Raw genomic sequence first — 214,758 nt, 5'->3', positions numbered from 1 at the left:
AGTATGCTACTACAGGAACACAAACTCCTTTTTTAAATTTTTTGTGGATATGGGGGTCTCACTATGTTGCCTAGGCTGGTCTCGAACTCCCAGGCTCAAGCAGTCCTCCTACCTCAGCCTCCCCAAATGCTGGGATTACAGGTGGGAGCTACTGTATGCCTGGCCTTATCTAAGCTGTTTCCCTGAAAATCCCCGACTTGGGTAATGATTCCATTGGCCCCACCATGCCCTGTCCTGCCTTCCTGGCTGTGCCCAAGCTTGGTCCCTGCCTGCCTGCCTGCCTCACTCTCTGGGTCTCGAGCTTCTGTGACACATGACTCCTCTCTCTTCCTGGAGTGATCCAAGCCCTGCCACTTCCTGACTTTGCCCACACTGTACCCTCTGCCTGGGGCAACTTCATGTCTGCCCATTGTCCCTTAGGCCTCAGCACAGGCACAAGCCCCTGCCTCCGGAGGTCATCCAGGCCTCACCAGGCTACACCCTCTCGTAAAATTGGATTCCCTCCCTTCAGGGCAGGTTTATAATGAAATCCTCCTCAGAGGCCAGGTGCGCTGACACCCATCTGTAATCCCAGCACTTTGGGAGGCTGAGGTGGGAGGATCACTTGAGGCCAGGGGGTCGAGACCAGCCTGGGCAACATAAGAGAGACTCTTGTCTCTATAACAAATTTAAAAATTAGCTCACCAGGCCAGGCTCAGTGGCTCATGCCTGTAATCCCAACACTTTGAGAGGCCGAGGCAGGTGGATCACGAGGTCAGGAGTTCGAGAGCAGCCTGATCAACACGGCGAAACCCTGTCTCTACTAAAAATACAAAATTAGCCAGGCATGGTGGCACGCACCTGTAATCCCAGCTACTCGGGAGGCTGAGGTAGGAGAATTGCTTGAACCCAGGAGGTGGAGGTTGCGGTGAGCCAAGATCATGCCATTGCAGTCCAGCCTGAGCAACAGAGCAAGACTCTGTCTCGAGACAATAAAAACACACAAAAAATTAACTCGCCAGGATGGCACATGCCTATAGTCCTAGCTACTTGGGAGGCTGAGGTGGGAGGATTCCCTTCAGCCCAGGAGTTTGAGGCTGCAGTGAGCCACTATGATTGTGCCACTGCACTCTAACCTGGGCAAAAGCGAGACCCCAGGCTAGAGTGCATGATTTTGGGTCACTGCAACCTCCACCTCCCAGGTTCAAGTGATTCTCCTGCCTCAGCCTCTTGAGTAGCTGGGACTACAGGCATGTGCCACCACGCCTGGGTGATTTTTGTATTTTTAGTAGAGACAGGGTTTAGTAGAGACCATGGTGAAACCCCGTCTCTATTAAACAAATCTCTACTAACCCCATCTCTACAAAAAACAGCTGGGCGTGGTAGTGCACACCTGTAATTCCAGCTACTTGGGAGGCTGAGGCACGAGAATCATTTGCATCTTGGAGGCAGAGTTTGCAGTGAGCTGACATCGCACCACTGCACTCCAGCCGGGATGACAGAGCAAGACCCTGTCTCAAAAAAAGGAAAAAGGAACAAACAACAGCAACGACAACAAAAAACCCTCTGTGTCAATCACAGCCTTCAAGCTAGGGGAGAGGCGGCCGAATTCTGCCCTCTGCTAACTAACTATAGCTTTGTGGAAATGGGTGAGTGGCATGCCCTTTTGAGCCTCAGGGCCCCATCTGTAAAATGGGCATAACCGTCATGCCCGTCTTTAAGAACAGCCTTGGGGGTAAATGAGTGGAACTCATGGAAAGATCTCAGCCCACAACCTTCCACAGAACAGGCGCTTCTCACACAGTAAGTAGCAGGAGTGCAGAGGCTGCAGGCATGAATCCAGCCAGACTGCCTGGGTTCAAGTCCCAGCTCCCACGTCTTGGTAACTATGTGGCCTCAGACAAGTTACTTAATATTTCTTTTTTTTTTTCTTTTCAGAAGGAGTTTTGCTCTGTCACCCAGGTTGGAGTGCAGTGGTGTGATCTCGGCTCATTGCAACCTCTGCCTCCCGGGTTCAAGCAATTCTCCTGCCTCAGCTTCCTGAGTAGCTGGAATTACAGGCACCTGCCACCACACAAAGCTAATTTTTGTATTTTTAGTAGAGACGGGGTTTCACCATGTTGGCCAGGATGATCTCGAACTCCTAACCTCATGATCCGCCTGCCTCAGCCTCCCAAAGTGCTGGGATTACAGGCGTGAGCCACCATGCCCAGCCAAATCTAGGGCCAGAACGTGGCTGCAGCATATAAAAAGAATTGAATTCCATACTTTTGTTAACCCTGTTTTTTGTTTGTTTGTAGTTGTTGCTGTTTTTGAGACAGAGTCTCGCTCTGTCGCCTAGGCTGGAGTGCAGTGGTGCAATCTCGGCTCACTGCAGACTCTGCCTCCGGGGTTCAAACTATTCTCCTGCCTCAGCCTCCCAAGTAGGTGGGACTACAGGTGCCCACCACCACACCCGGCTAATTTTTGTGTTTTATTAGAGACAGGGTTTCACCATATTGGCCAGGCTGGTCTGGAACTCCTGACCTTGTGATCCGCCCACCTCGGCCTCCCAAAGTGCTGGGATTACAGGCGTGAGCCACCACACCCAGCCCCTCTTTTGTTTTTGTTTTGCTTGCTTCTTAGGGTTGTTTTTCTATTTATGGTAAAGGCATTGGCTTTCCATTTGTAGCATCAATAGAATATTTCCTGTTTACAATAACCTTATGTCATAGTAAATGGTAAAGGGATTTAAAGCAGTGGTTTTCAGCTGCCAGAGGCCTGAGAGAGTTTGGGCATACTCTGTGTGATCGGGCAGAAGACCTGTGGGAAGTTTAGCAGAGGACAGGGCCAGGAAAGGTGATGGACAGTGGGGGTCTGTCCTGGTCACCAGGCCCCTGGGTCCTGCCCACCTGCTTGGAGCTCCCCACCCATCACACATGATGCTGCCAAGCCCTCTGGGTATTGTGGGCAAATACCTTAGGAGAGAAGCTGATGAACTTTGTTTCTTGAAATGCACAGATTCCTTGGACATCCCTGAGAGGTCAATCATGAAAGTCAACTTGGTTTTCTCCCCCTCATTTGGGTTCAGAATTTAAAGTCCACACACACAGGCAGTAAGATGATATAGATAAGGACATCATCACTCGGTTTCGGATGTTAAAATGTCTAGGTGGGTTAGGGGTGATTTGCGATCACACAACCTTGTGGCACAAAGAGGAATTCCCAGGCCAGAGGGAGACATTTTATTGCCATGTTATGATCTTATCATTGAGTTGAAAGGCAATCTTGTTTCATTTTGGATTCTTTCTTATGTTTATGTCTTCTAAGGGCACTTTGAATTTCCAAGCAAATAATAATTTTGAATTAGCTTTTAATCATTGACTTCTAGCACAGTTATATGATCAGAAACATGCTGTGTGATTTGATTGCTCTCAAATATATTGAGATTTGCTGGAACAAAATAAGTCAGGTTAATTTTTGTAAATGTACCATGCATGCTTAAAATGAATGTATCTACATTTGTTCCTGAGATACAGGTTGATGGACGGATGGCTACATGGATGTGATGGAGATGGTTTACTATCGGGACCTTCCGCATCCTGCTGATGTTTTGTTGCTTAGGATATGAATGGCTGAGCGGAGGCTGTAAAACCTGGCACCCTGCTTGGGTATGAGGTTCTTCCTGCCATCCTGCCATCATTTGTTTTTTATGTTTTGTCGCCAAAAGTGACCTTGAGGAACCCTGGGAGCTCAGGAAGGAAGGAGCGCCCAGAAGCAGGGACAGGGAGCTGGTTGGGGAGGACCAGAAATCAGGTTTGTGAAGGTTCCAGAGAGGACCTGTCCTTGCGAGGAGTGTGGGAGACTGAGATGGGGGAGGGGTCATTGGAATGATGCGGGCGCTACTTGGCGTTGTCCATTGTGAGGCACCACCGGGGTCATCAGGGATTGGTGGAGAGGGAGTATAAAGCCCCAGGGTTGCCAAGGGAGGGCCCAGACCGAAGAAGGTTTGGTGGATAGCAGAACCTTTTTGTCTCCCTCTAATTGCTCCTAAGCCTCACGCTCCCTTGCCCCGCGTGTCCTGTTGCTTCCCTGATCTTCTCCGTGACCTGTAGCTAAACCTTCCACCAGCGCTTGAGAACTTAATTTGAACCGGATCCTTTCCCAGACCCCTTTCTTCTTCTCCTCGTCCTCCTCCTCCACCTCCTCCAGGTGCCCAACAGCCCCCTTCTCCTCCTTTCCCTTCCCTTACTTCCCCCCTTCCCCTCCCCTTCCCCTCCCCCTCCCCTCCCCCTCCCCAACTCAGATCCGGCCCCGGTCCCCGTCCCCTTCCCTCCCCCCTGCCCTAAGCCACCTCCACCTCTGTCCTGGCCGCCTCAGGGCGCCCTGAAAGGACCAGGACATGCGGCTGCGGCTGCGGTGGTGGCTCCTCTTTTGGCTCCTGCTGGGATTTATCAGCCATCATCCCACCCCTGTGAGTAGACGCTGGACCCGCGGGGTTTCTTCCTTTTTACTGGGCTGTGTCACGCGGCATGAAATTACACAGCTCAGGCCTGTAATCCCAGCACTTTAGGGGGCCGAGGTGGGCAGATCACTCGAGTCCAGGAGTTGAAGAGTAGCCAGGGCATCATAGCGAAACCCCATCTCTACAAAAAATTCCAAAAAAGATTAGTTGGGCCTGGTGGTGCGTACCTGTTATCCCAGTTACTGGAGAGGCTGAGGTGGGAGGATCGCTTGGGCCCAGGAGCTGGACGTTGCAGTGAGCCGAGATGGCCCCGCTGCACTCTTGTCTCTAACAAACAAAATGGACCAAAACAAAGTGAAATGTCATTTGATTTGTGTCATCTGGTTTGATGACTTTTTTTTTTTTTTTTTAGACAGAGTCTCACTCTGTCGCCCAGGCTGGAGTGCAGTGGCAAGATCTCGGCTCACTGCAACCTCTGCTTCCGGGGTTCAAGCAATTGTCCTGCCTCAGCCTCCTGAGTAGCTCAGATTACAATGCCTGGCTAATTTTTGTATTTTTAGTAGAGATGGGGTTTCACCATGTTCGCCAGGATGGTCTCCATCTCTTGACCTCGTGATCTGCCTGCCTCGGCCTCCCAGTGCTGGGATTACAGGCGTGAGCCACCGCGCCTGGCCAAAATATATAACCTTAAGTGTAAGTTTACTAACTTTGGAAAGTACATACACCAGCATAAACCAACCCCCTTTCAAGATCTACATTATTTTATTTATTCATTTATTTTTTTGAGACAGTTCCTCCCTTGTTGCCCAGGCTGGAGTGCAATGGGGCAATATCAGCTCACCGCAACCTCTGCTTCCCAGGTTCGAGCGATTCTCCTGCCTCAGCCTCCCGAGTGGCTGGGATTACAGACATGTGCCACCACTCCCAGCTAATTTTGTATTTTTAGTAGAGATAGGGTTTCTCCATGTTGGTCAGGCTGGTTTTGAACTCCCGACCTCAGGTGATCCGCCCGCCTCGGCCTCCCAAAGCGTTGGGATTACAGGCGTGAACCACCGTGCCCAGCCAAGATCTACACTATTATGTCACCCCAGAAAGTGAACTCTCACTCTTCCCAGCCAGTCTCTTTCTTATCATAGGTTAGCTTGCTTATTCTGGAATTTCGCGTATACAGATGCATGCCATGCCATAGGTACTCTTTTGTGTCTGCTTTGTTCTGCTCAACACCATGTTTCTGAAATCATTACCATTGTTGTATGGTTCTCTAACTCCATCATTTCCATTTCAGACTCAGCATATGCTGAGTTCAACCTGATGAAGGGCTATCTCTGTTTAATTCACCATCTTGAAAGAAACATTTAAAATTGAGATGTTTTCAAGAATATATAGTTAAATCCTGAGGAATCGATGTAGAAATGTTATCACAAGCTGTCTGAACTTACTCAGGGGAAGTCTTCATCTTCACTCACATAAGAGTCTAATGGAATTAATATCAACAATCTTAGAGAAATCCCACACTATTCATGCCATTTTCATGATCTCCGCCTTGGTAATTTTTTTTTTTTTTTTTTTTTTTTTTGAGGCGGAGTCTCGCTCTGTCGCCCAGGCTGGAGTGCAGTGGCGCGATCTCGGCTCACTGCAAGCTCCGCCTCCCGGGTTCACGCCATTCTCCTGCCTCAGCCTCCCGAGTAGCTGGGACTACAGGCGCCCGCTACCATGCCCGGCTAATTTTTTGTATTTTTAGTAGAGACGGGGTTTCACCGTGTTAGCCAGGATGGTCTCGATCTCCTGACCTCGTGATCCGCCCGCCTCGGCCTCCCAAAGTGCTGGGATTACAGGCGTGAGCCACCGCGCCCGGCCTTGGTAATTTTTTTTGAGACAGAGTCTCGCTCTGTCACCCAGGCTGAAGTGCAGTGGTGCGATCTCGGCTCACTGCAACCTCTGCCTCCCGGGTTCAAGTGATTCTTCTGCCTCAGCCTCCCAAGTAGCTGGAACTATAGGCGCGTGCCACCATGCCCTGCTAATTTTTTGTAATTTTAGTAGAGATGGGTTTCACCGTGTTAGCTAGGATGGTCTCAATCTCCTGATCTCGTGGTCCACCCACCTCGGCTTCCCAAAGTGCTGGGATTGCAGGCGTGAGCCACCACGCCCGGCCCACCTTGTTAATTTTTAAGCACTAAAATTTGATACTTATTTGTGAATGAAGTAATCTGTTCATTGTATTTTTTTTTTTTTTACTTATGCTGAGCTTTAAATGACAAAGATTCATATAATCCAAGAGAGAAGTATTATTTAGAGGGATTCTTTTACCATGTGATATATAATAAATGCATCCAATGTTATACATCAATTTAAAAAACAAGTAAATAACTTTAAAGAAAAGATAACTACTGGCCAGGTGCAGTGGCTCACACCTGTATTCCTAGCACTTTGGGAGGCCGAGGCAGGTGGATCATGAGGTCAGGAGTTGGAGACCAGCCTGGCCAAGATGGTGAAACCCTGTTTCTACTAAAAATACAAAAATTAGCCGAGTGCGGTGGCAGGCGCCTGTAATCCCAGTTACTCAGTAGCTGAGGCAGGAGAATCGCTTGAACCCGGGAGGCGGAGGTTGCAGTGAGCTGAGATCATGCCACTGCAATCTAGCCTGGGTGACAGAGCAAGACTTTGTCTCCAAACAAAAAGAAAAGATAATTACTTTATACTTAGCTTGTCTTAGCCATGAGTGACGGGCTGCATGTGGCCCAGGACAGTTTTGAATGCAGTTCAACACAAATTTGTAAACTTTCTTAAAACATTAGGAGATTTTGGCCAGGTACAGTGGCTCATGCCTGTAATCCCAGCACTTTGGGAGGCTGAGGCGGGCAGATTACCTGAGGTCAGGAGTTCGAGACCACCCTGGCCAACATGGCAAAACCCCATCTCCACAAAAAAGACAAAAATTTGCTGAGTGCATTGTCAGGCACCTGTACTCCCAGCTACTCAGGAGGCTGAGGCAGGAGAATCACTTGAACCTGAGAGGCAGAGGTTGCAGTGAGCCGAGAGCACGCCACTGCACTCCAGCGTGGGTGACAGAGTGAGACCCCATCTCAAAAACAAAACACCAAAACAAAAACAAAAACAAATGGCTGGGCACGGTGGCTCACACCTGTAATCCCAGCACTTTGGGAGGCCGAGGCAGGCAGATCGCCTATCAGGAGTTCAAGGCCAGACTGGCCAACATGGTGAAACCTCATCTCTACTAAAAATACAAAAATTAGTCGGGCATGGTGGCAGAGACCTGTAATCTCAGCTACTCGGGAGGCTGAGGGAGGAGAATGGCTTGAGCCCAGGAGCTGGAGGTTGCAGTGAGCCGAGATTGCACCACTGCACTCCAGCCTGGGCGACTGAGTGGAGCGGAACTCTGTCTCCAAAAAAAAAAAAAAAAAAGAATTTTTTTTTTAGATCATCAGCTATTGTTAGTGTTAGTGTATGTTATGTGTGGCTCAAGACAACTTTGCTTCTTTTAATATAGGCAGGGAAGTCAAAAGATTGGATATCCCTGCTTTATACCAAGAAAGACAGCACCCCACATTTGCGATGCCTAAAAACACTACCAGCCATCTGAAAAACATGAGACTTGTAACTTCTGTTCTTTTTTGTAGCAGTGGAATCCCACGGTGATATCTGAGGGATGTGGTTACCTTTTGGCGGAGGTTGACGGTTTCTAAGGATGATTCTTTCTGAGTGAAATATTGTCGGTGTCATTGACCTTTTCATTATTTCAATTATTATTATTCCAGGTTATCAACACTCTGGCTGTCTATCATCATCGTGAGACTGACTTTTGTGGAGGAGTTCGAGACCACCCTGGCCAACATGGCAAAACCCCATCTCCACAAAAATTGGATAATTTGATAATTATCATTATTGGGTTTCTGAGACCTTACACATTTACCATTCTCTTCTGCACAAATTACCTTTGTGTGAGTATACTAACTTTCTGTAGAGGTATACTTGTAATCACAAATAAGAATAAATTATATAAAACAATTCACATTTCTGGACTTCATTATGAATATGTGGTTTTACCCAAACAATCAGGGAAATGATTTATTAGCATAAGAATTATGAAAATGTCTGCCATTTACATTATGAAAATTAAATAGGTTGGTGTTTGTTTAATAGAATGTCAACAGAGCTTTTGGTCAAAAATAAGTTTTTTTAACCTTTGTGCTATTTATCACAAATGGAGTATGAGGTTTCGTCACTTAAATAGGAAATTCTTTCTAAACTCTTCTGCTTTATAGTTCTATCGTATGGGTGGAAGGAAAGCTTCCAATCTCCTCTCTGAAGATTCACTGCAGAAATGAGCTGACAACAGACAGCTTAACAGGAAAAGAAAAACCTAGAACAGGCATAAACATGGGAACCAGCTGAAAAATGAGACTGCTAGAAGGGCCGGATGGTTGATGCTTAAAGAGCACCCTCTTCTGAGGGGAGAGGGAGATAGATGGAGATGTAGGCCAGTTTAGAGGGGCAGCAAATGATTTTTAGGGGAAATGAAAGAGGCCAAGGAACAAACAATTGGCCTGAGACAAAGTTCCTCTGAGGTCATAGGGACGAGGTGACAAACTGCCGGAAGGTGAAGGGCAGAACTGCACTGCGTCTCATGATGCAGAGAAAGCCCCAGAGAATCTCTTAGAACTGCCCTCCAAGAGAATCGATGAAAAGTGTGTCTGGGCAGGGTAATTTTGAATGACATCATTCAAAGTGCATGTTCCCACTTGCAGCCGGAGAGAGATCAGTATGTCAAAAGTCTGTACTTGGTAAGAATTTGGCTGCTAAGTTGTGCCATAATTTGTCTTTTGAGCCTTTTTTCCTTTGGGGAAGTTGAGCTCTACATTTTGTCTTGCCATTCATGACAGTAAAAATGTGGTTGTCTGGGGGCTGAACCTCCTTCTGAACAATGATCCAAGATAAAAGTACTAATACCACGATGCTTTTTTATATTCAAGGGAAGAGGAAGTATGTTTCAGTTTAACCACCTAGATAATTACACGTCATTTGGCACTGCCTTTCAAGATATGTAGAAAACAGAAAATATATGAGTTATGAAGATATCTAGGCACATTTAACATTCTCTATGCCACTTAGTCCTGAACAGAGAATTTTCGGTATAAATTGGAGGAAGCTTTTTTTTTTTTTTTTTTTTCTTTTCTCACCCCCGAGACGAGTCTCCCTCTGTTGCCCAGGCTGGAGTATAATGGTGTGATCTCGGCTCACTGCAACCTCCACCTCCTGGCTTCAAGCGATTCCCCTGCCTCAGCCTCTCAAGTAGCTGGGATTACAGGTGCCCACCACCATGCCCAGCTAATTTTTGTATTTTTAGTAGAGTCGGGGTTTTACCATGTTGGCCAGGCTAGTCTCAAAACCCGACCTCAAATGATCCACCCGCCTCAGCCTCCCAAAGTGCTGGGATTACAAGCGTGAGCCACCACGTGAGCCAGGGGAAGTTGTTAAATTTACCACTTTTTAACAATTCCATTTAGGAAAGTTCAGTTGAGCTGTTGGACTTGGACAACTTCGCACCTCTCATCTTTGTCCTTGTCATCTAGTCATCTATACCATTACCTCCTAAGCAGGGACATCATGGGTGCCATGAAGCATTCATGTGTGATGGCATTTCTTTGCTTGTCATTTCTTCATGTGTTTAACATTTCTCCTAGCTCCAAACTGGGCCAGCTACCTTTCCTATGAAATCTAGCAGTAGCTGTGGGATTGACGTGGTTGCTCTTTTCATCTTTTTAGATTACCCATTGCTTCTCTCAAAATCCTAGTACATGATTTTTTTTTTTTAATCCTATGTGCAGAAATCAGGAAAAAACAAATTCTACAAAGAATTTGAAAGATACTATTTCAGGCCAGGTGTGGTGGCTCATGCCTGTAATCCCAGCACGTTGGGAGGCTGAGGCAGATGGATCACTTGAGGTCAGGAGTTCAAGACCAGATGGGCCAACATGGTGAAACCCCATCTCTACTGAAAAGACAAAAATTAACCAGGCATGGTAGCAGGCACCTGTAATCCCAGCTACTTGGGAGGCCAAGGCACAAGAATCGCTTGAATCTGGGAGGTGGAGGTTGCCGTGAGCCAAGGTAGCGCCACTGCACTTCAGCATGGTTGAGAGTGACACTCCATCTCAAGAAAAAAGTCATTTCAATGACTACCTCAGGAGATTCATAGGTATCTGACCCACATCTGAGATGGGATTTGCATTGCATTTTCGCTATGATGAGAACAAATATTTAATATCTTAGAAGATTAAAAGCATACTGTGATAATATGGAAATCTTGGTGGGAATTCAGTCATTAGTGAGAATGTTTTGCGTTAAGTTCAAACCAGCCTCAATGAAGCTGATGTGAGGGAAGGGAAAGTGAACTCTGAGTAGAGCAGGGACAGAAGGAAGATGCTCCAGTGCAGATCAGGAAGGAGCAGGGGGTGAAATGTTACAAATTCTAGAACTCAGAGAGCTGAAGGTAATTACTTCCTTTTCAAGTTGTGAAACATGTTAACCTGTGGTAAAATACTTATAAGATGATAGTAACCATCTAACCATGTTGAAGTGTACAGTTCAGTTGTGTGAAGTATATTCATGTCTTTTTTTTTTTTTTTTTTTTTTTGAGACGGAGTCTCACTCTGTCACCAGGCTGGAGTGCAGTGGTGGGATCTTGGCTCACTGCAACCTCTGCCTCCTGGGTTCAAGCAGTTCTCCTGCCTCAGCCTCCCGAGTAGCTGGGACTACAGGCGTGCATCACCATGCTCAGCTAATTTTTGTATTTTTAGTAGAGATGGAGTTTCACCATGTTGCCCAGGATGGTCTCCATCTCTTGACCTTGTGATTCACCCGCCTCGGCCTCCCAAAGTGCTGGGATTACAGGCGTGAGCTACCGCACCTGGCCTATTTTTTTTTTTTTTTTTTTTTGAGACAGAGTTTCAATTTTGTTGCCCAGGTTGGAGTGCAATGGCACAATCTCAGCTCACCACAACCTTTTCCTGCTGGGTTCACGTGATTCTCCTGCCTCAGCCTCCCGATTAGCTGGGATTACAGGCCTGCACCACCATGCCTGGCTAATTTTGTATTTTTAGCAGAGACAGCATTTCTCCATGTTGGTGAGGCTGGTCTCAAACTCCCGACCTCAGGTGATCCGCCTGCCTCGGCCTCCCAAAGTGCTGGGATTACAGGAGTGAGCCACCGTGCCAGCCTCATGTCATTCTTGTGTGTGTGTGTGTGTGTGTGTGTGTGTGTGTGTGACAGAGTCTCATTCTGTCGCTCAGGCTGGAGTGCAGTGGTGTGATCTCGGCTCACTGCAACCTCCGCCTCCCAGCTTCAAACGGTTCTCTGCCTCAGCCTCCCGAGTAGCTCGGATTACGGGCGCCCGCTGCCATGCCCAGCTAATTTTTGTATTTTTAGTAGAGACGGGGTTTCACCATCTTGGCCAGGCTGGTCTTGAACTCCTGACCCCGTGATCCACCTGCCTTGGCCTCCCAAAGTACTGGGATTATACGCATGAGCCACCGTGCCCAGCCGTCATTCTTATATTATTATTTCCTAGGTGTCTTTCCTGAAGACTATCTTCTGGTCTCGAAATGGACATGATGGATCCACGGATGTACAGCAGAGAGCCTGGAGGTCCAACCGACGTAGACAGGAAGGTATGGCTCTCTTGGAGTCCCCATAGTGTGGAAATGAGTTTGCCCTGGAAAGGGAAAGAACAGCTTCTTGCCCTCAGGTTTCTCACCTTCTCCTCTCCTCACTCTCACCAAGGGCTGAGGTCCATTTGTATGCACACAAAGAAAAGAGTTTCTTCCTTTCCAGGAAATAAAATTGGCCTGAAAGACGTCATTACTCCATGGAGACATGTGGAAAGAAAATTTAGAGCGAAAATCCATAAGAGGAAGGTGACAACGAAAATCAACCATCATGACAAAATCAATGGAAAGAGGAAGACCGCCAGAAAACAGTAAGATGTGCCTTGACACAAATACTGTTGTATGAACCATGTGCCAATCAAAGTAGACAACTGTAAAGTCCTTGAGAATATTTTCTACAATATTTGTGGCACATTCAGTGGGTTCAAAATTGAGTTTGTCCTTTCTGCTTCATTAGTTTAAGCTGTATAATTCCTTTCCCTTCCTACATTCTTGTTTGTCATTTTTTCGGGGGAAGAGGAGTTGCTAGTACTGGCATTGGTTTTCCTTTCTCTGTCTTTTTTTTTTTTTTTTTTTTCCTGAGATGGAGCTTTGCTGTTGTTGCCCAGGCTGTAGTGCAATGGCACAATCTCAGCTCACTGCCTTTTGGGTTCAAGCAATTCTCCTGCCTCAGCCTCCCAAGTAGCTGGGATTACAGGTGCCCACCACCATGCCCAGCTAATTTTTGTATTTTTACTAGAGATGGGGTTTCACCATGTTGTCCAGGCTGGTCTCGAACTTCTGACCTCAGGTAATCCACCTGCCTCAGCCTCCCAAAGTGCTGGGATTAGAGGCGTGAGCCACCACAGCCAGCCTTTTTTTTTTTTTTTTTTTTAATTTTGAGATAGAGTTTCACTCTGTCGCCCAGGCTGGAGTGCTATGGTGCAATCTTGGCTCACTGCAACCTCTGCCTCCCAGTTTGAAGCAATTCTGCCTCAGCTTCCCGAGTAGCTTGGATTACAGGTGTGTGCCACCACATTTGGCCAAATTTTTTTTTTTTTTTTTTTTTGAGACAGAGTCTCACTCTGTCACCCAGGCTAGAGTGCAGTGGCATGATCTTGGCTCGCTGCAACCTCCACCTCCAAGGTTCAAGCGATTCTTATCCCTCAGCCTCTTGAGTAGCTGGGACTACAGGCATATGCCACCATGCCCGGATAATTTTTGTATTTTTAGTAGAGGCGGGGTTTCACCATATTGGCCAAGCTGGTCTAGAACTCCTGACATCATGATCCGCACACCTCGGCCTCCCAATGTGCTGGGATTACAGGCATGAGCCACCGTGCCCAGCCCAATTTTTGTAATTTTAGTAGAGACAGGGGTTCACCATGTTGGCCAGGCTAGTCTTGAACTCCTGACCTCAGGTGATCTGCCTACCTCAGCCTCCCAGTGTGAGCCACCACACCCAGCCTGGATTGTTGAATTCAATGCTTGGGTCACCTCCAGATTCATTTTCACAGTCTTTCATGTTTTGGTCATATTACATTGTATTTTGCTGCCATATGACTGATCTTTTTTTGTTAAATGTGAGATACTTGTTAAAAATATTTAGCAATGAATTGAGGCCTAGTAGCATGTTATCTTGCTGCAGAAGAGATGGGAGTCTACTTCTGGGGGATGGTCAGGGGTCCTCCATACAGGCTGCAATTGAGGTCGTCGGTGCAGGCTCAGTCCCTACAAAGGCCAGGGTATTTCCTGTCCACCTCTATTCTGATGCATGACTCTTCTGGGTCTCAACCAGAGCCAGTGGACTTCAGTATGGGTCGCTTTCATTGGCAGACCCTCAATCCACTTGTTTTCCATCTAATCCCACGCATGTGTGCAAAAGCTGCTGTGCTTCTTTGCATCTCAGTAGTTCCTTCTGGAATTCAGCAATGAAACTCAGGGAAATGGGTTCCAAATGCGAGGCTGACTTTCGTCCTGGGTTTCCTTCTCCTCCATCTTCACCTCATGTCTGTTTACTGCCATGTTAGCAATTGGATGTATTCAATCATGGGTTTCATATTCTGTTTGGTGTCCCCCATTGTTCTCATCGGAGATCAGAAGCTTCAGATGCACTTATGTCAACTCAAGAGTAGAATGCTTCCTTAGCTTCCCTCCAGAGTCAGGTTTTGTGTTTCTAGTTCCCAAGTGCACAGCAGGAGTAGTGATGTCCTCACTGGCTTCTCATTTGCATTAAACTGTGAGCTTCTGTAGCGTGGGGACAGGACCCTGCTCCCATTGCATTCTCAGCACCTCACCACACACTCCTTGTTTGAGGCCACTCCAGACAGCATGTGCTGAAGAATGCCCTGTGGTCAAAAACAAGTTCATTAACTTTCTCTTTGAAGTGTTTTCGTCCCTGTTTCCTAGCGTTCTGGGAATTTTTCACATCCTTCCTATAAAACCAAGTATCAGGTGAGATCCTTAGGATCAGGACCATGAATCAAGTGGTGTGAGGGCAACACAGCAAACTTACCCTTTTTAGGCCGTTTCCTTTTTCTGCCCTCAATCTCTGTGAACTGAACCTTGTTAAAGTCAGTCAACACCAGGGTGGATGGTTTGCCGTTGTCACGTATTTTCAGGACATAACACCCTGACTTAGGAGCCATTCCGATCATGTGTAATTCAATAGATGCCCCCAGCATTCAGATTGCCTTTTCTGTCAACCAGGATCTTTAAAGTCGATGACAAGAGTTCCAGTCCTGAATCATGGCAAAGTGCAGTAGTGAACTGCGGGGTTAATGACACCATATTCTGGAAGGATCTCTCTATGGCTGATGGTCTCAGTTCCGGCATCAGCCTCTGACTGAGAATCAGGTCTCACACAGGAGGAGTCAGATGAGGAGCAATCCTCTGCTTCCGATGGAGTTGGTTGTGATGAATTGGTGAGGTCTGGTTTTTCACACTGAACTAAAATGAGCTTTCGCTGTGTCAAGCACAAGACTGACCCCAGAAACACACATAGTGCACCTCATAGAAGCTTTTAATAGTCTTTATATTTACTAAAGAATAGGACTAACTATGGAACTATGAAGATGAGCTGGAAATGACAGGTGACTTGCCAGCAGGCCAGAGTGTGACTTTTTTTTGTCCCTCAATGGGAGGTGTCCATTCTCCCTTTGGTTGTGAGAATCAGTTGGTTCATTTGTGGAAAGGTTGCAGGGGGCATCTTTGAATCACAGCCTTCAGATGCCAGAAGGGCAGAGGGAATCCCACACGGGCTGGTGGATCATGTGTGTGCATTTCTCTCCCTTCTAATCTGAGGAAACTAAGCATGAAAGAATGTGAGCATGCAGAAAAGGAGAGGCAGGTATCAGAGGCAGAGGAAAATGGGAAATTGGATATGAAAGAAATACACACCTAGAAGTGAGTTCAGAAACTGAACCCCACCCTCCTGGGAAACGCCCATTGGAGTGTTGTTTTTAACCTCTGTACAATGCTTAGACCCAGTAAATGCAGAAATAGAAACAAATGGTCAGAAGACATATCGTGAGAGAGAGAGAGAGAGTTCACAAAACAGAAAACAAAGTACCTTAATATTTACCAGTGACCAAAAGATGTGAAGCAGCAAAACGTCTCCTGACCCCATTGCCAGCTAGACTGTGTGGAAGCTCGGTTCATACCAGCCATTCTAGGGGTGGGGTGAGTTGTTGTCATCCTTAGGAAAGTGTGTTGTTGTAGGATCAACCACATCCTTCAAAAGGACTATGCCTGTTTATAAGCCCAGCTGTTTCTGCCCTGTGAAACACGGTAAGGATATTAATACAAAGAGAATACAGCTTTATGATAAAAGATGCTCAATGAAGGATGAATTAGGGATATACTGAGAATGGGGAAGGAAACTATCATCTCCGAAGTCAGCAGGCAGTAAGCAAGAGGAGGAATCAATATAGCAACAGTTTGGATCAGACCGTACAGTTTTTTTGTTTTTGTTTTTGTTTTTGTTTTTCTGAGATGGAGTCTCGCTGTGTCACCCAGGCTGGAGTGCAATGACGTGATCTTGGCTCACTGCAACCTCCGCCTCCCAGGTTCAAGTGATTCCCCTGCCTCAGCCTCCCGAGTAGCTGGGATTACAGGTGCCTGCCACCACGCCCGGCTAATCTTTTGTATTTTTAGTAGAGACGGGGTTTCACCGTATTAGCCAGGATGGTCTCAATCTCCTGACCTCGTGATCCATCCGCCTCGCCCTCCCAGAGTGCTGGGACTACAGGCGTCAGCCACCGCGACCAGCTCAGACTGTACTCTTATAGCCATCTGAAATACATTTTCTAGGTAGAGATAGATTGTGTAAGGGTACAGTTGTGAGGATAACAGAAATATGGCAGATTATTTAAAATCATCCTGAAAGTGGTGCTTTATCTGATGAAAGTGATTGTAATCCATAGGAAAATGTTTCAACGTGCGCAAGAGTTGTGGCGGCGGGCAGAGGACTACCACAAATGCAAAGTAAGGAGCTTCCTCCCCGCAGTTGCAGGATAGTTCAGTGCTGATGCAGATGATGCCACGGCTCTTAGACTCTCTCAACATTCAATTTCTCATGTGTTGGCTTTTTCAGATCCCCCCTTCTGCAAGAAAGCCTCTTTGCAACTGGGTAAGTTTGTTTGTTTTCCTTGCTTTTGAACATAGTCTGCCAGGTCAGGACATGGATACATTTTTCTCCCTACAGCTCTGTGCTCAAGCCCTGCAGAGGGAGATGGCAGAGAGAAAGGCTGCCTACAAGCATCACAGTCCCATCCCTGTTGGTAACCATGTTGTGCAAAAACACCTTCATCCCCACCCAGTGGGGCCCCTGATCTAATATTCAAAGTGTCAGAGGTTCCATATTTGTAATAGCAAATGGGCCCTGACTGTAAATTAGTGAAGAGTGAATGTAACTTATTACCCACAGGGACAATTCCAAATGAAGGCCTTAAATGATGCTCAGCTAAGCTGGTTCTTGTGTGGCCTCTGTACCTTCAAAAGCTGCCGAGTCCTATGATTACACGTGACGGGACTTTTACACTTGAAGTGAAACACAGTTTTAAAACTTGCTTTGTTTAGAATTCCCACCTCATTTTTCCATGGACAAAAGTATTCTTTATGTCCTAGTGCACTTACAATTTGGTATTACCTGGGAGTGAAAAGAAATATTACAGCCATGCCTAACTGACTTCTTGAGGTAAGATTGTTCTGTCAGAAAACCCTCTCCCAGTTCCCCTGCAGCTCTTCAGGAATCCACATCTCTCCAGAGCTCTTTGTTCTCATGGGTGGCACCTCCAGAGTGAAGAAGATCCTTTGTCAAGAAGGGAAACAGAGGGGAAGTGAGAGGGTCCTGCAGGCAGAGCTGGAATCAACTTCCACTCTGCCTCTTGCAAGCTGTGTGACCCTGGGCACAATTTCTCCTTCCTCTGGAAACCTCTGTTTTCTTAGATTTGGAGCAGGGTGGTCACACTGACCTTGCAGAGTTCTGAGAATCAGAGACAGAACATAAAAGGCCTGGAACACATTCTCCAAAAGGAAGCTGCAACATGTGTGGACAATGGGCTTTTCATGCCTCTCTTACTGTCTGTTGACCTGGTGCAAGAAACATGCTCTGGTGATGGCTGTGAGGGAGGAATGAGGATGGACATAGACACTCCTGTGTCTCAAACATGCTTCTTTATTACTCTGTTATGACTCTGTCTTCCCTGGGGCAGGACCCCAGCCTGCCTACGTTTGCAGACAGACACAGTGGCATGTGGAGACAACAGTGTGTCCCAATGACTTTTCTTTACTCCCCAGCTGTCAGCAGTACTCAGTGGAAGGGTGATATTATGACACTGATACTGCTATTTTGAAACCTGGAGGATGGAAAGGTGCAAAAATCTATCACCAGCAACAGAAGGTGCAGACCGTGTTGGTGGCGGTAATTTTGTCCATCAAATGAATATGTGTGAAAACATTCCCTTCTTCGGCCCTACAGGTCAGAATGGCGGCAGCGGAGCATCGTCATTCTTCAGGATTGCCCCACTGGCCCTACCTCACAGCTGAAACTTTAAAAAACAGGATGGGCCACCAGCCACCTCCTCCGACTCAACAACGTTCTATAACGGATAACTCCCTGAGCCTCAAGACACCTCCCGAATGTCTCCATCGTCCCCTTCCACCCTCAGTGGATGATAATCTGAACGAGTGTCTCCTTATCCCTCTTCCACCCTCTCCTCTTCCAGCCTCAGTGGATGATAATCTCAAGACTCCTCCCTTAGCTACTCAGGAGGCCGAGGCGGAAAAACCACCCAAACCCAAGAGGTGGAGGGTGGATGAGGTGGAACAATCACTGAACCCCAAGAGGCGGAGGTTGAGTAAGCTGAGAACACGCCATTGCACTCAAGCCTGGGCAATAAGAATAAATCCGTGGGTCGAAAAAAAGAAAAAAATCAAAAAATAAAACAAAACCCACACTCCAAAAACAAACTAACAAAGAATAAATAAACAATATAAAAATAAAATAAATACTGCAGTCCTTATGTTATTGCTTTGTTTCAGTATCTGGTATGATTGCCTGAGGGACCTGAGGTTTTTAATTGTGGGGTTTTTTTTTTAATCTTTAGAAGTGGTTGGTTATGTAAAATATTATTATTATTATTATTATTTGAGACTGGGTTTTGCTCTGTCACCCAGGCAGGAGTGCAGTGGCTCGATCACAGCTCACTGCAGCCTCAACCTCCTGGGCTTCAAGCAATCCTCCTGCCTCAGCCTCCCAAGTAGCTGGGATCACAGATGTGTGCCACCACACCTGGCCAATGTTAAAAAATCCTTTAACTTTTTTGTAGAGATGCACTCCTGGACTCAAGCGATCCTCCTACTGGTCCCGACCACCAGCCTCTTTCTGATAAACATTTACACTGTTTATTATCTGATGCCATTTCTATCTTCTTCCTTGTCATCCAGACATCAAAGAATTAGGTTTCTTCAGGGTTTTCTTTTTCAAGTCCTCATTGTTAAAGATCACTCACATTAGGGCCAGACACCACGACTCATGCCTGTAATCCCAGCACTTTGGGAGGCCAAGGCGGGCAGAGCACTTGAGGTGGGGAGTTTGAGACCAGCCCGGCCAACTTGGTGAAACCCCACCTCTACTGAAAAACATACAAAAATTAGCTGGGCGTGATGGTGCATGCCTGTATCCCAGCCACTTGGGAGGCTGAGGCATGAGAATCGCTTGAACCCAGGAGGCAGAGGTTGTAGTGAGCCAAGATCACATCAGCACACTCTAGCCTGGGTGACAGAGCGAGACTCTGACTCAAAAAATAAATAAAATAAATATCACTTACATTAGATATACCCAAGGGGTGTTCTATAGAGAGTTGGAAGCAGTGGTTATTGCAACAGGGGCACGGAAGTCATCTGGCTATGCCAGGATGCCCAGGGGATACTCGGGGTGGATGGCATAGTGGTGCTGGGGACTCACCGCACAGGACGCTCTGATTGACGCACTGCCAGGAGTAGCGCTCTGTCTTGGGGCTGCAGCCGGCCTCCTCAGCTCGAGTGTAACAACAGTCGTGGCCATGGCAGCACCTGCGGATGTCACATGGGCAGGACAGCAGGTGGGTGAAGCTCTCTCCTGGCCCTCCTCTCTTGCCAGGACCATGGGTGACTGAAGACCCCCAGGGAGGCACAGCATCCTCTTATCTAAGTTTTTTTTGTTTTTTTTTAAGAGACAGGGTCTTTCTCTGTCGCCCAGGCTGGACTGCAGAGGCACAATCATAGTTCACAGCAGCCTTGAACTCCTGGGCTCAAGCGATCCTCCCACTTCAGTGTCCCAAGTAGCTGAGACTACAGGCACACGCCAGCATGCCCGGCTGGTTTTTTAATTTGTATTTCCTTTGAGACAGCGTATCTCTCTGTCGCTCAGGCTGGAGTGCAATGGCTCAATCAGCTCACTTTAGCCTTGAACTCCCGGGCTCAAGTGATACTGCCACCTCAACCTCCCAAGTATGCTACTACAGGAACACAAACTCCTTTTTTAAATTTTTTGTGGATATGGGGGTCTCACTATGTTGCCTAGGCTGGTCTCGAACTCCCAGGCTCAAGCAGTCCTCCTACCTCAGCCTCCCCAAATGCTGGGATTACAGGTGGGAGCTACTGTATGCCTGGCCTTATCTAAGCTGTTTCCCTGAAAATCCCCGACTTGGGTAATGATTCCATTGGCCCCACCATGCCCTGTCCTGCCTTCCTGGCTGTGCCCAAGCTTGGTCCCTGCCTGCCTGCCTGCCTCACTCTCTGGGTCTCGAGCTTCTGTGACACATGACTCCTCTCTCTTCCTGGAGTGATCCAAGCCCTGCCACTTCCTGACTTTGCCCACACTGTACCCTCTGCCTGGGGCAACTTCATGTCTGCCCATTGTCCCTTAGGCCTCAGCACAGGCACAAGCCCCTGCCTCCGGAGGTCATCCAGGCCTCACCAGGCTACACCCTCTCGTAAAATTGGATTCCCTCCCTTCAGGGCAGGTTTATAATGAAATCCTCCTCAGAGGCCAGGTGCGCTGACACCCATCTGTAATCCCAGCACTTTGGGAGGCTGAGGTGGGAGGATCACTTGAGGCCAGGGGGTCGAGACCAGCCTGGGCAACATAAGAGAGACTCTTGTCTCTATAACAAATTTAAAAATTAGCTCACCAGGCCAGGCTCAGTGGCTCATGCCTGTAATCCCAACACTTTGAGAGGCCGAGGCAGGTGGATCACGAGGTCAGGAGTTCGAGAGCAGCCTGACCAACACGGCGAAACCCTGTCTCTACTAAAAATACAAAATTAGCCAGGCATGGTGGCACGCACCTGTAATCCCAGCTACTCGGGAGGCTGAGGTAGGAGAATTGCTTGAACCCAGGAGGTGGAGGTTGCGGTGAGCCAAGATCATGCCATTGCAGTCCAGCCTGAGCAACAGAGCAAGACTCTGTCTCGAGACAATAAAAACACACAAAAAATTAACTCGCCAGGATGGCACATGCCTATAGTCCTAGCTACTTGGGAGGCTGAGGTGGGAGGATTCCCTTCAGCCCAGGAGTTTGAGGCTGCAGTGAGCCACTATGATTGTGCCACTGCACTCTAACCTGGGCAAAAGCGAGACCCCAGGCTAGAGTGCATGATTTTGGGTCACTGCAACCTCCACCTCCCAGGTTCAAGTGATTCTCCTGCCTCAGCCTCTTGAGTAGCTGGGACTACAGGCATGTGCCACCACGCCTGGGTGATTTTTGTATTTTTAGTAGAGACAGGGTTTAGTAGAGACCATGGTGAAACCCCGTCTCTATTAAACAAATCTCTACTAACCCCATCTCTACAAAAAACAGCTGGGCGTGGTAGTGCACACCTGTAATTCCAGCTACTTGGGAGGCTGAGGCACGAGAATCATTTGCATCTTGGAGGCAGAGTTTGCAGTGAGCTGACATCGCACCACTGCACTCCAGCCGGGATGACAGAGCAAGACCCTGTCTCAAAAAAAGGAAAAAGGAACAAACAACAGCAACGACAACAAAAAACCCTCTGTGTCAATCACAGCCTTCAAGCTAGGGGAGAGGCGGCCGAATTCTGCCCTCTGCTAACTAACTATAGCTTTGTGGAAATGGGTGAGTGGCATGCCCTTTTGAGCCTCAGGGCCCCATCTGTAAAATGGGCATAACCGTCATGCCCGTCTTTAAGAACAGCCTTGGGGGTAAATGAGTGGAACTCATGGAAAGATCTCAGCCCACAACCTTCCACAGAACAGGCGCTTCTCACACAGTAAGTAGCAGGAGTGCAGAGGCTGCAGGCATGAATCCAGCCAGACTGCCTGGGTTCAAGTCCCAGCTCCCACGTCTTGGTAACTATGTGGCCTCAGACAAGTTACTTAATATTTCTTTTTTTTTTTCTTTTCAGAAGGAGTTTTGCTCTGTCACCCAGGTTGGAGTGCAGTGGTGTGATCTCGGCTCATTGCAACCTCTGCCTCCCGGGTTCAAGCAATTCTCCTGCCTCAGCTTCCTGAGTAGCTGGAATTACAGGCACCTGCCACCACACAAAGCTAATTTTTGTATTTTTAGTAGAGACGGGGTTTCACCATGTTGGCCAGGATGATCTCGAACTCCTAACCTCATGATCCGCCTGCCTCAGCCTCCCAAAGTGCTGGGATTACAGGCGTGAGCCACCATGCCCAGCCAAATCTAGGGCCAGAACGTGGCTGCAGCATATAAAAAGAATTGAATTCCATACTTTTGTTAACCCTGTTTTTTGTTTGTTTGTAGTTGTTGCTGTTTTTGAGACAGAGTCTCGCTCTGTCGCCTAGGCTGGAGTGCAGTGGTGCAATCTCGGCTCACTGCAGACTCTGCCTCCGGGGTTCAAACTATTCTCCTGCCTCAGCCTCCCAAGTAGGTGGGACTACAGGTGCCCACCACCACACCCGGCTAATTTTTGTGTTTTATTAGAGACAGGGTTTCACCATATTGGCCAGGCTGGTCTGGAACTCCTGACCTTGTGATCCGCCCACCTCGGCCTCCCAAAGTGCTGGGATTACAGGCGTGAGCCACCACACCCAGCCCCTCTTTTGTTTTTGTTTTGCTTGCTTCTTAGGGTTGTTTTTCTATTTATGGTAAAGGCATTGGCTTTCCATTTGTAGCATCAATAGAATATTTCCTGTTTACAATAACCTTATGTCATAGTAAATGGTAAAGGGATTTAAAGCAGTGGTTTTCAGCTGCCAGAGGCCTGAGAGAGTTTGGGCATACTCTGTGTGATCGGGCAGAAGACCTGTGGGAAGTTTAGCAGAGGACAGGGCCAGGAAAGGTGATGGACAGTGGGGGTCTGTCCTGGTCACCAGGCCCCTGGGTCCTGCCCACCTGCTTGGAGCTCCCCACCCATCACACATGATGCTGCCAAGCCCTCTGGGTATTGTGGGCAAATACCTTAGGAGAGAAGCTGATGAACTTTGTTTCTTGAAATGCACAGATTCCTTGGACATCCCTGAGAGGTCAATCATGAAAGTCAACTTGGTTTTCTCCCCCTCATTTGGGTTCAGAATTTAAAGTCCACACACACAGGCAGTAAGATGATATAGATAAGGACATCATCACTCGGTTTCGGATGTTAAAATGTCTAGGTGGGTTAGGGGTGATTTGCGATCACACAACCTTGTGGCACAAAGAGGAATTCCCAGGCCAGAGGGAGACATTTTATTGCCATGTTATGATCTTATCATTGAGTTGAAAGGCAATCTTGTTTCATTTTGGATTCTTTCTTATGTTTATGTCTTCTAAGGGCACTTTGAATTTCCAAGCAAATAATAATTTTGAATTAGCTTTTAATCATTGACTTCTAGCACAGTTATATGATCAGAAACATGCTGTGTGATTTGATTGCTCTCAAATATATTGAGATTTGCTGGAACAAAATAAGTCAGGTTAATTTTTGTAAATGTACCATGCATGCTTAAAATGAATGTATCTACATTTGTTCCTGAGATACAGGTTGATGGACGGATGGCTACATGGATGTGATGGAGATGGTTTACTATCGGGACCTTCCGCATCCTGCTGATGTTTTGTTGCTTAGGATATGAATGGCTGAGCGGAGGCTGTAAAACCTGGCACCCTGCTTGGGTATGAGGTTCTTCCTGCCATCCTGCCATCATTTGTTTTTTATGTTTTGTCGCCAAAAGTGACCTTGAGGAACCCTGGGAGCTCAGGAAGGAAGGAGCGCCCAGAAGCAGGGACAGGGAGCTGGTTGGGGAGGACCAGAAATCAGGTTTGTGAAGGTTCCAGAGAGGACCTGTCCTTGCGAGGAGTGTGGGAGACTGAGATGGGGGAGGGGTCATTGGAATGATGCGGGCGCTACTTGGCGTTGTCCATTGTGAGGCACCACCGGGGTCATCAGGGATTGGTGGAGAGGGAGTATAAAGCCCCAGGGTTGCCAAGGGAGGGCCCAGACCGAAGAAGGTTTGGTGGATAGCAGAACCTTTTTGTCTCCCTCTAATTGCTCCTAAGCCTCACGCTCCCTTGCCCCGCGTGTCCTGTTGCTTCCCTGATCTTCTCCGTGACCTGTAGCTAAACCTTCCACCAGCGCTTGAGAACTTAATTTGAACCGGATCCTTTCCCAGACCCCTTTCTTCTTCTCCTCGTCCTCCTCCTCCACCTCCTCCAGGTGCCCAACAGCCCCCTTCTCCTCCTTTCCCTTCCCTTACTTCCCCCCTTCCCCTCCCCTTCCCCTCCCCCTCCCCTCCCCCTCCCCAACTCAGATCCGGCCCCGGTCCCCGTCCCCTTCCCTCCCCCCTGCCCTAAGCCACCTCCACCTCTGTCCTGGCCGCCTCAGGGCGCCCTGAAAGGACCAGGACATGCGGCTGCGGCTGCGGTGGTGGCTCCTCTTTTGGCTCCTGCTGGGATTTATCAGCCATCATCCCACCCCTGTGAGTAGACGCTGGACCCGCGGGGTTTCTTCCTTTTTACTGGGCTGTGTCACGCGGCATGAAATTACACAGCTCAGGCCTGTAATCCCAGCACTTTAGGGGGCCGAGGTGGGCAGATCACTCGAGTCCAGGAGTTGAAGAGTAGCCAGGGCATCATAGCGAAACCCCATCTCTACAAAAAATTCCAAAAAAGATTAGTTGGGCCTGGTGGTGCGTACCTGTTATCCCTGTTACTGGAGAGGCTGAGGTGGGAGGATCGCTTGGGCCCAGGAGCTGGACGTTGCAGTGAGCCGAGATGGCCCCGCTGCACTCTTGTCTCTAACAAACAAAATGGACCAAAACAAAGTGAAATGTCATTTGATTTGTGTCATCTGGTTTGATGACTTTTTTTTTTTTTTTTTTAGACAGAGTCTCACTCTGTCGCCCAGGCTGGAGTGCAGTGGCAAGATCTCGGCTCACTGCAACCTCTGCTTCCGGGGTTCAAGCAATTGTCCTGCCTCAGCCTCCTGAGTAGCTCAGATTACAATGCCTGGCTAATTTTTGTATTTTTAGTAGAGACGGGGTTTCACCATGTTCGCCAGGATGGTCTCCATCTCTTGACCTCGTGATCTGCCTGCCTCGGCCTCCCAGTGCTGGGATTACAGGCGTGAGCCACCGCGCCTGGCCAAAATATATAACCTTAAGTGTAAGTTTACTAACTTTGGAAAGTACATACACCAGCATAAACCAACCCCCTTTCAAGATCTACATTATTTTATTTATTCACTTATTTTTTTGAGACAGTTCCTCCCTTGTTGCCCAGGCTGGAGTGCAATGGGGCAATATCAGCTCACCGCAACCTCTGCTTCCCAGGTTCGAGCGATTCTCCTGCCTCAGCCTCCCGAGTGGCTGGGATTACAGACATGTGCCACCACTCCCAGCTAATTTTGTATTTTTAGTAGAGATAGGGTTTCTCCATGTTGGTCAGGCTGGTTTTGAACTCCCGACCTCAGGTGATCCGCCCGCCTCGGCCTCCCAAAGCGTTGGGATTACAGGCGTGAACCACCGTGCCCAGCCAAGATCTACACTATTATGTCACCCCAGAAAGTGAACTCTCACTCTTCCCAGCCAGTCTCTTTCTTATCATAGGTTAGCTTGCTTATTCTGGAATTTCGCGTATACAGATGCATGCCATGCCATAGGTACTCTTTTGTGTCTGCTTTGTTCTGCTCAACACCATGTTTCTGAAATCATTACCATTGTTGTATGGTTCTCTAACTCCATCATTTCCATTTCAGACTCAGCATATGCTGAGTTCAACCTGATGAAGGGCTATCTCTGTTTAATTCACCATCTTGAAAGAAACATTTAAAATTGAGATGTTTTCAAGAATATATAGTTAAATCCTGAGGAATCGATGTAGAAATGTTATCACAAGCTGTCTGAACTTACTCAGGGGAAGTCTTCGTCTTCACTCACATAAGAGTCTAATGGAATTAATATCAACAATCTTAGAGAAATCCCACACTATTCATGCCATTTTCATGATCTCCACCTTGGTAATTTTTTTTTGAGACAGAGTCTCGCTCTGTCACCCAGGCTGAAGTGCAGTGGTGCGATCTCGGCTCACTGCAACCTCTGCCTCCCGGGTTCAAGTGATTCTTCTACCTCAGCCTCCCAAGTAGCTGGAACTATAGGCGCGTGCCACCATGCCCTGCTAATTTTTTGTAATTTTAGTAGAGATGGGTTTCACCGTGTTAGCTAGGATGGTCTCAATCTCCTGATCTCATGGTCCACCCACCTCGGCTTCCCAAAGTGCTGGGATTGCAGGCGTGAGCCACCACGCCCGGCCCACCTTGTTAATTTTTAAGCACTAAAATTTGATACTTATTTGTGAATGAAGTAATCTCTTCATTGTATTTTTTTTTTTTACTTATGCTGAGCTTTAAATGACAAAGATTCATATAATCCAAGAGAGAAGTATTATTTAGAGGGATTCTTTTACCATGTGATATATAATAAATGCACCCAATGTTATACATCAATTTAAAAAACAAGTAAATAACTTTAAAGAAAAGATAACTACTGGCCAGGTGCAGTGGCTCACACCTGTATTCCCAGCACTTTGGGAGGCCGAGGCAGGTGGATCATGAGGTCAGGAGTTGGAGACCAGCCTGGCCAAGATGGTGAAACCCTGTTTGTACTAAAAATACAAAAATTAGCCGAGTGCGGTGGCAGGCGCCTGTAATCCCAGTTACTCAGTAGCTGAGGCAGGAGAATCGCTTGAACCCGGGAGGCGGAGGTTGCAGTGAGCTGAGATCATGCCACTGCAATCTAGCCTGGGTGACAGAGCAAGACTTTGTCTCCAAACAAAAAGAAAAGATAATTACTTTATACTTAGCTTGTCTTAGCCATGAGTGACGGGCTGCATGTGGCCCAGGACAGTTTTGAATGCAGTTCAACACAAATTTGTAAACTTTCTTAAAACATTAGGAGATTTTGGCCAGGTACAGTGGCTCATGCCGGTAATCCCAGCACTTTGGGAGGCTGAGGCGGGCAGATTACCTGAGGTCAGGAGTTCGAGACCACCCTGGCCAACATGGCAAAACCCCATCTCCACAAAAAAGACAAAAATTTGCTGAGTGCATTGTCAGGCACCTGTACTCCCAGCTACTCAGGAGGCTGAGGCAGGAGAATCACTTGAACCTGAGAGGCAGAGGTTGCAGTGAGCCGAGACCATGCCACTGCACTCCAGCGTGGGTGACAGAGTGAGACCCCATCTCAAAAACAACACGAAAACAAAAACAAAAACAAAAACAAATGGCTGGGCACGGTGGCTCACACCTGTAATCCCAGCACTTTGGGAGGCCGAGGCAGGCAGATCGCCTGTCAGGAGTTCAAGGCCAGACTGGCCAACATGGTGAAACCTCATCTCTACTAAAAATACAAAAATTAGTCGGGCATGGTGGCAGAGACCTGTAATCTCAGCTACTCGGGAGGCTGAGGGAGGAGAATGGCTTGAGCCCAGGAGCTGGCGGTTGCAGTGAGCTGAGATTGCACCACTGCACTCCAGCCTGGGCGACTGAGTGGAGCGGAACTCTGTCTGCAAAAAAAAAAAAAAAAAAAAAAAGAGTTTTTTTTTAGATCATCAGCTATTGTTAGTGTTAGTGTATGTTATGTGTGGCTCAAGACAACTTTGCTTCTTTTAATATAGGCAGGGAAGTCAAAAGATTGGATATCCCTGCTTTATACCAAGAAAGACAGCACCCCACATTTGCAATGCCTAAAAACACTACCAGCCATCTGAAAAACATGAGACTTCTAACTTCTGTTCTTTTTTGTAGCAGTGGAATCCCACGGTGATATCTGAGGGATGTGGTTACCTTTTGGAGGAGGTTGACGGTTTCTACGGATGATTCTTTCTGAGTGAAATATTGTCGGTGTCATTGACCTTTTCATTATTTCAACTATTATTATTCCAGGTTATCAATACTCTGGCTGTCTATCGTCATCGTGAGACTGACTTTTGTGGAGGAGTTCGAGACCACCCTGGCCAACATGGCAAAACCCCATCTCCACAAAAATTGGATAATTTGATAATTATCATTATTGGGTTTCTGAGACCTTACACATTTACCATTCTCTTCTGCACAAATTACCTTTGTGTGAGTATACTAACTTTCTGTAGAGGTATACTTGTAATCACAAATAAGAATAAATTATATAAAACAATTCACATTTCTGGACTTCATTATGAATATGTGGTTTTACCCAAACAATCAGGGAAATGATTTATTAGCATAAGAATTATGAAAATGTCTGCCATTTACATTATGAAAATTAAATAGGTCAGTGTTTGTTTAATAGAATGTCAACAGAGCTTTTGGTCAAAAATAAGTTTTTTTAACCTTTGTGCTATTTATCACAAATGGAGTATGAGGTTTCGTCACTTAAATAGGAAATTCTTTCTAAACTCTTCTGCTTTATAGTTCTATCGTATGGGTGGAAGGAAAGCTTCCAATCTCCTCTCTGAAGATTCACTGCAGAAATGAGCTGACAACAGACAGCTTAACAGGAGAAGAAAAACATAGAACAGGCATAAACATGGGAACCAGCTGAAAAATGAGACTGCTAGAAGGGCCAGATGGTTGATGCTTAAAGAGCACCCTCTTGTGAGGGGAGAGGGAGATAGATGGAGATGTAGGCCATTTAGAGGGGCAGCAAATGATTTTTAGGGGAAATGAAAGAGGCCAAGGAACAAACAATTGGCCTGAGACAAAGTTCCTCTGAGGTCATAGGGACGAGGTGACAAACTGCCGGAAGGTGAAGGGCAGAACTGCACTGCGTCTCATGATGCAGAGAAAGCCCCAGAGAATCTCTTAGAACTGCCCTCCAAGAGAATCAATGAAAAGTGTGTCTGGGCAGGGTAATTTTGAATGACATCATTCAAAGTGCATGTTCCCACTTGCAACTGGAGAGAGATCAGTATGTCAAAAGTCTGTACTTGGTAAGAATTTGGCTGCTAAGTTGTGCCATAATTTGTCTTTTGAGCCTTTTTTCCTTTGGGTAAGTTGAGCTCTACATTTTGTCTTGCCATTCATGACAGTAAAAATGTGGTCGTCTGGGGGCTGAACCTCCTTCTGAACAATGATCCAAGATAAAAGTACTAATACCACAATGCTTTTTTATATTCAAGGGAAGAGGAAGTATGTTTCAGTTTTACCACCTAGATAATTACACGTCATTTGGCACTGCCTTTCAAGATATGTAGAAAACAGAAAATATATGAGTTATGAAGATATCTAGGCACATTTAACATTCTCTATGCCACTTAGTCCTGAACAGAGAATTTTCGGTATAAATTGGAGGAAGCTTTTGTTTTTTTTTTTCTTTTCTTTTCTCACCCCCGAGACGAGTCTCCCTCTGTTGCCCAGGCTGGAGTATAATGGTGTGATCTCGACTCACTGCAACCTCCACCTCCTGGCTTCAAGCGATTCCCCTGCCTCAGCCTCTCAAGTAGCTGGGATTACAGGTGCCCACCACCATGCCCAGCTAATTTTTGTATTTTTAGTAGAGTCGGGGTTTTACCATGTTGGCCAGGCTAGTCTCAAAACCCGACCTCAAATGATCCACCCGCCTCAGCCTCCCAAAGTGCTGGGATTACAAGCGTGAGCCACCACGTGAGCCAGGGGAAGTTGTTAAATTTACCACTTTTTAACAATTCCATTTAGGAAAGTTCAGTTGAGCTGTTGGACTTGGACAACTTCGCACCTCTCATCTTTGTCCTTGTCATCTAGTCATCTATACCATTACCTCCTAAGCAGGGACATCATGGGTGCCATGAAGCATTCATGTGTGATGGCATTTCTTTGCTTGTCATTTCTTCATGTGTTTAACATTTCTCCTAGCTCCAAACTGGGCCAGCTACCTTTCCTATGAAATCTAGCAGTAGTTGTGGGATTGACGTGGTTGCTCATTTCATCTTTTTAGATTACCCATTGTTTCTCTCAAAATCCTAGTACATGATTTTTTTTTTTTTATCCTATGTGCAGAAATCAGGAAAAAACAAATTCTACAAAGAATTTGAAAGATACTATTTCAGGCCAGGTGTGGTGGCTCATGCCTGTAATCCCAGCACTTTGGGAGGCTGAGGCAGATGGATCACTTGAGGTCAGGAGTTCAAGACCAGATGGGCCAACATGGTGAAACCCCATCTCTACTGAAAAGACAAAAATTAACCAGGCATGGTAGCAGGCACCTGTAATCCCAGCTACTTGGGAGGCCAAGGCACAAGAATCACTTGAATCTGGGAGGTGGAGGTTGCCGTGAGCCAAGGTAGCGCCACTGCACTTCAGCATGGTTGAGAGTGACACTCCATCTCAAGAAAAAAGTCATTTCAATGACTACCTCAGGAGATTCATAGGTATCTGACCCACATCTGAGATGGGATTTGCATTGCATTTTCGCTATGATGAGAACAAATATTTAATATCTTAGAAGATTAAAAGCATACTGTGATAATATGGAAATCTTGGTGGGAATTCAGTCATTAGTGAGAATGTTTTGCATTAAGTTCAAACCAGCCTCAACGAAGCTGATGTGAGGGAAGGGAAAGTGAACTCTGAGTAGAGCAGGGACAGAAGGAAGATGCTCCAGTGCAGATCAGGAAGGAGCAGGGGGTGAAATGTTACAAATTCTAGAACTCAGAGAGCTGAAGGTAATTACTTCCTTTTCAAGTTGTGAAACACGTTAACCTGTGGTAAAATACTTATAAGATGATAGTAACCATCTAACCATGTTGAAGTGTACAGTTCAGTTGTGTGAAGTATATTCATGTCTTTTTTTTTTTTTTTTTTTTTTGAGACGGAGTCTCACTCTGTCACCAGGCTGGAGTGCAGTGGTGAGATCTTGGCTCACTGCAACCTCTGCCTCCTGGGTTCAAGCAGTTCTCCTGCCTCAGCCTCCCGAGTAGCTGGGACTACAGGCGTGCATCACCATGCTCAGCTAATTTTTGTATTTTTAGTAGAGATGGAGTTTCACCATGTTGCCCAGGATGGTCTCCATCTCTTGACCTTGTGATTCACCCGCCTCGGCCTCCCAAAGTGCTGGGATTACAGGAGTGAGCCACCGTGCCAGCCTCATGTCATTCTTGTGTGTGTGTGTGTGTGTGTGACAGAGTCTCATTCTGTCGCTCAGGCTGGAGTGCAGTGGTGTGATCTCGGCTCACTGCAACCTCCGCCTCCCAGCTTCAAACGGTTCTCTGCCTCAGCCTCCCGAGTAGCTCGGATTACGGGCGCCCGCTGCCATGCCCAGCTAATTTTTGTATTTTTAGTAGAGACGGGGTTTCACCATCTTGGCCAGGCTGGTCTTGAACTCCTGACCCCGTGATCCACCTGCCTTGGCCTCCCAAAGTACTGGGATTATACGCATGAGCCACCGTGCCCAGCCGTCATTCTTATATTATTATTTCCTAGGTGTCTTTCCTGAAGACTATCTTCTGTTCTCGAAATGGACATGATGGATCCACGGATGTACAGCAGAGAGCCTGGAGGTCCAACCGACGTAGACAGGAAGGTATGGCTCTCTTGGAGTCCCCATAGTGTGGAAATGAGTTTGCCCTGGAAAGGGAAAGAACAGCTTCTTGCCCTCAGGTTTCTCACCTTCTCTTCTCCTCACTCTCACCAAGGGCTGAGGTCCATTTGTATGCACACAAAGAAAAGAGTTTCTTCCTTTCCAGGAAATAAAATTGGCCTGAAAGACGTCATTACTCCATGGAGACATGTGGAAAGAAAATTTAGAGCGAAAATCCATAAGAGGAAGGTGACAACGAAAATCAACCATCATGACAAAATCAATGGAAAGAGGAAGACCGCCAGAAAACAGTAAGATGTGCCTTGACACAAATACTGTTGTATGAACCATGTGCCAATCAAAGTAGACAACTGTAAAGTCCTTGAGAATATTTTCTACAATATTTGTGGCACATTCAGTGGGTTCAAAATTGAGTTTGTCCTTTCTGCTTCATTAGTTTAAGCTGTATAATTCCTTTCCCTTCCTACATTCTTGTTTGTCATTTTTTCGGGGGAAGAGGAGTTGCTAGTACTGGCATTGGTTTTCCTTTCTCTGTCTTTTTTTTTTTTTTTTTTTCCTGAGATGGAGCTTTGCTGTTGTTGCCCAGGCTGTAGTGCAATGGCACAATCTCAGCTCACTGCCTTTTGGGTTCAAGCAATTCTCCTGCCTCAGCCTCCCAAGTAGCTGGGATTACAGGTGCCCACCACCACGCCCAGCTAATTTTTGTATTTTTACTAGAGATGGGGTTTCACCATGTTGTCCAGGCTGGTCTCGAACTTCTGACCTCAGGTAATCCACCTGCCTCAGCCTCCCAAAGTGCTGGGATTAGAGGCGTGAGCCACCACAGCCAGCCTTTTTTTTTTTTTTTTTAATTTTGAGATAGAGTTTCGCTCTGTCGCCCAGGCTGGAGTGCTATGGTGCAATCTTGGCTCACTGCAACCTCTGCCTCCCAGTTTGAAGCAATTCTGCCTCAGCTTCCCGAGTAGCTTGGATTACAGGTGTGTGCCACCACATTTGGCCAAATTTTTTTTTTTTTTTTTTGAGACAGAGTCTCACTCTGTCACCCAGGCTAGAGTGCAGTGGCATGATCTTGGCTCGCTGCAACCTCCACCTCCAAGGTTCAAGCGATTCTTATCCCTCAGCCTCTTGAGTAGCTGGGACTACAGGCATATGCCACCATGCCCGGATAATTTTTGTATTTTTAGTAGAGGCGGGGTTTCACCATATTGGCCAAGCTGGTCTAGAACTCCTGACATCATGATCCGCACACCTCGGCCTCCCAATGTGCTGGGATTACAGGCATGAGCCACCGTGCCCAGCCCAATTTTTGTAATTTTAGTAGAGACAGGGGTTCACCATGTTGGCCAGGCTAGTCTTGAACTCCTGACCTCAGGTGATCTGCCTACCTCAGCCTCCCAGTGTGAGCCACCACACCCAGCCTGGATTGTTGAATTCAATGCTTGGGTCACCTCCAGATTCATTTTCACAGTCTTTCATGTTTTGGTCATATTACATTGTATTTTGCTGCCATATGACTGATCTTTTTTTGTTAAATGTGAGATACTTGTTAAAAATATTTAGCAATGAATTGAGGCCTAGTAGCATGTTATCTTGCTGCAGAAGAGATGGGAGTCTGCTTCTGGGGGATGGTCAGGGGTCCTCCATACAGGCTGCAATTGAGGTCGTCGGTGCAGGCTCAGTCCCTACAAAGGCCAGGGTATTTCCTGTCCACCTCTATTCTGATGCATGACTCTTCTGGGTCTCAACCAGAGCCAGTGGACTTCAGTATGGGTCGCTTTCATTGGCAGACCCTCAATCCACTTGTTTTCCATCTAATCCCACGCATGTGTGCAAAAGCTGCTGTGCTTCTTTGCATCTCAGTAGTTCCTTCTGGAATTCAGCAATGAAACTCAGGGAAATGGGTTCCAAATGCGAGGCTGACTTTTGTCCTGGGTTTCCTTCTCCTCCATCTTCACCTCATGTCTGTTTACTGCCATGTTAGGAATTTGATGTATTCAATCATGGGTTTCATATTCTGTTTGGTGTCCCCCATTGTTCTCATCAGAGATCAGAAGCTTCAGATGCACTTATGTCAACTCAAGAGTAGAATGCTTCCTTAGCTTCCCTCCAGAGTCAGGTTTTGTGTTTCTAGTTCCCAAGTGCACAGCAGGAGTAGTGATGTCCTCACTGGCTTCTCATTTGCATTAAACTGTGAGCTTCTGTAGCGTGGGGACAGGACCCTGCTCCCATTGCATTCTCAGCACCTCACCACACACTCCTTGTTTGAGGCCACTCCAGACAGCATGTGCTGAAGAATGCCCTGTGGTCAGAAACAAGTTCATTAACTTTCTCTTTGAAGTGTTTTCATCCCTGTTTCCTAGCGTTCTGGGAATTTTTCACATCCTTCCTATAAAACCAAGTATCAGGTGAGATCCTCAGGATCAGGACCATGAATCAAGTGGTGTGAGGGAAACACAGCAAACTTACCCTTTTTAGGCCGTTTCCTTTTTCTGCCCTCAATCTCTGTGAACTGAACCTTGTTAAAGTCAGTCAACACCAGGGTGGATGGTTTGCCGTTGTCACGTATTTTCAGGACATAACACCCTGACTTAGGAGCCATTCCGATCATTTGTAATTCAATAGATGCCCCCAGCATTCAGATTGCCTTTTCTGTCAACCAGGATCTTTAAAGTCGATGACAAGAGTTCCAGTCCTGAATCATGGCAAAGTGCAGTAGTGAACTGCGGGGTTAATGACACCATATTCTGGAACGATCTCTCTATGGCTGATGGTCTCAGTTCCGGCATCAGCCTCTGACTGAGAATCAGGTCTCACACAGGAGGAGTCAGATGAGGAGCAATCCTCTGCTTCCGATGGAGTTAGTTGTGATGAATTGGTGAGGTCTGGTTTTTCACACTGAACTAAAATGAGCTTTCGCTGTGTCAAGCACAAGACTGACCCCAGAGACACACATAGTGCACCTCATAGAAGCTTTTAATAGTCTTTATATTTACTAAAGAATAGGACTAACTATGGAACTATGAAGATGAGCTGGAAATGACAGGTGACTTGCCAGCAGGCCAGAGTGTGACTTTTTTTTGTCCCTCAATGGGAGGTGTCCATTCTCCCTTTGGTTGTGAGAATCAGTTGGTTCATTTGTGGAAAGGTTGCAGGGGGGATCTTTGAATCACAGCCTTCAGATGCCAGAAGGGCAGAGGGAATCCCACACGGGCTGGTGGATCATGTGTGTGCATTTCTCTCCCTTCTAATCTGAGGAAACTAAGCATGAAAGAATGTGAGCATGCAGAAAAGGAGAGGCAGGTATCAGAGGCAGAGGAAAATGGGAAATTGGATATGAAAGAAATACACACCTAGAAGTGAGTTCAGAAACTGAACCCCACCCTCCTGGGAAACGCCCATTGGAGTGTTGTTTTTAACCTCTGTACAATGCTTAGACCCAGTAAATGCAGAAATAGAAACAAATGGTCAGAAGACATATCGTGAGAGAGAGAGAGAGAGTTCACAAAACAGAAAACAAAGTACCTTAATATTTACCAGTGACCAAAAGATGTGAAGCAGCAAAACGTCTCCTGACCCCATTGCCAGCTAGACTGTGTGGAAGCTCGGTTCATACCAGCCATTCTAGGGGTGGGGTGAGTTGTTGTCATCCTTAGGAAAGTGTGTTGTTGTAGGATCAACCACATCCTTCAAAAGGACTATGCCTGTTTATAAGCCCAGCTGTTTCTGCCCTGTGAAACACGGTAAGGATATTAATACAAAGAGAATACAGCTTTATGATAAAAGATGCTCAATGAAGGATGAATTAGGGATATACTGAGAATGGGGAAGGAAACTATCATCTCCGAAGTCAGCAGGCAGTAAGCAAGAGGAGGAATCAATATAGCAACAGTTTGGATCAGACCGTACAGTTTTTTTGTTTTTGTTTTTGTTTTTGTTTTTCTGAGATGGAGTCTCGCTGTGTCACCCAGGCTGGAGTGCAATGACGTGATCTTGGCTCACTGCAACCTCCGCCTCCCAGGTTCAAGTGATTCCCCTGCCTCAGCCTCCCGAGTAGCTGGGATTACAGGTGCCTGCCACCACGCCCGGCTAATCTTTTGTATTTTTAGTAGAGATGGGGTTTCACCTTATTAGCCAGGATGGTCTCAATCTCCTGACCTCGTGATCCATCCGCCTCGCCCTCCCAGAGTGCTGGGACTACAGGCGTCAGCCACCGCGACCGGCTCAGACTGTACTCTTATAGCCATCTGAAATACGTTTTCTAGGTAGAGATAGATTGTGTAAGGGTACAGTTGTGAGGATAACAGAAACATGGCAGATTATTTAAAATCATCCTGAAAGTGGTGCTTTATCTGATGAAAGTGATTGTAATCCATAGGAAAATGTTTCAACGTGCGCAAGAGTTGCGGCGGCGGGCAGAGGACTACCACAAATGCAAAGTAAGGAGCTTCCTCCCCGCAGTTGCAGGATAGTTCAGTGCTGATGCAGATGATGCCACGGCTCTTAGACTCTCTCAACATTCAATTTCTCATGTGTTGGCTTTTTCAGATCCCCCCTCCTGCAAGAAAGCCTCTTTGCAACCGGGTAAGTTTGTTTGTTTTCCTTGCTTTTGAACATAGTCTGCCAGGTCAGGACATGGATACATTTTTCTCCCTACAGCTCTGTGCTCAAGCCCTGCAGAGGGAGATGGCAGAGAGAAAGGCTGCCTACAAGCATCACAGTCCCATCCCTGTTGGTAACCGTGTTGTGCAAAAACACCTTCATCCCCACCCAGTGGGGCCCCTGATCTAATATTCAAAGTGTCAGAGGTTCCATATTTGTAATAGCAAATGGGCCCTGACTGTAAATTAGTGAAGAGTGAATGTAACTTATTACCCACAGGGACAATTCCAAATGAAGGCCTTAAATGATGCTCAGCTAAGCTGGTTCTTGTGTGGCCTCTGTACCTTCAAAAGCTGCCGAGTCCTATGATTACACGTGATGGGACTTGTACACTTGAAGTGAAACACAGTTTTAAAACTTGCTTTGTTTAGAATTCCCACCTCATTTTTCCATGGACAAAAGTATTCTTTATGTCCTAGTGCACTTACAATTTGGTATTACCTGGGAGTGAAAAGAAATATTACAGCCATGCCTAACTGACTTCTTGAGGTAAGATTGTTCTGTCAGAAAACCCTCTCCCAGTTCCCCTGCAGCTCTTCAGGAATCCACATCTCTCCAGAGCTCTTTGTTCTCATGGGTGGCACCTCCAGAGTGAAGAAGATCCTTTGTCAAGAAGGGAAACAGAGGGGAAATGAGAGGGGCCTGCAGGCAGAGCTGGAATCAACTTCCACTCTGCCTCTTGCAAGCTGTGTGACCCTGGGCACAATTTCTCCTTCCTCTGGAAACCTCTGTTTTCTTAGATTTGGAGCAGGGTGGTCACACTGACCTTGCAGAGTTCTGAGAATCAGAGACAGAACATAAAAGGCCTGGAAAACATTCTCCAAAAAGAAGCTGCAACATGTGTGGACAATGGGCTTTTCATGCCTCTCTTACTGTCTGTTGACCTGGTGCAAGAAATATGCTCTGGTGATGGCTGTGAGGGAGGAATGAGGATAGACATAGACACTCCTGTGTCTCAAACATGCTTCTTTATTACTCTGTTATGACTCTGTCTTCCCTGGGGCAGGACCCCAGCCTGCCTACATTTGCAGACAGACACAGTGGCATGTGGAGACAACAGTGTGTCCCAATGACTTTTCTTTACCCCCCAGCTGTCAGCAGTACTCAGTGGAAGGGTGATATTATGACAGTGATACTGCTATTTTGAAACCTGGAGGATGGAAAGGTGCAAAAATCTATCACCAGCAACAGAAGGTGCAGACCGTGTTGGTGGCAGTAATTTTGTCCATCAAATGAATATGTGTGAAAACATTCCCTTCTTCGGCCCTACAGGTCAGAATGGCGGCAGCGGAGCATCGTCATTCTTCAGGATTGCCCTACTGGCCCTACCTCACAGCTGAAACTTTAAAAAACAGGATGGGCCGCCAGCCACCTCCTCCGACTCAACAACGTTCTATAACGGATAACTCCCTGAGCCTCAAGACACCTCCTGAATGTCTCCATCGTCCCCTTCCACCCTCAGTGGATGATAATATCAAGGAGTGTCCTCTTGCTCCTCTTCCACACTCTCCTCTTCCACCCTCAGTGGATGATAATCTGAAGGAATGTCTCCTTATCCCTCTTCCACCCTCTCCTCTTCCACCCTCAGTGGATGATAATCTGAAGGAGTGTCTCCTTATCCCTCTTCCACCCTCTCCTCTTCCACCCTCAGTGGATGATAATCTGAAGGAGTGTCTCCTTGCTCCTCTTCCACCCTCTCCTCTTCCACCCTCAGTGGATGATAATCTGAACGAGTGTCTCCTTGCTCCTCTTCCACCCTCAGTGGATGATAATCTGAAGGAGTGTCTCCTTGCTCCTCTTCCACCCTCTCCTCTTCCACCCTCAGTGGATGATAATCTGAAGGAGTGTCTCCTTGCTCCTCTTCCACCCTCAGTGGATGATAATCTGAAGGAGTGTCTCCTTGCTCCTCTTCCACCCTCAGTGGATGATAATCTGAAGGAGTGTCTCCTTGCTCCTCTTCCACCCTCTCCTCTTCCACCCTCAGTGGATGATAACCTGAAGGAGTGTCTCCTTGCTGCTCTTCCACCCTCAGTGGATGATAATCTGAAGGAGTGTCTCCTTGCTCCTCTTCCACCCTCTCCTCTTCCACCCTCAGTGGATGATAATCTGAAGGAGTGTCTCCTTGCTCCTCTTCCACCCTCTCCTCTTCCACCCTCAGTGGATGATAATCTGAAGACTCCTCCCTTAGCTACTCAGGAGGCTGAGGCGGAAAAACCACCCAAACCCAAGAGGTGGAGGGTGGATGAGGTGGAACAATCACCAAAACCCAAGAGGCGGAGGGCGGATGAGGTGAAACAATCGCCCAAGCCCAAGAGGCAGAGGGAGGCCGAGACACAATTACCCAAACCCAAGAGGCGGAGGGCGGATGAGGTGGAACAATCGCCCAAGCCCAAGAGGCAGAGGGAGGCCGAGACACAATTACCCAAACCCAAGAGGCGGAGGTTGAGTAAGCTGAGAACACGCCATTGCACTCAAGCCTGGGCAATAAGAATAAATCCGTGGGTCGAAAAAAAGAAAAAAATCAAAAAATAAAACAAAACCCACACTCCAAAAACAAACTAACAAGGAATAAATAAATAATATAAAAATAAAATAAATACTGCAGTCCTTATGTTATTGCTTTGTTTCAGTATCTGGTATGATTGCCTGAGGGACCTGAGGTTTTTAATTAATTGTAGGGTTTTTTTTTTAATCTTTAGAAGTGGTTGGTTATGTAAAATATTATTATTATTATTATTTTTTTTTTTTTTGAGACTGGGTTTTGCTCTGTCACCCAGACAGGAGTGCAGTGGCTCGATCACAGCTCACTGCAGCCTCAACCTCCTGGGCTTCAAGCAATCCTCCTGCCTCAGCCTCCCAAGTAGCTGGGATCACAGATGTGTGCCACCACACCTGGCCAATGTTAAAAAATCCTTTAACTTTTTGTAGAGATGCACTCCTGGACTCAAGCGATCCTCCTACTGGTCCCGACCACCAGCCTCTTTCTGATAAACATTTACACTGTTTATTATCTGATGCCATTTCTATCTTCTTCCTTGTCATCCAGACATCAAAGAATTAGGTTTCTTCAGGGTTTTCTTTTTCAAGTCCTCATTGTTAAAGATCACTCACATTAGGGCCAGACACCACGACTCATGCCTGTAATCCCAGCACTTTGGGAGGCCAAGGCGGGCAGAGCACTTGAGGTGGGGAGTTTGAGACCAGCCCGGCCAACTTGGTGAAACCCCACCTCTACTGAAAAACATACAAAAATTAGCTGGGCGTGATGGTGCATGCCTGTATCCCAGCCACTTGGGAGGCTGAGGCATGAGAATCGCTTGAACCCAGGAGGCAGAGGTTGTAGTGAGCCAAGATCACATCAGCACACTCTAGCCTGGGTGACAGAGCGAGACTCTGACTCAAAAAATAAATAAAATAAATATCACTTACATTAGATATACCCAAGGGGTGTTCTATAGAGAGTTGGAAGCAGTGGTTATTGCAACAGGGGCACGGAAGTCATCTGGCTATGCCAGGATGCCCAGGGGATACTCGGGGTGGATGGCATAGTGGTGCTGGGGACTCACCGCACAGGACGCTCTGATTGACGCACTGCCAGGAGTAGCGCTCTGTCTTGGGGCTGCAGCCGGCCTCCTCAGCTTGAGTGTAACAACAGTCGTGGCCATGGCAGCACCTGCGGATGTCACATGGGCAGGACAGCAGGTGGGTGAAGCTCTCTCCTGGCCCTCCTCTCTTGCCAGGACCATGGGTGACTGAAGACCCCCAGGGAGGCACAGCATCCTCTTATCTAAGTTTTTTTTTGTTTTTTTTTAAGAGACAGGGTCTTTCTCTGTCGCCCAGGCTGGACTGCAGAGGCACAATCATAGCTCACGGCAGCCTTGAACTCCTGGGCTCAAGCGATCCTCCTACTTCAGTGTACCAAGTAGCTGAGACTACAGGCACACGCCAGCATGCCCGGCTGGTTTTTTAATTTGTATTTCCTTTGAGACAGCGTATCTCTCTGTCGCTCAGGCTGGAGTGCAATGGCTCAATCAGCTCACTTTAGCCTTGAACTCCCGGGCTCAAGTGATACTGCCACCTCAACCTCCCAAGTATGCTACTACAGGAACACAAACTCCTTTTTTAATTTTTTTGTGGATATGGGGGTCTCACTATGTTGCCTAGGCTGGTCTCGAACTCCCAGGCTCAAGCAGTCCTCCTACCTCAGCCTCCCCAAATGCTGGGATTACAGGTGGGAGCTACTGTATGCCTGGCCTTATCTAAGCTGTTTCCCTGAAAATCCGCGACTTGGGTAATGATTCCATTGGCCCCACCATGCCCTGTCCTGCCTTCCTGGCTGTGCCCAAGCTTGGTCCCTGCCTGCCTGCCTGCCTTACTCTCTGGGTCTCGAGCTTCTGTGACACATGACTCCTCTCTCTTCCTGGAGTGATCCAAGCCCTGCCACTTCCTGACTTTGCCCACACTGTACCCTCTGCCTGGGGCAACTTCATGTCTGCCCATTGTCCCTTAGGCCTCAGCCCAGGCACAAGCCCCTGCCTCCGGAGGTCATCCAGGCCTCACCAGGCTACACCCTCTCGTAAAATTGGATTCCCTCCCTTCAGGGCAGGTTTATAATGAAATCCTCCTCAGAGGCCAGGTGCGCTGACACCCATCTGTAATCCCAGCACTTTGGGAGGCTGAGGTGGGAGGATCACTTGAGGCCAGGGGGTCGAGACCAGCCTGGGCAACATAAGAGAGACTCTTGTCTCTATAACAAATTTAAAAATTAGCTCACCAGGCCAGGCTCAGTGGCTCATGCCTGTAATCCCAACACTTTGAGAGGCCGAGGCAGGTGGATCACGAGGTCAGGAGTTCGAGAGCAGCCTGACCAACATGGCGAAACCCTGTCTCTACTAAAAATACAAAATTAGCCAGGCATGGTGGCACGCACCTGTAATCCCAGCTACTCGGGAGGTTGAGGTAGGAGAATTGCTTGAACCCAGGAGGTGGAGGTTGCGGTGAGCCAAGATCATGCCATTGCAGTCCAGCCTGAGCAACAGAGCAAGACTCTGTCTCGAGACAATAAAAACACACAAAAAATTAACTCGCCAGGATGGCACATGCCTTTAGTCCTAGCTACTTGGGAGGCTGAGGTGGGAGGATTCCCTTCAGCCCAGGAGTTTGAGGCTGCAGTGAGCCACTATGATTGTGCCACTGCACTCTAACCTGGGCAAAAGCGAGACCCCAGGCTAGAGTGCATGATTTTGGGTCACTGCAACCTCCACCTCCCAGGTTCAAGTGATTCTCCTGCCTCAGCCTCTTGAGTAGCTGGGACTACAGGCATGTGCCACCACGCCTGGGTAATTTTTGTATTTTTAGTAGAGACAGGGTTTAGTAGAGACCATGGTGAAACCCCGTCTCTATAAAACAAATCTCTACTAACCCCATCTCTACAAAAAACAGCTGGGCGTGGTAGTGCACACCTGTAATTCCAGCTACTTGGGAGGCTGAGGCACGAGAATCATTTGCATCTTGGAGGCAGAGTTTGCAGTGAGCTGACATCGCACCACTGCACTCCAGCTGGGATGACAGAGCAAGACCCTGTCTCAAAAATAAGAAAAAGGAACAAACAACAGCAACGACAACAAAAACCCTCTGTGTCAATCACAGCGTTCAAGCTAGGGGAGAGGCGGCCGAATTCTGCCCTCTGCTAACTAACTATAGCTTTGTCGAAATGGGTGAGTGGCGTGCCCTTTTGAGCCTCAGGGCCCCATCTGTAAAATGGGCATAACCGTCATGCCCGTCTTTAAGAACAGCCTTGGGGGTAAATGAGTGGAGCTCATGGAAAGATCTCAGCCCACAACCTTCCACAGAACAGGCGCTTCTCACACAGTAAGTAGCAGGAGTGCAGAAGCTGCAGGCATGAATCCAGCCAGACTGCCTGGGTTCAAGTCCCAGCTCCCACGTCTTGGTAACTATGTGGCCTCAGACAAGTTACTTAGTATTTCTTTTTTTTTTTTTTTCAGAAGGAGTTTTGCTCTGTCACCCAGGTTGGAGTGCAGTGGTGTGATCTCGGCTCATTGCAACCTCTGCCTCCCGGGTTCAAGCAATTCTCCTGCCTCAGCTTCCTGAGTAGCTGGAATTACAGGCACCTGCCACCACACACAGCTAATTTTTGTATTTTTAGTAGAGACGGGGTTTCACCATGTTGGCCAGGATGGTCTCGAACTCCTGACCTCATGATCTGCCTGCCTCAGCCTCCCAAAGTACTGGGATTACAGGTGTGAGCCACCGCACCTGGACACGTTACTGAATATTTCTGTGCCTAGGTTTCTTCATCTGTGAAATGGGATTGTTGTGAGAACACAAAGGGATTCCCAGGGCAGTTCCTAGTGCATAGTCTGGCTGCCTTTGTGTGTGTGTGTGTGTGTGTGTGTGTGTGTGTGTGTGTGTGTGTGTGTGTGTGTGTTTAATATAGAGACAGGGTCTCACTCTGTTGCCTAGGCTCGTTTCAAACTCCTGGGCTCCAGTGATCCTCTTGCCTCGACCCAAAGTGGTGGGATTACAGTCATGAGTCAACACACCTGGTCACTTTATATTATTATTATTTTTTTCTTTTGAGACAGGGTTTGGCACTGTTGTCCAGGTTGGAATAGAGCAGTGCAATCTCAACTCACTGCAAACTCCACCTCCCGGGTTCAAGCAATTCTCCTGCCTCAGTCTCCCCAGTAGCTGAGATTACAGACGCCTGCCACCACACACAGCTAATTTTTGCTTTTTTAGTAGAGATGGGGTTTCACCATATTGGCCAGGCTGGTCTTGAACTCCTGACCTCAAGTGATCTGCCCACCTCGGCCTCCCAAAGTGCTGGGATTACAGGAGTGAGCCACCGCTCCTGGCCAATTTTTTAAGGCAACGTTTTCAGCCCATGGCCAGGGTAAGGGGCGGCTGGTACCAAGATCTGGCTTCACTGGCCATGTTATCCAAGAGGCCTCTGCCTGCCTGCAAAGTAGTACTGCACACTGGGATCTCCCTGGACCAAACCCCAGCTTCAGTTTTGGGTACTTCCTCATAAGCCTTGACTACCCCAGAGTGTGAGGGATTTTGTAGCCTGGTCCCAGGCATGCACTCACCAGTCAATGGCATCGCGGCGCTGGCCATGGCCTCCCAAGCCACAAAAGGAACCATATTTCATATAGGCGATGGGAGTCTAGGGACCAACACTACCCACAATTCCTGCCAGTTCCAGGATCCCACGCCGGTGCACACATAATATCCTGGAGGCTGGGGGGTAAACAAAGGTGACAGGCTGCAGGTCAGGGCTTCCCAGACCCCTGGGAAGGGCATGAGCCTGAGAAGAGCCTAGGTGTTACAGCCTGGCTGTCTGGGTTTGAATCCTACTTCCTAGCTGTGTGACCTTGGACAAATTCCTAACCTCTCTGGGCCTTGGTTTCCTCATCTGTGAAATGGGGGATAAGCTGACTTCAACTCATATGAATGAAATGAGATAATGAGTATAAAGCCCCTGGTGCATGAAAAGGCTATTATAATCCGGCTGGGCTCAGTGGCTCACACCTGTAATCCCAAGACTTTGGGAGGCCCAGGTGGGCAGATCACCTGAGGTCAGCAGTTCAAGATCAGCCTGGCCAACATGGTGAAACCCCATCTGTAGTAAAAATACAAAAATTAGCCGAGCCTAGTGGTGCACACTGGTAATCCCAGCTACTAGGGAGGCTGAGGAAGGAGAGTCACTTGAACCTGAGAAGTGAAGATTGCAGTGAGCCAAGATTTTGCCACTGCATTCCAACCTGGACGACAGAGCAAGAGTCTCAAAAAAAGAAAAAGAAAAAAAGGATAACTATTATAATCAAGGTCCTCAAGGTAGCCGAGAAGGGAAAAAAGAGTCGTGCATGAAATGTTTGTCCAGTTCCCTGTGTTGGGCACTGGGCATCACGGATGCGCCTACAGGTGTCTGTCACCAAGGTGGGCTCCTCTGTGGCAGCTCCCGGGCCCTGGCACTGCCCTGTGCTCATGACTTCCCCTCCAGACTCAGGGCCCTTGGTGTCTCCTCTTATTTTCACTGCCAGACAGGAAGGCCCCTTGGCCTGAGCCCAGCCATTTTTCTAGATCCTGGCACAGCTTGGACATGTAATGGTGCCCAATGCATGTGACTGGAACCCCTGCATTGGACATGAAGGAAACGAGGCCAGCCGGGAAAGGTAACCCCACATTCCCACAGCCAGCAGGAACCCGAGCAGAGGCTTCAACCCAGCCTTCTGACTTGCAAACCAGTGCTCCTTCCTCCTTATACAGTAACAACAGGGGAAGGTGGCCTTCCGGGTTGCCAGAGCCGAGTGGTACCAGCAATAGAGTGGAAACTCACACACAGGCTTGCCTGCTTCCTGGGTTAGGGTTAGGGTTTATACGGCTCCGGGAGGTTGATGCATTGTGTTTGATCATCCCCCTTTTTTTTTTTTGAGACAGAGTCTCATTCCTGTTGCCCAGGCTGGAGCACAGTGGTGTAATCTTGCTCACAGCAACTTCTGCCTCCCAGGTTCAAGCAATTGTCCCGCCTCAGCCTCCCGAGTAGCTGGGATCACAGGCGTGCGCCACCACACCCAGCTGAGTTTTGTATTTTTAGTAGAAACGGGGTTTCACCATCTAGGCCAGGCTGGTCTTGAACTCCTGACCTCATATGATCCACCTGGTTTGGCCTCCCAAAGTGCTGGGATTATAGGCGTGAGCCACTGCGCTCATCCTGATCATCTTGTCTCTCTTTTTTTTTTTAGAGACAGGGTCTCACTCTGTCACCCACACTGGAGTGCAGTGGCACAATCATAGCTCACTGCAGCCTCCAAATCCTGGGCTCAAGCGATCCTCCTGCCTCAGCCTCCAGACATATGGGCATGCACCACCATGCCCAGCTAATTTTTAAATTTTTAGTAGATCTGGGGTCTCACTATGTTGCCCAGGCTGTTCACAAACTCCTGGCCTCAAGTGATTCTCCTGCCTTGGCCTCCGAAGGCGCTGGGATTCCAGGCATGAGCCACCATGCCCAGTCTCATTTCTGTTTTATCTAGAACATGTTTTCATCACACTGACTTTTTTGAGAAGTCCAGGCCAGATTTAAATTCCATTTTGTCTTTTTATCGGTGGAAAAGTAGCATATATATGTTGCAGGACAAAGATGAATCAAATAGGAAGAAAATGTAAAACACATTTGGGGCCAGGCACAGTGGCTCATGCCTGTAATCCCAACACTTTGGGAGGCCAAGGTGGGCAGATCACCTGAAGTCAGGAGTTCCAGACCAGCCTGACCAACATGGAGAAACCATGTTTCTTTTTCTTTTTTTTTTTTTAATTGATCATTCTTGGGTGTTTCTCGCAGAGGTGGATTTGGCAGGGTCATAGGACAATAGTGGAGGGAAGGTCAGCAGATAAACAAGTGAACAAAGGTCTCTGGTTTTCCTAGGCAGAGGACCCTGTGGCCTTCCGCAATGTTTGTGTCTTTGGGTACTTGAGATTAGGGAGTGGTGATGACTCTTAAGGAGCATGCTGCCTTCAAGCATCTGTTTAACAAAGCACATCTTGCACCACCCTTAATCCATTTAACCCTGAGTGGACACAGCACATGTTTCAGAGAGCACAGGGTTGGGGTAAGGTCACAGATCAACAGGATCCCAAGGCAGAAGAATTTTTCTTACTACAGAACAAAATGAAAAGTCTCCCATGTCTACTTCCTTCTACACAGACACGGCAACCATCCGATTTCTCAATCTTTTCCCCACCTTTCCCCCCTTTCTATTCCACAAAACCGCCACTGTCATCATGGCCCGTTCTCAATGAGCTGTTGGGCACATCTCCCAGCTGGGGTGGCGGCCGGGCAGAGGGGCTCCTCACTTCCCAGTAGGGGCGGCCGGGCAGAGGCGCCCCTCACCTCCCGGACAGGGTGGCTGGCCGGGCGGGGGGCTGACCCCCCCACCTCCCTCCCGGACGGGGCGGCTGGCCTGGCGGGGGCTGACCCCCACCTCCCTCCCGGACGGGGCGGCTGGCCGGACGGGGTGGCTGACCCCCCCCCACCTCCCTTCCGGATGGGGCGGCTGGCTGGGCGGGGGGGCTGACCCCCCCACCTCCCTCCCGAACGGGGTGGCTGGCCGGGCAGAGGGGCTCCTCACTTCCCAGTAGGGGTGGCCGGGCAGAGGCGCCCCTCACCTCCCGAATGGGGCAGCTGGCCGGGCGGGGGTCTGACCCCCCCACCTCCCTCCCAGGCGGGGCGGCTGGCCGGGCGGGGGGGCTGACCCCCCCCACCTCCCTCCCGGACGGGGCGGCTGGCCTGGCAGGGGCTGACCCCCACCTACCTCCCGGACGGGGTGGCTGCCGGGCGGAGATGCTCTTCACTTCCCAGACAGGGTGGCTGCCAGGCGGAGGGGCTCCTCACTTCTCAGACGGGGCGGTCGCCAGGCAGAGGGTCTCCTCACTTCTCAGACGCTCCTCACCTCCCAGACGGGGTCGCGGCCGGGCAGAGGCACTCCCCACATCTCAGACGATGGGCAGCCTGGCAGAGACGCTCCTCACCTCCCAGATGGGATGGCGGCCGGGAAGAGGCGCTCCTTACTTCCTAGATGGGATGGCTGCCGGGCAGAGACGCTCCTCACTTTCCAGACTGGGCAGCCAGGCAGAGGGGCTTCTCACATCCCAGATGATGGGCGGCCAGGCAGAGACGCTCCTCACTTCCCAGACGGGGTGGCGGCCAGGCAGAGGCTGCAATCTCGGCACTTTGGGAGGCCAAGGCAGGCGGTTGGGAGGTGGAGGTTGTAGCGAGCCGAGATCACGGCACTGCACTCCAGCCTGGGCACCATTGAGCACTGAGTGAACGAGACTCCGTCTGCAATCCTAGCACCTCGGGAGGCCGAGGCTGGCGGATCACTAGCGGTCAGCAGCTGGAGACCAGCCCAGCCAACATGGCGAAACCCCGTCTCCACCAAAAAACACAGACGGCGCGTGCCTGCAATCCCAGGCACTTGGCAGGCTGAGGCAGGAGAATGAGGCAGGGAGGTTGCAGTGAGCCGAGATGGTGGCAGTACAGTCCAGCCTCGGCTCGGCATCAGAGGGAGACTGTGGAAAGTGGGAGAGGGAGGGAGAGGGGGAGGGAGAGGACAAAAAATTAAAATTTAGCCAGACATGGTTGTGTGGGCCAGTAGTCCAAGCTGCTGGGGAGACTGAGGCAGCAGGATCACTTGAGCCCAGGAACTTAAGGTCTATTTAAGTAAAGGGTACAGTGAGCTATGATTATACCACTGCACTCCAGCCTGGGGAATAGAGCAAGACCCTGTCTCTAAAAAAAGGTAACAAAATAACATGAATGGATTCCATTTTAAGAGAATGAAGCATCATCGTGTAAGAGTATGAAATTGGAAGCAAAGAGCATGAAGCCAAAAAAAAAAAAAAAAACCATCTGAAGTCAGGGTGCCTGGGGTCGGAGGTGGGGGAGGATTGAAGAGGTGCAGATGTAAAAAACTGAAGCTACTGTGACCAGTGGATTCGGGAGTTGAAGGAGTCAAGAGTGACACATTCTCCTGACTGGAGGATAAACAAATATGACTGTTTTCAAGAAATAGCTGGAATATTCTTTGTGTTCAGAAGTACAAGAACAGCACATATGGAGGGCGGACTGATACTGAAGTTGAAGAGAAGCCTTCTGACGTGCACTAACTAGATTCTAGACTCAGGTTCTGTCACAAGGAGCCCCAAACAGTGACTCAGCAAAATAGCTTATTTCTCATGTGACAGTTCAGAGGTGATTGGTCCAGGGTTAGGGTTAGACAACAACCGTTATGCAAAATCATCTAGGGACCCAGGGCTGCGCTGTCATGTTGCTCTTGCATCCCCGAGGTTGTCATCTGTGTGGTTAAAGCGGCTCACCAGCCCCAAGTCCTCGTTCAAGCCCATGCAAAAGGAAGCGGAAATACAGGGCCTGGAAATTACACTGATCCCATTGGCCAGAACTTAGTCTCACCTTCTTACCACCCTATATGTGAGACTAAAATGCCTCTAGCTGGATAGTTACATGTTCATTTAAACTTGGGTCATTTTGTTTCTAAATGAAGGGAAGGGGCACAAGTATTAGTCTGTCACAGAAGAGAAAGAACAGAGAGAAAGGTTTTGAAGGGAATGACTTATAAATAGTTACCCGAAGTCTGGTCGTGGATGACATCAGAGCCAGCATGTTGACCACTTCCATACTGCGTGCTTTAGCTGCCTTATCTCACTTAATCTCAGAATAACCCTATTGTCATTCCCAACTTGTAGATGGGAAGACAGACCCAAAGAGAAGTGATTTACCTTCCACACAACGGGGAAGTAAGGGGGCTAGGTGCACGTCAAGGCAGCCTGTGCCTGGCTCTTATACCTGGTGCTGCTTACATTTCCAGAGGGGGCAGCCTAGAGGAGAGGGCTAGGGACTGGACTCAATGTGCGAGTGCTTGGTGGAAGGGAAGCCAGAGGATCGAGTGGCCAGAGGTTAAGAACCAGGGAGGAGCAGTGATGAAAAGGCTGGAGAGCTTATGCATTTCAGGGCTGGGCTGCCAAGTACCTCACTTGGCCAGTTCAGCATTCTTAGGCAGGAGGCACAGCCATTGTGTTGTCCAATGCCAGGGTATATACCTTTTTCAGTTTCCAATCTACCAATGGTGACCTTTGAACAGCATTGTCAAACCCTTTTCTGCCCAGGGCTAGATAGTATATATTTTAAGCTTTGTGGGCCACACGTGGATTGTCACTCCTTTTCTTAACTTTTTTTTTTTTTTTTTTGAGACAGGATCTCCGCTCTGTCGCCCAGGCTGTTAACTACCGTTAACATTTTAATGCCTCTCTTTCTGGTGTGTGTACATTTATTACTAGACTGGAATCATCCTATATACATGTCATCTGTTGCTGTTTCCTGTCCCTTTACATAAAGTGAGCTGCTTTCTGAAATTTTATTTATTTTTTAATTTATTTATTTTATAATTTATTTATTTTATAGACAGAGTCTTGCCCTGTCACCCAGGTTGGAGTTCAGTGGTGCAATCTCAGCTCACTGCAATCTCAGCCTCCCGAGTAGCTGGGACTACAGACACTCGCCACCACACCCGGCTAATTTTCATATTTTTAGTACAGATGGGTTTTCACCATGTTGGCCAGACTGGTCTTGAACTCCTGGCCTCAAGTGATCTGCCCGCCTCAGCGTCCCAAAGTGCTGGGATTACAGGCATGAGCCACCATGCCCGGCCTCCCCTCCCTTTAAATAACATGAGCTGCTTTCCTAAATTTTAGCTAATCCCCTGGGTTGGGAGGTGGGAGGGCATAGGGGCCAAAAGGACAAGGCTCAAGTCAAGATGCCTGGGTTCACATTCCAGCCCTTCCCTTAGAAGCTGCCACCCTTGGGACAATCTCGCTTCTCTAAGCCTCAGCAGCTTCATCTGTGAAAGAATCATCTCTCTTTGTTGGAGTTGCTGTGCATTCCGTGAAAGGGCCGTATATGCCAAGTGACCCTCATGCCAAAGGCGCCAAAAAAAAAAGGAAGCAGACAAATCCAGTTTGTCAGTTTTGGGTGATTTATTAAGGAACTTACACACAAAAGCATGGTCTTGGGCTGCGCCATGACAGATCTCCACACCACAGCCCCAAGACCTACCGCTTATGTCTTGGAGCAAAAGCATAGTGCTCTGGAAGGAATGTATAGGTGGCTACAGTGCTCACAGCCTGTCATTTCTGCAACAACAGGGTGGTTTTGGAGGAAATTTACAATTAACAGACGTTCCTACATAAACAGTCATACATCCACCAGGCATGGTGGCACACACCTATAGTCCCAGCAACTCAGAAGACTGAGGTGGGAGGATCACCTGAGCCTGGAAGGTCGAGGCTTCAGTGAGCTGTCATCACACCACTGCATTCCAACCTGGGTGACAGACAGACTGTCTCAAGACACAAAAGCACGAGAAGAGAAGCAGTTTGAATAAAGTACTGTCTCTAATGAAAAGTACTTTAGGCTGGGCATGGTGGCTCATGCCTGTAATCCCAGCACTTTGGGAGGCTGAGGCAGGTGGATCACAAAGTCAGGAGTTCGAGACCAGCCTGGCCAACATGGTGGAACCCCATCTCTACTAAAAATACAAGAATTAGCCAGGCATAGTGGTGCATGCCTGTAGTCCAAGCTACTTGGGAGGCTAAGACAGGAGAATTGCTTGAACCCAAGAGGTGGAGGTTGCAGTGAGCCACAATTGTGCCATTGCACTCCAGCCTGGGTGACAGAGTGAGACTCCATCTCAAAAGAAAAAAAGTACTTAAAAAAAATTTTTTTTAATTAAAAAAAACCAGATGTAGGCAGGTGGATCATGAGGTCAGGAGATCAAGACCATCCTGGCCAACATGGTGAAACCCCATCTCTACTAAAAATACAAAAATAAGCCAGGTGTGGTGGCACACACCTGTAATCCCAGCTACTCGGGAGGCTGAGATGGGAGAATCCCTTGAACTCAGGAGGCAGAGGTTGTAGTGAGCCGAGATTGCGCCACTGCACTCCAGCCTGAGCAACAGTGAGACTCCATCTCAAAAACAAACAAACAAAAAAAGCAAGCCAGGCACGGCTCACACCAGTAATCCCAGCACTTTGGGAGGCCAAGTCGGGAGGATTGCCTGAGCCCAGGAGTTTGAGACCAGCATGGACAACATGGTGACACCCGTCTTTATAAAAATTTTTTTAAAAATAAAAGGTAATACATCAAGACTGTGTACAGTGGCTCATGCCTGTAATCTCAGCACTTTGGGAGGCCAAGGCGAGAGTTGCTTGAGATCAGGACTTTGAGACCACCCTGGGCAACATAACAAGACCCCAACTCTACAAAAAAAATTTTAATGAGCAGGGGGCATTTGTAGAGCTGGCCTATTGTCCCAGCTACTTGGAGGCTGACAGTTCAAGTGCCAGGGTCCGAGCCAGAAGATGTGGGGTGTAACCTATGGTGAACGGGTTGTGGTCTGTATCACACCAGAGTTCATAGCCTAAGTAAAGGGGAGAGGAGGCAGCGACTGTGCTGCCGGGGTGGGAACCAGACTTCCCTTTCAGTCTCTTCCACTGACCTGACACTTCCCTTGTAGGGCCTCAGGATCCTCATCTTTCTAATGAAGAGGATCATTTCCAAAGGATGGCAAACTTCAGTACCTTCTAATCAGTTATCTAAATTTTTTTTTTTTTTTTTTGAGACGGAGTCTTGCTCTGTCACCCAGGCTGGAGTGCAGTGGCGTGATCTTGGCTCACTGCAGCCTCTGCCTCAGATTCAAGCGATTCTCCTGCCTCAGCCTCCTAAGTAGCTGGGATTACAGGCATCCACCACCATGCCTGGCTATCAGTTATCTAATTTTATTTTACTTAAAATTATTGAGGTGAAATAACATAAAGTAACCATTTTATTTATTTCTATTTATTTATTTATTTGAGATGGGGTTTTGCTCTTGTTGCCCAGGCTGGAGTGCAGTGGCACAATCTCAGCTTACTGCAACCTCTGCCTCCTGGGATCAAGTGATTCTCCTGCCTCAGCCTCCTGGGTAGCTGGGATTATAGGCACACACCACCATGCCTGGCTAATTTTTGTATTTTATTAGTAGAGATGAGGTTTCGCCATGTTGACCTGGCTGGTCTTGAACTCCTGACCTCAGGTGATCTGCCCACTTTGGCCTCCCAAAGTATTTATTTTATTTTGAGACAGGGTCTTGCTCTGTCATCCTGGCTGGAGTGCAATGATAACTCACTGCAGCCTTGAACGAACTCGTGGGTTCTCAGCCTCCATCTCAGCCTCCAGATAACTGGGGCTATGGCTAATGTTTTTGTTTGTTTGTTTGTTTGTTTTGAGACAGAGTCTCACTCTGTTACCCAGGCTCAAGTGCAATGGCGAGATCTTGGCTCACTGCAACCTCCACTTCCCGGGTTCCAGTGATTCCCCTGCCTCAGCCTCTCGAGTAGCTGGGACTACAGGCGCTCATTACCACAACTGGCTAATTTTTTTTTTTTTTTTAATACAGAGATGAGGTTTCACCATATTGGGCAAGCTGGTCTCAAACTCCTGATCTCGGGTGATCCACCTGCCTCAGTCTCCCAAAGTGCCATGCCCAGCTAATTTTTAAATTGAGACCAGGTCTCCCTGTGTTAACCATGCTGATCTTGAACTTCCAGGATCAAGTGATCCTTCTGCCTGGGCCTCCCAAAGTGCTGGAATTCCAGGCATAAGCCATCATGGCTGGCCTGATTTTTTAAAAGAAACAGAAATTGGGATTTTATTGTGAAATCTCCTGATCTTAGTATATTGGATTTCATTATTTTTACATCAGGCAGATAATGTGTCAATGTCGAAACAAGGTTTGAGGGAGGTGCAACTCACGCATGAGCATGAAAACACAGTCATCATGTTTATGAACTACAAAAAGATGTGGCTTTAATTATTTGAAAGACATCTTGGCCAGGCCCGGTGGCTCACTCCTGTAATCCCAGCACTTTGGGAGGCCGAGGCAGGTGGATCACCTGAGGTCAGGAGATCGAGACCATACTGGTCAACATGGTGAAACCCTGTCTCTACGGGCCGGGTGCGGTGGCTCAAGCCTGTAATCCCAGCACTTTGGAAGGCCGAGGTGGGTGGATCACAAGGTCAGGAGATCGAGACCATCCTGGCTAACATGGTGAAACCCCATCTCTACTAAAAATACAAAAAATTAGCCGGGTGTGGTGGCAAGCACCTGTAGTCCCAGCTACTCAGGAGGCTGAGGCAGGAGAATGGCGTGAACCTGGGAGGTGGAGGTTGCAGTGAGCCGAGATCATGCCACTGAGCTCCAGCCTGGGTGAAAGAGCGAGACTCCATCTCCAAAAAAAAAAAAAAGAAAGAAAGAAAAAAAAAAGAAACCCTGTCTCTACTAAAAATACAAAAATTACCTGGGCATGGTGGTGGGAGCCTGTGGTCCCAGTTACCCAGGAGGCTGAGCCAGAAGAATCACTTGAACCCAGGAGGTGGAGATTGCAGTGAGCCGAGATCACGCCACTGCACTCCAGCCTGGTGACAGAGTGAGACTCTGGCTCAAAAAAAAAAAAAACATTTTACTGGTCAATACTATATAAGACAAGCAGGCCAGGCACGGTGGCTCAAGCCTGTAATCCCAGCACTTTGGGAGGCCGAGGCAGGCGGATCACAAGGTCAGGAGATCGAGACCATCCTGGCTAACACGGTGAAACCCCATCTCTACTAAAAATACAAAAAAAAAATTAGCTGGGCATGGTGGCGGGCACCTGTAGTCCCAGCTACTTGTGAGGCTGAGGCAGGAGAATGGTGTGAACCCAGGAGGTGGAGCTTGCAGTGAGCCGAGATCACGCCACTGCACTCCAGCCTGGGCAACAGAGCAAGACTCCATCTCAAAAAAAATAATAATAATAATAATACAACAAAACATTTGCTGGCCAGGTGATGAAAGGTGAATTCTGCTTTCATCACAGTTACTAAGTGTCAAGCATTCAACCACAATTTATTGAGACTTCCATGCAGAACTTTGTGGAAAGCAAAGCACTGGGGAGGGATTCCATGAACATCATTCATTTAAACACCCATTTGTTATTTTATTTTATTTATTTATTTTATTTTATTTTTTTGAGACGGAGTCTTGCTCTTGTCACCCAGGCTGGAGTGTAGTGGCGCGATCTCAGCTCACTGCAACCTCCGTCTCCTGGGTTCAAGTGATTCTGCCGCCTCCTCCTCCTGAGTAGCTGGGATTACAGGTGCCCACCCCAACACCTGGCTAATTTTGGTACTTTTAGTAGAGATGGCATTTCGCCATGCTGGCCAGGCTGGTCTTGAACTCCTGACCTCAGTTGATCTGCCCGCCTTGGCCTCCCAAAGTGCTGGGATTACAGGCGTGAGCCACCACGCCTGGCTATTTTATTTTTTTTTAAATTGAGACAAAGTCTCACTTTGTCACCCAAGCTGGAGTGCAGTGGCACAATCTTGGCTCACTGCAACCTCTGCCTCCTGGGTTCAAGCAATTCTTCTGCCTCAGCCTCCCAAGTAGCTGGATTACAGGCATGCACCACCACGCCTGGCTAATTTTTGTATTTTTAGTAGAGATGAGGGTTCACCATGTTGGCCAGGCTGGTCTCGAACTTCTGACCTCAAGTGATTTTTCTGCCTCAGCCTCTGAAAGTACTGGGATTATAGGCATGAGCCACTGCACCTGGCCTATGTTTATTTATTTTTGAGACAGAGTCTTGCTCTGTTGCCCACGCTGGAGTGCAGTGGCGTGATCTTGGCTCACTGCAACCTCCATCTCCTGGGTTCAAGCAATTCTCCTGCCTCAGCCTCCTGAGTACCTGGGATTACAGGCACCCGCCACCATGCCCGGCTAATTTTTGTATTTTTAGTAGAGACAGAGTTTCACTATGTTGGCCAGGCTGGTCTTGAACTCCTGACTTCAGGTGATCTGCCCACCTTGGCCTCCCAGAGTGCTGGGATTACAGGCATGAGCCACCACGCCCAGCCCCCATTTATTTTTTAGACTTTTATTATATTTTTTGAGACAGGGTCTCACTGTGTCTCCCAGGCTGGTGTGCAGTGGTACGAGCACAGCTCACCGAAGCCTCCCAGCTCAAGCAATCCTCTCACCTCAGCCTCCCGGGTAGCTGGAACGCGCCACCACACCTGGCTAATTTGTCTATTTTTTGGTAGAGATTGGGGTCTTGCTTTGTTGCCCAGGCTGGTCTTGAATTCCTGGGCTCAAGTGATCCTCCCACATTGGCCTCCCAAAGTGCTAGGATTACAGATATGAGGCACCATGCCCAGACTTAAACACCCATTTATTGTGCACTTTCTCTGTACCAGGCCCTGATCTGAGCCCCATGCACAGATGTGAACAAGACCTTACTCTCCAGGGACCAGGGGAAAGAAGTGCTACTTCTGTGCTCTAGAGAACCGAGTTCTCCAATCAGAAAAGATGAGAATGGAGGCCAGGTGCAGTGGTGACTAACGCCTGTACTCACACTTTGGGAGGCCGAGGCAGGAGGATCACCTGAGGTTAGGAGTTCGAGAGCAGCCTGGCCAACATGGTGAAAACCTATCTCTACTAAAAATACAAAAATTAGCCAGGTGTGGTGCCGTGTGCCTGTAATCCCAGCTACTTGGGAGGCTGAGGCACAGTTGCTTGAACCTGGGAGGTAGAGGTTGCAGTGAGCTGAGATCCCGCCACTGCACTCCAGCCTGGGGGACAGAGAGAGACTGTCTCAAAAAAAAAAAAAGTTTTTTAAATTTAAAAAGGCAGCCGGGCGCAGTGGCTCACGCCTGTAATCCCAGCACTTTGGGAGGCTGAGGCGGGCAGATCATGAGATCAGGAGATTGAGAACCTCCTGGCTAACACAGTGAAACCCCATCTCCACTAAAAATACAAAAAATTAGCTGGGCGCAGTGGCGGGCGCCTGTAGTCCCAGCTACTCAGGAGGCTGAGGCAGGAGAATCATTTGAACCCAGGAGGTGGAGGTTGCAATGAGCTGAGATCGTGCCACTGCACTCCAGCCTGGGCGACAAGAGTGAGATTCTGTCAAAAAAAAAAAATGGAATTGCTAGGACAGTCAAAAACAAATGGAATTGCTAGGACAGTCTAGACAGTTTTCACAAAGCAAGACTTTGGTCCCCTCTTCAGGACTCAGCATGGCCTCAGATCCAGCCACCAGGCCCCGAATACCTTCAAGTTTGAGTGTAGAAGGGCATATTTCGCCTTCTTTTTGTGCTCCCCCTGACACCCTGACGTTCTTGACTCATCTGTCTTCATCTTCCGAGCCAACTTTGCTTACCCACAAAGGGAGGGCACTATTCCCTCACAAAACACAGCCCAAGGCTCACTCTTTCCTCTTTTCCTATAGAAGAGCCACAGGGCATGACAGTTGCCTCTGCTCCTTTAACCTACCCACTCTTTCCTCACAGCCCTCCTCAGCCTTCACAGTCCATAATGCAGTCTTGAATTCTGGGCTTCATATTCTCGACACACTCTGCAAACAGAATCCCCTAGGAAGCTATATTTATTTCCTTTTTTTTTTTTTTTTTTGAGACGGAGTCTCACTCTGTCACCCAGCCTGGAGTGCAATGGCACGATCTCGGCTCACTGCAACCTCTGCCTCCCGGGTTCAAGCGATTCTCCTGCTTTGGCCTCCCGAGTAGCTGGGACTACAGGTGCCCACCACCACACCTGGCTAATTTTTGTATTTTTGGTAGAGACAGGGTTTCACTATGTTGGCCAGGCTGGTCTCAAACTCCTGACCTCATGATCCTCACACCTCAGCCTCTCAAAGTGCTGGGATTACAGGCATGAGCCACCATGCCCGGCCTATTTACTTATTTTTATTTTTATTTTGAGACAGGTTCTCACTTTGTTGCCCAGGCTGCAGTGCAGTGGCATAAACATGGGTTATAGCAGCCTTGACCTCCTAGGCTCAAGCAAGCCCCCTGCCTCAGTCCCCCAAGCAGCTGGAACTACAGATATGTGCCACCATGTCTGGCTAATTTTTTTTTTTTTTTTTTTTTTGAGGTGGAGTCTCGCTCTGTTGCACAGGCTGTAGTACAGTGGTGTGATCTTGGCTCACTGCAACTTCTGCCTCCCAGAGGCAGAGGATTACTCACACCTGTAATCCCAGTTTAGGGAGGCTGAAGCGGGCAGACAGCTTGAGGCCAGGAGTTTGACACCATCCTGGCCAACATGGTGAAAGCCTGTCTCTGCTAAATAAAAAAATTAGCCAGGCATGGTGGCACATGCCTGTGGTCCCAGCTACTCAGGAGGCTGAGGCACAAGAATCGCTCGAACCCAGGAGGTGGAGTTTTCAGTGAACTGAGATCTCACCACTGCACTCCAGCCTGGGCGACAAGAGACTTGTCTCAAAAAAAAAAAAAAAAAAAAAGATAATAAAGATGAGTAGAAATAAATGCAGCAGGGAATAAAAAATAGAGGAAGTAAGTAAAACCAAAATAATTTGGTTCTTTGAAAAATCCATAAAATTGATGAACCTTTAGATGGACTGACCAAGAAAAAAGCAGAGGAGACTCAAACTGCAAAACAGGAGCAAAAGAGGAGACATCACTACCAACATTAGATAAGTAAAAGAATTATCAGGGAATACTATGAATAGTTGTATGCCAACAAATTAGATGAAAGGAACAAATTCCTAGGGGAATTTAAACACCAACCTTAAGAAGAAATATAAAATCTAGGCCAGGCATGGTGGCTCACGTCTGTAATCCCAGCACTTTGAGGGGCTGAGTCAAGCAGATCATCTGAGATCAGGAGTTTGAGACCAGCCTGACCAACATGGTGAAACCTCATGTCTACTAAAGATACAAAAAATTAGCCAGGCAAGTGGCGCACGCCTGTAATCCCAGCTGAGGCAGGAGAATCACTTCAACCGGGGAGGTGGAGGTTGCAGTAAGCCGAGATTGTGCCATTGCACTCTAGCCTGGGTGACAGGGCGAGACTCTGTCTCAAAAATAAATAAATAAATACAAAAATTAGCCGGGTATGATGGCATGTGCCTATAATCCCAGCTACTCTGGAGGCTGAGGCAGGAGAGTCACTTGAACCCAGGAGGCTGAGGCTGCAGTGAGCTGAGATGGCGCCATTGCACTCCAGCCTGGGCAACAAGAGGGAAATTCCAACTCAAAAAGAAAAAGAAAAAAAGAAATATAAAACCTAAATTGATCTATTATAAGTAAAGACTTTTTTTTTTTTTTTTTTTTGAGATGGAGTCTTGCTGTGTCACCCAGGCTAGAGTGCAGTGGCGCAATCTCAGCTCATGGCAACCTCCCCCTCCCGGGTTCAAGCGATTATCATGCCTCAGCCTCCCAACTAGCTGGGATTACAGCTGCATGCCACCAGGCTCAGCTCATTTTTTTGTATTTTAGTAGAGATGGGGTTTCACCATGTTGGCCAGGCTGGTCTTGAACTCCTGACCTCAGGTGATCTGCCTGCCTTGGCCTCCCAATGTGCTGGGATTACAGGTGTGAACCACCACACCCGGACTATTCTTTTGCATATAGATATCGAGTTGTCCCACTGCTATTATCGAAAAGGTTGTTCTTTCCCCCATTAAGTGGTCTTGGAACCCTTGTCAAAAATTAATCTTCCATGTAGAAGGTTTATTTCTGGCCTCCCTAATCTATTCCACTTGTGTCCGGAATTGGTGGGTTCTTGGTCTCACCGACTTCAAGAACGAAGCCGCGGACCCTCGCGGTGAGTGTTACAGCTCTTAAGCTGGCGCGTCTGGAATTTGTTCCTTCTGACGTTCGGATGTGTTTGGAGTTTCTTCTTTCTGGTGGGTTCGTGGTCTCACTGGTTCAGGAGTGAAGCTGCAGACCTTCGCGGTGAGTGTTACAGCTCTTAAGGTGGTGCATCTGGAGATGTTCATTCCTCCCGGTGGGCTCATGGTCTCGCTGGCTTCAGAAGTGAAGTTGCATACCTTCGTGGTGTTACAGCTCATAAAAGCAGCATGGAGCCAAAGAGTGAGCAGTAGCAACATTTATCGCAAAGAGCCAAAGAACAAAGCTTCCACAGCGTGTAACACGACCCGAGCGAGTTGCCACTGTGGGCGCGGGCAGCCTGCTTTTATTCTCTTATCTGGCCCCACCCACATCCTGCTGATTGGTAGGGCTGAGTGGTCTGTTTTGACAGGGTGCTGATTGGTGCGTTTACAATCCCTGAGTTAGACACAAAGGTTCTCCACCTCCCCACCAGATTAGCTAGATACAGAGTGTCAGCACAAAGGTTCTCCAAGGCCCCACCAGATAGCTAGATACGGAGTGTCGACTGGTGCATTCACAAACCCTGAGCTAGACACAGGGTGCTGATTGGTGTGTTTACAAACCTTGAGCTAGATACAGAGTGCCCATTGGTGTATTTACAATCCCTGAGCTAGACATAAAGGTTCTCCACGTCCCCACCAGACTCAGGAGCCCAGCTGGCTTCACCCAGTGGATCCCGCACCCGGGCTGCAGGTGGAGCTGCCTGCCAGTCCCGCGCTGTCTGCCCGCACTCTCAGCCCTTGGGTGGTCGATGGGACTGGGCGCCGAGGAGCGGGGGACGGTGCTCCTGGGGAGGCTCCGGCCTCACAGGAGCCCATGGAGGGGGTGGGAGGCTCAGGCATGGCGGGCTGCAGGTCCGGAGCCCTGCCCGGCGGGAAGGCAGCTAAGACCCCGTGAGAAATCGAGAGCAGCGCCGGTGGGCTGGCACTGCTGGGGGACCCAGTACACCGTCCGCAGCCGCTGGCCCGGGTACTAAGCCCCTCATTGCCTGGGGCCGGCAGGGCCGGCTGGTGGCTCCTAGTGCAGGGCCCGCCAAGCCCACGCCCACTCGGACCTCCAGCTGGCCCGCAAGCGTGGCGCGCAGCCCCGCTTCCCACTCGTGCCTCTCCATCCACACCTCCCCGCAAGCTAAGGCAGCTGGCTCCGGCCTTGGCCAGCCCAGAAAGGGGCTCCCACAGAGCAGTGGTGGGCTGAAGGGCTCCTCAAATGCCGCCAAAGTGGGAGCCCAGGCAGAGGAGGCGCCAAGAGCGAACGAGGGCTGTGAGGACTGCCAGCACGCTGTCACCTCTCACACTGGTCTAATATATGTGTCTATTTTTTTCTCTCTTTCTTTATTTTTGAGACAGAGTCTCACTCTGTTGCCCAGGCTGGAGTGCACTGGCATGATCTCGGTTCACTGCAACCTCTGCCTCCTAGGCTTGAGTGATCCTCCCACCTCAGCCTCCTCCTCAGTAGCTGGGACTATAGGCGCAGGCTACCACGCCTAGCTAATTGTTGTATTTTTTGTAAAGACTGGGTTTTGCCATGTTGCCCAGGTTGATTTTGAACTCCTGGGCTCAAGCAATCCACTCACCTCAGTCTCCCAAATTGTTGAGATTACAGGCGGCCTTATATGTTTGTCTTTATGCCAGTACCGCACTCTTTTCATTGTGGTAGGTTAGTATTTAAGTTTTGAAATCAGGAAATGAGAGACCTGGTTTCTTCTTTTTCTGCAGACCTTTTTTTCCGTCTTTTTTTGTGTTATTTAGGATGCCTTGTGATTCCACATAAATTTTAGGATGAGTTTTTGTATATCTGTAAAATATTAAAAATACCATTTGGATTTTGATACAAATTGCATTGAATCTGTAGATTGCTCTGGGTAGTACCGTCATCTTAACAATATTAAATCTTACATTCAGGCCGGGCGCAGTGGCTCATGCCTGTAATCTCAGCACTTTGGGAGGCTGAGGCAGGCAGATCACTTGAGGTCAGGAGTTTGAGACCAGCCCTGTCGACATGGTAAAATCCTGTCTCTACTAAAAATGCAAAAAAAAAATTAGCTGGGCATGGTGGCACGTGCCTGTAGTTCCCGCCACTCAGGAGGCTGAGGCAGAAGAATCACTTGAACCCAGGAGGCAGAGGTTGCAGTGAGCCAAGATTGCATCACAGCACTCCAGCCTGGGTGACAGAGCAAGACTCTGTCTCAAAAAACAAACAAACAATAAATTTTACATTCTATAAACGTAGGATATCTTTTTATTTATGTCTCTTTAATTTTTTGTAGTTTTCAGTTACAAATATTTTGCCTCATTGGTTACATTTCTTCCTATTTGATTCCTTTTCATGGCTTTTTTTTTTTCTTGAGATGGAATTTCGCTCTTTTTGCCCAGGCTGGATTGCAGTGGTGTGATCTCGGCTCACTGCAACCTCTGCCTTCTGGGTTCAAGTGATTCTCCTGCCTCAGCCTCCCAAGTAGCTGAGATTACAGGCACCCGCCTCCACGCCCAGCTAATTTTTTGTTTTTGTTTTTGTTTTTGTTTTTTGAGACGTAGTTTTGCTCTTATTGCCCAGGCTGGAGTGCAATGGTGTGACCTCGGCTCACCGCAACCTCTGCCTCCCGGGTTCAAGCAATTCTCCTGCCTCAGCTTTCTGAGTAGCTGGGATTACAGGCATGCGCCACCACGGCCAGCTAATTTTATTTGTATTTTTAGTAGAGACAGAGTTTCTCTGTGTTGGTCAGGCTGGTCTCGAACATCCGACCTCAGGTGATCTGCCCGCCTTGGCCTCCCAAAGTGCTGGGATTATAGGCGTGAGCCACCGCACCCGGCCAGTTTTTTGTATTTTTAGTAGAGACTGGATTTTACCATGTTGGCCAGGCTGGTCTTGAACTCCTGACCTCAGGTGATCCACCCGCCTCAGCCTCCCAAAGTGCTGGGATTACAGGTATGAGCCATTGCACCCGGCCGCATGGTATTTTAAATAGAGTTGTTTTCTTAATTTCTCTTTGGGGTTATTCATCGTTAGTGTAAAGAAATGCAACTGATTTTTGTGTGTTGACTTTGTATGCTGCAACTTTGTTGAATTCATTTATTGGCTCTAATAGTTGTGTATGTATGTAAGCTTTAGGGTTTTCCACGTATAAAATCATTTCATCTGCAAGTACAGATAATTTTACTTTTTCCTTTCCAATTCAGGTGCCTTTTACTTATTTTTCTTGCTTAATTTCTCTGGCTAGAAATTCCAATACTCTGTTAAATAGAAGTGGCCAAAGTGGTGGTTCTTGTTTTGTTCCTGATCTTATGGGGAAAATTTTCAGTCTTTCATCATTGAATATGATGTTAACTCTGTTTTTCATGTATGGCCTTTACCATGTTGAGGAAAATTCTTCTAGTTCTAGTTTTATTTTATTTTTTCCAGACAGGGCCTGGTTCTCTCACCCAGGCTGGAGTGCAGTGGCCTGATAATGGCTCCCTGCAACCTCCACCTCCTGGGTTCAAGCCGTCCTCCCACCTCAGCCTCCCAAGCAGCTGGGACTACAGGCATGCACCACCATACCCAGCTTAATTTTTGTTTTTGGTAGAGACATGGTTTTGCCATGTTGCCAAGGCTGGTCTTGAACTCCTGAGCTCCAGCGATCCACCTGCCTCGGCCTCCCAAAGTACTAGGGTTACAGGCGTGAGCCACCGTGCCCGGCTGAGTGTTTTTTTTTAAATCTTGAAAGAGTATTGGATTTTGCCGAATACTTTTTCTGCATCAACTGAGACAATTATAAGATTTTTCCCTTTATTCTATCAATGTGGTATATGACATTGATTAATTTTCATATGTTAAAACATCTTTGCATTCCAGGAATAAATCCAACTTGTTCATGGATAAAATACTTTTTTTTTTTTCCTGAGACAGTCTTGCTCTGTCGTCCGGGCTGGAGTGCAGTGGCGCAACCTTGGCTCATTGCAACCCCCACCCCCTGGGTTCAAGCAGTTCTCCTGCCTCAGTCTCCCGAGTAGCTGGGATTTACAGGCATGTGCCACCACGCCCGGCTACTTTTTGTATTCTTAATAGAGATGGGGTTTCACCATGTTGGCCAGGCTGGTCTCAAACTCTTGACCTCATGATCCGCCCACCCTGGCATCCCAAAGTGCTGGGATTACAGGCATGAGCCACCATGCCCGGCCCCATAAAATCCTTTTAATATGCTGCTGAAATTGGTCCTCTATTATATATATATATATATATCTTTTTTTTTTTTTTTTTTTTTTTTTTTTTTTAGATGGAGTCTCACTCTGTTACCAGGCTGGTATGCAGTGGCACAATCTCAACTCACTGCAACCTCCACCTTTTGGGTTCAGGCGATTCTCCTGCCTCAGCCTCCTGAGTAGCTGAGACTACAGGCACGCACCACCACACCCAGCTAATTTTTGTACTTTTAGTAGAGATGGGGTTTCACCATGTTGGCCAGAATGGTCTCGATCTCTTGACCTTGTGATCTGCCCGCCTCAGCCTCCCAAAGTGCTGGGATTACAGGCGAGAGCCACCATGCCCGGCCATATATATATATATATATATATATATATATATATATATATATTTTTTTTTTTTTTTTTTTTTTTTTTTTTTTTTGAAACAGAGTCTCACTTGTTAACCCAGGCTGGAGTGCAGTGGCGCAATCTTGGCTCACTGCAACCTCCACCTCCCAGATTCAAGCAATTTTGTATTTTCAGTAGAGATGGAGTTTCACCGTGTTGCCCAGGCTGGTGTCAAACTCCTGACCTCAAGTGATCCACCCGCCTCAGCCTCCCAAAGTGCTGGGGTTACATGCGTGAGCCAGTGCGGATATGTTTTGGTCCCCAGCAGGATATGTTTTGGTCCAATTTATGGAGGAGGAGGAAGGAGGAGAGTGAGGAGGAGGCGGAGAAGGAGAGAGGTCCCAAGGAGGCCTCCCATCCAGTTCTGTTCCCAAGGCAATGCTTCCCTGCTGATGCTCAGCAAGCAGTGAAAGAATGCAGCACGCCCAGCCATAAACACTAATGAAATCATATTCTTCGCTCTGACATGGATGTAGCTGGAGGTCATTATCCTAAGCAAATTAACCCAGGAACAGAAAACCAAGGACTGCGTGTTCTCACTTATAAATGAGATCTAAACATTGAGTACACATTGCCTGGGTGCGGTGGCTCACACCTGTAATCCCAGCACTTTGGGAGGCTGAGGCAGGTGGATCATCTGAGGTCAGGAGTTCAAGATCAGCCTGGCCAATATGGCGAAACCCTGTCTCTACAAAAATACAAAAATTAGCCAGGCATGATGGCAGGCGCCTTTAATCCCAGCTACTCGAGGGGCTGAAGCAGGAGAATCGTTTGAACCCGGGAGGTGGAGGTTGCAGTGAGCCAAGATTGCATGATTGCACTTCAGCCTACGCGACAGAGCGCAACTCCATCTCAAAACAAAACAAAAAAAACATTGAGTACACACATGGATGTAAAGATGGGAACAATAGATACTGGGACCTCCTAGAGTGGGGAGGGACAGTGGAGAGTAAGAGTTGAAAAACTGTTGGGTATTATGCTTACTTCCTGGATGACAGGATCATTCATAGCCCAAGCCTCAGCATCATGCAGTATACCCAGGTGACGAACCCACATACGCCTCCCTGAACCTAAAATAAAAGCTGGGAGACCAGGCTCGGTGGCTCACGTCTGTAATCCCAGCACTTTGGGAGGCCGAGGTGGGAGGATGGCTTGAGCCAAGGAGTTCGAGACCAGCCTTGGCAACATAGAGAGACCCCACCTTTACAAAAAATTAGCAGGGTGTGGTGGAACGTGCTATAGCACCAGCTACTCAGGAGGCTGAGGTGGGAGGATTGCTTGAGCCTGCGGGGCTGAGACTGCAGTGACCTGTGATCGAGCTACTGCACTCCAGCCTGGGCAACAAAGCAACACCCCATCTCAAAAAATAATAATAATATGGCCGGGCACGGTGGGTGCCTCACGCCTGTAATCTCAGCACTTTGGGAGGCCGAGGCAGGCGAATCACCTGAGGTCAGGAGTTCAAGACCAGCCTGGCCAACACGGTGAAACCCCGTCTCTACTAAAAATACAAAAATTAGCCAGGCATGGCAGAAGGCACCTGTAATCTTAGCTACTTGGGAGGCTGAGGCAGGAAAATCACTTGAACCTGGGAGGCAGAGGTTGCAGTGAGCCGAGACTGCACCACTGCACTCCAGCTTGAGCGACAGAGCAAGACTCCATCTCAAGAAAATAATAAGATAAAGGTTGAAATTATTTTTTAAAAAATGTGGCATGCCCTGCGAAACGCAGAGCAGCACAGTACGACCCTCTTCTGGGTCACAGGTGAGATTTCCTCATGCACCTGTCAGACCTCAGGTTTCTCTCATCACTTTTCCCAAGCTCCCCCGCCGCCATTTTTTTTTTTTTTTTTTGAGACTGAGTCTGGCTCTGTCACCCAGGCTGGAGTGCAGTGGCGTGATCTTGGCTCACTGCAGCCTCCGTCTCCCAGGTTCAAATGGTTCTCCTGCCTCAGCCTCCCTAGTAGCTTGGATTACAGGCATGCATCACCACAACCAGCTAATTTTTTTTTTCTTTGAGATGGAGTTTTGCTCTTGTTGCCCCATTGGCGCAATCTCGGCTCACCACAACCTCCGCCTCCCAGGTTCAAGCGATTCTCCTGCCTCAGCCCCCCGAGTAGCTGGGATTACAGGCATGCGCCACCATGCCCGGCTAATTTTGTATTTTTAGTAGAGATGGGGTTTCTCCATGTTGGTCAGGCTGGTCCCTAACTCCCAACCTCAGGTGATCCGCCCGTCTTGGCCTCCCAAAGTGCTGGGATTACAGGCGTGAGCCACCGCTCCTGGCTCTAATTTTTGTATTTTTAGTAGAGATGATGTTTTGCCATATTGGCCAGGCTGGTCTCGAACTCCTGACCTCAGGTGATTCTCCCACCTCTGCCTCCCAAAGTGCTGGGATTACAGGCATGAGCTACTTTGCTTGGCCTCCCTGAGCCTTTTAAAATAGAATCAAAGGCTCTATTTCTCCAACCCTCCTTTGTCCACAAGATGAGAGTTCTTGGGAATAACCACTCCCAAGCTTTTAGGTTATTCTCACCATTGCCCTCAACTTCATTGTAACCCCAACCTCTCCTAGAATTGCCTGCATATGAGATAGAAGGTCTCAGACAAATAGATGGAAGTGTTTATTTTATTTTATTTTATTTTATTTTTATTTTTATTTTTTTGAGATGGAGTCTCACTTTGTCGCCAGGCTGGAGTGCAGTGGCGCCATCTCGGCTCACTGCAACCTCCACCTCCCAGGTTCAAGCGATTCTCCTGCCTCAGCCTTCCAAGTAGCTGGGACTACAGGCACATGCCACCACGCCCAGCTAATTTTTAGTAGAGACTGGTTTTCACCATGTTGGCCAGGATGGTCTCCATCTCTTGACCTCATGGTCTGCCCGTCTCAGCCTCCCAGAGTGCTGGGATTACAGGCATGAGCCACGGTGCCTGGCCAGGAAGGGTCTATTAATAATTAATAGTCCATCTGGCTGGGAGCAGTAGCTCACGCCTGTAATCCCAGCACTTTGGGAGGCTGAGGCGGGTGAATCACCTGAGGTCGGGAGTTTGAGACTAGCCTAACATGGAGAAACCCCATCTCTACTAAAAATACAAAATTAGCCGGGCATTGTGGCACATGCTTGTTGAAATCCCAGCTACTCGGGAGGCTGAGGCAGAAGAATCACTTGAACCCGGGAGGCGGAGGTTGTGGTGAGCCAAGATCACGCCATTGCACTCCAGCCTGGGCAACAAGAGCGAAACTCCATCTCAAAAAACAAAATAAATAAATAAAATAAATTAAAACACATTAAACTGGCTGGGCGCAGTGGCTCACTCCTGTAATCCCAGCACTTTGGGAGGCCGAAGTGAGTGGATCACCTGAGGCCAGGAGTTCAAGACCAGCCTGGCCAACATGGTGAAACCCTGTCTCTACTAAAAATACAAAAATTAGCCAGGCGTGATGGTGGGCACCTGTAATCCCAGCTACTCGGGAGGCTGAAGCAGGAGAACCACTTGAAGCCAGGAGGCGGAGGTTGTGGTGAGCTGAGATAGAGCCACTGCACTCCAGCCTGGGCAACAGAGCAAGACTCTGTCTCAAAAAAAAAAAAAAGGAGGCCGGGTGCGGTGGCTCACACCTGTAATCCCAGGACTTTGGGAGGCCGAGGTGGGTGGATCACAAGGTCAGGAGATCAAGACCATCCTGGCTAACACGGTGAAACCCCATCCCTACTAAAAATACAAAAAATTAGCCAGGCATGGTGGCAGGTGCCTGTAGTCCAAGGTACTCAGGAGACTGAGGCAGGAGAATGGCGTGAACCTGGGAGGTGGAGCTTGCAGTGAGCCGAGATCATGCCACTGCACTCCAGCCTGGGGGACAGAGCGAGACTCCATCTCAATAATAATAATAATAATAATAATAATAATAAAGGAGAGGATAAAATCTGTAAGTAGTAGGCAGCCGCCAGGCTAATGAAAACAGATTTTTTTTTTCATTTTTTTAAATTCTAATTTTCACTTAAAAAGTAGAATTTTGGCCAGGCGCAGTGGCTCACGCCTGTAATCCCAGCACTTTGGGAGGCCGAGGTGGGAAGATTACTTGAGGTCAGGAGTTGGAGACCAGCCTGGCCAAAATGGTGAAACCCCGTCTCTACTAAAAATACAGAAATTAGCCAAGTGTGGTGGCACGCACCTGTAATCTCAGCTATTTGGGAGGCTGAGGCAGGAGAATCACCTGACCCTTCTGGGAGATGGAGGTTGCAATGAGCCGAGATCTCGGCAATGAGCCGAGATGGTGCCACTGCACTCCAGCCTGGGTGACAGAGCGAGACTCTATCTCAAAAAAAAAAAAAAAAAAAAAAAAAGAATTTCATCATTGGTAGCACTGTCAGTTGTTTTTCTTGATGTGACCGACTCAGTTCATTTTTGAAACAATGTCTGCCAGCTACCCGAGTCTGAATAATAATAATTTGGCTGGGCGTAGTGGCTCACGCCTATAATCCCAGCACAACATGGTGAAACCCCATCTCTGCTAAAGGCACAAAAATTAGCCCAGTGTAGTGGTGTGCGCCTGTAATCCCAGCTACTTGGGATGCTGAGGCATGAAAATTGTTTGAATCCAGGAGGCAGAGGTTGCAGTGAGCCAAGATTGCGCCACTGCACTCTATCCTGGGCGACGGAGTGAGACTCCGTCTCAAAATAATAATAAATTGTTCTTGGTTCTTCCATGTATAAATGGTGTTCCATGACAGGTGGTGGTTGGTTCATCCCACAACTCCATCTCTGAGAGCCTTTCCAGAGGTAACCATTGGATTTATGATTAATCTCAACACTTTATCCATTCTTCTCATTTTGACACGCAGAATATTAAGAAGAAATATATTCAACGGTTGAGATTTAATAAAATTGATCATTTTTACTGCTTCAACAAGGACATTCTGAAATGAAACTGTGGCCAGGTGTGGTGGCTCACACCTATAATCTCAACACTTTGAGAGGCCAAGGTGGGAGGATCGCTTGAGCCCAGGAGTTCGAGACAAGCCAGGGCAACATAGTGAGGACCTCATCTTTACAAAAAATACATAAATAAATAAACATTAGCCGGGCATGGTGGTACACACCTGTAGTCCCAGCTACTTGGGAGGCTGAGGTGGGAGGGTTACTTGAGCCTGGGAGTTCGAGGCTTCAATGAGCCCAGATTGTCACTGCACTCCAGCCTAGGCGACAGAGCAAGAACCTCTCTCAAAATAATAATAGAAAGAAAGAAAGAGAAAGCAAGCAAGCAAGAAGGAAAGAGAAACAAAACTTGCCTTTCCTTTTTTTTTTTTTTTTTTTTTTTTTTTACCATGAGCACATACTGGTGCCAGTTTTCTATCTGTTGCCTCCCAGTTCCAAATCCATTTATTGCACCGCTTGCTACCAGATGTGGAACTGGCAAACATTTCTTCTTTGCCAGTAGAGGGCGCCGGAGGGACGCCACAGGAGGAAGGGGCTTGTCCTGGTTCCCCCTCTCTCCCACCCCCGTGGCAGGCAGCCCTGCACCGGACACACAGTGGCATTCAACTTCCTGCCTGCCAGCCCCAGTGTGTGGTTCCCAGCCTGACAACCTTGGCACCCCAGCACCCCAGCAGGAGGGGTTTCTGCTTGTGGTCCCCTGGCCACCAGCCTCGGCCAGCTGGTTGTGGACCAGCTGTGAGCTGGGGCAACCCAGCCAACCTCACTGTCCAATGGGCTGCAGCCACCTCTCTCCAGTGAGGTCTGAGACCCAGCCTTAACGAGGCTACCCCCTTCCAGGTTTGTTCTTTCTCTGGGCTCTCTCCCTCACCCTTTGGGTGTTTTTTAGTGGTTGTTGTTTGCGTGTGTGTGTGTGTGTGTGTGTGTGTGTGTGTGTGTGTGTGTGTTGAGACAGAGTCTCCCTCTGTCACCCAGGCTGGAGTGCACTGGCATGATCTCGGCTGACTGCAACCTCTGCCTCCCGGGTTCAAGCGATTCTCCTGCCTCAGCCTCCCAGGTAGCTGAGACTACAGTTGCGTGCCACCACACCCAGCTAATTTTTATATTTTTAGGAGAGACGGAGTTTCACCATGTTGGCCAGGCTGGTCTCGAACTCCTGACCTCGCGATCTGCCTGCCTCAGCCTCCCAAAGTGCTGGGATTACAGGCATGAGCCACCACGCCCGGCCCCATGGGTGTTTTTTAGAGTTCTCTTTGATTCACACTTAGTCACAATCCCCTGTAAATAGTTCATTGTTCTGTTAAAACTTCCCTGTTTAAATGACTCTGTGGTTTCCGCCTTGTGAGTGGATCCCGATCGATGTAGCATTATTACAAGAGGGGTGCCTGGAGATAGATCCACAAGGATAGCATTTGGGGACTGGTTTGTCCATGCCCTTGGGTTTGAGCTTTGTCTGAGCTCCAAGGGAATGGGAACTGGACGTTGGTAATCTGCGATGTGCTGTGGCATCGAGTTAATCAGACTGTTGCCTACAGCTTGTCTTTATAAAGTACCAACTCCAGTGCATGCCCCGGGAGCCCAAGTGGCTGCTGTACTTGACTGTGATGTCAATAACGATGACTGTAAGGGCTGTGGCGTGGGACGGATTCTTCTCAGTGCACTGCGTCACTTCCAGAAAGAAAACCACAAGCTTGGCTAGGCATGGTGGCTCATGCCTATAATCCTAGCACTTTGGGAGGTGAAGGTGGGTGGATCACGAGGTCAGGAGAGCGAGACCATTCTGGCTAACACGGTGAAACGCTGTCTCTACTAAAAATACAAAAAAATTAGCTGGGCGTGGTGGCGGGTGCCTGTAGTCCCAGCTACTCAGGAGGCTGAGGCAGGAGAATGGTGTGAACCTGGGAGGCAGAGCTTGCAGTGAGCCGAGATCGCGCCACTGCACTCCAGCCTGGGCAACAGAGTGAGACTCCATCTCAAAAAAAAAAAAAAAAATTAGCCAGGTGTGGTTGCGGGCGCCTGTAGTCTCAGCTACTTGGGAGGCTGAGGCAGGAGAATGGCGTGAACCCAGGAGACGGAGCTTGCAGTGAGCCGAGATAGTGCCACTGCACTCCAGCCTGGGCAACAGAGCAAGACTCCGTCTCAAAAAAAAAATATATATATATATATATATATGGAGCAGAAAAAGCCTTTGTTGGACGAATTTACAAAGCTTGTGCAAATGTAAGGTGTTTAAAGCCTATGGTTGCTGGGCATGGTGGCTCACGCCTGTAATGCCAGCACTTTGGGAGGCTGAGGCGGGTAGATTGCCTGAGGTCAAGAGTTCAAGACCAGCCTGGCCAACATGATGAAACCCCATCTCTACTAAAAATACAAAATTTAGCCGGCCATGGTGGCACATGCCTGTAATCCCAGCTACTCAGGAGGCTGAGGCAGGAGAATCGCTTGTGCCCAGGAGGCGGAGGTTGCAGTGAGTGGAGATCACGCCACCGACCTCCAGCCTGAGCGATAAGGGAGACTCCATCTCAAAAAAAAAAAAAAAAAAAGGCCTATGGTTATTAACTGTATGATTCATCAGCAGGTACTTTGCAGACATTTTTGAATCTGTCATAAGATATTGAACCAGTACTGTCAATTGTGAACTTCATTTGCTTGTGTGGATTTAACTGTCAGTTCCATAAATTTTTGTTAGAAATACAAGCTGAATATCCTGACTTGCCATGCCATACAGTAGTTTGATGTCTTGGCAGTGCTAAATTTTATGGTTTTGTTTTGTTTAGTTTTTTTGAGACAGTTTTTTTTTGACAGTCTCACTCTGTCACCCAGGTTGGAGTGCAGTGGTGTGATCTTGGCTCACTGCAACCTCTGCCTCTCATGCTCAGGCGACCCTTCCACCTAAGGTTACTTCCCTAAGTAACTGGGACTACACACATGTGCCACCACGCCTGGCTAGTTTTTGCATTTTTTGCAGAGACAGGGTTTTGCCATGTTGCCCGGGCTGGTCTTGAACTCCTGGGCTCAAGTAATCTGCCTGTGTCAGCCTCCCAAAGTGCTGGGGTTATACGTATGAGCCACCACACACAGCCATATGGTTTTTAACTCCGGGCTGAGATTGAATTTTTTTTTTTTTTCTTTTCTTTATTTGTTTGAGACTGAGTCTCACTCTGTCACCCAGGCTAGAGTGCAGTGGTGCTATCTCAGCTCACTGCAATCTCTGCCTCCTGAGTTCAAGGGATTTTCCTGCTTCGGCCTCCCAAGTAGCTGGGATTACAGGTGCCTGCCACCACACCTGGCTAATTTTTTTTTGTATTTTTAGTAAAGACGGGGTTTCACTGTGTTGGCCAGGCTGGTCTCGAACTCCTGACCTCAGGTAATCCACCTGCTTCGGCCTCCCAGATTGCGGGTATTACAGGCGTGAGCCACTGCACCTGGCCTGAAATTTTTCTAAATAAGAACCGGGCCAGGTGCAGTGGCTCACACCTGTGTTACCAGCACTTTAGGAGGCCGAGGTGGGCAGATCACTTGAGGACCATCCTCACTAACATGGTGAAACCCCGTCTCTACTAAAAATACAAAAAATTAGCCAGGCTTGGTGGCGGGCACCTGTAGTCCCAGCTACTCTGGAGGCTGAGGCAGGAGAATCGCTTGAACCTGGGGAGGTGGAGGTTGCAGTTAGCCTAGATCATGCCACTGCACTCTAGCCTGGGCGACAGAGCGAGACTCCTTCTCAACAACAACAACAACAACAAAGAAGAACCACACATAACCACTGCTATCAAACACTGAGAGGCTTTGTTAGCTAGCTTTTGAAGCAGTTTTGATAATATCTCTTAATAATTCAACCTAAAATTATAAGGCAAAACAGCACTATATGTTTAACGTATGCTGCTGTAAAGTAACTTCATTGATGGTATATTGTTTGAATCACAAGCGATGTCAAGCTGCCTTATACACAGGCCATAATATCAAAGTTAAAACAAGGAGCAAGATGTCCATTCCCATATAAATTTTTAGGAGCTACATTTCCAATCTCAAACTGCAGTTCCAGTAGCATTTTTAGGACTTCAGTGATATTGAGACACATCTCAAGTGATTAAACCATAATGTAGTGACATGCTAAAAGGCAGATAGCAAGAGAAAAATCCAATCCAAATAGATTTTTTTTTTTTTTTTTTTTGAGACACGGTCTTGCTCTGGTGCCCAGGCCAGAGTGCAGTGGCACCATCTCAGCTCACTGCAACTTCTACCTCCCAGGTTCAAATGATACTGAGAGTCAAGTAGCTGGAATTACAGGCACACGCCACCACGCCTGGCTGATTTTTTTGTATTTTCAGTAGAGAGGGGGGTTTTGCCGTGTTGCCTAGGCTGGTCTGGGACTCCTGGCCTCGAGTGATCCACCTACCTCGGCCTCCCAAAGTGCTGGGATTAAGTGAGCCACCGCACCTGGCCAGAATCCAAATAGAATTCTATAAATGCCTTTCAAATGATGAATGTGCTCGTGACATCATATGCTTGTGGATTGCTATCTGTATTTGGCAATACCTATCTTCAGGAAAAACTATTTTTGCCAAATCTCATTACAGATTAGAATTAACAGATAAACATTTGTCATAGACTTTGATGATAGGGAACACTAACTTTGTTCTTTTTTTTTTTTTTTTCTGAGATAGAGTCTCGCTCTGTCACCCAGGGTGGAGTGCAGTGGTGTGATCTCGGCTCACTGCCACCTCTGCCTCCTGAGTTCAGGCAATTCACATGCCTGAGCCTCTCCAGTAGCTGGGATTACAGGCATGCGCCACCATGTCTGGGTAATTTTTGTATTTTTAGTAGAGTCTGGGTTTTGCCATGTTGGTCAGTCTGGTCTCAAACTCCTGGCCTCAAGTGATCTGCCCGCCTCGGCCTCCCAAAGTGCTGGGATTACAGGCGTGAGCCACTGTGCCCTGCCATAATATACTATTTTTTATCTGTTGTCCTACAACACCTAAAATATTTACTATTTGGCCCTTTACAAAAAACATTTGCCAACCCCTGATCTAGAAAATGCAAATCAGATCAGGCGTGGTGGCTCACGCCTATAATCCCAGCACTTTGGGAGTCTGAGGTAGGCGGATCACCTGAGCTCAGGAGTTCGAGACCAGCCTGGCCAATGTAGTGAAACCCCGTTTCTACTAAAAATACAAAAATTACCTGGGTGTGGTAGTGGGTGCCTGTAATCCCAGCCACTTGGGAGGCTGAGGCAGGAGAATTGTTTGAACCTGGGAGGCGGAGGTTGCAGTGAGCTGAGACTGCACCATTGCACTCCAGCCTGGGTGACAAGAGCAAAACTCCATCTCAAAAAGAAAAAAAAGAAAATGCAAATCAACCTATGGTGACAGAAAGCAGATCAGTGGTTTCTTGGGTATGAGGGGTCAGAGAGAGGCAGGTGGGAGAGATTACAGTCACAGGGAGACTTCTGCGTGATGCATACCTTCGCTATCATGATTGTGGTAATGACTTCACGGCTATAGATATAAAATATATGTCAAAACATCAAATTCTGGCTGGACACAGTGGCTTATGCCTGTAATCCCAGCACTTTGGGAGGCTGTGGCAGGAAGATTTGCTTGAGGCCAGGTGTTTGAGACTAGCTTGGGCAATATTGTGAGACCATGTCTCCACCAAAAAAAGGTTTTTTTGGTTTTTTTTTTTTAATTAGCTGGGCACAGTTGTGCACACTTGTAGTCCCAGCTACTCTGAAGGCTGAGGCGGGAGGATGGTTTGAGCCCAGGAGTCTGAGGCTGCAGTGAGCTATAATTGCACCAGCACACTCCAGCCTGAGCAACAGAGCAAGACCTTGTTAAAAATAAATAAATAAATAAGCTGGGCGCAGTGGCTCACACCTGTAATCCCAGCACTTTGGGAGGCTGAGGCAGGTAGATCACCTGAGGTCAGGAGTTCGAGACCAGCCCGGCCAACATGGTGAAACCCCATCTCTACTAAAAATACAAAAATTAGCCAGGTGTGGTGGCGTGCACCTGTAATCCCAGCTACTCGGGAGGCTGAGGGAGGAGAATTGCTTGAGCCCGGGAGGCAGAGGTTGCAGTGAGCCAAGATCACACCACTGTACTTCTGCCTGGTTGACAGAGCAAGACTCCATCTCAAAAAAATAAACAAAAACCTTGCTCTAGTAGCCAAAAACCTAAGTTGAGTTGCCACAGTGAAGAGTTGTAGTCTCTCGCCTGGATTTTAGACCTAAGTCAGCATAGATCCAGAGTCACTTAATTGGAGAGAAGTTTGGTTCTCCCTGAGAGAGGAACATGCCCTGTTTACTAGAGTGTGCATCAGGGAGAAGAAAATACCCAACTTTTTGAGGATTCCTAGACATTGGCTCTGAATTAACGCCAATTCCTGAGGATCCAAAATGCCACTGTGGCTCATCACTAAAAGTAGGGGCTTAAAGATAGATGGTCAGGTGCTAGATGGAGTTTTAGCTCAGCCCCAACTCACAGAGGGCTCCGTTGATCTATGGTCCCACCCTGTGGTTATTTCCAAATTCCTGAGAGTATAATAGGAATAGCCATCTATGGCAACTGACAAATCTCCACACTGGCTCTCCCACCCATGGAGTGAGAGAATCATGGTGGAAAGGGCTAAGGGAAAGTCCCTGTAACTTCCACTTCCTGTCAAGACAGTTAACCAGAGGGCTGGGCGCAGTGGCTCACACCTGTAATCCCAGCACTTTGGGAGGCCAAGGCGGGCGGATCACGAGGTCAGGAGATTGAGACCATCCTGGCTAACACGGTGAAACCCCATCTCTACTACAAATACAAAAAATTAGCCAGGCGTGATGGCGGGCACCTGTAGTCCTAGCTACTCAAGAGGCTGAGGCAGGAGAATGGCGTGAACCCAGGAGGCAGAGGTTGCAATGAGCCAAGATCATCCCACTGCACTCCAGCCTGGGCAACAGAGCGAGACTCTGTCTCAAAGAAAAAAAAATTTAAAAAGACAGTTAACCAGAAGTATTATCACATACCTGGAGAGTTGCAGAGACTAGTGCCACCCTCAAAGACTTGCAAGGGGCCAGGTGGGGTGGCTCAGGCCTGTAATCCTAGCATTTTGGGAGGCCGAGGTGGGTGGATCACCTGACGTCAGGAGTTCGAGACCAACCTGGGCAACATGGTGAAACCCTATCTCTACTAAAAGTACAAAACTTAGCCGAGTGTGGTGGCAGGCGCCTGTAATCCCAGCTACTCAGGATGCTGAGGCAGGAGAATCGCTTGAACCTGGGAGGCAGAGGCTTCAGTGAGCTGAGATCATACCACTGTACTCCAGCCTAGGCAAAAGAGCGAAACTGTGTCTAAAAAAAAAAAAAAAAAAAAAGACTTGAATGGGCAGGCGTTTGGCATATGCTGGTTGGATGGATCTTAGAGAATGACTGTGGACTATGGGAAACTCATTTAGATGGTGACTTCAATTGCAGCTGCTGCCTCACATGTGGTATCTTTAGACAGCAGAAGAAATCAACATGACCCCTAGTGTGGTGCAATGATGTATTAAAGACTCAGTTAAGGCAAGATGTGGTGGCTTACACCTGTAATCCCAGCACTTTGGGAGGCCAAATCACTTGAGGTCAGGAGTTTGAGACCAGCCTGGCCAACATGTAAAACCCCATCTCCACTAAAAATACAAAAATTAGCCAGGCGTGGTGGCACATGCCTGTAATACCAGCTACTCTGGAGGCTGAGGCAGGAGAATCACTTGAATCTGGGAGGTGAAGGTTGCAGTGAGCCGAGATCATGCCACTGCCCTCCAGCCTGGGCAACAGAGAAAGACTCTATCTCAAAAAAATAAAGAAAGACTCAGTTAAGGCACCACTTGAGAGACCACACCCAGAAAGAATGGTTTGGGTTTTTTACCCCGCACAGAGGCTGGGATTCTTTTTTATAGCATGCACACTACTATCTTTTTTTTTTTTTTTTTTTTTGAGACAGAGTCTCACTCCTGTTGCCCAGTCTAGAGCGCAATGGGGTGATCTCAGCCCACTGCAACCTCCACCTCCTTGGTTCAAGAGATACTGCTGCCTCAGCCTCCTGAGTAGCTAGGATTACAGGCATGCGCCACCACGCCTGGCTAATTTTGTATTTTAGTAGAGACAGGGTTTCTCCATGTTGGTCAGGCTGGTCTCGAACTCCTGATCGCGGGTGATGCGCCTGCCTTGGCCTCCCAAAGTGCTGGGATTGCAGGCGTGAGCCACCTCGCCCGGCCAACACTGCTGTCTTAATGAGAGACCATTACGTAGTGCTTTTTCTCTCATAGCCAGAATACAAGTCAGAATCAAGGAGAGATATTAGATCTCGTTCTTCTCGCTGTTTTTTTTTTCTTTTCTTTTCTTTTCTTTTTTGAGACAAAGTTTTGCTCTGTCGCCCAGGCTGGAGTGCAGTGGCGCGATCTCGGCTTGCTGCAAGCTCCGCCTCCCAGGTTCACGCCATTCTCCTGCCTCAGCCTCCCGAGTAGCTGGGACTACAGGCGCCCGCCACCATGCCCGGCTAATTTTTTTGTGTTTTTAGTAGAGACGGGGTTTCACCGTGTTGGCAGGATGGTCTCCATCTCCTGACCTCATGATCCGCCCGCCTTGGCCTCCCAAAGTGCTGGGATTACAGGCGTGAGCCACCGTGCCTGGCCTTTTTTTTTTTTTTTTTTTTTTTTTTTTTTGAGACAAACTCTCACTCTGTCGCCCAGGCTGGAGTGTCATCGCTCACTGCAATCTCCGCCTTCCGGGTTCAAGCGATTCTTGTGTCCCAGCCTCCCAAGTAGCTGACCGCCACGCCTAGCTAATTTTTTTTTTTTTTTTTTGATGTTGTCTCGCTCTGTCTCCAGGATGGAATGCAGTGGCGCCATCTTGGCTCACTGCAGTCTGCCTCCCGGGTTCAAGCGATTCTCGTGCCTCAGCCTCCCGAGTAGCTGGGTTTACAGGCACGTACCACCACACCCAGCTAATTTTTTTTTTTGTACTTTTATGGGGTTTCACCAGGTTGGCCAGGATGGTCTTGATCTCCTGACCTCGTGATCCACCCATCTCGGCCTCCCAAAGTGCTGGGATTACAGGCGTGAGCCACTGTGCCCAGCTGACACCTGGCTAATTTTTTTTTTTTTTTGAGATGGAGTTTCACTCTTGTCCCCGGGGCTGGAGTGCAATGGCGCTATCTTGGCTCACTGCAACCTCTGCCTCCCGGGTTCAAGTGATTCTCCTGCCTCAGCCTCCTGAGTAGCTGAGATTACAGGCATGCGCCACCATGCCCAGCTAATTTTTGTATTTTTAGTAGAGAGAGGATTTCACCATGTTGGTTAGGCTGGTCTCGAACCCCTGACCTCGTGATCCAACCTCCTTGGCCTCCCAAAGTGTTGGGATTACAGGCATGAGCCACCGCGTCTGACCACCAAGCTAATTTTTGCATTTTTAGTAGAGATGGGGTTTCGCCATGTTGGCCAGGCTGGTCTCAAACTCCTGGCCTCAAGTAATCTGACTGTCTCGGCTTCCCATAGTGCTGGGATTACAGGTGTGAGCCACCACACCTGACCAAAAAATTTTTTGTTAAAGACAAAGTCTCATTCTGTCACCCAACCTGGAGTACAGTGGTGCAATTATGGCTCACTGCAGCCTTGAACTTCTGGGCTTGAGCAATCCTCCTGCCTCAGCCTCCCAAGTAGCTAGGACTACAGGTGCGTGCCACCACACCTGGCTAATTTTTGTATTTCTTTTTTTTTTGGTGGGGGCGTGGACAGGTTCTGGCCATGTTGCCCAGGCTGTTGTCAAACTCCTGCCCTCAAACCATCCTCCCACCTCGCCCAGTCTCACTATTCTACCAAATAACCCACTTGCAGATTTTTTGTTTCCTGTCTTGGTAAGTTTGAGCTCTGCTGACTTGGAAGACTTAGTCCTCAAGGGAGGAATTCTTCCATCAGGGACACAACAATGATACCATTGAATTGGAAAATGAGACTGCCACCTGGTCATGTTGGACTTTTTAGGCCGCTGAACCAACCGCAGAAAATGGGGTTACTCTACTGGCTGGAGTTATTGATCCTTATGACCAGGAGGAAACTGGGTTGCTGCCACACCATGGGGGTAAGGATGGTGTGTCTGAATCCCGGGTTTCTCTGGAGTGCCTCTTACTATTTCTATGCCCAATAATACATGTTACTGAAAAACTGTGGTAACTAAAAGAAGGCAGGACAATGTGGACCCTTTAGGAATGAAGCTTTGCCTCATCCTACCAGGTAAAAAGCCCAATTATCGGAGCCCAAGGATTTTTGGATACTTACAGAAGGGAACATAGTTACCAATTATGGGCTCATGACCAATTACAGAACTGAGGATCTTGGAAGCTTGTCATATTTCCTTTTTGCTTTTTTTTTTTTTTTTTTTTTTGAGATGGAGTCTCACTCTGTCGCCCAGGCTGGAGTTCAGTGGCTCAATCTCGGCTCACTACAACCTCTGCCTCCCGGGTTCAAGCAATTCTCCTGCCTCAGCCTCCCGAGTAGCTGGGATTACAGGCATGTGCCACCATGCTTGGCTAATTTCTGTATTTTTTAGTAGAGACGGAGTTTCACCATGTTGGCCAGGCTGGTCTCAAACTCCTGACCTCAAGTGATCTGCCCGTCTTGGCCTCCCAAAGTCCTGAGATTACAGGCGTGAGCCACCTCACCTGGCCCCTTTTTGCATAATATATTCATGTCTTTATTTGTACATGCTAGCCATCTTTTTTTTTTATTTGGTCCATAGGCATTTTATTTGTAAATATGTGTTACATCTCTAGAAAAAGAGTCCCAGGATTTTCCTTCCTGTGTGTTTTCGTCTTGCTTCTTCATGGTCCATGATGCCAGCTGAGGTTGTCAGTACAATGAAACCAAACTGGCGGGATGGAAGCAGATCATTCTGCCATTTTCTAGATCTTTGCACATCAAATCTGGGGCTGATCCCACGTTTAGCCTGCCTGTGAGGTTTACAGTAATTTTCCCAGCTGTGTGATCATCAGTGATTTCAAATTCGCCAATGTAACCATGCTTCATCATCACAGTTAGAAACTGGACAATGACTTTGGAGAACGGCCTAATAAGAACCTGGCATTTTGCCTCTCTTTTTGGCATCGTTGATTTTTTTTTTTTTTTCTTTTTGAGACGGAGTCTCCCTCTTTCGCCAGGCTGGAGCGCAATGGTGCGATCTCGGCTCACTGCAACCTTTGCCTCCTGGGTTCAAGCGATTCTCCTGCCCCTGCCTCCCGTGTAGCTAGGATTACAGGCGTGCGCCACCACACCCAGCTAAGTTTTGTATTTTTAGTAGAGACAGGATTTCACCATGTTGGCCAGGATGGTCTTGATCTCTTGACCTCATGATCTGCCTGCCTCAGCCTCCCAAAGTGCTGGGATTACAGGCATGAGCCATAGCACCCAGCCTGTCGATGTTCTTGAGAGCATCAGCTGGGACAGTCATATGCACCATTTTGGTGGCAGGGGAAGATGGTGGAAAGAGCTTTCTTTTTTTTCTCTCCTCGTTTTTATTTTTTATACAAGTTATTGGAGGTTAGCTCTACAATTCGGCCTTTAGGTAGCAGAACATTCAAGACTATGACTTAATTTGAGGAGTAATTAAAATAGCCAGCAACTGGTGCAATGACCATTATGACAGCGAGTCTCATTTTGGAGAAACTGTGAGAACTTTCCTTGTATGAAAGATAACTATCTCTTTTTTTAGTTTTTTATTTTTATTTTTTGTGGGAATGTAGTAGGTGTATATATTTACAAGGTACATGAGATATTTTGATACAGGCACACAATACATAACAATCACATCAGGGTAAATGTGGTATCCAGCACCTCCGACATTTATCCTTTGTGTTACAAAGAATCAAATTAAACTCTCTTAGTTTAGGGTTTTTTGTTTGTTTGTTTGTTTTTTGAGACAGAGTTTCACTTTTGTCACCCAGTCTGGGGTGCAATGGCACGATCTCGGTTCACTGCAATTTCTGCCTCTGGGTTCAAGCGATTCTCCTGCGTCAGGCTCCCAAGTAGCTGGGATTAAAGGCATGCACCACCACACCCAACTAATTTTGTATTTTTAGTAGAGATTTCTCCATGTTGGTTAGGCTGGTCTCAAACTCCCAACCTCAGGTGATGTGCCCACCTCAGCCTCCCCAAGTGCTGGGGTTACAGGCGTGAGCCACCACGACCAGCCTTTTTTTTTTGAGATGGAGTCTCAGTCTGTCGCCCAGGCTGGAGTGCAGTGGTGAGATCCTGGCTCACGGCAACCTCTGCCTTCCAGGTTTTTTTGTTTGTTTGTTTTGAGACAGTCTTTCTCTGTTGCCCAGGCTGGAGGGCAGTGGTGCAATCTCGGCTCACTGCAACCTCCGCCTTGCGTGTTCAAGTGATTCTCCTGCCTCAGCCTCCTGAGTAGATGGGATTACAGTCGTGCACCACCATGCCTGGCTAATTTTTGTATTTTAAGTAGAGACGGGGGTTTCACCATGTTGGTCAGGCTGGTCTCGAACTCCTGACCTCATGATCCACCTGCCTTGGCCTCCCAAAGTGCTGGGATTACAGGCGTGAGCCACCACACCCAGCCTCTGCCTTCCAGGTTTAAGCAATTCTCCTGTCTCAGCCTCCCGAGTAGCTGGGATTACAGGCACCCACCACCACACCTCGCTGAGTTTTGTATTTTTAGTAGAGACGGGGTTTCACCATGTGGGCCAGGCTGGTCTCGAACTCCTGACCTCAAGTGATCCACCCGCCTCGGCCTCCCAAAGTGCTGGGATGACAGGTGTGAGCCACCATGCCTGGCCCTCTTTTAGTTATTTTTAAATGTACAATAAATTATTTTTGACTGTAGTCACCCTGTTGTGCTATCAAGTAATTTTTTTAATCTTTTTTTTTTTTTTTGACAGGGTCTCTCTGTATTACTCAGGCTGGAGTGCAGTGGCGTGATCTCTGCTCACTGCAGCCTTGACCTCCCAGCAGGCTCAAGCAATCCTCCTGTCTCATCCTCCCGAGTAGCTGGGACTACAGGCGTGCGCCACCACGCCCAGCTAAGATCTTTTTTAAAATGCTTAATCCAGAAGTCATTACAAACAAATACTAGATCTTATTTATTCTATCTAACTATATCTCTGTACCCATTAACCATTCCGCCTTCCCTGCCTCCATTACCCTTCCCAATCTCTGGTAACCATCCTTCTACTCTCTGTCTCCAGGAGTTCAACTGTTTTTCATTTTTGGCTCCCACAAATAAGTGAAAACTTTTGAAGCTTGTCTCTGTGCCCACCTTATTTCACTTAGCATCATGACCTCGAGTTCCATTCATGTTGTCACATATGACAGGATCTCATTCTTTTTTATGGCTGAATAGTACTCCATTATATATATGTACCACATTTTCTTTATCCATTCATCTGTTTGTTGGGGTTTTTTTCTGTTTTTGTTTTGAGATGGAGTCTCCACCTGTCGCACAGGCTGGAGTGCAGTGGCATGATCTCGGCTCACTGCAACCTCTGTCCACCTCCCAGGGTCAAGCGATTCTCCTGCCTCAGCCTCCCGAGTAGCTGGGATTACAGGCGCCTGCCAACAGGCCCAGCTAATTTTTGTATTTTTAGTAGAGATGGAGTTTCACCATGTTGGCCAGGCTGGTCTTGAACTCCTTACCTCAAGTGATCTGCCTGCCTCAGCCTCCCAAAGTGCTGGGATTACAGGCATGAGCCACTGCGCCTGGACAATTTTTACTTTTTTTTTTTTTTGAGACAGAGTCTTGCTCTGTCACCCAGACTGAAGTGCAGTGGCGCCGTCTCAGCTCACTGCAAGCTCCGCTTCCCGGGTTCACGCCATTCTCCTGCCTCAGCCTCCCGAATAGCTGGGACTACAGGCGCCCACCACCATTCCTGGCTAATTTTTTTGTATTTTTAGTAGCGATGGGTTTTCACCATGTTAGCCAGGATGGTCTCGATATCCTGACCTCGTGATCTGCCTGCCTTGGCCTCCCAAAGGGCTGGGATTACAGGCGTGAGCCACTGTGCCCAGCCAATTTTTACTATTTTTATATTTCCAAAAGCTTTGAACTAATTTTACTATTTATGTGCAAATTCTTTTTTTTTTTTTTTGAGACAGAGTTTCACTCTTGTTGCCCAGGCTGGAGTGCAATGGCATGATCTCAGCTCATTGCAACCTCTGTGTCCCAGGTTCAAGCGATTCTCCTGCCTCAGCCTCCCGAGTAGCTGGGATTACAGGCATGCACCACCATGCCCAGCTAATTTTGTATTTTTAGTAGAGATGGGGTTTCTCCATGTTGCTCAGGCTGGTCTTGAACTCCTGACCTCGGGTGATCCGCCCACCTCGGCCTACCAAAGTGCTGGGATTACAGGTGTGAGCCACCGTGCCCGGGCTTCAAATTCTTTATTTTGAAACAATTTCAAATGTACAGAGATGTTAAAAGGCTAGCGTTTCCAGGAAAGTCTAGAATGTCAGGATAACATTTACCCAGATTCACCAGTTGTTAATATTTTGCCACATTTGCATTTTCTCTTTCTGTGTGTATATTATACATATATACGTGTGTGTGTGTGTGTGTGTATGTATATATATATATATATATGCTTTTTTGGAAACCTTGTGTGTGTGTGAGACTCATTCTGTTGCCAGGCTGGAGTGCAGTGGCAAGATCTCAGCTCACTGCAATCTCTGCCTCCCGGGTTAAAGCGATTCCCCTGCCTCAGCCTCCCGAGTAGCTGGAACTACAGGCGCGCACCACTACACCTGGCTAATTTTTTGTATTTTAGTAGAGACAGGGTTTCACCATGTTGGCCAGGCTGGTCTCGAGCTCCTGACCTCAAATGATCCACCCACCTCAGCCTCCCAAAGTGCTGGGATTACAGGCATGAGCCACCACACCTGGCCTTTTGGAAACATTTGAGAGTAGGTTGCATCTATCACACTCTCTTGCCCCATCATACTTCTTTATATATTTACTAAGAATATACCCTGGGCTGGGCTTGGTGGCTCACGCCTGTAATCCCAGCACTTTGGGAGGCCAAGGTGGGCAGATCACCTGAGGTCAGGAGTTCAAGACCAGCCTAGCTAATGTGGTGAAACCCCGTATCTACTAAAAATACAAAAATTAGGCCAGGCGCAGTGGCTCACGCCTGTAATCCCAGCACTTTGGGAGGCCAAGGAGGGTGGATCACCTGAGGTCAGGAGTTCAAGACCAGCCTGACTAACATGGAGAAACCCCCTCTCTACTAAAAATACAAAATTAGCCGGGCGTGGTGGCACACGCCTGTAATCCCAGCTACTCGGGAGGCTGAGGCAGGAGAATCACTTGAACCCAGGAGGCGGAGGTTGCAGTGAGCCGGGATCTCACCACTGCACTGCAGCCTGGGTGACAAGAGGGAGGGAGACTCTGTCTCAAAAAACAAAAAACAAAACAAAACAAAAAAACACCCTGGCCGGACATGGTGGCTCACACCTGTGATCCCAACACTTTGGGAGGCAGAGGCAGGTGGATAGCTTGAGGCCAGCAGTTCAAGACCAGCATGGGCAACACAGCAAAACCCCATCTTTACCAAAAGAAAAAAAAAACAAGAAACAAAAAATTAGCTGGGCGTGGTGGTGCACACCTATAGTTCCAGCCACAACTACTTGGGAGACTAAGGTGGGAGGATCTCTTAAGCCTGGGAGGTGGAGGCTGCATTGAGCCAAGACCCCACTGCTGCACTCCAGCCTGGGTGACAAGAGCGAGACCCTGTCTCAACAACCACAAAAAAGAATACATCCTTCCATATCTCCAGTAGAGTCATAACACATTCAGGAAATTTATAATGGATGCAATACTTTGTAGTCTATATTCCAAATTTATCAATTTTCCCCATATTGTCTGTTTTGTTTTTATTTTGAGATAGGGTCTCGTTCTGTCGCTCAGGCTGGAGTACAGTGGCAAGATCACGGCTCACTGCAGCCAGGACCTCCTGAGCTCAAGCAATCCTCATTTTCCCCCATCCCCCCATCACAGGTAATCAATTTGATGAGTTTCTGATTTATACTTTGTTTTTCTTGGCAAAAACCTGCAGATACATTTATGTCTTCATATTTCCCCTTCTTCCTTATACAAAAGGTAGCACAGTATACAAAAGGTAGCACAGTCTTTTGAAGTTTGCTTTCTTTTTCTTTTCTTTTTTTTTTTTTTTTTTATGAGATGGAGTCTGGCTCTGTCATCCAGGCTGGAGTGCAGTGGCATGATCTTGGCTCACTGCAACCTCCACCTTCCGGGTTCAAGCGATTCTTCTGCCTCAGGCTCCCGAGTAGCTGGGACTACAGGCGTGAGCCACCACACCCAGCTAATTTTTGTATTATTAGTAGAGACGGGGTTTCACCATATTGGCCAGGCTGGTCTCGAACTCCTGACCTCACGATCCAACCACCTCGGCCTCCCAAAGTGCTGGGATTACAGGCGTGAGCCACTGAGCCTGGCCATAGTGATATAATTTTTAAATTGCACACGATAAGACAACATTCCCATTGTTACCCAACGACTTAGTGAGGGGGTGGGTGCCAGCCACTGAGCTAGGCATGAGGGATAGAGAAATGCCCTTTATGACCTCAAATTCCAAAAGAAAGGTGAGACAAATATAAACAAAAACAATACACTGCTCTGGGAGCCCAGAGGAGGAACTCAGTAATAGAGGATGTTCCAAAGAACTGATACTTAGGCTTGAAGAACGAGAAAGTAGAGAACTGTAAGAGAATTCTATGTGAACAGTGCTTGTATGGAAGAGTTGAATAAGGGTGTTACAGTAGGTAGCTAGTGAGACATGAGCCGGGCAGGAGTGCTGCCCCAACCCCACCACCGGGAATGTTAGGCAACCATCAGGTGATGGTCAGGTGGTTGTTAAACTTGTCTCTAAAATAGTAATTGGTTGCAGCCAGCATCAGGGAAAGGCAGTCTCCAGATAGATGGAAAACACTTGAAACTGATGATCAGCAGCTTCTCGATAAGATCTCAGAAGTTGGGTAAGTGGGCTCAAGCTTATGCACCAAGAGGCAAAATGGCGGAGTTTAATGGTACATGCCCTTCCTCCAGGAATGGTAGATCTGTAAGGGAAGAACGCCTCAAGTGAGCATGTGCACTTCAGTATACTGAACACACTGTGCTTGTGGCCCCTCAAAGTGCTGGCAGGCCACCGTGCATGTGGACAGCCCATGCCAAGGTAGGAATCAGGGGAGAAGAGAAGCAAACCGTAAATCCCTGGAAGCATGCCAGCGTATGAAACCCCAAGTCAAAGGTCAAACCAGGGACTTGAATCTGTCAAGTCATTCATGCCTGGCCCTCTTCCAAGTGTACTTTACTTCCTTTCATTCCTGCTCTAAAACTTTTTAATAAACGTTCACTCCTGCTCTAAAACTTGCCTCTGTCTCTCCCTCTGCCTTATGCCCCTTGGTGGAATTCTTTCTTCTGAGGAGGCAAGAATTGAGGTTGCTGTAGACCCCATGCAAATTAGCTGCCACTAGCAAGGGCAAGGCAAGCTATGGAGAAAGAAGTTTCATGGGGCTAAAACTCAGAATTTGAGTGTGGAGCAGGATGGGGTAGATGGAAGGGGGTTAGAGTGCTCAGTGCTCACAATCTGTCAATGAGGGTAGAGAGGTGGCATGGCACCAGGTGGTCCAGGTAATGCCAGGAAAAAGCTGGACTGTGTTTGTTAGGGAACCCAGGAGACATGATGACCTTTAAAACAGCATTTGGGCTGGGCGTGGTGGCTCATGCCTGTAATCCCAGCACTTTCGGAGGTCCAGGCGGGTGGATCACCTGAGGTCGGGAGTTCAAGATCAGCCTGACCAACATGGAGAAACCCCGTCTCCACTAAAAATACAAAATTAGCCGGGTGTGGTGGTGCATGACTGTAATCTCAGCTACTCAAGAGGCTGAGGCAGGAGAAACGCTTGAACCCGGGAGGCGGAGGTTGTGGTGAGCCGAGATCGCGCCATTGCACTCCAGCCTGGGCAATAAGAACGAAACTCCATCTCAAAAACAAACAAAAAAACATCATTTGGATCCACTCACCTTACAGATATTTCATTGAGTGCCTGCAGTGTGCTAGAGTACTGCAGAGCAAGAAATAAGTCAAGATCCTAACCCTTAGGGAGCTGACATTAGCAGGAAGACAGAATTAAACGAGCTGTTAGAATACAGTGGGATAAATTGCTCGGCGAGCACACAGGAGGGGAAACTAGCACATCTGAAGGCAGGAGCGAGGCAGGGCGAAGGACTATTACCCAAAGAGTAAGGCAGTGTTGTAGCTAGGTGTGCATGTGTTTGGTGCAGGGGCTGGGAAGAGTTCCAATGCTAACATTTAGAGCGAAGAGATTGAGACATTGACAGTTTCGCTCGGATTAAGACCATTCTCCACGTTGCAAAGAGTAAACCTTTAAAAATGCAAATCTGACCTCTTTTCACTTGTTTTTTTGTTTGTTTTGGGGGGAAGGAGTCTTGCTCTGTCACCCAGGCTGGAGTGCAGTGGTGCGATCTGGGCTCACGGCAACCTCCGCCTCCTTGGTTCAAGTGATTCTCCTGCCTCAGCCTCCTGAGTAGCTGGGATTACAGGCATGCACCACCACGCCTAGCTAATTTTTGCATTTTTAGTAGAGACAGGGTTTCACCATGTTGGCCAGGCTGATCTCAAACTCCTGACCTCAAACCTCCCAAAGTACTGGGATTACAGACCATGCCCAGCCTCTTTTCACTTTCTTAAATAAGCTCCCCACTGCTTTGAGGATAATGTCCGGGTCTCTTACAAGACTTGGGAGCCTTTAAAACCTGATCCCAGGTTAGCTACCTCTTCCCCCCTTTAATTTTATGCTTAGGACAAGCTGAGTTTTTCTTAGTTTGTCATATCCTATTCCCCTGCCTAGAAACCCATCTCCCCCTGCCCTCTTATCAGTTTTTTTTATAATTTAAAATTTATTTTTTTGTAGAGACAAAGTCTCACTTTGTTGCCTAGGCTGGTCTCAAACTCCTGGCCTTCAACGATCCTTCTGCCTCGGACTCCCAAAATGTTAGGATTACAGGTATGAGCCACTGCGCCCGGCCCTCCTGTCCGTTATCTGGGTCTCCCAAAACTGGATTAAGATTAGGTGTCACTCCTATTTGCTCTTGTAGTCCTCTGTGCTTCACCTACTAGATCTCGTCAAATTCTCTGAATCCACCACTAGCATGAACTCCTCGAGAGCAGGAAGCAGTTTAATTATCCTTGTGTCCAAAACAACTAACTGAATACTCCAATGCCCAACTCATTTTGAATGAATGAAGCTGCCTTCATTGCAGGGTCGGGTGGAGGATTTTGAACTCGGAACTTTGGCCTTCAGTCTTTGTTATTATAGTTTAAAGATTCATTCTCGGGCATGGAGGAACAATTTAGGTCAAAATCACAAAAATCTGAAATAATTTAGGACGAGGCGTAAATTTATCTGCAAAGATCAACACGCTCAAACGAATCACTAATGCTCATCAGTCTTTTACTTTAAAGCAAACAAGGTGGAGGGTAGCTCCTTGCGAAACCTACCACCTGCCTAAAAGCGCAGTGGCTCGGGTGGTCCAGTCCCGGAGATTTTCTTGGCACTTAAGGCTCTGCCCACGGGCCCCCAAGTGGCGGAAGAGCCTCACGCACGACGTGCCGCCTCACACTCCCGCGGAGGCATCGCGACGCAGCGACGGCGTGGGCGGAGAGGCCGGCCCTTCCTCTGGCGCCTTCGGCTCCTCCCCCAGCGCCTCACACGCTCATTGTGAAGCGACAGCGGCCGCCGGCTTCTAAGGCGGTTTGAGACTTTGAGACCCTAAATCCTTGGCGCGCGTGAGCGCCCGCGCCGCTCCTTACCCACTCCCAGGGCTAGGGGTGCGAGGTTCACCGACTTGATTCTCTCCCACTTTCCCGCCGGGAGCTAACCGCGCCGGTGTGCGCGGCACCTCGCGCCACTGCTCGCTCCTGCCCCCCCTCCCCCCGGGAGCTCCCACCCGCGCGCTCCTCCCTCTCCGCTCCCCGGCGACGCGCACGCGCGCCAGCCCGGCTCGCGCCCTCTCGCTTTCCTCCAGCCGCGAGACCCCCTCCCCTTCCGCCTCGCGGCGCTTCCTCGCGCCGCGGTCTTCTCTCGCCACCCCCGACACCGCGGGGCTCCCCCCGCCCGCCAACAGCGGGCCCCGGCTGCCCGATCCCCCTCGCTTCCCGCGCTCTCCAGCGGGGCCCCAGCCCCGGCCCCCTCTCTCCCTCCCTTCTCTCTAATTCCCCTTCCGGACGCTGCCATCATGTTGAAGCCTCAGCCGCCACAACAGCCCTCCCAGCCCCAGCAGCCGCCCCCCACGCAACAGGCCGTGGCCCGTCGGCCCCCCGGGGGCACCAGCCCTCCCAACGGCGGCCTCCCGGGGCCGCTGGCCACCTCTGCGGCTCCTCCCGGGCCTCCAGCGGCCGCCTCCCCCTGCCTGGGGCCTGTGGCCGCTGCCGGGAGCGGGCTCCGCCGGGGAGCCGAAGGCATCTTGGCGCCGCAGCCGCCGCCGCCGCAGCAGCACCAGGAGAGGCCGGGGGCAGCCGCCATCGGCAGCGCCAGGTGAGAAGGGTGGGCTCCGGGCGAGGGAGCCGCGGCCACCCAGAGGCTGTGGCTCGGTTCCGGCGGGGCGGACCCCGACCCGGCACCGTCAGGGGCACCGGCTGGGTGGGGAGTCCCCGTGAAGCTGGGGGAGGGCCCCCTCAGGTCCGAACAGGTCGGACGGAAAGGGTCCCCGGGCGGCCACCGGAGCACTGAGGGGCCGCGCTCAGCTCTCGGGGCCTAGTCAGGGCTCGCAGCCCCGGCCTTAGGGGAGGCGGGGCGCATCCTGCCGGCGCCGTCGGAACGGGGAGTTGGGGGGGGCAAGGAGCTGATCGGGGTCCCCGGTTCCATTACCACGAAGGGTCTCGCCGTCCCCGGCTTCAGCCAATGGGGAGTCTGCTGCGGGAAGGGGTCCCCGGCCGTAGCCAATGGAGGGGGACGCGCGGCCCACAGTTTGGCCAATGGGGAGGGAGGGACTTGGGAGCGGGTTGCTGCCTCCCCCTTCCCGGTCTGGCCAGTAGGAGGGGAGCGAGGTGGGCGGGGGGACGGAAGGAGGGATGACTGGGAGGACTGCGGGCCGGGAGCCTCTGGCGCGCGCGCCCCCTTCCCGTACGTGCGCGTGGATGCTCGGTCTCATGACCCGGGCATTCGCGCGCCCCGGGAACACCTAGGGCAGGGACTAGTTCGTGGAGGGGCTCGTCTGGTGGCAGTGCATGAGTAGTGGAGGCCCTGCTCAGTTTTTCCTGTGCGCGCGCGTGTGTGTTAATGGAATTAAGAGTGGCGGCACACGCAGGCGCAGTGGGCTCTGATCGCTGGAGGTGGGAGTTCGGAAAGGCCCGTGGGTTTTAGTGCGCAGGCGCAGACCGGGCGAGGCCTCCCGGTGGATGGCTTTTGCGGCTGCGCTGTCCCCCAGCCCCGCCAGCGGCCCCCTCTTCGCCCTCAACCGCCGGTTACATCAGCCAGCGACGAGCAGGGTTACCTGGCAATTGGTGATCCCCGCAGAGTGGGTAACGGGCTGAATGAGTCATGAGGTCGAGGGGATGGGGTGTGGAGGGGATACCCCTCCTCCCACAGTTTTGAGGCGTCAGGCTGCTGAAAATGATTGTCTTTCCTGTTTGGGAGGTAATGTACCTGAGCTAGGTAGTTCCAAAGCTGCACTCCTGGAGCTTTTGTCCTCACAGCTGGCGTGGCTTTTTGGTTAATACTGTAGCATTGATCTGTTGGTAGCCTGCAGCCCTAGCCCCTTTCTCGTTGGTTCTTAGAGCAACTGACAACCATTGTTGATTGAGATCTTTTTTGCTGGCATTTGGCGGAAATGTGTTTGCTGGCTTATTAATGTCTATTTCTTTCTTCCTCTACAAGGTGAGAGTTTGAAAATCTTATTTATTGGCCGGGCGCAGTGGCTCACGCCTGTAATGCCAGCACTTTAGGAGGCAAAGGTGGGAGGATCCTTTGAGCCCAGGAGATCGATACCAGCCTGGGCAACACAGATGGGAAATCCCATCTCTACTAAAAATTAAAAAAAAAAAAAAAGCCAGGAGTGGTGGTTCGTACCTATAGTCTCAGCCACTCGGGAAGCTGAGGCAGGAAGATCACTTGAGCCTTGGAGGTGGAGGCTGCAGTGAACTGAGATCACGCCACTGCACCCCAGCCTGGGCAACAGAGGGAGACCCTGTCTCAAATAAAAAAAATAGAAAAGAAAAATCTTACTGATTAACAATTTTGTAGTCTAAATCAGCATCATCAGGTGGTATATACTTCTAGGATTTAACATTAATTTCATAGTGGTCTAAGAGGGCTTGAACAGACTTAAGTAATTTCTTGTTTTCTTTTATAGGGGACAGAGCACAGGAAAGGGACCCCCACAGTCACCTGTGAGTGTCTTCTCCCACCCTCTTTAAGATACATAGACCTAAAAGATGCATAAGGTGGGAATATAGGGCACATTAGGTCTAGATAGAGTCTAATGTACTCAGGAGGGCTGTGGGCCCGGCACACACAAGGCAGAATGAGTAGAGTGCGGCGGGCATTTAGAAAAGAAAATGAGGTGTTGATTGATTACTCCTTTAATTCTCCCTCTTATGTTAACTGACAGGTGTTTGAAGGCGTCTACAACAATTCCAGAATGCTGCATTTCCTTACAGCTGTTGTGGTAAGTTGGTAGTTAACCCCCGGGTTGTTTAAGGAACGTAATGCATCTACTTTCTGGAGACACTCTTCTTATTTTTCCCACTCTGCCAGGGCTCCACTTGTGATGTAAAGGTGAAAAATGGTACCACTTATGAGGGTATCTTCAAGACGCTAAGCTCAAAGGTCAGTGTACTCAAATTTAATTATTTTTGGAGTTGCAGAGTAGGAGGAGAATGAAATAGGCTCATTGAAGGTGTCAATTGGGTGATGTCAGAGTATGCCTTTAGTTGTTTCTGTAGGCCTGTGCTGAATAGTGCTGCAGGGAAAAAAGACAAATTTGAGGGCTGGGTACTTTAATGTTAAAATATTTAAGTTTAAATTTTTGTGAGACTTTTGCTAAGTCCTGTGGCTGATGTTGAGAAAACAATGCACTTGGTTCCAAGTGTGTTGAGGATGTAGTGTTGTGAAAAGTTTGGGAAGGGTAAGAGAAATCCAGTTCTATTTAAGAGAAATCCAGTTCTATTTTTGCCTTCACCTTTCTTGAAACTGACCCATGGGTGTGGGGAATGGGGTGTTTGTAGTTTGAACTAGCCGTGGATGCTGTGCACCGGAAAGCATCTGAGCCAGCAGGTGGCCCTCGTCGGGAGGACATTGTGGACACCATGGTGTTTAAGCCAAGTGATGTCATGCTTGTTCACTTCCGAAATGTTGACTTCAACTACGCTACTAAAGGTATTATCCTAGGCTGTTACCTCAGACCTGCTCTGTGTGCATAGAGGACAGAGGGTAGTTTGTGTGCAGGTGGAACATGGTGATGTGTTTGGTTTTTTTTGTTTTTGTTTGTTTGTTTTGCTTTAATGCCTTTTTTTTCTGAGCGAAGTGGGTGGATTTTTCTTCTTAAAAATATGTCTTGATGTCTAATATATAATGCGATGAATTCCTGTCTGTGTTGTGGTTCTTCATATTTTCTTTGCTTGGTTTTTAACTTCTTTTTTCTTTGGAATCATAGTACTGATAGACTTTTTATACTCTTCTTCTCTTGCCTCCCCACCCCCTGGCCATCCTAACACACGGGCACACGTACTCTGGGCTTCTTAAACTTCGTTCCTGAACTACTTATGGAGAGTGGGGTTGGGGGATATTGGAAAGAAGTCTGTGAAATATAGCCTGACTCCTGATCTTCACCTCTGCCCCCACAGACAAGTTCACCGATTCAGCCATTGCCATGAGCTCGAAAGTGAATGGGGAACACAAAGAGAAGGTGCTTCAGCGCTGGGAGGGGGGTGACAGCAACAGCGACGACTATGACCTCGAGTCTGACATGGTATAGCCTCCTTCCCTGAGAACTTGGGAGCTGGACAGACAGAATGGGTTGTTGACAGTGAGGTTCATTTGAGGGGGGAGGGAAATATTTACTGTTGCCCATTGATGGTAGTCAGATAACAAATAGAAATGTATAGAAAATAGCAAAGTAAAAATATCTATTCTTAGCTGGGTGCAGTGGCTCATGTTTGTAATCCCAGCACTTTGGGAGGCCAAGGCCGGTGGGTCACTTGAGGCAAGGAGTTCGAGACCAGTCTGGGCAACATGGTGAAACCCTGTCTCAACAAGATATATAAAAGCTATCAAGGTTTGGTGGCATGTACCTGTAGTCCCAGCTACTTGGGAGGCTGAGGTGGAAGGATCACTTGAGCCCAGGGAGGTCGAGGCTACAGTGAGCTGTGATCATACCACTGCACTCCAGCCTGGGTGGACCGTGTCACACGCAACAAAACCAAAACATCAACTTACTCTCTTACTATCTATAATTAACCACTCCTAGCATTTGCATCACGTTATTTTTCAACATAACAAAAAGTATAGATTACTGTGTAGGCCCATTTCTCTTCCCAAAATCAGCTACTCTGAGGCATTTAAAATCTCTCATGAGGCTGAGCGCAGTGGCTCATGCCTGTAGTCCCAGCTACTTGGGAGGCCAAGGCAGGAGGATCACTTGAGCCCAGGAGTTTGAGGCTGCTGTAAGCTGAGATTGTGCCACTGGACTCCAGTCTGAGCGACAGTGAGGATTTCTCAAAAAAAATAAAACCGCTCATGAATAGAGCTGAGCGTGGTGGTCCCACACCTGTAGTCCCAGCTACTCAGGAGGCTGAGGTAGGAGAATCATTTGAAGCTTTGGTGCACTATGACTGAACTTGTGAATGGCCACTGTGCTCCAGCCTGGGCATCATAGCGAGACTATCTGTTGAGAAACAAATGTCTTGTGAATGAATATATTATTGTTTTGTTATGTTTAGTTTGTACAAGAATTTGCTTTTCTTGCCTTTTCGAACTTCTCATGGTTATACGTAGATCTAGTTCTTTGCTTCTATTGTTGTGTGCTGTTTTCAAATATACACACACACGTGTACACAGCAAATTGTATTTGTCCTTTTCCTTAATCATCTGCATTTGGTTGCCATTATTTTGCTACTAAAAATAGTACCTTGCTGGACTTTTAGAACATATATTCCCCACGCACATGTGCCAGAATTTTTCTGGGATGTCTTGGAAATAGAATTGTTAGGTCTTATGACTTTTCAGGTTTACTAGTTATTGATAATTTCTGCTGCAGTTGTTAGTAATTATTAACAGTTGCAGGCCGGGCGCGGTGGCTCACACCAGTAATCCCAGCACTTTGGGAGGCCAAGGCGGGCGGATCACCTGAGGTTGGGAGTTTGGAACCAGCCTGACCAACGTGGAGAAGCCCTATCTCTACTAAAAATACAAAATTAGCTGGGCGTGGTGGCACATGCCCGTAATCCCAGCTACTCGTGAGGTTGAGGCAGGAGAATCGCTTGAACCCAAGGAGACGGAGGTTGCGGTGAGCCAAGATCGCACCATTGCACTCCAGCCTGGGCAACAAGAGTGAAACTGTCTCCAAAAAAAAAAAAAATGCAGTTATTAATTACAATTATTAGTTGATTACTTTTGCCAGCCACGTTCCAATTTTTTTCCACTCTTTTTTTGTCGTTTATTTTTGAGACAAGAGCTTGCTCTGTTGCTCGGGTTTTTGTTGTAGTTGTTTGTTTTTGTTTTTGTTTTTGTTTTTTTGGAGACAGGGTCTCACTCTGTCACTCAGGCTGGAGGCTGGAGTGCAGTGGCTCGATCTCAGCTCACTGCAACCTCTGCCTCCCAGGTTCAAGCGATTCTTCTGCCTCAGCCAGGACTGCAGGCATGCGCCACCACGGATGGCTAATTTTTTATTTTTAGTAGAGACGGGGTTTCACCATATTGGTCAGGTTGATCTCAAACTCCTGACCTCAGGTGATCCACCCACCTCCCAAAGTGCTGGGATTGCAGGCATGAGCCACCACGCCCAGCCAGTCGCCCAGGCCGGAGCGCAGTGGTGCCATAATAATTCACTGCAGCCTCAAACTCCTGGGCTCAAGTGATCCTCTCTCCTCAATCTCCTGAGTAGCGAGTAGCTAGGACCCCAGGCATGCACCACCACACCCGGCTGTTTCATTATTTTTTTCTAGAGGTGAGCTCTTGCTGTGTTGCCCAGTCTGGCCTTAAACTCCTGGCCTCAGGAGAGCCTCCTGCCTCAGCTTCCCAAAGTACTGGGATTACAGGTTTCAGCCACTGTGCCCAGCCAATTTGTTCACATCTTGGAGTTTTTAACCTGATGGAAGGGAAGTGACTTGTCATTGTTGCTTTTCTTGCTGGGTTTTAAAACCACCTTCCTCCCTCCCCAGTCCAATGGATGGGACCCCAATGAAATGTTCAAGTTCAATGAGGAGAACTACGGTGTGAAGACTACCTATGATAGCAGTCTTTCTTCTTATACGTGAGTGTCTTGGTGCTCTCCAGGTGATGTGTTGGTGATATGGGGTCACTAAGTGAAGACAGGTTTCCAGGTAGAACATAGTTTTTGCTCATTTTTCTCTGGGTTTCCAGGGTCGCTGTCCCCACTCCTACTCTGCCTTGTGGAATTCTTCCCTCAAAGGTTTTAAGCGTCTTAAGTGCTCCTCAGATTCCCAGATAAGCCTTGGTGCTCTACCTGGGACGCAGTCGGTGCCCGTTACCCAGATGTTGAAGGGATTAAATACTTCCATGCCTGAGCTGGTGATTGGACTTGTTGAAATGTTTTTCCTTTTTTCCTCTTTTGTCCCCTGGCACTGGGATGGTGGTGGTCTGTGGGTGCTGTCTCAGGGTGCCCTTAGAAAAGGACAACTCAGAAGAGTTTCGTCAGCGAGAGCTGCGTGCGGCCCAGTTGGCTCGAGAGATTGAATCAAGCCCCCAGTACCGCCTACGGATCGCCATGGAGAACGACGATGGGCGCACTGAAGAGGAGAAGCACAGTGCAGTCCAGCGGCAGGGCTCAGGGCGGGAGAGCCCCAGCTTGGCATCCAGGTGACTGTTGCAAACAGCCAGGACTACCTGGGGCTTCTGGGAATATCCTGGGGCCTGGGCCCAGAGTTGATGTGTGCTGTGGTTTAAGCCTTGTGACCATGTAAAATGTCATACACAGGTTTAGGAGGTTGAGGTAAAGCGAGATTATGTAATTTGCCTAAAGTAACAAAGCTGAAGCTTGTAGATCTAAAAAAAAAAAATTCAAAATTTTGGTTTACTTTCCCTTTTTCTCTGTATTCATTTTTATATATGTGCTCTTTCTTCTTATAAAAGTGAAATATAACTACATTATTTGTGTCTTTTAAAAACTATCCCTGGAACTACGGTGTGATCCTACTTTTGTCATAGGTCAGGAGTTGTAGAATTGTGGAGCACTGGCCAGGTTGGTTGGCTCAGAGTTGATGTCACATGAGGTCATAAGTCTGTAGCCACAGAATGTTAAACTAGGGCAGATCTTCAAGTGGGCAGATCTTCAAGTGGGATGGTGCTGGAGCCAGGCAGTGTGTGTATGTTTGAGAGCAGAAAGGGGAGACTTTAGAAGAAGAAATGGCTTCATCTTTCCAAAACGTGGGTTTTGTGGCTACCTGGCCTTATTTGAACTCTTTCCTCAGGGAGGGGAAGTATATCCCTCTGCCTCAACGAGTCCGGGAAGGTCCCCGGGGAGGAGTTCGATGCAGCAGCTCTCGGGGCGGTCGGCCTGGCCTTAGCTCTTTGCCACCTCGTGGCCCTCACCATCTGGACAACAGCAGCCCTGGCCCAGGTTCTGAGGCCCGTGGTATCAATGGAGGTGAGTTATGAGGTGACTTTGAGGGGCAGGGCAGGGAAGGGGATGCCAAGGAGGTGGGAGGGTAATTGGAGGGGTTTGGGTGTGTTGGAATGACGCTGCATCTGTGGGAATGTAATAGGTCGTCTGCCTCCTGACATTTTCTTCTCAAAAAAAAAAAAACCAAACAGGCCCTTCCCGCATGTCCCCAAAGGCACAGCGGCCTCTGAGAGGTGCCAAGACTCTGTCTTCGCCCAGTAATAGGCCTTCTGGAGAAACTTCTGTTCCTCCTCCTCCTGCAGGTAAAGCTTTAGTAGTGTTGGATGAAGAAATGGATGGAAATTTGTAAAGAGATGTAAATATGTCCATTTGTTACAGTGCTGGAATGGGAGATAATTTTAAGATAGATGTTTTGGGCATTTGGGATTTAGTCATATTGGGAAATAGTTCTTTGATTTCCCTAGTGCAGAAATCTCAACCTAGCAATCCATGGGTTGTGTCTGCTTGGCAGACATCTTTTGTTTAGATTTGAATCAGTTGCTAAGTTTTGTTTTTTGTTGTTTTTTTCTTTTTTTGAAACGGAGTCTTGCACTGTTGCCTGGGCCAGAGTACGGTGGCGCCATCTCAGCTCACTGCAGCCTCCACCCCCCAGATTCAAGCGATTCTCCTGTCTCAGCCTCCTAAGTAGCTGGGATTACAGGCACCCACCACCACGGCTGGCTAATTTTTTTGTATTTTTAGTAGAAGCGGGGTTTTATTATGTTGGCCAGGCTGATCTCGAACTCCTGACCTCGTGATCCGCCCACCTTGGCCTCCCAAAGTGCTGGGATTACAGGCATGAGCCACCACACCCTGCCAGTTGCTAACTTTTTAAAACAGGCCGAGGTAGGCAGATTGCTTGAGCCCAGGAGTTTAAGACCAGCCTGGGCAACATGGCAAAACCCTTCTGCAAAAAATAAAAAGATAAGCTAGGCTTGATGGCGTGCACCTGTACTCCCAGCTACTTGCGAGGCTGAGATGGGGGTAATCGCTTGAGCCCAGGAGGCTGAGGTTGCAGTGAGATGGCTTCACACCATTGCACTCCAGTCTGGGGAACAGAGCGATACCCTGTCTCTAAATAAATAAATCAATAGAAGCCATAGAAAATTTTTAGTTTCTTTTAAATTACAGGAAATTCTGTCAACTGAGCTTGCCTTGCTGCATAGCTTGAGTTGACTGGAACAGAATCCCAGCCACTCCTTTAAGCATTCCAGTTGTCGATGATGCCCATGAGGCCATTTACCTGCTTGTGTTACCTGCCTTGAGCTTCTAGACATTTAAGTTGGTGACTCTGGTTGTATAGTGTGTAAACTTTCTTGCTGTTTTGAGTAAGGCCCTTGTACTCACTGCTGTTGACCAGCAGTAACCATCCTACAGCTCCCCCTTTTCTTCCAGTGGGCCGGATGTATCCCCCGCGTTCTCCCAAGTCTGCTGCCCCTGCCCCAATCTCAGCTTCCTGTCCAGAGCCTCCCATCGGCTCGGCAGTGCCAACCTCTTCAGCCTCCATCCCTGTGACCTCATCAGTCTCAGATCCTGGAGTGGGCTCCATTTCTCCAGCTTCTCCAAAGATCTCCCTGGCCCCCACAGATGGTAAGAGCTAGGTGTTTGAGTGCTGTGAATGCATATTTAGTGTGATTTGTGGTTCTGGACAGAAGGACCTTTAGGCATTTCTCTTTACTTGAACAGTAAAAGAACTCTCTACCAAGGAACCTGGGAGAACTCTGGAGCCCCAGGAGCTGGCTCGGATAGCTGGGAAAGGTGAGGGTGGTTTTTTTTCTGCTGAGGATTAATGCTCCTTTGTCTGGGGGAGAGTATTTCAGTTAGGAAGTTTGTTGGAATTCAGAGGCAAACAATGTCTGTCAGCCCTTGGATTATAATTTCACTTCTGTGATCCTCAAGAGTTTCTCTTTTTTCTTTGCTTTCTTGTCCTCTGTTCTATTGGCACTGTGTAGCCACCTTAGAGAAAGAATGTTTTGTATTTTCTTCTTTTTGACTGTTTTCTCATAGTCCCTGGTCTTCAGAATGAACAGAAACGATTCCAACTGGAAGAACTGAGAAAGTTTGGGGCCCAGTTTAAGGTGAGAGAAGTGAGCTGGGATATTAGCAGGGTAAAGGGGTTGGGAGTGGTTCGTAGATGAAGCAAAGGACTAGGTAGGAGTCAAAGAGATGAGATCAAAAAAGGATGAAAGAAGAAAGCCAGGCCTAGGGTCTGGGTCAGACTGGACTGTGTGTATTTCTCTCTTCCAGCTTCAGCCCAGTAGCTCCCCTGAGAACAGCCTGGATCCTTTTCCTCCCCGGATCTTAAAGGAGGAGCCCAAAGGAAAGGAGAAGGAGGTTGATGGTCTGTTGACTTCAGAGCCCATGGGGTCTCCCGTCTCCTCCAAGACAGAGTCCGTATCGGATAAGGAGGACAAACCACCTCTGGCACCATCAGGAGGCACTGAGGGGCCAGAGCAGCCCCCACCACCTTGTCCAAGCCAAACTGGCAGCCCCCCGGTGGGCCTCATCAAGGGAGAAGACAAAGATGAGGGCCCTGTTGCTGAGTGAGTGGAGCGGGGTGGGGCTCTGGGAGGATGGCAGGAGGGATGGGAGCAAGCCGTGAAGATTTACTGTACTTTCTCTCACAGACAAGTAAAGAAATCAACGTTGAACCCTAATGCTAAGGAGTTCAATCCTACAAAGCCTCTGCTGTCTGTGGTGAGCTGAGACGGGAGAATGTGGACTTTGGTTTCTGTGGGGAGACTTGGGCAGTGCTTATAGATGAATAGGGGGAGGAACACTTCACTTCCAGGACCACTTGCCTGGCAGGCAGTGTGAGGAGATGTCATAAAAATGTAAGGATGGCACCTTTGGGGCTGGCTTGGGGAAAATGGACTCAGGTCTCCAGGTTTGGGTGATCAGGGATCCCAGTGAGTCTGACGAGGGGTTAACAGGCTTTTCTTTGGTTCTTGGCATTTGGCTGAGAGAGTATTGGAGTGGGGTAGTCATGAACAGAGGCCAGCTGACTTGGCTTGAGCCCCTGTATTTGGAAGGTTTGTGATCTTGGACGTCACTTACATTCTCTGCCTCACCTGTAACTTTAGAATACTCATCTCCTCATAGGGTTTAATATGAGGCTTTATCAAGATAAGTGCAGAATATGTTTGGTATGCAGCATTTCACGAATGTTAGCTATTACCACTCTAGGCATGGCCAGGAGTAGAGGGGAAAATACAAAATAAAATTGTCCTCCCTTGTTTTTGCAGAATAAATCCACCAGTACCCCAACTTCTCCGGGACCCCGGACTCATTCAACTCCCTCCATCCCGGTGCTGACAGCAGGCCAGAGTGGGCTATACAGCCCCCAGTACATCTCCTACATACCTCAGATCCACATGGGACCAGCTGTGCAGGTATGCAGAGAGACTGGCCAGGCCCAGGGTTAGCGGGGTGGGATTTGGTTGCGCTGGTTGAGGGACCAGGTCAGGCCTGTCTGGGCATTCGTGAGCGAGTCATTCAGCCTCATCTGTGTCCTCATCCCCAGGCACCTCAGATGTATCCATATCCTGTATCCAATTCAGTGCCTGGGCAGCAGGGCAAGTACCGGGGAGCAAAAGGTGAGCAGGGCTGGGAGGGGCAGGCGGCGAGGCTGCCAAGGGCCTACTGGCAGGTGGAGCTTGAGCTCTCCTCTCTTCCTCCTCTTCCAGGCTCCCTTCCTCCGCAGCGCTCGGACCAACACCAGCCAGCCTCAGCCCCGCCGATGATGCAGGCCGCCGCGGCTGCTGGCCCGCCTCTGGTGGCTGCCACGCCCTATTCTTCCTACATCCCCTACAACCCTCAGCAGTTCCCAGGCCAGCCGGCCATGATGCAGCCCATGGCCCACTACCCCTCACAGGTGACTGCGGCCCAGGAGGGCAGTGAGGATCCAGGGCCCCTGCTAGGGATCCCATCTTCTCCAGAGACTTCGGAGCTGGCTAGGGGTGGCAGGCAGTGTTGTAGGTGGGATCGGCCCTTTGTGGTATTGGCGGTGTCAGACTTGGGCTTGAGCCCTGGCTCTGGTGGGACCTGTAACAAGGCATTGGACATCTGTATCTCTGAAGTGTAGAGAAAATAGTGTCTGCTGGGTGGGATCGTTGTGAATGTTGAATCAATAGGGTGATTATGAGGAGGCCCAAGCGGTGCTGTGCACGCAGTGACTGGCAGGAGGACACCTTCCCAGCTGGCGGCTGTGCCAACCGTTCCTCTCTCTGTCCCGCCAGCCGGTGTTTGCCCCCATGCTTCAGAGCAACCCACGCATGCTGACGTCGGGCAGCCATCCCCAGGCCATCGTGTCATCCTCTACCCCTCAGTACCCTTCTGCAGAGCAGCCTACCCCCCAAGCCCTTTATGGTGAGTCCTGCGCCTGGTCCCTCTGCTCTGGGCTGTGTGCCAGCCCCCTCTGATGTGCTCAGCACTGGTTCTCCCTCTTTCCTGCTGCAGCCACTGTTCACCAGTCCTACCCACACCATGCCACACAGCTCCATGCCCACCAGCCGCAGCCAGCTACCACGCCTACTGGAAGCCAGCCGCAGTCCCAGCATGCGGCCCCCAGTCCTGTCCAGGTGCCTGCCATGGGGGGTGCTGAGTGGTCCTGGTGCAGGAATGGGTGGCCGGAAGAGGGGATAGAGCTAGGGGTCATTTCTGAGTGGCGAGGACTGGGGGCCAGCGAGTTGCTGGCCTGCGTGGCACTCAACCTTCCCCTCCCCAACAGCATCAGGCGGGGCAGGCCCCACACTTGGGCAGTGGACAGCCACAGCAGAATCTGTACCACCCAGGGGCCCTGACAGGCACGCCGCCCTCTCTGCCACCGGGACCTTCTGCCCAGTCCCCTCAGAGCAGCTTCCCCCAGCCAGCCGCTGTGTATGCCATCCACCACCAGCAGCTGCCCCACGGCTTCACCAACATGGCCCATGTTACCCAGGTAAGAGCCCAGCTGTCCCACTTCTGGGTCTGTTTGCCAGGGCCCGTCTGCAATGGGGACCATCCCATTCCCAAGTCCCTGGTGCCACCCTTGCCATAGTGCTCCCTAACTCTGGCTCTCAGAGTCTGTTTCAGGATTCTGTGGTCTTCCCAGCTACTTTTTTGTTCTCCACAGGCCCATGTCCAAACTGGAATCACAGCAGCCCCGCCCCCTCACCCTGGGGCTCCCCACCCGCCCCAGGTGATGCTGCTGCACCCACCCCAGAGTCATGGGGGGCCCCCCCAAGGCGCGGTGCCCCAGAGTGGGGTGCCTGCACTCTCAGCTTCCACACCCTCACCCTACCCCTACATCGGACACCCCCAAGGTGAGCAGCCTGGCCAGGCGCCTGGATTTCCAGGAGGAGCCGATGACAGGATTCGTGAGTTCTCATTAGCTGGGGGAATTTGGCATGGAAGAGCTGAGGGGCTGCAGGTGGGGCAGGATGCACGGGTTCTGGGTGGGGAGTGAGGGGTCTTGGAGGCAGGGCTGTCCCACAGGGCGCCCGCCGACCTGCACCTGTCTGTGAAGTATGTAGGGTGGGCAGAAGCCACAGTCGCCGCCGCCAGGGGCTTGCTCCTGGCTCTGTCCTTTGCTTCCCTCCGTCCTCGCTCAGTTGTGATCCAGCAGCCCCCCTCCCCACTGCCTCCCCAGCTCTCAGTGACCCCGACTGTCTCCTGACTTAGCCGAGGTAAGGTCAGTGCAGCAGACAGGGCCAGACTGGGGTGTGGGGGGCTGAGCTGGGCACATGAGTGAGGGCTCTGGCTTACTGGGAAACAGCGATTGACCTGTGCTTCTGACAGCCCCCGAGACACCTTGAGGAGGCCGCTCCTTCCCAGACACACCCCCACGCCCCCACTGGACGGCATTGGAGGAAGGGACAGCTGCTTGGGTTCTAATGCTCCTGCTCTCTTCTCTTTCCCCTCCAACCAGTTCAATCTCATCCCTCCCAGCAGCTCCCCTTCCACCCCCCGGGGAACTGAAGATTGTCCTGGCCGCGACCTGAGACCTCCATGAGTGGAGGGAAGAGTGATCTATGTCTCTTCCCCCAGCAGCTCGGACCACTCCCAGCCCCCCATCCCCCCATTCCCCAGGGGAGCTGGGGAATTCCTGCCAAGCACCTTGAATGGGAGGGGCCTCATAGAGGGCAGGGCCAGGGTCCAGCAGGGGTGGGGGGTTCCTGCTCTGCCCCTGCCCATCCCCACCCAGTCTTGCCCTCCCATCCTCTCATCTATTCCCCCGCTGGAGACGGAAGATCTTTTATTTTCTATTATTTATAACTTCAGACTTGGGCCCCCTGTTCTTTCTTTCCCATTAACTTGAGTGACCTGTGTGAGAGACAGACAGATGCCCCACGAGGATGGCTGGACAAGGACTTTTACTTTTTATTACATAAAAATATTAAAAAATAAATAAAAAAATAAAATTTTAAACTAACTTAACCTGCCTGGAGTTTCCTCCTTGGAGACTAGAGTGGGATGACAGCTGTCAGTCTTTTGTGGCATTGATAGGTGCTGCATTGTGACCTGTTCCTTCACCTCCATGTAAAAATCATGTCCAGTGGCCAGCCATGGTGGCTCACGCCTGTAATCCCAGCACTTTGGGAGGCTGAGGCGGGCAGATCACCAGGTCAAGAGATCGAGACCATCCTGGCCAACTTGATGAAACCCCATCTGTACTAAAAATACAAAAAATAGCCAGGTGTGGTGGGACACGCCTGTAATCCCAGCTACTTGGGAGGCTGAGGCAGGAGAATCACTTGAACCCGGGTGAAACCCTGTCTCTACTAAAAATACAAAAATTAGCCTGGCGTCATGGGACATGCCTGTAATCCCAGCTACCTGGGAGGCTGAGGCAGGAGAATCACTTAAACCCAGGAAGCGGAGGTTGCAGTGAGCTGAGATCACTCCATTGCACTCCAGTGGTGGCCAGTTATTGAAATCTAGGATGATGGGGAGCCAGATCGGGATCCTGTGCCGTTGATTTGAAGGTGGGTTCCAGACTTCATGTTGTGAAGTTGTGCAGTTGATGACTGAGGTTCTGGATGACTGGATGGCTAAAAGCACGTGAGATGGGAGTCCCCTTCCCAGGGTGGGACAGAGCAGTGGCACAGTTCCCGAGGATGCTGTCCCTGACTGGCTCTGGAACTGCTACATAGATAGCTCACCCAGCTGTCTAGTGACTATTTTCTCATCTTGAACTTGGCTTCATCTCAAGGTGTGATTCAAAGTTTCATTTCTAATATGAGTATCTCATGAATTACATACACCTCTTTATGTTGAAGGGTGAATGTTTATGGTCATTGGAATTAAAGTCCTGATGGATGTGCAGCTGACTGTGGATGAGAGCTGTAAAGGTGAAACTGTTAGTGGGAGAAGAGGGGAGAGGATTGGTTGGGAACTGGGCTTACTGGGGAGCAAGAGCAAAATTAGGCATTATGGGTGGGACAAGAAGATTGAAGCATGGGATGTGGAAATGACAGCAGGCTCCAGAGGAGGTAGTTTTTCAGGGAGGTTGAGAATTCTCTCGGAGACTTGACCTTGGTTTCCTTGCCTAAAATGGAGGTGATTTCACCTTTCCAAGATTTTGAGGAAGTGGCTGGTGCTCAGTGGTAGACGGATGTTTCAGCTCTCACCAAAGCCAGAGAAAGCTGCTGAGACCAGGACAGGAAGAGTGAAGGCTACAGTATTGGGGAAGAATCCCAGCATATGCAGATTTGGAACTTGGTAATAAGTGCACCTGGTGGGGTGGAGAGAAGGGGTTATTAAAGAGGTAAAGAAAAAAAAAAAAAAAAAGGACTTTATGTGGTAGCCACTTGGATGCTAAAAATGGGCAGGGTTGGAGTCCGAAGAGCACTCAGCAGGTAGATGTGGGGTGGTGCAGGAGCCTGGGCTCAGGATATTTGAAGTGTAGATGGAGAGACAGGTATCTCCTATGAAATATGGCAAGTATTACTGAGTAATCTTTCAATTTTTTTTTTTTTTTTTTAAGAGACAGAGTCCCATTATGTTGGCCAGGCTGGTCTCGAACTCCTGGGCTCAAGCCGTTCTGCCTTGGCCTCCCAAAGTGCTGGGGATTACAGGTGTGAGCCACCACACCCAGCTGAGTAGTCATTTTGATGCTTTCTGGAAGGACTGCAGATTGTACAGCAGTCCGCCCGTATCTGGGGGGGATGTGATCTGAGATCCCCAGTGGATGCCCATAGTACCAAACCTTATGTATACTATGTTTTTTTCCTATAGCTATGATGAGGTTTAGTTTCTAAATTAGGCACAATACTCTTGTGCTTCGGGGCCATCACTGAGTAAATCAGGGCTACTTGAACACGATCATTGGAGTGCTGTAACGGTCAATCTGATAACCAGCACGGCTACTAAAGTGACTAACAGGCAAAGGGATGGTTCACGTCTTGACAGGATGGATGGAGCAGGATGGCAAAAGATTTCATCATACTACTCAGAATGGTGCTCAACTTAAAATCTGAACTGTTAAATAGAAAATTCTAGGCCAGGCGCGGTGGCTCACACCTGTAATCCTAGCACTTTGGGAGGCTGAGGTGGGTGGATCATGAGGTCAAGAGATCGAGACCATCCTGGCCAACATGGTGAAACCCTGTCTACTAAAAATACAAAAATTAGCTGGGCATAGTGGCGCATCCCTTTCGGCCCAGCTACTTGGGAGGCTGAGACAGGAGAATGGCTTGAGCCCAGGAGGTGGAGGTTGCAGTGAGCAGAGATCGTGCCACTGCACTCTGGCCTGGCGACAGAGCGAGACTCTGTCTCAGGAAAAAAAAAAGAAAATTCCAGCTGGGTGCGGTGGTTCACGCCTGTAATCCCATACTTTGGGAGGCCGAGGAAGGTGGATTATTTGAGGTTGGGAGTTCGAGATCAGGTTGGCCAACATGGTGAGATGCCATCTCTACTAAAAATACAGGTTAGCCAGGTGTGGTGGTGGGTGCCTGTAATCCCAGCTACTTGAAGGCTGAGGCAGGAGAATCACTTGAACCCGGGATGCAGAGGTTGCAGTGGGCCGAGATCGTGCCACGGTACTCCAGCCTGGGTGACAGAGACTGTCTCAAAAAAAAAAAAAAAAGAAAATTCCAGAAATAATCAGACCAGCGTTGACAGTGGATAACTGAAACCAGGGATAAGGGCAGAGACTACTGTATGTTTACCATCTTTGAGCAGAAATCTCAAAGTTGGAAGGGAACTTAGCCTTCAGCCAGCCAGAAATTCCTCTTGGCAGCCCCTGTCATGTCAGCCTTGCCTTGAGCACTGAGGAGAAGACAAATCTGCCCTGTCATTGGACAGTTCTTTTTGCAAAGTTCTTCCCTCTTCCTCTTCTCTCACCCACTTCCCTTAGTTTGCCTCTGTTCTGGAGTCAAAAATCAGGTTTTGCATTTTCTCAAAACAGCTCTTAAGTTGGGCCCAAGAGCCCTCCCTTCTGGGAGCTCATCTTAGCCATCCTGGGTGTGTATTCACTTGTCAGGATGCATTTGTGATAGGGGTGCCTGTTAACCTCTGCCGAGCCTTGCTTTGCTTGGTGTCAGCATCCTTGCCAGTCATCACTCCCAAGTTTTTGAAATTCACTCATAGTTTATTCCCTGCATATTAGAGAAGTGGCCTTTTTCTTTATTCCTTTTTTAAATTTATTTTTTCTTTCCTTTTTTTTTTTTTTTTTTTTTTTTTTTGAGAAGGAGTCTCACTGTGTTGCCCAGGCTGGAGTGCATTGGCGCAATCTCGGCTCACTGCAACCTCTGCCTCCCTGGTTCAAGTGATTCTCCTGCCTCAACCTCCCAAGTAGCTGGGATTACAGGTGCCTGCCACCACGCCCGGCTAATTGTCTTTATTTTTAGTAGAGACGGGGTTTCACCATCTTGGCCAGGCTGGTCTTGAACTCTGACCTCATGATCCACCCGCCTCGGCCTCCCGAAATGCTGGGATTACAGGCGTGAGCCACCGCGCCTGGCTATTTTTTCTTTTTTATATGGAAACAGAGTCTCCCTATGTTGCTCAGGCTGCTCTGGAACTCCTGGGCTCAAGGGATCTGCCTGCCTCGGCCTCCCAAAGTGCTGGGATTACAGGCATGAGCCACCACAACCGGCCTTTTTCTCTTCTTTTGAGACAGAGTCTCACTCTGTCGCCCAGGCTGGAGTGCAGTGGCGCAATCTCGGCTCACTGCATCCTCTGCCTCTCGGGTTCAAGTGATTCTTGTGCCTCAGCCTCCTGAGTAGCTGAGACTACAAGCGCAAGCCACCATGCCTGGCTAATTTTTTTTTTTGAGACAGAGTCTTACTCTGTTGCCCAGTCTGGAGTGCAATGATGTGATCTTGGCTCACTGCAACCTCTGCCTCCCGGGTTCAAGCGATTCTCCTGCCTCAGCCTCCTGAGTAGCTGGAATTACAGGCGCCTGCCACTACGCCTGGCTAATTTTTGTATTTTTAGTAGAGACGGGGTTTCATCATAATGGCCAGGTTGGTCTCGAACTCCTGACCTCAGGTGATCTGCCTGCCTTGGCCTCCCAAAGTGCTGGGATTACAAGCGTGAGCCACCGTGCCTGGCCTGCCTGGCTAATTTTTTTTTTCTTGAGACAGTCTGGCTGTGTCGCCCAGGCTGGAGTGCAGTGGCGCGATCTCGGCTTACTGCAAGCTCCGCCTCCCGGGTTCACGCCATTCTCCTGCCTCAGCCTCCTGAGTAGCTGGGACTACAGGCGCCCGCCACCGCACCCAGCTAAATTTTGTATTTTTTAGTAGAGACGGGGTTTCACCGTGGTCTCGATCTCCTGACCTCGTGATCTGCCCGCCTTGGCCTCCCAAAGTGCTGGGATTATAGGCGTGAACTACCGCACCCGGCCCTACCTGGCTAATTTTTGTATTTTTAGTAGAATGGGGTTTCGCCATGTTGCCCAGGCTGGTCTCAAACTCCTGGCCTCAAGTGATCTGCCCGCTTTGGCCTCCCAAAATGCTGGGATTATAGGTGTGAGGTACCACACCCGGCCTCTTTTCTTAATTTTATTTTTTTATTTTTCTTTTTTGAGACAGAGTCTCACCTTGTTGCCAGGCTGGAGTGCAGTGATGCGATCTCGGCTCACTGCGACCTCCACCTCCCCGGTTCAAGTGATTCTCCTGCTTCCGCCTCCGAGTATCTGAGACTACAGGCGCGCGCCAGCACGCCCAGCTAATTTTTTTCTATTTTTAGTAGAGATGGGGTTTCACCATATTGCCCAGGATGGGCTCGATCTCCTGACCTCGTGATCCGCCCACCTCGGCCTCCTGGTCTAAAGTTGTTTTTTTTGAGACGAGTCTTGCTCTGTCACCCAGGCTGGAGTGCAATGGTGCAATCTCAGCTCAAGTATTATTATTTTTTTTTTGAGATGGACTTTTGCTCTTGTTGCCCGGGCTAGAGTGCAATGGCACGATCTCAGCTCACTGCAACCTCCACCACTTCCCAGGTTCAAGCGATTCTCCTGCCTCAGCCTCCCGAATAGCTGGGATTACAGGCACCTGCCACCATGCCTGGCTCATTTTTTTGTATTTTTATTAGAGACAGGGTTTCACCACATTGGCCAGGCTGGTCTCAAACTCCTGATCTCAGGTGATCTGCCCGCCTTGGCCTCCCAAAGTGCTGGGATTACAGGCGTGAGCCACCGTGCCCGGCCTCGGCTCAAGTATTTTTAAATAAAGTTTTCCTAGACATTACACACTTAATATAGTGTACAGTTGACCCTTAAGCGATTGGGGTTCAAACTGCACAGATCCACTTACATGTGAATTTTTTCAAATACAAGTTACACTGAGTCTGCCTGTCTCCCCTTTGGCCTCCTCCTAAGAAACGTGAAGACGAGGGCCTTTATGATGATCCACTTCCACTTGATAGTGAATGTATTTTCCTTATGATTTTCTTAACACTTTCTCTAGTTTTATTGTTTTTTTTTTTTTTTTGAGATGGAGTCTCGCTCTGTCACCCAGGCTGGAGTGCAGTGGCGCGATCTCAGCTCACTGCAACCTCCGCCTCCTGGATTCAAGCAATTCTCCTGCCTCAGCCTCCCGAGTAGCTGGAATTACAGGCATGTGCCACCACACCCGGCTAATTTTTTTGTATTTTTAGTAGAGACACGGTTTCACCATGTTGGCCAGGCTGGTCTCGAACTCCTGACCTTGTGATCCACCCATCTCAATCTCCCAAAGTGCTGGGATTACAGGCGTGAGCCACCGCGCCTGGCCACTCTCTAGTTTTATTGTAAGAATACAGTATATAATACATATAACAAACAAAGTATGTGTTTGTATGCTATCAGCAAGGCTTCTGGCCAGCAGCAGGTTACTAGTTACATTTTGGGGGAGTCAAGTTATATGTGAGGAGCCAGACACGGTAGCTTACACCTCTAATCCCAGCAGTTGGGGAGACCAAGGTTGAGCCCAGGAGTCCAAGGCTGCAGTGAGCTAGGATGGTGCCACCGCACCCAGCCTGGGTGACAGTGAGACCCTATATCTCTTCTTTTCCCTTTGTTCAGCCTCCCCATAGAGACCGTCGAAAATTGCCAATGCTGATTATATTTCAAGTCATCATGGAGTCATTGGCTATGATACTGCCACTGCACAAAGCTGGCCCCACTCAAAAACAAGTTATATGTGGATTTGTGGCTGCATGGAGGGGGGCTGGCACCCCTAACCCCTGCATTGTTCAAGGGTCAACTATAATATAAACATAACTTCACTGAGAAATCAAAAAATTTGTGACCTGCTTTATTGTGGTAGTCTGGAAGCAAACCTACAGCATCTGAGGTATGCCTGTCCAGTCCCTGTTCCCACAATGTGAATGGATGCTAGACATTCACTTAGTATTCCGAGGAAACAAGATGGGTTTGGTGCCTGAGCTGAAGCCATGCTGGCTCCAGAGCGATAGAACATTCTTTCCCACTATCTCCCAGGAGGCTGAATAATGGCATCCTACTGTGTCTAGGCAATCACTAAGCTCACTGGACTTGATTTCTCTGTTAAAATTGCTCTGGGATCTCACAAGCTCCCCATCTGTCTGGGGTTCAACACCCTTTTTGTCCTCCCCCATCCTCTCCAATTTGCACAAAGGACACAGGACACTTGCTGGCTTACTATTCAAAGTTTACTGACCTCCCCAGCCAGGCAGGCCAACCCTTCCGAGCAGGGGAAATGTCCATCTAGCTGCCCTCTGCTGGGTTGCAGCCTATGCCATGAGAGGGTACTGGAAGCAGGAGGGAGCCCTGGCTAGGGCAGGCCTTCAACGCAAGGGAAGCTGAGCAGAGGTCTGCACACTCAACCCCATTTGATGTTCTTCTCCTCCTCAGTCATGGCCAGCGTGTTGGTGACTAGACCGGTGCCAATAGTCCGGTTGCCATCTCGCAGGGTGAAACGCTGGCCTTTCTCTAAGATCATTGGCTGCCGCAAGATTAGGTTGAACTTCAGGTCCTCCCCGGGCATGGCAAGCTCCTAGAGTAGGAAGAGAAGGATCATGCGTGGCCTCCAGGGTGCCTTCATTCCTTAAGTCTTTTTTGGCTACCTCGGAGGTTAAGAGTCATGGGAGAATGCAGCAGGGGAATGGTTCTGCCTGGGGACAGCTTCATCCATCTCAGGCTGTCAGGCAGATGCAAACAGCATATTGAGACAAGAAAACATAAAAGAGACCAGTGATGAGTGTTCCTAAGGTATGTTCTTGAGAAAAAAATGTCTAGGAAGTTGTGGGTTATGCAGGTTTCTTGGTCACAGGACTTCTTAAGCCTTCATATATAGTGAAACTCTCAAAAAGAAGAGACCTTTTCTAGGAAATCTTTCTGTGGGTACATGCTGGCAGAGCTAAACTTTTAACCTGCTTCAGCTTAGGGCATACTGGATGAGGACTCCCGCCCCTAAGTCCATGGGCCATGCCCCTTCTGTTGGCTAGCAGCGGCAAGCAGCCCCTTTCCAACTAAGGAAATAAAGCCACTCGGGTTGTCACAGTGTATCTTTGGAACTATGAGTGAAGCAAAGGTAATATAAAAAGTCCCCCCTCCACCCTACATTCCTCCCACCCACCGTACCTTCTCTGGGGGCAGGATAATCCGACAGGCCATGTCCCAAGTCAGGGAGAACATGACAGGCATGAAGTGGGACACAAAGGGCTTGTGGCGGCCACCTTCCTCCTTGCTGAGGATGTAAACCTGGAGGAGAGTGAGCAATGACGGTGAGCTGGGCTTGGCTGGAGGCTGGGGAGAGCTTGGCTCAACCCTGCCCACCGTCACCTGGAGCCCTCACCTGGGCCTCCACCTTCTGGTGGGGCTTGATGGAACCCGGCTTGACCATGACCAGGCCCCGCCGCAAGTCCTCCCGCTTCAAGCCTCGGACCAGGGCCCCGAGGTTATCTCCGGCTTCGGCCCTCTCCAGGCTCTTGTGGAACATCTCAATGCCTAGGACGGAAGGGGAAAAGGAGCAGGGAGAAGGAAGGCGAATGTGAGACAGAGGGAAGGCACAAGGGATCTGCCGGGGTAAGGCCACCCTTCAGCCAGCCCCTGCTCTCCAGACTGGCTTCCCGAACCTGTCACCACAGTGCGGATGTTCTTGCTATGTCCTAGGAGCTCACACTCATCTCCCTTCTTTAAAATGCCACGCTCTAGTGTACCTGTCACCACGGTGCCACGGCCTGGGAGGGAATAAGACAGGATATCAGGGACCCCGAGCTAGGCTTCTGCTAGAGAGAGTGCGTGGGAACAGGCAGAGTCCTCACCAGGGACGGAGTACACCGCCTCCACAGGCAGCAGGAAAGGCTTCTCCAGGTCCCGGGCGGGCACTGGGATGTACGTGTCCACAGCATCCAGTAGCTTCTGCACAGACTTCAGGCCTAACTCAGGGTCCCGACCCTGTTGAGGGGAAGTGCCAGGACTCTGAAATCCCCATTCTACTTCCCTCGATTATCAAGAGCCACTTCCCAGACACAAAGCAGAGCTCTGGGTGCCCATCCAGCCCCACCCTCTGCAGCAGCTGCCCTGCCTGACCCTGCGTTCACCTCAAGGGCACAGAGAGCAGAGCCTACGATGACTGGGGTCTCCTCCCCTTTATAGCCAAACTCGGTGAGCAGCTCCCGGATCTCCAGTTCCACCAGTTCCACCATCTCAGAGTCCTGGACAGCGTCAGCCTTGTTCACATACACCACCACATGCTCCACCCCAATCTGTAGATGCCAGAGAGACAGGGACAATATCCAGAGGGGCCCAACTCCCCACTCTTCCCTTTTGCATCCTTACCCAGGCTCTCAGTACCTGTCTGGCCAGTAATAAGTGCTCTCGGGTCTGGGGCATGGGGCCGTCATTGGCTGCTACCACCAGGATGCAGCCGTCGAGGGGTGCAGTGCCTGTGATCATATTCTGGAGAGGAGAAGGAGAGGAAACAGCCAAGTTCAACGAGCTCTTCAGTTCACATCCATATAGCCAAGTGTAGCAGTTAGAAACTCAGGCCCACCTTTCTCTACCATCTCCTCACCACCCATTCTGAGTGGCCAAGACCACAAACCTGCCATCTCATACCCAAACACTGAATATCTTAATCTCCTCCCCACAAGCCTAACATTTATCCTGACAAGAGGCAGCTTCTGGCCCTGTCTCCAGTGTCCCAGCAACCCTCACCTTAACATAATCTGCATGACCCGGGCAGTCTGTGTGGGCGTAGTGGCGGGCGGCAGTGCTATACTCCACATGAGCCGCATTGATGGTGATACCCCGAGCTCGCTCCTCCGGGGCATTGTCAATCTCTTCGTACTTCTTGAACTTAGCCCCACCTCCCTCAGCTAGAACTAAAGGAGGAAAAGAACACACCTCTCAGCTAAAGTTCCAGTGCTAGAGGCAGAGCTTAGACCACGCCCCTGAACCCTCCCACCTAAATACATAACCTCCTCCAATCTCTAACTCTTCCAGCAGAGAGAACTGTGGGTCAGAAAGAAATGTTAGAGGGCCTTAAGGGTCTGCCCTGTGACTTCTTTAGGGTACAGCCTCTGCTTGCAGAGCATTCCCCACGACTTTGTGATCCCCAAGCCATTGGTGGATCACAAAGTTCTTCCTGTTCAGGAGAAATTTGTCTCTTGCATCTCCCAATCCACCTGCCGCACAAATTCGGGCTCTTGGGGCCACAGTAAACTCCTCCAGCAGACACTCTGCTGGCCTTGCCTCCCTGGCTCCAGGTCCCATCAGTAGATAGTGCGCTGCTGGACGCCCCAACCCCACTCACTCTTCGTGATAGCTGCAGTCAGCGTGGTCTTGCCGTGGTCCACATGGCCGATGGTACCCACATTCACATGTGGCTTGTCGCGCACGTAAGTCTTCTTGGCCTCCACGGCCAGGCCGCGGCACAAGAGAGGCAATGCCGGGGCTTTCAGCAGCCGCAACAGACCCTGCAGCAGGAAGGTCCGGCCGGCGGCGAGACCTGCCGGGACCGAGGCTTGGAGTCAGGCAGGGAAGGGGTCAGACCGAACCCAGCCACCTACCACTCCCCCAAAGTGTTCCTGGGCCGCCATCGCCCTCCCTGACCACTTACCGCTGAAGTGGGGCGTCGCGCGCAGCAGGGTGGCGGCCGCCATTGTGGTCATACTCGCGCCCCGGGAACCGGGGAGCGGGGAGCCCGAGCGCACAGCAGAGGAAGGGCGCCTGCGGCTGGAAGGCACTTCCGGCGGAAGTTAGGGCTGGGAGGGCAAGTCCGGGCCCCTCTAGCCGCCAGTGTCTATGGCCGTCTCAGCCGACGTCGGGCGCGCGGCTGAAGACGTCATGGAGGGGACTGGTGTCTCGAGGGCGGAGTATGATGGAGAGGTTTTCCACCACTCGCGCCTCTCGGGCTGAGGGGCAACGTAGTTCTCTCTGGCGGTCGCAGGGGGCACTGGGGAGCGTCCCCTAAATCACCGGCGCCGCGAAGGCTCATGGGCGTAGTAGTTCTCAGGTCGGCGGGCTGTGGAGGTGATCAGAGTGGGAGTCAGGCGGGCTAGGCCGGACCCGGAGGGAGGGGCTCGGGCTCCGGGAGGCAGCTGCGGCTCCGACTGCTCAGGAACCTCCTCCTGGGCCCGGCAGAGAGAGACCCCGAGTCCCCCGGAGTCCGACTCGCTACGCGGGTCTTGCGAGATATCTGGCCGCCTCTGCCGCAGCTGGAGGTAGGGGACCAGGTCCTGGACGCCTTTCGGGGATGGGGTGAAGTGTGACCTCCCTCTTCGCTGAGACTTTGTTTTCTAATCTGTAAAATGGGAATAGTAGTATCCACTTCATAGGGAGAGCCTGACATCTAGCCCTGAGAGGAGATGAACTGGGTAGGAGCCAGTGTTGGGCCCTGTGAGGTCAGGCAGCTTGCGGGGACCCTGTACTGCTAGACCTCACAGGGCCAGAGCCCACAAGACAGACAGCTTCGCTGCCCACCCCTGTAGCCTCTCAGCAGCCTAAGGAGCAATTCCTTTGGGCATCGCCCCACCCATCTAATTTTGCAGATGAGGAGCCAAGGATGAGGAACCAGCTAGGGGAACCTTTAAGGGCAGCCTGAGTCTCCTTTAATCTGTCGGTGGCCCCAGCACCTAACAGGGTGGAGCATGCAGTGAATGTTGAATGAATGGGTGCAAGGGTAGTCAATGTCCCTTAACTTTCACATCCATCATCTCATGGCAGCTTCCACAGGGCACTCCAAAGTGTTAATTATGGCTGCTTAACCCTGGCTAATGTTTCGGAACTCATCAGATCCTGAGACTCAGTGGACAGTGTTTGTTTCAAATAGATTCCCCAATTCCTCCCCTGGAGGTTATGATTCCGTGGGGTCTATGCACACTGGGAAGCTATATAACAAACACTCTTCTAAAACTGAGAAGAGGCTGGGCACGGTGGCTATAGTCCCAGCCTATAGTCCCAGCAGTTTGGGAGGCTGAGGTGGGAGGACGGTTTGAAGCCAGGAGTTCAAGACCAGCCTGGGCAGATTAGGAGACCCTATCTCTACAAAAAAAAATTTTAAATTAGCCAGGCACAGTAGCATGCAGCTATAGCCCCTCCTACTCAGGAGGCTGAGGCAGGAGGATCGCCTGAGCTCAGGAGTTCAAGGCTGTGGTGAGGTATGATCATGACACTGCACCCCACCGTGAGTGACAGAGAAAGACCCCATCTCTTTTTTTTTTTTTTTTTTTTTTTTTGAGACAGAGTCTCACTCTGTCGCCCAGGCTGGAGTGCAATGGGGCGATCTCGGCTCACTGCAACCTCCACCTCCTGGGTTGAAGCAATTCTCCTACCTCAGCCTCATGAGTAGCTGGGACTACAGGCATGTGCCACCACGCCTGGCTAATTTTAGTATTTTTAGTACAGACGGGGTTTCACCTCGTTGGCCAGACGGCTCTCGAACTCCAGACCTCAAGTGATCCACCCATTGTGGCCTCCCAAAGTGCTGGGACTACAGGCGTGAGCTACCACGCTCAGCCAAGAAAGACCCCATCTCTATAAAAATATTTTGGCCGGGCGTGGTGGCTCACACCTGTAATCCTAGCACTTTGGGAGGCCGGGCGGGTGGATTGCCTGAGTTCAAGAGTTCGAGAACAGCCTGGGCAACACTGTGAAACTCTGTCTCTACTAAAATACAAAAAATGAGCTGGGCGTGGCAGTGTGCACCTGTAGTCCCAGCTACTCGGGAGGCTGAGGCAGGATAATTGTTTGCACCCGGGAGGCGGAGGTTGCAGTGAGCTGAGATGGTGCCACTGCACTCCACCCTGGGCGACAGAGCGAGACTCCGTCTCCAAAAAAAAAAAATTTTTTTTCAAATGAAAACTCAGAGGAGTTTGGGAAACTCTGAACTAGAGCTTTATGATGTCAGGCATTCCTATTGTTTCACAATCAGCGCTCCCAGTGCTACCCTGGGTAGTAGGAGCTATTATTTCCTCCATTTTGCAGGTGTGAAAACTGACGGTCAGGGTGATTAAGGAATCCACCACCACTAAACCCCAAAAAGTGTGCACACTGCACTGTCCTTTTTTTTTTTTTTTTTGAGACAGAGTCACACTCTTGCCCAGCTGGAGTGCAGTGGCATGATCTCGGCTCACTGCAACCTCCATCTCCCAGGTTCAAGCGATTCTCCTGCCTCAGCCTCCCGAGTAGCTGGGATTACAGGCGCCTGCCACCACGCCCAGCTAATTTTTGTATTTTTAATAGAGACGGGGTTTCACCATATTGGCCAGGCTGGTCTTGAACTCCCGACCTCAAGTGATCCGCCCACCTTGGCCTCCCAAAATGCTGGGATTATAGGTGTGAGCCACCATGCCCAGCCAGACTGTACTATAATTTAACTCTCATTTTACTGCTCAGATAAAGTGAGGAACTTGCCAAGACTTCTCTCTTCCTGGCCCTCCAATTAATCAGTTCTGCTTAGGAAAGGCTGGTATCATGTGTAGTATAAACAGATTTTGTTTTTGTTTTTTTGACAGAGCCTTGCTGGGTCTCCTAGGCTGGAGCATAGTGGGGCAGTCACAGCTCACTGCAGCTTCAGCCTCCCAAGCTCAATCTACCTCAGCCTCCCAAATAGCTGGGATTACAAGCATACACCACCACACCTGGCTAATTTTTGTATTTTTTGTAGAGATGGGGTTTCGCCATGTTGGCCAGGCTGGTCTCCCAATACTGGGGCCCAAGCCGTCTGCCCACCTTGGCCTCTCAAAGTGCTGGGATTACAGGCATGAGCCACTGTGCCCAGCCTAAAAGGGTTTTCTTTGTTTCTACTCTGTACCTAAGTCACTGTACTCCTAGGAATTTATCCTAAGACACTATTGGCCACTAGCAAGTTATGAGTTTTTGGGGGTGGTATTTGAATTAATGGTTTATATTTTTGTGGTGCTATATTTATTTTAATGTGTATTAGCTTGAAAAAAAACTGGCATAATAATCAAGTTTTTAAAAAAACAAATCAACTTAAAAGAATATTGTTTGGTAGATAATATTATGGATGCACTGGGCACAATGGCTCACACCTATAATCCCAGCACTTTGGGAGGTCGAGGCAGGCGGATCACTTGAGGCCAGGAGTTCGAGACCAGCCTGGCCAACATGGTGAAATCCCGTCTTTACTAAAAATACAAAATTAGCTGGGCATGGTGGACGCCTGTAGTCTCAGCTACTCAGGAGGCTGAGGCAGGAGAATCGCTTGAACCCAGGAGGTGGAGGTTGCAGTGAGCCGATATCATGCCATTGTACTCCAGCCTGGGTGACAGAGCGAGACTCTGTCTCAAAAATAAAATAAAAACTATTATGTGTGGTATGAATATATGGCAAATTTTTTGGAAGGTAGTGAATGAATGGCTAGAGTTTGAGAAACACGGCGTTCAGAAAAGAGCCCAGAGAAAATTTTTTCTAGAGCTGTTGACCGTAGCATCCTCTGTATTAGTGAATGGCTCAGTCAGAAGTCTTGACTTACAGATAACACATTTTACATTGGCTGGCTTAAGCAGAGGAGGGATTTGTTAAGGGTATTAGGCAGCTTACAGAATTGTGGGGCAAACTGGAGAACTAATTCCAAGCCATAGAACTGATTTGACCTGATAAGAAAACTGCTGTTACTGTCACTACCATCAAATGCTACATTCCAGGATATCAACTCGTCTGTTATAGCTACTGCCGGGGGCACTGAAACCACTTCTGCTATTGCTTGAGACCAGGAGTTCGAGACCAGCCTGGGCAAAATAGTGAGACCTTGTCTCTACAAACATAAAAATAAAAAAATTTGCCAGATATGGCAGCACATGCTTGTATAATCCCAGTTACTGGGGAGGCTGAGACAGGAAGATCACTTGAACCCAGGAATTTGAGGCTGCAGTGAGCAATGATAGCACCACTGCACTCCAGCCTGTGTGACAGTGCCAGACCATGTCTCTAAAACAAAAAGGGCCAGGTGTGGTGGCTCACGCCTGTAATCCCAGAACTCTGGGACACTAAGGTGGGCAGATCACGAGGTCAGGAGATCAAGACCATCATGGCTAATATGGTGAAACCCCGTCTCTACTAAAAATACAAAAAATTAGCCAGGAGTGGTGGCACGTGCCTGTAGTCCCAGCTACTTGGGAGGCTGAAACAGGAGAATCGCTTGAACCCAGGAGGCAGAGGTTGCAGTGAGCCGAGAGTGCACCACTGCACTCCAGCCTGGGTGACAGAGTGAGCGAGACTCCATCTGAAAAAAAAAAAAAAAGGAAATTAAAAAGGGCCGGACGTGGTGGCTCATGCCTGTAATCCCAGCACTTTGGGAGGCCAAGGCAGGTGGATCACGAGGTCAAGAGATTGAGACCATCCTGGCCAATATGGTGAAACCCGTCTCTACTTAAAAAATACAAAAATTAGCTGGGCATGGTGGCGCTTGCCTGTAGTCCCAGCTACTCGGGAGGCTGAGGTGGGAGACTCGCTCGAACCTGGGAGGTGGAGGTTGCAGTGTGTCAAGATTGCGCCACTGCACTCCAGCCTGCCGACAGAGCAAGACTCTGTCTCAAAAAAAAAAAAAAAAAAAAAAACCAACCTATCCAAAACAGGACTCTCCACTTCCTCCCACTCTCCTTATACATCTGAACGTGGGGCACCACTGTTCTCCCCTCCCCTCTCCCCACACCTACGCTCCTCCCCAGTTCTGATTCTCCAAATGGAATCCCCAGTGTGACCCCACGTTTTACTATGTCCTCTGTCAACATGGTGGTTCAATTGGGATCATCTCTCATCCAGGTTACCTCAGGAGCTCTCCAGTGGGTCTCCTGGCTTCTGTTCTCATTCCCAACGCCTTTCTTCTTCTTTTTTCCAAGATGGAGTCTTGCTCTGTCACCCAGGCTGGAGTGCAATGGCACAATCTTGGCTTACTGTAACCTCCGCCTCCCGGGTTAAAGCGATTCTCCTGCCTCAGCCTCCCAAGTAGCTGGGATTGCAGGCGCCTGCCACCACGCCCAGGTAATTTTTTCGTATTTTTAGTAGAGATGGAGTTTCACCATGTTGGCCAGGCTGGTCTCGAACTCCTGACCTTGTGATCCACCCGCCTCAGCCTCCCAAAATGCTGGGATTATAGGCATGAGCCACCGCGCCTGGCCTTTTTTTAAAAAAATACATATATTGGCTAGGCGTGGTGCCTCACGCCTGTAATCCCAGCACTTTGGGAGGCCGAGGCAGGTGGATCATGAGGTCAGGAGTTCGAGACCAGTCTGACCAACATGGTGAAACTCCGTCTCTATTAAAAATACAAAAAATAGTTGGGCATGGTGGTGCGCACCTGTGGTCCCAGCTACTCAGGAGGCTGAGGCAGAAGAATCGCTTGAACCCAGGAGGCGGAGGTTGCAGTGAGCCGAGATTGTGCCACTGCACTCCAACCTGGGCGACAGAGTGAGACTCTGTCTCAAAAAAAAGAAAAAAGAAATTTAAAAAAAAGAGTAAAGAAAAAGGCCACTTCTCTAATATGCAGGGAATAAACTATGAGTGAATAAACTATGAGCAAGACTCTGTATCCAAAAAATATATATTTTTATATATATATTTACATATATATTTTTATATATATATTTACATACATATTTATATATATATATTTACATATTTATATATGTACATATTTTTTATATATTTACATATATATATTTATATATGTACATATATATTTATATATTTATATATACATATTTATATATGTATTTATATATACATTTATATATTTATATAAATGTATATATAAATACATATATAAATATTATAAATATATAAATGTATATATAAATATATATATAAATGTATATATAAATATATATATATTTTTTGGGTACAGAGTCTTGCTCATATATAAATATATAAATGTATATATAAATATATATAAATATATAAATAAATAAATATATATATATATATATATATGCACACACACATACATATATTGGCTGGGCACTGCAACCTGCAACCTCTGCCTGCCAGGTTGAAGCAATTCTGCCTCAGCCTCACAAGTAGCTGGGATTACAGGCGTGCGCCACCATGCCCAGCTAATTTTTTGTAGTTTTAGTGGAGACGAGGTTTCACCATTCTGGCCAGGCTGGTCTCGAACTCCTGACCTCATGATCCGCCCACTTCAGCCTCCCAAAGTGCTGAGATTACAGGCATGAGCCACTACGCCCAGCGCCCACCCACCCCACTTTTTCTTTCTTTTTTTTTTGTAGAGACGGGGTCTCCCTATGTTGCCCAGGCTAGTCTCAAATTTCTGGCTCAAGCAATCCTCCCACTTTAGCTTCCTGAAATGCTGGGATTTCAGGTGTGAACCATCACGCCCAGCCCCCAATACCTTTCACATCCATTCTCCGTGCAGCAGCCAGATCAGACTTTAAAATGTGCCTCAAAGCCAGGCGCGGTGGCTCACGCCTGTAATCCCAGCACTTTGGGAGGCCAAGGCGGGCAGATCACAAGGTCAGGAGTTTGAGACCATCCTGGCTAACACGGTGAAACCCCATCTCTACTAAAATACAAAAAAAATTAGCCGGGCGTAGGTGGTGCACGCCTGTAGTCCCAGCTACTCGGGAGGCTGAGACAGGAGAATGGCGTAAAACCCGGGAGGTGGAGCTTGCAGTGAGCCAAGATCGCACCACTGCACTCCAGCCTGGGAGACAGAGTGAGACTAGGTCTCAAAAAAGAAAAAAAAAAAAAAAAAGTGCATCATCTCAGAACTTTGTGAGGCCAAGGTAGGAAGATAGCTTGAGCCCAGGAGTTTCAAGACTACCCTGGGCAATGTAGTGAGACTCCATCTCTACAAAAAATTTGAAAAATTAGCAGGGCATGGTGGCAAGCACCTGTAGTTCCAGCTCTGTGGGAGGCTGGGGTGGGAGGATCACTTGATCACTTGAGCCCAGGAGGTCGAGGCTGCAATGAGCCGTGATCACACCACTGCATTTCAGCATGGGTGACAGAGCAAGACCCTGTCTTAACAAAAATAATAATATAAATAAAATATTGACCATAAATGAACCCTCCCTAAATGACTCCTCACTGCACTTGGAATAAAATCCAAATTCCTACTTTAAATGGGCGATTTGTATCTCAATCATGGTAGGTGAATTATATCTCAATAAAGCTGTTATTAAAAAAATAATAAGGCCAAGTATGGTGGCTCATGCCTGTATGTAATCCCAGCACTTTAGGAGGCCGAGGAGGGTGGATTGCTTGAGCCCAAGAGTTTGAGACCAGCCTCGGCAACATGGCAAGAACCCGCCTCTACAAGAAACAGAAAAATTAGCTGGGCATGGTAGTGCACCCCTGGAGTCCCAACTACTTGGAAGGCTGAGGCAGGAGGATCAATTCAGCCTGGGAGTTCAAGGTTGCATTGAGCTGTGCTCAAGCCACTGCACTTTTGCCTGGGTAACAGAACGAGACCCTGTCTCAAAATAATAACGACAATAATAATAAAATTCTCCGTGTGTCCCACAAGGCCTGCATAATCTGGCCAGCTCTTTGAACCCATGTAGTTCATTTTCCTCACTCCCCTGGCTGCACTAGCCCTTCATTTTTGTTTTTGTTTTGAGACAGAGTCTCGTTCTGTCGCCCAGGCTGGAGTGCAGTGACACAATCTCGGCTCACTGCAACCTCCATCTCCTGGGTTCAAGCGATTCTCCTGCCTCAGCCTCCTGAGTAGCTAGGATTACAGATGACCACTACCACACCCTGCTAATTTTTGTATTTTTAGTAGACAGGGTATCACCATGTTGGCCAGGCTGGTCTCGAACTCCTGACTTCAGGTGATCTGCCCACCTTGGCCTCTGAAGGTGCTGGGTGCCTTACAAGTGTGAGACACCATGCCTTTCCCACACTGGCCCCCCACTTTCGTTTTGCAAACATTCCATGGTTGTTTCTTTTTTTAATTGTTGAGACAGAATCTCACTCTATCACCCAGGCTGGAGTGCAATGGTGTGATCTCGGCTCATTGCAACCCCCACCTCCTGGGTTCAAGCAATACTCATGCCTCAGCTTCCCAAGTAGCTGGGATTACAGGCAAGTGCCACCACACCCGACTAATTTTTTATTTTTAGTAAAGACGAGGGGTTTCACCATGTTGGCCAGGCTGGCCTCAAACTCATGGCCTCGAGTGATCTGCTCGTCTCTGCCTCCCAAATTGCTGGGAGTACAGGCATGAGCCACCGCGCCTGGCCCCCATGATTGTTTCTACCTTGATTTTCTTCATAGCATCTAAATGCCCAAAATTATCTTACTATTTTGCTTGTTTTCTTCCCATCTCACCAGCTTGTGGCACTAAGAACTTATTTATTTATTTATTTATTTTTGAGACAGAGTCTTGTTCTGTCGCCCGGGCTGGAGTGCAGTGGAGCGATCTCCGCTCACTGCAAACTCCGTCTCCTGGGTTCACGCCATTCTCCTGCCTCCGCCTCCGGAGTAGCTGGGACTACAGGCGCCCGCCAGCACGCCCGGCTAATTTTTTTTTTTTTTTTTTTTGTATTTTTAGTAGAGATGGGGTTTCACTGTGTTAGCCAGGATGGTCTCGATCTCCTGACCTTGTGATCCGCCTGCCTCGGCCTCCCAAAGTGCTGGGATTACAGGTGTGAGCCACCGCGCCCAGCCTTTTTTACTCTTAAGAACAATGCCGGCCAGGCGTGGTGGCTCACACTTGTAATCCCAGCACTTTGGGAGACCGAGGTGGGTGAATCACGAGGTCAGGAGTTAAAGACCAGCCTGGCCAACCCCATCTGTACTAAAAATACAAAAAAAAAAAAAAAAAAAATAGCTGTGGGGTGGTGGTGGGTGCCTGTAATCCCAGCTACTAGGGAGGCTGAGGCAGGAGAATCACTTGAATCCAGAGGCGGACAATGCAGTGAGCCCAGATCACGCCACTGCACTCCAGCCCAGGGGACCATGCAAGACTCCATCTCAAAAAAAAAAAAAACCACACACACACACAAAAGTGCCTAATACTTAAGTGAATCAGTATTTGTTGGAGGATTTATTGAATCATTTCAATTGAGCATTTGCATTGGGCTTAGTAAGTTTCCTGAGGTTTTCAATGGAAAGCAAATTTTATATTCACATTCATTTTTATAAATAAAGATGGGTCACTGTACCTTCTTGGCCCTCAGCTTTATTATCTACAAATTGGGGGTGGAGGTTAAATCATATGATCTCTAAGATTTCTTGTAGCTCTAAAACTTCTAAGAGGAGGATGGGGTCTGGTGCAATGGAAATGAGTACTGGGCTAGCCAGGAACTTAGTGGCACATTAAGGACTAGGTCCCAGCGCACTGTCCTTGGTGCCACTCTATAAATCCTTCCTCAGAGGAAGCTCAAGGGCATCCTTCACTCTTCACTCTTCCCACCAGCCAACTTGGCAGGACCTCCTGGGAAGTCTCTCTGGTTAAACCCCTTGGCACCAACCCCATTACATCGCCATAGCCAGGCCAGCATCAGCCCTCTTGTGGACCACTGCACCAACTTCTGCTCTGCCTCCTGCCTCCCCAAGTCCCTGCATGCCAACCCTGAGTGTGCTTCCAAACCCAGGGCTCCCGTCACACCCATGTCACTCTGATGTGATGGGAGACATCACAACTGGAAGCACTTGGTGAATGTCATACAAAAGCTACTAAGTAAAAGGTACTTGAGGCCAGGCCCAGTGGCTCACACCTGTAATCCCATCACTTTGGGAGGCCGAGGTGGGAGGATCACTTGAGGTCAGGAGTTCGAGACCAGCCTGGCCAACGTGGTGGAACCTCATCTGTACTAAAAATACAAAAATTAGCTGGACGCGGTGATGCACACCTGTAATCCCAGCTACTTGGGAGGCTAAGGCAGGAGGATTGCTTGAACCCGGGAGATGGAGGTTGCAGTGAACCGAGATTGCATCACTGCACTCCAGTCTGGGCAACAGAGTGACTCTGTCTCAAAAAAAAAAAAAAAAAGATAGTTGAGAGGTGGCCTAGGTGGACCAGCCATGCATGGCTTCCCAGAGGAGGCTACACTGTCCCCCATCAGGTTCAACAGTTCACAAGAATGGCTCATAATGGGGAGTGGGGGTGGGGGGATGAAAGGGCAAAAAATAATATAAATGTATTTATTACCACCGAACTGTACACTTAAAAATAGAAAAGATGTAAATTATACATGTATATTTTACTCAAATAAAAACAATGACTCATAGAATGCAGGAAAGCACTACACTTGGGATTACAGCTTTACAAAGAATACAAAGCAGGGCCAGCCAATGAAGAGACACACAGGGAGAGCTGGGACAGCAGGCCACCAAGCTCCTGTGCCCTCTCCCCTGTGGAAGCAGGGCACGTCACCTCCCAGCACATCAATGCATTTGCTGACCAGAACACCCACTGAGTTTCGGTGTCCGGAGTTGTTGTTTTTTTTTTGAGACGGAGTCTCGCTCTGTTGCCCAGGCTGGAGTGCAGGGGCGCAATCTCGGCTCACTGCAAGCTCCGCCTCCTGGGTTCACGCCATTCTCCTGCCTCAGCCTCCTGAGTAGCTGGGACTACAGGCGCCCACCACCACACCTGGCGAATTTTTGGTATTTTTAGTAGAGAGGGGTTTTCACTGTGTTAGCCAGGATGGTCTCGATCTCCTGACCTCGTGATCCACCCACCTCAGCCTCCCAAAGTGCTGGGATTACAGGCGTGAGCCACCGCGCCCGGCCAGAGTTCTTATTAGTACATCACTGGCCATGTGATTGGTCTTACCCTTCAGGCCCCCTCCCCTCCCTGGGGGTTAGGCTGGCTCAAAATCCCAACCCTCTAATCACAAGGTTGGTCTTTCTGGTGACCAGGCCCTATCCTGAAGCTACTGAGGGCCTGCCATGAGTCACCTCATTAGCAAAAACTCAGGTGTTGGCTGGGCACAGTGGCTCACGCCTGTAATCCCAGCATTTTGGGAGGCAGGGGTAGGTGGCTCACCTGAGGTCAGGAGTTCAAGAGCAGCCTGGCCAACGTGGTGAAACCCTGTCTCTACTAAAAATACAAAGATTAGCTGGGTGTGGTGGCCCATGCCTGCAATCCCAGCTACTTGGGAAGTTGAGGTGGGAGAATGGCGTGAACCCTGGAGGAGGTGGAGGTTGCAGTAAGCCAAGATCGCGCCACTGCACTCCAGCCTGGGAGACAGTGAGACTCTGTCTCAAACAAAAAAACTCAGGTGTTACATAAGGAACTTCTGAGTAACAGACATTTCTATGACTCAGAAAATTCCAAGTGTTTTGGAAGCTCTATGCCAGGAACCTGGGACAAAGACCAGCCAAATTCTTTTCAAAATTTTATTTATTTGGCTGGGCATAGTGGCTCACACTTGTAATCCCAGCACTCTGGGAGGCCAAGTCGGGCAGATCACTTGAGGCTGGGAGTTCGGGACCAGCTTTGCTAACATGGTGAATCCCCATCTCTGCTAAAAATACAAAAATTAGCCAGGCCTGGTGGCGCACGCCTGTAATCTCAGCTATTCGGGAGGCTGAGGCATGAGAATCACTTGAATCCAGGAGGCAGAGTTTGCAGCTGGTGAGCTGAGATCATACCACTGCACTCCAGCCTGGGTGACACAGCAAGACTGTTTCTCAAAAAAAAAAAAAAAAAATCATTTATTTGGTTTTTTTTAGAGACAGGATCTTGCTGTGCATGATCTTGGCTCACTGCAACCTCTGCCTCCCTGGTTCAAGCCGTTCTCATGCCTTAGCCTCCCGAGTAGCTGGGATTACAGGCATGGACCACCCCACCTGGCTAATTTTTTTGTATTTGTTGTAGAGATGGGGTTTCACCATGTTGCCCAGGCTGGTCTTGAACTCCCAGCCTCGGGTGATTCGCCTGCCTCAGCCTCCTAACGTGTTGGGATTACAGGTGTGAGCCACCATGCCCAGCCTATTTATTTAAGTTTTATTTTAGGTTTGGGGGTACATGTGAAGGTTTATCACATAGATAGACACCTGTCATGGGGGTTTGTTATACATGTCATCACTCAGGTATTAAGCCCAGTACCCAACAGATAAATTCTTTATTAAATGACAGAAGATCACTGGGCGATGAAAGCTGAGCTGATGAGACAGCCCTGTTTTATTTGCTGTAGCTATTGGGAAAGCTATACTCTTTTTCTGCCAGGGTTGTTTAAGCGGGTAGAATGAGGCTTGGCTATTTTGCTACTTACGAGACGACAACCTCCCTGAGAATGAAGACAGTCCAGGGAGCCAGGCGTGGGTCATGCCTGTGGTCTCAGCTACTGGGGAGGCTGAGGTGAGAGGACTGCCTCAGCCCAGGAGTTCGAAGCTGCAGTAAGCTATGATTGTACCACTGCACTCCAGCCCGGGTGACAGAGCAAGACCCTGTATCAGGAAAAAAAAAAAGAGAGAGAGAAAAAGAAAGAAAGTCCAGGGAAAAGCAGAACTAAAAGAGACTGAGACCAAGTTCAAATCAACATTGTTTGAGCCTCTGGCTCCAGCCATGCCTGAAGTCATCCTATCTCTGATTTTTCAATTATTTAAACCAATAGACCCCCCTGCTGTTTTCATGTTTAAGTTAGCTGGAATTAGGGTTTCTAGTAGTTATAGCGGAAAGCATCCCGAGTTTTACATCCCTGCTTATGAGGAAGAAGGGTTTCTCCCCTTCATATTAATGCCTTGGCTTAACCTGGGCCCTGGATAACGTCCCCACCAACCTTCTCCGCAACCTTGCTCCTTCAGCGACCATCCTCTCTACTGATTCCTTTCCCCTTAATGTTTCCAACAAAATCAGATCTTCCTCAAGATAGAAACAAACAAGCAAACCTTTCTACCTTCTCACACTTACAACCTGCCTTATCTCTGTCCTCCCCTTTTCAGCCAAACTGTGTAGAACATCTCTCCACATTTTTCCTCCCACTTCTTGAATTTTTTTTTTTTTTTTTTTTTTTTTTTACGATGGAGTCTTGCTCTGTCACCCAGGCTGGAATGCAGTGGCACGATCTTGGCTCACTGCGACCTCCACCTCCCAGGTTCAAGCGATTCTCCTGCCTCAGCCTCCCAAGTAGCTGGGATTACAGGTGCGTGCCACCACGCCTGGCTAATTTTAGTAGAGACAGGGTTTTGCCATGTTGGCCAGGCAGGTCTCAAACTCCTGACCTCAGGTGATCCGCCTGCCTTGGCCTCCCAAAGTGCTGGAATTACAGGCGGGAGCCACCGTGCCCGGCCTCCTCCCACTTCTTTACCTTCCACTCATTCCTCAAACCTCTACCATTTGGCTTCTGCTGAAACTACTCTCACCAAGTCACACACCAGTCTCTTAGTTATCAATGCCTTCTAGAGACCATGGCAGCGCACCCTGTGATCCCCCACGGATCCCTTTATATCATTTGTGTTTGTGTTTGCCCATTTCCCCCGACACACACACATCCTATACTCACTCCCACACTCCCTGGTCTCTGGTATGTGATTTCTGTTCCAACAGTTAGGACTCCAGATTTGTTTTTTTTAATTTCTTGAGATGGAGTCTCGCTCTGTTGCCCAGTCTGGAGTGCAGTGGCACGATCTTGGCTCACTGCAACCTCCACCTCCCAGGTTCAAGCGATTCTCGTGCCTCAGCCTCCCAAGCAGCTGGGATTACAGGCACGCACCACCACACGTGGCTAATTTTTTATATTTTTGGTAGAGATGAGGTTTCGCCATGTTGGCTAGGCTGGTCTCAAACTCCTGACCTCAAGTGATCTGCCCACCATAGCCTCCCAAAGTGCTGGGATTGATAACAGTGGGATTGATTACAGGACTGAGCCACCATGCCCAGCACTTTTTTGTTTTTTGAGATGGAGTCTCGCTCTGTTGCCCAGGCTGGAGTGCCGTGGGACGATTTTGGCTCACCACAGCCTCCGCCTCCCAGATTCAAGTGATTCTCCTGCCTCAGCCTCCCGAGTAGCTGAGATTACAGGCATGTGCCACCATGTCCAGCTAATTTTTGTATTTTTAGTAGAGGTGGGGTTTCACTATGTTGGCCAGGATGGTCTTGAACTCCTGAACTCATGATGCGCCCGCCTCAGCCTCCCAGTGTTGGGATTACAGGCGTGAGCCACTGCGCCCGGCCATCTTAGAACATTTTTTTTTTTTGAGACGGAGTCTCGCTCTGTCGCCCAGGCTGGAGTGCAGTGGTGCGATCTCGGCTCACTGCAAGCTCTGCCTCCCGGGTTCACGCCATTCTCCTGCCTCAGCCTCCCCAGTAGCTGGGACTACAGGCACCCGCCACCACGCCTGGCTAATTTTTTTTGTATTTTTAGCAGAGATGGGGTTTCACCGTGTTAGCCAGGATGGTCTTGATCTCCTGACCTCATGATCCGCCTGTCTCGGCCTCCCAAAGTGCTGGGATTACAGGCGTGAGCCACTGTGCCCGGCCTTGAACATTCTTAGGTGAGTCAGGATATTTATCCGTCTTCCCCTCTTGGGTTATTTATTTGTCTTCGAGTTCCAGGATGGGCACTTGATCCAATCAGCTACTCAGTTCTGGAAATTTCATTGGGAATCTCAGAAAAGAGGCATGCTCCTTCTAGGAGAGTTGCTAAGCTATTGGGGTTTAAGCTTGGAGCTACAAAAAGCTATTTTGCCACTAAGAGAGGAGAGCCTGCCTGAGGGTGAAGCCAAATGCATGGGGAAGGCAGAACCAGAGATGGTGAGCCACAGGTTCCTGATATCTTCTGGCCCCTGTGTTCACCTGTCTGAATCTGTCCGCTCTGGACTTTTCGATTACTTGGGCCATAGCTTCCTTTACTGTTTAGGCCAGCTGGAGCCGGGTCAATCAGAGACTGGATGGGTGGAGGATCTCACTGTGCTCATGCTTTCAACTACCCTCCGTACTTTAATTGTTCTTGATTTCTCTAACTGGCCTTGATGTCTCTTCTTAGCTCCAGACTATATGCCCACAGACGTCCCAAAAGCACGTCTGAAATTGGCCTCATTATTATTATTGTTATTATTTTTGAGATGGAGTCTCGCTCTTTTGCCCAGGCTGGATTGCAGTGGCGCAGTCTTGGCTCACTGCAACTTCCGCCTCCGGGGTTCAAGTGATTCTTCTGCCTCAGCTTCCTCTCAAGTAGCTGGGAGTACAGGCGCCTGCCACCAAGCCCGGCTAAATTTTTTGTATTTTTAGTGCAGATGGGGTTTCACCATGTTGGTCAGGCTGGTCTCAAACTCCTGACCTCAAGTGATCCGCCCGCCTCGGCCTCCCAAAGTGCTGGGATTACAGGCGTGAGCCACTGCGTCCGGCCTTGACCTCAATTCTTTTTTTTTTTTTTTTGATGGGGAATCTAGCTCTGTTGCCCGCGCTGGAGTGCCGTGGCGCCATCTCGGCTCACCGCAACCTCTGCCTCCCGGGTTCAAGCTGTTCTCCTGCCTCGGTCTCCCAAGGGGCTGGGATTACAGGCGCCTGCCACCACGCCCGGCTAATCTTTTTGTATTTTTAGTACAGACGGGGTTTCACCATGTTGGTCAGGCTGGTCTCAAACTCCTGACCTCAAGCCATCCGCCCACCTCGGCCTCCCAAAGTGCTGGGATTACAGGCGTGAGCCAGCGCTCCCGGCCCTGACCTCATTTTTTTTTTTTCTATTTTTAAAATAGGAATTCTAGTTCTGTTGCCTGGGCTGGAGTGCCGGGGCGCCATCTCGGCTCACCGCAATCTCTGTCTTCCGGATTCAAGCTATTCTCTTGCCTCTGCCTCCGGAGGGACTGGGACTACAGGCGCGCGCCACCATGCCCGGCTAATTTTTGTATTTTTAGTAGAGACGGGGTTTCACCATGTTGGCCAGGCTGGTCTCGAACTCCTGACCTCAGGTGATCCACCTGCCTCGGCCTTCCGAAGTGCTGGGATTACAGGCATGAGCCACTGCGCCGGGCCCTGACCTCATTATTTCTACCCACCCCCTCCCCCCCCCCCCACCACCATCTTCATCTCCAGCCTCAGAGATGCAAACTCCTGGACCGCCTGCCCCTTTCCTCAGATAAACCAAGGTCGTAAGTTCAGGCTCCGCCTCCCCGCAGGGCCTCCCCAAGGTCACCCGCTTCTTTCCCCGCTCAGCTCCTTGGTGGCGTTGTCCGCGTGCCCCTCCACAGCGGGGCCGGCGCTCTAGGCTGCAGCGGGCCGTTCACACAGCCTCATCATCTCGCTGGTTTCCGGTGCTCGGCGGCTACTCTAGCCCTCAGCCGGGCCCTGGGACTCTATCCCCTAAGGCCGGTTCTCTGTGGTCGACATCGCCCCTTTGTCCCGAATTTCCTCCCGGAGGACGCTCTGGTGGGATCCAAGCACTTCCCCCGCTGCGTCTGTGGTCGCTTTTAGGTGCAACTGGAGAAGGCACTGAAGCCCTACGAGATTCACACCGTCTTCGGTCTCCCGGGGTCGGCGCCGAGTGGGAGGATGGCGGAAGTAAGTATGAAGGTGCCCTTCCCTCCCGCCGCTGTTCTCTATGGTCGCTTCCTTCAGCGACGGGAAAGGGGGTCCTGGCGCCTGCGCGGAACCGGGCTGGGCGCTCGTCGCGTAGTGGGTGGGGGCGCAGGGAGCGGGAGCCGCCGCCGCCGCCGCCGGAGCTAACCGCGGGGACCGAGATGCAGGTGGGACCGGAACCGGAACCCCCCTCTTCAAGTACCTTTTCCCTCTCCGCGACCCGGCCCTGGCGCCCGAGAGGATTCCTGGGTGGGGGTGGGCGTGGAGGGCCGGGGGCTGGAGGGGCACTCGGCCCCGGAGAGTGCAGCAGACAGGGCTGGTCCCGAGGTGGATGCGGCCCCGGAAAATGGGCGGCTGGGGGGTGTCCAGGGAGTAGGGTCGGGTCGGAGTATATGGACCACCGGGCCCGGAGGGTCCGAGCCGAGAGCGGAGCCTGCACCCTCCACCTCCCGCCCTTCGGGAAATATCAGAACTGAGCCAGGAGGCAGGTGCACCGGGAAAATGTGTCTGAGTCCTGCTTGGCAGAAGAGAAACTGAGTCACCAGCTTAGGAGTCGCAGGGTCAGCGGGCCTGAAGGGGGCTGGGTCTGTCTGCGGTGCGGAGGGTTGGGTGGGCCTGTGTGAGCCGAGGTGGCCGCTAGCTGGAGATTGGTTTGCACTTCTTGGCTGGGTTCCCCCGTGCTCCATGACTCCTGCATCTCCTGATTGTTTCTCGTTGGTTTGGAGTTGTCCCTGCGGTTGGAGCCATCTGAGCTTGTAGGGTCGAGGCCCAGGAGGAAGGGGAGGGTTCACCGACTTACAGCCTGGCTGTAGGTTTGAACAGGAGTCTGAGGTCGCTGAGGGTTTGGGGAGACTTTCCTGAGCTGCTCTGGCCCCAGTCCTGGGGCTGTCACCTTCCAGTATTGCGTGGCGGGAGGAGCGCTAACAAGAGCCAAGGGTTGTAAATTCCACACCCAGCTCTGCCACTTTCTAGTTGTAAGACCTTGAGAGGGCTCCTCCTTTCTCTAATTTCTCTTTTAGAAAATTGGAACTATAATATTCTTCTCCCACATGAAGATAGTAACAATGGCAGTCGTTTAGCGGATGCTTACTTTGCGTTCAGCGCTGACATACCCCATTCCATGTAATTCTCTCAACATTTCGAGGGGAGGGATCATTAGCTTTGTTTAACAGATAGAAAAACGGAGGCTCAGAGAGGACGTGGAATTTGTTCAAGATAACATCGCTCATAAGGTGGCTGGACTGGGTGCTCATAAGGTGGTTTGAGCCCTGGTCTGACTCAAGTCCATGGCCTTAACCAGAAGGCTAACCTGCCTTTAGGGCATACTCCCCAGTGGGAGAAGAGGAAGGTGAAAAATCCTAGGGCCCCAGCTCTCCCTGTGATGTTTTGTTTACGTGAGGCCAGCAAAGACTTGACCTGACCCAACCCAGTTTCCCCTCTGGGGCCCCTGCGGCCTCTGGCCCCAGACTGAAGGGATACCAAAGAAGTGGGCTGTAGCTATTTCACATCTCCTTCACGCAGTGCGTGGGTGCTGGACTCTGGGGTCAGCTTTCGAGACAATTACTGTTTTGATCCATCATGCATACATCCTCATTAATGAATCGGCCCCCTCCAAAGAGTTGGACCCTAAGATGCATGAGGCAGGCTCTCTAAGGTCTAGAATCCCAGCTCCTCTCTAGCCCCCTGCGAGCTGGGGCGGTGAGGTGCTATGGCTGAGGCTGGCCCAGCCGGTCCCTGGGGACAGGGACTATGAAGTGGGGAAAACAGTAGACTTGGAGTTCTGAAACTTTTCTGAGCTTCGGTTTCCTCATCTGTTCGAGAGGTCTTTGAAACCTCTCAGGGAAAGGTAAGATAACCAAGTGGGAGCCTCTAGAATGGCTCATGGGAAGTGTGACATGAATATTGGAGGATCCGATGTAGAGGGGGGGTGATCTGGAAAAGTTCTTTTTTTTAGGGGGAAGGTGCTCCAAAGCCCTCTACTGCTGGATCCAAAGCTAAGGAAAGTGGGGGCAAATGTGGCAGGCTCGGGGCAGGTTAGACGCTGGGGAGCCAGTTGGCTGGGGCCTGCAGGGTGCCAGGATCTGGGAGAGGGAAGGGAGGTGTTGGGCTCCCTTCCCCATTGCTCTCTGCGGAGTCTGAAGTAGGGTCGGACGTCTCTGGCTGGGGGTGGGATGCAGCCTCCGGTGCGCCCTCAGCAGTGACCCTCGTGTGTGCCTCTCTCTTCCTTTCGCAGCTGCTGCCGCCCACCCCTCGTCTTCTGGCTGCCTCCCTCTTTGTGCCCCGCAGGCTCCCCCTCTCCACCTCCTGGGGCCCATCATGAATGGTGCCCCTTCCCCAGAGGACGGGGCCTCCCCCTCGTCTCCCCCGCTGCCCCCACCCCCGCCCCCTAGTTGGCGGGAGTTCTGTGAGTCCCACGCCCGGGCTGCGGCTCTGGACTTTGCCCGCCGTTTTCGCCTCTACCTGGCCTCCCACCCCCAATATGCGGGGCCCGGGGCCGAGGCTGCCTTCTCCCGCCGTTTTGCTGAGCTCTTCCTGCAGCACTTTGAAGCCGAGGTGGCCCGGGCCTCTGGCTCCCTGTCGCCACCCATCCTGGCTCCCCTGAGCCCTGGTGCGGAGATTTCGCCACATGACCTGTCCCTTGAGAGCTGCAGGGTGGGTGGGCCCCTGGCTGTGCTGGGCCCTTCTCGATCATCTGAGGACCTGGCCGGCCCCCTCCCTTCCTCAGTCTCTTCCTCCTCTACAACCTCCTCCAAGCCGAAGCTCAAGAAGCGCTTTTCCCTGCGTTCAGTGGGTCGCTCTGTCCGAGGCTCAGTCCGTGGCATCCTGCAGTGGCGGGGGACCGTTGACCCTCCCTCCTCCGCTGGGCCCCTGGAGACCTCGTCAGGCCCCCCAGTCTTAGGTGGAAACAGCAACTCCAACTCCTCTGGCGGGGCTGGGACCGTTGGTAGGGGACTGGTCAGTGATGGAACGTCCCCTGGGGAAAGATGGACTCACCGTTTTGAGAGGCTGAGACTCAGTCGGGGCGGGGGCGCCTTGAAGGATGGAGCAGGGATGGTGCAGAGGGAAGAGCTGCTGAGTTTCATGGGGGCTGAGGAGGCAGCCCCTGACCCAGCCGGAGTGGGCCGGGGAGGAGGGGTGGCTGGGCCTCCTTCAGGGGGAGGAGGGCAGCCTCAGTGGCAGAAGTGTCGCCTGCTGCTTCGAAGTGAAGGAGAAGGAGGAGGAGGAAGTCGCCTGGAGTTCTTTGTACCACCCAAGGTGAGGCCCCTTGGAGGGTGGGTGACTGAGAGCAAGTGAGAGAGTGCTCAGAGTGGTCACAGCCCTGCAGATAAGCTCTGGGGTTTACCAGCTCATGGCCCTGGTGTCGCTCACTTTTTGTTGGTAAAGCTGGCTCTTGGCTCTGTGTTAGCAGCTGCGGGCAGGACTGAGAAAGCAGTGTGACTGCCTTTTGTCTAACTTCCCGAGGATGTAGAAGGAAAGATGAATGTCTGGAGGGAGGGGAAGAGTGGTCTTTGGAAACCAAACACCCAGATCTGTTTCTTTCTCCTGACTTAGGCCTCTCGGCCCCGACTCAGCATCCCCTGCTCTTCTATCACAGACGTCCGGACAACCACAGCCCTGGAGATGCCTGACCGGGAGAACACGTTTGTGGTTAAGGTAGGAATTCAACTTCCCACCCGCCGGCAGTGCTTGTGTTAAGGAGAAAGCCCTCAGCGCATTTAAGCAAGTGGCGTCGCGGAAAGGAGGTATATATATGTGTCCAGTGCCTTGAGAGTGTGTCCCTGGGGCTGCAGCTTTTCTGGGATAGTGGAAGACAGGGAAATGTTCTTACTCTCAAAAACAATGCCTCCACTTGAAAGAGAACTGTGGAGTTTTTGTTGTTGTGGTTGTTTTAGAGAGACAGGGTCTCCCTCTAAGTCAGGAGTGCAGCAACCTGATCATAGCTCACTGTAGCCTCGTGTAGCCTCGAACTCCTGGGCTCAAGTGATCTTCCTGCCTCAGCCCTCTAAGGAGCTGGGACTACAGGCATGTGACACCATGCCTGGCTAATTTTGTTACTTACTTACATTTGAGATAGAGCCTTGCTCTGCCGCACAGGCTGGAGTGCAGCGGCGCGATCTTGGCTCACTGCAACCTCTGCCTCCCAGGTTCAAGCGATTCTCGTGCCGCAGCCTCCTGAGTAGTTGGGATTACAGGCATGCACCACTATGCCCAGCTAATTTTTTTGTATGTTTAGCAGAAATGGGTTTTGCCATGTTCGGCAGGCTGGTCTCAAACTGGCCTCAAGTGATCCACCCCACTTGGCCTCCCAAAGTGTTGGGATCACAGGTGTGAGCCACTGTGCCTGGCCTTATTTTATTTTATTATTTATTTATTTTTTTTGAGACGGAGTCTCGCTCTGTCGCCCAGGCTGGAGTGCAGTGGCGCGATCTCGACTCACTGCAAGCTCCACCTCCCGGGTTCATGCCATTTTCCTGCCTCAGCCTCCCGAGTAGCTGGGACTACTGGCATCCGCCACCACGTCCGCATAATTTTTTTGTATTTTTAGTAGAGACGGGGTTTCACCGAGTTAGCTAGGATGGTCTCGATCTCCTGACCTCGTGATTTGCCCGCCTCAGCCTCCCAAAGTGCTGGGATTATAGGCGTGAGCCACTGTGCCTGGAGCCACTGCGCCTGGCCTATTTTATTTTATTTTATTTTATTTTTATTTTTTATATTTTTGAGACGGCATTTTACTCTGTCTCCCAGGCTGGAGTTGAAGTGGCATGATCTTGGCTCACTGCAACCTCCGCCTCCCGGGTTCAAGCGATTCTCCTGTCTCAGCCTCTCGAGTAGCTGGGACTATAGGCGCCTGCCACCACGCCTGGCTAATTTTTGTTTTTAGTAGAGACAGGGTTTCACCACATTGGTCAGGTTGGTCTCGAACTCTTGACCTTGTGATCCACCCTCCTTGGCCTTGCAAAGTGCTGGGATTACAGGTGTGAGCCATCGTACCCGGCCTCGCCTTATTTTATTTTTCAATTTTTTTAGAGACAGGTTCTCACTATGTTGCCCAGACTGGTCCAACTCCTGGGCTCAAGTGATCCTCCAGAGGTGCTGGGATTACAGGTGTGAGCCTCTGTACCCGGCCTCCAGAGAGAATTCGAATGCATCTTGTTTGTAGACAGCCTGCATACATTGTTCTCATTAGGCATGGATTAAGCCTCCTCCCTGCCCCTGCCCCAGCTGAGGCGTCGTCTCATCTCTGTAGGTGGAAGGTCCGTCCGAGTATATCCTGGAGACAGTGGATGCCCAGCATGTGAAGGCCTGGGTGTCTGACATCCAAGAATGCCTGAGCCCAGGGTGAGGAGCCTGACTTCTGTCGCTAAGGGACATAGGGTGGGGTTGGGGAGCAGCCTTGCGCCTCTCACCTGGTGACTTTCCTCCCAGCACCATCTTCCCTGTCTCTGCAGACCCTGCCTTGCTACCAGTCCCCGCCCCATGACCCTCCCTCTGGCCCCTGGGACCTCATTCCTTACAAGGGAGAACACAGACAGCCTGGAGCTGTCCTGCCTGAATCACTCGGAGAGTCTACCCAGCCAGGACCTGCTGCTTGGACCCAGCGAGAGCAATGACCGCCTGTCGCAGGGTAAGGGTGGAGCCTTAGAGAGCTCGGAGCCTCGGAACCTGCCATGCGGGGCCCCTGCTGTCAGGCGCCATGCCCTCTCCAGACTCCACTGTGCCCCCATCCCTGTTTTCCAGATGCCCTACCCCAACCCCACCAAATGTTGGTCTTTTATCCCTGAACACAGCCACAGTTTGCTGTTTAGAATAATCATGACCCCACGCAGGCCCCAAGCAAACCTTAGCCAGGCTTCTGCGCCCAGCCTTGTCACTTTTTCAGTCAGTGTCCTGCCAGCCACCACTCTGGCTGGAAATAATGGTTGTTTTCTCCAAGCTTCTGGAACACTTTGTAGAAATCTTTGTTTTGTTCTTACTCTGCATCTCTGTGTCTGTCAGGGGCAATCACGTTTTCTCTTGACTCCGTACTTTTTGGTCTGACCAAACACACATACCCGACCCACACACACAAACACACAAAGATGTGTCACCCAGTCCCAACTCATATTTCTAGATTCGGCCTCCACTATAGCCTTTTCTCCTGACCCTCTGTTCTGAGTTCCAGCTGCACAGTGCCTAGCACACAGGCTGTATTCAGTGAATGAACACATGAATCATGGAATCTTAGATCTAGAGTGGACCTTGCATCTCATCAGATCTTAGTAGCTAAGACCAGGGAGAGGACACCTGAGGGTCACTGAGGAAGACAGGGGCTGCGCCACCCTGTTTCCCAAGCCATGCTGTCTGTGCACCACACGCCTGTCTTCTGAGCACTGCCTGCCTATGACATTTGTGTAGGCAGTGGCCTGCTGTTGGACAGACGTGGAGGATGGCCCTAGTGCATACCTGGCCCTGCTCTGTGTCCCGGGCCAGGATGGGGTAGCTAGGATGCCTGAGATGAGCTCCTTGTCCTCTAGAGGCTTTCAGCTGGGTTGACATCACTCCCTATAGAAAGCTTAGTGTCCCCTGAGCAGCACAAGCAGGAAGCACGTTGGGAGCTCAGGAGGAAGAGAGCAGGGGAAGGTGGGAGAGACAGGGACTGCGACGCCGAGGAGAGGAGAGGACATGCCTGGGGACGCGAAGGGCAAGAGCAGAGACCTGCGGGAAGGGCCCAGGATATGGGGACAAATTGGATGGGATAATTGGGTTAAAGTGGAAGAGACATGAATACAAGGTAAGGTAAAGCTCAAGTTGGTGTGGGTTGGGGGAGTAATAGAAGGAGCATCTTTGATGCCTCTTAAGAGTTAGGGGCTTTGTCCTATAGTTCAACAAAGGACACCTTTTTTTTTGTTTGTGTGTTTAATTTTTTTATTTAAAAAAAATTATTGTTTGTGTTTTTGTTTTTGAGATAGGGTCTTGTTATGTCTCCCAGGCTGGAGTGCAGTGGTGCAGTCACAGCTTCCTGCAGCCTTGACCTCCCTGGCCCAAGCCATCTTCCTGCCTCAGCGGCTCAAGTTGCTGGCACCACAGGCGTGTGCCACCACCACACCTAGCTAATTTTTTATTTTTTGTAAGACATGGGGTCTCACCATGTTGCCCAAGCTGGTCTTGAACTCCTGGGCTCAAGTCATTCTCACACCTCAGCCTCCCAGAAGGCTGGGATTACAGGCGTGAGCCACTGTGTCCAGCCAGAATTCCGTGTGTGTGTGTGTGTGTGTGTGTGTGTGTGTGTGTGTGTTTGTGTTTTGAGACAGAGGCTTGCTCTGTCGCCTAGGCTGCAGTGCAGTGAAACAATCTCGGCTCACTGCAACCTCCGCCTCCCGGGTTCAAGCAATTCTTCTGCCTCAGCCTCCCAGGTAGCTAGGATTACAGGTGTGCACCACTACGTCCAGCTAATTTTTGTATTTTTAGTAGAGATGGTGTTTCACCATGTTGCCCAGGCTGCTCTCGAACTCCTAAGCTCAAGTGATCCTCCTGCCTCAACCTCCCAAAGTGCGGGTATTACAGGTGTGAGCCACCGCACCCGGCCCAGGACTCCTTTTGAATGTCAAAATATTTGAGGCAGCTGGGCACGGTGGCTCACACCTGTAATCCCAGAGCTGAGGTGGGCAGATCACTTGAGTTCAGGAACTCAGGGCCAACCTGGGCTATTATATAGCGAGACCCCTTCTCTACAAAAACATGTATATATATATTTAAGGCATTCTACTCTCCGTTTCTGCAACAGTCTTTCAGCTGTTGATTCAGAAAAAAACATGTATATATATATTTAAGGCATTCTACTCTCCGTTTCTGCAACAGTCTTTCAGCTGTTGATTCAGAAAATGTTGTTCAGAGACACATTGGGACTTTAGAACCTCCTTGCAATAACTCTGCAGTCCCTCAGCAGTGCAGGAAGCATCAGTTAGGAGCCATTGGTAAAAGCATCAGGGGTCACTACCCACAGAGCTGTTTGGCATCTTGGCCAGCGACTGCACACAGGGTAGACTACTGGTGAGGAAATGGGCCCAGGACAGTCCTTTAGAAGAGGAATTTCTTGGGTTCTCAGCTTTGCCCTTTTTTTTTCCAGGGGCATATGGGGGCCTCTCAGACCGCCCCTCGGCATCCATCTCCCCCAGCTCTGCCTCCATTGCCGCCTCCCATTTTGACTCGATGGAACTGCTTCCCCCAGAGTTGCCCCCCCGCATCCCCATTGAAGAGGGACCCCCAGCAGGGACAGTTCATCCCCTCTCAGCCCCCTACCCTCCCTTGGACACTCCGGAAACAGCCACAGGTACCGGAGGTGTGAGTGTGCACGTCTCCAGGCCTGGGTGCCTACCTTCCTGACCACCTCTCCTGGGATCCCGAGGGAGCTGGCCCAGGGGAGTTGGGGACGCATGTGGGGAGCAGGCGCCTTGAGGGGAAGGCAAGGCTTTTTTCTCCCAGGATGGGGGAGGCTGCCCTGACACCCCGGTTTCCCTCCCTCTCTCCTTCCTGAAGGGTCCTTCCTGTTCCAGGGGGAGCCAGAGGGCAGTGAGGGGGACCAGCCCCTCTCAGGGTATCCTTGGTTCCACGGGATGCTCTCTCGGCTCAAGGCTGCACAGTTGGTGCTGACTGGCGGCACTGGCTCCCACGGTGTCTTCCTGGTGCGCCAGAGTGAGACAAGGCGGGGTGAATACGTCCTCACCTTCAACTTCCAGGGCAAGGCCAAGGTGAGCCACCCTGTGGGAAAGGCTCTGTTCTGTGCATAGTTGGCAGTGGGGTGGGGGAGCGCTGCCGGGGGAGGGGGTTTGTACCTGGCAGGGCCTTTGCCTCCTACCTCACCTCCCCCATCCCGCCTTCAGCACCTGCGTTTGTCGCTGAACGAGGAGGGTCAGTGCCGGGTCCAGCACCTGTGGTTCCAGTCCATTTTCGATATGCTCGAGCACTTCCGGGTGCACCCCATCCCTTTGGAGTCGGGAGGCTCCAGTGATGTTGTCCTTGTCAGCTATGTCCCATCCTCCCAGCGACAGCAGGGTGAGCAGAGCAGGTCTGCAGGGGAGGAGGTGCCCGTGCACCCAAGAAGTGAGGTGTGTGTGCCAGAAAGATGGGGCGGGGAGGGGGGACTATCACAAGGAGAAGCATTGCTTGGGAGAGCAGGGTAGAGGAGGCTGTTGTGCCTCGGGGTTTGGAAGGGAAAGAAATGCGCTGATAGGACACAGGAAGGCAGAAGGCTCCTGGCTGGAGCCGGGGCAGCAGCTGAGAGGTGGGCGGGTGCATCCCCATTCCATCGGATCCTCTGTTCCATTGTCTGTCTGTCTCCTGGACCCATCCTGGCCTCGTCTTTGCCCTCCGTCGCAGCCTGGCCTTGGGCCTGCCCTTCCCGGGGACACTCGGTCTGATCCCCTTCCCTCCTCCCTCAATGTCTCATGTCCCTGTCTGATCTCTCCCTTTCCCCTGTCCCACCGTCCCATCTGTCCCCACGTTGCCCCTCCCCCCAGGCCGGGAGCAGGCTGGGAGCCATGCGGGGGTGTGCGAGGGAGATGGATGCCACCCCGATGCCTCCTGCACCCTCATGCCCTTCGGAGCGAGTGACTGTGTGTAAGTGTGGTCCTCCTCTCACCACCGCCCATGATCCATCTTCCATGGATGGGGGGTTGCTCAGGAGATGGGATGTGGGGAGACAGCCATGCTCCTGGGGGGCTGAGTGAAGGGGAGGCCACGGCAGGAGCTCACCTGCCTCCACAATCAGTCTGTTTTCTTACCATTCCTATCCAGAACCGAACACCTCCCATGACCCACCCCAGCCCCCTGAACCCCCTTCATGGACAGATCCCCCACAGCCTGGGGCAGAAGAGGCGTCGAGGGCGCCAGAAGTGGCGGCAGCAGCAGCCGCAGCAGCCAAAGAGAGGCAAGAGAAAGAGAAAGCGGGCGGTGGAGGGGTCCCGGAAGAGCTGGTCCCCGTGGTTGAGCTGGTCCCCGTGGTTGAATTGGAAGAGGCCATAGCCCCAGGCTCAGAGGCCCAGGGCGCTGGGTCTGGTGGGGATGCGGGGGTGCCCCCAATGGTGCAGCTGCAGCAGTCACCACTAGGGGGTGATGGAGAGGAAGGGGGCCACCCCAGGGCCATTAACAACCAGTACTCCTTCGTGTGAGCCAACCCCACCCGCTCCACCCTTTTTAAACCCCCCAGCCCTGCTCGTGAGATTGGGCTGGGTAGGGACAGAGGAGGCCGAAATCCCTCCCCCATGCTTCCTGACCCTTGTTGGCCAAGGGCATCTTTGATGGTACAAGCAGAGGCTCGGGAGAGGCTCCCGTCACACACTACAGGTCCCCTCCCCAGGGCAGGGGATTTGGGCTCCATGAGCTCCTTGAGGGGCTCTTCTGGTCAGCCCCACCCTGGGGGCCATTTCCCCATTAACTACCCCCAGCCCGAGGCAGGGTGAGGGGGAAGGGCTGTCAGTTACATTAAGGTGGTTGTTGTTGTTGTTTTAAACAAAATGGAGAAGCATAAATAAATAAAAAGGTTTATCTCGGTTCTATCGTGATGGCTATGGCCATTGTTTGCTGTGGGGACTGGGGACAGTTGGGTTGGGAAGGCAGCCCACTCAGTGCCCACAGGCCAGAGGGCTGGCCCAGGCCAGTCCCCATCATTCTGCAGTGCTGTGCTTTCGGGGCCATCCCTGTCTCTGACAGCCTTGTTCGTGGAGCACTAAATGATGCTCTTGGGGTCTCCTGCGAGTTTTTGTCATGGGACAGTGCTGTGAATGGCAGGCATGGTGATCTCCAGTGGCCCTTCCTGAGTTATGGCTGCGTACCTTAGAGAGAGCTGGCAGCGAGAGATGGGAGGCACGGTGGCTGTGCTGGAAGAGATTGAACGTGGCAGTCACAGGGTAGCCGCAGAGGGGCCCAATGGCCCCCTTCTCAAAGCCAGGCTGGAGGGACGGCAGAGAGCACTAGCTTCTGTCCTGGCCTTGCCACTCACTGGCCTGGGCAAGGTGTAGCCACGCCGGGCCTGAGCATCCTCATCTGTGACATGTGAAGTTTCATCTTGAGTCAGAGCTGCTGACATGGTTTGCTTGGCCTGGACATGGTGTCCATTTGAGTTTCACATTAAAAATTCAGATCACAGGCCAGGTGTGGTGGCTCACGCCTGTAATCCCAGCACTTTGGGAGGCCGACGTGGGTGGATCACCTGAGGTCAGGAGTTTAAGACCAGGCTGACCAACGTGGAGAAACCCCGTCTCTACTAAAAATACAAAAAATTAGCCGGGTGTGGTGGTGCGCGCCTGTAATACCAGCTACTCAGGAGGCTAAGGTAGGAGAATTGCTTGAGCCCAGGAGGTGGAGGTTGCTGTGAGTCAAGATCGCACCATTGCACTCCAACCTGGGCAACAGAGCGAGACTCTGTCTAAAAAAAAAAAAAAAAAAATCACCGGCTTCTCTTAAAAATCAGAAGATCCAGTGGTGCGGGTCCACTTCCACATCTGCCCCATCCCCACCAGCTCACTTTGCTCCCTGGGAGGGCCTGGCCCTGTGGGCATTTGAGTTTATAACACCACCCCCATTGTGGCACACCCCTCCACCCCGTAAAACACAGGCTCTGCTCTTGGAATCAGTCTTCCTGATCTGTGGCTGTGCCCTCCAACAGAGGGCACCCCTGGGCTTCCCAGCTCTGGGGGTAGTGGGTGCCAACAAGGAGGGGCCTGGGGCTGAAGAATCCCACCCGCTGAGCTCGGCCTTCTCCCTTCCCCGCTGTCCAGCTCTGCCTTTCAGCATCCTGCCTCACTCCCCGCCCAGGCAGCAAGGAGCCCACACCCTCATGCCCCTCAGCTTCAGCCCCCACCTCCAGGAGGCCCTACCCATGCTCATGACCTTGCTATTCTGGGCCTTGTGTCCTGTAGGGAGATGGACAGGAGACAGCTGGGCTTCCAGGCCACCCAGGCGGGGGGCTAGCCGAGGGAAGCCTGCTGGCTCTCCTGCTTGCTCTAATTTCTGGGGCTCCCCAAACCTTGGCCTCAGGAGACTGGGGATAGGACTGGCCTTGAAAGGGGGGGAAGCTTTGGAGAGCCGGGTGCTGGGTTCTTAGTGAGATGGCCAGTGAAGGCTGTGGTGCCCCGGGGTAAGCAGGGCCTGATCCCCTCCTAATCTTCCAGCAGCAACTGGTGCTCTGAGGCTCCCCCTCCCCCAGCCCTGCCAGCCTTCAGGGACCTGCCTTTCAAAGATGGGCAGGGGAGGGGGACGAGGACACCCACCCACTCCTCAGACCAGCATGTCTTGGCTGTTGGGGCCTGAGAGACTTTCCCTCTAAGCCTTTCTTTACAGATGGTTAAACCGAAGTTCTGCACTCATCAGGGACTGGCCAGGGTGTCTCTGTGTCCCATGCTTTTAGCTCCAGCCCTCAGGTGTGACAGGAGGATCACTTTCCATCCCTGGGCGTGGAGACCCCTGTGGGAAGGGATCCCCGAGGGCGCCTCTGGCTCAGCCTCCCTCCATGGCAGTTCACACCCACAGCCTTCCCTAGAACAGCCCTTCTGCAGCTCCTGGCGGGTGGCTTTCCCTCCCTGGCTTGTTTCCCCCTCTGGGAAGCCGGGGGAGGTAGAAATGAATAACCTTAAAGGCCTGTTGGCAGGAATGTGCTGCCAAGCCTGCCCCCTGCCCTCTGTCTCAGGCTCTCGACTCCCTCGAAGCTGCCCATCTCTCCGTCTGCCCCTCTCCATGTTTGGGCATTCCCACTGCTGTAAGACAGTAGCCCCTGTCACTCCTCCAGGTGCCGGTGGGGAGACGCCGGCCAGCGCCAAAAGCCTTGGCAGGTGTGAGCCTGAGTCCAGCGAGACGGTGGGTGCTGGGCCGGGTGGAGGTGCCGGGGGCTATGTCTCTTGGAAGAGAGGCTGCTAATGCTCTCCTGCACCCCCAATTCAGCCCACTGTCCCCCACTCCCCTCAGGTCACAGCAGGATTCTGCTTCAGGGGAGGGGTTTGTTGGAACTGTGAAAAGGAGGCAGGAAGGAGCACCTTGTCCTCAACTCACCCAGGAGGCCGTGCCTCACCCAAGTCCAGGCAGAAGGGATGCATCTGGGAGGCTGAACCCTCAAGTTCCATCCACCCCTGCTGCCATCCCCCTCCCCAAAAGTGGGGGCCTCCCTTTTCTTTGCTCTGCTGTCTCCTATTCTGTCCTCTGCTTCGGAGTTTGAGCCCCAGAATGGAAAGCAGCCTTAAGAAGCCACACTTAGGAAGTCCACATGCCTCTGCTCATTTCAGGAAACAGGCCTAGACAGAGGACGGACTTGAGCCCAGGGCACCAGGCCCCTTCCCCTCACTGACCTTTCACCCTGACTCTCATCCAGCCTTTCTGCCTGCCTGTCCTCCCCCTCCTGCACCCCTGGTACCCTCCCTCGGCTCCTCCAGCAGCTGCCCTGGTGGTAACCAAGAGACGCCCCCATCCTGGAGCAGGGGTGGGGAGGGGCAGCTCAGAGCAGCTGCTTCTCTGAGGAAGCTGACACCAAGGCCAGCATTCAGCAACAACTTGTGGCTTTGCACCCAGCGCCGGGGTCCCCGCCCACCTGGCTCCCTGCTGTCCCTCTTCCCCACTGCTGCTCGGACTTCCCTCTGACCCTGGTGGCTCTGTGTCTCTGCTCCCTTTCCCCCTAGGTCTAGACATCTGTCCTTATTTCCCCCAGACCTGTCCCCAGAAGTCCACCCTTCCCCATTCCTTTGGTCTGGAGCCCCTGCTTGGTCCAGCTTCCCCAGGCCCCGACACCTTTCTGTGGGGCCTGCCTAGCTCCTGCGCGCACACAGCGTGGGCCTGATCCTGTTCCCCTCGTGGACAGATGCAGCAGGGCAGAGTGCAGCGCAGACCACAGGCCTCTGGGGCTGGCCACAGAAACCCCGTTGGTTAGAGCACAGTGTGGGATGAGGTGACCCTCAGTGCACGACTTGGGGTGACCCCTGCCCCCATCCTGAGACAGTTACCCCTCCCCCTCTGCCATCAGCACATTCTGTAGCCTCTTGGGTTACTTGGCTGCCTTGGTGTCCCATTTTCTTGGGGGGGGGGGTGGGGATTCCCTATCCAGGATGGGGGGGCCCTCAGGGCTCTGTTCCCAGAGGCTGAGTTAGAGCGATGGGGAAGGGGGGGGCAGTTTTGGGGAGAGACAGGCAGTGCTGGCTTTGCTCACCGGGGCCTGGACACTAAATCCCTTGTTGATGGCTGTGGCAACCCCTCCCTAGGGTAGGGTTACCATCTTCGGCCCTGTCCCCTTGACTCTCTCCCCTCACTTCCCCTTGTCCTTCTAGGAGCCACTCACTTCCTCTAGCCCCCAAAAGATGTTCTCCCTTCATCAGTCCCCCAAAGGCTTGGGGTATCTCTGCCACTGCTTCAGCAAACGGGTTGAGGAGGAAGGAGACTGCGGCAATGGAAACAGGCTCCGGGCAGATGAGGCAGGAAGGGGGGTGTGAGGAAAGGGACAGGTGAGGCCGGGGATGGAAGAGGGCTCAGGGAAGAACTGGGGGGATGAGTTTGGAATGGGAAATTCAATGCAGCTGGGGAAGTCGAGGCAATGGGGGGGCAGGGTCAGTAGCAGATGACAGAAAGTGAAGTCTCTCCCTACCCCACTTCCCTGGGGCTGGGGCTACCTTTGCGTCCCTCATGAGTGACATCTCAGGCTGCAGCCCCACTGTTCCCCCTCTGTCAGCAGAAATATCTCTCTTTTCTGACCCCTCCTGCTGGAGTCTCAGCCAGCCAATCCCTGATCTGGAGGAGGGGGGAGCCCGGCCTCCCCCTGCTCCCTCATAAGGACCAGCTGGGGGCCGGGGGGTGGCCGGCTGCTCAAGTGGGACGGGGGTCAGAGCTTTGTGGAGGGAAGAAAAACCTGGAGGGGGCAGGAGAGTAAAAAGAAGAAACCCAGGCAGACAGGCAGTTGGACACACTGAGGAAGACCCCCCACGAGTGGGAACCCCCTGGAAGGAACACACCGGCCCCGGCCCCCAGGAAGGGAGCACAATGGAGGCCGCTCATGCTAAAACCACGGAGGAATGTTTGGCCTATTTTGGGGTGAGTGAGACCACGGGCCTCACCCCGGACCAAGTTAAGCGGAATCTGGAGAAATACGGCCTCAATGGTAAGTGTCCCTTGGAAGAGAGGCTGGTAATTAATGCCCTCCTGCACCCCCAAAACACACGCACACGCATGCACGCGTTTCTCCCTTCAGGGTTTCTTAAGGAAGAGCTGGGCCGTTGTCCAATGCTCGCAGGGGGAAGAAGATACTGAGAAAACAGAGTCCCGAGATCCAGAGTTTTGGGAGGTTTTAATGGGATGACCTTGATGAACCTCAAGGTGGCCTGATTCTCTTATCTTAGCCACAAAGTCTTGGGTGTGGGGGGCATGAGGCTGAACCCCAAATGAATCTGTCCTTTTCTTCTTTTTCCTGGGTAGAGCTCCCTGCTGAGGAAGGTAAGTTACTGAAATCCCTGAACTCTCATAAATGACCACCCCCCACCCCGCCCTGTCCCACTCCCTCCTCCCTGCCTCTTTAGATTCTTTGAGCAAATACCCCTTCCCAAAAGGCAAATCTCCCTCCCTAAAGGTTAGAGTCCTGTCCGGGGCAGAAGTCTCCCAGGCGCTTTCTCCTTGAAGCAGCCAACCCTTGAACTGCCCCCCACTTTGCCGAGTCTGTTTCTGGACTCCAGGCGAGCTTCTTAGCCCTTCTCTGGGCACCAAGCTGTCTGCCCACCACCCTAGAGCCTCCCCACTGCAGGCCGGAGTGCAGGGCGCTCCATCCCAGACCTTCACCCACTAGACCTTAACCCGGGGCCCTCCCCTTGCCTCCTCCCCCAGGGAAGACCCTGTGGGAGCTGGTGATAGAGCAGTTTGAAGACCTCCTGGTGCGGATTCTCCTCCTGGCCGCATGCATTTCCTTCGTAAGTGTGGGAGGGTCTCTGGGGGCTGGCTGGGGGTGTGAGGCTGGGATCGGGCGAATGCGGGGCTCGCAGTCACTGGATCCTCCCGTCCGAGTCCCGAGCATCCCATTGTACAGACGGGGCGGGCTGGGGGGCAGCAGCGGGTGTGATTCGCGTCCTCCTCTCTCCTCCCCTGCACCCCAGAGGCAGGTTTTATTTTAAGCTTTAAGGGTGTTCTCAGCCAAAACACCGAAGCTAAGCCACCCTCGCGGCTTCAAGAGCTTGGAGAGCTCGGGTTACCCACCCGAACTCCAGGCTCCGGGTCCCGCCGCGATGCCGGCTGCAGCGCGGGGGGCCACTGCCACTCCCGGCATGCGCCGGGCGGACGGCCGCTCCACCAATCCCCGCGCCCGTCGGCGCCCCTGCCCCGCCCTCCCCAGCCGCCTGACGCTGATTGGTCGAGGGGAGGACTCGCTCCTAGTGGCGGGAAAGCGCGGCGGTGTGATGATGACTCCAAGGAGCCCGGCGCCGGGTCAGGGAGGGCACTGGCATCCCTCGCCTCACCCGCCCAGCCTGGCCTTAGCCCTTCCCCGCGCTCCCTAGGCACCCCCACCCCCGCAGGGCATCTCCAGGGCTCTGCCTCCTCTCCCGCCCTGGGGGCTACTCCCCATCCCGCGGTCCATCTGCATGTCGTGGGTTCTTCCGCAGCATGTGAGTCTCGCTGGGGACTCTGGAGGCAACGAAAGCCTCCCTGTGCCTTGGTCTCCGAACGCAGGCCCCGTCGCGTTAAGCACAAGCTGGCAGGGCCTCTCCTCTCCCTTCTCAGATTTGCTCCTTGACATTTGCCTGCTGCCTGGCGGTGGCAACAGCTGGGGCGGGGCGCGCGCAGGAGGCCCCGTAACCCTATCCCCGCTCCGGCTCCCTCGTGAAACCGGAGCTTCCCTGCCTTGGCCGAGGGGGAGGGCTGCGGGGGCCAGACCGCCTGCGAAGACCACAGGGTTTTTCCTCACGGGTTTTGGCTCCCGTGGGATGGATGTGGCTGTGCGGGGGGGTTGGCCTGAGCTTCGCTTCTAAGCCAGCAGCTTGGTCAGGGAAACCTGAAAGCATTCCCAGCTAATCCCCCAAGTGGTGCAAGTCTGTGCGCGCCCATCCCGCTGAGTAAGGCGGTGGCAGGACCTGCAGTGGATGGACAGACCCTCAGACGGATGTGGGGCCACAGCGCCCCGACGGTGCCCGGCCCTCCTGCTGGCTCCTGCACTCTCCTGCACAGTTCTCCCCTTTGCAGTGGTCCACTTCCTTTCTCCATCTGTTTTGGGGCCTCATTACCTGTCATTCTGCTTTCCCCTGCTCCCCAGGTGCTGGCCTGGTTTGAGGAAGGTGAAGAGACCATCACTGCCTTTGTTGAACCCTTTGTCATCCTCTTGATCCTCATTGCCAATGCCATCGTGGGGGTTTGGCAGGTTAGCGTTGACCCTTCCTTACCCCTTCATGTCCCAACACTGAAGGAGAGGCCAACCCTCCCTCCAGTCTCCTCCTCCTCCATCACCTCCCCCATACTTGCCTCTTCCTCTGGTCCTATCCCCTGGTCTGGAATGGGATGGAGTGTAGGGAAGAGGTGGGAGACTGTGACCCACTGTCACTTCCTGGCTATGTGACCCTGAGCAAGTTCCTTCATCCCTCTGAGCCTCAGTTTCTTCATCCATAAAATGGGGCTAGCAATCCAGTGTGAAATCGACTAAGATGATGCATGTGCCTGGCACACAGTAGGAATTCAGTAGACGCTAGCTTGATTTCCTTCTTCCACTGACCTGACCACCCCCTACATGTCCTGTCCTCTGCTTCCTGTTTTTTTTTGTTGTTGTTTTGTTTTGTTTTTAGGTCATTTCCAAAGTGAAAACCCAAATGCTACCTTGCTTTGGTTTTAAGAAATGTCAGGCTATAAGCCATTTTTTGGTGCTCACTGGTTTCTGAACACTGAGGATAGAAATAGCCACTTTCGTACCTTGGGAGGCCGAGGCGGGTGGATCAGTTGAGGTCAGGAGTTCAAGAGTAGCCTGGCCAACATGGTAAAACCCCATCTCTACTAAAAATACAAAAAAATTAGCTGGGCATGGTGGCGGGTGCCTGTAATCCCAGCTACTCAGGAGGCTGAGGCAGGAGAATCACTTGAATGGGGAGGCGGAGGTTGCAGTGAGCCAAGATTGCACAATTGCACTCCAGCATGGGCAACAGAGTGAGACCCGGTCTCAAAAAAAAAAAAAAAAAAAAGAGAGAAATAGCACTTTCTCTTTGCCCCAATGTTACAGGCGCAGCAGAGCCACCTGTGTCTGTGGTGCTGGCAGGTCCAGGACAGCATCTGCAGGGCAGCCTCTGATTTTCTTTGATTTTTTATTTAGATTTTTCTTTTTGAGACAGGGTCTCTTTCTGTTGCCCAGGCTGGAGTGCAGTGGTGTAATCTCATCTCACTGCAATCTCTGCCTCCAGGTTCTGGTGATTCTCGTGCCTCAGCCTCCCAAGTAGCTGGGATTACAGGCGCGTGCCACTACGCCCGGCTTTTTTTTTTTGTACTTTTCGTAGAGACGGACGGGGTTTCACCATGTTGTCCAGGCTGGTCTCGAACTCCTGACTTCAAGTGATCCGCCTGCCTCGGCCTCCCAGAGTGCTGGGATTACAGGCGTGAGTCACCATGCCCGGCCTGATTTTCTTTGATTCTTCTTTGTTCTCTCCCCAAAACCCTCTCACCTGTTTTCACCTGTAGGTGACAGTTTCCTCAACATACACACACCCCTGCCTGTGTGGGGTTTTGTTGCCTCCCCCGTGCCAGGAGCCACAACTCCATAACTCTGCCTCCTGTGTATAACCCTGCCTCCTCCACCCTGTCTCCTCAGGAGCGGAACGCAGAGAACGCCATCGAGGCCCTGAAGGAGTATGAGCCAGAGATGGGGAAGGTCTACCGGGCTGACCGCAAGTCAGTGCAAAGGATCAAGGCTCGGGACATCGTCCCCGGGGACATCGTGGAGGTGGCTGGTGAGTGACAGGGATGGCTGGTCCAGGATGGGAGGCCTTGGGGCTGAGGCCTAGGAGATGCCGGGGGCTGGTCAGGCTCGGATCCGGGTGTCCAGGAGGATGACGGAGTCTGCTTCTCTTTCCGACTCCTCAGAAGGTCATCCCAGGCCACTCCGGCCACATCCCCCCCTCCCCAGCGGAGTCTCAGCAGGAACAGCCAGTCCTGTCCCTGAGGCTGCAGGCAGACCCCCTGCTCCCCATCCTCTCACCCTGCACTTGCACTCGCAGGCAACAGGTGGAACCCGGTCCCTGCCAATGGCCCCGTCTCCACCCCCTCCCGGGCCTGGCTTCCCCCTCCTTCCACCCACCCCAAGCTTGGTCAGCTTTCAGTCTTGACCTCTCTGTGCCCTTGAGGCCTCTCAAAGGGGAAGGAGCGAGGGCAGAAGGGAGGAGGGAGGCCGAAGGCTCGAGCCCCCGACCATGTAAGGGAAACTCAGGCCCGGCACAGAGCACGGGACCGGGGAGGAGGGAGCTCAAGGAGGGCCCCGCCCGCGGCAAGGGAAACTTAATGCCTGGCCAGGGAGGGGTGGGGGCCGGGTGGCTAAGATTACTGGGATTCTGCCCCCTTCAGCGGTTTTTATGTTTGCCCTGAGCAGGCCTTCCCGAAGCTCCAGGCCCCTGCCAGGGGGAATGGCTCTTCAGAGGCCTCCTTCCCTGTAGCAGACACCCGAATCACCACCCCAGGGAGCTTGGGCAGAGGGAGTGAGGGCAGGCTGAAGACCCCAGCGCCCCATCACAGGGCAGCCTTGCCGCCGTGACAGCATGGAGTCAGCGCCATGAATGTCTATAAATATCACGCGGGCTTGGGTGACAGGGTGTCCCGCCCGACTCTATCCCGACCTCCCTCCTCCCTCCTCGGTCCATTTCCTCTGGCACAGGAGGGATCCTTAGAAACAGAGGGAAAGGAAAGCGATTGGACCCTGTCCCCAGTACCATCCGTGGGACCAGTGCGGAATTAGGCAGCGGCCCTGGGAGATTCTTAGCCTCCTCCTAAGGTCTCTGAGTCTGGCTGGGCATCCACCTCTCCAGCCCCCCCACAAAGTTGTTTCCATGGCCTGCCAGCCCACCTGTGCGTCTCCCTGGCCTCACCTCCACCCATTCACTCTCCAGCCTGTGCTGCCCGCCCCACTCTTCCACACCTGTTTCCTGCCCAACCCCCGCTTCTCTCCTGTCCCATCCCGTCCTGTCTTTTCCATGTCCCCAGCTCACTCTCCCTGGCTCCCCGCCTCCCTGCCTTCCTGAGATGCTCAGACCGGGCTGTCAGGTTCCCGATATGTGGTCCTCTCCATGACCACCCTGCGCCCCCCGCTGCCTTGAGTCCTGCCCACTCATACCTTCCGCTCACTCCTCTCCTGCCTTGCCCTCCACTGTTCCTCTTGGTTGCCCTCGATTTTCTCAATTTCCATATTTTCCCGTTTCTCCTTGCCTTCCCTGGCTGTCCACTTCATTCTCTCACCCCGACACCCCTTCTGTCTAATGCACCCTGTTTTCCCTGAGTTCTTTCCTTGCCTTTCCTCCTTGCCTTTCTCACTCCTGTCTCCCAATCTCAATTATAGCTTCTTGTCCTACAGCTGGACTGTCCCTAATTTCCCCTCCAGTCATTCAGTGGGCATTTATTGAGCATGTACTATGTGCTGAGCAGTACACCTGCCCATCTCTTCTCAGGGCTCACAGCCAGTGGGAAGAGATGTGGGAGTTCAAGACCAGCCTGAGCAACAGAGTGAGACTCCATCTCGCTGTGGACACGGGGGCAGAAGGGATGGGTGTCACGATGAGGGGTTGCCAGCTTCAGGAGCTCATGCCGAGGGCCTGATGCAAGCCCTGGGAGCCTCCCTGAGGCCTGAAGGATGGATGAGGAGAACGAGTCAGACACAGATTGGGTTTTTCTTAGGAAGGAAGAAAATTCCATTCCCAAGTGACCTCCCTCTTCCCTACTCTCTCCACAGTGGGGGACAAAGTCCCTGCAGACATCCGAATCCTCGCCATCAAATCCACCACGCTGCGGGTTGACCAGTCCATCCTGACAGGTCTGCTGGCCTGGGTGGGAAGATGCATGGGGGTGGGATGTGGGGAGGAAGAGGCAACAAGGGGGAGGTGAGTGGAAAGACAGAGAACCCTCACTGTCTGAGCAACATAAAGAGACCCTGTCTCTACAAAAAAATTTTAAAAACTAGCTGAGCATGTTGTTGAGTGCCTGTAGTCCTGACTACTCAGGATGCTGAGGCAGGAGGATCGCCTGGGTACAGGAGGTCAAGGCAGCAGTGAGCTGTGATCACACCACTGCACTCCATCCTGGGCCACCCTGTCTCTGTCAAAATAAAAACAAAAGGCTGTGCGAGGTGGCTCATGCCTGTAATCCCAGCACTTTGGGAGGCCGAGGTGGGTGGATCACCTGAGGTCAGGAGTTAGAGACCAGCCTGGCCAACATGGTGAAACCCCGTCTCTACCAAAAAATACAAAAAACACAAAAATTAGCCAGGCGTGGTGGCAGGCACCTGTAGTCCCAGCTACTCAGGAGGCTGATACAGTAGAACTGCATGAACCCAGGAGGCTGAGGCTGCAGTGAGCCAAGATCATGTCACTGCACTCCAGCATGGGCAACAAGAGCAAGACCCCATCTCAAAAAAAAAAAAAAGACAAAACAAAACCAAACCCAGCACTGGGGCCTCCCCCTGGCTCGCTAGTAGTGGCTGTGGCAGTGGCAGCACTGCTTGACATTTTCTTTTTTTTTTGAGATGGAGTCTTGCTCTGTCACCCAGGCTGGAATGCAGTGGTGCGATTTCAGCTCACTGCAACCTCTGCCTCCTGGCTTCAAGCAATTCCCTGCCTCAGCCTCCAGAGTAGCTGGGATTACAGGCGTCCACCATCACACCCGGCTAATTTTTGTATTTTTAGTAGAGACAGGGTTTTACCATCTTGGCCAGGCTGGTCTTGAACTCCTGACCTCGTGATCCACCCACCTCAGCCTCCCAAAGTGCTGGGATTACAGGTGTGAGCCACCCACTGCACCCGACCTGCTTGACGTTTCCATTCTGTCCCAAGCCTGAAACGGGACAGGTAGTGGGAGAAGGCTGGATGTTGTTGCCCACTCTCTAGATAGCCACCAGCCCACCCCTTCCACAGGGACATAGGGCCACAGACACCTCGAGAACTGTCCTGTCTCCTTCAGCCTCCTCAAAAATCCTCCAGGGAGGAGCCATGAGATTCTAGGACAAGATAGGGGGTTCAGATACACTGAAAACCATGGCTGCTAGGCTGGGCGTGGTGGCTCATACCTGTAATCCCAGTGCTTTGGGAGGCTGAGGCAGGAGAATTACTTGAGGTCAGGAGTTTCAGACCAGCCTCGGCAACACAGCGAGACCCCATCTCTATAAAAAAAATTTTTTTTAAATTAGCTGGGTGTGGTGGTGTGCACCTGTAGTCCCAGCTACTTGGGAGGCTGAGGTGGGAGGATTGCCTAAGCCCAGAAGCTTGAGGCCACAGTGAGCTATGATTACCACGGCAGTCCAGCATGGACAACAGAGCAAGACCCCATCTCTATAAAATTTTTTTAAAAATTAGCTGGGCATTGTACTGCACACCTGTAGTCCCAGTTGTTTGGGAGGCTGAGGCGGGAGGATCACTTGAACCCAAGAGTTTGAGGCTGCAATGAGCTATGATCACACCACTGCGTTCCAGCCTGGGCAACAGAGCAAGACCCTGTCTCTGTAAAACCACCATAGCTGCTTCTGTTTCTGCACTGGCAGGGAGAAGCGAAGAAGAGGCAGAAAACATTCCCCATGGTCCCAGGGGGCAAGGGCTAGGCTGGCCCAGGCTTGCTGCTGAGCCCCTGCTCTTAGGGTGAGGGAGGCATGGTCGTAAGTGTAGGTCCCCCTTCCTCCCAGAAACATGCTTGACAGTTAAAAGTGTGGCTCCAAATATGTCCACTTATTTGATTTTCACCCAAGACATTGTTTTGCAGTGTACATGTCCTTGTCCCCATTTTACAGAGGAGCACGTGGAAGTTAGGTGATCAAACACAGCTTGTTAGTGGTCAAGCTGGGGCTTGGGTCAAGGTCTTTTTAAGAGCCGTGGACTTCTGGCTGGGCACGGTGGCCTGTAATCCCAGCACTTTGGGAGGCTGAGGTGGGCGGATCACTTGAGGTCAGGAGTTCGAGACCAGCCTGGCCAACATGGTGAGACCCTGTCTCTACTAAAAATACAAAAAAAAAAAAAAAAAAATTAGCCAGGTGTGACAGCATGTGCCTGTAATCCCAGCTACTTGGGAGGCTGAGGCAGGAGTATTGCCTGAACCCGGGAGGTTGCAGTGAGCTGAGATCTTGACACTGCACTCTAGCCTGGGTGACAAGACCGCAACTCTGTCTCAAAAAAAAAAAAAAAAAAAGGAGCAATGGACTTCCTAGCTGCCTTCAGTGGCTTCTTCCAGAGTCCAGACATCCCCCAGGATGGCTACTTGGTCCTTACCAGGAGCTGTCCTGCTGAGCAGGGAGAGAGTTAGGCACGGGAAGCCTGGGAGAAGGACATGATGTCATCCGAAAACCCCTTGGGCCCTTCTCCACAGGCGAGTCTGTATCTGTCATCAAACACACGGAGCCCGTTCCTGACCCCCGAGCTGTCAACCAGGACAAGAAGAACATGCTTTTCTCGGTGAGCAATCCGGGACCAGCCATCATACACTCAGTCAAGCCAGGTGCCCGGGTTGGAGAGAAACATGGCGTGTGAGAAGAGATGGCGTGGGGAGATGCGGCATGAGGGTCACCTCTTGCCTGATTCCCTGCCTCCTCTTTCCCTTCCCAGGGCACCAACATTGCAGCCGGCAAGGCCTTGGGCATCGTGGCCACCACCGGCGTGGGCACCGAGATTGGGAAGATCCGAGACCAAATGGCTGCCACAGAACAGGACAAGACCCCCTTGCAGCAGAAGCTGGATGAGTTTGGGGAGCAGCTCTCCAAGGTCATCTCCCTCATCTGTGTGGCTGTCTGGCTTATCAACATTGGCCACTTCAACGACCCCGTCCATGGGGGCTCCTGGTTCCGCGGGGCCATCTACTACTTTAAGATTGCCGTGGCCTTGGCTGTGGCTGCCATCCCCGAAGGTATGAAAGCCTTTCTTTTCTCCTCCCATTTGCTAATCCCATCTGCAAAGACCCCTTTTCTTTTCTTTTCTTTTCTTTTTTTCTTTTTTGTTTTTTGAGATGGAGTCTTGCTCTGTCACCCAGGCTGGAGTGCAGTGGCGTGATATCGGCTCACTGCAAGCTCCACCTTGCGGGTTCACGCCATTCTCCTGCCTCAGCCTCCCTAGCAGCTGGGACTACAGGCGCACGCCGCCACGCCTGGCTAATTTTTTTATATTTTTAGTAGATACAGGGTTTCACCGTGTTAGCCAGGATGGTCTCGATCTCCTGACCTCCTGATCTGCCCGCCTTGGCCTCCCAAAGTGCTGGGATTACAGGTGTGAGCCACCGCACCCGGCCTTGCTCAGTGCAACCTCTGCCTCCTGGGTTCAAGTGATTCTTCTGCCTCTGCCTCCCAAGTAGCTGGGATTACAGGTGCACGCCACCATGCCTGGCTAATTTTTGTGTTTTCAGTAGAGATGGGGTTTCACCATGTTGGCCAGGCTGGTCTCGAACTCCTGGGCTCAAGCAATCCACCCGCCTCGGCCTCCCAAAGTGCTGGGGTTACAGGCGTGAGCCACCACACCTGGCCCAAAGACCCCTTTTCCAAGTAAGGTAACATTTACAGGCTCCAGGGATTAGGATCTGGTATCTTTGCGGACCATTATTGTTTGTTTGTTTAATAGAGACAGAGTCTCACTCTTGTTGCCCAGGCTGGAGTGTGGTAGCACAATCATAACTCACTGTAATCTCGAACTCCTGGATTCAAACAATCCTCTTGTCCCAGCCTCCTGGGTAACTGGTACCACAGGCAATCACCACCACACCCAGCTAATTTTTAAATATTTTCAGAGGAGTCTCACTGTGTTTTCCAGGCTGGTCTCAAGCTCCTGGCCTCAAGTGATCCCCCGCCTCAGCCTCCCAAAGTGCTAGGATTATAGGTGTGCACCAACGTGCCCAGCTGGGGGCTACTATTTAGCCCCTTGCAGGTTCCCTCACACCCTCCCCTTGCAGGTTCCCCTTGCAGGTTCCCTCACACCCTCCCTCCCTCCCCACAGGTCTTCCTGCAGTCATCACCACCTGCCTGGCCCTGGGTACCCGTCGGATGGCAAAGAAGAACGCCATTGTAAGAAGCTTGCCCTCCGTAGAGACCCTGGGCTGCACCTCTGTCATCTGTTCCGACAAGACAGGCACCCTCACCACCAACCAGATGTCTGTCTGCAAGGTCAGGAGCAGTGTGGGCAGCGCGCTCAGTCAGAAGGCTGCCTGTGGGGGTTAAATGGGCCCTCCAAAGATAGAGGTCTCCCTTCATCACTGCTGGCTTCTCATCTGGGCCTGCAAAATGCTCAAAGGGCAGTAGAACGCCATCCTGTCTGCCATGAATGGGATCAGAGAGGACCCTTGTGCCCCAGCCAGACAGCTCACTCTGACCACCATCCATGCACCAGGCACTGCCACACATCGTCTCTCATCCCTCACAATAGCCCATTCAGAGGATGGTCTCATTATCTTCATTTTTTTAATTAAAAAAATTATTATTATTTTGAGACAGAGTCTCACTCTGTCGCCCAGGCTGGAGTGCAGTGGTGTGATCTTGGCTCACGGCAACCTCTGCCTCCCGGGTTCAAGCGATTCATCTGCCTCAGCCTCCCTAGTAGCTGGGACTACAGGTGCCTGCCACCACGCCTGGCTAATTTTTTTGCATTTGTAATAGAGACAGGGTTCGCCATGTTGGCCAGGCTGGTCTTGAACTCCTGGCCTCAAGTGATGTGCCCCTGTTCGCTTCCCAAAGTGCTGGGATGATAGGTGTGAGCCACGGCACCCAGCCTAACTTCCTTTTTTAGAGGAGGAAAAAGGCTCTGAGAGATTAAATGACTTCCCCCAAGATGCACAGTTAATAAATAACAGAGTTGAGCTTCAAACCTGAGTCTGTGTGGCCCCAGAGCTTCTGCCTGTGAAGTAGATGGCTCTCCAGAATGGTCACTCATGACAGGGCCCGGCCAGACTGCCAACACCGACCGTGAACAGCATTTCCTAAAGCAGGGCTCTTAATCTTTTCTGTGCCTCACACCCCTTTGCAGTTGAGCTCTTGTCAGGATAATATTTCAAATGTATATTAATAAAATAAAACAGGCCAGGTGCAATGGCTAACGCCTGTAATCCCAACACTTTGGGAGGCCAAGATAGGCAGATCACGAGGTCAGGAGTTCGAGATGAGCCTGGCCAACATGGTGAAACCCCATCTCTACTAAAAATACAAAAATTAGCCGGGCATGGTGGTGCGTGCCAGTAATCCCAGCTACTGGGGAGGCTGAGGCAGGAAAATTGCTTCAACCCGGGAGGCAGAGGTTGCAGTGAGCCGAGATCGCGCCATTGCACTCCAGCGTGGGCGACGGAGTAAGACTCTGTCTTAAATAATAAAATGAAATGAAATGAAATAAAATAAAATAAACCAGGGGTGGTGGCTCACGTCTGTAATCTCTTCAGGAGGCCAAGGTGGAAGGATCACTTGAGCCCAGGAATTCGAGACCAGCCTAAGCAACATAGTGAGAGTCCATCTCTACCAAAAAAAAAAAAAAAAAAAAAAAAAAAATTAGCCTGATGTGGTGGTGCACACTTGTAGTCCCAGCTACTCAGGTGGCTGAGGCAGGAGAATCACTTGAACCCAGAGATTGCTTGAGCCAGGAAGTCAAAGCTACAGTGAGCTGTGATCACACCACTGTACTCCAGCCTGCATGACAGAGCGAGACCCTGTCTCACGCACAAAAAAATAAAATAAAATAGGGCTAGGTACGGTGGCTCACGCCTGTAATCCTAGCACTTTGGGAGGCTGAGGTGGAAGGATCACTTGAGCCCAGGATCACTGGGCAACACAATGAGACCCCACCTTTTAAAAGATAAAATAGAAAGTTAAAAAATAAATAAACAAAACAGGATTCTGGGTTTTTTTGTTTGTTTTTTTTTGTTTTTTGAGATCGAGTCTCACTCTGTTACCCAGGCTGGAGTGCAGTGGCCCAGTCTCGGCTCACTACAACCTTCACCTCCCAGGTTCAAGTGATTCTCCTTCCTCAGCCTCCTGAGTAGCTGGGACTACAGGCACGCACCATCACACCCAGCTAATTTTTGTATTTTTAGTACAGATGGGGTTTCGCCATGTTGACCAGGCTGGTCTCTTAACTCCTGACCTCAAGTGATCTGCCCACCTCGGCCTCCCAAAGTGCTGGGATTACAGGAGTGAGCCACTGCGCCCAGCCAGGATTCTGTTTTAAAAATACATAGGAAGCTGGGCACGGTGGCTCATGCCTGTAATCTCAGCACTTTCGGAGACCGAGGCGGGTGGATCACCTGAGGTCAGGATTTCGAGAATAGCTTGTCCAACATGGAGAAACCCCGTCTCTACTAAAAATACAAAAATTAGTTGGGCGTGTTGGCAGATGCCTGTAGTCCTAGCTACTAAGGAGGCTGAGGCAGGAGAATCACTTGAACCCAGGAGGTGGAGGTTGCAGTGAGCTGAGATCGCGCCATTGCACCCCAGCCTAGGCGACAAAAGCAAAACTCCATCTCGAAAAAAAATATAAAAGACCTGGCGCAGTGGCTCACGACTGTAATCCCAGCACTTTGGGAGGCCGAGGTGAGCAGATCACCTGAGGTCAGGAGTTCGAGACCAGCCTGACCAACATGGAGAAACCCTGTCTCTACTAAAATACAAAATTAGCTGGGCGTGGTGGCACATGCCTGTAGTCCCAGCTACTTGGGAGGCTGAGGCAGGAGAATTGCTTGAACCTGGAAGGCAGAGGCGGTGAGCTGAGATCGTGCCATTGCACTCCAGCCTGGGCAACAAGAGTGAAACTCTGTCTCAAAAAAAAAAAAAGGTAGCCAGATGCGGTGGCTCACACCTGTAATCCTAGCACTTTGGGAGGCCAAGGCGGACGGATTACCTGAGGTCAGCTTGGCCAACATGGTAAAAACCAGTCTCTACTAAAAATACAAAAAATTAGCCAGGCGTTGTGGTGGGCACCTGTAATCCCAGCTACTTGGGAGGCTGAGGCAGGAGAATCGCTTGAACCCAGGAGGCGGAGGTTGCGGTGAGATTGCACCACTGCACTCCAGCCTGGGCGACAGAGTGAGACTTTGTCTCAAAAAATAATAATAATAAAATAATACAAAAATAAAAAAGTAAAAAAAAAATACATAGGAAAGATACATAGGGTTACAGAGGAAACCAATGATTGTGAAATACAGTTCTATCAAAATTTTTAAAAACAACTTTGTAATTTGGCAACATACATGCTTCTTTATTAAGGCATTAATTAGGGAGTTCTCGCAGTGGGTCTAAGCACTATCATAATGTTGAAGCAGTGGTGAGCATAAATTATGCTATTTTGAGAGATCTGCAACAGTGGTAATGTGATAGGAGGAAAGTATCTGTGATTAAATTGGTGACAGTCACAGGTTTTGCTAATACTAATGTGGTCTGTTGACAACATGCATAACTGGAAGGAAATGTCAAATGTCAGCTTGAGAACAAGAAAAGCTGTCGTTTTTTTCTTGGCTATCTCAGTTCTTGGGCTCCTTGCAGGGTCTTCCACTGACCTCAGGCCAAGAACCCCTGCCCTTCACAGAGTTTTGTGGAAGACTACACCCATGAACTAGAAATTGCTGTTCTGAGAAGCAAGGGCCGTGTGGTCAGATCAGGGTGAGAAAGGCTGTAACCTTGGCTCCTGGGCGAGACCCACAACGCCTGCTGGTATTTGAAAGCCTTAGAGGAGGCTGACTGTGTAAAGAAGACGGATTCTGCTTTGCCCCAGAGGTTCCCAAGTTTTTTTTCTGACCACAGAACTTTTTTGTCTTGGAACCCATCTTAACCATCTCTCTTCTCGGGAATGAAAAGCCCAGTCTCTGTTGCGTTTGCCCAGGATCCAGGGTAGGCCACTCCTCCTGGGCACTGCGTTCTCCACATCCCTCTAACGCACAGGCCACAAAGCCAGACCACAGGCTCGTGTGACTTGGGGCTCCTGTCATGTTTCATAAAAATGAATTAATTCTCACGCCTGTAATCCCAGCACTTTGGGAGGCCAAGGTGAGTGGATCACCTGAGGTCAGGAGTTCGGGACCAGCCTGGCCAACATGGCGAAATTCCGTCTCTACTAAAAATACAAAATTAGCTGGGCGTGGTGGCGCATGCCTGTACTCCCAGCTACTCTGGAGGCTGAGGCAGGAGAATCACTTGAACCCAGGAGGCGGAGGTTGCAGTTAGCCGAGATTGCACCAGCCTGGGCAACAAGAGTGAAAATGTATCTCCAAAAAAAAAAAAAAAAAGAATTGCCCATATATTTGAAAGTCAAGAGGCTGGGCATGGTAGTTGCCTGTACTCCCAGCATCATGGTGGGTGCCTGTACTCCCAGCACTTTGGGAGGCCAAGGCAGGAAGATCACTTGAGCCCAGGAGTTCAAAACCAGCCTGGGCAACATAGTGAGACCCAATTTCTACCAAAAAAAAAAGAGAGAGAGAGCAAGAGAGACAGGCATGGTGGCATGTGCCTGTGGCCCCAACTACTTGGGTAGGCTGAGGTGGGAGGATCACTTGAGCCCGGGAGGTTGAGGCTGCAATGAGCTATGATCACACCACTGTAAGAACCTATCTTAAAAAACAAAAAGAAAAAGAAAAAGTCAAGAGATTTCATAGGAAGATAACCTGAATTTCTAGCTCTTCCTGCAAAACTGGAAGATCTGGCCACATGCAGCTGGAGCTGTAGATGGTCCAGGTGCCAATAGGTGGGCTGTTTGCCACAGTCCCCACCATACCTTATTGTGTTCCATCTTATTTTATTAACTGGTCTACAGAAGCTCCAGCACAGCACAGCCTGCGGTCACTCGTTTGTGGTTTTTTTTTTTTTTTTTTTTTTTTTGACAGTTTGGCTCTTGTGGCCCAGGCTGGAGTGTAATGGCACGATCCCGGTTCACTGCAACCTCTGCCTCCCAGGTTCAAGCGATTCTCCTGCCTCAGCCTCCAGAGTAGCTGGGATTACAGGCGCACACCACCACACCTGGCTAATTTTTATATTTTTAGTAGAGACGGTTTCACCATGTTGGCCAGGATGGTCTTGCACTCCTGGCAGGTGATCCGCCCACCTCAGCCTCCTAAAGTGCTGGGATTACAGGTGTGAGCCACCTCGCCCAGCCTCAGTAACTATTGTTTTAAGGCTGTTGATAGAGAATGATTGCAACAGCTTGGTGGGAAGTGGGTAGGGTATACGGGGGGGACGAGGAGGGGTGAGTAGGAGGGAAATGGTGGGAAGGTAGGTGTTGGCAGCGCAGGCCTCCCTTGATGCAGGTGCCCACCTTGGGATGGGAAGAGGTGGACATCTGTGTGCCTGCCCTTCTCCCCTGCAGATGTTTATCATTGACAAGGTGGATGGGGACATCTGCTTCCTGAATGAGTTCTCCATCACCGGCTCCACTTACGCTCCAGAGGGAGAGGTGTAAGTCACCCAGGCATCTTCTCCCCAGCTCCTCACGCCCCTTCCCACACCCCCTTTCTCCCTGGGGCCCTCCATGTGGTTTTGCTCTCCTTTCACTCTCCTCTTCCTCCCCGACCTTGTTCTCTCTCCTGATATCCGAGTTGGCTCTCCCCACTGTCCTTCCTGACCCTCTGCTGCCTGCTCTTCCTGTGCCCTCTCTGCATCTCATTCCCTGTTCTTCTCCACTGTCTCTGTCCCTTCCTCCCCTGACCCTGCTGCCAGCTTGAAGAATGATAAGCCAGTCCGGCCAGGGCAGTATGACGGGCTGGTGGAGCTGGCCACCATCTGTGCCCTCTGCAATGACTCCTCCTTGGACTTCAACGAGGTAACCTCTCCTTCCCCTTCCAGTTGGCTCAGAGTCTGGGCCTCCTCCGAAGGCCAGGAGGAAAGGGTTGGAGGAAGGGGACCCAGTACACCCAGCCCTCTGCCAGGGTGCAAGGGAGGCAGTGGTTTGCTTCCTTCTTACGCTAGGTGGAAGGAGGGTGTGACAGGTAGGAGCCTGGGGCACCGACTTCCTCTTCCTCCTCTGCCCATCTCAGGCCAAAGGTGTCTATGAGAAGGTCGGCGAGGCCACCGAGACGGCACTCACCACCCTGGTGGAGAAGATGAATGTGTTCAACACGGATGTGAGAAGCCTCTCGAAGGTGGAGAGAGCCAATGCCTGCAACTCGGTGAGCCTGCGGAGCCCCTGCCACAGGGCCGTCTCCACTCTATGCTGCATAGACTAGAGGAAGGCAGAGGCCCTGGTTGGGCAGAGCCTAGTGCCTGTGCTGGGACCCCACCCAGGCAGCGGACAGCCCTGCAGCTTCTCCACAGGCTGATGTGGGTGGGACCCATTGTCCCTGGGGCTGCCTGGCGGCCATGCCCTTGATGAATCTATGATCACTTCTGCCCGCTGTGTCCTGAGTTGAAGTGGACAAAGCTGGACACGGAAACCACAAGGGACCCATCCAGGAGCAGCCCCAACTTCATCTGAACAAGAAGCACACTTGTTTTCAGCAGATGATGAGTCCTGACTTAGGATTTGGGAAATGTGGCTACTGCACCTATAGGGAAAGCCTTTCCTTGCCCAGATGAACCCGGCCACTTCTAGGACTGTCACTCCCAGTTATTGCTATTGATACTTGCTGAACGTCTCCATTAAGCACTTCTCTCTGGGGAATTATATTCCCCACATTTCTCTCTTTCTCTCTTTTTTTGTATATGCAAAATGCTCATTGCTACTTTATTTAATACAACAAAAAAGCGGGCCAGACACAGAGACTCACGCCTATAGTCCCAGCATTCTGGGAGGCTGAGGTGGGAGGATCACTTGAGCCCAGGAGTTTAAGACCGGCCTGGGCAACATAGTGAGACCCGCATCTCTACAAAAAAACAAAAACAAAAACAAAGAAAGAAAGAAAAAAAAAGAAAAAAATTAGTTGGGTGTGGTGGTGCAAAACTGTACTCTAGCTACTAGGAAGGCTAAGGTGTGAGGACTGCTGGAGCCCAGGAGGTCAAGGCTGCAGCAAGCAGTGATTGCACCACTGCACTCCAGCCTGGGCAACAGAGGGAGACCCTGTCTCCAAAATAAACAAACAAACTGAAAGCAACTTAAATACCTGTCAATAGAGGACTAATTTTTAAAATTTATAAATGATAATGCAAACATAAATTTTTATTTATTTATTTTTGAGATGGGGTCTTGGCCTGTCGCCCAGGCTGGAGTGCAATGGCTATTCATAGGTGTGATCACAGCGCACTGCAGCCTTGAACTCCTGGGCTCAAACCATTCTCCTGCCTCAGCCTTTCAAGTAGATGAAGCTACAGGCATGCACCACTTTTCCTGGCTACTGATTTTTTGTTCTTTTTATTTTTGTTTTACTTTTTGGAGAAGTATCCATGATACATTTGGTGAAAAAGGCTTTCATTCTTTTTGTTTGTTTGTTTGTCTGTCTGTTTTGAGAGTCTTGTGGTGTCACACATTCTGGAGTACAGTGGCACGATCTCAGCTCACCACAACCTCCGCCTCCTGGGTTCAAGCAATTCTCCTGCTTCAGCCTCCCTAGTAGCTGGGATTACAGATGCAAGCCACAATGCCCAGCTAACTTTCTGTATTTTTAGTAGAGACGAGTTTTTTTTTTTTTGAGACGGAGTCTCTCTGCTTTGCCCAGGCTGAAGTGCAGTGGGGCCATCTCAGCTCACTGCAACCTCCGCCTCCTGGGTTCAAGCAATTCTCTTGCCTCGGCCTCCTGAATAGCTGAGATTACAGGCATGTGCCACAAAGCCCAACTAATTTTTGTATTTTTAGTAGAGATGGGGTTTCCCCATGTTGGTCAGGCTGGTCTTGAACTCTTGACCTCGTGATCTGCCTGCCTCGGCCTCCCAAAGTGCTGGGATTACAGGCGTGAGCCACTGCACCTGGCCTTCTTTTTTTTTTTTTTTTTTGAGACAGAGTTTTGCTCTTGTTGCCCAGGCTGGAGTGCAATGGTGTGATCCTGGGTTCAAGTGATTGTCCTGCCTCAGCCTCCCGAGTAGCTAGAATTACAGGCACGCACCACCACGCCTGGCTAATTTTGTATTTTTAGTAGAGGCGGGGTTTCTCCATGTTGGTTAAGCTGGTCTACTACTAAAAAATACAAAAATTAGCTGGACATGGTGGCGTGTGCCTGTAATCCCAGCTACCCGGGGGGCTGAGGCAGGAGAATGGCTTGAACCTGGGAGGCAGAGGTTGTAGTGAGCCAAGACTGCACCACTGCCCTCCAGCCTGAGCAACAGAGCAAGACTCCATCTCAATATAAATAAATAAAAATTAATTCAAATTAAATAATATACAGAGTACCTCCAATGCTCCACAGCAATTGCTCAGTTGCACCAATTGTACAGTGCAGATCACATAACATTTCTATCATTACTAAAAGTTATAGGGCCAGGTGTGGTGGTTCATGCCTGTAATCCCAATGCTTTAGGAGGCCAAGGCAAGAGGATTGCTTGAGGCCACGAGTGAGACCAGGCTGGACAACACAGGGAGACTCTATCTCTAAAACATTTTTTTAAAATTAGCCTGGAGTGGTGGCATACACCTGTGGTCCCAGCTACTCAGCTGGCTGGGAGGCTGAGGCAGGAGGATTGCCAGAGCCAAGGCTACAGTGGGCTATGATCACGTCATTGTACTTCAGCCTAGGAGACAGCGCAAGACTCTGTCTCTAAAGAAAAAAATAAGTAAATAAAAATAAATAAACAAACAATGAAAGTTTTTTTTTTCTTTTTTCTGAGACGGAGTCTCGCTTTGTCGCCCAGGCTGGAGTGCAATGGTGCGATCTTGGCTCACTGCAATCTCTGCCCAGCTAATTTTTGTATTTTTAGTAGAGACAGGGTTTTACCATGTTGGCCAGGCTGGTCTCGAGCTCCTGACCTCAAGTGATTCACCCGCCTCAGCCTCCCGAAGTGCTGGGATTACAGGCATGAGCCACCGCGCCTGGCCAATAATGAAAGTTCTGTGGGACAGTGCCACAATAGGCCATCCTTTTCTTCTGTGCTTTAACGTAGGACCCTGAAGCACTATGGCAACACTAGCCTTGGGATTTTCTCCTTTTGTGCTATAGGGACCAGACTTAGCGTTCGTCTCAGCCTTAGCTTGGGGTCTGCTCTGACCTCCAGATTCTTTTTGACCATTTTAAGAGGACTGGTCTCCCCTCCCCGTCTCCTCTCCAGGTGATCCGCCAGCTAATGAAGAAGGAATTCACCCTGGAGTTCTCCCGAGACAGAAAGTCCATGTCTGTCTATTGCTCCCCAGCCAAATCTTCCCGGGCTGCTGTGGGCAACAAGATGTTTGTCAAGGTCAGAAATCGGAATGTGCCTCAGCCCCCTCTTCTTTCCTACTCCTAGCCACCTGTCACTGCCCTGGAAGGAAAGTGGTGGTCTCTGAATGCTGTTCTGGTCTCCTAGGGTGCCCCTGAGGGCGTCATCGACCGCTGTAACTATGTGCGAGTTGGCACCACCCGGGTGCCACTGACGGGGCCGGTGAAGGAAAAGATCATGGCGGTGATCAAGGAGTGGGGCACTGGCCGGGACACCCTGCGCTGCTTGGCCCTGGCCACCCGGGACACCCCCCCGAAGCGAGAGGAAATGGTCCTGGATGACTCTGCCAGGTTCCTGGAGTATGAGGTAAGCAGCTGGGAGCCTCCCACTGTCGTGGAGCTGGTGAAGGGCCGGGTCCCAGCCATCCACTCACAGCTCCACCACCCGGATCATTTCCTACCTCGTCAGTCAAGTTGATGGCTCCTTAGTACAGGCCATGGAATCACAGGACACTAGAGTTTCAAAGAATGTTGGGAGGCCGGGTGCAATGACTCACACCTGTAATCTCAGCACTTTGGGAAGCTGAGATGGGAAAAGCGCTTGAGCCCAGGAGTTCAAGACCAGCCTGGGCAATGAAGTGAGACCCCATCTCTATTAAAAAAAAATTTTTTTTAATTACCTGGTTAAATTCATAGGGGTCTGGGTAAAAAGTAAAATACATTTTTTAAAATGTTAAAAGAAAAGAGATGAACTGGACATGGTGACACACACCTGTAGACTCAGCTACTGGGGAGCCTGAGGTGGGAGGATCACTTGAACCTAGGAGTTGGAGGCTGCAGTGAGCCATGATCCCACCACTGCACTCCAGCCTGCATGACAAGCAAGGCCCTGTCTCTAAAAACAAAAAACAAACACACACACACACACACACACAAAAGAGAGAAAGAATGAACCTTGGGAATCATCTAGCAAATGTGATCTGTGGTTGTTAACAAGGTGAGCCACTTGAACCAGAACAGGAGCCAATGCCACTCAGCACACAGGGGAGTTCAGCTGTTGTGTTTTCTGTAGCAAGACTGTCTCGAGACAGTTGATCTGTGTTCTGGCAAAGACTCCTTACTTATACTAGACCAGCACCGGAATGGCACCACAGTCCCTCCTTTCATTTTATACAGAGGATTTCTTCTAAGTTGTGGGTCACGTAGTGGCACTGCCAAAAGCAGAAAGCAGTACCTCACTTCCAGTTCACGTTCTTTCTATGAAAGACACATTTTGGCTGGGCATGGTGGCTCCCATCTGTAATCCCAGCATTTTGGGAGGCCAAGGCAGGCAGATCACAAGGTCAGGAGTTTGAGACCAGCCTGGCCAATATGGTGAAACTCCATCTCTACTAAAAATACAAAAATTAGCCGGGCTTGGTGGTGGGCACCTGTAATCCCAGCTACTCTGGAGGCTGAGGCAGGAGAATCGCTTGAACCTGAGAGGCGGAGGTTGCAGTGAGCAGAGATCGTGCCACTGCACTCCAGCCTGGGCAACAGAGCGAGACTCCATCCCCCACCCCCCCCCCCCCCGAAAAAGACACAATTTGGGGCCACGTGTCAGGGCTCACACCTATAATGCCAGCACTTTGGGAGGCCAAGGCTGGCAGATCACTTGAGGTCAGGAGTTTGAGACCAACCTGGCCAACATGGTAAAACCAAGTCTCTACTAAAATAAAAAAATTAGCCAGGCGTGGTGGTGCGCCCTTATAATCCCAGCTACTCAGGAGGCTGAGGCGGAGAATCGCTTCAACTTGGGAGGTGGAGGTTGCAGTGAGCTGAGATCATGCCATTGCCACTGCACTCCAGCGTGGGTGACAGAGCAAGAGTCCATCTCAAAAAACAAAACAAAAACAAAAAAAAAAAAGGAAAGACACGATTTGGGCTGGGCGTGGTAGCTTATGCCTGTAATCGCAGCACATTGGGAGGCCGAGGCTGGAGGATCTGTTGAGCCCAGGAGTTTGAGACCAGCCTGGGCAACATAGCGAGATCCTTTCTCTACTAAAAATTAAAAAAAAAAAATTAGCTGGACATGTTGGTGCACGCCTGTAGTCCCAGCTACTTGGGAGGGTGAGGTAGGAGGATCGCTTGAGCCTGGTAGATTGAGGCTGCAGTGAGCTATGATCGCACCGTTGTACCACTGCACTCCAGCCTGGGTGACAGAGCAATACCCTGTCTCAAAAAAAAAAGATACGATCTGACCCATGATGGGCCTGGCACCATCAGCACCTGCAGGTGCTTAGATGAATGAGATGTTTCCTGCCTCTGAGCTTCCAAGGCCCCACTGAGGTCTGACACCAGGCCCTGAGGCGGCAAGCCCAGGGTTCAGGCTTCCCACCACCCCCCACCACTTCCTGACCTTTCACCCCATCCCCACCCCCCACCAGCTTCCTCCAGGGGAGTTTTCCAGATCCCCACCTGACCTGTGGCTCTCTGCTGTATCTCCCCAGACGGACCTGACATTCGTGGGTGTAGTGGGCATGCTGGACCCTCCACGCAAGGAGGTCACGGGCTCCATCCAGCTGTGCCGTGACGCCGGGATCCGGGTGATCATGATCACTGGGGACAACAAGGGCACAGCCATTGCCATCTGCCGGCGAATTGGCATCTTTGGGGAGAACGAGGAGGTGGCCGATCGCGCCTACACGGGCCGAGAGTTCGATGACCTGCCCCTGGCTGAACAGCGGGAAGCCTGCCGACGTGCCTGCTGCTTCGCCCGCGTGGAGCCCTCGCACAAGTCCAAGATTGTGGAGTACCTGCAGTCCTACGATGAAATCACAGCCATGGTGAGAGGCCCCAGGCAGCTGCAGCCTTAGTGTCCACGGAGATGACCAGATGACTGTGCTGGGGAGAGTGGGGCCCAGGGCCGGAGGGCCCTGGTAAGATGCAAGAAGGGTGGGGATTCAGACCCCAAGGAAGAGTCTGAAGGAGGATTTGTGGGCTGGGCCTGGCACTTTGGGAGGCTGAGGTGGGCGGATCACTTGAGCAGGAGTTCGAGACCAGCCTGGGCAACATAGCAAGACCTCATCTCTACTAAAACAAAACTTTAAAAATAAATTCAGCCTCACAGTGGCACATATTTGTGGTCCTAGCTACTTGGGAGGCTGAGGTGGATCACTTGAGCACAGTTTGAGGGTGCAGTAAGTTATGACTGCACCACTGTACTTCAGCCTGGGCAATAGAGTGAGACCCTGTCTCAAAAAAAAAAAAAAAAAGGTGGGCGGAGGGGCTCATGCCTGTAATCCCAGAACTTAAGGAGACTGAGGCAGGCAGATCACCTGAGGTCAAGAGTTTGAGACCAGCCTGGAAAACATGGCAAGACCCCATCTCTACCAAAAAATACAAAAATTGGCCGTGCATGGTGGCACATGCCTGTAGTCCCAGTTACTCAGGAGGCTGAGACAGAAGAACTGCTTGAACCTGGGAGGCGGAGGTTGCAGTGAGCTGAGATTGCGCCACTGCATTCCAGCCTGGGTGACAGAGTGAGACTCCGTCTCAAAAAAAAAAGTGTGCCGATCTTTGTTCTAAACTGAGTTTTTGGCCAAGTGTGGTGGCACATGCCTGTAATCCCAACACTTTGGGAGGTTGAGGCAGGAGGATTGCTTGAGCCCAGGAGTTCAAGACCAGCCTGGGCAACAGAGTGAGACCTCATCCCTAAAATAAAACCTTTTTTAAAAAGGAGGGATGTGTGAAGGTGCCCTAAGCCCACCTTCTCCTCCTCCCTCAGACAGGTGATGGCGTTAATGACGCCCCTGCCCTGAAGAAGGCCGAGATTGGCATTGCCATGGGATCTGGCACTGCCGTGGCCAAGACTGCCTCTGAGATGGTGCTGGCTGACGACAACTTCTCCACCATTGTAGCTGCTGTGGAGGAGGGCCGCGCCATCTACAACAACATGAAGCAGTTCATCCGCTACCTCATTTCCTCCAACGTGGGCGAGGTGGTCTGGTGAGCAGCTGGGTGGGCGTCCAGGAGGAAGCCGGGGTTAGGGTGGGGTGGCTGCAGGTCTGGGAGGCAGGACAGAGGTGTGACCACCTCCTTCCCACAGTATCTTCCTGACCGCTGCCCTGGGGCTGCCTGAGGCCCTGATCCCGGTGCAGCTGCTGTGGGTGAACTTGGTGACTGACGGGCTCCCAGCCACAGCCCTGGGCTTCAACCCACCAGACCTGGACATCATGGACCGCCCCCCCCGGAGCCCCAAGGAGCCCCTCATCAGTGGCTGGCTCTTCTTCCGCTACATGGCAATCGGGGGTGAGCTGGAGGGGTTCCTCGATCCTCCCCACCCCTTGGGACTAACCCCCTCTCTGGGACACCAGCTCCCCCATGCAGGCGCTGAGAGGGCCTTCTTCCTTGGCCAGCCTGTCCATGGCCACATGAGGCCCTCAACCCTCGATGCCCCCTATCTCCCCAGCCCTGACCCCCGACTCCCCTCTCTCCACCACAGGCTATGTGGGTGCAGCCACCGTGGGAGCAGCTGCCTGGTGGTTCCTGTACGCTGAGGATGGACCTCATGTCAACTACAGCCAGCTGGTAGGGGGAGGCACAAAGGAGGGGACCAGGAGGGTGTGGGGATGCAGGAGGGTACCAGGAGGGTGGCATGGAGGTGGCCCTGGACCTCAGTCTCCCGTACCTTCCCTGCAGACTCACTTCATGCAGTGCACCGAGGACAACACCCACTTTGAGGGCATAGACTGTGAGGTCTTCGAGGCCCCCGAGCCCATGACCATGGCCCTGTCCGTGCTGGTGACCATCGAGATGTGCAATGCACTGAACAGGTGGGGGCCCCCCAGCTACACCCACCACCCTCCCCTGAGGCTACTGCCCACGTCCTCCACTGTGCCGCCCACCTCCTTCCTCCTCACTGTGCCTTCTCCCTCCCCTTCCCCTCTGCAGCCTGTCCGAGAACCAGTCCCTGCTGCGGATGCCACCCTGGGTGAACATCTGGCTGCTGGGCTCCATCTGCCTCTCCATGTCCCTGCACTTCCTCATCCTCTATGTTGACCCCCTGCCGGTGAGGTTTCTTCCGCCCAGGGCCACCCACCCCAGCACTGGGGAGCCCACGGCGGGCCCATGACCACTCCCACCAGGGGCGCCGATGTGGGAGGCTGGTGGGAGTGGGCTGGGCAGTGCTGGTTTCTGGCTCCCTCCCCACCCCCTCCTGAGAGGGCACTTGTCCCCTGCCCCAGATGATCTTCAAGCTCCGGGCCCTGGACCTCACCCAGTGGCTCATGGTCCTCAAGATCTCACTGCCAGTCATTGGGCTCGACGAAATCCTCAAGTTCGTTGCTCGGAACTACCTAGAGGGTAAGGAGTGCCCTCTCTGTCCCAAGCCCTGGCCCCACCACAGCCCCTTCCCCATGACGCCCCGCCCCGCCCCCTACTTTGCAGGTGGTAAGTTTCTCAGCCCTGGCAGGACCTGTGTCCGCCCCGTTCCCCCTGCGCCTGCAGGGGCCACATCTCCGGGGCAGCCCCACTGCCTCCTCAGCCCCCACAGCCCCTATAGCCCCCATGCCACCTCCCTGCCTTGATAACAGTGCCTCTTGTCCTCTCTGGCCATAGGATAACTGTTCCCCCTCCTCCATCTCTTTGAGCCCGTGTCACAGGTATCACCACCTTCTTGCCCTCAGCCCAGCTGCTGTGCCCCTGCCACCCGCGCCCCCTCAGCCCCTTGCGCGTCGCATCCAAGGTCACTTGCGCTCGCAGCTCCACCTGGAGCCATTGCCACTGCTGCTGCTGCGCTTCCAGTCAGGGTGGGCCACTGGCCTCCCACTGGGCGTCAGTTTGGCTCCCAGGCCCTGGGCAGTGCCAGCCTCTGGGCCCGTCTGCTGCGCTGCGTGGCGCTGGCTGTGTGCTGGGCTGTCTTTGCTGTGGGGCTGCAGTGGGTGGGGGGCGGGGTGTCTGGGGACGCAGGTGAGTAGGGGAGAAACTGGCAGGGTGGTAAGCTTCTGAGCCTCCAGGTAAGTGCGTGCCTGGGAGATGCACCTGGGAGGGACCTCGCTGCCCTCCCGCCGCCTGCCTCATCCCTTCTCTTTCCCCTTCCAGATCCAGAAGATGAAAGAAGGAAGTGAACGTCCTTTTGCTCTGTCCTCCCCACCCCGATAGTGACGCATCTTCAGGCAGAGCTGTGGCACAGACCCCCGTCCTGTCCCCCACACCGGTGTCATGTGTCTGTTTATAAACATGTCCCCTTCCCTTTCCTTCCCCCTCGGCCACCCGCCTCCCTCTCAACCTTGTAAATTCCCCTTCCCAACCCCGAGGGGCTTGCAGGGACAAGGCGACCGACTGCGCTGAGCTGCTTATTTATTGAAAATAAATGACGGAAAAGTCTGGCCTTGCCTCTGTGCAAGCTTGGAGGCCTGGGTCGCCGCTGTGGACAAGCGTCTTAGTGTCATGCAGACCAGAAGGCAGCTGCCTGTCCCAGGGCCGGGGCCCACCTCACTGCCTCTGATGGGGACTCCCAGCCCCCATGGCTCGGCTGTGCCCTGGGCAGGGGACGGGCTGGGGGCAGGGGAGGGCTGGAGCCCAGGAGGCAGCACAGCAGCCAGAAAGCCGCAGGCCTGAGCCTGCACCTTTGGTTCCGGGAGGGGCTTGGGCCCCTCACCCAGGTGTGATCCCTGAGAACAGGAGGCCCAGCCACCCTGGGAGGAGGCGCTGGAGGGTGGGGCGGTGGTGGCCCCCATCAGTCCCCTCAACCCCAGTCTCAGGGACGGTGGAAAAGCCATCCAAGACCCCAGAGCGAGGCCTCATGGTTCGGGAGTGGGGAAAGGCGTCTTTCCCAGGGTGGGGGTGGGGACATCCTGACCCCTCAGGTGTCCTTGATGTCCCTGACGTCCGTGAGTGGCGCCTCATCCATGATGCTGCGCACTTGCTCCAGGGTCTCAGCCTGGCGGATCCGCTCTAGGCGCACCTGCCGGGTCGGACGAGGGGAGCAGAGTGCACTTGTGGGGAAACGCAGCCCCTACCCCACCTGCCAGCCCCCAAGGGCAGGGCCTGGGACCAGTGGACCCAGGGGCCACCTCTGTGGGGCTGATGCCACAAATGCCCTGAGCGTCCACCATGCCCTGTACTGAGGGCTTCAGGTGACTGACCAAGGCTCACACGAGAGTTTCAGGGTTTTTTGAGTAATAGCTCAGGACAGGACCATGCCAGCCCCAGGAGGAAGAAAGGACTCCCCTAACCAGGGAATTGTCCTTGCAAGACCCAGGAGAGGTCACCCGGAGTGGAGCCAGCCAGCCTGGCGGGGCTGGGACAGGCCATACCTGCAGGGCCTGGGACAGTCGCACGAAATCCCTCTGCACCTGCTCACTGGTCTCCAGCTCTGCCTGCAGCCGCAGCACCTTGGCCCTCTGTTCTGAGAGGAGGTCTGGGAGCTGGGCCTGCGGGGACAGACACCACACTGAGCTGGGCCTGGCTCAGCCTGGACCAGATGGGAGGGTGCATGGCCAGCCGTTGCCCCAGGGCTTCCTCCACCTGGCCTGAGGGAGACACAGAGGGCGGGAGGGGTGGGGGAGGGTCTTTTCCACAGCTGGGTCCCTCTCCTCCCAGTCCCCCTGCCCTCCCCCTCACCTTGCTCTGTTCCTGCTGCACCCGCTCCATCTCTGTCCTCAGGCTGCACAGGGAGGCTGGGAAGTCAGGGCAGGGGGAGATGTCAGGGCCATGCCCTCTCCCTTTCCCCACCTAGCTCAGCCAGGGTGGGCGATCCCCAAGATCACCTCCAGCACACACTCACCCTCCAGCACCTCTGTGGGAAGGAAAGAAAGAGAGGTCAAGGCCAGCCTCTCTCCCCTCCCCGCTGCTGCCCACGCCTGGGCCCCAGTGGCTCCCTGCAAGGCCGACAGGGGCCCTGGGCCCGGGGCTGGGGGCTTGTGCCCCTCCCCTCACCTGTCTCCTCCCGCTGCACCCTCAGCTGCCCCTCCAGGCTGGCCCTGGCCGCTGTCTCCTCCTCCAGAGCCTCCCGCAGCGTCACGATCTCGATCCGCAGGCGCTCGGCCCCGTGCTCCTGGGCCTGCAGCCGGGCCCTCGCCTCTTGCCGCGTGCGGCACAGCAGCTGCTGCAGCTCCTGGAAGGGACGGAGGAGTCACCTGCTGGGCTGGGGCAGGAGGGCAGGAGGGCAGGGGCCACCAGCCAGACGGGGATTGTCGGGAGGAACGGGGAAGGAAGGGAGGATGGAAGCAAACGGCTAAAGCGGGGAAGAGCCCAAAATGCCCATCGTCTGGGAGGAGGACAGGTGCGCTCCGGCCCAGGAGAGGAAGCTCAGGACACACGACCATGCCCCACACCGTGGAGAGCGCTCAGGAAGAGTCCCAACCATAAAGTTCAGCAGATTACCTACAGCAAGAGCCCCTTGCCAGGCGCGGTGGCTCACACCTGCAATCTCAGTACTTTGGGAGGCTGAGGTGGGCGGATCACGTGAGGTCAGGAGTTCGAGACCAGCCTGGCCAATACGGTGAAACTCCGTTTCTACTAAAAATACAGAAAATAGCCAGGCGTGGTGGTGCGTGCCTGTAGTCCCAGCTACTCCGGAGGCTGAGGCAGAAGAATCACTTGAACCCAGGAGGCGGAGGTTGCAGTGAGCCGAGATCGCGCCACTGCACTCCAGCCTGGGCGACAGAACAAGACTCCATCTCAAACAGAAACAAAAACAAAAACAAACAACAACAACAACAACAACAAATTAGCCAGCTGGCGGCCGGCGCCTGTAATCCCAGCTACTCAGGAGGCTGAGGCAGGAGAATTGCTTGACCCAAGGAGGTGGAGGTTACAGTGAATCGAGATGGTGCCACTGCACTCCAGCTGGGGCGACAGAGCGAGACTCTGTCTCAAAAAATAAAAATAAAATAAACCCTTTTGTAAAGCTCAAGAACAATGAAAGTTAAGCATCGCACTGTACATGTAATGAAAACACTGAAGACTGCAAGGGCAAAGCAGAGCCAAGGAATGGGGAGGAGGTGCCCAGAAGTGGACAGATCTCAGGGTGGGGAAGGTGCCCCACGGATCTTTTTTTTTGTTTTTTGCCTTTGTTTTTTTTTTTTTTTTTTTTGAGACAGGGTCTCACTCTGTGGCCCAGGATGGAGTGTAGTGGCATGATCACAGCTCACTGTAGCCTCAACCTCCCAGGCTCAAGCGTCCCGCCTCAGACACTTGAGTTGCTGGGACTGCAGGTGGAGGCCACCACACCTGGCTAATTTTTGTATTTTTTGTAGAGACAGGGTCTCAACTATGTTGCCCAGGCTGATCTTGAACTCCTGGACTTGAGTGATCCTCCTGCCTCAGGCTCCTAAGTAGCTGGGACTATAGGCGCAAGTCACCAAGCCCAGCTAATATTTTTATTTTTATTTTTTGTAGAGACAGGGTCTTGCTTTGTTGCCCAGGCTGGTCTTGAACTCCTGGGCTCAAATGGTCCTCCTGCCTCAGCCTTCCAAACTGCTGTGATTACAGGCGTGAGCCACTGTGCCCAGCCACCAAGTGATCTATTTCTAATCAATTTATTAATAAGCCATATTATTATTATTATTTTGAGATGGAGCCTTGCTCTCTCGCCAAGGCTAGAGTGCAGTGGCGCGATCTTGGCTCACTGCAAATTCCGGCTCCCAGGCCAAGTGATTCTTCTGCCTTAGCCTCCCAAGTAGCTGGGATTACAGGCACGAGCCACCACGCCCAACTAATGTTCTTTTTTTTTTGAGACAGAGTTTCACTCTTGTTACCCAGGCTGGAGTGCAATGGCGCGATTTCGGCTCACTGCAACCTCCGCCTCCTGGGTTCAATCGATTCTCCAGCCTCAGCCTACCGAGTAGCTGGGATTACAGGTGCCCGCCACCACACCAGGCTAATTTTTGTATTTTTAGTAGAGATGGGGTTTTGCCATGTTGGGCAGGCTGGTCTCGAACTCCTGACCTCAGGTGATCCACCCACCTTGGCCTCCCAAAGTGCTGGGATTACAGGCGTGAGCCACCGCGCCCAGCCCCGACTAATTTTTTTGTATTTTTAGTAGAGACAGGGTTTTACCCTGTTGGCCAGGCTGGTCTCAAATTCCTGACCTCAAGTGATCCGCCCGCCTCAGCTTCTCAAAGTGCTAGGATTACAGGTGTGAGCCATCGCGCCTGGCTAATAAGCCATATTATTAAGAAATTAAGTTGACAAAGGCTAGGCATAGATCCATGATGGCAGCTTGCTATAAACCAAAGATTATGATAAATTCAATCTTGTGGCTCGCGTGTCACTTAAAAATAGCAAACCAACCAAATGACTGCTTCCTTCCTGCCAAGCATTCTGTTAATTCATTTTCTTTTGATGCCAATGCTGGAAAGCATGTATGGTTCCATTTCTCAGATGAGGAAACTGAGCCTTAGAGAAGGCAAATGAGTTAGCCAAGCAAATACACAGCACCCTGGCTGGTCGTGACCAATGCTCTGCCCTGCCTGGGAAGAAGGGGCCCTCACGGTGGCTCCAGGCTCTCAGTGCCCACACTCGGCTTACTGGCACAGAGCTGGGCAGTGATTCCTCCTCGCCCTGCTCCTGCTGCGGGCCCTGGGGGGCTGAGGATGGCAGCTGCTCGGCCCGGAGCCCTTGGTTTTCCTCATTCAACCGCTTTACCTCATGGTGCAGGCACTTGTGGGTGGTGACCAGCTCCGCCTATGGACAGACAGTTAGTATAAGGCAATGAAGAGGGTAGGGCGTCTCCAGTCCCTAGGAAGCCAAACCTCCTTGAACCCTCCTCCCAGACTGACAGCAAGAGAGCCCATACCCTCTCTGTTCCTAAGCAAGGAAGGAGCACTTTTTGCTACCAAGCTCTTTAGACACCCCTGTCCCTGCTAACACGCAGATTACAGGCTGCTGCCAGGGCCCAAGCCAGATATTTTACTTGGTCTATACATACACACACACACACACACACACACACACACACACACACAAATATTTAAATATATATAAATTTAAATTTTAAAAAATATGTATTTTTTTGAGACAGAGTCTCCCTCTGTCACTTAGGCTGGAGTGCAATGGAGTGATCTCGGCTCACTGCAACCTCCGCCTCCCGGGTTCAAGTGATTCTCCTGCCTCAGCCTCCCAAGTAGCTGGAATTACAGGCACCCACCATCACGCCTGGCTAATATTTGTACTTTTAGTAGAGACGGGGTTTCACCATGTTGGTCAGGTTGGTCTCAAACTCTTGACCTCAGATGATCCACCTGTCTTGGCCTCCCAAAGTGCTGGGATTACAGGTGTGAGCCACCATGCCCGGCCCATATATATTTTTAAAACCTTAAAGTAGTTGCCAATTCTAAAAATTAAGAGACAAGCCAGGCGTGGTGCCACACACCTATAACCCTGGCTATGGGGGAGGCCAAGGTGGGAGGGTCACTTGAGGCCAGGAGTTTGAGACCAGCCTGGGCAACATAGTGAGACCCCGACTCTACAAAAAAATTTACAAATTAGCTGGGCATGGTGGTGTGAGCCTGTAGTCCCAGCTACTCAGGAGGGTGAGGCTGCAGGATTGCTTGAGCCCAGAAAGTTGAGGCTTCAGTGAGCTATGATTGCACCACTGCACTCCAGCCTGGCCAGCCTGAGCGACAGAGCAACACACCATTTCTTAAAAAAAAAAAAACAGGAGGCCGGGCTCAGTGGCTCACGCCTGTAATCCCAGCACTTTGGGAGGCCGAGACGGGTGGATCACGAGGTCAGGAGATCGAGACCATCCTGGCTAACACGGTGAAACCCCGTCTCTACTAAAAATACAAAAAAAAAAAAATTAACCGGGCGTGGTGGCAGGCACCTGTAGTCTCAGCTACTCGGGAGGCTGAGGCAGGAGAATGGAGTGAATCTGGGAGGCAGAGCTTGGAGTGAGCCGAGATCGTGCCACTGCACTCCAGCCTGGGTGAAAGAGCGAGACTCTGTCTCAAAAAAAAAAAAAAAAAAATGAGACAATACACAAATATTCGTATTTTTGGTTTCTCTTGAAAAATCAGAAAATCTGGCAGCAGGGAACCTGTGTTCCTAGGTGGCCACGGTCAGCAGAGCCCAGAGGCAGGAGCCCCTTGCAGGGGCCTCTGGTTCCAGGCTGCCTACTGCCCTCCTACCCTCCTGCCCTACACCTGGCCCTGTTCAATCACATATGTCTCCTCCCCAGTCTTTGTCAGTATCTGATTTGCTTTTTTTTTTTTTTCTTTGAGACAGTTTTGCTTTCACCCAGGCTGAAGTGCAATGGCGTGATCTCGGCTCACTACAACCTCTGTCCCCCGGGTTCAAGCGATTATCCTGCCCAGCCAAGTAGCTGGGATTATAGGTGCCCACCACAATGCCCGGCTAATTTTTGTATTCTTAATAGAGATGGGGTTTCCCTGTGTTGGCCAGGCTTGAACTCCTGACCTCAGGTGATCCAACCGCCTAGGCCTCCCAAAGTGCTAGGATTACAGGTATGAGTCACCTTGCCCAGTCAGATTTGGTTTTAATCCTCATGACTCTGCAAACTAGGGCCCATTATGTCAGTTTTATAGATGGTGAGGCAGAGGCTGGGAGTCTGGGATTAGCTCAAGATCAAACAGCTCTGTGTGGCTGCAGGGGCCCTGTTCTGGCCACGGCACCAGCTGCCCCAAAACCCTCTTACCTACCTGGCACCGGTTCCAGGGTGTGGCCTGAGCAGCTGGGGACAAGACAGGTTCCTTGACTTCCCACGTGCCCCCTTCCACCACGTGCAACTGATTCCTGCTGGACTCCTCGCCCTCCTGCCCCGGGGCCCCCAGGTACTCACCATCTGCAGCTGCACCCGCTCCTGGGCCTGGCTCACGGTCCCTTGCAGGGTCCGCAGCAGCTGCTCTGAGTTCTGGACCTGGGCCAGGAGCACCTGCATCTGGGTTGGAGGGAGGGCAAAAGTGAGGGCAAGGGCATGTCAGGGGGCGGCAGGTAGCCAGAGGCCGGCTGGGGCTGCAGCGGCGGCAGGGACCCACCTGCTTGGCACAGTCCTCGTTGCTCCGTCTCAGGCCCTCTTGGAGCTCGTCCCGCTCGCGACTGACGCTCTCCAGGTCCTTCTGCAGCTGTCGGCCCTGCCACAGACCCTGCCTTCAGCCTGCATCTCCCAGGAACTTGGCCCCCCTCACCACACTTCTCGTGGCCCACCTCTGCAGGGAGGTGCCCTCATCCACACAGTCCGTCAAGTTACAGGCCCAGCCATCCATTCTCTTCCCTTCACTCCCCACCCATCAGCAGGCCCTGCCAGGTCCACCTCCAAAGTGGATTCCACAGGACTGGGTGCAGTGGGGTCACGCCTGTAATCCCAGCACTTTGGGAGGCTGAGGTGGGTGGATCATTTGAGGTCAGGAGTTCAAAACCAGCCTGGCTGTCTCTACTAAAAAGACAAAAAATTAGCCGGGCGTGGTGGCGGGACACCTGTAATCTCAGCTACTCGGGAAACTGAGGCAGGAGAATCACTTAAACCCAGGAAGCAGAGGTTGCAGTGAGCAGTGAGCAGAGGTTGCCGTGAGTGAGATTCCGTCTCAAAAAAAAGGAAAAAAAAAAAAAACAGGGCCAGGCATGGTGGCTCATGTCTATAATCCCACCACTTTGGGAGGCTGAGGTGGGTGGTCAGGAGTTCAAGATCAGCCTGACCAATATGGTGAAACCTTGTCTCTACTAAAAATACAAAAAAAGTAGTTGGACGTGGTGGCGGGCCCCTGTAATCCCAGCTACGGGGGAGGCTGAGGCAGGAGAATCGCTTGAACCTGAAAGACAGAGGTTGCAGTGAGCCAAGATCAGGCCACTGCACTCCAGCCTGGGTGACAGGACAGGACTCCATCTTTAAAAAAGTGGATTCCAGCCGGGCATGGTGGCTCGCGCCTGTAATCCCAGCACTTTGGGAGGCCGAGGTGGGCGGATCACGAGGTCAGGAGATCGAGACCATCCTGGCTAACACGGTGAAACCCCGTCTCTACTATAAACACAAAAAATTAGCCAGGTGTGGTGGTGGGCACCTGTAGTCCCAGCTACTCGGAAGGCTGAGGCAGGAGTATGGCATGAACCCGGTAGGCGGAGCTAGCAGTGAGCCGAGATCACACCACTGCACTCCAGCCTGGGTGACACAGCGAGACTCCATCTCAAAAAAAAAAAAGTGGATTCCACATCCACCCATTTCTTCCTGTCTCTGCGGCCATCCCCTGGTCCAAGGTACCACCTTCCTGTACACCACAGTCCCAGCCTCTCAGCTTCTCCTGTGTCCCCTACCCCAACACAGCCCCAAGTAACCTTTCTTTCTTTTTTTTTTTTTTTTTGAGATGGGGTCTCACTCTGTGACCCAGGCTGCAGTGCAGTGGCGCACGATCTCAGTTCACTGCAGCATTGACCTCCTGGGCTCAAGCAATCCTCTCATCTCAACCTCTCGAAGTAGCCTGGATCATAGGCACGTGCCACTGTGCCCAGCTACTTTTTTGTGTTTTTTTGTAGGACAGGGTTTCATCATGTTGCCCAGGCTGGTCTCAAACTCCTGGGCTCCAGCATTCTGCCCGCTTCAGTGTCCCAAAGTGCTGAGATTACACACGTGAGCCACTGCACCTGGCCCCAAGTGAGTTTTTGAAAGCCTGGAGCCGGGAGGCTTCTCCGTTGCTTAACCCTGCAGGTGCTTCCCACGTCTCCTAAGATGCACAATGCACAACAGGCCCCCGAGGTCGGACTCATGTGGCCCTGCCTTTCTTTCTGGTCTCCTCTTCTCTCCTCCCCTGTGGCCTTCCTGTTCCTCAGACACACTGTGGTCTCTCCATCCTCAGGGCCTTTGAACTCACAGTTCCTTGTGCCCCGGTTTTTTTTTTTTTTTTCTTTTTTTTTGAGACAGAGTTTCTCTCTGCTTCTCTTGTTGCCCGGGCTGGAGTGCAATGGCGCGATCTCGGCTTACCACAACTTCTGCCTCCTGGGTTCAAGCGATTCTCCTGCCTCAGCCTCCCAAGTAGCTGGGATTACAGGCATGCGCCACCACACTTGTCTCCATGTTGGTCAGGCTGGTCTTGAACTCTCAACCTCAGGTGATCTGCCCACCTCAGCCTCCCAAGGTGCTGGGATTACAGGCGTGAGCCACCGCGCCCGGCCTGCCCCGGTCTTTAAGAGTACTTCCTCCCACCATCTGGGTCTCAGTTCCAGCCTGAACCCGGGTCAGTCTCCCTCACTGCCAGTCTCTATCCTATAAGCCCAGTTTTGTTTTTCTCTGGGCATCTCCCTGGTGACAATGTCTTCCCCATGCATCCATGTGCATTTTTTTTTAAAGCACCTTTATTGAGTTATAATTTACCACATAATTTACCCATGTTAAATGTATAATTCATTTTTTGTATCACATTATTGTTATTATTATTTTGAGACAGAGTTTCACTCTTGTTGCCCAGGATGGAGTGCAGTGGTTTGATCTTGGCTCACTGCAACCTCCGCCTCCCCAGTTCAAGCGATTCTCCTGCCTCAGCCTCCTGAGTAGCTGGGATTACGGGCATGCGCCACCACGCCCAGCTAATTTTTTGTGTTTTTAGATGGGGTTTCACCATGTTGTCCAGGCTGGTCTCAAACTCCTGACCTCAGGTGATCCACCCACCTCGGCCTCCCAAAGTGCTGGGATTACAGGCATGAACCACCACACCCAGCCTCTTTTTTTTTTTTTTTTTTTTTTTGAGACAGGTTCTCACTCTGTGACCCAGGCTGGAGTGGGTGGCACGATCTGGGTTCACTGCAACCTCAATCTCCTGGGCTCAAGAGATCCTCCTGCCTCAGCCTCCCAAGTAGCTGGGACTACAGGTGTATACTTGGCTTTTTTTTTTTTTTTTTTTTAACTTTTGTAAAGAGACAGGGTCTTACTATGTTGCCCAGACTGGCCTTGAACTCCTAGCCACAAACAATCTTCCCACCCAGCTTCCGAGTGGCTGGGATGGCAGGTGTGAGCCACCGCACCTGGCCCCTATGCATGTTTACATCTGCCTGCCTTCACCAGGAGGGGGGCCTCTCTTCTCCCTGTGGAAGCTCCGGCTCTAGCTCTGGGTCTGAACACAGGTGGTGCGGGTGAAGCATCCAGCGGAGAGGGGGATGGTACAACCCGCCACCCTGCCCACAACACTCACCTCTGTCTGCAGCTGCTCCCACTGAGTGTCTGGGACGAGCTGGTAGCCAGGAGGGGGCAGGTAGATGCCCTCGGGAACCAGGGTGCCCGTAGACACCAGCGAGGCCGTCTCTTCCTGTTCAGGGCTCAGGCCCTGGCGGCTTTGGGGCAGGGAGGAGCTGCTGCCGACCCCACCGCCAAGGGAGAAGGAGGAGATGGAGGCGCTGTCATCGCAGTTGTGAGCGAAGGCCTCAGCGGCTGGACCCCCATCTCCGCTCAGCTCCTCCAGAGGCTCCAGCGGGGGCGATGGATCCCGGGACAGGGGCAGCAACTCCGTGGAGCCGTGCAGGGAAGGGGCATGCCGGGGACGTCTCTAGGGAAGGGGGCAGGGAAGAGGCTGGGGGGCCAGGGTCCTCTGGCACCCCTCCTTCCCCAGCGCCCCCCGGCCGTGCCCTCACCTGGATCTCCTGAATCAGCTCCTCGGCCCTCAGCAGCTTCGCCTTCAGCTCCTCGATCTCCTTTTCCATGGGCAGTACGATCTCCCGCAGCTTCTCCGAGTCCTCGTGGGCCTGGAGGGAGCGGGGTGTGGCAGCAATAGTTCCCCCTCCAAAGTGCTGAAGCCCCGGGTCTGTTCAGAGCTTCCTCTCCAAGCACATCAGCTCTCCTAATCCTCCCTAGAAGGTGCTGTCCACCCTCATTCCAGAGATAAGAACACAGAGGCTCTAGAAGCTTCCATGACTTGCCCCAGGACATAAGGGCAAGGATGAAGGTCACGACTTCTTCCTGTGGCCCCGTCACTCACCATATCTTCCTTCTCCAACATCCATTTTTTTCTTTCGTCATAGAACTTTACCTTTTTTTTTTTGAGATGGAGTCTTGCTCTATCACCCAGGCTGGAGTGCAGTGGCACGATCTCGGCTCACTGCTACCTCCGCCTCCTGGGTTCAAGCCATTCTCCTGCCTCAGCATCCCCAGGAGCTGGGACTATAGGCACGCACCAACATGCCCAGCTAATTTTTGTATTTTTAGTAGAGATGGGGTTTCACCATGTTGCCCAGGCTGGTCTCGAACTCCTGACCTCGTGATCCGCCTGCCTTGGCCTCCCAAAGTGCTGGGATTACAGGCTTGAGCCACCACGCCCGGCTTTTTTTTTTTTTTTTTAAGAGATGAGGTCGGCCGGGCGCGGTGACTCATGCCTGTAATCCCAGCACTTTGGGAGGCCAAGGCAGGCGGATCACAAGGTCAAGAGATCGAGACCATCCTGGCCAACATGGTGAAACCCCGTCTCTATTAAAAGTATAAAAATTAGCTGGGCGTGGTGGCAGGCACCTGTAGTCCCAGCTACTCGGGAGGCTGAGGCAGGAGAATCCTTTGAACCCGGGAGGCGGGGGTTGCAGTGAGCCGAGATCATGCCATTGCACTCCAGCCTGGGCAACAGAGCGAGACGCTGTCTCAAAAAAAAAAAAAAAAAAAAAGAGATGAGGTCTCGTTCTGTTGCCCAGGCTGGAGTGCAGTGGTGCAGTCGCATCTCACTGTAGCCCTCATCTCCAGGACTCGAGCCATCCTCCTGCCTCAGCCTCCTGATTAGCTGGGACTACAGGCATGTGCACCAATGAGCTAATTTTTGTATTTTTTGTGGAGACAGGATCTTGCTATGTTGCCCAGACTGGTTTTGAACTCCAGGCCTCAAGTGATCCTCCCTCCTCAGCCTCCCAAGGTGCTGGCATTACAAGTGTAATTCCCAGCATCTGGGTTGGGATTACACCAATGGCCAGCACACTTCACATTGTTAGTTGGGCATGTGGCCTAAATCCTAAAATACCATCCACATTTCTCAGCTTCCTTGTAACTAAACAGATCATCTGGCTAAGTTCCAGCTACTGAGATGGAAACAGATAAGCCAAGGGGACTTTCCAGGACAACTCTTTATTTTATTTGTATTATTATTACATTTTTTTGAGATGGAGTCTCACTCTGTTGCCCCGACTAGAGTGGAGTGGCATAATCTCGGCTCACTGCAACCTCCGCCTCCTGGGTTCAAGTGATTCTCCTGCCTCAGCCTCATGAGTAGCTGGGATTACAGGCACTCGCCACCACGCCCGGCTAATTTTTGTATTTTTAGTAGAGAGGGGGTTTCACTATTTTGGCCAGGCTTGTCTCGAACTCCTGAAACCACCCACCTCGGCCTCCCAAAGTGCTGAGATTACAGGTGTGAGCCACCGTGCCTGGCCCAGGACAACTTTTTTTCTTTTAATAAGAAGTTTCATTCTTGTTGCCCAAGCTGGAGTGCAATGGCACTATCTCTGCTCACTGCTACCTCTGCCTCCCAGGTTCAAGCGATTCTCCTGCCTCAGCCTCCCAAGTAGCTAGAATTACAGATGCGCGCCACCACGCCCAGCTAATTTTTTTGTATTTTTAGTAGAAGGGGGTTTAACCATGTTGGCCAGACTGGTCTCGAACTCCTGAGACCACCCATCTCGGCCTCAAATGATCCGCTCGCCTCGGCCTCCCAAAGTGCTAGGATTACAGGCATGAGCCACCGTGCCTGGCCTTGGACAACTCTTCAAAGGAAGAGGGTGTGCCTTTCTTTATTCCTCCTTCTCCTCCTTTTTGCTGGCTGGAATGTGGACATGATGGCTGGCACTCAAGCAGTCATCTTGGACCATGAGGCAATGTGCTACCTATGGCAAAACAGCAATATAGGAGAAGCCTGCTTGACAACTTGTCAAGCTGCTATACCAGTCCTGAAATGTCTACCTCTGGACTTGAAAAAAACAAATTTCTGGGCTGGGTGCAGTGGCTCATGCCTGTAATCCCAGCACTTTGGGAGGCCAAGGCGGGCAGATCGCCTGAGGGCAGGAGTTTGAAACCAGCCTGGCCAACACGGCAAAACCCTGTGTGTACTAAAAATACAAAATTAGCCAGGCGTGGCAGTGGGCACCTGTAATCCCAGCTACTCAGGGAGGCTGAGTCACGAGAATCACTTGAACCCGGGAGGTGGAGGTTGCAGTGAGCCAAGATCACGTCACTGCACTCCAGCCTGGGCGACAGACTGAGACTCTGTCTCCAAAAAAAAAAAAAAAATTTCTGGCCAAGTGCGGTGGCTCACGCCTGTAATCTCAGCACTTTGGGAGGCCAAGGTGGGCCGATCACAAGGTCAGGAGTTCAAGACCAGACTGGCCAACGTGGTGAAACCCCATCTCTACTAAAAATACAAAAATTAGCTGGATGTGGTGGTGCGCGCCTGTAATCCCAGCTACTTGGGAGGTTGAGGAAGGAGAATTGCTTGAACCAGGACCTGGGTGCAGAGGTTGCAATGAGCCGAGATGGCGCCACTGCACTCCAGCCTGGGGACGGAGCAAGACTCCATCTCAAAAAAAAAAAAAAAAATTATGTCACATTTAAGCCACTGTTAATTTGGGTTTTCAATCACATGCAGCCAAATCTCATCCTAATCGATTTGTTCTCCCACACTCCCATCACCACCATAGAGCTGACCATATTTTCCCACCTCTTTTCAAGCTTCGGATCCTGCTGATGTTGAGCAACCAACAGCCTCTACATATCTCCGCTTATATGTCCCACAGGCTCCTCTAACCGTAGATACCCAAAACAAACCACTCAGGGATGCTGTTCTTCCTGCCACAAACACTCAGTCAGTGAAAACGGCCCTGCTGGCCACAAGTTGTTCAAGGCAGAAATCTGCCAGTCATCCCTGTCCACATCACTCCCTACTTCTAGTTCATGCCCTTTCCACTTCTTGAATCACTTGAAATCTTCTCAAGCAAGCTGTTTAATCCTCCAAATCTCTTTTTCTTTTTTGAGACGGAATCTTGCTCTGTTGCCCAGGATGGAGTGCAGTGGTATGATCTCAGCTCACTGCAACCTCCGTCTCCTGGGTTCAAGAGACTTTCCTGCCTCAGTCTCCCGAGTAGCTGGGATTACAGGTGCCCACCACCATGCCTGGCTAATTTCTGTACTTTTTTAGTGGAGACGGGGCTTCCCCAAGTTGGCCAGGCTGGTCTCAAACTCCTGACCTCAAGTGATCTGCCCACCTCAACCTCCCAAAGGGCTAGGATTACAGGCGTGGGCCACCACGCCCAGCCCTGATGCTCCCTTCACTGTGTTGGGCAGCTTTCATTGAGCGGGGCCCTCTCCTTTACCAACCTGCGGAGGTGCTCCCTGGGGAACACTCCGGATGCACGGGGCAGCCCGGATGCTGGGAAGATGTGGCTTGAAGGTCTTTGTTTCATGGGCTCCTGTCTTCATCTTTCTTTCTAACTAGGTAACTGACACCATCCCTGAGCCTGTTTCCTTATGCATGAAATAAGAATATTAATTGAAGTATCTATCTCACAGGTCTGCTATAGGATCAAATGAAGTAACAATAAAAATTTGCTTTGAAAGATGAAGCGTTTGATAATAAATATGTGCTTCCTATAATTGTTAATAACAGCAATAATAAAGGAGGTGACATATCATAGAGATTAAGAACACTTTCGAACCAGCCTGGGCCGGGCACGGTGGTTCACGCCTGCAATCCCAGCATTTTGGGAGGCGGAGGCGGGCTGATCACTAGAGGTCAGGAGTTCAAGACGAGCCTGGCCAACACGGTGAAACCCCGTCGCTACTAATACTACAAAAAAATTAGCTGGGCATGGTGGCAGGTGCCTGTAATTCCAGCTATTCGGGAGGCTGAGGCAGGAGAATCACTTGAACCCAGGAGGCAGAGGTGGCAGTGAGTCGAGATTGCGCCACTGTACTCCAGCCTGGGTGACAGAGCAAGACCCTGTCTCAATAATAAATAAATAGGCCAGGCGCGGTGGCTCACGCCTGTAATCCCAGCACTTTGGGAGGCCGAGGTGGGCGGATCACGAGGTCAGGAGATCGAGACCATCCTGGCTAACACGGTGAAACCCCGTCTCTACTAAAAATACAAAAAATTAGCCGGGCGTGGTAGCGGGCGCCTGTAGTCCCAGCTACTCAGGAGGCTGAGGCAGGAGAATGGCGTGAACCCAGGAGGCGGAGCTTGCAGTGAGCCGAGATCGCGCCACTGCACTCCAGCCTGGGCGACAGAGCGAGACTCCGTCTCGAAAAAAAAAAATAATAAAATAAATAAATAAATAAATAAATAAAACCAGTCTGCCTAGACTTTTTTTTTTTTTTAAAGAGACAGGGTCTTACTCTGTCATCCAAGCTGGAGTGCAGTGATGTGATCATAGCTTGCTGCAAACTTGATTTCTGCCTCAAGTGATCCTCCCATGTCAGCCTCTTGAGTAGCTGGGACTACAGGTGTGCACCACCATGCCCAGTTAATTTAACAAAAAAAGTTTTTAGAGATGGGATCTTGCTATGGTGCCCAGGCTGGAGTGCAGTAGTGAGATCATAGCTCACTGCAGCTTCAACCTCCTGGCCTCAAGCGATCCTCCTGCCTTGGCTTCCCAAAGTGCTGGGATTATAAGCATGAGTTAGTCCTCTGCTTAGATTTTAAAATCTCAACTCCACTCCCTTCTATGTGCGTAAACAGGGGAAGTACTGAATTTCCCTGAGCCTTATCGTACTCATCTGATAAATGGATCTAACAGACCTCCCTTACAGGGAATGGGCTGGGGAGGCTGACTCTGTCAAGCACTAAGCACAGTGCCTAAAGCATCAGAGGCATCCTTTTTTTAAGACGAAGTCTCACTCTATTGCCCAGGTTGGAGTGCAGTGGCACGATCTTAGCTCACAGCAGCCTCTGCCTCCTGGGTTCAAGTGATCCTCCTGCCTCAACCTCCTGAGTAGCTGGGATTACAGGTGTGCGCCGCAGGCTAATTTTTATATTTTGAGTAGAGACAGGGTTTTACCATGTTGGCCAGGCTGGTCTTGAACTCCTGACCTCAAGTGCCCCACCTGCCTTGGCCTCCCAAAGTGTTGGGATTATAGGCGTGAGCCACTGCACCAAGCCAAGAGGTAACAATATATTACCAAGAGGTAATGTACACCAGAAGTCAATATTTAATAACAGTAAGAATTTTTTTTTGTTACCCTTAAGTGTAAGTTCCCTTCCCTCTACATAACTTAATTTTGGAGCTAAGCGAACTTGGTCACCCACTAATAAGGGGCAAGCCAGGACCCTACAGAGCACAGAGCCAAGCTCTCAACAACACCTGGTAACTCTGTGCTATTCCTAGAATCACTGCTGGGTGCCCCGCACCCCATGACCAGGGAATGGGACATCCACAATCCTCAACATCCTTCCAAATCCCAGGGCAGCAGGGAAGCCATCCCAATCCCAACCTTTTCCATCTGCTTCTCCAGGGAGTCCAGGGGGTAGGCCCGGGACAGCAGCTGCTTCAGGCGGCCCAGCTCCCGCTCCTTCTCCTCACAGTCCTGCTGCTGCTGCTGTCGCTCCTGCTTCAGGGCGGTGATCTGGGCTTCATAGCTGCTGATGGAGTCTGGTGGGGGAGAGGGAGGGTGGGAAAGAGGGAGGGTCAATGAGCCGGCCCTGCCTGTGGGCAAGCAGGGGACTCTTGATGCACTGACTCTTTCTGTGAGACAATCTACCATAGCAGTTGCCATGGCAGGCTTTGCAGAAATTGACCTGGGCAATCACTCAGCCTCTCTGTGCATCAGTGTCCTTAGGTGCAAAATGGGGACACTACTGATCATCCTTCTGGTGGCTACAGACTAAATGAGATGACATATCTAAGATAAATAGTGTACAAAAAAATAAAATAAAATAAAAAATAAAAATAGATGAGATGACACAGGCAAGGTGTCCAGCCCTTTCTCAGGCACACAGAAGATGTGACACTGTTCCTATTAATATATACCAGGAACAGTCAATATTTAAGAACAGTAAGAATTTTTTTTGGTTATTATTATTATTATTATTTTGAGACAGAGTCTCACTCTGTCACCCAGGCTGGGGTGCAGTGGCGCAATCTTGGCTCACTGCAACCTCTGCCTGCTGGGTTCAAGTGATTCTCGTGCCTCAGCCTCCTGTGTAGCTGGGATTACAGGCGCCCACCACCACCCCTGGCTAATTTTTCTATTTTTAGTAGAGACGGGGTTTTGCCATGCTGGCCAGGCTGGTCTTGAACTCCTGACCTCAAGCGATCCGCCCGCCTTGGCCTCCCAAAGTGCTGGGATTATAGGCATGAGCCACTGCTCCCAGCCCTTTTTTGTTTGTTTGTTTAATTTTACTTTAAGTTCTAGGGTACATGTGCACAACATGCAGGTTTGTTACATATGTATGCATGTGCCATGTTGGTGAGCTACACCCATTAACTCGTCATTTACATTAGGTATATCTCCTAATGCTATCCCTCCCCTCTCCCCCGACCCCACCACAGGCCTCTGTTTTTTTAATTTTTGAGAAAGGGTCTCACTCTGTTGCCCAGGCTGAAGTGCAGTGTCGCAATCATGACTCACTGCAACCTCAGCCTCCTGGGCTCAAGCAATCCTCCCACCTCAGTGCCCCAAGTAGCTGGGACTACAGGCACAAACTAGCATGCCTGGCTAATTTTTGTATTTTTTGTAGAGACGGGGTCTCACCATGTTGCCCAGGCTGGTCTTGAACTCCTGAGCTCAAGCAATCCTCCCATCTCAGCCTCCCAAAGTGCTGGGATTACAGGCATGAGCCACCACACCCGGCCCTTAATCATAGTAATAAATATTTACACTGGATCAGACTCTGAGCTGGGCTCTGGAAATACAGAAATTAATCAAACACAAAGCCTGCCACCGGGAGCTCACAGTCCAATGAAGAGGGCGGCTGTGGCAATAGTTAGGATGCAGTATGGGAAGAGGTACAGGAGAGGACCCTTCCTGGGCTTGGATATCCCAGAGGAAGGAGCCCTCACTCTGCCTGCCTGGCCAGGCAGGAGAGGACAGTGGTAGACAGTGAAGGAGGGAAAGATGCATGAGTTAACAGGACCAGTGTGAGCAGCGGAAGAGCAGCTGGCGTGGCTGTGGCATGGTGGGATATGTTGGAGGGACTGGAACAGTGAAGGCGCCCAAGGAGAGACACTGGAAAGGAGGCAGTGGGTGGCTCCCAGGGCCTTGAATGTGACGCCAAGAGGTTTGGAACTTATTCTACAGGTCAGCAGGAGATGGAGGTGATGTTGGATAGAACATAGATTTTTTTTTTTTTTTTTTAAGGGAGTCAGGGTCGGGCGCCGTGGCTCATACCTGTAATCCCAGCACTTTGGGAGGCCGAGGTGGGCAGATCACCTAGGTCAGGAGTTCGAGACCAGCCTGGCCAACATGGTGAAACCTTGTCTCTACTGAAAACACAAAATTTAACCAGGCATGGTGGTGGGCGCCTGTAATCCCAGCTACTTGGGAGGCTGAGGCAGGAGAATTGTTTGAACCCAGGAGGCGGAGGTTGCAGTGAACCGAGATTGTGCCACTGCACTTCAGCCTGGGTGACTGAGCGGGACTCCGTCTCAAAAAACAAAAAAACAAAAAAAAGAGAGTCAGGGTCTCCCTCTGTCACCCAGGCTGGAGTGCAGTGGTGCAATCATAGTTCACTGCAGCCTTAAACTCTTGGGCTCAAGTGAACCTCCCACCTCACCCTCCCAAGTAGCAGGGACCACAGGCACTTGCCGCCATACCCAGCTAAGGGTCTCACTTTGGTGCCCAGACTGGTCTCAAACTCCTGACCTCAACTGATCCTCCCACCTGAGTAACATGGACTTGTTTGATTTTTGGTAGAACGTGGTCATTTTTTGTTTGTATAGATATTGACCTATTATTGTGCGCTAACAGTAGAAGTAAAGGTTCAGCTAGGCCGGGCGTGCTGGCTCACGCCTCTAATTCCAGCACTTTGGGAGGCCGAGGTGGGCGGATCACAAGGTCAGGAGATCGAGACTATCCTGGCTAACACGGTGAAACCCCATCTCTACTAAAAATACAAAAAATGGGGCCGGGTGTGGTGGGTCACCCCTCTAATCCCAGCACTCTGGGAGGCCGAGGCAGGCAGATCACGAGGTCAGGAGATCGAGACCATCCTGGCTAACACAGTGAAACCCCGTCTCTACCAAAAATTAAAAAAAAAATTAGCCAGGCGTGGTGGCGAGCACCTGTAGTCCCAGCTGGTTGGGAGGCTGAGGCAGGAGAATAGCATGAACCCGGGAGGTGGAGCTTGCAGTAAGCCAAGATCACACCACTGTACTCCAGCCTGGGCGACAGAGCAAGACTCCATCTCAAAAGAAAAGAAAAAAAAAATTAGCCAGGTGTGGTGGCACACACCTGTAGTCCCAGCTACTTGGGAGGCTGAGGAAGGAGAATCGCTTGAACCCGGGAGGTGGAGGTTGCAGTGAGCTGAGACTGCACCACTGAACTCCAGTCTGGGTAACAGAGTGAGACACTGTCTCAGGAAAAAAAAAAAATAGGTTCAGCTGTTAGGCTGCTTGGTTTCCAATCTTTGGCTGTTTTCCAGCTATATGACCTTGGGCAAGTTATTTAACCTCTCCGGGCCTCAGAGCTTCCTCTGTAAAATGGAGATGGATAATAGTTCCTGCCTCACAGAGTTTGTTATGAAGATTAGTTACTCATAAAGCATTTAGCTCAGTGCCTGGCACATAGTGAGTGCTCAAAACATGCTACCTGGCCAGGCGCGGTGGCTCACACCTGTAATCCCAGCACTTTGGGAGGCCAAGGCAGGCAGATCGTTTGAGCTCAGGAGTTCAAGACCTGTCTGGGTAACATAGAGAGACCCTGTTTCTACAAAAAAATACTAAAAATTAGCCAGGCATGGTGGCATGCACCTGTAGTCCTGGCTACTTGGGAGGCTGAGGTAGGAGGATCTGCTTGAGCCCAGGAGGTGGAGGTTGCAGTGAGCTGAGATCACACCAGCGTGGTGTGACGCACTCCAGCTTGGGCGACAGAGTGAAACTCTTATTGACTCAAGAAAAAAAAAAAAAAGCTAGCCATTGTTATTATTTAGGACACACCTGGCTTTTCTTATATAGTAGAGATAACAAGTTTCCCTTAATAAATGTATGTAAACTTTTAAAATGTGGATCTATTTAAAGAACAAATATTAAGTAAACAGCAGAGTAAGTTGTACAAGGATGTGTCTACATTGCACAGGCAGGTGGATCCTGAAATGTGGGAAATACAGCCCCAGAGAAGTCTCCAGCCACCAGCGGCTGTTAGAAAGGGAAATCGCATGTTGGGAAGGGAATTTTAGGAAGTTTACTCTGGAAGCCAATGTCAAGGCCAGACTATAGAGGGAGATCTGTGAGAAGGTTGGGACAAAAGTCCAGGAGAGAGTTGACGAGAGCCCCACCGCAGCAGGGGCAGCTCTGACATCTGCTTCAGTCTCTGGCTTCTGCTAGAGGAAGGAGAGTAGAAAACAGGATCAGCAGCTGGGGCGTCTGGGGCCAGAGGACCAAGTACAGAGAACGTGGGGCGGAGGTGGGGAAGCTGGTGCATGGCGTGGGGTGGAGGGGGGAGTGTCTGGGGAAGGCTAGAGAGCAGAGCATTAGACTCACAGAGACTGGGCCAGGGCTGATTCTATTTCCCAGAAGTCCAGACTAAAATGAGGTTGGTTTGGGGAACTGAGAAGTTTCTCGCCCATCTTCAGGGTTGATCAATCATCAGTGAGGGACAAGAAATGACATGGGACAAGGCAACAGATAGAAGCTGGGAGCTAAACTTAGCTATAACTGACAGAGCTGCTGCTATCACATGGAGGGCCTCTATGCAAATTTTAAAAGGGCGGCCCTTCCTCTGGGCCACAGGTATGCCCTGTGCCAGGCAGCCCTGCTAACCTATCCCATAGCTTATCTGTGCCCCCAATCCCTTTCTCCTCATGCACTCCCCAGTATGGGGTTGATGGGGAGTCTAGGTGAGTCCCGCGTCTCACCTTTCAGGATGGCCTGCAGCGAGGCCACCTCCTCTTGGCACTGCCGCTGCACCGCAGCCACAGCCTCGGCCTTCGTGCTCTCGCTCACCTCTGCCACAGCCTTCATGGTTTCCATTTCTGCCAGGGCGCCTGCCAGCTCAGCCCGAAGCCGGCTGAGCTCACCTGACTCGGCCTCACCATTTGCCCCTTCCTGGGGCCGGGAGTCCTCCAGTGCTGTGGGGGACAGGGATCAGCCTCTCTTCCCATCTCTTAACACCCCAGGCCACCTACCGGCTTAGCAAGTCCTGCAACCTAGTACTGTTGCCTTCATCTGGGGCCGCCTTCATCTGGGGCCTCCTTCACCTGGGCCCGCCGGGCTCACCTGGCCCCGCCCCTGCCCCGCCCCCTTCCCACTCGCTCTGCCGGGTGCTGCCTACACTCCATCTCTTCGCGGTGGCCAGTTTCACTCAGTCCTCTCTTCGGTCCCACCTGGCCCCGCCCTCCTAGGGGCCGCGCCCCTTCCTCACCGGGCCCCACTTCGCACCTGTCACTGGCCCTACCCCTTCAATGGCCGGGCCACGCCCCCTTTTGCCGGTGGCTGTAGGCCCCGCCCCCTTTCTCGACAGCGTGGCCCCGCCCCTTCCTCCATCATCCCTCTCCACCCCCTATCCGCAGGTGGCTGGCTCGGCCCCGCCCCCAGCATCACCGTTCCCCGCGTGCACGGACGCCCCCTCACGTACCAGCCCCCGGCCGCCGCCGCCGCTCATCGTCGTCCGCGGCCACCGGCGCAGCTGCCGCCATTGCCTCAGCGCAAACGGCGGATTCCCGCACTCCCTGGTGACGGAGCGCACCGCTTCCGGGTCCTCTCGGCTGTTTCCGGATCCGCTCGGCTGTTTCCGGATCGGCCCCGGGCTGGAGGCCCCGGACGGAGGATGGGGGGATTGCCGAGCCTCGGCCGAAGATTCCCGAGTCGGCCCCCGGCCCCGGCCCCGGCCCCGCCCCGGCTCTTCTTGGCTGGGTCGCGCGGTTCGGGAGGACGCCTGTCTTTCAAGCCCGGAAGAGGATCCTTAAGAGGTCTTGCCCGGCGTCTCTCCGTGACCTTGGAAGCCCTGCTCCAATTATGCCTCCTCCGGGACACCGGCCTGCGGAGAGCTCCCCCTCGCTCCCTCGCTGCCCCTGCCCGGAGCCAGCCTTTGATCGGCTCCGGCCGCCCTTCCGCCCGAGCCTGGCTTGCGTTACCGCGAATTGTGGCGGGGCCCTCCCTGCACCTCCGCCCTCTTGGAGCGTCCCTCGGGGCAGGGCCGGGTCGGCTTCATTTTTCTGAGCGCCTCGGAGTCCCCGCGTAGTTAGTCGGAGTCTGAAACTTGCACGTCCCCACCCCCATTTTGTTACTCAGCCAGTCACCGTTTCCTGCTGGCCCCCCTTTCCCCCTCCAACGCCCTCAAATCCCTCCTCTCCTCTCCGCCTGTGTCTAGATCAGGCTCTTTATCTGTGACCTCCACCCGGACGGTGACAGGCAATTCAGATTTATGTCCAGAGCCTTGGTTCCCCTTCCCTCAAACCTTTTTTCCCTCTGTAAAGGACACGCCAGGAACCTGGAAGTCCTTGATTCTACGTGTCCTCCTGCAAGTCCCGTAAACTCTACTTCCAATGTGCTGACTATTCCAGAATGTGCCCCTTTTTCTCCATCTCCAGCGCTAACACTCCGTCCCAGCTCCCATCACTTCTCCTGAACTTCCACAGTGTCGACTCCGCCCTTTAATTAATTAATTCTCCGTAAAGCAGCTGGAGCGATTTTTGTAAAACAGATAATGCAGTTTGAAAATGGCCAAAGGTAGAACGCTTTTACACTGTTGGTGGGAATGTAAATTAGTTCAACCATTGTGGAAGACAGTGTGGTGATTCCTCAAAGACCTAGAACCAGAAATGCCATTTGACCCAGAAATCCCATTACTGGGTATATACCTAAAGGAATATAAATCATTCTATTACAAAGATACATGCACGAGTATGTTCATTGAAGCACTATTCAAAATAGCAAAGACATGGACTCAACCCAAATGCCCCTCAATGATAGACTGGATAAAGAAAATGTGGTACATATACACCATGGAATACTATACAGCCATAAAAAGGAACGAGATCATGTCCTTTGCAGGGACATGGATGAAGCTAGAAGCTATTATCCTCAGCAAATTAATGCAGCAACAGAAAGCTAAACATGCATGTTCTCACTTGGGAGCTGAACAATGAGAACACATGGACACAGGGAGGGGACCAACACACATGGGGGCCTGTGGGGTGGGTGTTGGGAGGGGGGAGGGAGAGCATCAGCAAGAGTAGCTAATGCATCCTGGGCTTGATACCTAGGTGATGGGTTAATGGGTGTGGTAAACTACCATGGCAGATGTTTACCTGTGTAACAAACCTGCACATCCTGCACATGTACCCCAGAACTTGAAATAAAGAAAATGGACAAAGGATATGAACGGATATTTCACTGCTGTCACAGGTGGCAATATGTGCATGAAAAGATGTTAAACATCATTAGCTATTTATTCGGGAAATACAAATTAAAACCACAATTGCTTTCATCACTACGCACTTCTTGGAATGGCTAAAATAAGAATGCTAACACCAAATGCTGGTGAGTATGTGGAGAAACTAGGTTTCTCATATTTTGTTGATGGGAATGTGAAATGGTATAGCCACTCTGCAAAAAGAGTATGGCAGTTTTGAACAAAACTAAACACGCACTTACTTTTTCACCAAGTATAAAACCAAGTGTTTTCCACCAAGCTTGGAGCTGAGGTCTCGGCTCAAATGTTACCTCCTCAGTGAGGCCTTCCCTGATCACCCTAACTAAAATAACCACCTCTGGCTGAGTGTGGTGGCTTATGCCTATAATTCTAGCACTTTAGGAGGCCGATGGCAGGAGGATCACTTGAGCCCAGGGGTTCGAGACCAGCCTGAACAACATAGTGAGACCTCATCTCTACAAAAAATTAAAAAATTAGCTGGGCATGGCCGGACACGGTGGCTTACGCCTGTAATCCCAGCACTTTGGGAGGCTGAGGAGGGCGGATCACGAGGTTAGGAGATCAAGACCATCCTGGCTAACATGGTGAAACCCTGTCTCTACTAAAAATACAAGAAATTAGCCGGGCATGGTGGCATGCGCTTATAGTCCCAGCTACTTGGGAGGCTGAGGCAGGAGAATTGCTTGAACCCGGGAGGCAGAGGTTGCAGTGAGCTGAGATCATGCCATTACACTCCAGCCTGGGCAGCAGAGCAAGACTCTGTCTCAAAAAAAAAAAAATTAGCTGGGCATGGTGATGTGCATCTGTAGTCCAAGCTACTCAAGAGGCTGAGGCGGGAAGATCTACTTGAGCCCTGGAGGCTGAGGCTGCAGTGAGCATGATTGTGCCACTGCACTCCAGCCTGAGGGAGAGAAAGACCCTGTCTAAAAAAAAAAAAAAAAAAAAAAAAAAATTAAATCCAGACTCCCTGTGCATGCAGCAGGGTTTCTGGGGAAGGGGCTGAAATAATGACTAGAAATCAGCCTCCAGTCAGTTTGGGGAGGGCCTTCCTGACAGCTCTCAGGTTTGAGTTTATCCTGCAGGCCCTGGGAGCCACTGAAGGCCATTGAACAGGGGAAGCACATGACTAACATCAAAGAAGTTCTCTTGACATGCGGAGTGTAGATGGGAACCAAAAGATATAGGGGACAGGGAGCCCAGGAGAGAGGCTGTTGAATTGCTTCTGATTGTGAAGGAAGGATTCAGAGGGGAAAATTGATTCCATCAATATTTAGGATATAAAATGGACTGGCCTTGATGATAGAGTGCATGTGGGAGAAGAGAAAAAGAAAATTTCGGCCAGATGCGGTGGCTCATGCCTGTAATCCCAGCACTTTGGGAGGCTGAGTTGGGTGGATCACCTGAGGTCAGGAGTTCAAGACCAGCCTGGCCAACATGGTGAAACCTTTTCTCTACTAAAAATAGAAAAATTAGCTGGGCGTGGTGGTGCGCACCTGTAATCCCAGCTACTCAGGTGGCTGAGGCAGGAGAATCACTTGAACCTGGGAGGCAGATGTTGCAGTGAGCCGAGATCGCATTATTGTACTCCAGCCTGGGCAACAAGAGTGAAACTCTGTCTCAAAAAAAAAAAAAAAAGAAAAGAAAATTTTCTTTCAGCTAGGTACGGTGGCTCATGCCTGTAATCCCAGCACTTTGGGAGGCTGAGGCAGGAAGATCGCCTGGGCCCAGGAGTTCAAGACCAGCCTGGGCAATATAGTGAGAAAGGAGAATAAAAGGAGTTTTCCTCGCCTCTACAAAAAAAGGGAGAGAGTTTTCCTCCTAACTTCTTTTCCTTTTTTTTTTTTTTGAAATGCTCTTGTCTCCCAGGCTGGAGTGCAATGGCGCGATCTTCACTCACTGCAACCTCCGCCTTTCAAGTTCAAGCGATTCTCCTGCTTCAGCCTCCCAAGTAGCTGGGATTACAAGAGCGCACCACCGCACCAAGCTAATTTTTGTATTTTTAGTAGAGACGGGGTTTCACCATGTTGGCCAGGCTGGCCTTGAACTCCTGACCTCAAATGATCCGCCCCGCTCAGTCTCTCAAAGTGCTGGGATTACATGAGCTACCTTGCCTGGCCCCTAACTTCTTTTCTTTCCTTTATCCAGCAAATACCTATTGAGTGTCTACTAGATGCCTGTGCACATCTAGGGATGGTAAAGATTTCTGTTCTCAAAGAACATTCTGGTGCAGGAGGCAGATGAGAAGACTAGCAAATACACATGCATAATTTGAGATTGGGGCAAGTGCTTGGAATGAAATAGGGGCATGCGATCAAAAAAGCATGTGAGTAAAGGGAATTTGAGAAGGTTTTCTTTTTCTTTTTTATTTTCTTTTCTTTCTTTCTTTCTTTTTTTTTTTTTTGAGACAGAGTCTCACTCTGTCATCCAGGCTGGAGTGCAAAGGTGCAATCTCGGCTCACTGCAACCTCTGCCTCCCAGGTTCAAGCAATTCTCCTGCCTCAGCCTCCCGAGTAGCTGGGATTATAGGCATGAGTTAATTTTTTTGTATTTTTAGTAGATACTGGGTTTCACCATGTTGGCCAGGCTGGTCTCATTCTCCTGACCTCAAGTAATCCACCTGCCTCAGCCTCCCAAAGTGCTGAGATTACAGGCATGAACCACTGTGCCCAGTCTTTTTTCATATTTTTTGTAGAGATGGGGTTTCACCATGTTGCCCAGGCTAGACTTGAACTCCTGGGCTCAAGTGATCCTCCCACCTCAGCCTCCTGAGTAGCTGAGACTACAGGTATGCACCATCATGCCCAGATACATTTTTTTGGTATTTTTAGTAAAGACGGATTTCTCCATTTTGCCCAGGCTGGTTTCGAACTCCTGGGCTCAAGTGATCTGCCCACCTGGGCTTCCCAAAGTGCTGGGATTACAGGTGTGAGCCACCGCGCCCAGCCGAGATATATATATATATAGAGAGAGAGAGAGAGAGAAAGAGAAAGAAAGAGAGCAGGCTCTTGTTGCCCAGGCTGGAGTGCAGCGGTGCCATCTTGGCTCACTGCAACCTCCATCCCCCTGATCCTCCCGCCTCAGCCTCCCAAGTAGCTGGGACCACAGGCATGTGCCACCACACCCAGCTAATTTTTTGTATTTTTGGTAGAGATGGGTTTTGCCATATTGCCCAGGCTGGTCTCCAACTCCTGAGCACAAGCAATCTGCCTGCCTTGGCCCCACAAAGTGCTGGGAGGTGTGAGTCACCTCGCCTGGCCTGAGATATATTTTTTTAAATAATAATATATAGATTTTTGAAGCACCAGGGGGCACAGGGAAGGCCTCTTTGAAGAAGTACCATTTGAACTGAGACCTGAGTGCTGAAAAGAACCAGTCTAGCAAAGAACCAGAGCCCCCAGCAGAGATCCAGGAAAAAGGGCTGCAAGTGCAAGGGCCCTGAGGCAGGGAAGCACTTGGCAAGGAGAGTGGTAGAGGCACGAGGTGGAAAATGTAGGTAGGTCAGCAACACTCGGCCTACTAGGCCTTGGGTTGGAGTTTTTATTTTAGGTAGATGAGAAGCAACTGACATTTTTTGTTTTTAAAAAAATTTCTATAGAGATGGGTTCTCGCTGTGTTGCACAGGCTGGTCTCAAACTCCTGTCCTCAAAGGATCCTCTCGCCTCGGCCTCCTAAAGTATTGGGATTACAGGCATGAGCCTCTGTGCCTGGCTGTAACTGACATGTTTTAAGCAGGGGAATGACATGCTCTAGTGAAAGCCAGTCTGGGCAGCTGGGTAGCCAATGAGGGGATTAGAGAGATTTTGTTGAATGAAAGGCAGATTGAGTCCTGCTACTCGCCCCCTTCATTCCCCTTCATTCATGCCTCATTCTTCCGCCTCCCAGCCCCCTCAACTGGCCAAAGGGAAGTGGAGGCCCTGCCACCTGTAGGGAGGGTCCCCTGGGGCTTGCCCACAGCAAACAGGAAGTCACAGCCTGGTGAGATGGGCCTGGGAATCAGCCACTGAGAAAGTGGGTCTCTTGGGTCCCTGAATTCTTTTTCTGAGTCCCTGCAGCAGTGAAAAAGACACAGAGGCACATAGAGAGTGACAGAGAGAGAAAGAGAGAGACAGAGAGGAGAGGCATGGGGCAGAATAAGAACAGATTTAGGAGTTAGAACTCCTGGGTTCTTTTAAAACAATTTTTCTTTTAGAGACAGGGTCTTGTTGTGTTGCCTGGACTGGAGCACAGTGGCTATTCCCAGGCATAATCATGGTGCACTGCAGCCTTGAACTCCTGGGCTCAAGCGATCCTTCTACCTCAGACTCCCAAGGACCTGGGACCATAGGCGTGTACCACTGTGCCTGGCTTTTGCCTGGTTTTAAACTGAGGCAGTATGACTTGAGCTCTTAGGCATTAATTGATGCTGTATCTCATTAACTGAGGGCTTGCTATGTGCTGGACACTGGGCTAATAGTGCCTAACATATTGTCATTTTTAATCTTCACAAACAATATTTGTATAGGACTGTTTTCTTTTTTTTTTTTTTTTGAAACGGAGTCTCACTCTGGTGCCCAGGCTGGAGTGCAGTGGTGTGATCTCGGCTCACTGCAACCTCCGCCTCCTGGGTTCAAGTGATTCTCCTGCCTCAGCCTCCTAAGTAGCTGGGATTACAGGCGTGCGCCACCATGCCCAGCTAATTTTTTTTTTTTTTTTGAGACGGAGTCTATGTGCCCAGCATTGTTCTAGAGCACTTGCAATTAGTGGTGAACAACACGGTCTCTACTCCAAAGGGCTCACATTCTTGTGCAGAAAACAGAAATGAACAAATAAACACACAAGATCATTTCCCGTGGTAGTGAGAGCTGGGATGAAAATAAAACAGCGTGGCAGGGAGGAGGCAAGTGTTGTGAGTCTGGAGGGTTCCTGGAGAATGGGGCCTGAGGCGTGACCACCCCCTTCCTCTCTGGGGGGACTGCCTGCCGCCCCCGCAGACACCCATGGTTGAGTGCCCTCCAGGCCCCTGCCTGCCCCAGCATCCCCTGCGCGAAGCTGGGTGCCCCGGAGAGTCTGACCACCATGCCACCTCCTCGCCTCCTCTTCTTCCTCCTCTTCCTCACCCCCATGGAAGTCAGGCCCGAGGAACCTCTAGTGGTGAAGGTGGAAGGTATGTCCAAAGGGCAGAAAGGGAAGGGATTGAGGCTGGAAACTTGAGCTGTGGCTGGGTGTCCTTGGCTGAGTAACTTACCCTCTCTGAGCCTCCATTTTCTTATTTGTAAAATTCAGGAAAGGGTTGGAAGGACTCTGCCGGCTCCTCCACTCCCAGCTTTTGGAGTCCTCTGCTCTATAACCTGGTGTGAGGAGTGGGGGGGCTTGGAGGTCCCCCCCCACCACCCATGCCCACACCTCTCTCCCTCTCTCTCCACAGAGGGAGATAACGCTGTGCTGCAGTGCCTCAAGGGGACCTCAGATGGCCCCACTCAGCAGCTGACCTGGTCTCGGGAGTCCCCGCTTAAACCCTTCTTAAAACTCAGCCTGGGCCTGCCAGGCCTGGGAATCCACATGAGGCCCCTGGCCATCTGGCTTTTCATCTTCAACGTCTCTCAACAGATGGGGGGCTTCTACCTGTGCCAGCCAGGGCCCCCCTCTGAGAAGGCCTGGCAGCCTGGCTGGACAGTCAATGTGGAGGGCAGCGGTGAGGGCCGGGCTGGGGCAGGGGCAGGAGGAGAGAAGGGAGGCCACCATGGACAGAAGAGGTCCGCGGCCACAATGGAGCTGGAGAGGGGCTGGAGGGATTGAGGGCGAAACTCGGAGCTAGGTGGGCAGACTCCTGGGGTTTCGTGGCTTCAGTATGAGCTGCTTCCTGTCCCTCTACCTCTCACTGTCTTCTCTCTCTCTGCGGGTCTTTGTCTCTATTTATCTCTGTCTTTGAGTCTCTATCTCTCTCCCTCTCCTGGGTGTCTCTGCATTTGGTTCTGGGTCTCTTCCCAGGGGAGCTGTTCCGGTGGAATGTTTCGGACCTAGGTGGCCTGGGCTGTGGCCTGAAGAACAGGTCCTCAGAGGGCCCCAGCTCCCCTTCCGGGAAGCTCATGAGCCCCAAGCTGTATGTGTGGGCCAAAGACCGCCCTGAGATCTGGGAGGGAGAGCCTCCATGTGGCCCACCGAGGGACAGCCTGAACCAGAGCCTCAGCCAGGGTATGGTGATGACTGGGGAGATGCCGGGAAGCGGGGGTCCAGAGACAGAGGGGAGGGGAAACTGAAGAGGTGAAACCCTGAGGATCAGGCTTTCCTTGTCTTATCTCTCCCTGTCCCAGACCTCACCATGGCCCCTGGCTCCACACTCTGGCTGTCCTGTGGGGTACCCCCTGACTCTGTATCCAGGGGCCCCCTCTCCTGGACCCATGTGCACCCCAAGGGGCCTAAGTCATTGCTGAGCCTAGAGCTGAAGGACGATCGCCCGGCCAGAGATATGTGGGTAATGGAGACGGGTCTGTTGTTGCCCCGGGCCACAGCTCAAGATGCTGGAAAGTATTATTGTCACCGTGGCAACCTGACCATGTCATTCCACCTGGAGATCACTGCTCGGCCAGGTAGAGTTTCTCTCAACTGGGAGGCATCTGTGTGGGGGTACTGGGAAGAAGCGGAAGCCAGTCAATCTTAGATTCCCCCAACCCGAGGGCTACTCCCAGCCTCACCCCAAACCCCAAAACCCCAACTTCCACACAGAACACTGACTCCAAGTCTTTCTTTTTTTTTGACAGAGTCTCGCTCTGTTGCCTAGGCTGGAGTGCAGTGGTGCCATCTTGTCTTGGCTCACTGCAACCTCCGCCTCCCAGGTTCAAGCGATTCCCCTGCCTCAGCCTCCTGAGTAGCTGGGATTACAGGTGCCCACCACCACGCCTGGCTATTTTTTTTTTTTGAGACGGAGTCTTGCACTGTCACCCAGGCTGGAGTGCAGTGGCACGATCTCAGCTCACTGCAACCTCCACCTTCCAGGTTCAAGTGATTCTCCTGCCTCAGCCTCCCGAGTAGCTGGGATTAAAGCCTGGCTAATTTTTTTTGTATTTTTAGTAGAGATGGGGTTTCATTATGTTGGCCAGGCTGGTCTCAAACTCCTGACCTCGTGATCCACCCGCCTCGGCCTCCCAAAGTGCTGGGATTACAGACATGAGCCACAGGGCCGGGCCAAGCCTAATTTTGTATTTTTAGTAGAGATGGGGTTTCTCCCTGTTGGACCAGGCTGGTCTTGAACTCCTGACTTCAGGTGATCTGCCTGCCTTGGCCTCCCAAAGTACTTGGATTACAGGCATAAGCCACCGCACCTGGCCTAGACTTCAAGTCTTTCTTCCCTCGCTTCCAAGACACTACTTTTCTGGGTCTTCACCTATCATTGTTTGCACCTGCCCACCAGCTTGGGTGGAGTCTTCCTTCCTCCCCAACTCCTCACTCTTGGAGCCCTGGGCCCTCTTCTCATCCCTGTCTGCACACTTTCCCATTTGACCTTGACTCTCAATGGCTTCTTGGGTCACCATGCCTTGGTGACTCTATTCCAGGCTCCATACTCAGCCATCTCCTGTGCCATTTGATATCCCATGGACACCTCAGGCTCAACAGATACAAAATCAAACTCAATGTCTTCCCCAAGTATAGTCTTCTTGGTGGCCCAGTGTAAGCAGAGGGCACCACCACCTGCTCCCTCGCCCAGGCTAAGAACCTGGGCATCCTTCTTTTTCCTCACCCCGTCCAACAAACTGGTCACAGTGTTCTGCCAATTCTCTCTCCATGCAATCCTATCATGCTATCCTAACTGCAATTCACAAACCCAACCCCAACTTTCACTCCAAACTTGATCCAAGCAATGTGCTGGATCCCAACTGTAACCTTGCAAACTCAACTCTGCCCTTCACTTTGACCGTGACTATCCTTAATTGCAGCAGGAAACTGATCATTATGCTCCCCTCAATCCACACATTGCCTCTGAGTACAGCCATGGTTTGTCCATGATTTGCTCAAAAGACACTGCCCCATGTCCTGTGCCAGGCTCTGTGACAATCCCTGACCTCCTGGGACATGGCTCCTTAGAGAGAGGAGAGCCTTTCTCACAGCTTGGGACTTTGAGTCTGTGTCTTTTTTTTTTTCTTTTTTTCCTTGAGACAGAGTTTTGCTGTGGTTGCCCAGGCTGGAGTGCAGTGATCTCGGCTCACTGAAACCTCCGCCTCCCGGGTTCAAACGATTCTCCTGCCTCAGCCTCCCAAGTAGCTGGGATTACAGGCACCCACCACCATGCCCAGCTAATTTTTTTGTATTTTTAGTAGAGATGGGGTTTCACCATGTTGGCCAGGCTGGTCTCGAACTCCTGACCTCAGGTGATCCACCCGCCTTTGCCTCCCAAAGTGCTGGGATTACAGGCGTGAACCACCGCGCCCGGCCGAGTCTATGTCTTGCCTCTGTGCCTCAGACTTGCGGTTCCTTGAGATCTCAGGATTGGGACGTAAGATGCCAGCCTGGGGTCCTCGTCTCATAGCCCCTTCCCCCTAGTACTATGGCACTGGCTGCTGAGGACTGGTGGCTGGAAGGTCTCAGCTGTGACTTTGGCTTATCTGATCTTCTGCCTGTGTTCCCTTGTGGGCATTCTTCATCTTCAAAGAGGTGAGTCATGTCCCCAGTGGGTCTGTCCAAACCCTACTCCATCTTCCCCAGGATAAGCTGGCTCTGGCCAGTCTGACAACCATCTTTCTTTCCTCCCATCCCTCCCTTCAAGACCCCAGAATCCTGTTCTCCCCAGTCTTCCTCTAGCCTCCCTCAAACTTCCCAAGCCTCTTGCAATTTTTTTTTTTTTTTTTTGAGACAGGGTCTCATTCTGTCACCCCAGCTGGAGTGCAGTGGCACAATCTGAGCTCACTGTAACCTCTGCCTCCCAGGCTTAAGTGATTCTTGTGCCTCAGCCTCCCGAGTACCTGGGACTACAAGTGTATGCCACCACACCGGCCAATTTTTTATATTTTTAGTAGAGACGAGGTTTCACCATGTTGGCCAGGCTGGTCTCGAACTCTTGACCTCAAATGATCCGCCCACCTCGGCCTCCCAAAGTGCTGGGATTACAGGCATGAGCCACCGCGCCCGTCCGCCTCGCAATTTGAACTCCTGTCTCCTCTGTTGAACCAAGTGACCTCCCCAGCACCTGGCCCCACAAATCCTCACCCTGCCAAGCAGCCCCTCCTCTGATCACTCCCTTTAACTCCCACCAGCCCTGGTCCTGAGGAGGAAAAGAAAGCGAATGACTGACCCCACCAGGAGGTAATGCAACCAGTGCACCCCGCGGTAACACCCTCCACCTTCACTTTATGCCTTGCACTTACTGTTTCCTCTGCCCAGGGGTTCTTTGCTCCGTCTCTACTGTTTCAAATACTGCCCAACCTCAAAGCCCAGCTCCAAAGCTACCTCCTCTGTGAAGACCTCCTTGGAAATGATCATCTCAGACTCCTCTATTGGCTGTCCCAGCACAAGTGATCACGTTTAACTTCTGAAGGCCTGGACAGAATCTTGAGTGGGTCCGCCATTCCATTCCAAGTCGGCCCTCACCGTGCACTTCCTCTTCTCCCGCCAGATTCTTCAAAGTGACGCCTCCCCCAGGAAGCGGGCCCCAGAACCAGTACGGGAACGTGCTGTCTCTCCCCACACCCACCTCAGGCCTCGGTAAGAGGCACCGCCCCTCCAGCCTATAGCTCCGCCCCAGATCCGGGGCTCCACCCCCACTCTCCTCATCCCTCCAATCCGCTGTGCGCCAAGCCTTCTGGAGCTCGGAACTCCGCCCCCGGGGCGGGGAGTCCCGCCCAGCTATGAGCCCCGCCTCTAGAACCAGACCCCGCCTCCAGGGCTCAGAGCCACGCCCCCAGGACCCAGAGCCTGAAGTCGTAATCAAGAGCAGAACTTCGCCCCAGAACTGAAGGCCTCGGCCCTAGATTTAGATTCCGCCCCAGGGTTCAAGGCCGGGTTCCTAGACCCAGAGTCCATTCGCAGAGCCCAAAACATCCTCTTCCCGTGCCCCGCCGCGCGGACCCTTAGCCTTGACCGCCCCCATCTCTTCTGACCACGTCTTACAATGCCCCTCTCGCCAGGACGCGCCCAGCGTTGGGCCGCAGGCCTGGGGGGCACTGCCCCGTCTTATGGAAACCCGAGCAGCGACGTCCAGGCGGATGGAGCCTTGGGGTCCCGGAGCCCGCCGGGAGTGGGTGAATGACTGGGAGAGGGAAGGGTCGTTCCCCACATGGAGGGGGTTGGAGCGGTCTGTGGCCCGAATAGTGGACTGGGCCCTGGAGGAGAGGGGGCATGACTCGGTTCCCCATCCCCATCCCCAAACCCCGAGGCCCAGAAGAAGAGGAAGGGGAGGGCTATGAGGAACCTGACAGTGAGGAGGACTCCGAGTTCTATGAGAACGACTCCAACCTTGGGCAGGACCAGCTCTCCCAGGGTAAGGCTGCCCTCCCCCGTGGCCCCCCACCTCTGCGGTGGCCTGTGGACTCGCATGGACACCCCTCCTTCTCCACCAGATGGCAGCGGCTACGAGAACCCTGAGGATGAGCCCCTGGGTCCTGAGGATGAAGACTCCTTCTCCAACGGTAACTTGGGGCCTTTGTGGGACCTCAGAGACTTAGGTGTAATTGCAGCGCTGTGACACTCCTAGAAGGGGTCCCTGGAGTTCTCTCTCTTCTGCCACAGCTGAGTCTTATGAGAACGAGGATGAAGAGCTGACCCAGCCGGTCGCCAGGACAATGGGTGTGTGTGAGGATGGCAACAGTCCAGGGGGGAGGCGGAGGACACCTGGAGGCCAGGAGGAATAGTAACCTCCCTCTTCCCTTTCCAGACTTCCTGAGCCCTCATGGGTCAGCCTGGGACCCCAGCCGGGAAGCAACCTCCCTGGGTGAGAGATGCTTTCGATCAGACTGCCTTGCCCAGCTTGGGTGACCTGGCCTCAGCTCTGACACCAGATCCAACTTTGACCTGACCCTGACCCCAAACCAGAACCCAATCCTGTGACTCCTCTCACCTCAACACTGAGCCCCATCCCCCATCCTGAGCCCCATCCCCCATCCTGACCCCCAGTATTTACCCACTCCCTAACTGTGAATATCAACACCGATCCCAATGCAGTATCAGCCTGGACTTGATCTCCACCTCACCTCAGCCCCAGTGCAGACCTCAACTTGGACCCCAGCTTACTCTGCAGCTTCTTCATGACTCTGACTCCGACTCCCTCCAGTTTCTTCTTTTTCTTTTTTTTTTTTTGAGACGGAGTCTCCCTCTGTTGCCCAGGCTGGAGTGCAGTTGCCACCTCTGCCTCCTAGGTTCAAGCGATTCTCATGCCTCAGCCTCCTGAGTAGCTGGGATTATAGACGTTTGCCACCACACCTGGCTAATTCTTGTATTTTCAGTAGAGACAGGGTTTCGCCATGTTGGCCAGACTGGTCTCCAACTCCTGGCCTCTAGTGATCTGCCCGCCTTGGCTTCCCAAAGTGCTGGGATTACAGGCATGAGCCACCACGCCCAGCCCAGTTCTGTTCTTGACCCCTTCCTTAGCCATAATCTAACCCATATCTAACCCTGACCCTACAGCTAACTGGGGCCCCAAACTCAATGCTGACCGAATCACCCCTTCCCAGCACAGCATGTGTAATGCCCCTCACCTTCCTCTGCCCCTCAGTCTTCCTCCTTACCGTAGGCTGTACTTCCCATGCCCTAGCCTCCAATTCTCCATCCCCCGCCCAAGCAGGGTCCCAGTCCTATGAGGATATGAGAGGAATCCTGTATGCAGCCCCCCAGCTCCGCTCCATTCGGGGCCAGCCTGGACCCAATCATGAGGAAGGTGGGTGCTTCTGCCGCTGTCCCCTGCTGTCCCCTGGGCTGACTTTGCCTTCCAGCCTACTTCCAGTGCCACCCGTGTTCTCCTCCTCCCTGGTCCTATCCAGATGCAGACTCTTATGAGAACATGGATAATCCCGATGGGCCAGACCCAGCCTGGGGAGGAGGGGGCCGCATGGGCACCTGGAGCACCAGGTGATCCTCAGGTGGCCAGGTGAGCTGGGACTGCCCCTAGGGAAAGCAGGGAGGGAGGGAGATAGGCACGGATGGCAGTGGCTGCTGGCTCTCAGGGAGGGAGAGGGAACAGGGTTCCTAGGGCCTGGTGGGCAGGGGGAGGGCTGCTGGACCCCTCCCCATCACCGTTTCTTCTGCATAGCCTGGATCTCCTCAAGTCCCCAAGATCCACACCTGACTCTGAAATCTGAAGACCTCGAGCAGATGATGCCAACCTCTGGAGCAATGTTGCTTAGGATGTGTGCATGTGTGTAAGAGTGTGTGTGTGTGTGTGTGTGTGTGTGTATACATGCCAGTAACACTTCCAGGCCCCTTTGTATTTCTTAAATAAACTCAATGAGCTCTTCCAATCCTATGAAGTAGTGCCGTTGTGTGGGAAGGAAGGGAAGGAAAGGAAAGGAAGGAAAGGGAAGGGAAGGAAAGGAAGGGAAGGAAAGGCGTCTTGAATCCCATGGAAGAGGGAGGGCTGCCTTCTGCATACAGAGGGCCTTTTCCCGGTGCGGTGGCCCACACTTGTAATCTCAGCACTTTAGGAGGCCAAGCAGGTGGATCATTTGAGGTCAGGAGTTCGAGACCAGCCTGGCCAACCTGGTGAAACCCCGTCTCTACTAAAAATACAAAAATTAGCTGGGTATGGTGGCGAGCCTGTAGTCCCAGCTACTCGGGAGGCTGAGGTTGGAGAATCACTTGAACCTGGGAGGCAGAGGTTGCAGTGAGTGGAGATGGTGCCATTACACTTCAGCCTGGGCGACAGAGCGAGACTTCGTCTCAACAAAAAATAAAAATAAAAATAAAACAAAGGGCCTTTCCCCTTCCGTGGCCTAGCCTTCACCTACTGCCCTCTTTTGCCCGCTGCCCACAGATCCGTCACGATCAGCCCCCTCCCACCATCCAGCTACCCAATTATCATTAATTCAGCAGTTACACGCTGGGTGCCCAGCGGAGAAACAGCCCAGGAATTAGCAGTCTAGTTAGAAGATGCTATTCATTGTCACTGAGTACTTATTTATTGAGCATCTACTATACTCTTCTTTTTTTTGTTTGTTTTTGAGACAGGCTCTTGCTTTGTTGCCCAGGCTGGAGTGCAGTGGTGCAATCATGGCTCACTGCAGCCTCGACCTCCCAGGCTCAAGAATTTCTCCCACCTCAACCTCCCAAGTAGCTGGGATTACAGGTGCCCGCCACCATGCCCAGCTAATTTTTTGCATTTTTAGTAGAGACAGGGTTTCACTATGTTGGCCAGGCTGGTCTCAAACGCCTGACCTCACGATCCACCCGCCTCGGCCTCCCAAAGTGCTGGGATTACAGGTGTGAGCCACCGCACCCGGCCACAGCTCATTTTTTATTTTTTGTAGAGATGAGGTCTTGAATGCCTCATGCTGCCCAGGCTGGTCTTGAACGCCTGGGCTCCAGTGATCCTACCAACCTTGGCCTCCCAAAGTGCTGAGATTACAGGTGCCCACCATCACACCCGGATAATTTTGTATTTTTAGTAGAGACAGGGTTTCCCCATGCTGGCCAGGCTGGTCTCAAACTCCTGACCTCAGGTGATCCACCTGCCTCAGCCTCCCAAAGTTCTGGGATTACAGGCGTGAGCCACAGTGCCCGACCTTACTATGTTCTAAGCACTAATATCAATGAGCAAATTTTATCATTACAATAACTTCACAAAGATAGTAAGCACTTATTATGTGCCAGGATTGTGTTCAAATATTTTATGCATATTTTATGGACATGTTATATATGTTTGTGTATATTCATTCATTTTATCTTTACGACCCTATGAGGTAGGTATACTATTAATATTATTTTCACCATTTCTTTTCTTTCTTTCTTTCTTTCTTTCTTTTTTTTTTTTTGAGACAGGGTCTCACTCTGTCACCCAAGCTGGAGTGGGTGGTGCCATCTTGGCTCACTGCAACCTCTGCCTCCTGGGTTCAAGCTATTCTCCTGCCTCAGCCTCCCAAGTAGCTGGGATTACAGGCCTGTGCCACCACACCTGGCTAATTTTTGTATTTTTAGTAGAGATGGAGTTTCTCCATGTTGGCCAGGCTGGTCTCTATCTCCTGGCCCCCAGTTAACAGCTCCCTGCCTCGACCTCCCACCCTGTTTTTGTTGTAGAAATTTCTTCTTTATCTCTGAGCATGTAAAACTTACTCCATCTTTTTTTTTTTTTTTTTTTTTTTTGAGACGGAGTCTCACTCTGTCACCCAGGATGGAGTGCAGTGGCACCGTCTCGGCTCACTGCAACCTCTCTCTTCCCTGTTCAAGCGATTCTCCTGCCTCTGCCTCCTGAGTAGCTGGGATTATAGGCATGTGCCACCACACTCGACTAATTTTTGTATATTTAGTAGAGACGGGGTTTCACTATGTTGGCCAGGCTGGTGTCGAACTCCTGACCTCAGGCGATCCGCCCACTTCAGCCTCCCAAAGTGCTGGGATTACAGGCGTGAGCCACTGTGCCTGGCCTATCTTTTTTTTTTTTTTTTTTTTTTGACAGAGTCTTGTTCTGTCACCCAGGCTGGAGTGCAGTGGCTTGATCATAGCTCACTGCAACTCCTGGTCTCAAGCAATCTGCCTACCTTGGCCTCCCAAGGTGCTGGGATTACAGGCACCCAGCCCCTAAAACTTCTTTCATCTGTATTAACATTACTACGATGTGCCAGGCATTGTACCGTTCTCCAGGTGGCGACTCATTTTATCTTTACCACAGTCCTATGAGGAAAGTACACTAAAAATTATTATTATTTTACAGCTAAGGAGATTGGGGCACAGATAAATTAAATACTTCAATTGCTAACTGACTTTAGGCAACTTAACCTGACCCTCCACTGCCTCAGCTATAAAATCCCATTAAGGCGGAGGCATGCTGTAGTTACTATTACTTTTACATGGCATGTAAAAGAAGTCAAAGAAACCTTCCATGGAGGCAGGGCACAGTGGCTTATGTCTGTAATCCCAGCCCTTTTGGAGGCCAAGGCAGGTGGGATCAACTGAGGTCAGGAGTTCGAGACCAGCCTGGCCAACATGGCGAAACCCGTTTCTACTAAAAATACAAAAATTAGCCGGGCATGGTGGCAGGCGCCTGTAATTACAGCTACTCGGGAGGCTGAGGCAGGAGAATTGCTTAAATCCGGGAGGCGGAGGTTGCAGTGAGCCAAGATGGCACCACTGCACTCCAGCCTGGGTGGCAGAGCGAGACTCTGTCTCAAAACAACAACAACAAAAACCTTCCATGGTGACCCCATGAGCCATGAGAATGGAAGTCCCCATGGAAGGTTTCTTTGATTTCACGGAAGGTGTCTTTGACTTCTTTGTGTTTCTCCTGGATGTGACAGCCTCATGGGTTCCTGGGGCCCCGCTGACAACCTCTGGGGCTGGCTTGCTTTGGCTCCTGCCACAGTCTTACAGGCTGCACAAGATTCTGACCATTTTATTTATGAGTTCCTCAGAACAGGTTTCTGCACCAGAGGTTTGGGCTAACTCCAAGCCTATACTTTGGTTAGCTTTGGGGTTCTGAGTGCCTGGATGGCTTTTTCCATTCATTCTCAGGTGGCTCGCTTCTACATTGTGAGCCAGGGCCTGGGGATGGATTTTTTTTTTTTTTTTTTTTTTTGAGATGATGTCTTGCTCTGTTGCCCAGGCTGGAGTGCAGTGGCACTATCTCGGCTCACTGCAAGCTCCGTCTCCTGGGTTCACGCCATTCTCCTGCCTCAGCCTCCCAAGTAGCTGGGACTACAGGCGCCCGCAACCACACCTGGCTAATTTTTTTTTTTTTTTGAGATGGAGTCTCACTCTGTTGCCCAGGCTGGAGTGCAGTGGCGCGATCTCGGCTCACTGCAAGCTCTGCCTCCCAGGTTCACACCATTCTCCTGCCTCAGCCTCCTGAGTAGCTGGGACTACAGGCACCCACCACCACGCCCAGATAATTTTTTTGTATTTTTAGTAGAGACAGCGTTTCACCGTGTTAGCCAGAATGGTCTCGCTCTCCTGACCTCGTGATCCACCCACCTTCACCTCCCAAAGTGCTAGGATTATAGGCGTGAGCCACCATGCCTAGCCAAGCTTGTGGTTTTCTTTCTGGAAGTGACGCAGTGCACTGAGAAGAATCCGTCCCACGCCACAGCCCTTACAGTCATCGTTATTGACATCACAGTCAAGTACAGCAGCCACTTGGGCTCCCGGGGCATGCACTGGAGTTGGTACTTTATAAAGACAAGCTGTAGGCAACAGTCTGATTAACTCGATGCCACAGCACATCGCAGATTACCAACGTCCAGTTCCCATTCCCTTGGAGCTCAGACAAAGCTCAAACCCAAGGGCATGGACAAACCAGTCCCCAAATGCTATCCTTGTGGATCTATCTCCAGGCACCCCTCTTGTAATAATGCTACATCGATCGGGATCCACTCACAAGGCGGAAACCACAGAGTCATTTAAACAGGGAAGTTTTAACAGAACAATGAACTATTTACAGGGGATTGTGACTAAGTGTGAATCAAAGAGAACTCTAAAAAACACCCATGGGGCCGGGCGTGGTGGCTCATGCCTGTAATCCCAGCACTTTGGGAGGCTGAGGCAGGCAGATCGCGAGGTCAGGAGTTCGAGACCAGCCTGGCCAACATGGTGAAACTCCGTCTCTCCTAAAAATATAAAAATTAGCTGGGTGTGGTGGCACGCAACTGTAGTCTCAGCTACCTGGGAGGCTGAGGCAGGAGAATCGCTTGAACCCGGGAGGCAGAGGTTGCAGTCAGCCGAGATCATGCCAGTGCACTCCAGCCTGGGTGACAGAGGGAGACTCTGTCTCAACACACACACACACACACACACACACACACACGCAAACAACAACCACTAAAAAACACCCAAAGGGTGAGGGAGAGAGCCCAGAGAAAGAACAAACCTGGAAGGGGGTAGCCTCGTTAAGGCTGGGTCTCAGACCTCACTGGAGAGAGGTGGCTGCAGCCCATTGGACAGTGAGGTTGGCTGGGTTGCCCCAGCTCACAGCTGGTCCACAACCAGCTGGCCGAGGCTGGTGGCCAGGGGACCACAAGCAGAAACCCCTCCTGCTGGGGTGCTGGGGTGCCAAGGTTGTCAGGCTGGGAACCACACACTGGGGCTGGCAGGCAGGAAGTTGAATGCCACTGTGTGTCCGGTGCAGGGCTGCCTGCCACGGGGGTGGGAGAGAGGGGGAACCAGGACAAGCCCCTTCCTCCTGTGGCGTCCCTCCGGCGCCCTCTACTGGCAAAGAAGAAATGTTTGCCAGTTCCACATCTGGTAGCAAGCGGTGCAATAAATGGATTTGGAACTGGGAGGCAACAGATAGAAAACTGGCACCAGTATGTGCTCATGGTAAAAAAAAAAAAAAAAAAAAAAAAAAGGAAAGGCAAGTTTTGTTTCTCTTTCCTTCTTGCTTGCTTGCTTTCTCTTTCTTTCTTTCTATTATTATTTTGAGAGAGGTTCTTGCTCTGTCGCCTAGGCTGGAGTGCAGTGACAATCTGGGCTCATTGAAGCCTCGAACTCCCAGGCTCAAGTAACCCTCCCACCTCAGCCTCCCAAGTAGCTGGGACTACAGGTGTGTACCACCATGCCCGGCTAATGTTTATTTATTTATGTATTTTTTGTAAAGATGAGGTCCTCACTATGTTGCCCTGGCTTGTCTCGAACTCCTGGGCTCAAGCGATCCTCCCACCTTGGCCTCTCAAAGTGTTGAGATTATAGGTGTGAGCCACCACACCTGGCCACAGTTTCATTTCAGAATGTCCTTGTTGAAGCAGTAAAAATGATCAATTTTATTAAATCTCAACCGTTGAATATATTTCTTCTTAATATTCTGCGTGTCAAAATGAGAAGAATGGATAAAGTGTTGAGATTAATCATAAATCCAATGGTTACCTCTGGAAAGGCTCTCAGAGATGGAGTTGTGGGATGAACCAACCACCACCTGTCATGGAACACCATTTATACATGGAAGAACCAAGAACAATTTATTATTATTTTGAGACGGAGTCTCACTCCGTCGCCCAGGATAGAGTGCAGTGGCGCAATCTTGGCTCACTGCAACCTCTGCCTCCTGGATTCAAACAATTTTCATGCCTCAGCATCCCAAGTAGCTGGGATTACAGGCGCACACCACTACACTGGGCTAATTTTTGTGCCTTTAGCAGAGATGGGGTTTCACCATGTTGTGCTGGGATTATAGGCGTGAGCCACTACGCCCAGCCAAATTATTATTATTCAGACTCGGGTAGCTGGCAGACATTGTTTCAAAAATGAACTGAGTCGGTCACATCAAGAAAAACAACTGACAGTGCTACCAATGATGAAATTCTTTTTTTTTTTTTTTTTTTTTTTTTGAGATAGAGTCTCGCTCTGTCACCCAGGCTGGAGTGCAGTGGCACCATCTCGGCTCATTGCCGAGATCTCGGCTCATTGCAACCTCCATCTCCCAGAAGGGTCAGGTGATTCTCCTGCCTCAGCCTCCCAAATAGCTGAGATTACAGGTGCGTGCCACCACACTTGGCTAATTTCTGTATTTTTAGTAGAGACGGGGTTTCACCATTTTGGCCAGGCTGGTCTCCAACTCCTGACCTCAAGTAATCTTCCCACCTCGGCCTCCCAAAGTGCTGGGATTACAGGCGTGAGCCACTGCGCCTGGCCAAAATTCTACTTTTTAAGTGAAAATTAGAATTTAAAAAAATGAAAAAAAAAATCTGTTTTCATTAGCCTGGCGGCTGCCTACTACTTACAGATTTTATCCTCTCCTTTATTATTATTATTATTATTATTATTATTGAGATGGAGTCTCGCTCTGTCCCCCAGGCTGGAGTGCAGTGGCATGATCTCGGCTCACTGCAAGCTCCACCTCCCAGGTTCACGCCATTCTCCTGCCTCAGTCTCCTGAGTACCTTGGACTACAGGCACCTGCCACCATGCCTGGCTAATTTTTTGTATTTTTAGTAGGGATGGGGTTTCACCGTGTTAGCCAGGATGGTCTCGATCTCCTGACCTTGTGATCCACCCACCTCGGCCTCCCAAAGTCCTGGGATTACAGGTGTGAGCCACCGCACCCGGCCTCCTTTTTTTTTTTTTTGAGACAGAGTCTTGCTCTGTTGCCCAGGCTGGAGTGCAGTGGCTCTATCTCAGCTCACCACAACCTCCGCCTCCTGGCTTCAAGTGGTTCTCCTGCTTCAGCCTCCCGAGTAGCTGGGATTACAGGTGCCCACCATCACGCCTGGCTAATTTTTGTATTTTTAGTAGAGACAGGGTTTCACCATGTTGGCCAGGCTGGTCTTGAACTCCTGGCCTCAGGTGATCCACTCACTTCGGCCTCCCAAAGTGCTGGGATTACAGGAGTGAGCCACTGCGCCCAGCCAGTTTAATGTGTTTTAATTTATTTTATTTATTTATTTTGTTTTTTGAGATGGAGTTTCGCTCTTGTTGCCCAGGCTGGAGTGCAATGGCGTGATCTTGGCTCACCACAACCTCCGCCTCCCGGGTTCAAGTGATTCTTCTGCCTCAGCCTCCCGAGTAGCTGGGATTTCAACAAGCATGTGCCACAATGCCCGGCTAATTTTGTATTTTTAGTAGAGATGGGGTTTCTCCATGTTAGGCTAGTCTCAAACTCCCGACCTCAGGTGATTCACCCGCCTCAGCCTCCCAAAGTGCTGGGATTACAGGCGTGAGCTACTGCTCCCAGCCAGATGGACTATTAATTATTAATAGACCCTTCCTGGCCAGGCACCGTGGCTCATGCCTGTAATCCCAGCACTCTGGGAGGCTGAGACGGGCAGACCATGAGGTCAAGAGATGGAGACCATCCTGGCCAACATGGTGAAAACCAGTCTCTACTAAAAATTAGCTGGGCGTGGTGGCATGTGCCTGTAGTCCCAGCTACTTGGAAGGCTGAGGCAGGAGAATCGCTTGAACCTGGGAGGTGGAGGTTGCAGTGAGCCGAGATGGCGCCACTGCACTCCAGCCTGGCGACAAAGTGAGACTCCATCTCAAAAAAATAAAAATAAAAATAAAATAAAATAAAATAAAATAAAATAAACACTTCCATCTATTTGTCTGAGACCTTCTATCTCATATGCAGGCAATTCTAGGAGAGGTTGGGGTTACAATGAAGTTGAGGGCAATGGTGAGAATAACCTAAAAGCTTGGGAGTGGTTATTCCCAAGAACTCTCATCTTGTGGACAAAGGAGGGTTGGAGAAATAGAGCCTTTGATTCTATTTTAAAAGGCTCAGGGAGGCCAAGCAAAGTAGCTCATGCCTGTAATCCCAGCACTTTGGGAGGCAGAGGTGGGAGAATCACCTGAGGTCAGGAGTTCGAGACCAGCCTGGCCAATATGGCAAAACATCATCTCTACTAAAAATACAAAAATTAGAGCCAGGAGCGGTGGCTCACGCCTGTAATCCCAGCACTTTGGGAGGCCAAGACGGGCGGATCACCTGAGGTTGGGAGTTAGGGACCAGCCTGACCAACATGGAGAAACCCCATCTCTACTAAAAATACAAAATTAGCCGGGCATGGTGGCGCATGCCTGTAATCCCAGCTACTCGGGGGGCTGAGGCAGGAGAATCGCTTGAACCTGGGAGGCGGAGGTTGTGGTGAGCCGAGATTGCGCCAATGGGGCAACAAGAGCAAAACTCCATCTCAAAGAAAAAAAAAATTAGCTGGTTGTGGTGATGCATGCCTGTAATCCAAGCTACTAGGGAGGCTGAGGCAGGAGAACCATTTGAACCTGGGAGACGGAGGCTGCAGTGAGCCAAGATCACGCCACTGCACTCCAGCCTGGGTGACAGAGCCAGACTCAGTCTCAAAAAAAAAAAAAAAAAAATGGCGGCGGGGGAGCTTGGGAAAAGTGATGAGAGAAACCTGAGGTCTGACAGGTGCATGAGGAAATCTCACCTGTGACCCAGAAGAGGGTCGTACTGTGCTGCTCTGCGTTTCGCAGGGCATGCCACATTTTTTAAAAAATAATTTCAACCTTTATCTTATTATTTTCTTGAGATGGAGTCTTGCTCTGTCGCTCAAGCTGGAGTGCAGTGGTGCAGTCTCGGCTCACTGCAACCTCTGCCTCCCAGGTTCAAGTGATTTTCCTGCCTCAGCCTCCCAAGTAGCTAAGATTACAGGTGCCTTCTGCCATGCCTGGCTAATTTTTGTATTTTTAGTAGAGACGGGGTTTCACCGTGTTGGCCAGGCTGGTCTTGAACTCCTGACCTCAGGTGATTCGCCTGCCTCGGCCTCCCAAAGTGCTGAGATTACAGGCGTGAGGCACCCACCGTGCCCGGCCATATTATTATTATTTTTTGAGATGGGGTGTTGCTTTGTTGCCCAGGCTGGAGTGCAGTAGCTCGATCACAGGTCACTGCAGTCTCAGCCCCGCAGGCTCAAGCAATCCTCCCACCTCAGCCTCCTGAGTAGCTGGTGCTATAGCACGTTCCACCACACCCTGCTAATTTTTTGTAAAGGTGGGGTCTCTCTATGTTGCCAAGGCTGGTCTCGAACTCCTTGGCTCAAGCCATCCTCCCA

At 50.9% G+C, this 214,758-nt stretch overlaps 8 protein-coding genes, 3 long non-coding RNA genes and 1 other non-coding gene across 91 annotated transcripts; 6 read left to right on the top strand and 6 right to left on the bottom strand.

Moving 5' to 3' along the window:
• The first annotated feature begins 8,249 nt into the window (after positions 1-8,249).
• LOC750420 (nuclear pore complex-interacting protein family member B15) lies at positions 8,250-18,597 on the top strand. Its single transcript, XM_054669254.2, has 5 exons — positions 8,250-8,382; positions 12,012-12,419; positions 16,512-16,572; positions 16,682-16,717; positions 18,068-18,597. The coding sequence occupies exons 2-5, from the start codon at positions 12,046-12,048 to the stop codon at positions 18,530-18,532; spliced, it is 936 nt and encodes a 311-aa protein (XP_054525229.1). The 5' UTR covers positions 8,250-8,382; positions 12,012-12,045; the 3' UTR covers positions 18,533-18,597.
• Positions 18,598-20,895: 2,298 nt separating this feature from the next.
• Positions 20,896-38,889, top strand: LOC129137435 (nuclear pore complex-interacting protein family member B15-like). 6 transcript variants are annotated; one of them, XM_054669232.2, is made up of 8 exons: positions 23,831-23,852; positions 25,066-25,195; positions 27,972-28,154; positions 31,464-31,563; positions 31,727-31,871; positions 35,957-36,017; positions 36,127-36,162; positions 37,513-38,832. In XM_054669232.2, the coding sequence occupies exons 6-8, from the start codon at positions 35,961-35,963 to the stop codon at positions 38,770-38,772; spliced, it is 1,353 nt and encodes a 450-aa protein (XP_054525207.1). In that variant the 5' UTR covers positions 23,831-23,852; positions 25,066-25,195; positions 27,972-28,154; positions 31,464-31,563; positions 31,727-31,871; positions 35,957-35,960; the 3' UTR covers positions 38,773-38,832. The 6 variants fall into 6 exon arrangements, with proteins under 6 accessions (XP_054525203.1, XP_054525204.1, XP_054525208.1 ...); XM_054669231.2 differs by having other exon boundaries at positions 23,837-23,852; positions 25,063-25,195; XM_054669228.2 differs by lacking the exon at positions 25,066-25,195 and having other exon boundaries at positions 20,896-24,510; positions 37,513-38,884.
• Positions 38,890-52,578: 13,689 nt separating this feature from the next.
• On the bottom strand, positions 52,579-52,682 carry LOC129137501 (small nucleolar RNA U13). Its single transcript, XR_008540100.1, has one exon. It is a non-coding gene; the product is annotated as a small nucleolar RNA U13 (small nucleolar RNA).
• Positions 52,683-78,435: 25,753 nt separating this feature from the next.
• LOC134808752 (uncharacterized) lies at positions 78,436-87,715 on the bottom strand. The gene is made up of 2 exons (XR_010152340.1): positions 87,633-87,715; positions 78,436-85,167 (listed from the first exon to the last, which is right to left on the bottom strand). It is a non-coding gene; the product is annotated as an uncharacterized LOC134808752 (long non-coding RNA).
• Positions 86,928-102,388, top strand: ATXN2L (ataxin 2 like). 50 transcript variants are annotated; one of them, XM_063796997.1, is made up of 24 exons: positions 86,928-88,668; positions 90,485-90,521; positions 90,743-90,799; positions 90,889-90,960; positions 91,359-91,509; positions 91,977-92,101; positions 94,512-94,603; positions 94,969-95,169; positions 95,781-95,956; positions 96,124-96,234; positions 97,367-97,561; positions 97,658-97,729; positions 97,979-98,049; positions 98,219-98,514; positions 98,599-98,668; positions 99,217-99,363; positions 99,495-99,567; positions 99,658-99,845; positions 100,210-100,339; positions 100,430-100,551; positions 100,701-100,910; positions 101,085-101,274; positions 101,601-101,637; positions 101,903-102,388. In XM_063796997.1, exons 1-23 carry the CDS (start codon positions 88,370-88,372, stop codon positions 101,630-101,632), a joined length of 3,117 nt encoding a protein of 1,038 aa, XP_063653067.1. In that variant the 5' UTR covers positions 86,928-88,369; the 3' UTR covers positions 101,633-101,637; positions 101,903-102,388. The 50 variants fall into 50 exon arrangements, with proteins under 50 accessions (XP_063653067.1, XP_063653065.1, XP_063653066.1 ...); XM_063796995.1 differs by having other exon boundaries at positions 101,880-102,388; XM_063796996.1 differs by having other exon boundaries at positions 101,601-101,642; positions 101,880-102,388.
• Positions 102,389-109,048: 6,660 nt separating this feature from the next.
• On the bottom strand, positions 109,049-112,805 carry TUFM (Tu translation elongation factor, mitochondrial). The gene is made up of 10 exons (XM_510904.7): positions 112,480-112,805; positions 112,174-112,368; positions 111,576-111,742; positions 111,213-111,317; positions 110,960-111,124; positions 110,681-110,813; positions 110,492-110,596; positions 110,212-110,363; positions 109,998-110,117; positions 109,049-109,410 (listed from the first exon to the last, which is right to left on the bottom strand). Exons 1-10 carry the CDS (start codon positions 112,529-112,531, stop codon positions 109,237-109,239), a joined length of 1,368 nt encoding a protein of 455 aa, XP_510904.2. The 5' UTR covers positions 112,532-112,805; the 3' UTR covers positions 109,049-109,236.
• Positions 112,806-112,972: 167 nt separating this feature from the next.
• Positions 112,973-139,845, top strand: SH2B1 (SH2B adaptor protein 1). 17 transcript variants are annotated; one of them, XM_063797025.1, is made up of 12 exons: positions 112,991-113,083; positions 127,163-127,289; positions 129,208-129,294; positions 131,546-132,567; positions 132,865-132,966; positions 134,561-134,652; positions 134,763-134,938; positions 137,420-137,623; positions 137,830-138,041; positions 138,174-138,345; positions 138,810-138,909; positions 139,087-139,845. In XM_063797025.1, exons 4-12 carry the CDS (start codon positions 131,629-131,631, stop codon positions 139,103-139,105), a joined length of 2,016 nt encoding a protein of 671 aa, XP_063653095.1. In that variant the 5' UTR covers positions 112,991-113,083; positions 127,163-127,289; positions 129,208-129,294; positions 131,546-131,628; the 3' UTR covers positions 139,106-139,845. The 17 variants fall into 17 exon arrangements, with proteins under 17 accessions (XP_063653094.1, XP_063653091.1, XP_016784240.1 ...); XM_063797022.1 differs by having other exon boundaries at positions 112,994-113,083; positions 127,160-127,289; XM_063797020.1 differs by having other exon boundaries at positions 112,994-113,083; positions 127,160-127,289; positions 138,174-138,398.
• Positions 139,846-144,106: 4,261 nt separating this feature from the next.
• On the top strand, positions 144,107-170,045 carry ATP2A1 (ATPase sarcoplasmic/endoplasmic reticulum Ca2+ transporting 1). Its single transcript, XM_016928740.3, has 23 exons — positions 144,107-144,421; positions 144,736-144,753; positions 145,138-145,220; positions 146,555-146,659; positions 148,088-148,226; positions 150,212-150,292; positions 152,827-152,912; positions 153,063-153,360; positions 154,437-154,603; positions 159,771-159,859; positions 160,121-160,223; positions 160,438-160,569; positions 163,592-163,717; positions 163,826-164,044; positions 166,167-166,502; positions 167,444-167,664; positions 167,765-167,967; positions 168,161-168,246; positions 168,358-168,491; positions 168,610-168,727; positions 168,903-169,020; positions 169,276-169,319; positions 169,759-170,045. Exons 1-22 carry the CDS (start codon positions 144,304-144,306, stop codon positions 169,278-169,280), a joined length of 2,985 nt encoding a protein of 994 aa, XP_016784229.1. The 5' UTR covers positions 144,107-144,303; the 3' UTR covers positions 169,281-169,319; positions 169,759-170,045.
• LOC134808751 (uncharacterized) lies at positions 144,589-145,808 on the bottom strand. The gene is made up of 2 exons (XR_010152339.1): positions 145,504-145,808; positions 144,589-145,392 (listed from the first exon to the last, which is right to left on the bottom strand). It is a non-coding gene; the product is annotated as an uncharacterized LOC134808751 (long non-coding RNA).
• Positions 170,000-193,607, bottom strand: RABEP2 (rabaptin, RAB GTPase binding effector protein 2). 2 transcript variants are annotated; one of them, XM_024354065.3, is made up of 13 exons: positions 191,354-193,607; positions 190,635-190,847; positions 186,056-186,213; positions 180,235-180,345; positions 179,799-180,149; positions 176,661-176,756; positions 176,465-176,563; positions 174,193-174,348; positions 171,598-171,775; positions 171,446-171,457; positions 171,283-171,338; positions 170,976-171,092; positions 170,000-170,623 (listed from the first exon to the last, which is right to left on the bottom strand). In XM_024354065.3, exons 1-13 carry the CDS (start codon positions 191,412-191,414, stop codon positions 170,522-170,524), a joined length of 1,710 nt encoding a protein of 569 aa, XP_024209833.1. In that variant the 5' UTR covers positions 191,415-193,607; the 3' UTR covers positions 170,000-170,521. The 2 variants fall into 2 exon arrangements, with proteins under 2 accessions (XP_024209833.1, XP_024209834.1); XM_024354066.3 differs by lacking the exon at positions 171,446-171,457.
• Positions 193,608-196,676: 3,069 nt separating this feature from the next.
• Positions 196,677-198,590, bottom strand: LOC129137442 (uncharacterized). The gene is made up of 2 exons (XR_008540016.2): positions 198,378-198,590; positions 196,677-196,821 (listed from the first exon to the last, which is right to left on the bottom strand). It is a non-coding gene; the product is annotated as an uncharacterized LOC129137442 (long non-coding RNA).
• On the top strand, positions 197,224-205,572 carry CD19 (CD19 molecule). Of its 9 annotated transcripts, none has more exons than XM_063797037.1 (15): positions 197,224-198,296; positions 198,558-198,824; positions 199,121-199,324; positions 199,444-199,719; positions 201,668-201,778; positions 202,378-202,426; positions 202,737-202,825; positions 203,248-203,361; positions 203,502-203,600; positions 203,680-203,748; positions 203,849-203,905; positions 203,994-204,050; positions 204,900-204,992; positions 205,096-205,202; positions 205,365-205,572. In XM_063797037.1, the coding sequence occupies exons 1-14, from the start codon at positions 198,209-198,211 to the stop codon at positions 205,185-205,187; spliced, it is 1,665 nt and encodes a 554-aa protein (XP_063653107.1). In that variant the 5' UTR covers positions 197,224-198,208; the 3' UTR covers positions 205,188-205,202; positions 205,365-205,572. The 9 variants fall into 9 exon arrangements, 7 of the variants coding, with proteins under 7 accessions (XP_063653107.1, XP_016784252.1, XP_016784255.1 ...); XM_016928763.4 differs by having other exon boundaries at positions 197,781-198,296; positions 203,496-203,600; XR_010152338.1 differs by having other exon boundaries at positions 197,813-198,296; positions 204,281-204,992.
• Positions 205,573-214,758: the final 9,186 nt, after the last annotated feature.

The sequence above is a fragment of the Pan troglodytes genome, chromosome 18 (genome assembly GCF_028858775.2).
Source record: "Pan troglodytes isolate AG18354 chromosome 18, NHGRI_mPanTro3-v2.0_pri, whole genome shotgun sequence".
Lineage (NCBI taxonomy): Eukaryota > Metazoa > Chordata > Mammalia > Primates > Hominidae > Pan > Pan troglodytes.
Note: the sequence above shows the minus strand (reverse complement) of the source record. Positions and strands in the feature narration are given on the sequence as shown.

Coding starts and splice junctions, on each gene's coding strand:
- TUFM (XM_510904.7), bottom strand. CDS start 112,531: ATGACCACAATGGCGGCCGCCACCCTGCTGCGCGCGACGCCCCACTTC. Junction 111,318..111,575: donor GTCATGCAGATTATGTTAAG/GTGAGGGTTGCT, acceptor TCTCCTCTCCAG/AATATGATCACAGGCACTGC. Junction 111,125..111,212: donor ACTTATTACTGGCCAGACAG/GTACTGAGAGCC, acceptor TGGCATCTACAG/ATTGGGGTGGAGCATGTGGT.
- ATXN2L (XM_016928707.4), top strand. CDS start 88,370: ATGTTGAAGCCTCAGCCGCCACAACAGCCCTCCCAGCCCCAGCAGCCG. Junction 98,515..98,598: donor GATGAGGGCCCTGTTGCTGA/GTGAGTGGAGCG, acceptor TTTCTCTCACAG/ACAAGTAAAGAAATCAACGT. Junction 99,846..100,209: donor TGGCCCACTACCCCTCACAG/GTGACTGCGGCC, acceptor CTGTCCCGCCAG/CCGGTGTTTGCCCCCATGCT.
- CD19 (XM_016928762.4), top strand. CDS start 198,209: ATGCCACCTCCTCGCCTCCTCTTCTTCCTCCTCTTCCTCACCCCCATG. Junction 202,427..202,736: donor ATGACTGACCCCACCAGGAG/GTAATGCAACCA, acceptor TTCTCCCGCCAG/ATTCTTCAAAGTGACGCCTC. Junction 203,749..203,848: donor TGAAGACTCCTTCTCCAACG/GTAACTTGGGGC, acceptor CTTCTGCCACAG/CTGAGTCTTATGAGAACGAG.
- LOC129137435 (XM_054669228.2), top strand. CDS start 24,439: ATGCGGCTGCGGCTGCGGTGGTGGCTCCTCTTTTGGCTCCTGCTGGGA. Junction 28,155..31,463: donor TCTGCACAAATTACCTTTGT/GTGAGTATACTA, acceptor ATTATTTCCTAG/GTGTCTTTCCTGAAGACTAT. Junction 36,163..37,512: donor GAAAGCCTCTTTGCAACCGG/GTAAGTTTGTTT, acceptor TCGGCCCTACAG/GTCAGAATGGCGGCAGCGGA.
- LOC750420 (XM_054669254.2), top strand. CDS start 12,046: ATGGACATGATGGATCCACGGATGTACAGCAGAGAGCCTGGAGGTCCA. Junction 12,420..16,511: donor AGGAAGACCGCCAGAAAACA/GTAAGATGTGCC, acceptor TGTAATCCATAG/GAAAATGTTTCAACGTGCGC. Junction 16,718..18,067: donor GAAAGCCTCTTTGCAACTGG/GTAAGTTTGTTT, acceptor TCGGCCCTACAG/GTCAGAATGGCGGCAGCGGA.
- RABEP2 (XM_024354065.3), bottom strand. CDS start 191,414: ATGGCGGCAGCTGCGCCGGTGGCCGCGGACGACGATGAGCGGCGGCGG. Junction 171,776..174,192: donor CACTGCCCAGCTCTGTGCCA/GTAAGCCGAGTG, acceptor CGTCCCTTCCAG/GAGCTGCAGCAGCTGCTGTG. Junction 170,624..170,975: donor GACTGTCCCAGGCCCTGCAG/GTATGGCCTGTC, acceptor CCGACCCGGCAG/GTGCGCCTAGAGCGGATCCG.
- ATP2A1 (XM_016928740.3), top strand. CDS start 144,304: ATGGAGGCCGCTCATGCTAAAACCACGGAGGAATGTTTGGCCTATTTT. Junction 145,221..146,554: donor TGGCCGCATGCATTTCCTTC/GTAAGTGTGGGA, acceptor CCTGCTCCCCAG/GTGCTGGCCTGGTTTGAGGA. Junction 148,227..150,211: donor GGACATCGTGGAGGTGGCTG/GTGAGTGACAGG, acceptor CTCTCTCCACAG/TGGGGGACAAAGTCCCTGCA.
- SH2B1 (XM_016928751.3), top strand. CDS start 131,629: ATGAATGGTGCCCCTTCCCCAGAGGACGGGGCCTCCCCCTCGTCTCCC. Junction 137,624..137,829: donor CACTCCGGAAACAGCCACAG/GTACCGGAGGTG, acceptor TCCTTCCTGAAG/GGTCCTTCCTGTTCCAGGGG. Junction 138,346..139,086: donor ATCCTCCCAGCGACAGCAGG/GTGAGCAGAGCA, acceptor ATTCCTATCCAG/AACCGAACACCTCCCATGAC.